Source organism: Acomys russatus, chromosome 31 (genome assembly GCF_903995435.1).
Source record: "Acomys russatus chromosome 31, mAcoRus1.1, whole genome shotgun sequence".
Lineage (NCBI taxonomy): Eukaryota > Metazoa > Chordata > Mammalia > Rodentia > Muridae > Acomys > Acomys russatus.
This window is the reverse complement of record NC_067167.1, coordinates 10,093,272-10,381,629: the sequence shown is the minus strand read 5'-3', so window position 1 is coordinate 10,381,629 and position 288,358 is coordinate 10,093,272. Positions and strand designations below refer to the sequence as shown.

Genomic DNA, 288,358 nt, shown 5'->3' with positions numbered 1-288,358 from the left:
CTAGTCTCTTTCTCTCTTTCTTTTTTCTGATGCTTTTTTTTTAAGCCTTTATTGGCATTGGGCATTTTTTTTTTTTTTTTATCTACTGTAAAATAAAAAGGAGAAGGATGGCTTTTTTTTAAAGCACTCTGTGTGACAGTTTAAAAAAGAAAAAGAAAGCTATCTGCAGTTACTGTAGTAATGCTTTAAAGAAGGGGGGCAGCGAAGCACCTGCAAATCAAAGAAAGATGCCATGGCACTGTCGTCGGATCCACACCGCCCCCACGCCCTCCTTCCCTTAAAGTTATTTCGTGGCCATTATAGAATAGGCCTGGCAATGAATTTATGTGACAGCTATGAAGTTAGTATTAAAATTGTGAATACTGCCTAGCAGTTTTCATGGCCTTACTATAAGATAGCCTCAATTTGCCACACAGCGGTGAATAGGGTACAGAAAGGGGTGTATGTGTGACCAATGAATAGGAGGGTGTGTGAATGAGGAGAGGGCTTCTCGGCAGGGGCAGCACGGTCCTAGCCAGAGAATGATTTATGTTTGAGCTTCCAGAAAGTCCGGAGAAGCAGCAGCCTGAAAGGCCCTTGAAGCATTGGAACTAGGGGGGTGGGAGCGGGCGCGGGGCGGGTGTCTACACATTTTGTCATTCCAATGCCAGTTCTAGAAGCAGGGATCAAGGCTGGGCTGTGGTAAAGCCATTCCTCTAGTCTTCCCAGACCAACCATGAAATGCCAGCAGGGAGCAAATGTGGGGCATGCTACTACAAAATGAGAGAAAAGCAAAGAGGGAAGGTGTCAGTCAGCCTTGATCCACTTGGAGAGAGTTCCGAGGGAGACGAAGCGTGCTGGGTGTGAGTTAAGAGAACTCTTCAGATGCGGGGCTGGCCCGGAGGATTTGGAGTGGGCATTCAGGAAAAAAAAAAAAAAGAGGTGAAGTGACTGCAAAAAGCAAGGGGGCGTGCCCGGGGCGCCCGACCCCGCCCTAGGCCCCTCCCCGACCCCTATTAGCATGCGGGAAGCGCGGGCCACTGGGCGGGGGCGGCGCAGTGGGATCGCGGCGCTAGGCTCATTGTGGCCAGCGCTCGCCTCCACGGGGGACCATCTGCTCGCTGTCAATGCATCACCTGCTCGTCTGGGCCGTCGCCCGGGCAACCGAGGGAGGGAGGGGGAGCAGATTAAGGAGCGTGTGCGTCTTGGTGTGGGTACTGGAGGCAGGGGCGGGGGCTGGGCGCAGTTCTGTCGCCTGTACCCTGGGACTGGTCAAGCTGGGTGGAGGGGGCTGTCGACCACCGGGGACGATCGGACTCTGCGGCTCACAGCCCCATGGCCCCTCCTGAGAGCCACCCCCACCCGATGTGGCTGGAGTCTCTAGAAGCCAAAAGCGCAGGGTCCCTTTCTAGCAGCCCATCTCCTAAGTGTCCAGGCCAGACCTACGACTTCCTCTTCTACCTCTCTCTACCTGCAGCTGCAGAGGCTCTATCCTGTGCTCGCCGCAGCCTCCTCCAAGCGAGCTGGCCGCACACTGCCCAACTCTTTATGGGCACCTCCGGGCGCGGTTCCGAGAGCCCGGCAGTCTCCGAGCAACCACAATGGGGCCAGCATCGCAAGTAGACCCTGCCCCGCCCCTGCCACCAAAGTCACAGACAGCGATCACCTCTCTCCTCCTATAGCCTGCTCCACCGCCCAGCACCAAGGCCTGGACAGGTCTTAAGCCTAATAATATAAGCGTCACCTGCTGATATTTTGTCAAAAAGTTGGTTTTTTACGAAGGAGATAGTTCTAGTGGTTAAGGGGCGAGGGTGGGGGCGGTGGATTTTTTTTTTTCCTTAAGTCCCCTACCAATCCAGGCCTCTCCCTTAAATCACAAGCTAAAGGGAGAATAGCACTGCGGCTAACAGCAGGGGGCAGAGCGATACTGCGCTTGGGAATAGTGCCCATTTCTCTCCGCCTTTGAGGCACAGATTCAAATTTCTTAAAAGTTTCAAAACTTTCAAGAACTTCTATTCCAACCTGTCAAGGATTTAGCTGTACCCACAGAGGCAGTTCAGGTCTGCCTGGGAATTCTATGCAGCTGAGCAGGAAAAAACAAAAAACAAAACAAAAAAAAACCAAAACTTTGAACCCTGTGTAAGGTTCCATGGACTGTAAGCCAAACCAAGACAAAATTTAGGTTTGGCTTTTTTATATGGGTTTTGAATTTGGAATGCCAGTGGTTGGATTTTTGAGACATATACTGTCCTCTAATCATCAGCCCCAATGTAGCACTGAACACACTGTGTAGCCTAGGCTAGCCTGGAACTCACCAGAATCCTCCCATCTGAGCTGCCCCAGTTTGGGGATTACCCACTTGGGAACCTACTGCCGCCAGCTACCTAAGATTCATTTAAAATAATAATTTTTTAAAAAACAGTTATAAAGCCAGAAATCCCAGCACCCCTCAGAAGGCAAAGGTAAGGTGGATCTCAGCCAGGTCTACAGAGTGGGTTCCAGAACAGCCAGAAAAATTCTGTCTCAAAAAAACAAGAACAAGAACAAAAAATCAGCATACACACACACACACACACACACACACACACACACACATATATATACACATATACATATATATGGTAATATATTATAACACAATATTATAAAGTATTTTTTGTTTCTAAGGGTTAAAAGCACTCTTAAAGCTGAAAGCAGGTGTAAAGACTCACAATTGTAATCCCAGCTTTTAGAAAGATGAGGCAGAAGGATCTCTGAGCTCCAGGTCAGCCTAGATCAACAACAAACAAGACAGAAAACGTTGGAACATGGATGACTCAGGGCTGTTCCTCCCAGAAGCACTTGGGTAAGCTAGCAAGCCATATCAAAGCTATGACACAAATGTCAAGCTGGCTCCAGACAATGATGCCACCACAGGGCTACCTGCCACAGCTGCAAACCAGAATGTGGTTTGCTGGCATGAGTGAATGTTAAGCACCAGGTGTGCCAACCATGGGAAATACATTTCAATGTTAGAATACCAACACAGCTACAAAGTAGACATGGCATCCCAAGCTAAGCCGGGACCCTGGAGTTGCACATTTTAAGGTAAAGACAAATCACAATGCAAGCATTGTTTTCTGTTTTTGCAGTTTTTTCCCCTTCGGATGTGATCTCACTCTGTAGCCCAGGCTGGCCTCAAATTCTCAGGAATCTTCCTACTGCCCACGTGCTGGAACTAAAGGGTTAGCTGCCAGCTACAGTGCAGACATGGTGACCCTGGGGCCATAACCTCTATGTTCACAGAAACCAGACACCTACATCCCAATGCTACATTCCATCACTTAGCATCCTTATCTCAAGACTGGAGGTCACTGCCTGAAACCGAGCCTCAGACAGACAGGGGGAAGATACTGCGGAGGAGGTACTTACACTTCATTCATAGTTCATACTGTGTAGACTATTTTCGAGTTGGCCAATTATGGGAGATTTGTCTAAAGAATAATGTCAAAAGAAAGTCAACAGTCAGCTCTGCACCAGAGCTCCAAGCTGAGCGGTGGCCCATCCCTCACCACATCTCAAACCCACCTTCTTTTGAAGACCTTTGAGCTGAAAAAAAACCTTATGTCTTAGATAGACCTCCTTCCAGGGCCTGGGAGCTGTTGAAGAAACAAAGGTTCATTTGTCATGCTGTTTGCTTGCTTGGTGGCTTTGCCACATACATACTGGACAAGCACTGACATGCACGCGTGCACACACATACACACACACACACACACACACACACACACACACACACACACACACGTGCCACAAAGTTCTTTACTTTAGTGACTCAAACCTCCTTCCTAGAGCTCAGCTTTCCAACAAGGAAGAAACTGATCTCATTCCAAATCAATTCTTTGCACTGAAATTATTAAACTATTTACCTCAAATGTTCTCTTGTGTTTTCTTCCATTTTTCTTTTCTTTCCGAACAGAGCTTCTACTCCTTGCCAGGAAGTCTGTTGTCCACCTTGATCATGTTCTCTAACTAAATTCCATCTAAAGTATATCAGCCAATGGAATTTCTGCTCTCTAATTTCTCAATACCACACGAGTCAGATGAATCTTGACTTTTCTTAATTTGCTGTTACCGTGTAGCAAATGACAGTTAAGATTAATCCCACATATAGCATCATTGCCATTTAGAAAAGAGACGGATTTGAGTCTGATTGTCCTATCTGAATAAAAGGTAACATGTGGCAGAGGTGCATAGGACTCCCTTAGCTTTGCACACACAAAAAAAATATCGCTGGACTGCCACTCTTGGTGTGTAACAATAGAGCTTTTCATCAGTAGCAAACCTCAGATTACCAACCTCATGTCAGGCAGGTAGAAAAAGATCCCTCTCTTTGCTGAACCCCTCACGGCTTCCTAGAGCACACAAATCTTTCTCTCTCTAGACATGCCTGCTTAGTCCACCCACCATTGGGGGAGCAGAAGCAGGAGGATGGCTGCAAGCTTAAGGACAGTTCAGTCTACACGTGCAATTCTAGGCTAGCCAAGGCTATGCAGCAAGAGAGAGAGAGAGAGAGAGAGAGAGAGAGAGAGAGAGAGAGACAGGCAGGCAGGCAGGCAGGCTGAATGACTGACTGACTGACTGACTGACTGACGTGTAATATACTTGATACATGCTTAAATAGAATTTATTAGCTACAAGCATGCCCACAGGTAACTGTGAGGTGATAGGTGTGTGGATGAGCTTGACTGTAGTCATTATTTTACAAAAAAAAAAAAAAAAAAAAAAAAAGGAAAAAATTACTGCTGAGACACATCCCCAGCTCTTGGGTTTGCAAAATTACTTTTATCATAATTTAAATTTATTTTTTTAACCTATCCACTTTATATCCAGATCATAGCTCCCTTGTCTCCTTCCAGTCATACCCTCTCTCTCTTCCCTCTATTCCCCTTCCCCTAGTCTTCAGAAAGGGGGAGCCCTCCTCCCTTTCCAACTGACCCCAGCCTATCAAATCTTGTCAGGACTGCCTGATTCCTCTTCCTCTGTGGCCTGGCAAGGCCAACCCCACCAGAGGGAAGTGATCTAAGAGCAGACCAGAGGCTATGTCTAAAACAACCCCTGCTCCCCTAACTAGGGGACCCAACATGGAGACTGAGCTACCCATCCACTACATCTGAGCAGAGGGCCTAGGTCTTCTCCAACACAGTCCTTGGTTGGTGCCTCAGTCTCCACTGACCTCCCTGGGCCCAGATTTGTTGGTCTTCTTATAGAGATGCCGTCCCCTCCGGATCCTTCTACCCACACACTTCCATAAGACTCCCTGCGCTCTGCTCAAAGTTTGGCTGTGAGTCTGGGCATCTGCTTCAATACCCTGCTGGGTGGAGTCTTTCAGAGGACCTCTATGGTAGGCTCCCATTCTGTTACCCTCTCTTCAACTGCTTCCAGTGTCTACTCTGTTTGCCTTTCTGATTGAGAATTAAGCATCCTCCCTGAGGCCCTCCTTGTTACTTACCTTCTTTAGGTCTGTGGATTGTAATATGCTTATCCTGTATTTTATGGCTAATATCTGCTTATAAGTAAGTATATACCATGCATGTCTTTCGGGGTTTGGGTTACCTTACTCAGGATCCATCCATTTGCCTGCAAATTTCATAGTCTTTATTTTTAATAGCTGAATAATATTCCATTGTGTAGATGTCTCACAGTTTCATGATCCATTCTTCAGTTGAGGGACATCTAGGTTGCTCCCACATTCTGGCAATTATGAATAAAGCCGCTATAAACATAGCTGACCAAATGTCCTTGTTGTATGGTGGAGCGTCTTTTGGCTCTAAGTCCAGGAGGCATATAGCTGGGGCCCGGGGTAGAGCTGTTCCCAGTTTTCTGAGATAGCACCAGATTGATTTTCAAAGTGATTGTCTAAGTTTGCACTCCCACCAGCAATAGAGGAGTGTTCCCCTTTCTCTACAACCTCACCAGCATGTGCTGTCACATGAGTTTTTGCTCTTAGCCATTTTGATAGGTGTAAGATGGAATCTTAGAGTTGTTTTGATTTTCATTTCCCTGATGACTAGGGACGTTGAGCATTTCTTTAAGTGTTTCTTAGCCATTTGATATTCCTCTGTTGAGAATTCTCTGTTTAGCTCTGTATCCTGTATTTTAATTGGATTATTTGGTTTGTGGGGGTTTAATTTTTTGGGTTCTTTATTTATTTTGGATATAAGCCCTCTGTCAGATGGAGGGTTGGTGAAGATCTTATCCCAGTCTGTGGGCTGTTGTTTTGTTCTGTTGACAGTGTCCTTTGCCTTACAAAAGCTTTTCAGTTTCATGAGATCATGTTTATTCATTGTTGACCTTAGGGCCTGAGCTGTTGGTGTTCTGTTCAGAACATTGTCTCCTGTGCCAATGAGTTTGAGGCTCTTTTCCACTTTTTCATCTAATAGATTTAGTGTGTCTGGTTTTATGTTGAAGTCTTTGACCCACTTGGACTTGAGTTTTGTGCTAAATATGGATCTATTTGCATTTTTCTACATGTAAACATCCAGTTAGATCAGCATCATTTGAAGATGCTATCTTTTGTCCATTGTATAGTTTTGGCTTCTTTGTCAAAACTCAAGTATCCATAGGTGTATGGGTTTATTTCTCAGTCTTCAATTCAATTCCATTGATCCACAAGTCTGTTTCTCTGCCACTGCCATGCAGTTTTTATTACTGTTGCTCTATAGTATAGCTTGAGGTTGGGGATGGAGATACCGCCAGAAGATCTTTTATTGTACAGGATTGTTTTAGCTATTTTGGGTTTTTTGTTTTTTCCCATATAACATTGTGAATTATTCTTTCAAGGTCTGTAAATAATTGTGTTGGTACTTTGGTGAGAATTTCATAAAATCTGTAGACTGTTTTTGGTAAGATGGCCATTTTTACAGTGTTGGTTCTATCGATCCATGAGCATGGGAAATTTTTTTCATCTTCTAATATCCTCTTTAATTTCTTTTTCAGAGACTTGAAGTTTTTTTCATACAAATCTTTGACTTGCTTGGTTAGAGTTACACCAAGCTACTTAATGTTGTTTGTTACTGTTGTGAAGGTAGTTTTTTGCCTAATTTTGTTCTCAGCCCATTGGTCTTTTGTATGCAGGAGGGCTACTGATTTTTTTTAAGTTAATTTTATATCCAGCCACATTGCTGAAGGTGTTTTTCAGCTGTAGGAATTCCATGGTAGAATTTTTGGGGTCACATATATACTATCATATTATTCACAAATAGTGATTACTTTGAATTAGTCCTTTCCAATTTATATTCCTTGATCTCCTTGATCTCCTTTAGTTGTCTTATTGCTCTAGCTAGAATTTCAAGTACTATATTGAAGAAATAGAGAGAGAGTGGGCAGCCTTGTCTTGTCCCTGATTTCAGTGGAAGTGATTAAGTTTCTCTCTGTTTTGTTTGATGTTGGCTATCAGCTTACTGAATATAGCCTTTATTGTGTTTAGGCATGTTCCTTGTATCCCTGGTCTTCCCAAGACTTTTAACATGAATGGGTGTTGGATTTTGTCAAATGCTTTTTTGGCATCGAAGGAGATGATCACGTGGGTTTTTTTTTTTTCAGTTTGTTTATATGATGGACTACATTGGTGGATTTCCATATATTGAACGACCCTTGTATGTCAGGGATGAAGGCTACTTGGTCATGGTGGATGATGTTTTTGATGTGTTCTTGGATTCAGTTTGCAAGTATTTTGTTGAGTATTTTTACACCAATGTTCATAAAGGAAATTGGTCTGAAATTTTCTTTCTTTGTTGGGTCTTTGTGTGGTTTAGGTATCAAGTTGACTGTAGCCTCATAGAACGAGTTTGGTAATCTTCCTTCTGTTTATATTTTATTGAATAGTTTGAAGAGTATTGATATTAGCTCTCTTTGAAGGTCTGGTAAAACTCTTCACTGAAACCATCTGGCTCTGGGCTGCTTTTGGTTGGGAACCTTTTGATGACTGCATCTATTTCTTTAGGGGATATAGGATATTTAATTTGTTTGCCTGATCTTGATTCAACTTCAGTAAGTGGAATCTATCAAGAAAATTGTCTATTTTATTAAATTTTCCAATTTTGTGGGATATAGGCTTTTGAAGTCAGACCTAATGATTCTTTACACTTCCCCAGTGTGTGTTGTTATATCCTTTTCATTCCTGATTTTGTTGATTTGATAGTGTCTTTTAGTTAGTTTGGCTAAGGCTTGTCTATCTTGTTGATTTTCTCAAAGAACCACCTCTTGGTTTCACTAGTTCTTTTAATTGTTCTGTTTCTAGATTATTGATTTCAGCCCTAAGTTTGAGCTGCCTACTCCTCCTCTTAGGTGTTTCTGCATTTTTTTTTTCTTTTCTAGGGTTTTCAGGTGTGCTATTAGGTTGCTTGTTTGAGATGTCTCCTTTCTCTTTATGAAGGCACTTAGTGCGATGAACTTTCCTCTTAGCACTGCTTTCATTGTGTCCCTTAACTTTGGGTACATTGTGCCTTCATTGACATTGAATTTTAGAAAGCCTTTAATTTCTTTATTTCTTCTCTGATCCAGTTATCATTGAGTAGATAGCTGTTCAGTTTCCATGCCTGTGCAGGCTTTTTGTTATTTCTGTTGTTGTTGAGTTCCAGCTTTAATCCATGGTGGTCTAATAAAATACGAAGGATTATTTCAATCTTCTTGTATCTGTTGAGGCTTGCTTTGTGACCAACTATATGGTCAATTTTGGAGAAAGTTCCCTGAGGTTCTGAGAAGAAGGTATATTCTTTTGCGTTTGGGTGAAAAGGTCTGTAGATGTCTGTTAGGTCCATTTGATTCATGACATGTTACCATGATTAATTCTCTGTTTAATTTCTGCCTCATTGGCCTGTCCTTTGGTGAGAATGGGGTGTTGAAGTTTACCCACTATTAATGTGTGGCAAACAATGTGTGGTTTAGGCTTTATTAATGTTTCTTTTACAAATGTGGGCAGCCTTGTATTGAGGGCACAGTTGTTCAGAATTGAGGTGTGACCTTTGTGGACTTTTCTTTTGATGAATATGAAGTGTCCTTCATCATCTCTTTTGATTAATTTTGGTTGAAAGTCTATTTTATTAGATGTTAGAATGGCTACTCTAGCTTGTTTCTTGGGTCCTTTTGCTTGGAAAGCCTTTTTCCAGCCCTTTACTCTCAGGTAGTGTCTATCTTTGTGGCTGAGGTGTGTTTCTTGTATGCAACAGAATTGATGGGTTCTGTTTCTGCATCCATTTTGTTAGTCTGTGTCTTTTTTATTGGAGACCTGAGTCCATTGATGTTGAACAATATTAATAACCAGGGATTATCAGTTCCTGTTATTTTGATGTTGGTTGTGGTAGTGTCTTTGGGTGCTTATCTACTTTTGGGTTTGCTGCAGAGAAGTTATTTCTATCCTATGGTTATTTGGGGGGGGGGGTTGTTTGTTGTTTGTTTGTTTGTTTGGTGTAACCTCTGTAGGGCTGGATTTGTGCATAGATACTGTTTAAATTTGGTTCTGTCATGAAATATCTCGTTTTCCCCATCTATGATCATTGAGTTTTGCTGGCTATAGTAGTCTGGACTGGCATCTGTTGTCTCTTAGGGCTTGGTTTAGAGGTTGGACCCACTTGTTAGCTTTACCATGGGCTCGCCTCTCATCTGGGAACACAGACACTGGCATTTTGGGGTACACAGTATGGCCTGTCAGTCACTCTGTAGTCACTGTTGTTCTCCTCATCAGATACCGTGAGTGACTGGTACCGTCATGGATCCTTCCCACAAAATTAATTTTTGAGAATTTTATATATGAATACTATATTTATGTAATTTCCCCTTCCAGCTCTTCTTATGCACCTCTCCCTCTTCCTTTCTTTTCTAGAAGTATTACTGCTCTTACATAATGTATACACATGTATGTGGGTATATACACACAACATACTGAGTCCATTTAGTGTTGCTCGTGTACATGTGTTTAGGGCTAACCACTCTCATTTGAATAACTGAGCAGGGGGTTTATCTCTGGAGAAAGCCAATTATCTCTTAACAGCCACTGGTTGCCTGTACCTCTTCATCTAGCCAAGGGGCTTTTTTTTTTTAATTTGGTTTCGTTTTTTGAGACAGAGTTTTTCTGTGTAGCCTGGCAGTCCTAGACTCACTTTGTAGACCAGACTGGCCTCGAACTCACAGCCATCCACCCGCCTCTGCTGCCCAGGTGCTGGGATTAAAGGCGTGCGCCCCACACCTGGCTCCAAGGGGCTTTGTAAAAGTTCCCCTATCCCCTAGTTGGCATGTCAATTGGGATCGTTCCGCTGTCTTGTTTAGGCAAGCATGTTGCTGAGATTCCAGGGGTATGGCATGCCTGTCACATTAGAAGACACTATCTTAGCTGGTGTCCACACCCTCTGGCTCTTAGAGTTTTTCCACCTCACATTTCCACAGTGTTCCCTGAGCCTTAGGTGTGGGTGATATATTGGAAACGTACCAACTGGGGATGGACACGCCAACTCTTTTAGTCACTGCTCTCTGATCAATTGTGGATCTCTGCAGTAGCCTCCAATGGCTGCAAAACAGAAGCTCTCTGGCGAGGGTAGAAGCTACGTCTATCCATGCAATCCTTGAGCTTCTGAGAGGTGCCTTCCTGTTGAACCTCAGGCTGGCTTTAGATTCTCTAGGCAGCCCATGCTGGCCTTGAGTATGACAATCCTTGCCTCTGCCTGGTGGGTACTCAGATTCCAAGTATTGTGTCACCAGTCCTTATTTTACATGCTGTTTATAGAGTTTCTATTTGTCAAATATATCTTAATGCCTCTGAAGAAGAGATTGGGCTTTTTTTTTTAAATCAAAATGGGAATAAAAGTACCAGGATGTATGACTTTGAGAATCTGAGTGAGCGATTCATTGAGAGCAAAACATGATTCTGAAAACAGGAAAGACTACCTGGTGGTCTGGAAATCTGTTTAGAGAGATACGTAACAAGCCAAGAATGGGATTTTTTTTTTCTGTCTGGAGCATCAAAACTTTTCAAAAACAGAGTGGTGTGTGTTTTAAGCAGAATCTTGTAAGCAAAAAAAAAAAAAATAATAATAATAATAGAATAAAAGTGACAAGCACAAAGCCACTGCCCTGGTTTGCTTTCCTGTTTCCTGACAGACACCGGCCAATGCTGATTCAGGGGAGAAAGGATTTATTTGTTTTGCATGTCACAGTCCACAAGGGACCTTGAGGCATGGACCTGACCTGGAGACAGAACCTGAGGCTGAAGCCATGGAAGGGTGCCGTGTTCGTTGACAGTTACATATGGATGCTAGTTTTATGTCAACTTGACATAAGCTAGAGTCATCTGAAAAGAACGAACTTTAACTGAAAAAAGGCCTTCATAGGATCCAGCTGTAGGGCATTTTTTTAAATTAGTGGTTAATGGAGGACGGCTCGGCCCATAGTGAGTGGTGCTATCCCTGGGCTGGTGGTCCTGGGTTTCTTTGTTTTTTTTTTTTTTTTAACAGCAGGGTGAGCAAGTTTCTCTCCTGTTTGAATCCCTGTCCTGTCTTCCTTCAATGATGAGCTGATGGAAGAGAGGCATCAAAGGGAAGTGTGAAGCCGGAGAAAGTCTCACAGTGAAGATCACCAGCATTAAGCCAAGAACAAAAGCTATAAATATTAATGAGATAGGAGCCAGTGTTACTTTACAACAAGGGCATTCTATAATGGAAAGGATGGACATTATGGTATGCATAATAGTATAGTTGCCACCCGCAATATTGGATGCTCGCAGCGATCCAGTGCTGGAGGGAGCACAGATCCGTAAAGATGTCACTTAGCAGGATGTCAAACTTACCTCAAGTCTGAATGATCCTTCCATAACAGGGAAAGAAATATCAGAGAATTCAATGCATGTTCCTGTCTTTCAATAGCAAGAAAGATCCAGGAAAAAAAAACATTTACTGGGTCTCCACTTGAGCCAGGCATTTGGTGGGCACTTTGCACACAGTGAGCCTCAGGGGAATCCCCCTGCTTCCTCCTTCACGGTGATGAGATTTTAGGTGTTCATATTTATGTGGCTGTTGGGTACTGAACTCAGACCCTCAAGCACTTTATGGCTGACCTGTCTTCCTAAGTGTTCATGTTTTGTTCTTTAAGTCTCTTTGGAGTCGGGTCTGGAGAGAGGGATGGCTCAGCGGTTAAGAGCACTGGCTGTTCTTCCACAGGACCCAGGTTCAGTTCCCAGCATCCACATGATGGCTCCCCACTGTCTGTAACTCCAGTTTTAGGGGATCTCATACCCTCGTATAAACATATACTGTAGGCAAAACACCAATGTACTTAGCCAATTCCGTTCCAGCTTACGCGGATTCTCCCACTATGAGCATCCAGAAAGACTCCCAACAAACTGCCTCCATGGCTCCCTCTCACACAGCCAGGGATCTTTTAAAACCATTAAGTTGTGGGTTGGAATGTGACCCAGTGCTTGCCTAGCATGCGCAGAGCCTGGCTTTGACAACAAGTACAACATAAAACCAGGTACAGTGGCACATGCCTATAATCCCAGCTCTAGCAGGGTAGAGGCAGGAGGATCAGAAGTTCAAGGGTAGCCTTGGCTACAGAGTGACTTTGAAGCTAGCCTGGTGTACACGAAACCCTATTACAAAAATAAAAGTAAAATGAGGTAATAAATTGGGAACTGAGAGATGACTGAGTTCAGATACCCAGAACCCATGTAAGTCATATCTGATGCTGTAAACTTCAGTGCTGGTGGGACAGGAGACAGAGGAAAACTGGGCACCTGATGGCCCGCTAGTCTAACCAGAACAGTGGGATCCAAATTCAGGGAGAAACCTTGTCTCAAAAACAGTGGAGAGGAACTGAAGAAAACACCTGGCATTAACCTGTCTTCCACAGATCCATGCACAGCCACCTCAGATCAGGAACAACACAATTATAACAAAAACAATTTCTTTAAAATATCCCTAAACAAATTGGAAAGCTATAACCAAGAACTGAAAATAGAAGTACCATCAATATCAGTCTGACATTAATAAAACCATCTTTGGGGCTGGCTGAGACAAACACTTGCCTCACAGAACCTGCCCTCGCACTTTGTTTATTTATATATTTGTTGTGTATTTACTTATTTCATTTACTTTATCTATTTTTAGAAGCTGCCGTTACCTATAAACGCGTGTGCCCTGCTGTCATGCAAATTCTTTTAGGGAGACACAATGCTAACAGGCAACAGCCTACACACCAGAGGCCCAGCTCCTGTTCCAAACCCTGGCTCAGTCACTTATCAACTGCATGACCTTGTATGATTTATCTGACCTCTTGGATTGCCAGTTTCCTCATCTATTAAAAAAAAAGGTGTTAATCATTTAAAAATAATAATAATAGCTAATGTTATAAATGTTTAAATATCGGGTAGGAGGAACCGAGCGCAGAGTGGTTTGCATGGAACATCTTAGCTCTCACAAGAACTTTCTGAGGTGGCTGCTAGTACATATGCACTACTCTTTTGCATAAGAAGTAGATTGGGGAGGGGATATGTAGTTCAGTGATTTGCTCAAAGTTTCAAACTCATGGGTGAGATGACGCCCATCTCACGCTTGGCACGGAAGCGCTGTGTTTGCAGTGAGCTCTCACATGAGGCTTCTTCAAAGCCTCGTCTCATCTGAGGCATGATGCTCCTGTCATAAAGCATTTGTCCCTGGATAGTTGGGGGTTGGGAACACAGAGTAAATCCATGGAGTATCCTGCTTCTTCTGAAATTGAGACTCGCCCTCCCACCCACCAAAAAAAAAATAATAATAATTTCCCAGAAATTACCCAAATCCACCGCTTTCAAATAAAATAATAATAATAATAATAATAATGCTAACTTTTATCCCCTGAGCCAAGCTTGAACACCCCAAGCCAGCCTTGAAAATGCATTCCGCACAAACAGAAGAGCATCCTTGTGTGAGATATAAAGGGTGGTACCAAATGAAAGGAAACAGTGGCTGGTGTGAGCTTTCCAAGTCTGAGCCAGTTCTGAATGGCTTGAAGCAGAGCAAGCGCCCTTGCGTGGCTATTTTGCCCCTAGAGGAACTCCTGTTTTAGCCTGACCTCCCATTTTGACCAATGCAATCGGCTGGCTCGCAGAGTGGCAAAGCACCTTAACAGAGAGGTGGTCCCCTCCCCTCCCACACACGTAAGAACAACCCCACATCTTTATCACCTTCCGGTCCTCACACTTTCTGAACCCAAGGAGTTCTGGGATGGAGATCTAACTCTATTATGTCCCTCTGCACCAATCAGTTCATTCGGGAACAAGGATGAAATTATAATACCATCGTGTCTCCCTGGGTGCCTTTCTTCTTGCAACGTGGGGTCCAGGGAAATTAGATGACAGACATTACAGAACAGAAAATGGTAACCCAAAACCAAGATGCTTGTCTTTTGCCTCTTGAGCGGCTACAGCCAGGTCCTGTGCCATCCTAATGCCAACCACACTCACTGCAAGGCTTTTTCTAGGGCCTGTCCGTACATATCAAGTCCAGCCCCCATTCTACGAAAGGGTTGTGTGCTGCTGGGAGTCCTCAAGTTAGTCAGGAGAATACATCACACTACTATATTGAAGTACTACAGACAGCCTCCCATTCCTGCCTTTTCCGGTGGAGCCCAAGGGGATTGGTGCCTAGCTCTCAAGAGGCTCCCAGGGAAAGCTCTGCCACCTTGCAATCACAAGAGAATAACTTGGGGGTAAAACGAAAGCACACTGGCAAAGATAACCTTATCCATTAAAGAATATCCTCCTCCACACTCACCAGGTTGTAAACTTTGCTGTGTACAGCTTTTTGTGTATAATTCTGACCCCAAAGAGACTTTTTAAAATATATGTTGCTGGGCGTGGTGGGGCACACTTTTAATCCCAGCACTTGGGAGGCAGAGGCAGGTGGATGTCTGTGAGTTCGAGGCCAACCTGGTCTACAGAGTGAGTCCAGGACAGCCAAGGCTACACAAAGAAACCCTGTCTTGATATTTATTTTTATTCAAATGTACATTGGTGTTTCGCCTACAGTATATATTTGTATGAGGGTATGAGATCCCCTAAAACTGGAGTTACAGACAGTGGGAAGCCATCATGTGGGTGCTGGGAATTGAACCCGGGTCCTGTGGAAGAACAGCCAGCGGTCTTAACTGCGGAGCCATCCCTCTCTCCAGACCCTACTCCAAAGAGACTTAAAGAACAAAACATGAACACTGGGGAAGACAGGTCAGCCACAAAGTGCTTGTAACATAAACACGAGGGTCTGAGTTCAGTACCCAACAGCCACATAAATATGAACACCTAAAATCTCATCACCGTGAAGGAGGAAGCAGGGGGATTCCCCCTGGGGCTCGCTGGCCAGACATCCTAGCTAAAGCAGGGAGCCCCAGGTGAAGAACAACTGAGGAAGACCCTTGACATCAGCCTCTGGCCTCCACACAGGTACACACACACACGCATATACAGGAACATATGTACAAACACAAGTGCACACAAAGGTAAACAACACCCAGGGTTGACTTCTGGCTTCTACACTCTCACACACACGTGTGCACATGCACACATACACAAGAAAAGGAGTTAGCGGTGCTCTTCTCATGACTTGATATTGGATTCCCTAATTGCCAGAAAGTCAAAATGAAACAAGACAAATTGTATATATTTATTATGTAGTTAAATTTTATATTGATATGTTATTTATATAGTATAAAATTATCTAACTTACAGCTGTAGTGCATAATAATGTCAATCATAATAGCCATGTATTATAAATATACATAATAAAATTAGATGTGACACGTGTATATGTAACACACATGTTCATATGTGTGTGTGAGATAAAAATAATATACAATAAAGCATAGTTGCACTATAAAAAGCAACCTTTAGCCTTCAACTAAAGCTGTAAAAGACTTCATGTTGACTAGCTCCACTGCTCAGTCCCTTTACCCTTCCAACCCCACTCCCACACAATCTAGAGAGATAGAAACCTAAATTCTGTTACTTCAAAGGGCCACTGACCTGTTAAGGCACCTTGAAATCTACAAGTGGGAATGGGGTCAGGTGGCGACACTTCCTTGGGCACCACACTGCCCAGTGAAGCACCATCCCTGGTAAGGATTTACACAAGTAAACTTGTTTGTTCTTGAACAGGCCGGACACTGTTACAAGGACTCAGCTCTTGGGTCGCTTCTAAGGGAAAGTTGACCACTTGCCTCCAGTGCTTAATTGGCTTTGCAAAGTTGAAGCCCTGGAGGTAACCAGACAGGTTGTTCAGAGAGCAGTTGAGGGAATAAGGAAATTAATATCTGGGGTTGTGGGGGCTACTTCTGGGGGACCTTGGCCCCTATTTAAATAAAGATCCAACTGAGAGGTTTTGGCAAATTTGATTCTCTCTTTTCCTCCTGCTACATTTTCCATGAGGTTTTGTTTTCTTTTAAGTTTCAGGAAAATGGTCCACGTCACAGGTCCTTTGGTGAAGCCTTGAGAATTTGTAAGGATGGGGACGCTGGGCTGGGCATGGAGTGTTCTTTAATAGATTAGGTACACAGCTCTTGAAGGAACATTTAGTAAGGAAATGCATGTTGGACATGTTCTAAGTACTGGGGCATTGCCATGAGTGACATGTCATGAGTGACGTGTAGGCTTCACCTTTTCCAAACCTACCTTATTTGGGGTTTTTTAATGCTTGTACCTCCCTTTCAACCCACCTACCCTAGATAGGAAAGAAAAGACGTTCAAGGGAACAGGAGAAGTAGACCTTTTTGGACTCAGTTCCTGAGAGTGATTCCCCTGGTGTAGTCGGCAGGATTTCAGCAGACCAGCAATCCAACCAAAGTTGCTGCTGGAACCTGGAACAACAGCCAGAACCGGAGCCCTGAAACGTTCTCTGGAGCGGTTCTCTCTAGGAGCATCTCAAAGTGGAGCGATGAACAGCCAAACAGCACCAAGACTCAACAACCCCCCCACCTCCCCGTTTTGAATAGAATATATCTGTATCTCCTCTCAGAGTCTGTATTAAGATGTGTTTCAGCTGGCAAAGACCAGGCCCCAGCCCCTGCACAAGGTGGTTCATCTTCTAGTGAATGAACATCACCTGTTCTCTCACAAGTCCGTTCCCCATCCCACACTTGGGATCAAAACAAAAACATGTGTACATCCACTACAGCAAAGGGACAGAGTCCACCTCATGATGCTCTCATTCCGGCAGAGAAAACCAGAAAGGTCCCAGGTGAGAGAGCACAAGACAGTATGGGTAGAGACAAGGAGACAAGGTTGGGCTAGGAAGGAGGTCAGACCTTGTAGGACCATGCAGGTATTGCAGGAAACGTAGCTTCCACTCTGAGCTGGGTTCCATTGGGGGTTTCTTGGGAACCAGGAATCATACAATTTGACCTCACTTCTTCACTTTAAAGGATTGTTCAATCATCTGTGTGGCATCAGGGCAAGGCATGGACAGGATCTGAAAGATGTTTTTCCCAGGGGAAGTCTTTTTATCTCGGAGGAACATTGGTGGAAGTAAATCCAAATAACCAGTCATAAGTCTACCGTAAATACTCTAATAGGAGGGGCCGACACTGACAAACTATTCCTAAATACACCTGTAGAGAAGGGATCCAAAACCACTCTTTACAAATCAAGTTCGATTTCTCATATTTCTAGACCACCTGTACCATCACCACCCAAGAGCCACTTGGCAGTGCCTGGAAAGGCTGTTGTCTTGACTAGAGTGTGGATGTGACAATGCCATCTAGTGTATGGAGGCCAGAGATGCTATTCGTCACTCTACAATGCATGGGACAGACCCCCCTTCACCCTCCACCACACATAGACAACATGGAATTATCCAACTCAAATGCCAGCAGCACCGAGACTAAAAAGCTCCAGTCTGGACTCACGAGAGTCATTGTTCTCAGAACTTCTGTCAGCGACTCTTAAAACTACCATCCATATGAAACCAGGAAAACGTACCCGAAATTTCATCATCTTGCTCTTTGGCTGATATTTGTAAAAGCAAATATTATGCTTGCTGTTCTACACTTAGTAACAATTCATGGTAGAGGAAAATGAACAGTGGTCTCTACTTTCAAACAGAAACCGGACACCACTAAGGAAGGAACATGGCTGAACGACGTGTCTGACTTTGCAACAGGAAAGCTTAAATTTAAATATATATATGAAAGTGTCATTCCCAAACTCCCAGGTATAGACTGCACTTTAGAGAGGAAAATGTCTCTGAAAATCCAACTGGCTGTATAATTAAGTGATAATGAATGCGGAGCTGTGTTTTGTATTCCGTTCCAGCACATTGGACTTGAATCTGAGCTTGAAATGCTAAATCCTTCAGTGCTCTGACCCCTTCATCAGTGAAGTGCAAATCAAGGTCTTTGACTGCTCCTGAGGGCGCTTCAAAAAGATAAAGCTGTGAACTACAAACATGGTGTTTTCATGCTACCAACTGACCAGCGGTGGACTGAGTGTAGGTACCAACTGCATTAATTAAAAAAAAAAGTTCCACTGGAGTGAGAAAGTGAGGTTAGTGTGTGATGCTTCATGCAAAATAGAATGATTATTTATTTTAAAGGGTATTAATTTTCATTTCATGTGGAAAAATAGAAATACTCTCCAGCTTTTCAGTTCACTGATGATTTCACTTAGAGAAAAACTAAATGACATTTTGGTTTTGTACTGTGGCTAAGATTATACAAAAGATGTAGAAAGGGGTATGAACTGTACGAGATAGTTCGTGCTATGTACTAAAGCCAGCGGTAGCTTAACTTCATCTCAGTGGATAGGCTTTAAATGCCTACAATGCAATCTTAGCCCCACCACTGAGGAAGTGCAGGAGGCCAGGAAACTTTTTACCCCTAGAATTCTGCTTCCACGTTCACAGGGAAGGGATGGCATATTTCTCATAGAGCCGATGGGACAGTATTTTATCAATGGAATATGAAGCCTGGGCTACAAGAGGCACACAATAGATATCAGGCTCACACAGGAAGAAAGGTGAGTCCAGGATGTGGCTTCTGTGACGTCAGAGGGTGTCCATCTGCCATATTCAACATCCTAGGAAGTTCCCTCGACTCTCAACCAATCCTCAACCCAATACCACATACACACACACACACACACACACACACACACACACACACACAAGCACACATACACACGCGGGCACCCAGTGGTGACTGGAGAGGGTAATCCAGCTGGAAGAAAGAGGATGAAGAGAACACCCTGTCTTCAGGAAGAAGGGAACTAGGGGAGGAAGGGAAGGAGGGAGAGAGAGGGGGTTAGAGAGGAGGAGGAGGGGGAGAGAGGGAAGAAGGGAGGGAGGAAGGGAGGGACGATGGCACGCAGTATTGAGAGATAAGATCTTAAAAAAAAAAAAAAAAAAAAAAAACGAGACCAGGTCACATACTTAACCCTCAGAAATGGATTAATGCCATTTTGTGGGCGTGGCTAGTTATTTGGCCAGTGGACTCCTGACAAGAGGCTGAGCAGCTCAGCCCTCAGTTTCCCCTTGTCTTACACACATTCGCTTACCTGCCCCATAAGGACGACCTAAAGCTTCATGCTTTAGACTTTCCTACCAACAGAACCCTGAGTCAAATTACCTCATGGTGTATCCTGTCTATTGTATTGCTTACAGCATCCCTACAGGCTTGTGTCTTTGACCATCTAGTCTCCAGCCCATGGCATTGTGGGAAGGATGAAGAACATTAGGACATAAAGCCTCACTGGATGAAGTGGCCTTCATTTTACAGCCCAGCCCTACTTCCTGTCTGCTCTCTACTTCCTGACTACAGACACCATATGACCAGGCGCCACATATTCCTGTAAGCCAAAACAACCCCTTCCTCTCTTGTATTGCTCCTTGTCAAAATTCAGTCATAGTAAAAATAAAAATTAGAAAAAAAATAGGCCTAAGGTACTCTGTCTTGAGCCAGCCCTTGATGTGGTTACCAGCTCTGTACGGGTACTTAGCTGGCACCTTTGAGCCCCTGCTCTGTCTAAGTGGCCTGTGTTCTTTGCATCTGTCTCAGGCATCACGACGCATGCACAGAACTGGAGTAGAAAGGATATTATCCTCCATAGAGGGAAACCTTCGAGCACTGGGAGATGGGAGCTGATTTTTTTTAATGTTCCATTTTTCATGTCTAAAGACACGCTTTTGAGGTGCTGCGTGCGCACACGGCTTCTTCAGAGCTCAGGGGGATACAGCTGCCTCCCCCTTACCTTCGTTATGACCAGCTCACAATGGCACGTCCTTGGATAGCCTTGCGCTCCTTCCATCTTGGAACTGTTTCCCAAAATCTGCTGCCAGTCAACAAGCCTTCACCTAAGTCTTTGCAAAGACACCACTGTTACACCGAGATCGCTCAGTGTAACACCAAGATCACCCAGATCGCGAGACTCCCAAAAAAAAAGACCACCAGGACTCGATACCGATGCAACAAACACAGGGTCCTGTATTACAGGCTCAGAGCTTCGGATCACAGTCCTTCCTGACGCAGCGGGATAGGAGAGTGACCCCTAGCTTCAAGGGCAATGGGCTTAGGGTCCCAGGAATGTTGATCTTCAGGCGGGTTGGGTGGAGCCTGAGTCTGGAGGGGAAGTTTTTTTTACCTCAGAGGAACATTGGGATCTAGCTGTACGTCATCGCTCCGGTGGAGTTGCTGGGGACTGCTGGCAGGTGTCATTCCCAGAATGCAGGGAGAAAGGTCACCCAGAGGACAAGTCCTCGTGCAGAACATCATTAATTGCAGAATATACATTACATATAGAATACGGCATGAGTTTTGCCCTTACAACCACTTCGTGGTGATTTGGGTAGCAGAGCACGGCACGTGTGAGACCCATTTCCACGGTCAACATGCATGCTTCCACAAACAGCGTGAAAACTACACCCACTGTTACAAGGACTATGAAAGGGGATCATAGCTAGCATGCCTTTGTGGCTAGCTAAGCACAAAGCCCTCTCTCTCTCCGGGGATGGGAAGACTCTCAAGATGGTAAGGTTTAAATAACTCTGAAGAGCCACCTGTGTCCAGCAGAGCCATCTCTTGCATGTAACCAGGCTTCCTGTCATTGGCTAAGGTACCTGAGGCCTGTCTTAAAGATGCTCACCTAGAGTTTGGTCCCTTTCAGAGCATGGTTCGAAGTCATTGAGAGAGCTGTGGAGCTATTGCGAGAGCCTGTGATAACTTCCCTTTGCCAACAGAGGGGTTAGATGGCTCTTCATTTCCACCAGCCTGCTAAAATGTGTAGATGCTGTTGAAACTAGGCATATTGACATTCATTCTGAGATACTGCCTATGGTTCTAAATAGCCTTTGGCCCTTGTATGTCCTCTGTCGATGGGCACAACATATCTCGGCCTGAAGGCTACCTCAAACCTGGTTCAAATCCCAACGAGAAGCTTCGCTTGCAGAGCACGAGGCCCCCAGTGCTAAGTCACAGCCAAGAAGACAAAGGGTGATTAGTACCCGATCCCAGGCCTCAAGCACCTGGGTAGGATCTCACACACCTGGCCTGGCAGCTTGATTGATTGCTTGACTGATTGACTTTCAACAACTTTATAACAAACTTTATACTATTTGGTCCCGTTTTCAAAGGGAAGAAAACAGATTTACAATGTGTAAGGAACTTGCCCAAGGCCAGAGATAAGTGATTTAGCCAAGGCCAGGATTAAGACCTGTGAGACCTTGCTGTTCACACTATGTATTCTGTGCGAAGCACGGCTATTATTTAGTCTCGGTCTTTGAAGAGTTTTCTCCCCGCCAATCTCATTCAAATCACTCTGCTGTTCTATTCGGGTTTAAGCAGATTTAAGGTATAAGGTACTTCTCCTGCCTCTCCTTCTCCAAGGACTTCTTGTTCTTTCATCGGGGGCTCATTCTCTGCAAGGGGAGACAAGCGCCATTCACTATGTTTCCACGGCTGCCCCAATCTACTCCATGTGCCAGAGAGAGCAGCTTGGGCATCGCAGAAGAGTCAGAGAAGCAAGAGTAGAATTGGCATCGCTTTCCCAGCTATGCTTTCTGGAGGTGCCAAGTGGCTGCAAGAAAGAAACACAAGGCCATGTTTTCTGAGTGTGCCTCTTTGTCCCAAAGTCAGAGTGAGCTGCTTTCTGAGCCACAGCCCCCCCCCCCACACCTCCCCATGCACTCTCCTTTGCTTGCATAAGCACTGGAGTCCCAAGCAAGTCCTTCTTTGAAATGCCAACAGTGCATACCCCCCCTCCCCCTCCCCGTAGCCCCAGGCAGCCATCAACCTTGTCACTTGTCAGAATGACTGTAGTGACACAGTGAAGCTGGACCCAATCAACCTTGGCTGATTTGCATGTGTAATTCACTAAGTTTATCTGTCTGCCCACAATGCTGTGGGCCATTCCCTGACAGGGTGTGCCATGATGAATGGCCACTAAGGGGCAGAACGAACAGCAGTGAGGTTCCCAGGTCCATCAACACAGAGGGCTGAATGTAAGTGCCAAAGGGGTTACAGGACATCTCCCCAAGAAAGGTTCCCGGCCATGCCTGCAATGTTCAGTCACAGCATCTACATCTAGCCTGCATCTAGGTTGTCTTTTTCCTGTTTCCAAAGTATGCGAAGTCACAAAGAATATCAGCAACTTGGGCAGTTATTTGCTAATTAATTATTCATTATTGCAATATTGCTGCCCATATTGCAAACTATTGTTAGTAATTTCTAAAATTATTGAGCCTCAAAGAAGTAGGATGCCAAGTGTCCTTTGACCTCGTAATCCAACTACTGTGGGACTTTATCTTAATACATGCAAAGATTTGGTTCATATTGTTTCTTACAGATGACTGGATGATGATGATGATGATGATGGTGATAAACGAAGTTTGGCACTAGTCTATTTGCTTCATGTATACTTACCTGGTTTATTTTCACAGTGATTTTTTATGGGATAAAATAAACATTATTATAAGAGTAAATATTATTATCAATATTTTTATTTTTACATCATTTTACAAATGAAGGAAATGAAACTCCTGTCAGTCAAATAATGCCTTCAATATTTAAAGGCAGCCTTCAGAAACTGCAAGAAGCCAGACCCTTGTTTTGTCTTTCAGCTTTCCAGAGTGTTCCATGCACCCTTTAGTTTCCAACTAAAAATGATAGAAGACCTATAATCATAATCATATTCCTGTAACAGTACCAAGTTGCACTTAAGGAGAATTACCGTCTTAACCCTCAAACAGAAGCATGACTTGATTCCTCTGTGTTTATGGTAATGTAGCTGCTGAGTCAGCACACACTATGGAAAGTCATCACTGCATGAAGTCTTTGATCTCAAAAAATGGAGCAAGAAGAACAAAACATAACTTCACTAAAGGCTTTGGATACGTTTGATCATATATGTTGTTTTAACACTAGGATGAGTTTATAATGGGTCCTATTAACAAGGAAATAAAGAAAAACTTAAAGAAGTAATTTGGCCAATACTATGGGTTGAACTGTATTCCCTCCCCCCCCCCCCCAAAATTCATATATTGAACACCAGTATGTGTTGGAGTATCAGGGAATTACACTAAATAAAATTATACACACAGGACCCCCTAATCCAACATGACTTTCTTCTTACAAGAAGAGATATGCAAATGCCCCCTTCCTCCCTCTGTCTCTCCTTCCTTCTCTCCCTAATCAACCAACAGCTCAGTCTGGAACTCTAGCATCCATAAACACAGGAAAATACGTTTCTTTTGTTCAAAACATGCAGTCTACAGTATTTTGTGACAGCAGCTTAAGCAGGCAGGTGTGCCCAAGGTCACAAAGCCATCAAACAGCAGAGTAGAATCTAATGCCAGATTCTCTTCCTGCATCGGGCAGAGTGGTATTGGCACTGTTGGTTTCCACCCTGAAGCATCCACTTTCCTTCCTCCTTCCCCAGAGAATCCTAACAGCCTGTACACTGGTCCTGTTCTTCTTATCGGAGACTGTCTAAATTTGGTCTGTGCTGCAATTTGAGCAGTGAGATGGAAGCCCAAGTCTACCAAAAGATGTTTTTTCAAAGAGAGGTATGTAGGAAGAAATAGGCTCTAGTATTTCTTCTGCTAAGCATGAGCATGCCGGCTGTTGTTGCTGTTACTATTACTACTACTATTGATTATTATTATTATTATTATTATTATTATTATTATTATTATTATTATTATTATATTATTCACTTTACATCACAGTCATAGCCCCATCCCTCCTCTCCTCCCAGCCCCACCCTCCTTCTTTGTTTCCCTTATCCCTCTTCCCCTCCTCCTCAGAGAAGTGGAGTCCCCACCCACCCACCCAGGCATATCAAGTCGCATCAGGACTGAACACATCCTCTTCCCCTCTGGCCTGGCAAGGCAGCCTTGCCAAAGGAAAGTAATAAAAAAGAAGACAACAGAGTCCATGTCAGAGTCAGCCCCCATTCCCCTTAGTAAGGGACCCATATGAGAACCAAGCTGCCCACTGGTTACATCTGTGTAGGGGGCCTAGGTCTAGTACATGCATTGTCCTTGGTTGGAGCTTCAGTCTCCACAGTCCCCCACCCCACCCGGGCCCTGGTTAGTTGTTGGCTCTGTTGATCTTCTTATGGAGCTCCTGTGCCCTCTGAGTCTTTCTATGCCCCCCCCCAAAACTCTTCCACAAGACTCTCTGTGCCACACCCAATATTCGACTGTGGGTCTCTGAATCTGTTCCCACCAGCTTCGGGGTAGAGACACTCAAAGGCTAGCTATGCTAGGTAGGCTCCCATCCGTAAACATAGCAGAGTATCATGAATAGTGTCAGGGGTTGGCTCTCTCCCGTGGGGTGGGTCTCAGGTTGGGCCATGCATTGGTTGGTCATTCCCTCAATCTCTGCTCTGTCTTTATCCATGCACATCTTGTAGGCAGGGTGAGAGAGTTACCTTTAGGAAATGGTGCCAGGCACCACAGAGCGGCAAGGTGGACGTCAACATCACACAGATTCTCTTCAACGTCTTGCTGATGTGAGAGTACTGTTTTCTGTCACTTGTGATAGACATGCCAACAGAAAACACAACCACGACAGGAAGCCCACAAGTCTCAGACGGCAGAGTCGGACAGGCACGGGACCTTAAAACCACTATGACGCTGACTTCACCCTTCCCAATGGAGACAGGCACCTTCTTAGTGCCAGGTTTGTTGACACTGAAAGGAATATGTGGCTAGGGTCCTCTCACCAAATGTCGCTCTGCCTACCTGGTGAGCTGATGCCATCTCTACTTTTTTAGTTTATTCAGTGAAGGACTGTCTGGACAGAGCACCTGGTTGGAACGTGGGCTGGATAAGATAGAGCCCATAGCTCCCATTTACCAGTGACTGGTAATTCTTACTATGGGCATCCAGACTCTCAGAGGCAGCTCTCTCACCTGCTGTCTCCAGGGAAATTGGCAGCTGACCAAGGATACAGTCTTTATATGTCTCTTACTCCTAGTGGAACACTGGCTTGTTATAGACACACTGCCCATTTCACTGTAATTAATTAGAATTAATAAGTGTCAAACACAAGGCCGTGTGTGTGTGTGTGTGTGTGTGTGTGTGTGTGTGTGTGTGTGTGTGTGTATTTCTTGTTCAGTCAAGAAATAAAAAAGAGAAAACATAAGGAGGGATTAAAAGGCAAAAAAAAAAAAAAATACTTTAAAAAACACTTTTAAAATGAATTGCACTGAAAAGAAAAAAAATGGTATGGCTGGGGTGGCAGAAATGTCAGCGTTCTTTATCAAACCATTGCACATTGCATTTATGTATACAAACACTATACTGTATCCCATAAAGATGTGCAGTTAGGAGATAGAAATGGCTCCTAACACAAAGCAAGTATAGGAACTGGAGCTCAGATTCCCAGAACCAGGTGAATCCGACTGCTGTGGTTCTGTGACCCTAGCACTCCCACAGCGAACAGAAGGAGGCAGGGAAGGCAGAGATGGGAGAGTTCCCGGAAGCTTGGGTGGCATACACGTCGGTAAATAAGACACTCTGTCTCAAACAACGTGGAAGAAGACGGCTGGAGCCCAGAGTTATCCACTGGCACACACACATTTGCACTGACCTATCTAAACATATACACATATGAGTGTGCACGCACAAATAAACACACACATTGTACACATAGAGACACAATTTTTAAAGTGAAAAATTAATAAATGTTTAGGAAGAAGATGGTTCCATATATAACTATTAAAATGAGCAAATAAGAACAGATCAATAAACAGAATTACTATTAATATCATATAGACAGTACCATCTGAGCTGTCAACTGACATGAAAGACTCAGTATACATACATTTGGGAGAAAATTAAACCACTTGACTACCAAGTTAGGCTCTTTTTTTTTTTTTTTTTTTTTTTTTTTTTCCCCATAACAGTATGCTTGTGGTAACATACTGAGACACAAAAGTTACTTTCTGAAGCTTAAGTGAGTGGTGAAACCAGTTCATCTTGTCAGGAAAATGGTGGGAGTGCTGAGTGACAACCGGGAGAAGGAAAAAAGCAGAGAAATAGGCTGAGGCCCTTGAGGGGTACACCCCCCAAAGGCCCAAGGATCCCCTAAAGGCCCCGCCTCATAAAGGCCCACAGCTCTTCTGACTTGTACAACCCTGAGGACGAAGTCATCTATACACAGACCTCTGGAGGAGGCCTTGGTTCAAAACACAGCACTTACTTCATGCCAACTACAGCAGACATTCGTATATTTAATCCTCCAATAATTAAGGCAGGTGCTGTCAGCTTGCGTTTGAAATACAAAGGAAAGCTGAGCTGAAAGATGTTAAGAAACAGGTTCAAAGTCACACAGCCAGCAAGCGGCGAGGCCAAGATTTAATATGACTGGTTGTTAGGTCACATTCTCTGATCCCACCATTTGGTGTCTCCAAAGGAGGGTAAGAGTTGTACCTTTCAATAAAAACACCAATGCAAATCATGTTTAATATTTTATGCCCTGGTCTTATGGAAACCCGTATATGTCTGGGTAACTGAGATCCATGGGACAGATGGGATTTTAAAGCAGAGGTGCTTCTCAAACTGCGCATGTTCATCTCATCTCTCTCTCTCTCTCTCTCTCTCTCTCTCTCTCTCTCTCTCTCTCTCTCTCTCTCTCTCTCTCTCTCCTCTCTCCTCTCTCTCTCTCTCTCCTCTCTCTCTCTCTCTCTCTCTCTCTCTCTCTCTCACCCAGTGAAAGGCTTATATGCTCTTAATCTTCACCTTCTTTTATTCCACTCTTTTCTTTACTGCCACTAGAAGCCACGGGCACTGGGTGCTGGTGGAGTCCATATCTCCTTTACCAAATGAAGACTCAATTTGACGATGCCTTTCCTCGGAACATAAATTCCCCCAAATATTAGTTTTTCTTTATCTCTTCTATAAACACCCTGGTACCTCAGTGTCAGAGCCTCTCCCTCCCAGTTGACAGCTTTTGTAGTTAATGATCATGACCACCGAGTCTCTCTCAGCTGATGCTGGCTTCTCCAGATACCGGTTGCCAGGTAAACACACGGCTTAAACAATGGCATGTTATCAACAAGACAGGCGTTGAATTAGGCTAGGGAGCCACAGGCCTGGCCGGCAGCTGGAGTTAGTCAGGGGTGGGAGATTTGAGAATCGGAGCTCTGCAGACTGCTGGGGGTCCGGCTGGGTTGGATTAGTGGAGTCTGCTTTCCGCTGACAGGAACCACAGCAGCCGTACTGTATGTCAACCTGCAATGTGCAGATCAGATGCTTTAAAAAAAAGAAAAAAAGAAAGAAAGAAATGGCCAGCTAATTGAACGGTGAGACAAAATCTGCCTCTCTTGTGGGCATGGAATTTTCACCATTGTTAAGTGTGTGTCTCTTTCTCAACACCCACTGAAAGTAGCCCACGAGAGTTCTCTCTGCCGACAAGCCTTTTGCTCTCTTAGATCATGTCATCTCTCAAAAAATTCCAGTTTCTCCCCAAGAGGATCACAGAAGGGATTTTGGGAGTCTCTCTCTCTCTCTCTTATGATCACTCTAGTTAGCTTAGTGTCTGTCAATACATGAGCTTAAGGGTACAAGTTATTAAAATGTGTATTCTCACCTTAACCTGGGCTTGAAAAATGCCAAGTCTCTGCAAATGATGAGTTCTGGGATGGGATATTGCCCCATCTTAGTGGGTTTTGTTGGTTGATTGGTTGGTTGCTTGGTTGGTTGGTTGGTTGGTTGGTTGGACTATCCTCTGTGTCAAGAAAGGTGGAGCTGCTCCAGGACCTCATTACCCGGCACACTTGTGTAGGTTCTCCAGGACAGCTCGTCAGAATCTGACCTGTCAGCAGCACATGGTCCGCTGACTTATGAAGCACGTCAGGCGAGATCGTTTGGTATTCTGTAGAGGCAGTGGCGTATGTTGGGGGCCAAAGGCGTGCAAGACACTTTGGGGTCTGCCAGACTTTCATTCCCTCCAGATTGTGCCCCCCTGCTTCCCAGCAGGGGCTGACCCGGGCTCGGCAAAGGTTAACTAGCACAAACAACCATCATTTGTGGCGAGTGGGAAAACCCCATGTGCTGCCCCAGCTCTTTTGTGAGGCATGCCGCGTGGGTCTGCTCTGTTGTTGCACAGTTGGCACTGGTAAATGCCCAGCATGCTTCTGCTTGAGGGACTGGAAGGGCCCGTCTCCAGGATAGAGCTTAGGAAGAAGAAGAAGAAGAAAAAGCCCACCCCATGCCATCCATACCCTCCCATGTCTACAACAAGGGGGGGGGGCGGGGAGAGGGGGGAAGTGAGGGGTAAAAGAGGGAGGGACAAAAGTTGTGGACAAAATGACTACACAGCACTGAATACAGGCGTTCACCTAGACCTAATCGGTTCAAATGCTCTGTTTCAAGGCCCATCTGGTTACCTCAAGCGAAGTTTGGGGACCGTCTCCTGTCCTATTGTGAGCCCATCACTTTGCAAATCTATTCCTGTCTGAACTCTCATTATAACAGATGTCAGTGGAGGAATCCGAGCTGTCAGGGAACCGCCAGCCATGCAAAAGAGTGGCAGCGGCAACAGGCCAGGCAAACAAAACAGTCGCCTCGCCCGCCCCCCCGCCCCAAACACACACACACTGCAAACGCAAACAGCCATGTTTGTCACAATATTTTCCCACATTGCCCAACAATTCCAAGGATGGTGTTTTGAAAAGAAAAGGAGGGGGAAAAAAGTCACTGTAGCAAATGAGGAAGCAGGATCAAGCCGTCAGCTATATCTTCTGTGGCGAGCCTGCTGTGTGCTGCCTAGTCCTAAAATCAACTGTCTCTGCAGCAGAAATGAAATATGCCTAGCCCTGTGGCAAGCCTTCCTGAAAGTCAGCATAAAGAATTCTGTTAGAGTTAAGTTTTTGGCTGGGCAGCAATGAGAAGAGTTTGAGAATTCTGTTGTTTGGTTGTTTGGTTGTTTGGTTAGGGGGTCCCCCGCACCCCTTCTTTTACAAACCCTGTGGCATCCTGGGTGGGATCAACAGGAGTCAACAGCTTGCCTAATGCAAGGAGACTAGCTGGTGGCCTCCCCCTCTTGATGAGTGTGAGGGTAACTTGTGAGGCTGTCAGCAGTGGGGTGGGGGTGGGGGCAATCAAGGGCTGTTTCCCTCAAGGGGAGTGGGCTAAACCGGGCTTTCTTGTCAACAGAAAGTAAAGATCATGTTTGGGAACTGGAGGTATTGAGACCCCTAGATGGATTGTCCCCACCCCCCATCTCCCCGACTTCTGAGCTCACTGGTTTGAGCCCTGTTTGCCCGGAACTATGCAGGGTTAGCTAGCATTCATCAAAACATACTCATTTCTGGAACCCACCAGCCTCTGGGGCCAGTGGGCTATGCCTCGGTCTCAGAATTTCTGGAGTGTAGAAGCCATCTCTGCCTTCTCGCCCAAAAGTAAAACCCGTCCTTAGTTTTGCTTCAAGAGCAAGACCCCCACCGCTTCTGCGTGTGGCGCTTCCAAAAGTCACGCGGGTTCTTGTTGAAAAGCAGAAGAAAAGAAAATCACTGGATGGACCCCCCGGCTCTTTAGAAAATTTAATTGACCCTGAACGTTAAAAGTGGGTTGTAACTTGGTGGTGAAGGGCTTAACAAGCATATGTGAGGCCCTGGTTTCAACAGCTAGTACCACAAAACATATCGATTTAATAAACATTAGGCAATAAAAAGAAAACAAGTTTGCATTAAAATCTCCATATAACTTAGACTGTGGCATTTGCTAGGGGCCTTTCTGCTTTGTAAGATTCAGAGATTAAGGCAGACTGTAGTGTGATGGCCTGCCTGAGCCACACAGCATCAGGCATGCCTTTGAAAAAAACCCTTTGTCATCATACCCTGCTCTGTGTTTCACAGAAACACACCTCAGTTTCCAACCCAAGACAGGCAGGCAAATATCGTTACCTTCTCCCCATTCTGTGACTGAGGAGGAAAGGTGTCTCTTCAGACCCTGCCTCTCTGTGCCTTTCCCTACACCCTATGTTAAAAAAAAAAAAAAAAAAAAAAAAAGTTCAATGGACTTCACATTCACTCGTGGGGGGCGGGGCATGACACCATAACCAAAGAATATAAATTAAAGCTGGAAAATGTAAGCTATAAAAATAGGTGGCGAATGCTAAAAGACAGAAGGGAACATAATACAGCCCTACTTCACTTTGTGAATGGGTTTATTTTTGTGCCTTGCTCAGACAGACATGCAAAATATTAACGTTGGCTGTAGACCGGCAAGACCTTTGCCCTCTCTCCCTCCTCAGTCTAGCTTGTACTTAGAGCACTTTATACAAGATGCGTGTGAAAGCAGTACCGTACCTCACAGAATCAAACCGATGCATCAGCTTGGTGGTGCACATCACAGATAACGCTCTAAGTTAAACACAATAAGGAAGGAGGCTGGGGCGTAATGGGCAGCAAGAACAAAGTCCCAGGAATCCTCCTTCTAAGCTCAAGCCTCCTTTTGGGAGCTCATCCTTGCCTGGAAGACACTTCTTAGTTTCTTTTCTGGTCGCTGGGATAAAAACCCCCTGACAAAAGCAACTTAGGGAGGAGAGCACTTTTTCTAGCTCCCAGTTTCAGGCTACAGTTCACCACAGCAGGGAAGTCGCAGTGGCAGGGACTTGAGGGGGTTATGGTGGTTTGGAAGAAAATGGCCCCCATACACCCATAGGGACTGGCACTACTAGGGGGTGTGGCCTTGTCGAAGTGGGTGTGGCCTTGTTGAAGGAAGTGTGTCACTGAGGGGGTGGGTTTTGAGATCTCCTGTGCCCAAGCTATGTCTCCCCTGGTGCCTGTGGGTCCATCTCCAGCACTACATCTGCCTGCAGGCTGCCATGTTTCCCACCATGATGATAATGGACTAAACCTCAGAAACTATAAGCTTTTCCTTTATAAGAGTTGCAGTGGTCCTGGTGTCTCTTCACAGCAATAGAAACCCTAACTAAGACAAAGAAATTGGGCAAATCAAATTCATAATCAGGGACAAGGGATAATGAATGCATGCATTTTTATATTCCTGTCACTTTCTCCACTCTTACACAGTCTGGGACCCAAACCCAGTGTATAGTGGTCGTTCCCATTGCAATTAACATAATCAGGTCAGTCTCTTACAGATATGCCAACAACCAGTATGATGTACACAACCCCTCAACGATCCTCTTTCTAGGTGACTCTAGATCAGCAGTTCTCAACAATCCCTTCCGGGTGCCATATCAGATATTTACATTATGAGTCACAAAAGTAGCAAAATTACAGATATGAAGTAGCAACAAAATAATTTTATGGTGGTGGGGGAGGGGTCCCCACAACATGGGAAGCTGTAGGAAAGTGTCACAATAGGAAGGCTGAGAGCCACTGCTCTAAATTGTGCCAAGTTGACAAAACTAGCCATCAAGAGAGTGAAACAGGGTCTTTGTAGTGATGCTTTCTGGCCAACAGGGCTCGGGGCTGCTAGAAGCGGGAGTAATAAGGGACTGGCTGAACTCCAGACATCTTCCAGCTTGGGCTTTTTTTTTTTCCCCCAGCCTTCAGAACAGTTGAAGGATTTAACTCCAACAGGCTCAAGGAGAAAAAAACAAAACAACAACAACAAAAAAAACATATAATCAATTTCCTGTTAGCTAATCATGAAGGGTATTATTTAGAACATGAGGTCTTATGACTAATTCTATTGTAAATCTGTAGAGCAATTATTATTAGTTTTGGGCAGAAGCTAAAAGGATAGGCAGTCTTCTAAAGAATAGCATGTTCAGCGTTGTCGAGTGCTACGGAGGAACGCAGATTGAACAGCAAAGCTCGCACACGGCCTTAGTGCTGGCTGCCCAGGTTGCCATGTGGATTGAAGCCAAAAGGAGCTGAAGGGAAACGGGAGGTGAGAAAGTACCTATGGACTCTGCGCGTATTCTTTCCAAAAGAATACTAATAATATCGGAGAAAAAGAAACGTGAGGACTCGCTCAGCTGGCACACAGGGGGGTGGGACTAAAGTGCCAACAGGAAATCATGGCTGGGGCGGTAGGGATGTTAAGGACCTGATCCTGTCCCCTTTCCACTTTTTAGCAGCATGCAGGCCCAGCTTCTTCTTTGTTATTTTCTACTTTAGAGGCTAGAAGCCTGGAAACTATAGCTCCCAGAATCCCTTAAAAGAAGGGACTTTGGACTCCACCAATGAGAGGATAGACCTGACGGGGATGATAGAACTGACGTCATCAGTGTTTGACAAACGGGAGAGCAGGAAGCGCGGGATATTTGTTTGCTCCAGAGGTCACCTTGAGAATCATTCCTTCGGTGTTGCAGCAACTGAGACCTTTGGTGACGGTTTCCTACGCTTACTGAAGAGTCCCTTTTCCTGAGAACTTCTCTGACCTTTGCCCACCCACCCTTACCTCCAGCTCTCCCCGCAGCTTGGTAAACCTGCAGCTCCCCCACGTTAGCTCTCTGAATGCTCTTGGAGAGGTTCTGTATGCCTGGTCTAGCCTTTGTTGAAACAGTGAGAATGGAGAAACATGTGACAGTAAGGCGGTTTAAGGAATGAGGTGCCTGAGGCAGTGGAAGCCAAGGGCAGTTAAAGCCTTGGGTAAAGGTGCAAACAGAAAGGTAAGGCACCCGAACGTGTTCTCCTCTCCTACATAATAATCATGGTGTTTATGTACTAATCCCGTAAGAGATGTCAAATAATGACTTTAAATGAACTTTCCTATTTAATTCTCACTACGATGTAATTAACATGTTTATTATCACAACCATATTGTCCTGGGAAAGACAACTGATTTTGACAGTCTGCCTATCCAGCTCAGGATTCATGTGCCAGGGTGGTGACTTGACACGCCATAATAGCACTGGAGGCAGGTCCATCTGTGGGGAGGAATTGAGGATGAGAACTTCATCCTGAAGCACACAGGTCCTGGCATCTTGTCCGTGGCAAATGGTGGGCCAAACACAAACGGTTCCCAGTTTTTTACCTGCACTGCCAAGACTGAGTGGCTGGATGGCTGAAAGAAGGCATGAGCATCGTGGAAGCCATGGAGCGCTTTGGATCCAGGAATGGCAAGACCAGCAGGAAAATGACCATTTCTGACTGTGAACATCTCTAATTCTTTTGACTTGGGATCATTTTACACACCAGCCCATTCCTTCTGTAACTCAGGAGAGAGCCCGCGCCCCATCTGCTCTCAGTACCCTGTAATCTCTGCCTTCACTGAAGTTCTTTCGGTTCCATCTTTTCCTCAATCTCCTCCAAGTCTAGCTGGATTGCAGAGTCAAGTTTAGGATTGTGAATAAAAAGTAATTAAGAAAAAAAATCAAGTCCAATGTGTGCTGCCCAAATACTCTTGGGCTGTCCCTCAGAGTGGGCAACCTACCTGGGGTCACACCTTTGTGGTTTGATCTTGTGCATGCTACCATGACTACTCTGAAATGCGGTTGTGCTCCTACCCGGCTGCATCTGAAACCATTCCCTTTCCTTGTACTCACCCACCATCCTTGGCTCTTACACTCTTTCTCCCGTCTTCTACAATGATCTCTGAGACTTGGGAGGAGAAGGAATGATCTAGACAATCTCCTTTAGAAATGAGCACCCCAAAGTCTCTCGTTCTCTGAAAATTGACCAGTTGTGGGTCTGAGTTTATTTCCAACTACTGCAAAATCATCATCATCATCATCTTTGATATGGGGATTGAAAGAAGCTAGTCCAGTGGTTCTCAACCTGTGGGCCATGACCCTTTGTGGGGGTGGGGGGATGTCAAACAACACATTTTGCAGAAGTCACATGCCAGATAGCCTGCATATCAGGCATCTACGTTATGACTCAAAACAGTAGCAAAATTACAGTTAGGAAGTAGCAACAAAAATAATTTTATGGTTGGGGGTCCACACAACATGAGGAACGGTATGAAAGGGTTATAGGATTAGGATGGCTGAGAACCACTGCCCTGGTGTGTTGACAAACCATTAGGAGTCGGTTAACTTTAATACTATGTCTATTTAGAAGAATGGCATTCGTAGGTTCTCCCCTAGGGCCTATGACCTCTCTGGCCACAGGTTCCAGAACACAGTCACCTCAACAAAACCAGCAGAATGGCAACATCAGTGGGCATGCCAAGGTGAACGGTGAGGGTGGGGCGGGTGGGGGAGCGCTCAAAATAGCCCACACCGAAATGAATCACTGCAGACAATTAATGGCCAACAGGAGAGGAAGAAGCAGTGTTCCCCAGGGAGAAAGTGAAGGCATATTCACATAAGCAGCACTAAATGGACTCAGCAGGCTCTGTGTGTGTGTGTGTGTGTGTGTGTGTGTGTGTGTGTGTGTGTGTGTTCACACAGTGTTGTGTGTGTGTACATGTGTAACAATAATGAGATCGTGAATTTTAAATGGAAGGACACAAGGGAAGGGGGAGTGGTGGAAATTATGTAAACACAATACCCATGTATGAAATTCTCAAAAAAAAAATTAAGAAAAGTTACATTTGTCTCTAAAGAAGAGCCTGCACTTGATACCTGTTATCATTAGCTAAATAAAGTGAGACAACAGATGTGATATGAAGAGATTTATTTGAGGGAAGGGAAGTGGAGAGGAGTTAGGACCTGAGTGGGTCACGAGGGTAGAGAGAGGCAGAGACAGAGAGACAGTGGGAGAGGGAGAGAGGGAGAGAGAGAGAGAGAGAGAGAGAGAGAGAGAGAGAGAGAGAGAGAGAGAGAGAGAGAGAGGAGAGAGAGAGAGAGAGAGAGAGAGAGAGAGAGAGAGAGAGAGAGAGAGAGAGAGAGAGAGAGAGAGAGAAGGAAAATGGAGGGGCCCTCAGGGAAAGTGCAAGAGAGAGGAGGGGGTGGCCAGTTGGTCCCTTACATCTGGTGCCTCTGGCACACACCTGGCAGCAGATGATGACGTCAGAGGTTGCTAAGCAACCCAGAGGCAGGGCCTCTTATATGGCAGCAACACCCCATTGAACTTGAGTCTATGACCAAACGATGGAGCTATCACTTCCTCTGCAAAGACCCAAGATGCACCTTTCCTGAAAGGTGACAAGATTCGTCCTATTCCTAAACTATCATTTTCTTTCCTAGTCGCCTTTAATTTTATGTAGTTTTGATAAGACATTTGTCAGAATAAGTGCTTAAGGGAAAGAATATGTCCTGGAGATCTTAAGAGGCACAGAAAGGGTAGGAGACAGAAGAGGCGAAGGGCTTCGAAGTCTGAAGATATCAGAAACTGATACTTGTCTGTATTTTATTTTCACATTGAGTTATAGGGTTGAGATGTGATCTCCCAGTATGTGATACCTTGGTAGAGTGTGTAAGCTAAAGACATTTGACTTTCCAATCTTTCCTTAACCAGCAGTTCTCAACCTTCCTACAACTGCAACCCTATTTTTTTTTTAAAGGATTTTATTTATTATGTATACAGTGCTCGGCATGCATGTGTGCCTGCGTGCCAGAAGAGGGCATATGAGCCACCATGTGGTTGCTGGGAATTGAACTCATGGCCTCTGGAAGAGCAGCCAGTGAGTGCTCTTAACTTCTGAGCCATCCATCTCTCCAACTGCAACCCTTTAATACAGTTCCTCGTTGCTGTAGTGACTCCTGCCCAACCATAAAATTATTTTCACTGCTACTTCATAACTGGAACTTTGCTACCATTGTGAGTCATAAGGTAAATAATTGTGTTTTCCGATGGTCTTGAGTGACCCCTGTGAAAGGGTCGCTCAAACCTTCCTAAAGGACCTGAGTATGATCAGGGTTCATGTTGTGGAACTCCCAAATAATCAATAAAAATATTATGTAAAAAAAAATTTTTTTAAGCCTATACGTGAGAGGTTCGATACAGAGCTACACCTGGAAGAATGTGGTACCCTTATCTCTGAGGCTGCAGAGACCCCAAGAGAGGATGCAGTGAGCAGACTTGTCAAGCATCCTCCTGCCAACACCTTTGTCCTGTTGATCATGACCCCCACCCCCGCTCCCGCACTCTCCATCCAGCCTTGTGTAAACGCTGGCCTCTTACCACCCCCTCGGTTCTTTCTCTCTTTACATGCCTCCAATTCCATGAAAACCTTATATCCAGCAAGCATTCTCACCTCTCAGTTGACTGCCTTTCACTACAGGAACCCTAGCCAGGCGCTCAGAAAGATGCAAGGAATAGAGATTTCCCTCCCCCAAGGCGTCCAGCTTGCCAACCTCTAGCTACCTGCAGCTGTTTTAACTTAAACTAAGTCCAGCTGAAGGAGGAGTTAAATGCCTCAATCTTTCTCACCATCAACACTTCGGCTGTTCAAGGGACAGTGTGGCTGACAGTTAACAGTGAAGAACTCACACACAGGGCAGTCTCGCTAGTCTAGAAAGCGCTATCGTGCTGAACTTGGAGCTAGCAGAAAAGCCTCGGTAGTATCCCACACATGTTCAAATGTAACGTTCTACAAGGATTGTGTTTGTTTTTTAAATCCCATCTCAGTAAACATTTTATTAAATTGTTCTCCAGAAAGCCGGACATTAAGCCCAAGGAAACTTGTTTTGGTTTTGGTTGCTGTTGTTGTTTTGTTTGTTTGTTTGTTTGTTTGTTGAAGGCTTCTCTGTGTAACAGCCCTGGCTGTCCTGATCTAGCTTTGTAGACCAGGCTGGCCTCAAACTCACAGAGATCTACCTGCCTCTGACTCCTGAGCACTGGGATTAAAGACCTGCACCGCCACACCCAGCAGGGAAACTATTTTTTAAATCATACATGGCTGCAAGAAGTTCCTACCTTGGCTGAGGGTGCAGCTCTGCAGTAGAACGCCCGCCTAGTGTGCACAAGGCCCTGCTGTGATACCTTGCACTAGCAAAATACATGAACGGAAGAATGAATGAACGAATAAAGAAACAGACGAATGAGGAAAGTAGCTCTGCTGCTAGGAGACCACGTGCAAGTTTTTCTCAAAGCTAAGTACTGCCCATCTGAGTGTGAAGTGAAGGTCAAGGTCTCAGTGTCCTCTGTTGGGTGAAACTCTATTGTCACCTTCCTGAGAGAAGGAAAGCCTACAGATGGCCCAGGGCTAGTCACTTATAAAACAAACCAACAACAACAACGCCCTCAACACACCTACCTCAGCGAAAGAACTCATGGCAGGGCAAAGAGGGCTCATCCATCTAAAAGGCCTGAGTCTTTTTTTTTTTTTTTTAACTGAAAATATAAATGAAAAGAAAATAAAGGTTTTACTAATCTGAGTTTGTACCAGGCCTTCATGCAGAGTGTTTACGGAAACACTAGAAAATCCTGCAAGAGCAAAAAGTCAATGAGGGGGCGAGGGTGCCACAGCCCTTTGCTTTCAGTGTTTCATGACATGCCACTGTTGTGGGTCCAATCAGTAGATGGAGGTTATTTTAGTTCCATAACTAATTTCTAAGACAGGCATGCGATGCTTAAAAGTCTGCCAATGATGAAGCCCACGAAGATGATGCCGTATGAAACTGCCAATATTTGTTTCTTTTACATTAAAAAGGACCAACTGAGAATATACTTGCATACAAAAACCAGTATTAATCCAGGTTCGGACCAACCACGTCTTAGGACAAAAAGTGTGATCATACGAGAGTGGCTATGAAGAAGGCCTGAGGGGGGTCAAATTATCAGGAAGACTGTTTGAAGGGCCTTTACCCACTACTCGTAGCTCTGAACGCCGCTGCAAACACATAGGGGACGGCCTCTGACAGAAGGAAGGCATCACAAAAGACGCCCGCCCTGGTGTTGTGGGATGTTAGGGAGCAGATGCAGTGGCTGGCTTGGGATGCACAGAGGAGCCGCCCCAAGGTCAGTGAATGGCTTGTGCTCTGCTGCCATCTCGTGGCGGATGCACTGTATATCTATCTCTGGGAACAGCGTGAAGAAAGGCAAGGAATGTTTTAGGATCCAAGAACCAAACTATAAAAGAATCTGACTGAGTTCTCGCGACCACGCCCCCTACTGCCATTCACGTGGAAAGCGTCACAACTGAATCCGGGTTCTCGCCAGACCGCGGGAACTCAGTAGGTATAGCCTTACGCCTATAGATCTGTTGCTTCTTCTGTCACCTGTTGATCTCCCGGCATTTCCTGAGCTGCACAACCCCCACCCCCGCTCCCCAGGCTCTCAAACATCTAAATTAGTAATCGAGAATCGCTGTGTCTATTTTACGAGCTCCGAAACCCTTTTCCCCTCCCATCATTTGTTCCATGAAGCTGTTAAGGTCTTCCAAGACGTCACTCCTTGTTTTTAATCCCATTGACACGTCTATCTTTCATGATAGTTATTAGGCTGGGTGGTCTGTTGTTTGTTTTTGTTTGTTTGTTTGTCTGTTTTTGCTTTTTCTATTTCTATAGCTACACAAATGTAGCTTCTTGGAGCCTGTGAAGACCTAAGGGGCGGATCTGTGCGTGCTTCACCGCGCCACCTGGTGGTGACATCTTGCATAAGTAATAAGTGCACGCCTGAACCAATGACAGATGTGTGTGCGTGTGTGTGTGTGTGTGTGTGTGTGTGTGTGTGTGTAGCTCGTTATATGTGTTCAGTCCTTTTAGATTCTTTGGATTTAATGTCATGCCTGACAGACAGATTGCTTTTATGTTGGTGAGGAAAGCAGAGGGGGGGGGAGGGAAGAAAGGATGAAGGAGGAGGGAACCAAAACTTCTGTAAATAAAATAATTCAAACACTTGACCAGCTAATAGTGGAGCTTAATTAGATTTTGTCTGTGTGGTAAATCGACGTTGAAACCCAGCTTTCCACTCAGAACCTGAGCAATGATTTCCACTAAATTACCATCCAATAACTCATTTCATATACTAATCTTTAATACATAAATGACTTCCATGTGAATAACAGGATCTCATAATTCTTTTGACTGCATTTTGGGTATATGACAAGGCCCTGACAGCAGGGCTATTATTGGGTTTGGTTTTGGTTTTGGTTTTTCCTACTTTGTAACAAAGGCTTTGCATTAGGTATAGACATCACTCTCAGAGCCTGGTTTTCCATCTCATAGACAGCACTGACTCTTTAAGGAATGACATTATAGCCATTATAGCCGGCCGCCGTGGTACACGCCTGTAATCCCATCACTGGGGAGACAGAGGCAGGTGGATCTCTGTGAGTTCAAGGCCAGCCTGGTCTACAAATCGAGTCCAAGCCAGGGGTGGTGATGCTTGCCTGTAATTCCACCACTCAGAGGCCAAAGCAGGAAGGCAGTGAGTTCAAACCCAGCCTGGGCTACATAGTAAGTACCTGTCCCCACAAAAATTATTCTGACAAATTCTATGGTTCTGTGATAGTAAACCTTTCTTTTTAATATTACCCTTTTGTCATATAATAAATATTTACTTGCAACGAATATGAAAAGGAAATTTCAAATCACTTATAATTTCATCTACTGATGCTGCACTGCTGGTATCTTTAAGAATCTCATTTGATTTCAGTCTTTTCTATACCAGTTTTATATGCACAGGCAGATAGCCAAACAATAAGAGAATATGTTACTTCCTTTGGAATCAAATTATACTCAAAACCTAAACCTTGGGGTTCAAAGATTCTCAGGAGTTTTGAGTGTGATATCTTTTTCTGTTAAATTATCTTGAAGGATTGTCTGTGAAAAAATATTTTTCTAGTATTTGTTAAGTATTTCATCACTTTCATATATTGTAATATATTAATAATTTAGTATTAATGTTTTGTGTGTATATATTTATTATGTTTCATGTTTAATAAAATAAATTTCATATTGTTGGACATTTAGTCTCTCCTTTCTTCCTATCATGTAAACCTGTAGAAAATATTTTATGACTATCGGGTCAAAGTTTCTAAATGTAAGCCTGTGCTGATGAATTATATTCAAAAAATGTATTTTGCTCAAATTTAACAAAGTGGGTGGCACGCAAAGGCTCCTATAACTCTCCAGGTCAACGGCCAACAAAAAGGGGCGGTGGTGGGGTGGGGGGTGGTCCAAGACAGCAGCAGCTGCCGCAGCAGCGGTGACAGTGGTAGCAGCAGAAGACAAATGGAAATCACCACAAGGCACAGACTCCATCAAGATGGAAACCGGGCAAAGCACAGGTACCAAGCTGGGGCTGCCTCCTGTGACGCCCGCCCCAGCAGCAGGAGGCCCTCCAGAAGGCCAGGAAACATGCAGTGGAGCAGAGTATCGGGTGAGTGCTGGTGACCCAGACCATCAGGCCCCAACCTGCAGACGGCCAGCCGCTAAGGGGCAGTGGGCGGGAGCTATCAGGTGCCGGGTCTATGTGGGTCCCATCTACCGTTCACCAGGCCTTTGCTCCCTTTGGACCCATCGAGAGCATTGGTATGTCTTGGTAGTCTGTTACCATAAAGCACAAGGGCTTCATCTTCGTGGAGGATGACATCCCAGAAGCTGCACAGCTGGCCTTGGGGCAGACAAACTGACTGATGCTAGGGACACGAACATCGAGGTGGGCAGATCCAGCAACATAGGACAGGCCCAACCCATCATAGATGGGGTTTTCAACCGCATCTACGTGGCCTCTTACATGAAGACCTGTCTGATGATGACATCAAAAATGCATCTGAAGCCTTTGGGAAGATTGAGTCTTATATGCTGGCTGGTCCAGGACCTCACAAACAAGGACTGTGGTTTTATTGAATATGAGAAGGTGCAGTCATCATTCTGCAGATGTCAGGGGATCCACATCTTAATGGAATTAACCTGGTGATGTAGAAGACACCACACTAGTCTTGGAAATTTTCCATCTGTTACATTTAAGTAAGAACTGTCAGCCTGTGCCTCTGTGTGTGTGTGTGTGTGTGTGTGTGTGTGTGTGTGTCACAGGATTTAACAAGTCCTATGAGTCTGCAGCAGGTTGAACGACAGCCCCCATAAGGACCTGTCCATGTCCTGTCCTCTAGAGCCAGCAAATGTGACCTTAATTTTAATAAAGACATTTTTTTCTAAATGTAACTAAGTCAAAAGTTTCCAGAGGTATCGCCTTGCGCTATGCAGGTGAGCTGAAGACCCCATGACAAATGTCTTCATGAGAGACAGGCAGTGGACAGGCAGAAGGGTGAATGGAGTGTTTGAAGACAGACACGGATATTAGCGTCATACATCTACAAGCAAGGAACATCTTCCAGCAAGGGAAGGTTCTCCCACAAAATGATGGGGGGGGGGGCCAGGAATTGTAGCCCTAATATTGTGAGTTGGGCTTTCTGGCCTCAGTGACTGTCAGAGAACAAAAGGATGTTCTTTAAGCCACCAAGCTTGAGAAAATGTATTCAAAGAGACTTAGGGAAGTAATCGGGGTCAAAGGGCAGATGAAATTATATCCAATTCCAAGATGGCAAATTAATTCATCCAGACCTGCGCAAGGAATGAAGAGCCCCCGCCCCCCACCCCCCACCCCCCGAAGAGCAAGCAGGAACCAGTGGGTACGTAACTTGGGTGAAGCTCCACCAGGGGGCACTAGACATTCTTGTTCAGGGCAGCGGCACCAGCACACCATACCATACTGTAGATGCCAAAGCCCCGATGCTAAACAAATGAATGCACACCCACAAAAAGTAAACAGCAGAATAAATGACTTGATGGATGAATCTGGAAGGTGTGTGATGCTCTTCTGTCAAGTGTAGCTACTGGTGATCATTTTTACCCATAAGCATGGCTTAGTTCCCCCACATTTGCTTACTCGAGTCTCATTACTATGGCTATAAGGACGACAGTCTAGCGGAAAAACATTTTTTGTGAATCTTATCACCGTGACATGGTAATTATAGAAAGCAGCTGCTGGAAGGCACACACAAATCTGTATAAATTATAAAGTTCTCAAGTATACCGGTCAGTAATTCTGTCCATTTTCTAGATAAGAAATTGAAAGGTTGATCATGTCAAAAGTCACGAGCAAATCAGTGGAAGGTTGGAGGTCACAGCTTTGAGCTGCTCAGTGCCCTTAAGATATCAAGCGGCAATTGTGAAAACATCTCACAGACACCCCTACAGGCCAATCAGATGAAAGAGATTCCTCAACTGAGGCTCCCTCTTCCCAGGTGGGTCAGGTTGACAGCCAAGGTGTCAGGTTGACACCACAGGAAGATATGTAATTCCTATAAAGGTCCATCTGGAACCATCTTCATGGAAGTGAGCCACCATAGCTCCCACAAGCCAGCCTGAAACCCATCTTAAATCAGTCATCTTATTTTCACCTCACACTTCACCGACCAGATTTTGTTATGTGTTTTAAAAGCTGCCCAGGCTTAATTATCCCAGAATCCTCCTTCCGGGTAAATAAACCCCAATGCTAAAATGCTAAGAATACATAAGCCCCTCAGACCTTGAGGCTGTGAGGTAGTATAAAAATTCATCACAAAAGCACGGGGGGGGGGGGGGGGAGGAGAAAGGGGAGGGGCTGAGTTCAGGTGCTCAGACAAACATAAAAAGCTATGCGTGCTAGCGTGCTGCTGTGATCCTGGTCCTGACAGTGTGAACTCGGGGTGATCCCTGGGGCTTGCTGGTCAGTCTATCTCACTAACCAGTGAGCTCCAGGTTTTTATGACCAGCCCTATCTCAAAAACTAAGAGCTAGGCATGGTGGCACACGCCTGTAATCCCAGCACGCCGGGAGGCAGAGGCAGGCGGATCTCTGAGTTCCAGGCCAGCCTGGTCTACAAAGTGAGTCCAGGACAGCCAGGGCTACACAGAGAAACCCTGTCTGTAAAGGCAAAATAAGTACATAAGATGGAGAGTGACAGAGGAAAACAAATGTGACCTCTGCCATTCTCGTGCACGAACATATGTGTTCACCCACTTAAGCATACATTTATGGATGTGCATGCGCACACAGACACACACACTTTGGTCTTGGTCTGTAACAGAGGTCTCCATACCATGGCCCAGGGACCTCTAAAGTGACCATAGTCACATCTTTGCTTGTCTCACTCGTTTCCCTCACTCATGCCCTTTCGCCTCTTTTTCTGGGATTGTACTTTCCAAATGTTTTGGTCCTAGGAGCCTTTTCACTTTTAAAAAGCATTAAGTCGTACTTTTATACATTTTTAAATTTCTGCCTAATAAATTTGAATTTATTGTATTTTTTTTTAAAGCATCATATCTTCTGTTTTACTTTCCTACAATACCTAGACCCGAGGACCACACGTGTGTAAGCTCATTATTCTGCGGTATTGGCTAAGGGAAGGGCGAGATGGGCCAACGGGAGCTTCTCTCTGGCAGGCTCCAAACAAGCAGGACCCCTGGCTGAGCTGTGTGTGTTAGTTTCATGAGCCATCCTGCGGAGCTGCACAGCTGGCTAGGATGTGAGTAACTGCAGTGCTGCCGGAAGTCTCCAGCATGCACCATAAACACTTGATCCTTCCCCACAAGGAGGATCCAGGAAAGAAGACAATAAAGGTAGGAGGAGTCAGCCAGTAGGAGCAAAAAGGACATTATTCTAGGATAGTTTAAGGGGAAGATGGACATTGGGCTCAATTAACTGAAAATAGGGGCGTGGTCTTCTTAAAGACCTTGAGAAGCCCAGCCCTCTCCCCAGCCCCGCCCCCCCCCCCCCCCCCCGTAATGTCTCCACTCATCTCCACATCATTTCTCATCAGAGTAACTTTCGTGACTTGAACCCACCTCTCACTGCCCCAGGGTCTAGTGGAAGGGGCCCAAAGATTTTGTGAGATATACTCTTTAAAAATGACTCTCGCTGTGTTCATATTTGTTGAAATGCAAACCTTAACTGAGTGTGCCATATGTTTTCTCACCGTGTCTACTTTATCCAGAGCAAAATGATGCTGCTACTAATTAACTAAAGGGAGGGAAGAACGCACGCGAGGCTATATGCACACATGCATGCACGCACACATGTTCCACGCCTCCCAGGGAACCCTGCCCTGCCCCTGTTCAAAAACAGCTTCCTTTTGTTGACAGCAATTGCACCAACTGAGCGACTCTTTTGAGCCATACAACAAAGCTGCAAAGAGGCAGCTTTCAAGACCTACAGCTAAGGCCATGCCTTCCCAGATGAGTAGGGCAGCTGTCAGCTGCAGGCCACATTCCAGGGATGGGAGGCAGTATGTGTCCCCTGCCCAGAGGCACCTCAGCACAGCCCAGTTGAAGGGCCTGCATCCACAGGCCACATTCCTCCGATGTACAGCTGGACACAATGTTCCAACACATCCTATTGCACTGCTGGCTTAATGAGGCCTCTAGGACACTGTGTTTGTGAGTGACAGTCGCCACATTGCCAAAGCTCGGGACACTGGAGCTTCTCGGGTTCTGCCATCTGAGAATTCTGGGCCATTAGCAACAATGTTTTCAAAATAAGCACCATCATAGTAAAAACCTATTTGTACTGACAGGTCGATTTTTGTTAATTTTCTTCTCGTCCAAGCAAAAGAATATGGCAAAAAGAGCATCCACCTCGCACACAGGAGCCAGTCTCAACTCCACACGTGCTAGCTGGGGGAAGTTTCTGAACGACTCTAACGTTCAGTTTCTCGGCTGTAAAATGCGTGTAAAAACCACGCCTTCCTCAAAGGATTACCAGAAAGCTGAGCTGAACAACACGTGCAGAGACTCCATATGGCATCCAGTCCCCTGTATGAGCTCAACAGACATTAGGTGTTATTTCTGTTATCAGAATAGATGTAACACTGGAAGGCCACTTCTATCTGAACCTCCTCTTTATCATGTTTTCATCCTTTTCCCTAATGAGTCGAAGAAAATGAGTTATAACCCGAAACTTGGAGAGTGACTAGCAGGTGATTTATCACTCCCAGCTGTTACTGCTATTATTATTAAGTAAGAGATAAAGCACAGTGCTTATGGAGATAAAAAATCAATCAACAGGACCTATTTGAGTGCCTCATACTTCTCTGAAAATTGCTTTGTTGTTGTTGTTACTGTTGCTGCTGCTGTTGAGACAGGGTCTCGGTAGTTGTCCTGACTGGCCTGGAACTTTTTGTAGACCAGCTTGGCCTCAACCTCAAAGAAATCTGCCTGTCTCTGCCTTGTGTGTGCTGAGATTAAAGTTCTGTAGCTCCACTCCTGGCCTCTGATTTACAACTCCTGCCCCTTCCTCTGCCCCGCCCCCACAGGTCACCTGAGTGAATTGCATTTAGCTCACAGGTGTAAAGGGCCTCAGTGTACCTCGTTGTCCACAGTAGCAAGGAGTTTCAGTGTGACACACACTGGGCCCAATCTCCCTACTAAACCACCTTAGCACCAACTGTGTGACACCCCCACCTCAAAAGGGAGATGTAATGCTCACAGGGGCTAGGCTAGGGGAACAACATGGGAAAACCACTGATCAGCCGTCACAGGGTCCACCAGATCCCAAACCCCAAAAGCCACATTGTTAATTAGCCTTTTTATTGTTTTTTGGTTTGGTTTGCTTTGGTTTGAATTGAAGGTCCCTTACTGGTCCTGCTTCCATGAGTGGCCAAGGTCAAGGGAAAAGGGAGAGCAACCAGTTGGCACAGGGAGGGTCTGGTTTGCAACTTTAAGAGGAAAAAGAAAATGAAGCTTATAGAGAAGTGAGATAAAATATGGTCACAATTTAGCTAACACAGAAGTGCCCAAGTGAATGTCCACATGGAAAAAGACTACCCACCACCTATTTTGTAAGTAGTTTCATTGAAACATAACCCACTTATTTGTTCACATTGTCTATATTTCATATTATATTACTAATCAATCCTATTACAAGAAAATAATGTAGCTTCCAGATACATTCATGACCTATAAAGCCAAAGATTGTACCCTCTGATCCTTTACAGAGAGTGTTTGCTGGCCTTCAAGTCTAAAAAGGATGCAAAGGGTTAACGACAGCATCTTAGGCAGAGTATGTCACCAGTAAACGGGGTTTCTGGTGGGGGTGGTTTGTTTGCTTGTTTTGTTTGTTTTTTGAGGTTTTGTTTTTGTTTTTGTTTTTTTTTTTTTTTTTTTTTGGTTTTGCTTTGTTTTTTGCAAAAATGAAGTAAGTGTGTAAACGAAGAAAGTAGGAAACAGCTGATTGATTGTTGTCCCTGACCGCAGGGCTTCATAAAGTCACGACCACTTCCTGCTGGTGTGTCAGCTCTGTTACTGTCCTGGAGAATTGCTTGAACCATTGTTGGGGAATGAACGGGGCATAAATATTGCTTGGGAATCAGGCAGACACTCATACTCGCTTCCTGTCGGTAGGCACCGAGTGTTCTGTGTTCTATTCACACATGGGAGGGGAAGCTAGCTGGTAACTGCTGAATGTACGCCGGATTTTGCATTGAGGTCATATGGAGGATAGAGAGAGCAAAGGAGAAAGGAGATAGGCGAAGTCTGCAGGATGTGCTTGTCTCTAGCAGAACAGAAGAATCAGTGTTAACCTGTAGGTCTTGGTAAATAGAGGAAGGATGCTTTCTCTTTCTTCCTGGAAGCTCATTTGCATGCAGGCATACACTGCTCTCAGTCCTGCCGAGCTCTTCGCTATATGAGAAGGTAGGCCTCTACATTACGCGATCAACCAGAATTTACTAAGAGAGTAAAACCAAGACAAAAGCCAGTTTCGATTTGTTTGGAATTTAGGATGGACTGCACTATTGATTTTTAACACATTTCTGAGCTACAATTTCTACCAGAGTTCTTAGTCTAACAGTATATGCCTAGTCATTCTCCACGTCATGAGGTGGGCCTAGCTTTATCTTTGATCTGTACACCCACATGGAGGGTCCTTGAGCAAGACCATAGGTCTAATGGCACAAGCTGTAATCCCAATACCTGAAAGGTTGATACAAGAAAATCACCACAAATCTGAGGCCAGGCTTGGCTCCATAGTGAATTCCACATCTTCCAGAGCTGTATAACAAGACCTTACTTTAAAAATAAAAATTAAAATTAAAAAGCAATTGAATGAACAATGGAGTGGTAGACCAGTTGTCAGAAGATTTACTCAGCAGTAGGATTAACATTTGATGAAGTCCTTGCTTAAGAAACTTGGAATGAAGCTCTTCAGTGGGGGATCTGCCCTCAACATTTACTCTGGGCAGCACAGCATCTCCTTGGCCCCTTGCACTAACCTGAACGTCCTCTGAGAAACCAAGTAGGTCAACTGCACAACTGGCCCTGGATTAGTTAGATATCAGAATTCCTTCTATTCGACTGACTGATCCACCAGTTGTGCAGCTGACCTACTTGGAGAGTTCTGCTTACCTCAGCTTTCTGATTTGTAACCCAAAGATATGAAGATAGTGTGTTCCCTGTGGGAATTTTGAGGGGCTTCAATAATCCAACGTAAAGGCCAGAACACATAACAAACATGTGTAAACTCAGTCACAACAATGCACCAACTGGCAAGGCACTAACAGGAGAACATGCACAAAGGTGTTGTCCGTGTGATGCCTGAGTGGAGAAAGACAGGTGCCAGGAAACAAGATGCCAACCCAGGGGATAGGTTTGGGGGTTGGAACTAAGAGCGGAGCAGTACAACGGAACGGCTTAATGCCCACACCAGCTTGAGTGTGAGTTTCTCTAATGAAGGTAACAATTAAAATGGAAACTGACGACAGAGAAGACTGAGAGTCAATCAGCCAACAATCAGAGGCAAGAAACCTTCAGGCAGAGGGAATACTTACAGCTAGTAAACATGCCAAAGATGAGTGGGATTCACACTGGAGGATTGAAGACAGACGTACACAGGATAAAGGGGGAGTTGATGCTGCAGAGAGAACTTCAGCTTGCTCCAGGATGAGACCTGAGAAGAGATCAGAGAGATTGGTTAGGGAAGCCTCAAAGCTGTGGCCAGCACTTAACTCCAAGCACTCTTGGTCTTACTTACATCTGGAGAAGAAATCTCTTGAGTGCTGTGTGTGCGAGAGGGTTGTAGAAAGTGGAGGGAGACCATGTAGGATGCTTTTTGTTTTTGTTTTTTTCTGAGACAGGGTCTCTCTGTGTAACAGCTCTGGCTGACTTGGATCTCTCTCTGTAGACCAGACTGGCCTCAAACTCACAGAGATCCACCTGCCTCTGCCTCCCAAGTGCTGGGATTAAAGGCGTGCGCCGCCACCACCCGGCATGGATGCTATACCATAGCATAGGTGAGCAGTCGTGATGGTCTCATCCAAGGGAGACGGTGGAGGCAGAAAGAAGTGAATGGATTCGTGATAGAATTCTGCTGGTTGATGGTAGACCACTGATATTTCTAACAGGGCGAAAAAAGAAAAGAAACAAAAACTATTTGAGTTGGGTATGGGGGTGCACACCTGTGATCCCAGGCTTAAGAGCTGGATGTGGGAAGATGAATGAGAGACCTTCCTGGGATATATGAGACTTGGTCTTTAAAAAAATAAATAAATAAAGGAAAAGGAAAACCCGCTGGAGAAACTAGATGGTAAATGCTCACTATTCCTGTGTATTAAATAATCCCTGTCTGCTACAGAACAGCATGCACACCAGAAAGGCATTGTGGGAAAGGCTGAGTACCCACTGCCTACTGGTTAAACGATTGCATGGATGGAAGAGAGAAAAACACACAATGGGACATTGAGGGGTGGAGTTGAAACTTTGCCTATGCTACAATTTTGCCTACAGCAAGACCAGCTGTGACTGGCTTCCAGAAAAGGGAAAAACAAAAATCACACACACACACACACACACACACACACACACACACACACACACACTCACCAAGGCTTGCTGTGTACAAAGATCTACACTTACAGAGGAAAAGGAAAGGGGCCTCGAGGGCAAGGACATACGTGTTGGATACATGCCCCGCTTAGGGAAGCTGACTCCTCAAAATCCCAGGGTCTGATGAGTGGTCAGGAAATCCTACAGCCATGTCAGCACCTGGATCACAGACTTACTAGGGCCAAGCACCGTGCTAAGGAGCCAGGCAAGCACGGGCAGGCACAGGCACAGGCAAGGACCTAGGAGGAGGCATCACCCACGTGCAGTGCCTCCGCCCCAGTGTGCATCCTACCTGAGCCATGAGCAGCATTCCAGCTGAAACTGGCAGAGTCTGGAGTTCCAGAATGTGATGCCTCATAATGGCAATTCTCCTTTTAAAAGTAAAATTAAACAGTCCCCCAAGAAGTGGTAATAAACTAAAAGTCTCTGTGTGAAGATGTAAAGAGTAGGATCATTAATAATAATAATAATAATAATTATTATTATTATTATTATTATTATATATTATGTATAAATAATGTATACTGTGTATTAGTTATATGTTATAATAATATAGTTATGATGATGATGATGATGATGAAGAAGCTAAATGGGTCTGTGTTCAGATGTTGGCTTTAGCCAACTTTTTAACCTTAAAGAGTGACCATTTAGTGTGGGTCAGCCCACCTCAGTCCTGCTGGACAACTGTGAGCAAAATCCCAACCTGAAAATAAATCTTTAGCTTCAGTATATTCTTACTATGTTGCCTCAGCACCCTAGGAGGCTTCTACTTCTCTTTTGATACTGTGATTCTGAGTGGTTGACACAATCCCCCATGTGAAGGGGGAACATCAGTGGGATAGGCAGGCAAGGTGACACACACCTGCAATCCCACCTACTCTGGAGGTAGAGGCAAGAAGATTGGGAGTTCCATGTCACCCTCAGCTAATGTAGTAAGTTTGTGTTGAGCTGAACTCATAGCTATCCTCAGTCACGTGCAGCCTGTGGGTCACATGTTGGATACAAGCTATACCTTTTTACATGAAGCTTGAAGTGTCAGGAGATCCACTTTGCCCATGTTATACTATGGTGAAACAATAAAACCAGCGGACTGGCTAATGGGCCATCAGTGGGGATAAGTCATCTCTTTCAGTTCTGAGATATGCTGATGAGAACCTCCACCATGGCAGTTGTTTTGAGGTCTCACTGTATAGCCTTAGCAGGTCTGGCAGCTCTCTGGTAACAGGTGTGCATCAGGCATGCCCATCATCAACTACAGGTCCTCTGTGGCCATGCCTCAGTATGACAATGAAGAGACAGCAGCCAGTTTATGTGAGCTTTTCAATAACTGGATTAGGTGGACCCCAGAGCATTCCTAACTTAAACATCAGACGCTACAGTGGCGGGCTGCCTAAACAAGCAAAGCAGCTGACTGGAGTAAGATGGTGGGGCGTCTGTTACTACTGCAGCTTCATAGCATCTTATGGACCATGAATAAATCACTCAGTTTCCTTAGCTCTCAACTGGCATACCTTCCAAGCCAGGTTCTCACTCCTCGTTCATTCTACTTTGCAAAACTGTAATAATATTTAAGTGAGATGGTATATATGAGAGTAAGCTGGAAGCTATAATGAACAAGTCAGTATGATTTATTAAATCCTATGTTCTCAGAAGCCAGTGGAGCGTGTGTCACTCTGTAAATGTTTGCTAAGTGAAAACGTGCACTTTTTTTTTAAAAGAAAAATCTATATAGTCAGAGTAAATGAAGATATTTAGGAGAGCGCCTACATAGATAAGCCAAACAAAGTGTTATTTTTGGATTTTTCACAGAGACAATTTCAAAACAAGATGGAAAACTATGGGCTATTCTCCAGTGAGCTTGATAAGTCCTTTGATTTTAAAAAACACAAGATATTCTTACCCAAAGCTGGAAAGAGAGGGGGACAAAGAAAAAAAAAATGCAATGTCAATCAGTAGGTCGGGGGGGAAAAAAAGAGTTCTTAAAAAGAAAAACATGAATTTCTTTTTTTAATAAATTCCATGTCTAGAACATAAAAAAGTCATTTAGTTTCAGTGTTACAATCAGATGTGAAGAAGAGAAGAATGATTCACACTTGCCAAGATGTTCCAGTGCCAAAAAACTCTGCATAATGAGGAGACAAAGAGACCTCCCAGCTGATTCTGACACCGAGCTCTTTAGCAACACTAGATTTACTGGGAAATGCTGCTCAGCCAGCAGTCCTGCGGGGGAGGGTCTCTTCAGTACTGCCTGAACTCCTGTGCTGAAATTCTAAAGTCTCTGTGTGGATTCCGAGTATCCTGCCCTAGCCAGAAATAGACATTTTACCGGGGACCACAGACGTTATAAAATGGTCCTCAAAGATGGGCGCCATGTCGAGTGAGTTCCTGATGTTGACCTCCTGAGGAAAGCTGAGGACTTGCCGTTGTTAGCACTTCCGGCAACAGTGGTCCTTCCCAAAGCACTGCTGACTTCTGAGAACATTCTAGAAGCTGTAAGATCTGCTGGAACTATATGATGAGGCAGCTTTTCCTGTATTCGTTCATGTGAGTGTGAGTCTGTGTACGCGCATGCACATGCATGCTTATGTGTGTGTATGCACACTAGCTGCTGGTGTAGAGAGATAGGAGGGTGTGTGTGTGTGTGTGTGTGTGTGTGTGTGTGTGTGTGTGTGTGTATTAACCGCTGGTGTAGAGAGATCGGAGGATAAAATCGTGAGTGTTATTCCTCGGATACCAGCCACCTTAGTTTCCATTTGCTCTTATCTGTTGATCCAGACTCTCTCGCTGGTCTGGCGTTCACCCGTTATGCTGGGCAGGTGGGCCAGCAAGCCCCAGGAACCCTTCGATCTCTGCCTCCCAAGCCTGAGTTAACAACCACCGCCCCTGTGCCTGATTTTTGATTTTAGAGGCATGAAACTCCGGTCTGCATGCTTGACCAACAGAGGTAGCCCAGCTTTTCAGCTTTCTAAAGAGACATCCAAAAAAAGTTCAGCATTTGGCTGCTGTGCTCAGGCGTTTTTATTCCTCAACTTAGCACAAGCCAGTAGGAGAATTAAAACACAATTTAACCCAAAAACTAACCAAAAGACTCAATTTGTAAGGTTTCATTTCCTGCAAAGAAAAAGATATTTTAGATCCCCATACAGACAGTGAGGCTTGCTCCAAGAGGACCTGATTTGAATACATGGACCAAAGCAAACTATGTGTTGCCTCAGCATAAATCTCCGGGTCCGGTACAGCCTGGCTCCAGAGCCCTACCCACCCCTCACCATAGTGATTCCAAATAAGGTATGCATCTTCCCTCCACCTCAGTCTCTCATCTGCAAAACAGCAATGATACGAATGCTACACATTGGGCTTGCTGTGACTATTCTGTTAGTTAAACTTAGTTACTTGTGTTTAAGCAAATATCTAAACATGTTAAATTAAAAATTAAATTAAGCTCATCTGGAAGTTGAGCTCAGTAAATGAGTCCACAATTAGAATGGTACTAGCATGTGATGAAGGTTGTGAGTTTACCATGATGATGATTAGGATGGTGGTGGTGATGATGAAGGTGATGATGATGAAGGTGATGATGGTGATGGTGATGATAATAACCATAAGGATGATGGTTGCGGCGGTGATGATGGTGGTGGTGGTGGTAGTGATGAGGAAAATGAAGATGATGATATGGTGATGGTGGTGGTGGTGGTGATGATGATGATGGTGGTGGCGGTGGTGGTGGTGAAGGTCATAGTGATCATTCCTTTTCCTTGAATCATACTCAAAGCACACGCAAGTAAAATACTTTGTTGCGCAAGATGACTATAGACATTAAAAACTCAGTAATATGCATGCCACAACACAAGGACACCTAAATGCTAACAGTTCAGAATCAACAACACAGAACCCAATAGCCACATTTCACTCCACGACATTACCCAGGAAGCGTCCAGGCCAACACCCTATCCTGGCCCCCACTGACACATACTACCTGGCTTTCCTTTCCCAACATGGCAAGAGGGGAGTCTTCCTGTCACCTACGATAACACTACGCCCTCTTACTTTACCACTGCAAAAGACAGGTTGTGGGGGCAAAGGAGGTGAGTCTCCATCAAGGAAGGCCCAAGGGAAAACAGTGGAGTCCCCTGAAAAAGGGAAGCCAGTTTCAGGTCTAAATAGAGGCTATGAGCAGCACTTGACTAGCCAGAAAATAGATGAAGGGTTAACAGTTTGTGTTTCAAAGACACCTTGAAAGAGACAGAGATTACAACAATCAAAGGGAAAAAAATGGATAGAAAGTGCAGTAAGAAAAAAAATACCAACATCCTGCCCAGGAAGGGAAACAGATCAGCAGAGTAGGAGCAGCCCAGGGCAGGGGAAATCCCAGGCCCCTCAGAGATACAACAGGAAAAGAGTAGAGATTGTGCAAGGTCTGATACACTCCACATTGTACAATCACTGCTAGAGAGTGATTGATCACCCACCATATGCATGGGGCGCTTTAAGCTGCTTGTGAGCTCCAGGCATCTTGGAGAACAAGGTAACGGGGATTTGAAATAAGCTGAAGAAATGGTGTTTACAGCTCTCAAAAGAGCCCAACTAAAGCCAAAATGAATTAACACAGCTATGCAGACAGTTACTGCACAGCGCCATGTGGGCAGTATTAGCCAGTGCCTCTGATTGGTGAAGTCTGTACACAGGTCCTAAAACAGGCTAACTCTACTTCCTGATGGCTTAAAAAATAAAACAACTCTCTGATAAACTCCAACACCATTTTCCCCTAAGGTAGACCATGAGAGCACCAGGCCTAGAGGTCGCTGACTGAATTGTGAGGGGGGAAAAAAATCCCTTTATCTCAAAGGTTTAGAAACTTCCTCGAAGTTGAACTGTTTCTGCTTCGCTCCTCATGCTGCTCTGCTGTAGGAATTAGATTTTCAACGGGCTAGATGAGTGCAGGCAATCCAGGAGAGAGGCTTCCCAGGGTCACCTGGTGAGGTGAGCTCATTCTCCCTCAGCATGCCTATAGCATCTCCCAGAACCAAACAGTGAATAGAAAATGATCCTGTGGGCTCATGAGGCGTGACTTCCCCCAGAACAGAGCCCATTCCAGGCCTCAGATGTGTTCTTCACACCCTTCAGAAAGCAAAGGTATCGGAAAGAGACTCCAGGCAGATAGTCCTCTCTGGTGTATTAGCCGAGGGAGCATGGCTGCCGTGACAAGTGGGCTTCAGAAGGTGGCGCACGCCTTTAATCCCAGCACTTGGGAGGCAGAGGCAGGAGGGTCGCTGTGAGGTCGAGGCCAGCCTGGTGTACAAAGGGAGTCCAGGAGAGCCAAGATAACATAGAGAAACCCTGTCTTGGAAAACCAAAACCAAAACAAACAAACAACTAGAATCTCATTGCTATGGTGCAGTTTCTCCTCAAATAATAATCCAATGCAAGTGAAGTCAACCAGGTAGCAGGAAGCCTCACGAAATCCTCACCTGTGCTCTCCCAGGAGCTCGGAGGTGGCTTCGCTGGGGAAACACTGGACGTGACGAGTTGTAAGGTAAGCCAAGTAGAGATGAGACATAGATACCCATGGCTCCCTTTTTCTTACCATTTAGGCCTATAGTTGGCGCCAAAGGGTCTAAACTAAAATGTTCTCAGATGTTTTTAAAGCTCCAGGGTCGGGCCTTACAGGAAATGTCCAGTTAACCAAATCTATTGCTGGTCCCAGATGTCATCCTGCCACTGACTTTGGCCACTATGTGGGTTCTTCTTTCTTCTGCCCGTCCCCACCCTTTTCCCAACCTTTTAAGCCCCCTAACAATAGATAGGAGAGAGAAAAGGATAGAGGGGACAGGGCCCATGTTGTTGTCAGACTACTTCCTGCTGATTAGGGGTGTCAAGTTCCTTGGGGCAAGTCTGATCTTCACTGTCAGGATATCTTATTTCTTCTTCCCATTTCTTTGTAGATGAATCCTTAACAAACCACAGCCAACCACCAACAACAATAACAACAACAACCTCTCGTGGTCCTAGCATTTATGTACCTTCTGAAGAGTACCCAGAATTCCAAGCATCACAAATTGCAGAAACTATCTTCAGCTGGCAGAATCACACACACTCCCCCCCCCACACACACACACAGTAGACCATGAGGCAAATCATAGTCAGCTGCCGTGGATGATCTGAAGCAGCCTCATATCCCACACCTGGGATTAAGACAAAAGCATATTCTTTTTTTGCTTTATTTTTGTTTTTGTTTTTCGAGACAGGGTTTCTCTGTGTAGTCCTGGCTGTCCTGGACTCACTTTGTAGACTAGGCTGGCCTCAAACTCACAGACATCCACCTGCCTCTGCCTCCCAAGTGCTGGGATTAAAGGCATGTGCCACCACACCCAGCTAAAATCAATCTCTCTCTCTCTCTCTCTCTCTCTCTCTCTCTCTCTCTCTCTCTCTCTCTCTCTCTCTCTCTCTCTCACTCTCGTTCAAAAACATATTTTTATAATATTTCTGTGTTAAGAAAAAAATTCTCACTACATCACCCCTCCTATTCTGGGTCTGACTTGGGTCCACCATAGTTGCCAGTATGTCTAGAGATCCATCTTATTCATTCATTCATTCATTCATTCATTCATTTGTTCATTCATGAGTGGGGAAAGGGGAACAGAAGACAGTGGGGATCCTGACTCAGTACTCAATTACTCATCCACCAGCTACAAAGCCAAGATAGTGGCTATCCTAGTTTGCTTTCTCCTGCCTTGGTAACATCATGGTCAGCTTACAGGACCAGCTTACAGAAGAAAAGTTTTATTTCACCTTTCCATCTGTCATAAATAGCTGTCAGGGCAGGAACCTGAAGGTAGGAGCTAATGCAGGCTATGGAGGAACACTGCTCACTAGCATGCTCTTCCTGCCTCCTTGGCTTGCTCTCTTATACAACCCAGGACCACCTGCTCAGGGCTGGCACCGCCCACAGTGGACTGAGCCCTCCCACATCAATCATCAATCAAGAAAATGCCCCCACAGACTTTCCTAGGTCAGTCTCTTCAAACTGTTTTCTCAATCAAGGGTTCCTGTCCCCATATGACTCTAGGATGTGTCAAGTTGGGAGGAAAAGTAGCATAGCTTCCTCACTTCTCTGCCTCAGTTTCTGTATCTGTAAACCTGGGGGACACCATTATTATTTCAACAAGTTCTGAGGGACTCATGCAAACTAATCAGTGAGAGGATTGGAGCAGTGCCTGGCACGTGTTGAGTTGTCAGGGTTTTGGTTGTTATTATTTCTATTTTCAAGCCTGTGTTTCTGCTCTAGGCTTCTGTGCCATTGGCCTCATGAAATTCATAACTGGCATAGGAGACAGACAGACAGACAGAGTGCAATAAGTGTGTCTGGGTTTCTGTGGCACAGTACACAAAATTCAGGAAGAACAGGTGAGAAAGTCTTCCAAAAAGAGGTGGCATTAGGCAGCTGGGAGTGGTGGCTCATGCCTTTAATCTCAGCACTCGGGAGGCAGAGGCAGGCAGATCACTGTGAGTTCAAGGCCAGCCTGGTCTACCAAGTGAGTCCTGGACAGCCAAGGCTACACAGAGAGATCCTGTCTCGAAAAACAAAGCAAAGCAAAACAAAACAAAACAGAAGAAGCGGCATTGGATTTAGCCTCAGAGAGCTGGATTAGAGGAACAGGATCAGCCACCCACCGCTTGAATAACCTTGAAGAGAAGAGTGAGCTGGAAACCCAACCGTTGGCACCCACATGAATTTTGACAACCACAAGAGGATGAAGACACCACTGCCTTCCAAGGGGACCAGTCTTCTGGAACATTCTCTCCATGCCCAGGACTATGCACAGGGATGGACACCCCCACAAATTCTCCCTACAGAAAATCTGAACCTATGTGTTGGAACAGAAAGGCCCAGGCTGCTCCGTGGTGTAGAAAAGGCAACAGGGCAGCAGGCCCGGTTCAGTACAGTGAGCACAGCAATAGGAGGGGGGAACCATCCCTGGGAGTTCCGCAAGGCACAGAAATCCCAGGTCAGATCTCTGCCTCAGCCCCTTCAGGAAATCCTGTCACTCAGCCAGGACTTATATACAGCACAGAGTAGCCAGTTCCACCGAGCTCTTGTGGATGGTCAGTCAGGCCTCACCTACCTTCCCTTTCTAAACAGGGAAAGGAAAGTTCCAAAGGGTAGACATAGACATGAGAAAGAATTCTCCAGGCACTCATCAAAGCAAGATAAAATAGTTTAGCTCACCTTGACGACTAGAGCCTGGAATGGAAAGGAGCAAGCATCCTCTCAGCATGCTACTGCCTTTAATCCCCCTCTTCCTGGGATTGGTTGTGCAAAACACCTGCTCCCCAGCTGAAGCACCAGGACCGGTAAGATCAGCATTCCTATGTTTTTGTTTGTTAACTTTCACAATGGGTTTTGTTGTGTTTTTCCCATATAATCTTGGGGCAAAAGGCCCTGCCTGGACTTCATAAAATATCTAGAGAAAACGTGATCCTAAACGTGAGAGGCTGTCCTTCTGGTGTCTGGCTGAGTTGGCTGTTTCTTGTCTGCCTTTTCTATGTCTCTGCAGCTGGAATCTGATTTTTGTGCTGCCGTTTCTCTTTCCTAGGCTTGGTTCAGAACACCTTTCTCACCTTGGGTACCTACCACCCCATCTTCCCAAATGTAGAAATCAAACCCGGCTGTGGGAAGGTGCCCAAGGGAATTCTGGGGTAGATAAGTGATGCCCTTGTTGGTGACAGGAAACATCAGAAATATTTCCAAAAACTCATCAGACACTCACACGCACCTCCTGCCTTCCTCAGGGGCCTTAGTGGGAAGACCACAGTGACCTTCCTTTCAAGCCTTGTTCGGTGTGTCAGTACTAAGGACCCCAGAGAAGCTCACACAGGGCCATCCCAGTGTGAGGTTGAGTCTCAGTATTTAAGAGGTGTTTGGATTTTTGGATCTCCTCACCAGACAGAGCTGCCACTGCTGCTGCTGCTGCTGCTGCTGCTGCAGCAGCAAGACACTCCAGCTGTGCTGTGAGAGCACTTCCCTAAGAACGTGGCACACAACACCATGGGTACCTGATGGGTACCTCTCTAGCCCAGACGTTAGAGAGGGTTGCATTTGAACTGCGACTTGGCAATATTTCAAAGGACAGGTCCACACGGCTCCCCACTGCACTAGCGGTTCAACCCTAGGCAAGTAAGTTAGTCCCTCTAAGATTCAGCTGCTTTCCCCAGACGGAGCTCTGCAAATGGTAGGAAGTGCTGTGGGTCCCCACCGTTATCTTCAGCATGGAGGGCTTGCCTCTGTGCAGGTACTCAGCCTTGACCATGGTTCAAAGCTGAGTTTGTTCTTCGGTTGGTTTAAGTCTGTAAAATGAATCATTCCATTTGAAAACAGTAATTTGAAAGTCAGACATATGTGTGTGTGTGTGTGTGTGTGTGTGTGTGTGTGTGTCAGACATATATATGTATGTATGTGTGTATGTGTGTATATATGTCTGAGTACATATATGTACATATATGTGTACATATATAGTATATGTGTATATATGTGTATGCATATATATACATATGTGCATATCTGTGTATACATATGTATATACACATATATACATGGTGTGTGTGTGTGTGTGTGTGTGTGTGTGTGTGTGTGTGTGTGTGATGTAAACTTGCTATGTAGTTAAGGATGACCTTGAATGCCTGATCCTCCAGCCTCTACCTCCTGGGTGACAGAATTATAGATCTGTACCACAAACTCATGATTTTGTGCAATATTGGGGATTGAACTTAGGGCTTCATATATGCTGGGCAAATATTCTACAAACTGAACCATATCCCCAGCACAAAGAATTCCTTTTAAAAGAGAGTTAAACTGGACATTTAGAAGAAAAACTCAATATGACATCAACTCATCCATCTTCCTAAAGAGAAACTCCAGTATAAATGAAACCCTGCTTTTAGAAAAATTGGACCTTACCACAACAGCTAAAGGGAATGTTGCCTTGCTCTATAAGTAATAGCCAGGGGCACTTTGGTTCACAATGGTGGCCAAATGAAAGCTTCTAGTAAAAATAGGGGTTGCTTTTCTCTGTGCCACTTGTGTGCTTGAAGAAATGGCTAAGCAAGGAATCAAGAGACAGATAAGTCATATGTGTGTGACCTTGGGCAAGTCACTGCATATTCCAACCTACCTTCAAGTTCCCAGCCCCACCACCTTTGTAATGAGACTGATGAGCCTTGCCCTACTCTCTGGAACAACGAAAATGTCAGGTGACCCCTTGGGGAGGTTGCACACCCATGCAGTGTTCTGGGGCTTGGAAGATTTCATCCTCCGCAGACTTTGCATAGAGGGAATGGTGTTGCTCCTACCATTCCAAATCAGTGCTGAGCTGTTAGGGTGACAGAGAAATGTGAGAGATGCTGTCATTGTCCTGCACTGCCTGGAATTCTTTGAGAGAGAGAGAGAGAGAGAGAGAGAGAGAGAGAGAGAGAGAGAGAGAGAGAGAGAGAGAGAGCAAAAACTAACAACTGGAGTCCTCAGGCTGTAGGTCAATTGGCAGAATGTTAGTTTAGCAGTCCCAAGGCCTGGGGTTCTATCTCTGGGTCTGCGTGTGTTCGCTGTGATAGAACACACCCAGGGCTTGGGAGGGAACAACACAGGGATTAGAAGTCCAAGGTCATCCTTGGCTGCAAAGCATGTTCGACGGGGCATGTGGCTGCTTAGGAGTCTTTTTCAAAACAAAACAAAACAAAACAAAACAAAAAACCCAAAACAAAACAACAACAACAACCAACCAATAACAAACTGCTGGAGTACTTGAAGATTAGCAGAGGAAAGAAAGACTGAGTATGGTTTTGTGGACGAGGTGGTAAAAGCATGCCCTCAGAGGACCGAGGTTAGTTAGCCTAGGGTAGGGAAGCAAACACTCCTGCGAGGCCACATCACCTGTCAGGCTCAGGAGCAGGATGAAGAAGCGTTTCAGGAACCGTTGTCTATCACTATGTTCCTCCGGGCACTGTGCCAGGTAGCTTGCAGCGGGCCTGTCGTGGAAAGTGGTGCAGCTAACAACAAAGCGGGAACTCAGGCAAGGCTGCACACTGGGCAAGGTGTAGAATTGGATACATACGCCATGTTGGCCTCCCAAGGTTTAGTCTGCCTTTCACCTATCCAGGAGGGTCGGCTCCAGCATCAGGGGCAACGGGACCAGAGTCTGCCTGTATCGTTCATTTAAGCAGTTAATTCTGGGCCACTTTACGAGGCCAAGTATCTGCTCCTAGTATGTCTAATGTCCCAGTAGGTTGATTTAATGTGCACATTCTTGCTGGCCGTCATGTGTCAGGCAATATGCTAGGGGCCCAGGCTATGACAATGAACAACAACAACAATAACAACAACAATAATAACAACAACACCCTTGCTCTCAGGCCACCTGCTTTTCGGTTGGATTGAAATGTAAATCCTACAGCTCTCTCTAGGACAGAAACTGTCTCATCATAGCATTTAGCACAGCACTCGCCCCACAGAAGATATCCCAGTGGAAACAATTCTGAAATATTATCCTTGAAGACAACTGATGGATGAACAACTGATCTTGATTAACCTACTGGAACATTAACCACTTGAAACGGGTCCCCTGAGACACAGCTCAGGTTCCTCGTCTAGATAGCTGTGAGTGTTGACAGGTTCTAGACCGAGGGATGGTGCTTGTGTTTAGCCCAAGCAGAATCCCCTGTCCACATCCGCAGCCATGGCAGACATTACTAGCTGATCACTGATTCCGGCACTCTCTCCAGAAAAGACTGAAAGCAGCAAGCGAGTTGATACCAATCAACCTCATTGGGGTTCCCAACTTTGCAGTGGGATGAAACAGGTAAAGAAGTAGCCATAGCAGATATTTTGCAAGGCTCTGATAACAGGAATTGGTGTTCTTTGCTGTATTTGCACAGGGGAAAAGATGTGATAAGAAGTCTTTTCTAACAATCAAGACAGAGTGCCAGTCCTGCTCGATTATTTCGGCAGTCAAGTGTCCACTTGGCTACAGCATGGTTACCAATGTCTCTTTGGGGGTTCGAGATTGCAGGTATGCATTATGACAAGGCAAGTGTGTCTGTGTTTTGGTACCCTAAAAACTGTCACTCCAAATTGTCACATCCTGTCTCAAATACTGCATAGTAGTTCCAGGATTTATCTCTTACTTCTAAGACTATACTGTCCCCAAACTTAGGTAACTCACAATCTATGGACTTGGGTCTAAATCTTTATGACTATTGACTCACATCTTAATACAAAATTGCATTGTACATATACACTCACCTTTGTCTTGCTATTCTTTGTTTGCTTGCTTGCTTTTCAAGACAGGGTTTCTCTGTGTAGCCTTGGCTGTCCTGTACTTACTTTGTAGACCAGGCAGAAATCCACCTGCCTCTGCCTCTCGAGTACTGGAATTAAAGGCATGAGCCACCACAACATCTGGCTGCTTCTTCTCCTCCTCCTCCTCCTCCTCCTCCTCCTCCTCCTCCTCCTCCTCCTCACTCTATTTGAAATCCTGTTCCATTTGAAAATGGTTCTCCAACCGAAGAGATGGTCTGTGGGTATGTGAGTATGAGAACCCGAGAGGCATTCCCCAGCACCCCGTTTGAATATAGCTGTGGGTGCCTGTGACCCAGCATTGGAAGCCAAAGAAAGATGGAGACCACTGGCCTGCCAGCCTAGCCCAAATGGCAACTTTTACAAGTCAGTGAGAGACTTTCTCTCAAGGGACAAGGTAAAAAGTCACAGAGGACATCCTGCCCTAGCCTCTCTGCTCATGAGCATAAGCATATGCAACACACACACATGCACACATATGCACACAGACACACAATTAATTAATTAATTAGGGTTCTAATTTGAACATGTTTTTTTAAAAAAGGTATGTTGCCTTGGCTGCATAGCAAGATCCTGTCTTAAAAACAAAGTAAGTTTTTAAGCCTCAAGTCTGGACCTGTTACAATTAGAACCGAGGGATAGAGGGTAGAAAATTTTTGAGCATTGTTGGGTGTCTATATTACATTCTTGATGGTCATTTCAGATCCAGAACTCTCATAATTCAAGGCTGGTCCTGACAAAAGGGACAAGCGGGTCTGCATGCCTACCAACAGTACAGCCAGGAGGCCCAAAGGCAAACACGATTTTTTTGTTTATTCAACTAGCCGACTTAGAAATGGGGCAGTGTTCCATGAGTTAAGTTTTTAATTTCTACATTATATACATGTGTACATGTTTGTGGGTATTTCTGTGTGTGTGTGTGTGTGTGTGTGTGCTCACTCATGTGTGCCCACATGTGTGTGCTCTTTCGTGTGCACGTGTGTGTATGTGTGTGTGTGTAGGCTGGAGGTTGGTACTGGGTGTCTTATGTTTTGAGACAAGGTCTCTGAGTGAAACTGGAGCTCACTGGCTCAGCTGGAATAGCTGACCGTGATCACACCAATACTATAGAACCACAGTTTCCCAATACTGACTGGCCTAGAGTTAGCAAGTGCATGTATCAATTACCCAATTAATGAATCAGTTAACCTGAGTGTGAGAGCACATTTGCAGTGACTCTCGTTTTCCTATTAAGATTATATCAAAGTTCAAGGTTAAAATTATATGGTGTCTTACTAAGTATGTCTAGGATAAAGAAGACACGCTGGAACAAAAAAACGAATACTAAATACCAAGAATCCTCCACTTACTCCTCCTCCTCTTTTCTCTTTTCTTCTCCTCTCTCTCTCTCTCTCTCTCTCTCTCTCTCTCTCTCTCTCATACTACACACACACACACACACACACACACACACACACACACACACATTTTTCATGGATGCTGTTCATTTTAGAATTGAAGATTGTTCATCTGTCTTTCATTTATACTTTTTTAAAACCCCTGACTGGTTCTTTTGTTTTATTTTATATTTTTGATGTTTTAAGAAACCACTTTATAGAGGTATGACTAGCATACGAAAGCTGGTCCTATGTAATGCACAGAGTCCAGTATACCTACAATGCCATCACCACAAGCGCCCCATAAGCACTCCCGTTAATTCCATCCGTCTCACTCCATCCTTTTTTCCTCTTTGACAAAAGCCCTAACCCACAATCTCCTATCTTTGTAAACTGTACATGTACAGTTTTAAAGTTGACGTCATTGTTAGCTATAGGCATAGACTTTTTCTTTTCTTTTTTCTTTCTTTCTTATAATTTATTCATCTTACATCTCAATTGTTATCCCCTCACTTGTATTTTCCTATTCCCACCCTCCCTCCCTCTTTTGTGCTATCCCTCTCCCAAAGACCTCTTGTTGGGGGGGGGGGGGAACTGCTCCTCCCCCACCATCTGACCACAGCCTATCAGGTCTCATCTGGAGAGACTGTATCCTCTTCCTCTGTGTGCCGGCAGGGCCTCCCAGCCAAGAACTTATCTGTGTAACATAAGCAGAACTTGGCAAACACTCCACCTCCCCCTCATTTTGCCCCTGATGACCATTTATTTTTATGCTATGCTTCTGTCTGTTTCCCTCTCTGAGCTTCCTCATCTAAGCAAGATGGTGTAGTGTTTGCCTTTGTGTGTTTGACCTTTTTTCCCCTTAGTGTGCTACCCTCCAGGTAATCCACATTGCTTAGGAACTGCATAGTCTCAGAGCTGGAGCAGTGGCTCCGCAGGTAAGAGCACTGGGTGCTCTTCCAGAGGGGTCCAGGTTCACTTCTCAGCACCTACGTGCTGGGTCACAACTGTGTGTGGCTGCCGTCTCAAGAGATCTGATGCCCTCTTCCGTCCTTTGGGCACATAGAGCACAGACAAGCAGGCAAAACATTCAGACAAATAAAAATAAATACATAAAATTAAATAAAATAAAAACATTTAAAAGGCAAATTGTGTGATGGCCTATTTTAAGGCTAAATAATATCCACTGTATATGCAATGTTCACTATTCTCTGTGGCATATGCATGTTTTTTTTTTCCTTTATCCAATCACCCATCAGTTAAAGCTTAGGATATTTCCCTGTTGTGGCTATTGTGAAACTGCTACAATTACTATGAATATATACCATATAATAGATCATATATATAGTGATATCTATGAGATCTTCATATCAATTTCCTTGACTATATTCCAGGTGTAGGGTTGATGGGTCCTGTGATAGCTATATTGTCAATGTTCTGAAGAGCTGTCTTACACAGCAGCCACACTGACTGGCACTCCTAGCAGCACTGAACCCTTCTCTTTCTCCACATCCATCAGCATTGTCCTAGGGGGCTTTGGATAAAGCTCTCCTAGTGTGTGTGAGCCAATGCCTCATTGTCAAGCTTTCAGTTCATGCCTTCTGGCTTAGAGACACACTTTCACACATCTGAGGGCTTCTCCGAGAAGTTTAGGGCCTTCATTTCTGCTGTGAGTCCCCTCTGTCCCCTGTCCGGCAGAGATGTCCCTGCTGGCATCCTCAACCTTCTAGAGAGTACGTCATATCTGCCCCTGCCTTAACTGTCCACAAAGCAGGTGTCTCTGCTGTCTGTTAGTCAGTTGCATTTCAGGAACTGCTCTAGAGGAACTTGCCCTCCCACCCTGCACCCCCAATCTTTTCATATTCATTTTTATTGTATGTGTGTGAGTGTCTTGCCAGCATGTGTGTCTGGGCACTATGTGCTTACGATATCTGCAGAGGCCAGAAGACAGGGTCGGATCCCCTGGGACTGGAGTTACAGATGGTTATGAGCTACCTGTGTGGGTGCTGGGGGTTTAACCTTGCTCCTCTGGAAGAGCAGCCAGTGCTTAACCACTGAGTCATCTTAAATACACACACACACACACACACACACACACACACACACACATTTAACAACAGCACAGCTGAATGATGAAAGAGACTATATTCATCAAAGATGGTCTCCACTCTCAAGTCTTATCCTAGAATGAGCTAGACGCAGAGACCCCCATAAGCAGAAGGAGGCCTTCAGCGTCCGTAGAGCTGCTTGCTAGAGCTATACCTCACTTGGTGCTACAAATTGTTCTAAGGGACATACCACCGAATCTCCTCCACAGACGGTGTAGTGCACGTTGCTAGCTACATTGTAGCATCTCAGAGGCAGAATTCCCCTACAGAAATGGTATCTGCAATGAAGATGCTGATCCGGAAAAAAAAAAAGGAGATTGGTTTTAAAGGCACAGACCCTGTGCAGCATAACTCATTACCCTTTCCTTCCGTGAGCTGGTTGTTAAAATGTTCAGTGACAACATGAGGCCTACTTCTAGACTCTCCCAAGACTTACCATCATCCTTTATTTCATTTAATAACTTCTGACATCGCTGTGTATGATGGTTAATTTTTGTTAATGCCGAGTCACCTTGGAGGAGAGGACCTCAGCTGAGGAGTCGCCTTCGACATGTTGGCCTACAAACATGTCTATGGAGCATGTTCTGACTGATGATTGGTGAAGGAGGGACCAGGCCGTTGTAGATGACCCCACCCCTGGCCAGGTAGTCCTTGGCTATATAAGAAAGTAGACTGAGCGAGCTAAGAAGCAGCATTGCTCCATAGTTCCCGCTTCCCTTCCTGCCACAATTGCCCTCAGTCATGGACTGAGACATGTTTAACTGTCAACCAAATAGACTCTTGTCACTCCCCAAAGTAGCTTTGGATCATGTCATTTATCATAGCAATAGAAAACCCTTTATCTTCATTGTTTCTCAATTTTATTTGACCATCTACAACAATTAAAAATAATTCAAGATTAAGCTTATTCTATTTAGCAAGCCAAGTGATATATATATATTCTTTAATATGTATATTTATTTAATATATGGTGCGTGTGTATACATTTACTACAGCGTGAATGCATGTGAAGGGCACATGCATTTATTAGTAATAAACATATTTTAATACATATATATTAAAACCTAAATTAAAATCTAAGGCTTGGCACTGATAAGATGGTTCCGTGGGTAAAAGTGCTTGTCGTACAAGCCTGATGACCTGAGTTTGGTTCTCAGAACTTATATAAAGGTGGAAGGGAAAAAAACACCTCGACAGAGTCATCCTCTGACCCTCACATGCATTCGTGCTATTGTAAATGCACACACACACACACACACACACACACACACACACACACACACACACACATATGTATATATATATATAATAAGATCTAGGACAATCGCACCACCTGACATTAATTCCACTCTTACGGTCGTGGGTTAACATCCTCTCTTTATTTTCCGAGATTTTTGTTTGAGATCAGAGCATACAGCGTGGTTCTCCCTGGATGCCGCCACATATGTAGGAAGGACTTCCTACAACCTCAATGCTGTCCAGGACACTGGGGACCAGACTGCATGGGTAAGTGACGGAGCCTTTGGGTTTTGAAATGAGTTTCTCCAGGTCCCAGAAATAGGACAGGAAGGAAGCATAGGCAAAGAAAACTGTGAGGATGGTTTTCTAGAACTTTGTGCTTCATCTATATGCAGAAATCTCTCTTTTCCCATCCACCTTTATACAGAAACCTGCTTGATGCAGTTAGTGTTCTCTCTTCAAAAGAATTGGAACCAATCCTTCTGGCACATTTCTACAGACCCAAAAAACAGGAGGCTGGGGCAGGAGAATCATGATTCTGAGGCCAACTTGGCCTGTAAAGCAAATTTTGGGCCAACCTAGGCTATTATAGCATGACCCTGTCACCAAAGAAAAGGGAGAAGATGAAAGAACAAAAGAAAGCAAGACCCTTTGTAAGTTATAAGGAATACAATAGAAAGAATATGCATATATCAGATGCATGTGAATCAAGGAGAGTATATGTTTATGTGTATATGTGTGTACATATGCATATATAAGAAGGCAAAGTCCAAAGAAAGAGCATTTGGCACTTATAACCCCGCACACTTTTCTTAAGAATAAATTCCATTACAACATCCTAAAGACTGTTATTTTCTTTATCTATAATAACCATGTGTGTGGTGGCGCATGCCCTTAATCCCAGCACTTGGGAGGCAGGCAGATCTCTGTGAGGTCAAGGCCAGCCTGGTCTCCAAAGTGAGTCCAGGACAGCCAAAGCTACACAGAGAAACCCTGTCTCAAATAAATAAATAATTAATTAAAAATAACCATGAAGCATTCTAAAATTTTACATCTAAGGACTTTAAACATCAAAAACTATAATGTTGACCTCAAAAGACCTGAGAAAGTACATAAAGGTAGCTTTATTTGGGGTTATATGAACATGTATGCATGCTGTATTATGGTTGGTTGGATGGTTGACTTTTTGTCAACTCCATACAAGCTCGAGCCATCTGGAATGAGGGAATCTCAACTGAGAAAGTGCCTTCAACAGATTGGACTATTATAGGCAAGTCTAAGGGGAGTTTTCTTGGTTAATGGTTTATGTGAAATGGTCCAGCCTACTGTGGGCAGTGCCACTCCTGGGCAGCTGATTCTGGGTAGCACAGAAAAGCAGGCTGAGTACAGCATGGCAAGCAAGACAGTAAACAGCATCCTGCCACTGGCTCTGCTCGATCCCTTCCTCCAGGTTCCGGCCCTGACTTCCTTCAGGACAGGGCTGCGATACGGACACATAGACCACATAGAGCATTCCTTCTGCCGGCTTGCTTTGGGTTACGATGGTTATCCCAGCAATGGAAAGCCAACTAACACAGCCACGCATAGGTAAAAATTAACTTCAGCCAGGTTCCACTGTAGGAAGTCTAGTCGATAGTAACCTAATACTTCCGTGACCAATCATAACATTTGCTAGCTGAAGCTGATTATAGATGCCAATACCCAAATATCGGCCAGTCATTTCTGTGTGGGCAAACTATGTGAGTCCCTTCCCCAGTAGTCAAAAATCTGAAATGTTTAATGTTTAATTCGTTATGAATCTGCCACTTGTTCCCTAGCTTCTAAGGTGGGGTGGAAATAATCTCTCTGGGATCCAGTCACAAGGAGATGTGTTTCCTTTGCTTTGTGTCTGCCTGACTAAATAACTGTTCGCAGCCACCTAAGTTCAGAAAGACCTTTCTAAAGACAGGGAGGGGAGAAGATAGTTACTCCCACACTGACACACAGGGACTCTACGTGTCTGGATTAATTTTGATCTTGATGTTTTTCTATCTACCTTCCAAATGCTTGAGTTCACTCTACACACAAAACTGTCTTCTGCTTGTTTTCCCATAACTGATGATTAAGTGAATAATGGCGCCCACTTCTTCCACATTCCAGCCATTAGGTATAAGGATGCCCCCGGGCTTTCCATCATCTCATATAAATTTTTGAATATTCCCATTTTGACTAGGAAGATTCAGGTATTTGAAGGGCATGTCTTTCCAGTTTCCCTTCGGTCGAGGCTAAGTGATACACAAGGCACCAAAGGTTACTATATTTCCATCTTGTCCTCTACCTAAAGCAGAGCTTGTTATGGAAAGAAGAGAGGGGAGAAACCTGTGGTGTTTCCAACTCCTCTCTTGGTATCTTCGCCTTCTCTAGCCAATGCCTCCAGTGTGTTTCTTGCCCTGGAAAGACAAAGCTGTAGAATTTAGACATCCCAGCCGCTCTATTAATTGATCAGCTCCCAGCTTTACTCCATATCCTGATTTTATTTCTGCGCTGTGACAAAAATACTTTGACAACAAAGCAACCTGGGGGAGAAGGGAATTTATCTCATCTTATAACTCCAGGTCATGCCCATCACTGTGGGGGAAGTCAAGGCAGGAACTTCAGATAGTTAATTAAATGCACAGTCAAGAGAAGAAAGAAAGAAGAATTTGTGTGCTCACTTGCTTTCTCCCCTCTTAGACAGTTCAGGGTCCCCTGCCTAGGGAATAGTGTCACCCATAGTGGGCTGGGTCTTCCCATGTTGATTAACTTAAGACAGTTTTCCCCCTAACACAGACAAGTCCAAAAGCAAACTCAATGGAGACACCCATCTCCCCATTGAATCTCTCTTCCCATGGTGATTCTGGGTTGTGTCTGGTTGCAAGTGTAGCTGACCATCACATCTACCCACTGGCACCACATGCTTCTGTGACTCTAGGACATCAGATTTGAGTCCTCAAGTCGGTTATCTTTAGACTGGCCCCCACGCTTTCAGAGTTCAAGGATGGCTCTTTGTGCCAAACATACCCATGACTGTATCTGCTTCTCACAGGCTTCCTGTAGGACTAGGATGAGTGTCTACATCTGGTTTTATCTTTCTACGTCATGAAACCTAATGTGATGCAGTGGTCGGCCTGGCATAGCACAGACAAGAGCAGGCTTTGTCTGCAATGCATTAGGAAAGTTAGTGCATCCAACAGAAAGAATGGCAGGCAGCCATCAGAGTACACGAGAGCGTTTTAAAGATAGATCTCTGACAATAAAAGGCAAATAAAACGATGCCTTCCTCTGAGCCACTGATTATTTAAAACACGAGTTGCAAACAGGACTCCGGTCCTTAGCTGTTGCCATCACCATGCTGCGCCATGTGCTGACAAATAGGTCAAGGTTCTCCCCGAGGATAAGAAGTGCTAAAAAAGATATATTTTTTTGAATGCTTAGGCATTTCCCGAAAACGGGCTTGTAGCCAGAGAGGCGGACCATGAAAATGGATGCCTCACATCAATTCTGTTCCCCTTTATCTCCATACGCCAAACATGCCAAGTGTCACAAATGGCTTCCTTCCTTCAGCTCAGGAAGAAGATAAATCCTTTTCCTTGGCAGGCTGCTTCACCTCACCCAGTTTGTGGCCATGACAAGCCGGGTCTTGACTATCACTTTACATTTCCGCAAGGGCAAGGCCAGCTCAGGGCTGCTGACACGGGGCCCATCCCTCTGTTCTGAGGAAACACATTCCCAGCCTCCCTCTGACCTTGTGTGGGAGGCAGATGGAGCACCAGCTTCCTTTATAGTCTGACAACAAACACATCCATCAGCGAGCAGCATCTCTGGCTCACCAGGAGAAGTATTTTTATGGTGTCTGATTCTGGGAACGAATGATCAGCCCTGAAAATTCATAAAACACCAAAAGCAAAATGGAAAGAAAAAAAAACCAAATTACCCATCATCTTCTAAAAATAAGAATAAGACATGCATTCTCACTAAAGGGGAGAAAATAGCTTCCTATGATAGGAAAGATGTTTTTATTTCAATTTAATATGACTCACCCTAATTAAAATCACTGCTGCTTTTTCAAACATGCTTCTAGAGAAACCTATTATAACTGAGCAGTTTAACCACATCTGAACTGAGGTTTGCTATGCAGTACAGGCTGTTCCAGAGCTCACTATGTAGCCCAGGCTGGCCTTTAAGCCTTGGCAATCTCCTTGCTGCAGCTCCCAGACTGGTTGGGTAACAGACATGCACCACAACGCTTGGCACTGAGTGGCCCATGCCCTGCTTGAGATGCAATGGTTTTGTACAGAAACACAAGAGTCTGAAAGTGTACAAAGGAGACACACACACACACACTTAGAGCTCAGTTGGGATCGTAGCAACCTATTTCAAAAAGAAGTGATCTTCTTGAGATTTAGTGAGTGAGTTAGTTGTATGTTTGCCTTTTAGACTTTATACACAGTCTGTACACGTAGGTGTCCACAGAGGTCAGAAGTGGGTGTTGGATCTCCCCCGGAACCGGAGTTACAGATGGTTGTAACCCAGCAAATATGGGTCCTGGGAACAGAACCCGGATCCTCTGCAGGAGCAGTAAGCTCTCTTAGCTACCGAGCTGCCTTTTTGGCTCCCGGAAAATGAAACAGTCTCAATTTTCCTCTTCCCAGCTCAGTGTTGCTGTATTCAGTGAGAGTGGTTTTTGTGTTGTGGTATTTACACTCCCTCAGCTCTTCCCCTCCCCATTTCATATGCCTTGCTAGGTGCCACGAACTTTACAAATACATAACGGATCGGCAGATTGAGAGCCGTTCTGTTCTGCCAAATGTGTGTATGCGCTGGGGGATGGATAGGTAACTCTGAGCCCACATGAGGAGCTTAGCTCACATCTGTTTCGCAGGCACACAGTTGCAACTAGAGTGATGCCTGGAATATTGGGGTACATTTTCTGCTAGCACTCTGCAGTGAGCTAAGGTTGTCTGGGCTAGGCAACTTCTTAATAGATAAGGCTCCAGGGGAGAGGCCTCCGCCTCCTGCTGGACAGGAAATGAATTATCTTACTTTAAAAGCAGCAGACCAGCTGGTGATCTGCTGACAGTTTATGATGTACGAGAAAAGCCTTGACACAGAGGCCACCCAGCAGCAGTGACCTAAAGGGGGCCATGATAACGACCTAAAATAGCCTCATCAGCTACTTCAGCCGTGCAAGGCATCACAAAATGTGCCCCTGAAGCAAGTTCTGTGATTGTTCTTTCAAGTGCAGTTGCTGAGAACGCCAGTTTTGCTACCCACGCTCTTAGCGGGGTGGCAGGGGTGGGGGGATGGAGGGGATGGCGAGGGGAGCCCGGAGGTGACACAGAATGATCTCAGAGGCAGAAAAGAAATGTTCGCTTTTGCTTTAATTTCTTTTGTTTTTAAAACCAATTAGGTAGTTTTGACATATTATTAAAAGACACCCCCCCACACACACACACTTAGGCCATAAAATGAATGCTCTTCTTTATCTCCATATATCTGCTGCTTACTTCCCAAAGCTCCCTGCAGGATTAGCCAACCCATAAAAGGGAAGCATTTATTGATCACCTACTGCATGCTGCACATAATCACACAGGCTAAGCGTGCCTCCGGCCACGTGTGCCTTAGTCCGTAACCCTGTACGTCACAGATAAGTAAGAGAGACTGACACTAAAACAGGTGTGAGAAACCAGCTGTGCAAGGACATCCCAAGCCTGTGGAGAGACTGTCGCTGTCCTGTTTGCCTTCTGGTCTTCACCTAACCACTCCCAAAAGGCCCCGCCCCCTGACACTATCGCACTCCGGGTTTCAACACAGAAATCTGTGCAGGACACATCACCTAGCATTAAGTTTTCAAACTAGTGAGTCATAAGCTGGGTCAGGATAAAGCAGTTTCTACAGAGGAAAAAAAAAAGTCCCATTTCCTACAGAGTGGTGGCTGCTGGGGCTTTAGGAAAAGCCCTAGAGACGGACATTTCCAGCAGGCCATCATTCTTAGCATAGCTGCAAGCAAACATCAGGATGGCCCTGAGCCGTGCAAAGCGGCTCATTTCAAAAACAGACACTCATTGGTACGACTCTTTAGAAATAAACCTTCCGTCTCGATATGAGTATATACCATTTAACTCTTTTTGCTTCTGGGTGAACTCACTCATTATGATAATTTCTAGTTCAATCCATTTGTCCACAAATTTCGGGAATTCCTTGTTTTTAATAGCTGAGTAGTATTCCATAGTGTAAATGTACCACAGTTTCTTTATCCATTCTTCTACTGAGGGACACGTAGGCTGTTTCCACGTTCTGGCTATTATGAATAAGGCTGCTATGAACATGGTTGAGCATATGTCCCTGTTGTGTGGTATTGCATCTTCTGGGTATATTCCAAAGGAATGGAAGAGCTGGGTCTTGAGGAAGCCCTATTCCCATTTTTCTGAGAAAGCGCCAGATAGATTTCCAAAGTGGTTGTACTAGTTTGTATTCCCACCAGCAATGAAGGAGTGTTCCTCTTTCTCCACATCCTCGCCAGCATGTGGTGTCAGTTGAGTTATTGATCTTAGCCATTCTGATGGGTGTAAGATGGAATCTCAGTGTCGTTTTGATTTGCATTTCTCTGATGACTAAGGAGGTCGAGCATTTCTTTAAGTGTTTCTCAGCCATTTGATATTCCTCTGTTGAGAATTCATCCCCATGAAAAACTTTACCTACCAGGAAAGTGGGTCAGAGAGGAGGACATCCTATTGAGACTTTAGGTGTGAGAAGCCTGGGAGAATGAGGAAATAGAAGGATCTAGAGGGTCCTGGAAAACTACAGGCAAGTCTGGGCCCTGGGGTCTTCCTCAAACTATGGCACCAGCCAAGGAAAATATAGGCAGTAAACTTCGAACCCCTACCCAGACTAGCCAATGGACAGGATATTCTCCACCGTTAAGTGGAGAAGGAGATCTGACTTTCACACAAACTCTGGTGCCCCATATTTGACCATGACCCTTGGATGGGGACACCTGGTGGCACTCAGAGGAAAGATAATAGGTCACCAAGAAGAGATTCGATACCCTATGAGCATATACAGGGGGAGGAGGTCCCCCTCAGTCACAAACATAGGGGAGGGGAATGGGGAGGGAAGCAGGAGGGAGGGAGGAATGGGAGGATACAAGGGATGGGCTAACAACTGAGATGTAATATGAATAAATTAATAATAAAAAAAGGAAAAAAAAGAAATAAACCTTGCCAGTCCCTCCGTCCTAGCTAAACATTATTTTACTTTCTTCTGAAAAACACAAAGAGACGCCAGTGTCACCTTGGAAAGTCACAAAAGCACTCACCAGCTATTAAATGAGTCAGTCGGCTGAATCAGTGACTTGTAAAAACCTACCGACTAGGGAAAAAATCATAAGCAACCGTGCAGAAACTAAAGACAGAGGCAGCCAGCGAGAATCCTTTCCTGGGAAGCTCATGGCTGTGTGGCTCTGTTATCTAACCTCTCTGGGCCTCAGTTTCCCTTTAGGTGCATGAAAATAATAACCAACTATGTGTGGGCTCTCTGTCTTTGTCTCTTTGTCTCTGTCTGTCTGTGCGTCTGTCTGTGTATCTGTTTGTCTGTGTGTCTGTCTGTGTGTCTGTGTGTCTGTCTGTGTGTCTGTCTGTCTGTCTCTGTGTGTGTGTGTGTGTGTGTGTGTGTGTGTGTGTGTGTGTGTGTGTGTGTTGGGTAATTTAAAGGATAGCTAGGGCCTGACTTCTGCACGGTGTCCTTTCTCTGCCTCCCGTCTCAGCTTAGGAAAGCTGGGATTGCAGGTGCAAGCCCCACAGTCCTGGTTCACCATGGGCTCTGAGAATCCAAACCCAAGTGCTCAGGATTGCACAGGAGTGCTTTACCCCCTGAGCCGTGTTCCCACCCCCCACCCCACCCCCACCCACAAGCCTGGCTTCTTTCATTTAGCACAATGCATGCAAGATCCGCGTCCCAATGCGAAGCGGTTGCTCATGCCTGCATGATTCTTCACAGTGCTCCATTCTGTGGCTGCTCACAGTTGTTCACTAAAGTCACAGACATTCGGGGTTGTGTCCAATCTAGGACAATTAAGAATAAAGACACTGTGGACATTTAGGTATGGGTCTTTTTGGAGAACATAATTTTTCCTTTCACTTGGATAAATACCTAGAAATAGGGGAGCTGGGTTATATGTTGAACATATAGCCAATCATTTTACCTTGTAAATTATTTGTTTATTATCATTATTGTTGTTGTTGTGTGCACACATGTGCTCTGTGGCATGTGTGGGAAAGTCAGAGGATAATTTTGGGGGGAGTTGGTTTTCTCCTTCCAGTATGTGGGTTACAGTGATTAAATTCAGGCTTGACGTAAGGCACTCCTAGCCTCTGAGCCACCACTCCAGCCCTCCTGTCTTTTTTTTTTTTTTTTTTTTTTTTACACAGCAATATATGAGGGTTCTGTTTGCTGGAGATCCTTGGTTAAAACTGAAATAGCTGTATTTTTTTTTTTTCTCTAGCTATCCTAAGAAGTATTGGATAAAGTTTTTATTATTTTAATTTAATTTTAATGTGCTTACTTCTTTTTTGTAACATCCCCATTTATTCAAACAGCTTTCCTTAAAATAAATTAAAGTGTTCCCACTCAGTGAAAATTGCCATGGCTCATTACAGTGCGACCCCTGAGTCTGTTTGAGCAAACCCTACAGATTGTTGCAACTCATGGAAAGTCACAAGTCAGGCAGAGAGTTGATTGACCTGAGTGGGCATTTCCTAATTATAACCATTTATCTATCTTCCTTTTTTAAAAAAAATAACTACAGATAGGTAGTGGTATTTTGAGAACAACTTTCAGCATTTCATAGATTGTAGATAATTCTCACAAAAGCTCACTTGTGTAGGTCACTGGTTTTTCCTGTCTGGACACACAGATTAAACAAACTTCTGCTTGCTTCCTTAACATTCCCCTCGTCTGCCTTCCTGGGCAGACAGAAGCTTAGAAAGAGGCCAGCTCACCAAATAATTGAGATTCAAAACCATTCTTGGTGACCAGCACATTTGCAAATGTTATTGCTTACACAGACACTTGCTGGGATGGAATAAAATGCCCCATGTGGCAACAATGAAATACAGAAACATGAGTCTGTCTCAGACATCAGGCTCTTGTTTCTTTCCTTCCTTCTTTCTTTCTTTCTGTCTGTCTCTCTGTGTCTGTCTCTGTCTCTCTCTGTGTCTCCCTGTCTCTCTCTGTCTCTCTCTCTGTCTTTCTTTCTGTCTGTCTCTCTGTGTCTGTCTCTGTCTCTCTCTGTGTCTCCCTGTCTCTCTCTCTCTGTCTCTCTCTCTGTCTCTGTCTCTGTCTCTCTGTCTGTGTGTGTGTGTGTGTGTGTGTGTCTGTGTGTGTGTGTGTCTGTGTGTGTGTGTGTCTGTGTGTGTGTGTGTCTGTGTGTGTGTGTGAGCCCCTATGGGCCCAGGTTAGTTGATTCTGTATGTTTTCATGTGGTGTCCTTGACCTCTCTGGTTCCTTCAATCCCGTCTTACCCCTTCCCACCTCTTCTACAGGATTCCCCAAGCTCCCCTATTGTTCGGGTCTCTGTATCTGTTTCCATCAGGGTGGAGCCTCTCAGATGACAGTTATGCTAGGCTCCTGTCTGCAAGCATAGCAGAGTATCAATAGGGTCAGGGGTCGGCTCTCTCCCACGGGGTGGGTCTCAAGTTGGGCCAGGCGTTGGTTGGCCCTTCCCTCATTCTCTGCTCCGTCTTTACCGCTGCACAGCTTGTAGGCAGGGCAAATTGTGAGTCGAAGGTTTCGTGGCTGGGTTGGCATCCCAGTCCTTCCATTGGAAGTCCTGCCTGGTTACAGCATACAGCCCTTTCAGGCTCCACACCTCCCATTGCTTGGAGTCTAAGTTAGGGTCACCCTCCTAGATTCCTCGGATTTCCATTGTCCTAAGCTTCTAGCTTGTCCCACACAGTCCCCCACCTCTACCCCACAGATTTCAGTTCTCTCTCCCAGCACTCTTTCCCTCTGCCCTTCTTCCCACTTGATCCCTCTGCTCTCCTCCCAACCCCTCCCCCACCCAGTTCCCTCCATCCATCCACCCCTAATGTCTACTCTATTCCCCCTACTTAGTGAGTTTCAAGTATCCCCCTTGGGCCCTCTTTGTTACATATCTTCTTCGGGTCTGTGGATTGTAGCCTGGCTATCCTGTACTTTATAAGTGAGTACATACCATGTTTGTCTTTCTGGATTACCTCACTCAGGATGACATGTTCTAGTTCTATCTATTTGCCTGAAAATTGCATGATGTCTTTGCTTTTAATAGCTAAGTAGGATTCCATTGTGTAAACGCACCATATTTTCTTTATCCATTCTTCGGTTCAGGTACCTCTAGGTTGTTTCCAGTTTCTGGCTATTATGAATAAAGCTACTATGAACATAGCTGAGCAAGTGTCCTTGTGATGTGGTGGAGCATCTTTTGGGTATATGCTCAGGAGTGGTATAGCTGGGTCTTGAGGTAGAACTATTCCCAATTTTCTGAGAAACCACTAGATTGATTTCCAAAGTGTTCATACAAATTTGCACTGTAGGAATGGAAAATAGAGTACAGGGTTTGGAGGTGCAGTTTACCACTGCTGGGTGTACTTTCAGGGGAGCTGGTGGGCAAGGGCTTGGGACAGGGTCTATCATGTACCCCAGGCTGGCCTCAAACTTAATATGTAGTAGAGGTTCACCTCAGACTCCTGATCCCCCTATGTCCCCCTCTGATGTATGTGCTGTCACACCCACCTCCAGCTATATTTCATCAAAAAAGTCTCCATTTATTGTACTGCCTTTGGAGGAGTCTAGAAAACAATGAACCATACGTGTGCGCTCTTTCACTAGTACTATGCTATATAGATTTATCTGGCTAAGGCGTAAAATTACTCTCACCCATTCCCCTGCCTCCTGGAAACTGAGTACCATATGTCTTCCAACTCAGACTCTCTCAAAGTCATTTTGGTTACTCCAGTAACTTTGCCTTTCCATACAGGGTCTGTTAATTTCCACCATAATTTTCTGTTAGGATTTCTGTTAGGATTTGTCCCTACACCTCATTTAATCCCATTGTGGTCAGAAAGAAACCTTGATATGATTTCAGTCTCTCTGAATTTGTGAAGACTTGCTTTAGAACCCAAAAAATATTACTTATCTTTGATAATGTCCCATTGCTCTTATAAAAAAAAAAAAAAAAAAAGGTGGGGGCTGGGAGGGCGGGTGTGATCTGCAGTCCTTAGGCAAAATGCTTTATAAATGTCAGTTAGGTTGAGTTGATTGACAGGGCTGCTCAAGGCTTCTTATAGTTTCAGAGGGTGAGCTTATGACCACCATGGCAAGAAGCATGGTGGTAGGCTGGCAGACATGGTGCTGGAGCAGTAGCTTACATCTTATCTATAAATTGAAAATAGAGAGACAGAAACAGAGACTGGGCCTGGAATGAGTGTTTGAAACCTCAAGCCCACCCCACCCAATGGCACACTTCTCCCAACAAGGCCAGACCCCCTAATCTTTTCCAGAACAGTTCTACCAACTGGGCACACACATTCAAATTTCAAACCACCACAGGTGGTAATGTGCTACATCCTTTTATCTCCTTTGCCTTCAATTTATTTGCATCTCTATATTTAAAGTGAGTCTTTCCATACTTGTGATTCCAGCCCTTGGAAAACTGGGGCAAAAGGATTGCCTTTGAAACTTGAGGTATCCCCTAATCTACATTGTGGGTTTCAAACCAGCTAGGGCAACACAGTGAGACCCTGCTTCAAAAATAAAAAACAATAAAATAAAGCAAATCTTCCATAGAGAGGATATAGTTAGTTCTTAACAGTTTTTGCACGTGTACGTGTGTGTGTGGTTTGCACTGGTGTGTGCGTGTATGAGTGCATGTATATGGAGGCCTGAGGCAGATGTTGGGAGTCTCCCTCAATTTCTGTCCACCATTGAGTCAGAGCCTCTCAGCTGAATCCAGATCTCATCCATCAATGCAGCTAGTCCAGCTAGCCAGCGTGTCTTAAGATCTTCTGTCTCTGCCTGGCATGTATATGGGTTTGAAGGGCCTGAGCTCCAGTCTTCACTCTGTGAGGCAAGAGCTTTTTCCACTGAGCCATCTACCCAGCTCAGTTCTTAGCCTTTCATCTAGTGAGGTCACCCACACCTTTTAGTTAAGGTATTTAGAGCATTTATACTTAATATGGCAGGTTTATATCTACTACCCGGTGTGCCTTCCATCGTGTGCAACTGCTCTGTTGCTTCGTCTCCTTTTTTTTGCCTCTCTCTTGACTATATTATACAGTCTTACCTCATCCTCTTTATTGTCTTGCTTGCTGTACTAGTTTATTTAGGGGGCTAAGCATTTACTTCTGTGTGTATAAAAATCGCCTTTCATTTTCCTCAACCTGCCGTCAAGGCATATTACACCACCCTATGCACAGACATCTGCGGCATCACACTTCCATCTCTGCATCCCCCACGCCTGATACTCTAGTCCTTTGCACTTTCCTGCAACGTGACGCAAGCCACGCAGTACAACGCTAGCAACTTGGCCTTCAGCGGCCATTCTTTTTAAGCTCATAACTGTGACGTCCAGCACTCCCCATTCCGCCGTGTAGCTCTAGATCTCTACCTGCTTTCATGTTGCTTCTTCCTGGCCAGTTAATTACATTTCTCTTTCAGCTTTCACAGATACCTGGGAAAAAAAAAAAGTCCTCATCCTGCCTCTGCTCTTCATAGATATCGTTGTTTTTAAGTGGTATTTTTAGATCGCCAGTGGGGTTTCTGTTCTAGTGCTTTAAAGATAAATGCTCCACTGTCCTCTAGATGGAACCTGAGTCCAGCCAGAGAGCTGTTGCCATGGTAACTCGACTCTTTCATCACTACCTCGTTGGAACTGCCTGCCTGTAAGATGTTCCTGTGGTCGGTTTTAAGTTTTGTGGTGGCGTGCAGTCTTCATCAAGTCGCCTTTGATTAGGGATCTTTGCAAGCTGGGGATTATAAGTTCAGCATCTGCATCAAGCTTGGGAAATGCTGACTTTAAATTTTCAGTATCTTTTCTCCTTTACCCTTGACATGGTTGCACGTTCTCCTGGTGCAGCCAGAATTTTCTCTGTGTTTTATTTTTGTTTTTACTGCTTGCTTGTAGAATGACTATTTTGCTGTCAGTGTTTGAGCAGACATTAATTGGATGCCTGGTGTTTTGACTCAAAATGTGTTTTCATCTGTAAACTTTTGACTTGGGTCCCGTTCACATCTCCCAAACACAGTTTTCCTTGCTGCCCTCTTTAATATATGAAATATAATTGTAACTTTCTCGGACTTTGTCTGAAATATGTGTCCTCTCTGTTGGTCTTAATTAACTATTTGTCTCTTCATTATTATGCCTAGTTACCTTTTATGGGATTCAAATATTGTAAATTTTACTTTGACTTAGTGCTTGATAAACTTACACCTTTTATGTTTCTTAGGGGAGGGAGGGTGCCACAATGTACATATGGGGCTCAGAGAACAACTTGCAGGAATCAATTCTCTCCCTCCACCATGTTGTTCCCAGAATCAAACTCAGCTCCTTAGGCTTGGTGGTAAGCACCTCTCCAGGCTTGGTGGTAAGCACCTCTCCAGGCTTGGTGGTAAGCACCTCTCCAGGCTTGGTGGCAAGCACCTCTCCAGGCTTGGTTGTAAGCACCTCTCCAGGCTTGGTGGCAAGCACCTCTCCAGGCTTGGTGGCAAGTACCTCTCCAGGCTTGGTGGTAAGCACCTCTCCAGGCTTGGTTGTAAGCACCTCTCCAGGCTTGGTGGCAAGCACCTCTCCAGGCTTGGTGGCAAGTACCTCTCCAGGCTCTATACTTTTTTTTTTTTAAGTTTTCTCTGCAGGCATTGCCTCTGATGAATTTCTTGTATCCTTAGCACTGTCTTAATGTTTTAAAGGGACATGGGCTTATCCCAGACTAAGAGACAATTTATGCATATTAGAAAGGGCCTTTAAAAAGTGTACAGGCCCTGATGAGACTTGATAGGCTGCTGTCAGATGGTAGGGGAGGAAGGCTCCCCCTTTCTGAGGACTGGGAGGAGGGGGAGGAGGAAGACGGAGGGATGGTGTGACCAGGAGGAGGTGAGGGAAGAGGCTACAATCGGGATGTTAAGTGAATAACTGAAAACTAAACAAACTTGTGGCGCACGCCTTTAATCCAGCAGAGGCAGGTGGATCACTATGAGTTTGAGGCCAGCCTGGTCTACAAAGTGAGTCCAGGACAGCCAAGGCTATACAGAGAAACCCTGTCTAGAAAAAAACAAAAAATAATAATAATAAAATAAAATAAACAAACTTAATAAAATAAAAAAGAATAATAAATTGTACATGCACATGTGCACACACATGCATGCCCATAAGAGCTGTCCTGGTCCCTGCTTAAGAAATCTCTGTCCCTCTCTCTCCCCTCCATCCTCATCTTCAGCAGCTCCCCGCAGCACCACTTTGTAAACGTCTCTGTCACTTGTAGTGTGGTGCTGTGCCTGTCTGGTTGCTTGGTGAGAGCCTATCACAGCAGCACAGCACAGCAGACCCCTAGAGCACCTGCAGGCCTCTGAAGAGTGGCTTTGCCACTATTGCGGAAAACCTAAATTCAAAATACGCACACCTTTAACCCCAGCACTGGGAAGGCAGAGGAAGTCTCTGTAAGTCCAAGGCCAGCCTGGTTTACATAGTGAGTTCCAGGAGCCAGAGCTACAAAATGAAACCTTGTCTTGAAAAAAAAAAAAAAACAACAACAACAACAAATATATCAGCCACGTATGTTGACTAGGAGGAGCCAGAGAGGGTGGGGGGGTGGGGGAAAACACTAGCATATCAGACAACCCAAGTCTCACCTCCACAGTAGCTACAAATTGCCAGCCTTCTGTTAAAGGGCCAACATACTGAGAGAGCCACAATATCTGTCAGAGAATGCGTTCTCTGTGCTTAGAAGTCACCTTACCTTAAGAACTGTTTCTGTGGCCGTCTGGTTTTGTTACTGTAACAAAACACCCTAGGCAGCCTAACTTTATAGAGAAGAGAAGTTTACTTAGCGGATAGATCTGGAGTTGAGGCATAGAACTGGCAGGAGTCCGGCTCTGGTAAGGGCCATCTTGGACATATTGCGACATGTCAGGAACTCATGTGGGGAAAAGAGAGCACATGGAGAGACGTGAGCCAGTGGCTAATGTCAGCCTCTTATAGCAACACTCCTGGAAGAATTAACTATTCAGGGTCCTAACTATACATACCTAGTATAGTCCCTTCAGAGGACAGATAGTAAAACCTCAGCCAAATTGACATTAAACCCATGTAAATATCACACACACCACACCACACCACACCACACCACACACACACACACACACACACACACAGTAGACCAAATGACACATAACAAGAAAGACAGGAGATGAAATTCTTTCATCCTTGGAGCAGACATACCTTAATCTTCTGCCACTTACCACCATTTGAAATTCTGTCTGATTGGGGCATTGCACTAACTGGCTTTCTAAGTGCCCCTCTGTCTCAGTACGCATGTGATGTTTGAGACAGTGTTTGGTAACTGACTGGAAAGTCCTCTGGTGAAGCTTGGCCATAGCTCCAGTTCAACAGAAGTGCAAAATGCACGCATGTTGGCAACATCTGTGGGTGAAATCTGGCTTCCTTTGCTCACCTTAATAAGTACATCTTGGGGCTGGGGGTGGGGAGGGGGGCTGGAGAGACGGCTCAGAAGTTAAGAGCACACTGGCTGCTCTTCCAGAAGACCAGGGTTTGATTCCCAGCACCTGCATGGTGGCTCACAGCTGTCTGTGGCTCCCGTTCCAGGGGATCTGACACCCTCACACATGCAGGCAAAACACCAAAGCACATAAAGATAATAAAAATAAAATCATTTAAAAAATAAGTACATCATAGAATGGCTCGAGTCATCCCACTGTTCTTTATGAGCCCCACTCCAAGTCCAAATCCCAGTCCTCCTGCACTCCCCTCTTCCTCCGGCACCTCTGCAAGTACTGGGGCAAAAAAGACCACTCCTCCAGGCCTTAGCTCTTCAAGACAGGGTCTTGTTATGTAGCTCAGGATGGTCCTGAACTCACTGGGTAGCCCAGGCTGGCCTCCAGCTTGTGATCAGACCAACAGGGTCTTCCATTGCTCTTCCCCCTGCCCCCCCCCCCGGCAACCAGCACACTAAGTGGCACACTGTAGGCATTAACTGCATCTTGTAGCATACATTCGCTCCATCTAGAATGAATGGACTAATCTGGCCTGTTTGACTATTCCAGAGTGCCCAGGAGGAGCAGAGTCACCGTGCAACGGCAGGGGCACTTGTGATGAAGGCATGGAAGGAACCGGACGCTGCTCTTGCCGAGTAAGTTCAGAGAACTGCTCGCCCCTGAAATGCTGCCTCCACCTACCTATTTATTGAGCCTAGTTACAAGCCCACACTAGGAGAAGGCTCGAAGAGTAACAGTGTTAATAAAATGAATTCACCGTGTGCAACAAAACGGCCTCTCACCCTTACATCCCCCTGTAAAACCTGAAGAACGGTCTTTGGGGAAAAGCCTCTTTGAAGACATAAAGTGAGGTCACGTCTGTAACACTGCCTTACGAATCCATATAAAAGTATAAAGTTGTCGCATCTCGCTATTGCTAGTAATCACTCCTGCTTCTAGACGACCCTGGGGGCTGTGCTCCCCACCCTCGGCCAACCAGAGACATGTGGCTATTGAAGAAAAGTGACTCTTGTGAATTTCAAACTGAGGAGGAATTAAAGGCAGATCTTTCTAAAGAGGATTGAGTTCAGCTGATTACAGAACAGAATCGAAGTGCGTTTTTGTTTCGTCCTTGGGTGAAATTGCGATGAGGCTAACAGCACTTACTATTTATACCATTGGTCTGACAGCTTTCTTCTATGGGGCTCTAGATCTTTAGCAAAAATATTTTTAAAAATTAAATTAAAAAAATTTTTTTTTTAATTTTTTAAACAACCTTGGTGTTTTTGTGGGACCCCTAACAGTGAGAGTGGGATTGTCTCTGACTCTTTAACCTGCTCTTAGGACCCTTTTTCTCCTACTGGGTTGCCTCACCCAGCCTTGATATGAGGGTTCCTGCCTAGTCTTACTGTATCTTGTTAATGACCTGTTTAGTTGATGTCCCTGGGAGGCCTGTTCTTTTCTGAAGGGACAGAGTAGCAGTGATCTGGGGGAGAAGGGAAGTTGAGAAGTGGGGACCAGAAGGGGTGGGGGAGGGGAAATGCAGTCAAAATGTATTGAAAACAAATTAAAAAATAATTAAATAAAATACAAACAACAACAACGTGTATGTGCATTATGACATATGCGCAGACTTCAAGGGGCCTGAGAAAAGAAAGGCCCAGGGGAAAGACACATTTGAGAAGTACACAGTGGCTAGACCATCAGTGGGTTGCCCAGAGGCTTTGTGGGTAACATAGGAGTCACCCAGGATGACCTTGTCTCTGACATCACCTATCTGTGTTTTGCAGGCGGGCTTTCGTGGAACAGCCTGTGAAATCTGTGCCACTGACAACGTTTTTGGGCCCAATTGTTCATCAGGTAGGTCTGAGTTTTGTCCATTTAAAACACCGTGAATGACACCAGTAACACTGTCCCGACACAGAAGCATACCTTCAAGAGGTAACAGATGAAACGACAGGAGCCAGGCAGGGCTGCTGCTCCAAGGCTGCTAACATGTACAGAACATGGTCTCTGTCTGTTTCTTCCCTACAAAAGCCAGTGATGGGGACAGTGCTTCATGAGACAGAACACGGCAATGGTAAGCTGTCACTGTCACCATTGTTGCCACAAGTGTGCCTTCACTCTTGGCTCTTCAAAGACTGTTCCATGAGGGCACTAGCACAACCAAATTGAAACCAGGCCTCAGTACTCCACACTTTATCCATCGCTTTAAAGGCGAGCAACTAAAATCCAACCAAAGTTGGTTAGAAACAGCGCATTTGTGTCTCCTTCCGCACGGCTCCTTCCCTCCCACAACCAAGTAGAAGCTAAATGGTATAAGCTAAGTAAATGCAGAGGTGGGAAAAGAGGAAGCAAGCGCCCAGCACCTCAGAAAAGCTGAGCGGCTGTGTGGGAAGGAGAAGGTAGGAGGAGACAGTCCATGAACCCTCCATGATACTGGGCAGTGGTTGCTGGTGCGCACAGACACGATGGAAAATCCGAACATTACCAAGGGAAAGAGGCTATGTTTCCTGGTTGTGCCATGGAGGAAGCAAAGGCAAAAACGGATGATGGTTTGGACCTCAGTTGTTTTTAATAGATGAAATTGTGTTCATTTATTTATTCAAATAAATAAATTTATTATTTATTCTTACTAAATTTTTTAACGTGTGTGTGTGTGTGTGTGTGTGTGTGTGTGTGTGTGTGTTTATGTGTGAGCATGCCACAGTACACATGTGGATGTCAGAGAGCAAATTGCAGAGGTCCATCCATTCTCCCCTTTCATCATGTGAGGTTCTGGGAACGGAACTTGGGTCCTCTGGGTCTGACTTTGCCTCAAGTGCCTTAACCTTGCTGGCCCTAACCCCTGAACTGTAAAAAAGAATTAAGCCTAAAAAGGAGACCCAGGGAAAAATCTCTCCAAGTTCTAGATTTCAATAGGCCTTCCTGTGATGTTTTCCATATGTGCACTGTCCATCCTGGTCACCTCAGGCCACGTGTGGCCCCTGAGCTCCTGAAATGGGGCTAACACGACCGAGGCGCTGACTTTTACATTTTTAGCGCACACTATTGAATTTAAATAGAGATAACCAAATGTGGCCACTGTGTGTCCTACTGGACAAAACATCATGGATAAGAGAGCAGCCAGTGAATTCAGACTGGCCTGAGTCTCGAACCAACTTCAACTGCTGTGCCTTATGAAACAGAACTGTCATCTACCTCCTGGGGGTGACAACACAGCCAGGCTCTTAGTGTGTCCGTGGGTGAAGGAATAAGTAGATCATGGCAGCTGGTCATTCCCCATTGGCAAGACCCAGGGAACTCATAAACTCTTTCAGCCAGGTGCCCATTAGGGACTGGTGTCTCGCCGCCTGGAGCACTGGTCCCGGGAGGTGGCACTCCTGCCCGAAAGTGGGACAGCTCTATTAGCTGTCATCTATTTTTAATGCTGACTTTTCCCTGCTGCCAGAGTGCTCCCTTACCAGGCTGCTTGTTGGTTGGAGATGATTCAGAGCTATGTCAGCCGGTCAGCCAGTAGCTTTCATCTTTGCCAGCACCGGAGCTACTCGGTGCTTTGTTTTCATTGAGAGCCCAGTGCAAAACCCACGTTCTCTATGTAAACCCCACTAAACCAACTCACATCCATGCAACTCCCTACTGTATGCCCGGCAGTGTTCCCACCCACAATCTCCCAGAGTCCTCAGTAAATCTCTTTCAGCTAACATCCTTTAAAGGAGCAAAGAGGTGACAGAAGGCCATCTGACTATTACAGGGGCAGAGGATTTAGCCAGGTGTCTAACTCAAGACCTTGGCCCCCAGCACTGCACTGTTCTGGCCTTGGTAAATATGCACCATGCACTCAACACCAAGCAGGTGATGAGCTCTTCGGGTGACAGATGGGAGTCCCCATTCCCAAGGAGCTGCAAATATGAGTAATAGTCACGATGTGCTGTGCATGGCTTATGCAAGAATCTGTGGGGACACAGGAGACAGAGAAGCTCCGGGAACGTCCCTGTGACTGAAATGGCCAAGGTTTGGGCTACTTTAAAAGTCACACCAACCAAGTTTCACATTTCTCTAGAGATTTGCTGAGACCAGTTCACAGTGCAACCAAGGCCTTTGGGTGACCATCTGGGAATCCCTCAGCTCCTTGCTTCTTCTTCACAAGGACACTTTCTTGGCAGTTTTGGCTGATGGCCCTGCAATGCAGTGTCACAAGCTTCAGAGGCTGCCTGTGCCTGCCAGTTAACCCAGTGCACAAGGATGAGACACAGTGGGAGGCCGATGCCAGAGCTGCTGGGTCTCATAGCACACAGCTGGGAGAGCAGTCTTACCAATAAGGACAGTGCTTGCTGTTAGCATGTGAGGCCATTCCATCTTCCCACTAGACCCCACCCCCGTGTCACCATCCTCTTCCGCTGGCCATGTGGAAACACAGAACACTGGTCATCACCTGGTCCCAAGGGTCTGGCTTCCCTGCCACTCTGTGACCTCCTTAAAGTGAGATACTACTAGTCACATGTGTTTGCATGCCTCATGCCAGATGCCTCTCCTGCAGCTAGGCAGAAACAGGGTGAATATTGTTTAATGGAATTGACGGGAGTATTTTCTATTAAATTCTATGTAAGAATCCTTTCTGTTAGGATCTCGCCTCACTCCAGGCAGTTCTAAAATCAACTTGAGTTTGCCTCTTCCGAAAGCTACAGCCATCTGGAGGCATTGAAATGCTTCCACAACCAGGACTTAAAGATGACGGTGACAAGTTCAAATGCTTCAGCTATTTAGCTCCCAATTTCCCCCATCAGTAAAGTGAGATTAATAACGTCACCTGCCTCGTGTGACACTAAACCTAAAAACACATGCCAAAATGCCTGAGAGAACACAAGTGACCAGTAAAGGCAACCACGGGTGCAAGCCTGGGTAAGGTGAGGGAGGGAACGTGCCTCAGAGGCAAAATTTAACAAGAAGAGAAATAGCTCAGTCGAGATAAATCAGCAAATTAGCTTAGGGCCAGTGTGACAAGGCACCTCACACCAGGCAACTCATTCAGAAAGCTGAAAGCTTCTCCATCCCTGCTAGAGCCCAAAGGAGCAAAGGTTCTCCTTCGGGACTCCTGGGATGGCAGCACAGAAGCAGGCTGTCCTTTGAAGGATGAGAAGGGCCTCACCTCCCACATCAAAAGGAAGCCAATGCATGGTGTGTGTGTGTGTGTGTGTGTGTGTGTGTGTGTGTGCATGCGTGCAAGACACACAGGGTGTGTGACTGCAGGACACACAGAGTGCATGAGTGCAGGATGAAAGGTGTGTGAATGAAGGACCCATAGGGTACATGAGTGCAGGCTGTGCAGTGTGAGTGAGTGTAGTACACACATGCTATTTCCCTCCTGCAGTGGTCTGCAAGAAGCCTGTGCCCACCCCACCTCTTCCTGGCCAGCTCCCATTGGTGTGTTGGGTGGTAACATTTGTCACACTGCGCTGGGATTGGCTGTTTCCTTCTGCCATTGCACTGTGAGCCCTTTGAGGATGGAGACTTGTCTAGTGCAGTATTCTGAGCATGGCAGCTTGCTGGCTAATCGCGAAGCAGAAGGGGACAAGCGGGAGTTTACGCGCTTGGAGATCAAACGTGTAAAACACAAGGGCAGATGGGCTGGCAACACACTGGAGACAGTGCGGGAGAACGCTACTGCAACAGTCTCGACAAAGCGTGGGAAGGACCTGAGCAAGCATAGGACCAGTAAGACAATGATGTCCAGGAAGAAGATGCAGCCAAAGAACACTAAGGGTCTGGTGCAGTTTTAGATGTTTAGAACGCTTTTACCTTAGTGACCCATATGTTTCTAAAGCAGGTGCCTCTTAATAATTGGGACCCTTTTGAGCTTATGAGAAATATACTCATGTGCATCAAAATATGTATGGTAAGGAGAACAATGTTTCCTCACCCCACCCCTAAAGAGCCATCCCCTAATCCTGAAAGCTGTGAGCATGTTAAGTCACATGACAGAGGGGAATTAAGGGTGGGTCAGGGCTACTAACCAGTTGGCTTGATGTAGGAGATGGGTCCAGCATGGGTGGAGGAGGTAACCATAGAGACAGCGATATGTGGAGGCCTTGGTGCTTCACTTCAAAGTGAAGACAAGGGTCATGAGTCCAGAAACAGGGGACCCTTGCAGAATCTGAGGATGGAAATAGAAGAGGTCCAGGGGGAAAAAAAATCAGCCTTACTACTGCTTTTATTTTAATCTGATGTGTCACTTTGTCCTCCGGAACTGTCCAATGAACTTGGACTGTGCCAGGCTCCACTTCAGGATGGTTTGTTACAGCAGCAACAGAAACCTCATACAACGTGCTCTGTGGGAGTCTTAGCTTCAGTACATCGCTGGCTGGCTTGACAGTAAACTGGGTTAACAGAAGAGCCACCGGCTAGGTGCTGAAGCGTTGATCATTTGTATCAAAGGCCCCTCATTTGTCAACCGTGACCTGTCAGTGGGTTGAGAAGCCATCTATACCGAGCAGAAAAAAGGACATCATCATTCTGGGCCCTATTGGGTTACGTTTCTTTTCTAGTCCTAGCATTGCCCTCTTCATTCAGGAAGACTTGCTTACAGAGATGTCAGCCACCAACAGGGACAGAGTCAGTGGGGGAGGGGGAGGAGAGGGGGGAGGGGGCTGCTTCTCTTCATATGGAGACACTAAGTTACTTCTCCCTCAGGTAACCCAAAGGAGAAGAGGGCAGCTCAGTGGGGAAAGGCATTCCATTGCCCATAATGTGCCAGGCACGCTATAGATGCATTTCCTTACTTAATGCTCTATTAGCCTAGGCACCACTGTCTACCTTACACACCGAACAGAGAGATGAAGCCAAGACTGAAGCTAGTTTCTCTGGGAGTTCCTCCGCCTCATTATGCAGAGACACTCTCAGAAGGGCTGTCGGGGAGACTGTCACCCCTCTGGGATCTTCAGGAGCAAGCCCTATCCGGTGATGACCCACCCCCATTTTCTGCCTACAGTGTGCAGCTGTGTCCACGGTATGTGCCACAGCGGTCTCCATGGTGACGGGACCTGTGAGTGCTTCTCTGCGTACAGGGGCCCCAAGTGTGACAAGCGTAAGTGACTGTGTTTCCTCACTGCTACGCCAGACACAGGAGATGCAGGGGGACGCTTCGCTTTTCCATATGCTACGGGGGCTCCGCGGAGGTGGTGGTTGTCAAGTGTTTTGTAAGAGGAGGCCAGAAAGTAGGCAAACATGGCAAAAAAAACTAAAGAGAAGAGAAAAGGGCGAAGCAGTGGGTGGTGTGGCCAGAACTGCACTGAACAGGCCGAATAGGAGGCGGCGGAAGCAGGTGGTGTGGAGGGACGTATTCAGGAGGGGAGGCCAAAATGGGCCATCCCAGAAAGATAGTCAGTCCATAAAGGGGACAAGGCATGGTCTCATTTGCAAAAACACAGATGGCAGAAACAGTCTCCAAACCTACGTGACTTACCCAAGGGCACAGAAATGACAATTAGAAGTGGAGGCGGAAGCATTGGGATCCGTGGGAAACTACTTAAACGGTATGTGACGCTGGGTCATCGAGTTAGAAGATTTAGAGCAGAGGTGAGTTAAACAAGGGAAGCTGACCGTGAAGATGAGGACGGTGCCCTCTGGGTGCACAGCCTGGGCAGACACCCCACTGAGGCCTGCCTAGCATCAGCAACCGCAAATGCAGGAGAGGCACCACACTAAGTGCTCTGCCCTGCCTGCCAGAGCGGCTTCCGCCTGTTCCGTTGCCCTGCCAGCGCCCTCTACTGGCAAAACTTTGATTCTCTCCAGAAAGGAGAAAGGTCCTTTCAACCTGCCCCCTTTACATGCTTCTGAGAGTCCTAGCTCAGCCATATATCAAGTCAAAGCAGTTTACACAGGGCGAATAAGGTGTAGGGGTGTTGTTGTTGCTGTTGTTGTTGCTGTTGTTGTTTGTCCCTTTAATAAACATTATGGTGTATTTAGCCGGTAACACTAGGCTCACTCTCTGCACTTTAGTCTCCTGTGGAATAAAAAGGTTAGAACAGTTTGGAATTCCACAGTCATTTTACTGAAACCCATGTGAAAGTGGCAAGTGTGCAGATCAGCTGCTGTCATTTCTGCAGAGGAGGAAGCCCTGCAAACTGGCCCGCTCACACTAATCCCAGGTGGCTGGGCTGCCCTCCCTGCGACCTCAACAGCCTCCTTCCAACCTGCACACACACACCACCACCACCACCACCACCACCACCACCATCATCATCATCATCCCAGTAAACCTATGAGCAGATACCATCTCAGCAAACGGGAACCCAGTTCAGAAAGCTTCCCAAGGAAGAACACTGTCAAATTTGCTTCCAATTGAAAAATAATTTTTGTCAAACGAAAAGATAAGCAAGAGGCTAGTACAAAAAAATATTTGCAAAGTTGGGCAATGGTGGCGCATGCCTTTAATCCCAGCACTCGGGAGGCAGAGGCAGGCAGATCACTGTGAGTTCGAGGCCAGCCTGGTCTACAAAGGGAGTCCAGGACGGCCAAGGCTACACAGAGAAACCCTGTCTCGAAAAAACAAAAATAAATAAATAAATAAATAAACAAAATTGTGCAATTCTCATGGCAAGTGCACTTTTATTAATGTGAAGACCATGTCTGAGGTTTTTTAAAAGACAGACCTAGGGACTCGGGATCAGACATTGGAAGCACACATAGCCACAGGGCCCGAACCCAGGAGTAACTGCTCTAACACACACAAAGCCAGGCAGAAGTCAGGTGGCGGCTGGGGGGTGGGGTGGAGGGAGGAGCACATCGGTGTTCCTGTTGATTCTGATTTCTTGCCCACTCCACTTCTCAGTTTGTAGATGGAGAGGGATGACAGTGGAGGTGTGGATTCCTACCAGCTTGGGGGGGGGGTGCCTACCACACTCTAACACAGATTGACAAAGTGGTGCTGTGGCCCTCACTTCTAATAATTTACCTTGAAACAGGGGAGGGCTAAGAAAGGGTAAATAAGTACACAAGGACCAACACATCCATGGCATAGGATTTGTAAGAAGAAACAAGCTGGAAATAACCAGAATGTTGACCTTGGATGAATAAATTTCAGTTGATCCTAAACTAGTTAATTCCAACTTCTATGTGAAATAAACACACACACACACACACACACACACACACACACACACACACACACTCAATGATTTAACATTATGGCTCTCAAGCCATGTAGCAGGGTACCACATCAAAGCTATGAGATGCTTTTGGACTATTTAACTTGTTGGGAGAAGCACAGAGACGGAAAGTTGTCTAATGCCGTAAGACCTGCCAGCCTGGGTCAGTTCACTATTTCATGTGAGATCACACTACGGTTTTTTTCCCCATGACACAGTATCTTTGCCTAGCTGTCCTTTTAGTGGTTGCTGGGGTTAAAGTAAGTCCCCGGGCTGGGGAAATGACCCTGTGGATTAGAGTACTTGCTGTGTAAACATGAGGCCCTGAGTTCAACTGTCTACAACCTGCTGTAGATTCGTACACATAGAAATCCAGCACTGAAGGACTCAGAGACGAGAGGATAGTTGGGGCTGACTGGCTACAAGCCTACCTCCAGGTTCAGTGAGAGACTCTGCTTCAAAAGAATATGACTACGTAGCAAGTTTGAAGCCAGTCTGAGTTAGTTACGTGAGATCCTGTCTCAAAAACAAAACGAAACAATCACAATTAACGTTTAATTCATGTGTGCTATATTTTAATAGTTATTGCCATAAGCCTTAAAACTCTTCAATAAAAGGCTTTCCTAGCCGGTTGTCCTACTCAGGCTCATAAAGTGCTTCATCAACCTCCCTATGCAGCCATCCCTGAGTGTGCAGCCTTGCTCTGCCCAGAAAGCTCCCGGTGCTCACCTTCCAGCACAGACGAAACCAAACTCCAATGCAAATGCCTTCCCGGTTACGAGGGCGATGGCCAAAACTGCAAGGGTGAGTAGGATCCCACTGTGTTTGCATTTCTGTGTAGCTCAGTCAGAACTATACATACGAAGCCACAGGCGGAGAGCTTAGTAGTCTTCAAAGCACGGCAGCTCTCCTTCCGTTAACGAGCACGTGTATCGTTCACCGGCACGGTACCCACGATTTCCATATCTGATGTTCCTGTGTGAATCCGTTTGGCAGAGTAGGGTGGTCGGATGGGTTGAAAGGATGTCCTTCGGCCTGAACACTATGCAAACTGCCTTTACATCTGCGATGCGTTTGAGCCGCAGCTGCCTGGCGGTGCGTTTCTGTCTCCTCCATCTCTGAGAATGCTAACCACCTCTCCTTGTTGCCTCTCAAGCCATCAACCCATGTTTAAAGAACATCTGCCACCCTCACGCAACTTGTTCCTACCTGGCACCAAATCGACACAGCTGTGTATGCCAAGAAGGCTACCAAGGGGACGGCCAAGTGTGTCTCCCAGTAGATCCCTGCCAAACAAACTTTGGAAACTGTCCTATGAGATCGACAGTGTGCAAGTACGATGGGCCTGGCAAGGTGAGCTAAGAATGCGTGGGACTGGTATGTCCAGAAAGGAGCGCAAATAACTCAGACCAATGAGCATGCGCGTCTTTCGGGTCCTCTGTTTCTGCTCTCACAAGTTCAGTTTGGTCATCCTTACTAGACACTGTGCTCAGGGTCCGATCACAGGGCTTCCCTATCCTATGCACCCACTAAACTCACACTTTCCCCACCCTCCAGTCAAAACTTAACTGCCCTGCGTTGTCTCCTAACCCCATCCCGTGTGGTGAATGGAAAAATATGGACAGAATTGAAATGTAGAGTAGATTTGTTTAGCCATACGAATGCAGCCGACATCCAACTTCGAGTCTCTGTTCTCGGTAATGTCTTTTTAGATCAAGGGGGGACCCTAGAAGCCTTACAGGATGGGCACTGAGCAAAAGTCACAAAAGTCAGCAGCACTGACAGGCGGTAGAGACTGAGGATATCCTGGGAGAGACACTGACTTACGTTATGGCCTTGCGTGACAAAAAGTTGCCGTGGTCGGGAGAACTTTACAGCAGCAAGCTGTACAGTCGAAAGAGCCCTGTCCCCTGTAAGACATTTGTCCACCACGCATTCAGTGGATGTTGAGTGTTGCCAGGACCACACGTCACGTCCATGTGGAGGATTGCTACACAGGGTGAAGAAAGGGCTCAGTGGGGAGCCCAAGACCTGCAGAGACTCGGGTCTCTCTCTTACCCCTCTGAGGAGTGAGTGTGTCATACGACATCCCCTGTGCCAATTTCTGAGCCAGGTTTGCATAAAAATGTAAAGGGCTAAAAAGTCTCTTTCTCAATATGCAGGCTTCTACGGGAAAATCCATCTTATGCCATGCGGGTCAGGACTTGGAAATATGACTTAAAGCACTATTTGTATCTTTAAAACTGTCCCTCATGGTGGACTTTGAAGGTTTAGGAAACCTCTGAGTGTTTTTTTTGTTTTGTTTTGTTTTTGTTTATTTGTTTTTGCATAGAAGCAGGGTATTTGCATGCCCTCACAGCAGGCCTTTTAATCTTTTTATTTTAAAGATTTATTTATTATTATGTATACAGCGTTCTGTCTGCATGTACACCTGCAGGCCAGAAGAGGGCACCAGATCTCATTATAGACGGTTGTGAGCCACCATGTGGTTGCTGGGAATTGAACTCAGGACCTCTGGAAGAGCAGGCAGTGCTCTTCACCGCTGAGCCATCCCTCCAGCCCTAGGCCTTTTCATCTTGATTTTGTGCACATTTTGAACTGCATCTTTCTTTGTTGGGTTAAGCACATCACAACATTCTTGATCTCTAGCATCTCCGTTCTCTTCTTGTGACAATGAAAAGTCCCTCTAGACGCTGGCCAGGGATCCTCCTTCCCTGTCCAGGAGGAATAGTGCATCCCATCGGAATGCCAACTTCTACCGACCTATCGGTGGTCTAAAGGGAATCATGGGCGGGGTTAAGATGCCCAACACAGTAAAACTAAACATCCAATCTTTCCATGCAAGGGATATGAGCTTTCTCATAGGGAAGCTATACAAGTGTTTTGTGTAAGCCCACACTTCAGTCCTGCTTACTGTTAGCTTTTGTGGGAGAACACACATATGGATTAAAGACTATCCGCTGACGAGACTAACTGAGGTCCAATTTGTTTTTTTTTTTTCTCTCCGTCTCTTAAAGTCTCACTGCGAGTGTAAAGAACATTACCATAATTTTGTCCCTGGAGTGGGGTGCAGTATGACCGACGTCTGTGAATCAAACAACCCATGTCATAAGAATGCAAACTGCAGCACAGTCACACCAGGCCAAACCCAGTAAGTCTTCTCAGTCTTACTAGATGTTTCCCAGATGGTGGGAAATGGGAACCAGTCAATGTGATAAGTTCCTTGAAGAAGAGAAAACATTTCTCAGTCAGCCCTGTATCCACTCCATCCCAGATAGTAGCAGTGAGGAGAGTGGTGTGTGTGTTCCATAGGTCTGTTTAATCAATGAATCAGTCGATATGTATTTCCTCCCTGATGACTATGGGAGTTTTCGGAGCATTGACTTGACCCCATATTGGGGCTAAAGTGAACAGAACCCAAAAGGAAATGACTGTGCCTGAGGGAACAAATGGCTGTGGGGGTTGCAGTAATTACACCCGTAATGTACATTTCTGTTTCAAGTGCTTGTGAATGACACAGAGTAAGACTTGGAAAAGTGAATAAGCATGAGGTGTACTTCTTGGATACCAAGTTTTAGAAAAAGCTTCCCAAGAGGGGAAACATTTGTATGTACATTCCCAAGGCAAGGGCAACTCTCACTGTGGGAGGGAAATGGGAAGGAGAGTTTAAAGACCCGAGTTTAAGCTGGACTTGGATGGAGCCTTACACAGAAATAACACACACACACCGACCAACCACAGCCACGAGTTGGGGTACACAGGCCCCCTAACACAAATGTGAACATGCATACACCTCTTCCTCAGAATCCAGGGAAGTTGAGATGGGACTAAACCAGCCAGTTTAACCACCCTGCTAGAAAGGCTGAGTGTACCACCTTATATAATCTCTACTCTTCGTGTTCAGAAAAATAAAACTGTAAGAATGAAAACGGATTGCTAGAACACCGTGAGCTTCACCCATCTTGTGTCTAGGATGCTCAGTAGAACTAACGACAAGCTCTAGGACAGTGTGTGACAATTGTATAACTTTCCCGCCCTCCTCCTCCGAAGGAGCACAAATGATCTTCACTTAAAAGAGGCCAAGATAGAATGTCTGGCCAGATGAGACTGGTAAAAGGTAAAGCCATTTGCCTTGGGCAATGGACAACAGTTGATCCACATTAAAGAATTCATTAAGCTATGGCTCAACACGGCATGTTTCTCCAGAATCTCAAACCAATAAACAGAAGGCCGCCGGGGGGGGGGGGGTAAGAAGGGGCTCAAATGTGAGCTCAACCACTCACACTAGGGCGACCCGGGACAAGCCTAAACTCTAACCACAGTCTCCTCACCTGACAAGAGAGCAAGAGGCCACCCTTACCTTCCTGTGAAGAGCCAGTTACGTGTTTTTACTCTAAACTCTATTTGTATTATTACTAACAAAAGAGCAAATGGTGTTGTACCTGTGATGGGGTCGCTTCCCATCTTACTTCTCAGCAGGGGCAGGAAGTAAGGGGCAATAGAGGAGAAACACTTTCTCTAATGTAATTCTTCTTAGCTGAAAACAAACTGACTGAGGCCAGACTGAAAAGGCGGAGCGAAAGCAGCAAGTTCACATGCCAACCCCAGGCAAGCACAGCAATCAGTAGTGGGCGTATGGACGTTCTGGGTCAGCAGCCAGGTCCTTTTCGTTCACTGCCTCCTCATGCAGTAGGAAGGAGGCTAGCGAGGGCTCTGAGGTCCCTTTCCGAAAAGCATCGATCCCATTGGTGATCCCACTTTTATAACTTAGCATGTCCCCCCTCCCCCCCCCCCCACCCCCCGCTCCTGTTGTATCACTCAGGAGATTAGGATTTCAACATGAGAATTTGCACCATCCTACCAGTCTCAAGCACTGTTCTGTGCCATGATAGTCTCAACTGCATGCCTCCCACCTTTTCTTCCACTTAAAACGTCCTCTCGCATCTATGTACCCCTGCTTCCTCTGAATTAGACACACCCAGATGCTTTGCTGCTCATCTGATGTGTCTCCTCCTCTGTGTAGCTACACACACACACACACACACACACACACACACACACACACACACTTCTATTACTTCTTGTGAACCAGCTCTGTGATGAGTACTTGGCACAACCAAAGACTGTGTGATCTTCAGTGAAAAATGTAACCTCTCATATGTAAACGAATATGTAAAACAGGGCTAATGAGGCTGGAAAGGTGGGTCTGCACCCTTACAGAGGACCAAGTGCAGTTCCCACCATGCATGTCTCAACTACTCGTAACTCCAGCTCCAGGGGATCTGATACCTCTGGCCTCTTCAGACACTTCCCTCAAGTGTACACACCCATAGACATACACAGAGACATGTACACACACACACACACACACACACACACACACACACACACACACACTTTAGACATTTTAAAGCAATTTAATAAGGCTAATAACAGATCTAATCTCATATAGCAGTTGTGTTAAATTAGATACTACAGTGGCCCCTGGAAAGAATGCCTCGCCTAGAAGATGTCAATAAACACTAGTTATGCCTGTTGCTACTGATTTCTATGTCCCATTAAAATACAAGGTTCTGTCCTACTCACCTTTGCTGTAAGCGTCTGTCACTGGCTAAAACAAGGAGATGAACAAGTGAATCAGTGAAGGGACAAAAGAAATGAAGGAAGCGACTGACCCAAGGCTCCTACAATACCCACGCTAACTCAACTTACACAGCATCCAGAGCAGGCAATGCCAACCCATAATATAAAACGCAAATGTCCTGTGGGTCCTTCTAAGGCCTTAAGACAATGCAAGACGCAGTTTAAAAAAAATAAAAATAAAAAAGGCTAGGCTCTGAGTGTGCCACGGGAAAACTGAGAATATTCAAGGCAGAAAACAGTCACAAAGGCTTGGACTTTGGCCTGAGGCTTGACGTAAAAATTAAAAATATTTATGTCTCCTACATTTCTCAATGCTGAGGCCATTGGCGCAGGATTCCCACTTCACACATGAAACAGACCATTGGCCTCACACGGACTTGCAAAAGAGAAAGATCCTGAGCAGAGCTAGCAAGAGCACCACAGCGCGTCCCACATTGTCACCGGATTAAGCCTGTGTGGTTTGTACTGAGATTTTTAAACCTCCTTGGTGAGGACCTCATCACTTCAGAAAGTTACAATCCTTAATACGCTTCCTACGTTTTAATTAGCGTGGCATGGTACTTAGCGATCGGGTAACTGCCGACGGGGGAAAAACTGGTGTGAGGAAACTTGTATCAGCGTTTTAGAAGGAAGCATAGCATGGTGGTATACAACTGTACCCTGGAATTTGTAAAACTGAGGCGAGAGGATTGAGAATTGGAGGCCAGCCTGGACTACGTGAGGAGATCAGATCTAAAACACCCATCAATTTAATGTTTCTGGTGGGCAGAAAGGACCTAATTCTTGTGTATTATTTTGTAAGAGAACGGAATCAGAGGGCTGGAACGTGCAGCTAACAGGGTTCTCTTTGGAGGAAATCACTTTGAGGTTCAATGAAGGGTAGATTGGAAAACAATGGGATTGACAGAAACCCCAGTTAAACAGGGATCTATTTTCCAAGAGATGGTTATTTATCCACATCTGTGGTCGGGAGAGTATAGTTTTCTCTGGAATACAGCCCTAAACACATCGTGTCTGTGCTGTGGCAGGAACCGACCAGTACCTCTGCCGCCCCCTTAGCTCGCCTCTCTGGAACGTTCTTCTTCCCTGCTCCTCCTGTTTGGTGCCTAGTCAGCATCCCCTTCTTCCTACACTCTTTCTCAGTTTCAGCTGTCAACTTTTCGGGAAGCAGTGGCAGGCAGCCACCACACGTCCTGATTCAGAGCTGAGTGCTAAAATTTCAGGAATTTCCCAGACTTTGTTAACAACCTGTCAGTAGTTTGAAATTAGCCAGGGTACAACAGCAAACCAAGGAGAGTGCCAAATGCTGCCCATCCATGCTTTCCTGTCAGCCGCTTGAGAGCTAGTAACTAGACAGTTGCCAGCCATGGCTAGCACATCTTTACCTCTTTTATTTTTTATGAGGCTAAACTACTGCATTAAATTTCTAAGCCTCTGCGGAGGCTTCCCTGAGGAAGAAGAAACCTCACCTAGGAAGGGAGAAAGCAGGGAGCACGTATTATATGTGGATGATTCTGAGTCTCCTGTGGCTGTGACGATATACTCTTATGAAAGGCGGGGTTTGCTTGGGTGCGCGGTTTAGAGGGACATTCCATCATGGTGCAGAAGTCACAGCCCCAGGAGCCTGAGGCAGCTGCCTCTGCTGCTGTCAGAACGCAGAGTGATGAGCGCATGCTTGTGGCCAGCCCCTTCTCCTTCTGGTTTAGCCCAGCATCCTAGTTCTGTGAATGGTGCCACCCACAGTTAAAGGGGACTTACCCTCCTCAATGAACCTAATCTAGATAATCTCACACAGGCACATCTGTAGATGTGTCTCCAAGGCGGTGGCAGCCGATCAGGTTGGCAGTCAATCAGTCCTCACCATGGGCAGTTTATTCTGCTCTGAGGCCCTGGAGTCTGTCTACCTTTGCAGCGAACACTCCAAGGGATTGGGAGGTGGCTGCTAATCTGGACCGCACTTTGGAAGTCGCCTCTACAAAGAACATGCAAAGCTATTTAGTGTTTGTAAATGTGCGTATTATATTATCTAAGCCCCGTTCTGGAAAGAAAGGCAACTCAGGGTCTGCACCTCACTGCTCACTGAGTCTTTGCTTCCCCCAGCACCTCCAATCCTGTTCCTCATATTATTCTCTTCATCTGTGAAATAAAGCTCCGGGCTCCGGGCTCCGGGCTCCGGGCTCCGGGCTCCGGGCCCTCAACTCTTCGTGGCTCCAGGGCCCTGAGAATGTGACTTCACCCTCTCTACAGATGCACTTGCCATAAAGGTTACGTGGGCGATGGCCTGACCTGCTATGGAAACATCATGGACAGACTCAGGGAGATAAATATTGAACCCAGAGGACCGTGGCAAGGAAGGCTGACATCTTTCCTCTACATCCTGGGTAATGCACATTTTCTCCATGAGGGCAGCATTTTTACAGGCCAGGCCGGGGCATCTGCAAGATATAGTCAGAAAGGGGGAGGACAACGCTGGGGCATTGGGACTAGTCCTTGTAGGGACAGGCCATGCAGGTGAAAAGGGGGCAGGAGCCCACGGCAGCTTCCAAGGAGACAGCTGTTGGCCAGGAAGACTAGCAATGAAAAGACTAGGAGGCAGATAGCTGAGGACAGGGTCATGACTCTGCCATAGATCAACAGACTAGCAATGAAAGCAAGAGCCACAGATGGAAAAGATTGTGTCCCTTTTCGCTGACTTCCTGTGGTTTTTCAAGGCTGAGTAAACATTGGTAGAGAACATTGAGAAGAGAGACTCACTAAAGCTGCACGGCAGGGCCCATGCACAGCAGGGAACATGTCGTTTGTGGTTTGGACCAATCTTGCCTGTGTGTGCCCTTAGTCAGAAGCCTCTAATCAATCTGGTGTAGTAACAGATCTCCTCTGGACCCTGGGCAGTGCCATAGCACAACGTGCACAGTCATTTACAAATGCCTTCTACAAACTATTATATATATATATATATATATATATATATATATATATATATATATATATATATATATATTATACACACACACACACACACACACACACACACACATATCACAGACTTGACACAACAGAAACCTTAAAATTTATGTTGGAATTGACTGAGCATGTGAAAATAATTTCCTAGAAGGAACACAGTAAAGAAGTCCGTGTCCTTGCAGGCTAATGCTGTGTTCTCTGAATACTTTCTATGTGATAGTCCCACTCTCTACAAGGCCTCCTAGGGAGAACCAAGTACTATAGACATGGCCTGGACTTCAGGACAGTATTGCAGCAGCTCTCACCTTTAGCTAAGAACTCTCAGGACGTCCAAATGAGAGTGGCAGGAGGTGCAGTGTCCTTCAAAGAACAGAGCACACACAGAAACATTTTCCTAGACAGAGTCCTGCTCACCTTTCTCCTACCCCACGCATCTTGCTCCTATGTGAGTGCACAGAGCCTGCCCTAATGTCCCAGCATTCCCCAGGTGGTGGAAACCAGCTGACTACATAACTTGCAAGGCCCAGGGCAGAATGCTAATGTGGAGTCCTTTGTTCAAATAGTCTGCTTCTCCAAAGGATATAAATGCAACAGTAAGCCTATTGTGGGCTCCCCTGAGCTGCCTTTAGGTGGACTGTGTACCCCAACACACGGAGATGAGACAGCTCAGCAAGCCAGGCGCATGGTCAGGGATGGTAGGACTACCAGAAGCCCTTGTCACACCCTGCCCTTTCATGACAGAGCACATATAAAGCTACAAGTAGGTCTCCTGGGAAACTCCCAGAGACTTATGGGAATATGTGAGGCTAGCACATCACAGTACTAGAGTGCCTCAGTTTACTAAGGACACCACAGAGCAATGAGAACAGAGAAGCCATGAAGGGACTAGGCTTGACACAAGACCCACTGAACAGTCTCACTGCCGATATACCTCTGATTCACCTGACACTTTCTTCCTTTGTGTGTTTGGACTCTGAAGACAGAATCCATGTCTGGCAACTGAGCGCCCTGGGACCCTTCACTGTGCTGCTGCCCTCAGACAAGGGACTAAAAGGAATTGATGTGAGTATCTAAAATAACCCCATCTGAGTAGCCAATATAAAATGTCGTAGTAGGCAGTCTCTTATTTAAAGTGAGAAACCTATATTAGGTTAAGATAAGGATGGCGGGTGTCTTATTAACTGGTCTGTTGCTGTGAAGAAACACCATATCAAAGGCAGCTGATAGTGACCGTCATGGCAGGGAGCAGGGTGCCAGGTAGGCATGGTGACGGAACAGTAGCTAAGAGCTTACATCCTGACTCACAGGAGGGGGACAGAGAGAGAGAGAGAGAGAGAGAGAGAGAGAGAGAGAGAGAGAGAGAGAGAGAGAGAGAGAGAGAGAGAGAGAGAGAGAGACAGAGACAGAGACAGAGACAGAGGGAGGGAGAGAGGGACACACAAAGAGAGACAGAGAGAGGGGGGACTGGGTCTGGAATAGGCTCTCAATACCTCAAGTCTCAATCCAATGACACACTTCCTCCAACAAGGCCACACCTCCAAATCCTTCCTAAACAGTTCCACCAACTGGGAACCAAACTTTCAAATATAAGAGCCACTGGGGACCATTCTCATTCAAACCACATTATTCCACTCCCTGGCCCCATGGGCTTATTATAGCCATAACATAATGCGGGAATGCATTCAATCCAACTTCAAAAGTCCTCATAATCTTCACCGTCTCAACAGCTTTAAAAGTCCAAAGTCTCTTCAGAGACTCAAGGAAATCTCTTAATGGCAAACCCCTGTAAAACCAAAAAGGCAAGCTTCATGATTCCAACACACAAAGGGGACGGGGACAGAAGAGAATGAGGAAATACTACCTCAAAGCCAGAGTGAAACACTTCCCAGCGAACCCCAAATCCTGAGTTAGATGGCTCTTCCAGTCTCCCACTCCCTCGATCCTTGCTGATTTCATCACACTCCCCTTTCTTAAACTGGTTCCATGCCAGATCTGCTGATCTCCTTGACAAGCATCCCAGGGTTCTGGCATCATCTCCAACTTCTTGGGGTCTCCAGTGCAACCCAGGCTTTACGTTCACAGCTTCACATAATGGCCTCTCTGTGCCCCCCATGTAAGACCTCCCCTGCCACATGTCTGGCCGCCTTCCTTAACCATGGTGGAAGATTCCACAGCTGCTTTACCCCTCTATCTTTCTCGATGAAGCCACAACCCAAGCTGCCATGTTCTTCCACTTGATTGGGATGGAATTTGTTGCCCTCCTTTAATTACACTACGTTTGTTGATGGTTTCCCTTGCAGCACAAGCTTTCTTTTTTTTCTTTTTTTACAAGATGCAGGATTAGCTGAACCACTCCCTTTATTTCACTGAGTATTCAGCATCAGGCCTTTAATTTTTTTTTTTATCTCTTTGAACATCAGACCTGGCTGGAATGTCACGTTTTCTGGTGCTTCTTTTCCCCTCAAACTACACATCTTGAATTTTTTGTTCTTGTTCCACTTGCTCCTTTTCATTGTACATCTACACAAGAGTGATCATTAGTAGCCATGTGATACAGTCAATACTAGACTATCTTGGAATCTCCTCTGCCAGCACCATTAGTCCAAAACTCTTTGACTTAGCTTCCAACAGAATTTTTGGGCAGGGACAAAAAGCAGCCACATTCTTTGCCAAAATATCTTAAGAATGGTTTCTAGACTACTTGCTACTGTTCTTCCTTCTGAAGCCTCTTGAGTTTTCTATTGTTCACCTTGCCCTCAGCTCTACTGCCTTCCATGTTCCTACTAGGATGGCCCATTGAGCCCTAATTAAAGTGTTCAACTGCTTTTCTAATTCAGAGTCTTCCCTATTTCTACAGTTAACAGCATGGTCAGGCCTATCACAGCAATTCCCCAGTCCCTGGTACCAACCTCTGTCTTAGTTACTGAGCTATAGCTGTGAAGAGACATCATGACCAAAGCAGCTAATAGAAGAAAACGTTTATTTGAGGACTTACAAGTGAGCCCATGACTCACTGTGGTGGGAAGCATGGTGGCAGGCAGGCATAGTCCTGGAGCTAAGAACTTACATCCTGACCCACAGGCAGCAGGCAGAAAATGAACAAGACTGTGCCTAGAGTGGACTTTTAAAACCTGAGAACTGGAGATGATGAGATGGCTCAGAGGTTAAGAACACTGGCTGCTCTTTAGAGGTCCTCAGTTCAACTCCCAGAAACCACATGGTGGGTCATAACCATCTAGAAAGGGAGGTGATTTCCTCTTTTGGCATGTAGGTGTACACATAGACAGAGCACTCACACATCTTTAAAACAATACACAAATAAATGTTTTGTTTTTTTTTAAAGCTGAGAGCCTACCCCGCCAGGGACACACTTCCTCCAAAAAGGCCACACCTTCTCCAACAAAGTCATATTTTCTGATCACTCCTGAACAGTTCCAGGAACTGGGAATCAAACATTCAAGTATATGAGCCTATGGGGGCCATTCTCCTTCAAGCCACCAGTGTGTTTTTCTTTTAATGAACATGTGTTTTGTTTCAAATTAACACATAATCATTGTAAAACTATTTCTGATGTATATAAATAATGTGTAGTTGTCAAATCAGAATAACTGTCATTTCCATCTCCTTAAACATTTATCGTTCCTTTGTGAGGCTAAGGTTTAATTTTCACTCTTTCAGTACTTTCTAGAGTATGTTATGGTTCCCTAAATTATAGACACCATTATATGTTATAGAATGCCAGTTTGTTCCTCTTGTCTAACTGAATTATGGTACCCATTATTTCACTGGCCTTTATTTCCACTCCTCTTTGTGTTTTCTTGCCTCTAGTGACTATCACTGGTACTATCTCCTTCTAAGTAATCAACGTTTTTTCCTCACCTGCACGTGAACGAAATCATACACTATAATAAGCCTCTCTGAGTGAATTATCCTTACAAAAAGCACACAAATAATAAATGCACACCTCAATTTAGTTTCTTCAAGTGAAAAACAAAACTTGTGTGTCTAGTAAGACCATTTGGCAGCACACTACAACACCATCCCCCAATCCTTCGTCCTCCAAGGTTCTTACCATCCAGTCATGTAATAAATACAGTTTGTATAATGCAAAACTACTCATTCCCCACAGGAAAACTTAAGCTAGTACATTAGCTGGGTGTCCGTTTACATCATCAGGAATGGCAACTGTGACAGGGAAACAAGAAGAGAACTTTGCTCTTCAATGCGCATAGCTGTTCTTAAAGATGATGTCACGGAGAAGGGATGAGACCTGGATATGGACCTGGCCAAGGTGTCCTGTGGTGACACTATCAACACAGCACTTCTATTTGGTCTACCATAACTAGTACTTAGCAATTTGCATAAAATGGGCTCTCCTTCATCCAAGATGGTCTCATATGATGGTTTTTGCTGCCTTAAATCAAAAGTCCAGTATGTGGAAGGCTCCTTCAAACTGATGTAACATCACCATTCACGCATCTAAGATGAGTCTGTCTACTGGTGACCTGCAGGGATGTCCTGTGTCTCTTCTGCTGTGGAGAAAGGACAGTGTCACAAGCCTATAACCTGGGTACTTTCTGAAGAAGAGTCCTCCCCTTTAGTACATAGAGTTTGTACAGACTTCATTAAAACTGTGTGTGTTGATTGTTGACCATGAAGTCATAGCAAAGATGCAGATTTGGTCTCATAAATTTACTATTTAAAAACACCATCATTTCATACTACCTGCTCTGTATTTTTTTTTTAACTGCTCTTTAATTGTGTTAAGTAAGTGTACCTTCTAAAAGCTGGGGAGAGACACACCTGTAAGACCAGCACTCAGGGATACCTTTTCTTTTCATTAAAAAAAAAAAAAAAACTTGGGAAGTGTTCATTCTGGTCCTCTTTCCTAGATTCCTCTATGCAGGGTGCCCTCTTGCTCCCCCTTGCAGCCATTGCTCTGCTCTCAACACCATGCCAGTTCCAGGGTGAGGCATCCTCCTGTGTCCCACAGTGCACTGGGCATCAGCTCAGACTCTCTCCAGATTCCCACTCCCTTTAAGGCTTGTGCTCACCCAAAACATCCCCTACATCAGAGAGAGCACTCTGGCTTGGGTGTCTTTGACGGTGGATGAGGAGTGGGATGTGTTATAATGCTGGTTTTCTCCAGACATCATCCCTGCTGGCTCTCTTTTCTTAGGTAAAGGAGCTCTTGACGGACAGACAGGCTGCTTGGTACTTCGTGAAGCTCCACATCATTCCTGGGCAAATGAGCACGGAACAGATGAATGGCACAGACACCTTCTATACCTTGACGGGGAAGTCAGGGGAAATCTTCAACAGGGATAAGGTCAGAATTTCTCTGTACCTCAATCCCATGACAACACCAGGGCGACACCTGGGCTAGAGGGGGTTGGGGCATCTGTTACAGAAAGGGGACTCTAGTGTATGATTTGGGTCTGGCCTGAGTTAGCTTTCAAGGCAACCATCACTCTGCTGCCACTGTTAACCCTACAGATTCGAGGAGAAAGACCACTGACCCGAATCATCATGACCAAATTAATTAAAGCAAGCTTTAAAAAAAAATTCATGTACACAGGCTATCTCTCCCTAAAGGTAGGACTTGAGAGATCAGCATTGGACAAGGGTGAGATATGGGTTTTTACAGTTTTATAGAGTATGGGAAGGGGTTCAAATGGGGGATTTGGCAGGCAAGTAGGCAGGGCTACAAAAGCAAAATGTAAGCATAACAAGTTGGTCATAACAACCTCCCGAAACAAAGATACGGTTGCAAGATGGACATAACAAGGTATCATAACAGCAGGTGGTCCTCATAACCTTTTGAAACAAAGACATGGTTGCTGTTTCCTGGAACAGGCAATTCAGAACCATTTGTAGCCCAATCCTTAAGAAACAGATATTTAATCATAAACTAGTCTGCCCTCATTATAAAGTGGCTTTCAAGTCTAAGATGGGAGGCAGGCTGGTTTGCCACCACCGTGAAGACAAAGTGCTGTGAGCCTGCTGCTTCCTGGAAGGCCCGCCCCCAAACCATCAGCATTCCTCTTACAAAAGAAAATGAATGCAGTGGGTTTGGGTTGGGTTGCTGGCACTGATCCCCCTGTTCCATTCACTTTGCCTGGTTTTTTGTTTGGTTTTGTTTTTTAATCAGACTACCTCACTTCCCTTCACAAACTCTTTGTGTGTGTGTGCGTGTGCGTGTGCATGTGCGTGTGCGTGTGTGTGTGTGTGTGTGTGTGTTTTACTAAACTAGGAGCACTGTTTAACAGGTGATTGTGTCCTGGGCTGTTTGTTGTATCTCCCTTCATATCAACGGCTGATAGATTGCTGGGTGTTCGTTCCATGTTAAGCACAGGCATGAGTCTTTATTAGTGTTATGAAAAATAACTCAGGAAAGAAGTCTCACTAGAATCCTTGTTTTTCCCGCGGGACAGTGGATAGGTCCCACCAGGGCTCAAGTGTGGATCTGACTGACACCAATCTGCTGTTCTCTGCGTGTGAGAATGGATGATAGATACAATAGAGCAGTGTATATATGAGATGGGCAGGCATATATTCATGTGTTCATTTATCCATATTTACTGTCTGTAACTTATAAGAGTCATATGGGAAGGAAAGCAATTAGGTGCGTGTATTGTGCCCCCTTTCTTTGCGCAATATATCAAAGCACCCTTTAACACAGTTCCTCATGTTGTGATGACTGCCCCCCCCCCCCCGCCAACCGTAACGTTGTCTTATTGCTACTTCACAACTGTAACTTTGCTGCTGGTATGAATCATCATAAATATTTGATATGCAGGATAGCTGACATGTGACTTCTGTGACAGGGTCATTTGACCCCCCAAGGGGTCACACACACACACACACACACACACACACACACACAGACTGAGAACCACTGTATTAAAGCGAGAGATGTATTTACAACCAATCAAACGGTTACACCCTAGTGGAGCTTGCATCTTATTGGAGGAGAGCACTCACCGACTTGCCCGCCTCTTGCTGAGGCTACTCTTCAGTGGTGTCATCACACGCTGTCTCATTTGAACTTAGTGGAAACCGCGCAAAGTGGGCCGCGCAGACCCCTCCCTCCTCCTGTAAGATCCTGCAAGTTATCCAAAGTCTCACAACCCTAAGGCTTCTGACCTCTAATATCAGAATTGTTCTTTCCGGAATGCCCTATTGATTTTACTTGCTTATTTTCTTTCTTTGGTATTTTAGGACAATCAACTACAGCTCAAACTTTATGGAGGCAGTGTGGTGAAAATTATCCAGGGGAACATAGTGGCTTCCAATGGGCTGATCCATATCCTTGACAGAGCCATGGACAAGATAAAGCCCACACTTGAGAGCAACCCCCAGGTAAGACCAGTCAAGTACAAGTGAGGTCACATCCAAGAAGAAAGTGTTTGACAGCTCTTAGCCTTCGTTTTACAAGGAGGGCCTCAAGCTAAGAGAAGTAAGGATGGCTTGCCAATCTTCAGTAGACTTCTGAGTGTTTCTACAAAGGGAAAGCAAGGCATGCTGGTGTGGGAGAAGTTTTTATGGTTTTTTTTTTAACCTCATTTATAGCCATGTCAGACAACTCTGACTGATGTCATGTTGTCACGGCAGTTCATTCCTTGTGCTTCATGAAGGACAGTCATAGTCATAAGGAATTTCTTCTTTCTGACCTGCATGATATGGCCAGAGACTGCTGTAAAATGCATGGGATTGGATGACTGGTCAGATCAAATCAGTCCTATACTACACAGTGGTTGGCTCTGTCCTTTTACACATGCTCACACTTTCACCTTAACTCTGCCATGTCTCTCTTAATATGAAGGTTCATATTCCCAAGCTATGTTCTTTTTTACTAACCTTTGACCACAATCTCTCTTTTCAGCAAGCCATCATGACAATACTACAACCAAGATATGGCAAGTTCAGATCTATGATAGAGGTACGAGCTTTCATACATTTCAGAAGAATGGAGCCAGGTCCTTTGTAAAATCAGCAGAGATGCCAACTTTAAATATTTTTCTGGCAACTACTCCAAATATTATTTTCAATGAAGAAGAATATAAGTTTTAATTTTTCAAACGCAGGAAACTTATATGGGAGAGATCCTAGATGAAGGTCGCTTTCATGGTTTATACACCATTTTTGTCCCAAGTAATGAAGCTCTGAATAACATGAAGGCTGGAACCCTCGATTACCTCCTTTCTCCAGAGGTAAATGATCCCACCTGTACAATGCACTGCATCAGTATCTCTGTCTCAGTCTCTGTCCATACTGACATTTCTCTGTACTAAAAGTAAATAGACAGGACATAGACGGATATACAGATAATAGACAGATAGAAGATGGATCAATGGATAAATAGGTAGATGATAGATAGATAGATAGATAGATGATAGAAAATGGATTGATGGATAGATAGATAATAGATAGAATGAAGATTGATTGATTGATGGATGCATAGATAGGCAGATAATAGATAGAAGATGGATCGATGGATAAATAGATAGTAGATAGAAGATGGATTGATGGATAGATAGATAGATAGATAGAAGGTAGATTGATGGATAGATAGATAGATAATAGATAGATAGATAGATGATAGATAATAGACAGACAGATATTTTAAGTTACAACTCTAAAGTCATCCAGCCTGAACTAAACTTTCAAAAACCTAAGTGTCATTGTGAGACACTCCAGCCCCTTCTTTCTTTTCATCTCCCTTCCCTCCTCTATGATCCTTCTCTTATCCACCTGAGCTCTTTGGTGCTTTCATAGTTGCCTCTGGAGAATAGATTGTGGATTCCTTTATATCAAGATCAAGGTTAAAATGGTTGAAATCATCTTAGGTATTTTGTCTCTCCAACCTAACACTCGGAATCTGAAGAGATAACTAGCTGGCTATGGAAATTTCTTTTCACTAAAATGACAAACAGTGGGACATTATCATGATTACATAGTTGTTTTATGGCTTTCCAGAAACTGTGCTGCCATCTCAGCAGAGGGTCAAGGCTACCTGTGATCAGTACTGATGACACAGAGTGTGGCGGGTGGGAACTTCTGAGTTCTCTAAAAGCAGCGATTCCAAGGCTCCAGTGTGATCAGGAGTCACCTGTGGGGCTTGTCAAGCAAGCAGGTTCCGGGGTTTGATCCTAAGCACTGTGGCTGGTGGCACTAAGAGACTAACTAACAGACATGCAGGCACACACCCGCTCTAAGACAAGCAGTCTCGGCCTCGATGCTGTGGTGACCCTGAAACACGTTGCCTTTTTGGCTGGTAGATCCATGGATATAGTCCTTGCTAGAATAACTTCAGATAACAACAAGGATATTTTGCATTCTAAAAGTGCTAAAGGAACTGACGGTCTTTTCTCTTGCGAGTCCCTATTTATGGCAAACATGGAGGCACTGAGACGCACAGGCTGACTTGTTCAAGGTCATAGGGTGACCCACTGGAGAGCAGCAAAGAGCATCACGTCTAGAGTTGGTAGCTGGAGGCCAGCTCAGCGCCCTTACTGTAGCACAATCGTGCACATTGCACTATCAGCTAGTAGCTATGGCAGCCTTATCATTCATCATCCATACCAGGATACTTCTGAGACTGAATAGAGCATCCAGACAGTAGGTATACGCTAGAACTGGACCAGGCAAACTAGGCATGTGGCTATTACAGCTGACTCCCCAGCATCGTGACCAAGGTCAAATGCCAAAAGGAGTCTGCGCTCAAGAGAACTCAGGTGCAGCAAAGATTTTATTCGGCCTGAGCCTTGATGGTGTAGGAACATATGCCCTGAAAGGATAATCTTCTGGTAATCATTAGGCCAGTGGTCTGTGATCCTTTGTCCAAGCTGTGCTGCAGACCTAAGCTTCTTATGCCTAGCTGAGTGAGTGCAGCAGAAACCACCGCTACCACAGCCTTCTGCCCTGGGCAACATGGCCATGTGCCCCTCCGTTCTATGGACTCCCTGCCAGACACCTGCCTGCACTTCTCCCTGAGAGCTCCGAGATCCCAGTTGTGATAGTGGCAGGGTTGCACTGTTATGGTTTATTTTGGTGTTTGTGTGTATTCCTTCTCTTCAGTGTTTTGAAGGAGGAGGAAACTTTGAAAATGTCTCTGGTGAAGAGTGACTTCTTTTGAGGGACTAGGTGATCAGGGTCCCCACAGCTGAATCCTCCTAAAATATCAGTATGTGGCTTGACAAGAAAATTTTGTTTATGGAGCAAGTGAGACCCACAATTAGAAGGACGCTATAAGAATTCCAAAAGGTAGCCTAAGACCTGCAGAGGTGGGGCGGTTGAGCACAACGGCTGAGACCTTGGGTTAATATAGAGGAAGCTGGGTGACTCAGGTGTGTCCTGATACTCAGTGTTATCGCACATAATATGGGCTAGTGATAGTCTCTACTCACAGGGATGCTGGGGGTTACAAGAAACGTGCATGCTATGTTTTTGGAGCAGCCAAGAGATTTGATGAATGTCAGCTATTTGTACATGGAATTTTTCTTATCTCCAATTTCCCTATAAAGAGGTTGGGCCATTGTCTTTTATGATTATCATGTAGGGTTTTCTTTATTGCTTGACTTGGAATATTGGTTCCTTTGCAGGGCTCTCGGAAACGTCTGGAACTTGTCAGAAACCACATTATCCCACTTACCAAGGTTGGCCCTATTCTCCCTCCTATCCCTGCTTTTAAAATACCAGACCCTAGTCTTCAATTCCAACATGGGGCTAGAGAATTGTTTGTGACATTTACTAGCTCTGAGGAGACCTTCAGCCTGTAAGTGTTGTCTCTGCTATTACTATCAACAAAATCCTTAAAGCCACAAATGCTCATGGCGTCAAAGCTCCCGTTAGTTCATCAATAGTTAAGGACTCTTGGATCAAGAACTGTGAGAAATGGAGACTCTGGGCATGGCTGTGGCTGACCCCTGATCTCTCTCCATTGCAGCTGGAAGTGGCCACTCTCGTTTCGACACCTCACATCAATACCATGGCCAACCAGATGATGCGGATTAACATAACCAGCAATGTAAGTGAGAAGTCTACGGCCAGTACTGACTCATGTGCGTTTACTCTGGCAATGCCCACTCAGCAGGTTACCTTGCTTCTACACTAACTCACAGATCTGAAGCCTTTTCTTATTAAGTAACATCTGTAGGAGTGTCCTTGTGTGTGCAGGTACGTGTGTGTACATGGAGGAGGGCAGAAGACCACTCAAGTGTCATTCCATAGGCCTCTTCCCTTTTGAAACATTGGCCTGGAGTTCACTAAATAGGCTAGGCTAGCTGGCCAGTAAGCATCACAAACCTACATGTCTTTACCTCCCTGGTATTAGAATCACAAGTGCATGCTACTGTGCCTGGCTTTTTAAAGATAGGTTCTAGGGATCGGGTCTTCCTATTTGAAATCCAAGCACCTTACCAACTGAGCTATCTCCCCTGTTCCACAGTCCCAGTGTCTTTACGGGTGTTCCAGTCTCTGCTCAGTTCCTGCAGCAAATACCAGCTGAGCACCTCTACAAGTAACAATTGGGTCAAAGCAACAAGGAGAAGGAAGAGTCCGAGAAAGGCAGTGGGTCAAGACTTGAAGGGCGATAGAATGAGTTTGTAAAGATGAATAAAAGAGACTGTGGGGTAGAAAGAGAGCATATGAGAATCCCTGAGGTGGAAGATCGTGGTTTACTTAAGAGGCTCAAAGAAGTTCCCTGTCTGGGGTGGATAAGCCTAGGAGCAGAAAGAATGTCTCCTGCTGATTCTCCTCTCCATTGTTGTTGTTGTTGATGATGATGATGATGATGATGATAATTATGATGATGCTGATGATGACATCTGCAGACATCTACTGAGTACCAAATGTGCCAGGCACTGTCCTAGGTCCAGAAGAACACAAAGCAAACAGACAAGAGTCTCTGGTTGTATGGAATGAAAGATGTTGATCATAGGAAGCGATGAGGAAAAGGGGTCAAAACAGGAATGAGAATAGAAAGTCAGGGCAGGACTTTACATGTATTTATTATTGTTTTAGTTGGTATAGAAAATAATGGGCTATTATAGCATTTCCATGTATATGCATATGTTTATGTGTATATCACTGCCCCCATGCATATCTCTTCCTACTTCTCTCTACAATGTCCCTCTATAATCCCCCTCCTCCTCTCTTCTGTCTATGCCATATATATATATATATATGTACATATATATGTGTGTATATATATATATATTCAAACCGTTCCATGTTTTGTCCTACTTTGTAACCCCCATTACCCCCTTCTCATTCCTCCTTTCCTCAATCTTTAGGATTCTTCCCCCAACACTTAGTCAACCTTCTGCTTTCAGGGGACTAGCATTTTAGATAAAGTTCCAAAAGTCCTCACAAAGAAGGGGAAAAAATCTGAGCGAAGACTTGAAGGAAGTGGAGGTTTCAGGAGTGTGACTCTCTGGGGACAGAAGTTTCTGGAGAGAAACAGCCAAAACCAAATGTACATGTTGTACAGTAAGGAACATGCTGAGCTATTTAAGGAGGAAGAAGACAGGGCGGACAGAACAGATGCATCGGGCAGAGGAGAGGGTGTGAAGCAGCCAGACACCCAAGGGATGGAGATGCAGGGCCAGTGCCCCTTGTGCCCTACGAAGTCGGGACAAGGGTATTGGCTCTTACTCTAAGGAGATGAGAAGCAACCACAGGATTATGGGAGAGTGATCTGATGAGATACACAAGTCAGGGGAGACAAAATATGAGACTTGATTACAGTAAGCCAGTAAAACTGGCAGCAAGAGCACAGAAAATAGCTCAGTTGGTAAAATGCTTGTCATTCAAGCATGAGGACCTGAGTTCTATCCCAGAACCCACGTCAGAAACCCCAGCTGTGACGGCACACACTTCCAAATCCCAGTTCTGGGGAGGTGGAGATAGGCAGCTTCCTGGGGTTCGTTGGTCAATCAGTATATGCTACTTGATGAGTTTCAGACCAGTGGAAGGTCTTTTTTTTTTTTTTTTTTTCTGAGACAGGGTTTCTCTGTGTAGTCTTGGCTGTCCTGGATTCACTTTGTAGACCAGGCCTCGAACTCACAGCAATCCACCTGCCTCTGCCTCCTGAGTGCTGGGATTGAAGTCATGTGCCACCATGCCTGGCGGAAGACTTAGTTACTTAATTAATTAATTACAGTACCTAAGGAACCATACTCATGGTTGGCCTCTGACCTCCATAAGCCTAATCGTACACACAAAGAAAATAATAACGACGGTGGTATCTTACATAAGGATAGCCAGGGATGTGGTAAAAAGTGGTTGGATTATGAATGCATTTTGAAGATAAACCCAACAAAACATGGCATGTGTGTATGTGTGTGTGTGTGTGTTTTGTTGAGACAAGGTCTCATTATGTGGCTCTGTCTGTCCTAAAACTCATTATGTAGACCAGGCTGGCCTCAAACTCACCCAGATGCACCTGTCTCCGCCGCCTCGGTGGTGGGATTAAGTGCACGCACCACCACCCCGAGCCTTGCCAATATATCTGAAGGACAATAAGGGCTGAGGAAAGCAAGCATGATTCAGGCTTTTGGCTTGACCAATAAGGATGATGTCACCATTGCTCTGCAGGGGGAGCAGGTGGGGGGAAAGCAGAACTCAGAAATCTGGGCCAACTCACTCATTTTGTTTTGTTGCTTTGTTTTGTTTTTGCTACCCCCACTGGCTGCTAAGCAGCAATACGTCTGTTTGTTTACTGATGTATCCATAGGGCCTCAAACGGAGTTAATATGAGCTTGATAAATGTATTAACTAGATGGATCCTCTCTTGAGAACTAAGAGGTAAAGTAAGTCAGTGGAGTATGCAGTAGAAGTGGACAGGTCTCTGCCCCGCCGCAGCATGTGCAGGGACCTCATCGCCCGGGACGAGATTCAGTTCACAGACACAATCATTTCCCAATGGAAAACCACCTAGAGGCAACCTAGAGCAATGAGAGATCAGGTAACATCAGTGGCGCACGCCTTTAATCACCAGCATTCGGGAGGCAGAGGCAGGCGGATTGCTGTGAGTTCGAGGCCAGCCTGGTCTACAAAGCGAGTCCAGAACAGCCAAGGCTAACACAGAGAGATGATTCTTAGGAAAAAGAAAAAGAAAAACAGATGCTGTAACTGTGCCCATCTGTCTGGGGACGGCTCCAGCCCCCACTGCCAGAATGGAAGACGTCAGTGCTTCTTTCAGGGGCAGATTCTGGTAAACGACGTAGCTGTGGAAGAAACCGAGGTCGCTGCCAAAAGTGGCCTAATTTACACGCTGTCCGGAGTTCTCATTCCTCCCTCCATCGTCCCGATTCTTCCCCACCGATGTGATGAAACGAAGAGAGAGCTAAAACTGGTAAGGAAAAACTGGGGAAACCAGGGTCCTGGGTAGGCGTTGGAGGCAGTCATCATCCTAGGCTCACAGTTCTGAGAAAGCTGAACACACCCCTTGAAGGTTCATGTCCATTAGAAGGCATGTGGTCCTACCAGCCGTGACCCAAGGTTCTGGTGGGGTTTCTACCAGAGACGGCCGGCAGGTAAGCAGGGTTCTTGATGTGACCGTAACGAATTACCATAGGCGCCAGTCATTTACCCTATCACATGTATGGAGGCTAGAACTCTGAAATCAAAGTGTCAGCAAAGCCATCCTGTCCTTGGTGACTCTAAAATCCCAGAATTCTTTTGTCCTTTTAATAAGGGCTCTGGACGGTCCCCAAGGTGGCTTCACATTTGTGTGTGTGTTTTAGAGATCTTTCGGCCTCTGCCTCCTAAGTGGCTGGAGATGTAAACACATGCCACTTCAGTTCCTAACAGTTCCCAGAAGCCCTGGTCACTCTTCATCTCACAGCTGCACAGTCCCATTGCTTCCCTGGTCACTCCTCATTTGACAGCTGCACAGTCCCAGTGCTGCCCTGGTCACTCTTCATCTCACAGCTGCACAGTCCCAGTGCTGCCCTGGTCACTCTTCATCTCACAGCTGCACAGTCCCATTGTTGCCATCGCTTCTTTGGGCTTTGTTCCCCTCGTGTCTTCTCCCGTATTTGCAAGGACAGCAGCCACTGGACTTAGCAACTTCCTTGCGCAATTATAACTGCACACTTTATTTCCAAACAAAGTCACACCCTAAGATTTTGGGGGACATGCATTTGGGGAGAAGTTGCTATTCATCCTGTTCAGTCACAGAAGTGTAATCTGATCAGTTTCCCCCCTCGGGGTTCAGGGTTAGTCTGCTTCCTTTTCCTTCCACCATCCAGTCACCTGGAGGCACCTGCTCAAGGCTCTTAGCTTTGCTCTCTCCAAGAGGGGCCGAAGATGAAACCTCCTTTGCCAGTGGATGCTCTGGCCAGCAACTCATTCATCTTCGATGCTTTTCTGGTGCCCATCTTTCCGATTCTAATGACCTTTTCTAATTGGGTATCGGCTGTTTTGGCTAGGCCAGTTTTAACTAAAGCACCCTTAATCCTAATACTTAATCCCCATGTGATCTCTAACTTAAGATGGAACTATAAACCCCAAATTACAGCAGCAGTAGGGCTGAATCTTTCTTTGCAAGATAACTTCAATCACAATGATTGATCTCAGTATCTTTGGAACATGGACACTGAACAAGGGAAAAAGCACCTAATTTTACTTTTTAAAAAATCTTTCTCCTCCTCCTTTCTTCTTTCTTTTCTCTTTGAAACGGGGTCTCAATATGCAGCCCAGTCTGGCCTTGAACTCACAATCTCCCTGGCTCAGCCGCCACGTGCTGGGATTCCACTCTCCTGTCCTCTCCTGTTGGAGGCTAGGAATAGCTAAGCGCCTGCTTAGAATGGCAACAGGCTTTCTGGTCCCGGGATTCTTAACTGATACAATGGCTGGTTTCTTGGCCATTCACAGTAACTTCTGAAAGTCAGCTGCCATCCAGAGAACTTTCTGCCTCTCTGATCAGCCCTTCTTAAGAGAGGTTGAAATATTTGCTTTCCTAGCCAACCCCTCGCAGCAATGTACGTGGTTTCTATTCTGGACATAATCCCCACTGGTAGGTACAATCCTGTGGCTTAAACCAGTGAGGGTGGCCTCCTAGGTCTGATGTGAACTTATTAGGAAAGTCTGGACCTGCAAAACTGAGAAAGAGAATAGGATTCAATCATTTAAGCCTTCTGCTACTGTTGGTACAGAAAAAGAAGTTTGCAGAGGGGCAAGGGTGGTGCCCCCTGCTGGCCGTGTTGTGTTTCTGGTCGTTCAAATGCTTGTTCTTTGTCCAAGGGACAAACTCGAGATGTGGGCTTGGGTTACAGCGCGAAGAATTGTGCTTCCACAGGGAGAAGAACTTCTAGGCAGCTAACCCTTAACCTTCACTATTTTCTCCAGGTTTGAAGTCCCCTCTGCCTGCTCTTCTTAGATCAGAGTGCTTTCAATTGGATAGCTATCTTAAAAGTCTAAGTGAATTCATTCCCTGGAAAGTGTATGTGTGTATATATATTTAGGTCTAGAAAGAGTAGGAACAGTTGGAACTTCCTAAAACCTCCTTTTTGGACACACTCAGAGCACGACTGCTTTTGGGCATGTCATGCTTGGACTTTAGATATTTAAAATATCGCACTTTACAAACCAGGTAGTGGTGGGGCACACCTTTGATCCCAACACCCAGGAGGCAGAGGCAGGTGGATCTCTGCGTTTGAGGCCAGCCTAGTTTAGAATGAGTTCCAGGATGGCCAGGGCTACACAGAGAAACCTTGTCTAGAAGAAAATTAATATAATAAAATAATAATAATAATAATAATAATTTTAAAATAGCACTTCACTAATTCAAGTCCCCACAGGAAACAAAACCTATCCCAGGTGGTTCAAAAGGACACAAGCATGTGATGCTGAGAAACCAGAGAGAAACAAGCACAGCAACCATCCCACCCAGGACCAAAGGCCTGAGAGTGAGGAACAGGGTTCCCTGTGATAGTAGGAAAAGCAAAAGCCGATATGTAGAGCTGTAGGGACACTATGCTAATCAGTGTGGAAGCAGAGAGGAAATCCTCCATTTGTTATCTGCTGGTGCCTCCCGTTCACCGAAAGCATGTGGAAAGCTGGTCACAGAGCCAGACAGAGGACATCTGAGAACAGCTCGGGATGGAACTGAGGACAAGCATTTTGTCTGTTCCCTCAATTAAGAGCCCGTGGACGCAGAGGAAAGGATGAGAAGGCCGAGGTTTTATAGTTCAGCTTTATTACTGCTAAGCTAATTGGGAATGGCAGCCTTAGCGCTGTGCCAGTGCAGGCACTAAAGCCCTGGACAAGAACGCCTGAAGAGTTCCCTCGGTGGGCGGGGAGTTGGGCAGGTGCTTCTTGCAGAGATCAGAAGCTACAGCCTATTTGCGGGCTGTTCCATCCAGTGGGAGAAGCACGTGTTCTGGGTATATTCGACTTCCCCAACACTTGTCCAGCATTGGCTTCACTCCTGCACCCAGGGGAGGAGTTGGAAGGACAGTGGACGAATCAGAGGGAAGCCACGCCCCCGAGGGCCGCCTCCCCGGAGGCTGTCTCTGGGACAGCAGGGAGGATGCCTGCGGTAACTGCTGTCTTTCTTTCTTCCAGGGCACTTGCGTGAGCTGTTCCCTGATAAATTGGAGCAAATGTCCTGCTGACTCGGAGGCCACAGTGAGTGTCATAAAGCTGTTTTATGAGCAACCTGAGAAAGCCCACTCTGCCCTTTCTAATCTTTTTCTTCCTTCTTTAAACCTGGGCTAACTAATGTATGGCTCCTGGCCTACCATAGCAGGGGTGGGAGGAAGAGACCCCCACAGATCCGTGTTTGACCCCTAGCTGGCCCTGGTTAAGCCGCTTAACCTCTTTCTCCTAATTTTCTTTCTCTATAGCTAACAATAGAGTTAGTATAAATAAAATTAATAAGAGCCAAGGACAAACAGCCTCTCAGAACTTCCTCTCTATTTCTCCCTCCCAAATGAAGCCCAGTGTTGGCATTTGCTCTTAACCTCGCATAATCCCAGAGGAAGACACAGGAAATATCAGGAAAGCTTATACACTTTCGGTTAGACAAGAAAAGTAAGTCCCAGGTTAGGCACAGTAACCTGACCGCATATGATAGTGTTTAATGTCCTGTGTACTTAAAAAAATGCTAAGACTGGATTTTAAATGTCCTCTCCACAAAGAAATAACAAGTAGATTAGGTAATAATGACATTAATTAGCTTGAATTAGTCCACTTCACATGGAATATGTAACATTATCCTATAGACATTTATTATGTGTCAATAGGAATAAAAATAGGGGCTGGAGAAATGACTCAGTGGTTAAGAGCACTGCCACTCGAGAGGACCTAAGTTCAGTTCCAGCACCCATGTCAGGTGGCTCACAACCACCTGCAACCCAGCTCCAGGCCATCCAGTACCCTCCTCTGGCCCTCACATACAGACAAATATATACACAAGTAAAAAAAAAAAAACTAAATTAAAAAATAAAAATAAATGTCAGGAAATAACATTGAAACTATGTCAAATGTTTTATGTTGAATTGAATTCTGCACATGTTTGTTGAAGTTTGAACACCTCTTAGACACATTGCTTATTATGGGCCAAATAAATAAGATTATTATATGGGTTTGGGTTTTGCCTTGAGAAGTTCATACTAAAATATGTATGTATGATGTATGTATGTATATTATGTATGTATGTATGCTATGTATGCATGTTATGTGTGTGTGTATGTATGTATGGGGTACAATTGTACAGCAATCTGTAGTTACATACCAAGTACTCTTTTGGAAAAGGCAGATGATGACAGAAAGGTGACAGACATTTCTGCCTTTTAAGAAATACTTTCCCCAAAAAAAGAAAGAAAGAAAGAAAGAAAAAGAAAGAAAGAAACAAACAAACAAACAAAAAACAAGAAAGAAATACTTTCCCAAACAGAAGATTCTTTCACTATTAGACTATACCATCATGGAAAGTGACAAGATCTTTAATACATCCTTAGTAGGAAATACTTAATAAAGCAGAACATTAAACTTAAGTAAGTGCAGGTGCCAAGTGTCCGTTGTGCCTAATGAAGCTGCTTCCCACAAGTCCTTTGGGAAACTCTTCACCAGGAAACAGGAGGAAGAGAAGAATTAAGTTGGTACCACAGTGACAGCTGGGTGACAGGTGTTGTTCTACCCACTCTGTGCAGCAGCCCTGGAGTATTAGTTACTTCTTCAGCTGCTGTGATAAAAAACAAAAATTCCTTGACAAAAGCAACCTGAGGAAAGGGAGGAGTCATTTTGGCTCACAGTCCAGAGGGACACAGTTCACCACCAAAGGGAAAGCATAATGCGAGGCCACTTCTCACATTGCACCTGCGGTCGGGAACCAGAGGCAGGTGAGTGCCAGGTGCTTAGCTGGCTAGCTTTCTCATTTCTTATATGGCCTGGGACCCCATGGAATGGTGCTGCCCCCATTCAGGAGTGTGGTTTCCCTAGGTGATCTAGATTACCTAGATTAATTACTCTAGATGATCCCTCATGGGCAAGTCCAGATCCTATAGAGTTAACAATAAATATTGACCATCAACCCTGGGAGGGATGTATACCATCAGCGTCACTGCTGCGAACCTTGGGGACACAAGGCAAAGACACACAGCTGACACGCAATAGAATCGCCTATTTGGACTGCGAGTCTGACTCCATTTAGTGAGCCGCAAATGAGCGGGAGGGAAGGAGGGAGGGAAAGGGAATGGGGAGACCCACAAAGGCTCTCGAGATCCCCTGACCCACGACTGGCTAACTGCCTAAAATATCCCTTCCCTTGTGACCTCAGGGTGCATCTCTGTAGGTCAGATGTTTGGGATCTGGTGACCCGGACAAGGGCATGAACTTGATACAAAGATGTATCTAATGTCAAGACTTGAGCTGGGGACTAACCAGGGCTTGAGGCGCGACACCAGCATCATTGTCCCTTGTGCCTGAGACCACAGAGACCATATGATTGGCTCTTAATCCTAAACTTAACGAGCCCTGAGACTCGGCCTCTGGACCAGGTATAAGTAGTGCTGGCGGAGGGGGGAACAGGGGTAAGTGGCTTAGCTTATCTGACCTCCCAATTTCCTTATATATTAAAAAAAAATGAAAAAAGATTCACGGAAATTGGCAAGCTGGTGAACCACATGCTATGCGTCTAGCCTATTGTAAGTCCTCAATACATGGGAGTTACAGCTAACAGCAATGGGCATCAAAGATGAAAGAATAGAAGGGTGCATTTAATCAGCCCCTGAATCTAAGAGCCAAGCCTTGGGCTATTGATATTTATTTTAGTTGGGTGGATTTTTTTTTTCCCACAGAGAAGGGATAGATATTTATTGGCTCCAAAATGTCCACATGAGCTTAAGGCTGTAGAAGAGAGGAAGAAGCCAGACCGCGCGCAGGATGAATCAGAGTGTTCGCTGATCGATTAGAGATGTCTGCAGTAACATGAGAGGAGGCGTAAAGATCCTTGTGCCATGGGTTGTTCAAAGCTTGACCTATATTCTATCAACAAAGAAAAGGGCCTCCTGAAAATGGCAGTCTGACTTGGACTCGGGTGTGCTGGCATGGCCCTTGCTGTGGTATCAGTGGCTGACGCGGGGAGAGGCCGTTTAAAGCCCAGGGGATGCTAGAATGCACACAACAGGGCTTTTGCCCTCTGGCTTTCTTCCAGGCCATCTTCACACACAAATGTATCTACAACAGCAAAGTGTGGAACGTGAGGAGAGGCTGTGCCCGATACTGTAATGCCACTGTGAAGGTAAGGAGGGTACAGCCAGGGTCTTGTCCAGGACACCAAAACTCATGAAGCCCTGAGCTGCGTTATTGAGCTCCGGGGTCTGCGCGGTCACAAGTGGCCTACGGGAATTTTTAGGGTGTCTTCCTGAATGGGAATCAAAGGGTAGCCTGGGTAGACTACTCAGGTCACCACCGCCCTAAATCACACCTCCCCGAGTCCCCTTGCCTCTTAACACAGAGTCCATGACACCCCCACATGGGCCACTCTCCACCCAAGTCCCTGACCTGCCTCTTACCCGCATTCCTGTCCCATCCTATGCACACATGATATTCTCTTCAGAATGCTCACCCAGGCATGCAGGGGCTGGCTCCTCTTCCAGCAGTTTCCTTCTACCCAGCCCTTCCTATTACTACCCAACAGACCCTCAAACTCCATCTCTTCATGCCCCCACTCCATCTCAACACTTGTCTTCCTAACCCTTCTATTCCCTGGAGTGTTTTTTTTTTTTATTTCCCATCTGTTCCTTTGCTTATGGAATCAAACCCCAGGCCTTGCAGATGCTACACAAGAGCTCCACCTCTGAGCGATTCTCCAGCCCCATTATTTCTCTGTTTTATCTCCCACGTTGACTCTTCCCTCCTCTCAACTACCTCACTCTCTTGTTCACACGAGAGACATTCGATAGGTTGGATGATAACGGGCTAACAAGGTTATAAAAAGTGTTGGCACTGTCGCCCATTACTGGAAATTGGAACGCCCCTCTTTTGGGAAATCAGTGCTCTCCTTGGGGTCCCCAGGGGCATCGTCTGTGTTGTTTCCAGGTACCAAAATGCTGTAGAGGATTCTTCGGGCCTGACTGCAACCCATGTCCGGGAGGGTTCTTGAACCCCTGTTCTGGAAATGGGGAGGTGAGTACAGCCCCTGGTTCACGCAGCTCACGATAACGATGAAAACTGATAAACCAAAAAAATGGCACAACGCTGGCCAGGATTCCCAGGAATCAAAAGATCTGTTACTAAAACAAGAGGTATCTACAGCAGAGCAGTCTGGGCTCAGGGAGGGGAGCCATCATCATCTCTCCTGTGGTTCATCGTGAGATCTTGAACAACTCAGAACTCTCTGGGCCTCACTCTCCAACCCTGTGGAAGATCCTAAGGATTTTTATGGTACTTAAAAATAATAGTAGCATTGGTTGCTTTGTGTTTTGTTTTTTAAACCCAACTTATAACCTATTGAGATGCAAAAGGCAAAGCTTAATTCATCTGCTGGGAGGCCAAGATGAAACAAAGGAAGGTTAAAAAGTAGCTGTGATTCATGCAGAAAACTATAGATCTGGAAATTTAATAGATGCACATCTAAACTACGGCTCTTGCAAAGAGAAAGAAACATGGCCTGGGGTGGGGGGGGTGGTCTTAGAAAGACAGTAAGAGTAAGAAGAGGCCAGTAGTAATGCATGGGGTCTGCTGGTTAGTGCGGAAGGTAGCCTACACACAATTCTCATGTGTAGCGATCAATGCCAACCTGGTCTTGCCAGGGCTACACAGGTAGGGGAGCAGACGAGATTTGTAATGGAGAGAAAACACTGCAGTGCAGACCACAGCTGAGCAAGCAAGAGTGTAAGAGAGAGCAGGGCCAGGTCTCGGCTCAACAGGGCCCCTGTCTTCCCACTGCCATCCCCTAAACATTGTGGGAAGGGTCTAGTTTCACATTTGTAACCCTGTTATTCTGAGGAGATATGAACAGGTGTATTCACACCAGAAAGAAGACAGACAGACAGACAGACAGACAGACAGACAGACAGACAGACAGACAGACAGACAGACAGAGTCATCCAAGTCTCTCTTGGTCAACCAGTGAGTTCATTGGGTTTACATCCGGAAGCAAGAGTGACTCTGAGTAGCCACGTCACTGAAAAGGCCCACCCCAGCCCCAGTCAGGATAGCTGCATCAACCAAGGAGCTGCCTGCCCAAATGTCAGCCGGTCCCACTGGAAGAGTCTCCTGCCTCAGCAAGCTTTCCTGTTTTATAAATTCCGTAAGGCTCCCTGTGGCTCGTAACTGTTTAGGCTTCTTGAGTTTTGTGTTTAGTGAGTTTCTCTGGCCTCCTAGATCTAGTTAACGTTCTGAGTGCTGAGCCTCATGCAAACTGTGTCAGTTGAGAGGGACCAGCTGCACAACGCACCCTCGCGCTTGCCCTTTAAAGTACTAAATCCTAGAGGATCCCCAAGCCAGGTACTGGTTTTTACATCTTACCAAAAGGACTCCACCTCCCACAAAGGAGTCCAAAGTCATTTCCAGTGGCACCAACCATGAGTTCAAATTCAAGCCATGAGGCAAAAGCGGGAACTTCGCTGACACATGTATCCTAACGGCCCCTGGGGCTGCCTTTGCTCTCAGTGCATGGACGGCCTCGGTGGCAACGGGACCTGCATTTGTGAGGACGGCTTCCACGGCTCCAGGTGTCAGTTCTGCTCCAACCCCAACAGATACGGACCTCACTGTAACAGAGGTAAATGGGGCTTCTAGAGCACGCTTCCAGGGGCTCCCTCTCACACTAAGCGTGCTAATGGTGTAGTCTGGCACCTTGTGGATTTTGCTTACACTGTGTGTCATGGTAGCGAGGAAGTGGCGGGGGGGGGGGGGAGGGCGTCTTACGAGCTGTTTCTCTATGGCATGTGCCAGACAGCCACACAGGCACACACTGCTGAGTTTTTTATTCTCTTCTGGGATGACTGAGAAATTGCATTTTTAACAGTTTCCTGGGGTGTGCTAGCAGTGCCCATCCAAGAACCGCACTTTAGAAATCACTTTCTATGTCCATGAAGACATATATCGTCCATTTCAAGAAACCCTTGCCTATCAGTTTTCCATCTATAAAACAAGACCTTAAGGGGGGCACAGGGGAGTAGGAGAGTGGCAGATGCCTTTAATCCTAGCATCCGGGGGAGGGTCGGGGGTGGGAACAGAGGCAGGTGGATCTCTGTGAGTTTGAGGCCAGCCTGGTCTACAGAGTGAGTTCTAGGACAGCCGAGGCTACACAGAGAAACCCTGTCTCACTCTTCACCCCTCTAAAAAAATTAACATCTTGGACGAGTGCACCCTTGAATTGCGAAATAAAGATGAAAGCACTAGCACATGTTCTGTAAATTCACTCTAACTTATATATGGAAAGCCTTCCCTGGGACACGCCTACCACATAGTACATACTGAAAATATGCCAGCCACTATTGTGACCTCTTACTGGTGTGACAGTTATTCTAACAGCAGTAACCATACCTCTCAGTGGCATACATATCAAAAAGCCTGTAGAACATACGGAAAGGTCCACACCAGGCATATGCAAACGCAGTCCTACTCTCTCAGAGAGTGTTAGTCTTTTAAATGAATCGTATGTATACTTAACTACACTTAATTTTAAATGTCTGTTTAGAAGCTAAAAATGGAACTTAACAAGGTGAAATGAATCGGTAAGAGCTTCCCTTGGAGTCAGGCCAGCTAAAAGCTAATTTCTCGTTTCTACAGTTAGTGGCTGTGTGACCTGAGAAAGGCGTTTACAGACTCTCCAGCTAGAAAATAAAGACGATGTTGTACAGTCGTCCTCAGCATCCATGGGGATCGGCTCCAACATTCCTTGCTGCCTCTGAACTCCGCAGCTGCTCTAGTCATCTCGATAGAAAGGCATAGTGTTTGCCTGGGTCCTATGTACATCCGCACATACAAATGCCCTCTAGGTGATTTATCATAACAAATACTATATAAACACCAAATACTTGCCGTGCTATACTTTTCAGGAAAAAAATGAAAAGGAAAAGGGTATGTATAGGTTTAGAACAGACATAGGGATTTGGGGGGGGGGGGGAGTCAGGGGTTTTTTTGTTTTGTTTTTGTTTGTTTGTTTTTTGAGACAGGGTAGTGTAGCCTTAGCTGTCCTGGAACTCACTCTGTAGACCAGGCTGGCCTCGAACTCACAGAGACCCGCCTGCCTCTGCCTCCCGAGTGCTGGGATTAAAGGTGTGCGCCACCACTGCCTCGATAAAATCTTGTGTGCATTGGCTAGAGATTTTCTGTCTTTTTTTTTTTAAATCAAGTTTGGTAAGCCACAAATAACAAAATCCAAGAATACATCACAAGTTGTTTATAATATCAAGCCAGATAGTAATGGGAGCAGAGAAACCATATCTACTAAATGATCAATAAACAAAGCCACACATATGCTAGCCCCACACATTTGGTATGAACACACCTCTGTAAATGATGTAATTGTCTCTGAGGCTTACTGCCTCTGTCTGCTCACCTAGGCCTAGTCCTGGAAGCTTCTAACCTCCATATAATCTAATCTAGGCCTAGACTAGTTTCAGCCTCTGAAACTTCCTGCTGCATAAGCTCACCCTTTTCTAGTTCTTTCTGAGCTCTGGCTGGCTGGTTCAGCTCAACTGTTCTGGCTCAAAACTCCTCTCCAAGCTGACTAAATCAAACTGGCTTCTCTTCGCATCCGACTGAATTGCTCTGTTTGGCAATCAGTTCTTATCTTCTGGCTCATCCTCATCCTCTGGCTCCTTCTGTCTTCACCTGTGTCTAGTTTGTTCTCCAGCCTGTCTCTGTAAAACTCTACTGGTTAAAAACTGCCTCTGAATCCCATGAACTGAACTACTTCAAACTCAACTGCACCGCACTGCACTGCACTGCCTCTCAGCTCACTCTCTGATCTGAACTGCCCGAAGAGAACTCAGAAATCTGCATGCCTCTGTCTCCTGCGGGTTGGAATTGAAGGCATGTACCACCATGCCTGGACCTAAGCTTTTCTTTACCTGAAACTTGTTCTACACCAGACTGGCCTTGAACTCAGAGAGATCTGCTTGCCTCAGTCTCCTGGGGTTAAAGCCATGTCTGTATTCCAGCAGGGTCACACAAACCTAGAAGGTCTTTGGCTATGATCTCTTGCCGGAGCAGACATGGTCTGCATTAAAATTCCTCTGCATGCCTCCTCCCCTTGCAGCATATTTGGCTGGGAACCTGGGAGCATGGCGGGGGTCTGTGCTATTCAGTCCTATGTGCTTGCTCTTTTTGATAAGTAAGATTTCTGAAACAAAAAAATAGGCATTTATTGCAAACTCGAAGCCTTAGCATTTGTCAGATCCCCAGCGGGAAATGGAGGCTCAGGTCAGGGGGTGGCTTCCAGCTTTGCGCCTCATCTTGGGTCTGTGATCCCTGGAAATGAGGTCTTTGCAAACGAAGTCCCAGACTACTTAGAATAATTTCAAAGTTAATTTTTTGTTTTAAATCCAGCTGTAATTTCCAAAATGTTTCCCTTGAGTTTGCTTGCTCTTTTCTGGATGTAGGCTCCAACCACGTGCCTGTGCTGGTTCCTGTCTCCTTTATCCTGGCTGGAGCAAGGCCAGAGCCTTTAGTTGAGGTGTTAGTCAAACCCCAAACTTGGCAGCTTTCCTTTGTGAAGCTCCATGTCCCTTCCTCCTTTTTACCCCTACCTCCATGCACAGGTGTTTAAGATATGTGTGTGTGTGTGTGTGTGTGTGTGTGTGTGTGTGTGTGTGTGTGTCCATGTCCTTTCCTCCTTTTTACCTACCTCCATGCACAGGTGCCTGAGATGTATGTGTGTGTGTGTGTGTGTGTGTGTGTGTGTGTACATGTGGGAATTTACATGCATATTCATGTGAGTTCCTGTGCATGGAGATGAACATGCACACATGTACATACATACACATGTGGAGGTTAGAGGTCACCCTTGGGGTATCTTTGCTCAGAGACCAATTACCTTATTTTCTGAGATGGGGTCTCTTGTCAGCCAGTGATCCCAGGGACCCACCTGTCTCTGCCTCTTCAGTGTTGGAATTACAAACACATGTCACCATGTCTGGGCTTTTTTTGTTTTTCTGGATTTTGTTTGTTTGTTCGTTTTAAGCATGTTCTGAGGATTGAACTTGGATCCCCACTTTGACATTTTCAGATACTAATACTCAGAAGCAAGGTAAGGTAGCTAAGATTTAAAACAAAAGGACCTGTGGAAGTGCTGGCCAACACCATGGCCCCACTATGTGTACAGTCACCGTGGATGTGGACTTGAGCAGCACAGGCTCATGTCCTTGCATGGGAACTCGGAAACAAACTGGGTGGTTTGCTTCTGCTCTCTGGGCCTCTGCCTATGCACCTGGAAAGTAGAATGCACCTACCTTCTGGGACGGAGAGTCATTAATGAGATGGGGAAAAGCCAGTCCAGGGACTTGAGTGAAGTCAAGGTCCCAAATACTGGCCCCTAGCTATCAATCACTGCTTTGCTGTGAATGACAGCAGAGAATGGACACAGAGCACATCTGGAGTTCTCCAAACAGAAGGAAGCTTGTCTGTGTATTCTAGAATGTTCTCAGAAAATGAGAAACTTCTCAACTAACATCTCCAACCACAGAGGAGTTGAAAATTGGGCTCTCTGGCTTCTTTTGCCACAAGCCACCTCCTTCCCCACACTCAAACACACAAATACATAGAAAGTAACTGGGACCAATATATCCTCCTCATGGGCGGGCGTGGGGGGTGGGAGAATGGGACATAGATGGCTCTCCAAGGCTGCCCCTGGCACTAAGAAATGCTGGTGACCCCGAGTTCAACCCAGCTCTGACTTGACAGCAGTGGGATGGCGAGGAGACAGCCCCCCTCTTCCATGGCACTGTGGCCCCATAGGAAACGGTCCCACCTTCTCCCCTTCTCTTTCAGCCTGCCTGTGTGTTCACGGAACATGTGATAACAGAGTAGACAGCGATGGAGCCTGCCTCTCCGGAACGTGCAGAAAGGGCATGGTGGGGAGGTTCTGTGACAAGAAGACTTCCGCCTGCGGGCCCTATGTGCAGGTCTGTCACATCCATGCCACCTGTGAATACATCAATGGGTCAGCCAGGTAGGTCACAGGCCAAGGCTACAGTGTCACCTGTGGGTGGAGCCATCCCATATGTAATGCTTTATAAAGTGAGGCATGTTCTGCCCAAAGGACAGTATGGCTCTTGCGGAAGTTAAGACTGAGCTGAATCCAAGTCTTAGCTCTCCTTGCTTTGAAATGAAGCAGCTGTGTGACCTGGGGGAAGTTCCCGGGCCTCTCTGAGCTTCACCTTCCTCCTTAGTAGTGATGAACTCTACCTAACAGAACAATGGTAGAGATGAAAAGACCCCAGTATAAGAGCACGGTGTCCCAGCCTGGCTCTGTCATTAAGATGAGCACACTTAGAAAACAATAAAGGCCGGTGTGTGCATATTACAATTCCAGCACTCTGGATGCCAGTTCTGGCGGGGGGCAGGGGGAAGGCCGCGGAGCTAGTTAGAAAGGTGCTTCAGCCTGGAAGAGTACTCGCTGCTCCTCCAGAGGATCTGAGTTGGGTATCAGCAGGCAAACCCACACCTGCACTACAGCGCCAATGCTGTGTTTTGGCCTCTAATGGTGTGTGTGTGTGTGTGTGTGTGTGTGTGTGTGTGTGTGTGTGAGATGTGTGTGTTTACGCAATATTTTGAGTACACACAAGTGCATGCATGTGTAAACACATGTGTGTTGTTTGTGTGTGTGTGTGTTTGTGTGTGTGCAGTATTTGAAGGAGATGAGAAGGGAAGTCTCACCTGGTTGACATGTTCAGTATTTTCACAAATGTGCCACAGACGGTTTTTCTCTCAAACTAGCACAGAACAGGATATCAGAACAGTGAAACTCTGGCCCAGTAAGAGTAGGCCAGCGGCCACCACTGCATCTGCCGGTGTCAGTGAATTCTGACAAGCACCCCCTAAGTATCAGACCCATTCTTCCAAGTGAGAAGACCGCGTTCCAGCTGGGTGGGCCACACAATGGCTAACGTAGGGCTCGGGTTCCCATCCAGCCCTGACTTCCAACCCCCACCCCAAAATTACCCATCCATGTTTGCACACCCAGGCTTCCTGCCCAAAGCTAACCACTACGCCCAGGCACTTCTGTCTCCTCCCCGGCTGGCCACACGCACCTGCAGGGCAGGAGCTAGGAATCCTGGGGACAATTCTGTGCGTTTTCTTCCTCACAGCTGTGTCTGCAATGCGGGCTATGAAGGGGATGGATCTCTCTGTTCTAAGAAGGACGCGTGCGTGGAGTCATCCTCCAGAGGAGGCTGCAGCCCAAATGTGAGTGTTGCTTCTCGCAGCCAAGCACCCAGGCTTCTCCTTCATTTTGTTTTGTTTTCTTTTTGTAAGTAGATGCAGCAAGATAACCACCGCCCATCAAGGCTGCAAGAGCGTGTTGGGTTTCCTATGGGTGGATGACGGGAGAGGCAGCTCGGGCCGGGCTGGGCAGGCGGTCAGCATGGGCACTCTTCCAGACAGACGAGGGGCTGACAGTTGAAGCCAGAGGCACCCAGCCAACCGTGAAGGGCTTTTAAGAAATGCCTCAGGTTTCTGTTTCCTAGAAAACCCAGCCCAGGTGGCCCAGAGCCATCACCCTATTGCCATCAGCAGTGGCGTTTGCAGGCCGTTTTGTGGCCTAACCCTTTTTAAAGAAATCCTGGGGGAGAGATGTGCCAAAAGGCAGCGCCTGGTGACTCTTGACGCGCACAAAGCACTGAGGCTTGAACTTGAAGGTGTATTTTGTATTAAAGTTTTTGAAGTAGCATATACAGTAATGGCTCGTTATGCCTTTCCCGTATACACTTTGGCTTGCTTTTCTTCTTCCCCCAGCCCCTCCCATCTCCTTGCCCTCTTGCCTTGGTCTTCTTCCTACCCTCACTGGTCCCCGGCTACCTTCCTGTCACAGAAAGGCCATTAGAGATAATGCAAGGAAGTAGGAGGAGGGACTGAAGGTAGAAAAAGGGGGAGGTGGCTGGGAGGAGCAGGCCACGGCAGTAGAGGGCCAAGTATGATTGAAGTATATCGTACATGTATGTGAACTATATCATATATGTGAAGTATAACATACATGTATGTGAACTATATCGTACATGTATGTGAACTATATCGTACATGTATGTGAACTATATCGTACATGTATGTGAAGTATATCGTACATGTATGTGAAGTATATCATACATGTATGTGAATGTCATAATGAGACCCGTTAGTTTGTATAACTAATAAAACCTGAAAAGGGGAGGGGTCCTCCTTTCCACTGTCATGGTCCCCTTCCTAGTTTCATGACCAAGACACACACACACACACACAATCTCAGATTCAAGTATAAGAGAACAAAGGCGGCATTAGTCTTTCCAAACTTTGCATGTAAATAAGGCTATCCGGTGAGTGCCCTCTGTCACTCTTCCCCAAATTCAGGTATCTGGGGGCTCTGGGAAGATGCGATGTTGAGAATTAAATCCCTTGCTTCAAACTCCGTAGCTAACAAGGACTCTAGCATGTCTGATCTCATTTACTCCTTGCACCAGCCCAGTGAGGTAGATACATTAGCCTTGTCCTGCTAAGGAGAAAGCAGACTCGGGAGAGTTAAGAAATGTGCCTACATTTTGCTTTTGTTAGGATAGCCAGGGCTGCAGTTACTTTTACATGTATCTTTCAAATATTGAGACACCACCTGATCTTATCACTCTCACTCTCCATCCACGATCAAACAGCTGCTTTGCTTGCTGCCTCTGGCACTACCTAGGTATATACAGTCAGAGTGATTTGGAGCAAATCATATCCTGTCTCTGAGGCTTACCCCCTTTCAGAAATTTCCCTGGGGCTGGGGAGTGAAATATAGACACAACTTGAGGCCCTGCACACCAGAGTTCCCCATGACTGAGCCCCACCCACTTCAGAGTGTCCTGTCTCAACGACTTCTGGACCACTCCTCCTTTCTTGGGGCCCTTCAGCCCCCTACGGTCTCCCTGTATATTGCTACTTTTCTTGTTCCTGTAGCAAAGTACTTAACAAAAGCAATTCAGAGCAGGTGTGCACCGTGGCGCAAGCCTTTAATCCCAGCACTCGGGAGGCACAGGCAGGTGAATCTCTGTGAGTTCGAGGCCAGCCTCGTCTACAAAGTGAGTCTAGGACAGCCAGGGCTACTCAGAGAAACCCTGTCTTGAAAACAAAAAACAAAAATAAAAACAACTCAGGAAGAAAGTGCTTGTGTTAGCTCTCAATTCAAGAGCATAACCTTTGGTGAGTCCTACAACCAGAAACACCAGGGAGTTTACAACCACAGCTGAAGAGCCAAGAGGCGAGCGGGTGCTCGGCTGATTCTGTTTATTCTGTCCAGGACTTCAGCCCATGACATGGTACCACCCATGTTTAGGGTGGGTCTTCTCATCTTAGTGACCCTAATATAGCAGGTCTTTTGCAGACACGCCCAGAGGTTTGTCTCCTATGTGACTCTGGGTGTTGACACTATTGACTATCATACCATCGGACCAAGAGTCGCCGTGTAGCTTAGAGGGTCTTGGACCCCAACAGCATGGAGCTCTTGATTCATGCTTCTCTCTGTAGCTGTGTGACCTTGAGGACACCTCTTTCCCCAAGGAGAAATGCAAATAATCACAGTGCCTGATTCTAGAGCAGTGGTCCTCAGCCTGTGGGTCGTGACCCCTTTGGGTGGCCAAATGACCTTCTACAAGGGTCTACAAGGATAATCAGATATCCTGGTTATCAGATGTTTACGGTTGCAAAATTACAGTTACAAAGTAGCAACAACAAAAAAAGTAATTTTATGATTGGGGGATTACCACAACATGAGGAACTGTATTAAAGGGTGGCAGCATTAGGAAGGTTGAGAACCCGCCCCTCAGGATCCGTGACTTCTATAAACCAATAAGGGCAGGCTCTGGCTGAATCAGCTACAGAACGCTGTGAGTGATGTAGCCCTTAGCTGACCAGTTCCAAGCAATCTTGCTCTCGAAATCACCCAGTTGGCTTATTATGTTCATGTGAATAAGCATTTCAGTCATTTCCATTGCATTCCACGCCATTATACATTCTTCCAGACCCTTTCTGACTCTGTGGCCCCTCGGGCAGCTGGACTGTGGTCTCAAAGGCCTTGCTTTTGTTCTTCCTCCTCCAGGCCAAATGCATCCAAACTGCCACAGGGACATACAGCTGTGTGTGCCAGCAGGGCTGGACAGGAAACGGAAGAGACTGTGTAGAGATCAACAACTGCCTGCTACCTGGCACAGGTGGCTGCCATGACAATGCTACCTGCTTATATGTAGGCCCTGGGCAGGTAGGTAATTTGGGGAAGAAAGAAAAGAGGAATCAGGATTCCTGTTGTGACTTTTTTTTTTTTTTTTAACCACAACCACAGAAGTACTTTGGTTCGAAGTTACTATGACCTTGCCCTTAGTTGAGGAAGGGAGAATGGGCTGGTTATTATATTGAATCTGTGACATGGTGTCATCGTGATGCCACCTTACAGAAGTGGAACTGTGGCGCCGGGAGGTCAGCCATGTGCTCGGTGGCACAGAAAATCAGTCAGTCACCCTGTAGGTAACACAGAGTCAGAACTCAGAGATGCCCCAGTCATTCCCGCCCCCATAGATGAAACACATATATCTAGAACATTCTATTGATTGTCACTCAATTTAAGGTGGCTTCCTTTCATGACAAGAGGCAGAGGCTGCTGCCTTGGAATTAGTGAGTTACAGAGGAGGAAATACTAGCTACATTAAGATTGTGGTCATGAAAATGACAGGTCCCACTCCCCATCCATTCCACCCAGCCCCTCCTCTCCCCCAAAACAGTATAGGTATGCTCCATAAGGCCAAAGGATCACAAGACTTAGAAACTATGAACCAGGGTATTCTCCCTGCACGCACATTTTGAACGATAACATAATTTCTCACACTGGTGTCCTAAGACTGGACTGGTTAAGCCTTCAGATTATTCTGTTGAGAAATGTATGTTCCCTGTGAGGCTGGGCACAGTGCAAGGCTTAACCTTGCTTCCTGTGATGGCCCCAGGCCTTCCATCACAAGCCTTCTGCCTTAGACGGCACGTTCCCTTGTATATGTTAGCAACTGGGGTAGCACTGTGCTTGGATGGTGCTTGTTGAGACCTTACGGCCAGATCGTGCCTCTCCTTTGCTCAAGGATGGAATTCACCCAACAGATGAAGGCCTGGCCCAGTCACGGAGCCAGAGATGGAGGTCTCTAGGAGTTTTCAGATGCTGTTCTTTCTCTCATCTCTTCCCAGCTTCAGGAGTGAGGGACTGGGCTTCTCTCCTAAAGAAGCAGTACAGGGCTAACACCTGGGCAGAAAATGGGTGGCTAACCCTTAGAGAACTGGGAGCCCTTGGGAGCTCATAACTACCAAACAAAGAGATCTTCTTGGGAGTCTTTCTAGTGAGATCCCTCGGGTGGCTAAAGGGTAATAAAGGTGATCAGAAAAAAAGGAGGAAAAGGAACTGTGCAGCCAAGAGCATGCAGGATGCTACCCAGCCCACTTCCCTCTCCAAGTGCCAGACCAGATAATCTTCCTGGTCCCTCCAGGTCAATGGTTCAACGTCTGTTCATGTAGTGCCCAGGCTCATTGTGGTAATAGATTAGTAACCTAGATCACATGTTTGTTACTGTTTTTTTGGCTGTGAAGAGACACCGTAACTAAAGCAACTTAGAAAAGAAAGCAATCAGCTGGGGATTGCTCACAGTCTCAGAGGGTCAGTCCATGGCCATCATGGTCGGGGGCAGGGCATGACAGCAGGACAGAAAACATGGTGCTGGAACAGTGACTGACAGCTTATATTTTATCTGTAATTTGGAAACAGGAAGACAGACAGACAGACTGGCTGGCTGGCTGGCTGGCTGGCTGGCTGGCTGGCTGGCTGACTGACTGACTGACTGACTGACTGACTGAGTAGGCCTGATGTGGGCTCTTGAAACTCCAAATCCCACCCCAGTCACACACCTCCTCCAACAAAGCCACCCCTCTCTCAATAAGGCCACGCCTCCTAGTCCTTCCCAAAACAGTTCCATCAATTAAGGACCAAGCATTCAGATATATGAGCCTGTCAGGACCATTTTCATTCAAACCAACATAGACCACGATGGGTACTTCTTAAGCTGTGACGGCTAGGGGTGGGGATATGCTTGGATCACTGGGATGTCTTTTGGCTGTAATAGAGAATCCAATTACATGTGTATTCCTGGCAAGAATGGAAACTGGCATGGCCATGGAAAATAGAATAGTGTTTCTCCATAAAATTAAAGATGGAATTACAATATGACCCAGTAACTCAACTTCATGAAAAGGGACTCCAAGGGATATTTGTATAACCGTGATGCTAAGAACATTATTCATGCTAATCAAAAATGGAAGCAGCATGTGATGAAGGTGCCATCAGCCTTAGGAAGGAATCTCTGACGCATGCTGCAGCCTAGAGAAACTTGAAGACTTACTAAGTCAATAGCAATGGACGACGGTGGGGTAGGCAGCAAGTATCACTGATTCCTCTTATAGAAAAAATACATTTATAATTTATTTTTATTTTATGTGCATTGGTGTTTTGCCTGCATGTATGTCTGTGTGAGGGTGTCACAAGCCCTGGAACTAGAGTTACAGACAGGTGTGAGCTGCTATGTGGATGCTGGGAGTTGAACTTGTCTCCTTGGAAGAGCAGTTAAGAGTGCTCCTAATTGCTGAGCCACCTCTCCAAACCGTAAATGAAATCTCTAGAGAAGCCAAAGACAGAGCCTGGAAGCGCAGCCGCTAGGGCCTGGGATGGAGGGCGGAGTTTCTCCTGAGCAGGTGGTTTCAATTTGTGGCCATGAGGAAGTTCTGAAGCCACGCGGGTGATGGTTGATGTGGCTGAACAGCAGTCTGAGCGTGGTTAATGCCACTGAACTGTCTACTGAAAATGGTTACAGTGATGGGTTTTGCCAGGTACTCTTTATACATCCTTTAAGGATATGAAAGGGGGGAAACAAAAGCCTAAAAGAAAAGCAAGAGTTTGAGGCTCGCACAACTCTGATGACGGTAGGCAGATGTTGACGGGCAGGTGTTGATGTAGGAACAGTGTGACGCAGAGCTCAGAAGGCCACACGAAGGGTATCTGTCTGGTCCCAAGTTCCTCCATTCCCCTGGGTAAGGGCTTGCCCTCCAACAGCTCCAGCCTTACCCCTGGGCTCTCTCAGGTACAGTGGAGTACATCTTATGATCATGTCTACCAAAACCCGGGACTCGTCTCTTGTTGGCTCAAACTGAGCACTTTCCCAGCCTTCCACATTCCCACTAGCCCATGGGATGGCAATCAGCCTACAACTGCAGAAATCAGACCCTATGGCCAGGACGTGCCCGGGCAGGGACAAATTCAGTCTTAAGCTCTGTGCTGGGAACCTGGGCTGAAGGAAAGAACCATGTTTTGTTATATAAACCGCAAGAGGGAATAGCGGTGTCCCCAAAGCCAAACGGGGTATGTCTTCTAGAAAGAGAACAGATGCCGGCTGACAGAATAAAACAAGTATTTACATAAGCATCCACACAGTCGCTGTTTTGTCTGAATCTTCTTGGGAACCACTGAGCTAGGTTTGGGGGATAATCAGGTACTAGAGCCAAGGCCCACAAGTCACCCTGGAGGAATGACCTCGTGTAAGGACACAGACCCAGATAAGTGACAGTGTGATACATGCTTTAAACCCCTGGTGTGCCTGTCGCTCCACAGTGTCTAGAGGCTACTGTCCTACTTACCCTGATTACTGATTACTCTGACAGCCACGCCCACTCATGGATCTAGAACAGATGAGCTTTCCAGTGAGCCCCCAGGGGTCTAATCACGGAGGAGCTCGTCGACGACCCATGCCTCACGGAGCACTTAGTAAATGACTGTACACTTGTTTCACTTGTGTTACCAGACTGCAGCGGAGAAAAGAAAACAAAAGTGCCTTAGAGTCCGTAATCATTTTCTAGGGCTTACCATAATGAAAGTGCCACAAACTGGGCAGCAGAGAACCACGAACATATTGTCTCATGGTCCAGAGGCCGGAGATCAAGGTCAACTAGTGCATCCTTCTGAGGGCTACTAGAGACAGCCTGTCCCCTGCTCCTCCCCTAGCCTTGGGTGGCCTGCTGGCAATCTTTGGTAGGGACACATTACCTGACCCCTAACTTCCCATGGCATTCTTTCTGCGCATACATGCCGTTTTCACATGTTCACGTGGATGCTGGTCCACCAGATTCAGCATCCACCCTACTCAACTGTGACCTCATCTTAAGTAAGTGTATAATAGCTACCCTAAGTAGGATCATGTCATAGGGTACTGCAGGTCAGGGCTTTAACATATGAATTTGGGGTTGGAGAACACACTTCAGTATCTACAATGTCTATATCCTCTCCTACCAACAAATGTTAAATGTCCTCGGGACAAAAGAGAGGCAAGAAAGAGAAAGTCTCTCTGTATGACATATTTAACTAGTCAAAGAAACCCCATCTAAGATCGCCATCCCTCGGTCGCAGTTGGTTTGAAAGATTTTTTGACACATCCAATGCATACTGACTTTAACTTCTGTGACCATTGCTTTAAGGAAATAAGCCATGTTTGGATCAAATATATGAAGAAGCGTTAAGGTTGGGGATACAAAGGTGCTCTCCCAACAGCAGTTAGAGGAAATTAAACCTCTAGCTGATGAGTTTGGGTTCTATCACGCACAGGGTGTGCCTGGGTTTCATGTGGTTATAAAACATTGCACACAAGTGTATAAAATATACGCACTTGCCTTATAAAGTTTGCATAGCAGGTGATACTGTCAGAGAAACTTCATACAGTGGAAGTTCTACCCATTTCTTCCCACAACTGAACAGTGTTACATCAACCCCAACTGGGGGGTACAATACTTTCAAAATCCATCCTAAACATCCCTTCTCCAGCCAGACATACTTCCTCACCTCTGTTCATCTCTCCTGGCTTTTTTTTTTCCCCCAAGACAAGGTTCCTCTGTGTAGTCTTGTTTTGTAGACCAGGTTGGCCTCAAACTCACTGAGACTCGCCTGCCTCTGCCTCTTCCTCTACCTCCCCAAGTGCTGGGATAACAGGTGTGCATCACTATGCCCGGCTCCCAGTTCTTAAAGAGCACTCTTAGAAGGACAGTCCAAGCCCACCGCACCCCCTCGGAACAGTAGTCCAGTCCCATAAGCTCCTCACAAGCCAATGGCTCCACAAAACTTAGTGTTTCTTAAATTCTTTGCAGTTTGTTAAGGTTAGACCCTTCCTGGTTATCTTTTAATGGATCTCTGTCGTTCTCTAGGCTCACGGTCTGTTCCAGGATAATTCCCAAAATACCTGTCTTGTTTAACTCAATTGAAGGAATTCTCTTAAATCGTTTTAAATGTCAAAATATTGCATCTTAGGGGAAAATATAATAGAAAATTAATTCTGAGCCTTTTCTATGCCCAGGTTGGTAGTTTCCTCTCCTGCAGTGCCATCAGTCCCTCGTCGGCCATTTAACGTGAAAACGTTCTCATTTTGTCACATCACTGTCATCGTCACACTTGATCAGTTAGATGCATACACAGGACCACAGAATATATATTGGGAAGTATACATTCTGCCCATGGGGCAAGTGAGAGCTGCAATACAGCCTGGAGCCTGCCCACTGTAGTCAGAGACTAAGCCCTCAAAGAAGAAGGGACACTTACTAGCTGCATGAAGCTACATCAGCAGCTGAGCCCTAGGCTGCAGGCTGTCTGTGCAGGTGTGAGGCCTTGAATCCGTCTACCCGATGGGGAGGCATTATCTGACCTAAGCAGAGTGTCCTCAAGCTAGCAATAGCCTTGTACATGGATCTCCACCAAGTGGCTAAGCCTAGCTGGCTTAACACTTCTCTCGGGGTATGGGGTCAGCTTTCCCGTTGTGATGGCCATTGAGTCAAAGTTCTCCTTATAGGCCTTTGTGAGGTCCAGAATTTTAACAGAAAGTAAAAAGGACTATGATTGGGCAGCATTGTGATATGTTGTGGTAATCAAGTACAGCTGACTGTGTGCAGTGACTGACTGACCGTCTGGGATCTAGACTCTGTTCCTTTGCTGGCTTGCATGGCTATGGTCTCCACAATCTGCTTTTCTGTGTAATGGAGGGCAAGGCCTGAGAACAGTTGCTTAGTGATCCCTTCCGTGTTCTTGGAACCACAGAATGAATGTGAGTGCAAAAAAGGATTCCGAGGAAACGGGATTGAGTGTGAACCAGTCATTTCGTGTTTGGAACAAACAGAGAAATGCCACCCCCTGGTGAGTTACTTGACGCTTCCTTAAATACTACAAAACACACACACAAAATTCTTGAGAAAGAACAAAAATCGGGTTGTGTGGTCACTTCTTGTGGCGATGGTAGAAAATACCTGAGCAAACAACTTGAGGAAGAAGGGTTGACTGGCTTCTGGTTTCAAAGGCTTTACTGCATAGTCACCTGGCTGTATGAGATGTGTGTGTTGAGGCAGAGCACTGTGGTAAGGAGCGTGGCAGAATCAAAGTGCCTCACTTCCTGGTGGACAGATGCCAGAGAGGAAGTAGTTGGAAGCAAAGCATGACACCATGGACATGTGCCCAGTGACATCCTTCCTCCAACTAGGCCCAACCTCTAGGATTTTTGGCCACCTCCTAGTAGTGTCATTAAATTTTAAGCCCATCAATACAGTCACGTTGATGAAATCAGGTGCTCCATGACTTAGTCGCTTCCCCAAGCCCCACCCCTGAACCTGCTGCAGAAGGGAGCAAGCCATTAACACAGTATTCTTTAGAGAAGATGCTTCATATCCAAACCCTAGCTGCTCTATCTTGTCTGTGCCTAGCCACAAACAAAATCTCTCACCTCCGAAGGGCGTCCCTAAACAGAACCCAAGCAGCTAGTGCAATCTCTGCTCTATTTCAAAGCTTAGAAGAAACCGCGTGGGTTGCCAGAGAAGATGCCAGGCAGGAGTTGAACTTTAATCTAAGATACAGAGAGAGTAAGTTTTGGGCAAAGGCTCGGTGTGCCCAAAATATTGCACAAGATTAAGTTTATACTAAAATATATTCATCAATCTGTCAGAAAATCAAATTTAACTCGCAGATTTTTCATTTGCTAAATCTGGCAGGCATGGAAAGAAGGAAATTTGTTGTGACTCAAAACAGCAGGCAAGAGCATCCGGCTACAACGCTGGCATCCCTGGGTTGCTTCTACTATCTTTTAGACTGTACTTGCGGGGAGGGGGGTGTTGCTGCTGTTGTTGTTGCTGCTGCTGCTGTTCCTGTAAAACCGGGGATCAAACTCAGGGCCAAGTGCAAACATTGCAAGTGTTCCCCTACGCAATTCCCAGGTCTGAGCTCAGAGCTCTTATCTTGGAGGCGACCTTCTCACAGATGCATGTGGGTCAGTTCTAACATTAGGAAAGCAAGCTGTTCCCTCCACCTTGGTTTTCTCAGGCCACCTGTCGGTCTACTTCTTCTGGTGCTTGGAGCTGCGTTTGTCGAGAGGGCTATGAAGGAGATGGCTTCCTGTGCTATGGAAATGTGCTCGTGGTAAGTCCCTGCTGAGAACCTCAAGTGCAAAGTCGCAGAGAGAGCTCACGGGGGCCTGGGCGTCTGTGCTTCTTGCCAGTAAGCTAGACTTACCTCCATCTAACAAGCATGTCCCAATTGTAGCCCATAGATCTGTGCACCCCAAGATAACTATGATCCAAAACCGGTTTGTGTAAAACATTATCAGATCTGCTTTCTCACTTTTTCCCCCTTTGTAATTATTCTTTGTTATGTGGTTCTCAAGTGTGAACTCTGTAGATGACAACATTGTCTTGTGTTGTCAAAGAGTTGGACACGCCTACCTCTAAAGCAGCAGTTCTCAACCTGTGGGCCGCTACCCTTTTGGGGACAGAATGACTCTTTCATAGGGGTCACCTAAGACCATTAAAAAACACAGACATTTACATTATGACTCATAACAATAGCAAAATTACAGTTATGAAGTAGCAGTGAGAATAATTTTTGGTTGGGGCAGGGAGGGTGGGGTCACCTCAACATGAGGAACTGTCTTAAAGGGTCACAGCATTGAGCAGGTTGAGAACCTCTGTTCTAAAGGCCAGTCAGGTCCCTGAGTGTAGAGGCCACCGGCAGTTCTTGCTCGGAGGCTCACATAGCTGGTGTGCAGGTTCACACCAGCCTGGGGAGGCTGGTTCTGTGGACAGCAAAGCTCAAGAGGGCGTGTCCAGAACCTCACTGAGATAAAGTTTCTGTGTTTTTTTCCCCTCCCCTGCCCTCCTTCGAACAAATGGATAAGGAACTATCGTTCCTCTCTGAAGCAGCTATGTTTCACCAGTGGATCACCGTGAGTCCTGCATTCACACTTTCGCGTCGGCAACAAAAACCATTCTAGAGATTGGGAGTTTGTGCAGTAGAAAAATGGAAAGGGGACTGGCAGTGCGGGGTGGAGTAGGGTCCTGAGCAGCAGCTCCCCACCTTGCCTGCACTTTATTATCATGGAGGCAGGGGCATCCCACCCCTGGAGACTCTGATTTGATAAGTCAGAGGCTTGGCATGGAGCCCAGTGCTAACATGTACAGCCAAGCTGGAAATTGCTGGTGCAGGTTGTTTGTCCCTTTAAATAAGTATGTGCCCAAATCGGTGTTGCTTAGTCAGCACTCACTCAGGAAACAGCTCCCCGTATGTTGCAGAACATTCCAGGAACTACTTGTTTTCCACAGTGGAGGCTCTCTGTACAGCCCTCTCCATACAGGCAAGGCAGGGAACTGCTCCCTCTCTGGGCTTGTCAGCTTCCTTGTAGCCACGCCATCTACAGTCTCCACGTGCAAGGCCAGCCCAGGTGCAGGCTAGACAGGGCACATTTCCCTCCAGCCTGCTTTAAATGCTGTTGCGTTAGAAGTTTAACATCACTTGTGGTGGGAGTATTCACCAGGAATTAACAAGTTCTACAAACTAAGATTTAGGGGTATGGAGTCAGTTTTTATTTTTGGTTGATTTTTTTTTTTCCATCCAATTGTTAAACATAAAGTAGACTGTCAGGGCATGAATGAGATGTAGTTAAGTTTGAATCAGGCCTTCCCTCTCTGCAACCTTCTTACAGCCCTACATTAAAGACACGGAAAAATTCGCATAGTCCTTTGTGTGAATGCTTATGTGTGCGAGTGCGCGCGCGCACACACACACACACACACACACACACACACACACACACACACACACACACACACACACACAAAGACTATCTGGCTTTTCATTCAGCCTTACAATGACAAAGTATGAGGCAATCAGGAAAATCTATATTGTTATAAAGTTCTGCACATTAAAGAGGAAAAAGATTGAGTCTCAAAAAAGACTGTAAGTCATCAGCCAAGGGCTGGGTGGAGCTGGGGAGGGAAAGCCTAGACTCTTCCCAGCATTCCTGGGGTTACATCACGTGGGAAGCCACTATCCAGCTAGCCCCCCACACTAATCAGACCACTTTCTCTCTGCCTGTGATTCAGAACACTTCCCTGCAGTCCATGCTGTCAGCCACCTCGAATCTCACTGTCCTCGTGCCGTCCCAGCAAGCCATCGAGGGCATGGACCAGAATGAGAAAGCCTTCTGGTTGTCAGGGAACAATATTCCAGCCCTGATAAAGTGAGTGTCATTTACCTTATTTTCCATGCTATGCGACTGGCATCGGGGGTGAACATTCCTAAGTTCAGTGTAGAGGAGCCCCATGATCCGTCACTAAAATTCCCCTAGCAACCCTCCCATCAACCATCCTAATGCTGCAACCCTTTAATACAGTTCTTCATGTTGTGGTGACACACAACCATAAAATTATTTTCACTGCTGCTTCCTAACTGTAATGGATCGTCATGTAGATATCTGATATGCAGGATATCTGATATGTGACCCCCCCCTCAAAGGGGTTGCGACCCACAATGGAGAACCACTGCTAAACCAAGCAATGTGCTTTGCGTATCATTTAGTTAACCCTCCCAACACCTCTGAGATAGCTGTTACAATCATTCCCATGTGACAGATGTGGAAAGTGAGGCTTTATGAGTGGTTAATGACTCTATCCAGCTAAGGCAAAAGTGAGTGTGACATTTGAGTATGGGAGCCTGGCCCCAGAGCTTATTTCCCTGTTCAGTGATACTTCTTAGTGCATGGATATTTGATTGTGATTCTTATGGTCTGCTGCCCTAGACACCACACCCTACAGGGCACATATGGAGTGGCCGATCTGCAGACCCTGGCGTCCTCGCGCTTGCTAGCAACATTCTTGCAGGGAAGCTTCCTTCACCTGGACAAGGCAGATGGGGTAAGAGCATCTGGCTGTGTAGAGCCTGGCACCTTTGACCATGTTGTCCTTTCTGATTTTTGTGGTGGAAATTTCCACATGTGTACAGAGAGAACAGAAGCCTGTGTGAGTGCCACCCAGGTGCAACAGTGATCACACACATGCACATTTTAAAAAGAAGAAAGAAAAATGAGGGGGCAAACAGAAAAACTACTAGTCCACAGAAGTTTATTCATTAATTTTATAGTCCCTGGAATCAAACATCTGACAAAAGCAACCTGAGGGTCTATTCTGGCTCATGGTTTGAGGATACAGCCTGTCATAAAGGGAGGTCATGATGGCAAGAGCTTAAGGCAGGTGGTGACACTGCCTGCAGTCTGGAGACATTAATGAGAGGGTGTTCCGGTAGCTTTCTACATTTTATGAAGTCCAGGACTCTAGCCCATGGACTAATGTTACTGATATTTACAGCAGGTCTTCCTGCCTCAACCTATTCTAAAGAGACCCCATAGACCTGCCCTGGACTTGTTCCAAGGTTCCTAAATCACACCAAGGTGACAATCAAGCTTAGCCATTACAAAAGGGAAAATCGGTTTTATCCAATGCAGTGTCTCTGGGTGTATCAGCCATACTCCCCATGCCTGGGGGTTGTTGAGCAACACAAAATGGACCCCATGTTTGTATTGGGGTTTTGTTGGGGTTTTTGTTTTGGGTTTGTTTGTTTTTTGTTTTGTTTTGTTTTGGTTGGTTGGGTTTTTGTTTTGTTTTGTTTTGTTTTGTTTTTTGTCTTACTACCTCTCCATTTGTTTTGATTTTCGTGTGTGTGTGTGTGTGTGTGTGTGTGTGTGTGTGTGTGTGTGTGTTAGTTAAGAGAGAAAGAACACAGCTAGGTGAGGAAGAAAGTGCGGAGGGTCTAGGAGTGGGGGAAAGGGAAATATCAAAATATGTTGATTGAAAATTTTAATAAATTAAAAAGGAATAGCTCTCAGAAGCAGACATCTAAAATGCAGACCAGGGAGGTCCTCTTGACATGACCCAGAAAGGGTGAAAGATGCTCAATGCCACACCTTTCGTTCTGGTGTAGTTAACTAAGACTGATGACTCACAACCTCCTGGTGGAGCCATCAGCAGTAACCGGATGTCATTTAAGTTAGCCGGACTATGAGTCTGTAGTGAGTGTTGACTCTGCACACAAGTGCATCCTGGTGTTAGAGCCAGGGCAGTGGCCACTGGAAAGTGGCGCTCCAGAGAGCCTGCTTGCCTGGCATTCCCGGAGTCTGTCAAGGACTCCCATGCCAGTTCCATGGGGAGTCTGGCTTCGTGGCTGTGAGGGGCTGAGTGTTAAAGTCTTTCTCTGAGTTGGGCAAAGGGAAAATGAGCAAGGGTTCTAGCAAGCAGTGAAGACTGCTGCTGCCCTAACTTGGCAGAGATGGCTCCCAGCTTCCCGGCTTCCCAGCAGCCTGAGCACTAAGAAAAGAACCCATGGAGTTGAGCCTAAATAGCAGGCTCACCGGCTGATACAGCAAGCAGAAAATCCTAACATGCAGTTCTGTGGGGAGTTTATAAATCTTTTCTAACTCTTTGGAAATTCTCTCATGTTGTATCCTGAATTATTTAAATACTAATTTGGGGTAAAGATTTTGGGTACAGTTGGCTTTGTGGAACATGAGTTTAACCTCAGCCCTGAAGAAAGCAGAGGCAGATGGAGCCTGTGAGCTCAAGGCCAGCCTGGTCTATATATAGCAAGTTCCAGGCCAGCCAGGGATACACAGTGAGACTCTAACTAATAAAAAATTATACACAAATATAGAAGTGTAAGTATACAACTGGTATATGAACACATTCTGTGGAGTATTGCACAGCTGGGTGTATCTGCTTAACAACAGCACCCTACATAAATCAAACAAGCAAGCCAGGCCTGATGCTGTGGGACTGTGATCCCAGCTGCTCCAGTGGCTAAGGCAAGAGGATTACAAGTTAAAGCCTTCTGGGGTACAGACTGATGTCATGGCCGGCCTGGACAACTTAGCAAGTCCCTGTTTTGAAATGAAGGCTAAAAGAGGATTGGAGATGTAGCTCAGTGGAAGAACACTCATGCAGAGTCCTCCATGTAACCTCCAGTGCTCCCAGACAAATCCATCACATAGCTGGAAAGAGAGGACTTAAATGTTGTCATCCCAAGAAGAAATAAATGATTCAGATGATGTTGAGCCTAAGTGTCCTAATTACATCCTTGTGCAGTGTATACAACGTGCCGAAGCACCACACTGCACACAATAGGTAGGCATCATTATTAATTTTTTTTAATTTACAGCATGACTTTGTGTATGCTCATATAGTGTGATAAAGTCAGGCTAATCCATCCATTTCTTAGCAATATTACCATCCACCCTGCATGTCACAGGCTGTACAGGTCCCCAAATAAATCAATCAAGGCCCTGACCTAGAGGAGATAACCATCAAACATGTATCTTTCCTTAAGTTCATTACGGCATCTAATACAATAAAAACATTCCATCTTAACAAAAAGAGATGTGACAGATGGCCTAGTGTATCTCCACAGTCTCTGTACATGGAGGCCCTTTTCCTAAGATCCAGAAGAAACTGCAAACAGAGGTCGCAGTGGGGAAAAAAGAGGAAACCAAAAAGACTGGAGCTCAGTTGCTTTTGAATGATAAACAGTCACTGTCTATATAAGTTTGCAGTGATCTCTGTTTTAAAACAAAAAAAAGTACCACAGACTGGGGCTCTAGTAACAGTTGGTATCCTCGTAATTCTGAACACTTCTGGAATTCCAAGATCAAGGTGTTGGCAAGAGCTGGGTCCCTGTGAGAAGGAAGGAAGGAGATGCTGGGGCTGCCTCCTTGGCTTTTTGATGTCTGTGTTACTGATCTAATGGGCTCTTCGCTCTATGGTGCTTTATGTGATTTCCCCTACTTTTTTTTTTAATCAACTAAGAGACAGTGGAACAGACTGACAATGGCAGTACACCCCTCACGTGGAAGAAAGCCATCTTTCCATTTGTGTGTGGATGTCTATCTGATTGTGGTGTCTAATGGGTCACAATTTAAAGCATTTCATGGATGAAAACTATGACAGTTACTGTTGCTCAGAAAGCAGGGACCCCAAAGGTAACGCGACCCCCAAGTGCACTCACCTTCCCACTGCGTTTGCACTTGCAGAATATCACCATTGAGGGGGCATCCATTGTGGACGGTGACAATGCAGCCACAAACGGAGTGATACACATCATCAACAAGGTAAAGATGCCCCTCCCCAACAGCCAGAGCTGCATCCTCCTTTGTGGTGTCTTCCTACATAGTGCTGTTTGGGCAAATAAAGAATACTTAAGTCTTAACGTCAAATGAGCCTTACTGTGCTTCGCTAGCTCTGCTGTAACCTCATGGATCATGGATGCTCTCTTCAGTGGATGCTGCTATAACCCGCCCCCTTCATATTTGCAGCAGGGCCTCTGTTGCATGTGGCCTCACATAAGCTTTCTCTCTCTTGTGTATAAAAACATCTTAAGAGACACGAGTCTAAAATCAAGAACAAAGGGGAGAGCAATTGATTGCCATAATTCACTCCCCTCTTTGCACTATTGTAACCTAAAGAGGGGTACAGAAAAACCTAAGAGAAAAAAAAATAGGAAAGCACAGGGAAAATTCCCCTAAGACTTTCACTTTTCACCTAAGTCCCAACTCAATAGTATCCATAGGTATGAAGAAGAAGAAATGGGAAATGGGGTTATAAGTTAACCCATAATTTCCAGCTACTGTATTAAGATCTTCATTTTAGAAGAAATTTCTAGTACAGTGGAAACTTTCAGAAGGTGGAAGGCTAGGGGGACAATTATTAACTAATTGCATTTGAATTAAAATTGCTAGCTTGGTATTAATACCCTTAGTTTTTTTATAAGCAGTAACTGGACTACTTCTGTTCAAAAGAGAGGCTATTTGTAAGTCTCTATTATGGCCAAAGCCCTTGCAGCACTTCTGTGTTATCCAGAGGCTTTAAACACCGTACTGTTAAGCAAGAGATGAAACGCTTACAAGAAATTATGACTCTGTGGAGTGCCAACTGACCACTTAGCAACAGCTCTTCTTTCTAATGTTCGCTCTTCAGAGTACTAAAATACCTTTATAAAAATTAATTTAAAAAAAAAACATAAAATACGGCTAGGGAGCTGGCACAGTGGGTAAAGTACCTGTCACACAAGCTTGAGCTGAATTCAGATTGCCAGTATCTATGGAAAAAGCTGGGTATAGCTTCATGGATCTGTACCCCTAGCACAGGGGAGCAGAAACAGAAAGATCTTTAGCCAGACAATCTAGCGAAAACACTGAGCTCCAAGCTCAGTGAATACACGCACACGCACACACGCACGCACGCACGCACACACTCACTCACCTCTTCTCCCTTCTTACATGTTTTGAGTGGATGCAACTTCCTTAGTAAGATGGCATCTCAACCCACCTCTTACTCTGAGCTGATCACCATGGGATAGTAAGTCCCAACCCTTCTGTGGCCTTCTCACACAGGCCATGTCTACAGAGTAGAAGTTAAAGTGATAGTTGAAGTTTGAGCTCTTAATCTTATGGAAGTCCTTTCCAAGCTTCACTTATTTTTCTCTGTGAGGATTAAATAACACCCTCTACTTCAAGGCTTGCCACTAAAAAGCCCTCAGCAATTGCTGCCCTGATTCCCTTCTTCCTTTGAAATCCCATGAGATATTCTGTATGGGACTTATTTGACATAACCACCTCCTGGCCTACACTGAAGCCTGAGACCCTGTAGTGATGATGTCCTGGAAGCATGTGACTGCATCTTTCTGTGTCTCTCATCAGAACAAGCACTTTGCCCTATGTATGGTAACTGAACTTCTGAAGGTCCATGAGGGATCACACCCTACCCTACCTGATGTCCCTTTTTTTTTTTTTAACAATAAAACAGTGAGTGCCATAGCATTCCCGTGTCACAGATGAGACAATATGCTAAGATAAGTGACTGGGTTAAGGAAGAATTTCATGAACATGGAATGTTCATGTTCTTTTTAGCCCCTGGACTGTGCTGCTCCCTCACAAACTCCCCTGTCAGCTGGCATCACGCCTCCTTTGTTAGTACCACTATATACAGTTGTGTAGGCTGTGTGCTACATAAAGGCAGTTGGCCAAAGGGTGAGTGGAGAAGTCCAGCCCACAGTACTTTGCTCTGTATCCATCAGGAATTAAAAACTTCTCAAGAAAGGGTAGTTTTTTAAAAGTCTGGCCTTCATAAATGTATATGGTTGTGACATGAACATAAAGCCATCAAGGTCTAACAGCAGCCGACCACCGCCTCACAGCTCTCAAATCCACTATGTCTGTCTAATCCAAAGTCCACCACCCCACTCCACTTTAGCTGTTAGATTACTGAAGAAGCTGTACAGAAGACAGACGGCAAAGAGAGGCTAGGTTTGACTTCAAGTGGTGTTTTCGCTATGGTTGCTATTGCTGTGATGAAACACCATGATAAAAAAACAACTTGGGGAGGAAAGGATTTATTTGTCTTAGGCTTCCACATCACTCATTATCAAAGGAAGTCAGCACAGGAACTCAAACACAGCAAGAACCTGAAGACAAACTGATTCAGAGGCTATCTGAAGGGGTGTTGCTTACTGTCTTGTTTCATGTGTCTTGCTCACTCTGCTTTCTTAGCAGTCCAGGGATAGCACCACTCACAATGGACTGGGCCTTGCTCCATCAATCACTAATTAAGAAAATGCTCTATGGGCCTGCCTACAACCTGATCTTACAGAGGTTTATTTCCTTGAGATTCCCTTCTCTCAGATGACGTTAGCTTATTAATTTGGCATAAACCTATCCAGCACAGCTAGGACAGTGTTTATTCACATCAGGGAGCCATCTTGTCACCCACTTGTGTGGATGAAAAGGCTACATACAGTGGGATCCAGACCCTTATGTGGATGGAAACTACTACCCAATCATAGTCCCTCGCTTTCTGGAGCTGCTTGGTCTGGTCACAAGGGAAAGTGGGAAGTGTAATCTTTTGGCAGGAAACTATCATTCTTAACTCTAAGAGGATATATAAATATAGGGTAGGAACATTATAACTGTTTTTTGCTGAGGAGGATCTTTGTCAGAGGGGGTACTTCTGGGCCCATTGAAGATAGAGAATCCTCAGGTCACATAGCAGGGGGAAGAGTCTTAGCTTGATGAACTGCAATTCATCATGCAATTGCTGTCTGCATCCTTTGGTTTTGTTTTCGAGTCAGGGTTTCTCTGAGTAGCCCTTGGCTGTCCTGGAACTTGCTTTGTAGACTAGGCTGGCCTCAAACTAAGAAGAGATCTGCCGGTCTCTGCCTCCTGAGTACTGAGATTAAAGGTGTATGCCACCATGCCCAACTGCTGTCTGAATCCAAGAGACTTGGAAAATAGAGAGCTGTAAACAGATGATTTGGTAACAGAGTAAAATCATGTGATTTTTCTGGGAAGGTTGAGGTATAGAGAGAAACAAAGTGGGTTGGTGAGTGGGCATGAAGTTGACTTAAGAGTGACAGTGACTAGTCCTATTGCCACGACTACTGCACCAAAATGAACTACAAGTAGTAGCAGGGGGCTAGAGAGCATCAAAGGAAGAACAGGAGAAAATGCAGCCTGGGGTGAAAGGATGAAGGTCCCCTTTGGCCAGTTTCTTCACAGCATCTAAAAGGTCTCTTGCAGATGTATCAGAAACAAATGGAGTTGTTGTGGGTAAGAGCTACTGGAAGAGCTTACATGGAACATTTTTAGTATAGGGTGAAGTTCACTATGTAAAATAGTTAAGAGATAGGATAATAACCAAAGTATGTGGGTAATAAGGAAGGAAGGAGTGATCCAGGGGAGAAAGTTTCCCAAAACTCAGAAATGTTTGTCTTCCTCTAAATCTAGGTGCTGGAAATGAAAGAAATCAGATAGCCAATATTAGCTTCCAGGTCCCCTGATTTCTATCACTATTCAACTCTGCCTTTGTGGTACAAAATTGACCTCAGACAACATGTAAACGAAATTTCTAGGACTGTGTTCCAAAATAAACTTTATTTTTTTGGCAGTGGTATAACAAATTTTAATTCACAGTGTAGGTAAAAACAGTAACAACAAAAAAAGCCTAACAAACTCTCAGAATTGACAGTTTAGCCATAGTCAAAACAAATTCAAAACTGCCTGATGCAGTTACATGGAAATACTACTTTTAACATCCATATAGAAAAAAATTAAAATTAAAAAAGCCATATAGCAGCCAAGCAGTGGAGGTGCCTTTTAACCCCGGAACTTGAGAGGCAGAGGCAGCTGGGTGTCTTTTATTTCAAGGCCAGCGTGGTCTGCACAGTGAGTTCCAGGGCTTCACAGAGAAGCCCTGTCTCAAACAAAAATAATATTCCATATAGCCACACTGTACTATTTCCTGGAGCCCCATACTCTGGGGGTTTCTCTTCGCCTGGAGGGAGACAAGTTCCTCCTCTGTACATCAAAGGGCAATGATTCCACTAACTTTCCAATACAGGTAGGTCAATCTCCTGGCCAAGGAACTACCCTTATGCAGGGATAGGGAGGCTCACCTTAAACCATGCTAATTAAATAGAACAACTAAGTCTTCGTACAAGGACCCTAACACAAGATAGTTAAGTCAACTATTAATAAATTGGTACTACTCCATCCCTATTGCAGTTTCTTCTTCCGAAACAGGAAAGAAAAAGGAAGCCATAATGAGTTTGAAGAATGTTGTTTGGTTGGTTTTTTTAAGGAATGTTTTAAAAGAACAGAAGTCGGAGGGAGTTGTAAGAAATACGAGTTTTTTTCTAACAAATACTATAAAACTTATGTCTAGGAATTATCTTGTCTTCCTCATCTTGTAAGACTTGCAAACACTATAATCCCTCCTCCACCTCAGTTTTGTTTACTCAAAGGTCCTATTCCTATTCTAGAAATGTGATAGCCTGAAGCAGTAACCCTTTTCTCCTTAGAGCAATGGCTCCTTTCCCCTTCCTCCATTTTCCTGTGCACTAGCCAAATGAGTGAGAGGTCAGACCTCAGCCCATGGGGAAAAAGACAAAATTAACACCTTTCTCAGAATAAAAACCAAATATACTTCCTCTGTCTATGTGTGTTCCCTCTTCCTGAGCACACCTCTTGATCAAAATTAGTTTGTTTTGCTAGGGGAAAAAGGCAATGATTCCAAACCTAAGCTGGCTGGTCTGTTTTACTATGCACCCTGCTAACACTTTGCACTATGTGGAAAACACAGGTTGTTTGGCATCCATAGCCCAGTAATACAACACAGATTCCTTAGTAGTGCCTGAACTAGTCATCTGGATACCTGGGCCAGAGGAAATCCTATCTTTCCAACTCTAACACATCGACTAAGTTATTCCAACCAGGAGGATAGAAGTCCTGATGTACCCCTTTCATCATAAGCCTGAAACCTGTACTCCATTTCAAGTAGGATCCACACACAAGGATAAAAATTCCATACATGTGACCATGGCCCTTTCCTCCAAACTGCTTGTGAGCAGTAAGAAAGAACTGTGTGTTTTTTCAATGTCTAAGGTGCTAAAAAATTTATTATCTTATTTGTTAAGTAGAGGTGACTGACTTGTCACTATAAAGTTCACCAAAGAATGCATTCCAGCCTCTACAGATATTTGATTTATATTATGAACTACACACCAGACCCTGAGATGGGGATATATTAATAATGAAAACATTTAGTTATTCTCTGAGTTGTGTTTTTAAGCTTTCAGGACAAACCTGAAAATATGAATCAAAAGTATAATATGGTAAGCAAATATTAACAAGTTAATGTTCAAAATTATGTTCTTAGAAAGCCACATACATGACAATCCTTCTCTACTGTCCTGTCTTGGACTTCTGCCTCTAACACTCCAGAACCATGCTTACTTTCAACTAATCATTTGCAAACAAGCAGAAATTTTCTACAGTGTAAAGTCAAGTATTTGCATAGACTTCAGTTTGTATCATTTGATATAGAAGCTTCCAAGAATAAGCCATATATGAAATACCAAAACTTAACTCACATGACTGCGGGGGGCCCTTAGGATTAACTGCTAAGAGACTAAACTACAGGAATCTATACTTCTGGAGTAGCATTTACTTCTTAACCTAAGGATTTCTGAGTACCTGCAACACCCAGGAAAGCCAAAGAAACCAATACAAGAGAACAGAAGGGAGTAAAGTCATCTCAAACTACTGCCTAGGACTTTAAACTGAGTTTTGTGGTTCCTACTCAAAGATCAGTCTGTGCTTAACATTTTTAAGTTCAGACATATCAAAACCTAGAACTACTGAGGGTCTGAAGACTTCTATTGCTTTCAAGCAATTATATCTTCTTGTTCCAAAAAACAAAGTCACATGAATTTTTTCCATCTTCAAGAATAAATACAATAGTTCTATTTCTTTTCTGCTAGGATATGGTTTCTTGTGGAAATATTTCCTAAGAAACTGCTTTTTTTCCTCAGAGGAGTAGTCTTTGTCTTTCTTAAAATCTAATGCTAAGATTTGGAGTAAATCCTCATTGACCACTAGTCCTTTAGTTGTGCTTTCATTCCTTTGTCTCTTCAAAGGCACAGCACTAGTCCCTTCTTCTGGATCTGATGCTGTCTTACCCTTTAAAACATGTAAGGGATCCTTCCCATCCCTCCTCAGGTCTTCTGCCCCCAAATAGCCATCTGGCCACTTTCTTTTTATAGGACAGGTAGAATCAGGAATCTTTTCCTCACTGACAAACTGTAGTTCACTGCTCTCGACAAAACTGGACTGAACTTGCAGTTCTGAGCTATCTTTGGGAGCATGTTCACAATGCATCAAATGAAGAGTGATGGCTGCCACAGTCAAGTTTTCAGCATAGATTCCACAACAATGGACACACCTGAAGGCTGGAGAACTCAGCATCGTATAGGCCATAGGCATAATATGGTGTCTGTCCTTCAAATGTAGTATGTAGGCATCGGCTGTCATAAATGTGCTCAAGCAGAGGGAACAGATCAGCTCTTGTTTACTGAGCTGAGGTACAACCTTAACCTGAGGCTTCACCTTAACATATAAGGGCACCAGTGATGTGGAATATATCCCTGAGAGGATAGCCAGGCAGACCTCCTGTCCTCCAATCTCCTCTCTTGGCAGAGTGATAATGAAATCAAGATGGGGGAACAAAAGGTTGCCATTAGCATCCAGACTCAACTCGAAGCCCCTGTTAATATAATCCAAAAATAGCCTCTTCCTCCCAAGGTGTTTAATTCTGCTGTGCTCCAAGAAACCCTGAATGTTGTGGAAAGTACATGGGCAAAACAGGCACCCGAAGCCATGTGTAAGTAAGTGGTACATTAGCTCCCCCTCTGAGACTAGGCATTTACAGAAGAGGCAACGCATGACCTTCTCTCTTGTCCACTTCAGAAATGGTGCACGCACTGCCAGCTTTACTGGTTCAAGTTTCGCGCTGGAGTTGAACTCACTTTGTTTGTGAGCCACTTCCATGTGAGCCTGGTAGACATTGGATGGGAAGAATACATTACAAATTGAGCAGATTTTCCACTGCTTGGCCTGTCTGACACCCAAATTCATACCCAGCTCAGATGAAGAGACCTGAACAAGTATGTTCTGGTCTGCAGTGCTTACTGGCCCCTGTGAAGAGGACATGCTGGGTAGAGCACTGGACATCTGCGTACCCACACTGGGGGATTGGAACTGGTTGGGCACCTGGGATGGAACAGAAGTCATGAGGCTAGCACCCTGAGGAACAGATAGAATGACAGGCATGGGGTCCACCGTGTAAATGGGCTTCCCATTAACCTGTGTCCCTGTTGGAAGGAGCTTCCTGTAGACAGTGCCTGGCTCAAAGAACGTGGTGTTCTGTTTAGTTTCAGCTCTCCCTAACTGGGTCACCGGCAGGATGCTGGAGCCAACAGACTGACTGAGCTGAAGCATACTGGGTCTAACTAATGGACCTGATATAACAGGCTGACCAAGCAGAGGAATACCAGAATTCACACCCTGGTTCACAGGGGCATCTGAGACCACCAGCTGCTTGGGGGTCTGCAACCCAGATACCACTTGATCTGCAGGGAAAACCCTAACAGACACTGTCTGACAAGAGGGGAGAACCTGTGATGAGACTGTCTGACCAACATGGAGACCCCTGGACTGGACTGCCTGGCCAGTGGGAAGGACCCCAGAAGCTATGGTCTGTGCAGGAATCATAGAAGCAGGGGTCATCTGACCTTCAGGAAGGTCTGCCAATGAGACAACCTGACCAACAGATATCGTTCCTGGTAATGTGTTCTGCAGAACCCCAGGACTTTTCAAAAGACCAGAAGTGAAGGTACCAGGCCTGATTAATCTGCTTGTGGGGTACACTGGCCTGCTTGTAAGCCCCACTGATCTGACAGGAGGTCCCACCGGCCGATGTGTAGGCTCAGGCTCCATGGGCTGTGTGAAGGGTAAAATCCCAGGTTGGATGGCTTGACTCATCAGGTGATTGCTCATTCCAACAGACTTTTTCACAGGCCCAAGTGGCTGACTCACAGGTAGTGCAGGAGGGACTACAGGCTTATGAGGTGAAGCCTTGCCTGAAAAGAAGACAGTTGAGGGAGCTGAAGTCTGCAGTGTGAGACTGGTCTGGCCCACAGATAGAGGGCTAGAGACAAAAGCCATGTGGGACTGGGCAGTATCTGACAAAGAATTGGTGCGGCTCCAGGAAGAGCCTGGGACCCCCATCGGTGGCCGTACATTGGCAGAGGTCACAGGTTGGGCCAAGGTCACTGGCTGCACCATGGCTGGACTTGGAGTGTTCTGTGACAAGGCAAGATGGGACCAAGGTGGCTTCGCTGGAGCAGTTGTGAGTGGAACGCTGCTGTTTGATGGTCTGGATAAGCTTACCTTTAGCTTTGGAACAATGGGCATTTGCTTCAGAAGCCCAGTCCTCTTGTTGTGTTCTGAAATCACAGACCTCAACTTATTCTCCAAATCCTTGTGTACGTCTGATGTCAAAATATGGGAAAATAGATCATCCTGGCTACACATATTGGTACTACACTTCTTACAGTAGTACCTTTCAGGTGGTGGAGTGTTCGCCACAGAAAGAGTATCACTGGCTTTTGGCTGCTGCTGGTCTTCCTGAGTTTCAAAGCCAATGTAGGCATTAAGTAAAGAGTGAAAATGGCTGTTCAGTACATGTTTCTTCATGCTACAGAAGGAAGTGTTGGAAAAGTTACATTTTAAACATGTGAAGTGTTTTATATAACTCTTCAATGGCTTCCCATTGTCCAGAACCTTCTCCTTTGGGCTGTGAACCTTCTCAGCAGGCTCATGGAACAACCAGAAGTGCCTGCTCACAACAACAGGCCTTGAAACAAATGAGCAATCTGGACACTGGATCTGCAGCTCTTGGTCCACCTCATCTTCATGGCAACGATGCAAATGATTTCTTAGAGAAACAAGCACATCTGCTGAGTATTGGCAGAGGCTACAGCAGTATGGCTTGGAACGGTATCTCATTTTCTTTGTGATATATTTCCCTGGAGTAACATCTGGCCAAGATGTATTATAAAAGTATCTGTCACTTGGGGCAAAGGCTTCAAAGTCCTTCAACAATCCTTTGCAGCTGTCAAGTCCAATCTCTGGAAGAATGCTCTTCACCCATGGCCGCATACTTCTGACATAGTCCAGATTTTCCACAGGAACTTGAAACATTTTTGATGTTTCTGTCCTGCAATAAGGAGAGCCTTGGCTCAGTAACAGCTCTCAGCAATGAGAACCCAGCCTGTACCAACCCTCCTACAACCTGCCCTCAGCTCCCAGAGCACGCACACACACACCTCTCCGGCCCTGCTCCAGTCACACACTGACCGCCTCCTGCCACAGTCCTTCCACGGCATCCAGTCACAAACTGGCCTCTAGTCTCTCAGTGACTGCCTAGTACCCCAGCTTTCAGTCACACACAGACTTCAAGCCACAGCTCTTCCCTGGAGACACAGGCAGCCTCAGGCTACACCTTGTCTCCAGTCACGCATGACTTCCACTCACAGTCTCCAGTCACACAGGGACCTCCCGCCACAGCTCTTCCCCGGCTTCCAATCACATAAAGACCTCAAAATCACACAATGACGGCCTGGTGGCCCCGCCTTCTCTGGCTTCCAAGTTACACACAGGCCTCAACTTTCCCAGGCCTCGTGTCATAGCCTCCAGTCACACGCAGGCATCTAGTCACACAATGACCGCCTGGCACTCCAGCTTTTCCATTCCTCCAGTCACACGACGGACCTTCCCCGGCTTCCAGTCATGCACAGGCCTCACGCCACAGTCCTTCCCCGGTTTCCAGTCACGCACAGGCCTCGCGCCACAGTCCTTCCCCGGTTTCTAGTCACGCACAGGCCTCGCGCCACAGTCCTTCCCCGGTTTCTAGTCACGCACAGGCCTCGCGCCACAGTCCTTCCCCGGTTTCTAGTCACGCACAGGCCTCGCGCCACAGTCCTTCCCCGGTTTCTAGTCACACACAGGCCTCGCGCCAGTCCTTCCCCGGTTTCTAGTCACGCACAGGCCTCGCGCCGCAGTCCTCCCCCGGCTTCTAGTCACGCACAGGCCTCGCGCCACAGTCCTTCCCCGGCTTCCGGTCACGCGCGGGCCTCGCTCGGGCCACAGTCCTTCCCCGGCTTCCGGTCACGCGCGGGCCTCGCTCGGGCCACAGTCCTTCCCCGGCTTCCGGTCACGCGCGGGCCTCGCGCCACAGTCCTTCCCCGGCTTCCAGTCACACGCGGGCTTCGCTCGGGCCACAGTCCTTCCCCGGCTTCCGGTCACGCGCGGGCCTCGCTCGGGCCACAGTCCTTCCCCGGCTTCCAGTCACGCACAGGCCTCACGCCACAGTCCTTCCCCGGCTTCCAGTCACGCACGGGCCTCGCTCGGGCCACAGTCCTTCCCCGGCTTCCAGTCCCGCACAGGCCTCACGCCACAGTCCTTCCCCGGCTTCCAGTCCCGCGCGGGCCTCGGGCCACAGTCCTTCCCCGGCTTCCAGTCCCGCACAGGCCTCACGCCACAGTCCTTCCCCGGCTTCCAGTCACGCACGGGCCTCGCTCGGGCCACAGTCCTTCCCCGGCTTCCAGTCCCGCGCGGGCCTCGGGCCACAGTCCTTCCCCGGCTTCCAGTCACGCGCGGGCCTCGCTCGCGCCATAGTCCTTCCCGGAAAAAAACGAGCCACAACCGGCCTCGAGCCACACCTCTTCCCTGGCCTCCAGTCACACAGACCGCCTCGCGCCTCAGACCCCCAAGTCTTCACTTACACTGGGAGGCCCTCAGTCCTCTCCTGGCTTGCCAGTCAGCGCTGCTCACCACCCTCCGGTCCGCCTGCACCAGCACGCGAGAGAGGATGGCGCGCCAAGATGGCGCCCAAATATATCAGGAAGTGACGTTCCCTCATTTGCATACTCGCACCAGGCAGCCAATGGTAATAAAGAGTGCTTGAGCGTCCTCTCAGGCCTCGCCCCTTCCCATTCCGCCCCCACCCTTCCGCCAGGCGCCAATGGCGTTTACTCAGGACTGCGTTTTCACGTAGGCCAGTAGTCTGGTGTGGTGCCGCCTCCTATCGTACGCTTCAAGGGCGAAATCCACACCTCAAACACAGCCCCTGAGCCACACTGGGCACCCAAAAAATGGCAGTTCAAGGCTGAAGGAAGGAAGAAAGAAAATGTTACAGCGTCTGGGTTTTCTGTTTTAACAAGGTTCTAGAATGAGAAGATTGAACTGGTTACCTTGGCCAGAGAGTTAGCCATGCTGGGCTTGGAAATCACGGTGCCCACGCGGACCAGAAAGGTGGCAACATGAACGCCTCGGGCCTGTTTGAGAGATGGGGAGGAGAGGCAGTGAATAACTCTTTACAAATGAACGTTGTTTACGGCACTGGAGACTAAAAGAAGTCAGACTGCGTGTCGTGGTACATGCCTGTAGTCCCAGCACTCAGGAAGCTACATCACAGAAAGTTTGAAAACAGCCTGGACTACGTGGTAAAACCCTTGTTTCAAAAATGGGAAGAAGAAGAAGAAGAGAAGAGGAGGAGGAGGAAGAGGAAGAAAGGGAGGAGAGGGGAATCCAATAGAAGGGGGAGTGTCTCAGCAATTGTTTCTTGACCTGTCCGCACAAGGCTATGAACTCCAAACCTAGATCGAGAGAGATCTAATTTTTTATGTAAATTGACCAATCTTTCTAATTTTATAAAGCAAAACAAGTTTTACAGGCAAATTCAGTTACTGGTTTATAGTAGACATAACGTTCTCAGGATAAGTGAAGAATTGACAGAATAAGCTATTAAAAAATAGAATTCCTTAGCTGGATCCCTAAAATCTTCTGTACAATATAAAATTTTCTCTAAATGGAAAAATAAATTTAAGGGGAAGACTTAAAATTAAGCTAACATTTCAAAGTTCCTTCCAGCCTAGTAAATAAAATGTCCTTAGTCAATTCTTTTAACTGCCCAAAGAAGCCAGCAGGGCTTCCATAGTTATTAGTAAACAGAAAATGATAGCAAAATTTGCTAAATAGGATTTTGGGGCTTCTTTTCCCAGGTTCTGGTCCCTAAAAGAGGTCTAACTGGCTCCTTACCAAACCTCCTCACCCGTCTGGACCAGATGCCTGACTATTCCATCTTCCGAGGCTACATCATTGTAAGTAACATGTTCAGTGCTAAACCATTTTGTCAAGCTCCTGGGACCTGAGACCCCCTCAATGACTGTCCTGTCTTTGCTCTGTAGCGATACAATCTGGCCCACGCTATCGAGGCTGCCAACGCCTACACTGTGTTTGCTCCAAACAACGGAGCCATGGAGAACTACACCAGACAGAGGAAAGCCGCAATTCTAGTAAGCGACCACTATAGCAGTCAACATTGTCTCTTTAAGACTTATTTTTAAGCCAGGAAGTGGTGGCCCATGCCTTTAATTACGGCATTCGTGAGGCAGAGGCGGGAGGATCTCAGTGAGTTTGAGGCCAGCCTGCCCTACAAAGTGTGAGTGTCCAGGACAGCCAGGGCTACGCAGAGAAACTCTGTTTAAAAAAACAACCAACAAACAAGATTTATTTTTATTTTTAATGGTGTGTGTGTGTGTGCATGAACACAGATGCTCACAGAGGCCAGGGATGTTGTAACTCCCTCAGAGCTGGAGCTACAGGTGGTGATGAGCCACCGGATAACGGATATTGGCAACTGAACTAGGGGCGTCCTTGACTGTAGTCCCCACATTTAACTTCTGAGCCAGCTGTCGAGCATCGTCAACATTTTCAATTCATCAGTCATACGCCAACTCATGTTTTTGTCAGAACCTGTTCATTCAGCTGTGCGTGCTTAGTAGAGAGACCCAGGCATGTCATGAACCTTTCGGGAGACAGAGAGGGGAGGGGGGGGGAGAGAGAGAGAGAGAGAGAGAGAGAGAGAGAGAGAGAGATTGATTTAACAAAAAAGAAAATGTAAGCAGAAGACATTTACTTAGTGTTCATAAAAGCATGTGTTCGTTCGCTCTCTTGGCGGGGGCGGGGGGTGTTTTTGGAGAGGTTGTGGCGGTGATGGGGGGGAGTTGTTGTTTGTTTGTTTTTGGTTTTTGAGACAAGCTTTCTCTGTGTAGACTTGCCTGTCCTAGACTCACTTTGTAGGCCAGGCTGGCCTGGAACTCACAAAGATTTGCCTGCCTTTGTCTCCCTAAGCGCTAGGATTAAAAGCCTGCACCACAACGCCAGGCTTGTGTTTTCTTTTTTTATGTAGAAAAAAAATGGCTTAACATTTCATTAGGGATATAAAATAAAATCAACTTGAAATTTTAATTTGCATATCAAAGAAACATTTATAATTATAGTCTAAACCACTTATGTAGGCAGAAACCACTGTGCATTTGTTTGTAGATTTTTTTTTCCTCCACAGTGTCATTTTTTTTAATGGCAGGGAAAAAATACCCCTTTTGCTACTGCAGCTTTTGTTTTTTAATTCCAAAATCTTTGCATTGGTATAAATGATTGCAGTTACTTTGGAGAGTGTTTTTAAATGCATATTTCTCTTCGGGAGGTATATTATTTTAATAGTACTAAAATACTTGGAATAATTTTTATATTTTTGCCATTAATATTATTTTCTATTTTATTGAGAAATATGTAATTTTATGGCATTAACTGGTAAAGCTCACCTTCTGTTGGATTTTTGAAGCTGAAGTATCAGTACTATCAAAGAAATCATGTTTTGTTTTGTTTTCAAGACAGGGTCTCTCTGTGTCGCCCAGACTGTCCTGGACTTGCTGTTGTAGACCAGGCTGGCCTGGAACCCACAGCGATCCGCCTGCCTCTGCCTCCTGAGTCCTGGGATTAAAGGCGTGCGCCACCACGCCTGGCTCAAAGAAATCCTTTTTACAATCTATTAACCACTTTCATCTAGACATTCTTGAGCACCCTACGTGGAGATTCAGAACCCATCTCATTATGTTAATACTTCTGGGCCCTGGTTGCAGCTCCATGGTTCTGGCTCAGTAGAGCAGAGTGTGGCCAACTGACGGGTTCCCTGGCTGACTTTTCCTTACATGTGTGGCACAGAGGGAAGACATAATTCAGTACCATGTGGTCCTGGGGGAGACACTCCTGAAGAATGACTTGCACAATGGCATGCACCGAGAGACCATGCTGGGGTCCTCCTTCCTCCTCACCTTCGTTCTCCACAACGACCAGGTACATCTGTTTAACAGAACTCACAAGCAAATGTCTCCACCACTGTCAATCATTTCTTCCATACTGGGAAAGTACCTCCAGTACTTCCAAGCCTTATCAGTAAGAAAAAGTTGTTTATGTTGAGTCAGAAAGCAGTGGGTAAACTACAAGAGTCAATCTCTCCCTCACCTGTCATGTGATCAGCCTTCAGATAACCACCATGGCCCTCCCGACTGTGGTATTTGAGTCTCAGCCGTCACAGGCGCTCTTTTAGTTGTGGTGCCACAAACCCAGCAGTAGACAGTCTCCAGTTTCCAAAATGGGAGGGACCCGCGTTCCTCAAAATGGCTGCCAGGATGTGGCACTGGCTTCAGAAAGTCAGGTGTCTGGTGACATGCATAAGACCCCTGCCGCAGTCAAACAAGTTAATATTAATCTTGCGCAATCCCGGGGGATGCATCAGCCACCACACTGGCACTCCCATGATTACCTCACACAATGCCTGAGGAACTAAATGGTTAACATTCATAAAAGAGACTTCATGAAACTAGGTTCTAATACAAACTTCTGATCAGGTAATTGAAGTGACACATTTTTAAACAGTATGACAATTTAAGAAGAAACATTATAATTCTAAAATTCTCAGATGAAAATTTTATTTAAAAAAATTTTATTTAAGAGTCAATAAGGAGCCGTGTGTACGTCACCTGCCTGTGGTCCTAGGATTGTGGTGGCTATCCTTGTGAGGTTTTCTGTTGCTGTGATAAAATACCGTGACCAAAAGTAACTTGGAGAAGAGGGTTTATTTCACTTCATACCTTTAGGTCACTGTCCATCACTGAGGGAGGGCAATGCATGACCCGAAGCAGAGGCCACAGAGGAGTGCTGCTTACTGGCTTGCTTCCGGCTTGCTCAGCTTGTTTGTTTTTATATACCCAAGCCCTCCCTGCCTAGGGGTGGTATCGCCCACAATGGGCTGGGCCCTCCTATATCAGCCATCAATCAAGAAAATATCCTACGTACTTGTCTACAGGCCAATCCTACAGAGGCAGTTTCTTGATTAAGATTCCATCTTCCAGATGGCCCTACCTTATGTCAAGTTGATATAAAAACTAGGCAGCACAAAAGCTGAGGAGGAAGTATCACACTTGAGGCCATCCTAGGACAGTCTGAGTGCCGGGGTTTAAATAAAAACGGCCCCTATAGGTTCATATGTTTGGGTGCTTGGTCCTAGTCAGTAGAACTGTCTGGGAAGGATTAGAAGGCATGGCCTTGTTATACAGTAGGTTTGGCAGTGGGCTTTAAAGTTTCAAAAGGACTGGTTTCTCCCTCCTTCCCCCCCCCCTCTCTCTCTCTCTTTCTGTCTCTCTCTGTCTCTCTCCCCCTCCTTCCCTCTCCTCCGCCCCCCCCCATGTGTGTGTGTCCCTCTCTGTCTCTGTCTCACGCCCCCGCCCCAGATCCCGGTCCCCTCTCTCTCTCTCTCTCTCTCTCTCTCTCTCTCTCTCTCTCTCTCTCTCTGTCTCTCTCACGATATAAAGCTCTCAGCTACTGCTCCAGTGCCATGCCTTTCTACTTCCCACCATGATAATCTTGGATAAAACTCTCCAAACTATAAATAAACCTCAGTCAAATGCTTCATTGTGTGAGTTGGTCATGGTGTCTCTTCATAGAAATAGAACAGTAACTAAGACACTGAGCTACATAGCAAGAACTTGACAGGAAGAGATGGTGGGGACAGGGCAGCAAAAGAGTACAAATTGGAATGAGAATTTAATTGTGCAATCTTAGAAGCAATAATATTATTGATCCTTTAAAAAAATCTTTTCACTGTTACCATCATTGAAATAAGCAAAATTTTACTTAAAAAAAAAAAAAAGAAAGAAAATGTAGCTAGAGATTTTTTAAGGGCTCTTTTACTTTCTTCATTACTTAGAGAATAATTTAATTCCTAACATTTTTCTCTAATTTTATATTAGTGTTCAGAATTTATATAAATTCATTTTCCTTTTAAATAAATTTACTTTTCCAGAAATAGCATTTATCTTATTGTTAGAAAGCTTTCTCTTTTTTTGTTGTTATTTTTAATCTGTCTTTTCTATCTCATCAGGCAGAGATGAATATGCAAATACTGTTAATTGAGTTACTTTCAGTGTTGTGATGTTCCTTTTCTATTAGCCCAGAAGTTTTCCTGATATAGAACAAAAAAATTAACACAATAGAGGGCTTGCCTGTAAGTTCTCTGTTGAAACGAAAGTAGAGGGAAAGTGCGTTCCTAATGAGTGGGTGTGTTTATATAAAATTTTCAGTGCATCCCATAATTATCTAGCTATATGCCATAATGGAATTGATTCAGGCTCTCTAAATGCCAAATTAAGTAGAAGTACATCAAATGTTCTGCTGTCCGAGTATTCAAAAATAGCTCAACATCTTGGAATTCTAGAAATGTGTGCTATAGTCACCATTGAGACTACATGAGTTTTCCTCAATGTTCGTTGACCTTGAAAACAGCAGCACAGAACTCCCTCCTCACTTATCCTGACATCCAAGCAGCCTGCCACTTCACTGCCAGCCAATCATAATAGACTATGGTATTTAGTAGCCATTTCAACAGGAAGAAGAAGTCTTGACGATGCTGTCCGGTATTGTTTTGTGAATTTTAAATCCTTACCGAAGACAAACACATTGTATGCTCAAAAGAGTACGTTTTTCTCTCTCTCCCATTCTCATTGTCCTTTCTAAGAGTTGCTGGCAAACTAGCCGACAGATGCCAAAAGGATGCACTGTGTTCTCTGTGCCTTTGTTAGGGAGACACCCACACTTGGTACAGTTCAAATGAGCATGTCCATAATGGCAGCTTGCCAAGGGACATGAGCCTAAGAATCTTAAGCCAGTCATTACATAACATAAACCAATGGGTTTCAGAGATGGAGACTACCTCAGAGGTGATTTCCAACAGTGCTTTCCTCTTACAAAAAGGAATGTTGAGGTTCAGGATAGCGCACAATTGACGCAGAATCACACAGCTTCATGGTACCAGAGGCAGGACTATAAGACTCTGACTCCCCTCTTCCAAGCCAGGGCTCTGTCAACTACATTGTGCTACTTTCCTGCCAGACTGGAATGTCTCCCAGACTGTTACCATCCTGAGGTGACAATGTAGCTTACCTGGTGTAGCTTACTCTAACAATAGTGGGGTTGTTACTGTCCCATCTTCTGCATCTCCTTTAAGCCTGCCTTACTAAAACTATGTCTGTTTCTCTTATTCACAGCTATATGTCAATGGAGCTCCAATAAACTACACCAACGTGGCCACTGACAAAGGAGTGATCCATGGGCTGGGGAAAGTTGTGGGAATTCAGAGGAATAGATGTGACACTAATGATACCATTATTAGGAGTGTAAGTTACACCAAGGACCAGTGATGAAAATAATCGGTGATGGCTTTAATTTTTTAGACATGGGGCCAGGGAAATGCCTCAGTAGGTAAAGATGCTTGCCACAATGCCCAGCAACCTGAGTTCAATCCCCATGACCCAGAAGTGAATTCTGCAAGTTATCCTCCACACAGGGACAGACACACACATGCACTTGCACATACACACACACACACACACACACACACACACACACACACACACACATAATGTAAGTAAAATATTTAAATAATAATTTTAAACTTGAGAATTTTCCATTAGATTATCTCAGGTTAATTTAAAACACCCTCATTAATTTTGACTAGGGTTATAGCTCAGAAGTAGAGCACTTGCCTAGAATGCATGAGGCCCTGAAAAAAAAAAAAAAGACTAGATAGTGAGCATCTCTAGTGTACCAAAAAAAAGAATAAAAGCTATAGATTACAAAGATGAGTAAGACATACCATCATCTAATGAGATGGATTGCAGCTACATGCCTGGGGAAGGTTAGATGGACAGCTATATTGAGCAGGACTCTGAAGCCCTGGCTCCCTTGCAAAGGGAGACTGTACCAGGGAGAAGTCCATGGTTCACCTATGGCAGGTATTGGCTAAGGCTGGCCAACCAGGAGAAGAGGATAGACCTGGGTGAATTCAGGGTGAAAACACATGCCATCGTGCAAGCTTGTTACTGCAGTCTGGGAGACAGTGGAGCTTCTTTAATAATAGTATCAGCTTCTGATATTGATACTTGCATGGCAGCCTGGCCCTAGAAACAGACTTCCCAACAGTGGGACTACACCACTGAGTAGGTACCAATAGTTAGACCTTCTCCTAATGAGGGTGGTGACACTCAAAAGTTTCTGCTATTCTATTGTTTGTTCTTTGAGGTATTTCAATGGAGCGTCCCGGATGCGCAGCCATCAGCTGCACCATGTTTTGTCAAGGCAGGCATTGTCTGCGACACATTGTTTGTCTCTGTACGTGTCTGACCCAGTTCACTAAACAAGGATTCCGGTGCGTCAGTCAATTAGTGCTAAAGAATTCAGATGGAAATGAGTGATGTCTTCCGGGATCTAAAAGATGATTGGATTCTGAGGACAGTTGTGGATGAAAGCAGTGTTCAGATACAGGAGACCTGGGGCAGAAGAGCTTGTCTCTGAGAATATTAATGAGATTGAACAGATGTTCCCCCCCTGCCCCACCCCCGGTGGTTTTCAGCACTGCATTCTAAAACCTGCAGCTCCAAGCTCTCGTTTGTGGCCTCAGTTTGCACTGAAATCAATAACCTTGACAATGTCCTCTTTGTCTCTACACTTTTTTTTTTTTTTTTTTTTTTTTTTTTAACCAAGGGGAAGTGTGAGAAGTGTTCCAATCATGCAGTCTGCCCACTCGGGACAAAACCTGTCGTAAGTACTCTTATCTGTTAAACAAAGCAAAACAAACAAATAAACATAAAACAGCCTCCAGATAGGAGAGAATCCAAATTTGTCCACAGTCGGGGGCAGGGGTGGGGGCCGTGCCTCTGCATACTTCCTTTTCAGTTTTTTTTTTATTTCACCTGTAGGAGCAATTTTTATTTCCCTGAGACAACTGTAGTCTCTGAGGCTTACTGCCTCCATCTGCTAACCTCGGCCTAGTCCTGGAAGCTTCTAGGCTACACACAATCTAACCCAGGCCTAGAATGTTTTTCAGCCTCTGACACTTACTGCTTAATAAACTCATCCTTCCTGGTTCTTTCTGAGCTCTGGCTCAAACTCCTCTCCAAGGTAAATGGTTCAGACTGGTTTCTCTCAGCTTCTGACTGAATTGCTCAGCTTGGCCTCTGGCTCCTTCTCTTTCTCTGATGTGTTCTGTCTTCACCTGTGTCCATCTTGTCCTCTCTTCAGAGACCTCTCTCCGTGAAACTGCCTCCTCTCTCCTCACTGTGTTGCTCCCTTAAGTAGCTTCCCTTTCCTCTCTCTCCTCGTGAGAGTTGGACATGTTGGATTCTGTCAAATCTTTCTTGGTTTTGTCTCTTTGTCTGCTACTCAATTAAACACCACTTTCAAACATCGGTGCTTCCTTTTACAAACAAACGTTACCCTCATGTGTCCTCTGACATGGCCCACTTTCTCACCTAATGGAGACTAGGAAACCTTCCTAACTAAAGGGATAACAACGTCCTTATGATTTCACAGGGTTGGGGAAGGAAATGCATCTATACCATGTACTTCATGGGGAAACGATCCATACTCATTGGATGCCAGCCAAAGTGTGCGAAGAGCACCATCGTAAGTATAAGCTACCCCTCCCGTGCCCTCAGTAACATTGGTATAGCCAAAAGTACGTACGACTTCTCAGAATGCTTTGGCAGGTGTTCTTCCTGCCATCTGCTCCTCATCTTCATCATTGTCATCCCCCCCAAAGTAGTCCTGGCTACAAGAAGATGTAGAAAAGTCTCCAAATCTGAAAATGGGCAAAACCCAAAAGCACTCATTTGAGTAAGGAAACTGAGGGCGTGGGAGGTGGAAGGGGATGCCCCGGCTGTCACAGCACACGCATGTGCAATTAAACTTCACTACGTTAATTAGTAGTTAAGCGTAATCAAGAGACAAAGGCCATAGTCACCAAGGGAAAGCAGTGGGACACGTGGTCATTCAGAAAGTAGAACCCCAATACCCAGAATCTTCTGGAAAATTCCTTATAACTGATTGTCCTGCTTCTTCTCTAGAGGAGGAAACCTCTTATACTGTGGAGCTAGGGACTGAGGAGCGTTTTATGTACTAATGCACTTAAGAATAAAGTCAGAGCCGGGCGGTGGTGGCGCATGCCTTTAATCCCAGCTCTCAGGAGGCAAAGGCAAGTGGATCATGTGAGTTCGAGGCCAGCCTGGTCTACAAAGTGAGTCCAGGACAGCCAAGGCTACACAGAGAAACCCTGTCTCAAAAAAGAATAAAGTCAGACAAAGCCAAACAGACTTCCCGGGGGTGTCCCTGAACAACAGGGGGCTCACATGACATGCCAAGCACCCACCCCTTCCAGAGATGAGACAACCTCAGGCGGAGGATCCCCCAGGTTGGGAGTGCTGGAGGCTTGTTGGTCCTCCCAGCCCTCCTGTATCACCTGTGCTGTTGTCAGGAGCGCTGGCCTATAATCCCAATGCTCAGTAGATGACCAGATGTTCAAGGCCAGCATAAACTATATGAGACCCTGTTAGAACAACAGCAGAGCAGTAACAGTAACAACAACAAAAGAACAATAACAAGAAGGTTGTCAAGCTGAGTGGCCACCCTCCTACATACTCACATCCCAGGCGTGCGCTGCCTGCCAGGCTTCCTTTGGTTTGTTCTTCCTGCCATCCCGCCTTCGCATTCTTCATCTCCATCTCTTGTCTTTTGATGTTCTGTCTTCCCTGCCTGCAGGGTTGGCAGGCGCCCAGGGAAATTGCTGAGCCTCACTCAGTCCTCAGAGGGCTCTGTCCCCTGTCCCTTAGAAACCCTAGAGTCTAAGAAACAGGCAGGCTCGCACGGAGTCCCCAGGAGTCCCCAATGCAGAAGAGAAACATGAACCTGGCACTCTGTCTTGTTTCAGACGAAAGCATGCTGTGCTGGCTACTTTGGCCCACAATGCCACCCCTGCCCCAGCAAAGGTCAGAATGTGTGCTCTGGGAACGGCTTCTGCCTAGATGGCCTCAATGGCACCGGCACGTGCGAGTGTGGGCAGGGCTTCAATGGGACAGCCTGCGAGACCTGCACAGAGGGCAAGTACGGTGCCCACTGCGACCAAGGTGAGCATTACGCCCGCCCGGCCTTTCCACCAGCCATGAGACCCTCTGTGAACCAGTTACAGTATTCCCAGCATTTAGGAGGTTGAGGCAGGAAGACTGCCCTGAGTCTGAGACCAGCCTGGGGTACAGAGGGAATCGCTGGCATTTGTTTGTTTGTTTGTTTGCTTGTTTATCTAAGCCTATGTTACTTCCTTTGTATATCACAATGTTCCAAAACATTTCCAGTCATTGACCTGGATGTAGCCACCCTACATCTGTTTGCTGATCTTTGCAGCCCAAGTCTGTCTCTCAGTTTGCCTGTATGTGCAAATCACCATAATTAAACTTTCTTTGTGGACATTGCTCAGTAGCTGGGGGGAGCGGGGCAAGCAGATCTATTCTAATGACTCATTAATCCCAGTCTGCAAGGGTATTAAGGGCAGGACCATGAATGAGTCCCCGCCTCCCCCGAGGTCAGTTGAGGAGGCAGATCCTTCCTGACCCCAAAGCCTGCTTCTTAAATCAAACTCTCCACCTTGGGAAGGTCACTCACTTCTCCACTCACCATCAGCAAGCAACGCACTTTGATGTTTAGTCAGTCTGAGGCACGACCTCTTGAACGTTGGCATCCGGGCTTCCTTGTACCCAGGGGCACCTGTGAGAGCTTCCAGCTGGGAGCAGAAAGCAGATGATTCTCCATCCAGCTGGTCCTAAAACCATCAACTCAGCTCTCACTCTTTTCTTGGCAGTCCATCTAAGCCAGAACGAAACTTATACATAACTTATACATGGCTGGAACATGGTGTGTAATGTCACATTGAAATCAGAGTGTTGATTTATTTTTCTGTGTTGTTTGGGAGACTTGCTTCTGTTGATGCCACACTTCCTGACCTAGACTCTGTGGGTGACTCCATGGGGTTCACCAAGACCAAAAGGCGAACGCTTTTTTTTTATGAAGAGTGGCGTTCATGGCTTTCACCAAGTTCTCATTTATTCATTCTTTCTTTCTTTTACAATTCCATAAACACATATCTATAATGTTCTTTCACCAAGGTTCCCATTGTTATCCTCCTCTCTCCCCCTCTCCCCCCCCCCCCGAGCCCCTTCTTCCCAGGTCCACAATCTATTTCCATGTAATCAGGGCTGAGTGCATGAGCATGGGTCAATCAATGGCTATTTACTTGAGCACGAGCAGTGTATCATGGGCTACACTGCCAAGGAAGATGTCTCCGTCTGTTGGCACACTCCCTTGGGAGGGGCGGGCCCTTACAAACTCCTCTCCCATGCATGGAATTTCCATGCGGCCAAGTGCAGGTCTTGGGCAGGAGGCAGCGGCTGAATCATGAACGACAATAGTGCCGATATGAGTTCATACATGCAAAACAACCACGTCACATCTAGGAGCAGCATTTTACAGCACTCCTTCCCTCCCTTCCCTGCAGCTCTTAGATTCTTTCAACTCCCTCTTCCACAGTGTTTCCTGGGCCTAAGAGGAGAATCTCAGCTGCTTTTCCATTGCTGTAACGAAACACCACGGCCAAAACAACTTACGAAAGAAAGTATGGGCTCTTGACATTCTAAAGCCCATCCCCCAGCGGACACACCTCCAACAAAGCCACACCTCCTAATCCTTCCCAAACAATTCTGCTAACTGGAACCAAACATTCAAATACATGAGCCTGTGAGGACCACTCTCATCCAAACCACCACAGAGTGTGCTATAAACGTACTGTTCAGGCCTGAGCACTCTCAACAGTCACGTGCCCTCAGCACTTGAACCAGTTATGAGCCTCTACGTTAACCAGTTAGCTAATTCCCGCTGTAAGTAAATAAACAAGCAAAATATTTTCTGAACAAGGCTGAGAGCAGCACTAATCTAGGAACAGGTGCATAAGTATTTAGAGAATGGTTGATACCACATCCGCCCGTCAGAACAGCGGTGATAAGTTCCTCTCTAGAACCGCTGCCTCCCTTGCCCTGAGTTCGATCAGGTTTACGGGGACCATGCATATGGGCTTCTCTTGTCCAACAGACCTAAAACCCAGTCAGAAATGTGTTGTGTTGGCCTTCCCCTTTAGCAAGGGACACTATTGCACTGATGGGCACATCTTGCCTGGAATAGCAAGAGCCTGCATAGTTCTGGGAGCCTTTGGGACCTCCCTGACCAACAGCTCACGAGGAGGCACTCCACACCTAGCAATGGAGTTTTGTTTAGTACCCGTGGGCTTTAGGAGTAGCATTGTCCACACTCTTTTGTTTGGTTGGTTGGTTTTGTTTTGGTTTGGTTTTTCGAGACAGGGTTTCCCTGTGTAGCCTTGGCTTTCCTGGACTCGCTCTGTAGACCAGGCTGGCCTTGAACTCATAGAGATCCACCTGCCTCTGCCTCCCAGAGTGCTGGGATTATCAGTGTTTGCCACCAGCAGGGCTCACACTTTTTTATACTATTGTTTAACTTGCTTACAACATAATAGATTTCCCTACGGCTTTTTCATATTTTCATCAAATTGTTTGTTTGTTTGTTTGTTGAGACAGGGCTTTTCTGTGTAGCCCTGGCTGTCGTGGAACTCTCTTTCTGTAGACTAGGCTGGCCTAGAACTCACAGTAATCTGCCTGCCTCTGCCTCCCGAGTGCTGGGATTAAAGAAGTGTACCAGCATCACCCAGCTGTATTATTTTTTTTATTCTCGTGTTTATTGGATATTTACTACATGCTTAATGATGCATTACCCCTTAACATTTTGCGCATGCCCTCTGACCTACGATGATGTTGCTATGTCTTCTATGTGAAGCTTAATGAATTCTTGCATATCTATCCCCATAAGCCATGACTTAAGTCCAAAAACTCCTCGGCCCCTCAGCTTTCACCAGATTCTTAGGGAGATTCAGGGTCCTGCCATAAAATGAAGGGACCATCAGTTCTGTGTCTTTGGAGGAGGCAGAGCAAACTGGTTTCTGCAAACCTGATATCAAATAAACTTTTTTTTTTTTTTTTGAGACAGGGTCTCACTATTAACCTTGGCTGCCTGGATCTCACCATGTCTTCCAGGCTGGCCTTGAACTCACAGAACCTGTCTCTGTCTCCTACGTGCTGGGATGACAGGTGTTCACTTGTAAAGTCTGCTCTTAGGGTCCCATGTGATCCTGGATCCTCAGATGACTTTAGATGAGGATAATTTGGCACTGAGTCACATTCCCACAGTGCCACACAATCTGAGAACAGCGGTATGAACTACTTCATTGAAATGTGACCTGGTTCACCCTGTAACCTGCATCCCTATGACCTGTTTCACCCTGTAACCTGTGTCCCTATGTCCTGCGACTCCGGTCGCACAGGAAAGAGAGAAGCACACCCAGTAAATGGTAAAGGAAATGTTGAATGTGAGTCAAAGTCTGGTCACTTGCAAATGTTTCTCTGCCTAGAATGCTCTTGTGTCCATGGGAGATGTAGCCAAGGCCCCTCAGGCGACGGCTCCTGTGACTGTGAAGTTGGCTGGCGAGGTGTGCAATGCGACAGTGGTAAGAGCGAATCCTTCATCCTGGTCTTCAGTCCTTAGCCCAGCTTCTGAGAAAACACGTTGTTTTCCTTCCTAGAGTAGAAATGATGCCATTAGTGCTCCCCTGAGAAACGTAACCCCTTGCTGTGAAAAGTTTGTAAGAAAAAGAAGAGCACAAGAAATCAAGTTCCTCGTGTCCCCAATGCTGGAAAAACTTACTCGCGATATTCTGTGTGACTTAGTACAGAACAGTATGTGTTAGGGGCCAGGCTGCTTTTTCAAAACCTCCTTTTTCACTCCACAGTAGACCGTGGGCATTTTTCCTCCATGTGAATGAACCGCTGTGAGTCTGTTTGCTGCAGTGCTGGTGACTCCACAGCTGGCTCCTGCAGGACCGATCTGGCCCTGGGTTGCATCCTCTCCTTACTTAACGCTTCCTAAAACCAATTTTCTGTTGTCATAAACAAGGCGTATTTCATATGCCTCTTGTCAACTTATGCGTTCAACTCTGTGGGATGGGGAGTCAGATTTAGGAGCTGGTAATCTCAAGGTTTTGCTGCCCATTGCTGAACAGTCCAATACCAGCGTATTCCTCTCTCAGCTTTCGGGTCTGATGGAGCATTCATTTGGTCCAGTATCACGTTGCGTAGATGTTTCTAGCTCCACTGGAGACACAGGAAATCTGCAGACATTTAAGGATCCGTTGTGTTGCAGGATGTGAGAACAGAGGCAAAGAGGCGCACTGAGTGAGGCTAGCGAGCAGGCAGGAGCCGGATCACATACGGCTTCCCAACTCAAGCTAGCAGGGAGCCACTGAAAAGTTTTAAACACGCTCGCAATGATATCCCATTTGTATTTAAGAGAAGTCAATCAGGCACCAGATTGAAGAGAGTGGCCCTGGAAGCCAGCATCAGAGACCTTATTGTCCCTTATGAGGCAAGAGCTGGAAGGAAACTCACAGGTGCCCACCTACCCAGTGAGGGCTCTAACAATGTGCCTTGTCTGAGGGACTGACATCGCCAAAGCTCCAGGAGAATGCTAAGTCCAAGAGAAGGTAGAGCTATGAAAAACACCAAAATGGGGAATGTGAAGGATTCCAGACCAAGGGGACATCCCAGAGCAGGTACCACGTGTTGGGGTACATAATCTGGATTCAGATAGTCTGGAAGAGGACCAGAGAGTGGTGGGGGTCACTCAATCAGGACGCTATCCCAAGTAAATACCTAGGCTAAATGCAGTTTTTCACCAGTCCCTGCCCCTTTATGCTTCTAAGAGCATAGTGCGTGGAAACCCAACCTCATTTAAAGGGACAGGGAGCTGCCTGGAAGCTATGGCAACTACCCAACTTCCCAAACCAGGCAGCAGCAGATATTTGATGTGGACAATAGAGGCCAGAGACTGGTAAACGCAGATGTTGGAGATGCGCCCCTGGGGGTCAAATGAAGCCGAGACTAGGAGATGCTGACAACGGTGCCCTAGGGGTCAAAGAAAGCAAAGACTGGCGGATTCAGGAGATGCTGAGGGTGGTACCCAGACCATGACTCAGGCAGCAGCATGGATGGTGGTCAGTCATGGAAGAGAACAGCTAGACCACTCATCCTAGAAACCTCCCCTTGCTTTTTAATGTCCCTTTTTACTAACGTCTCTGGATACTCTACTTAGCCACATCCCTGGAAACTGTCTATTCCTCCTCCACCCTGATGTTCTTATAAAGAAAGAAAATTTCAATCGTTCGATTTTACCAATAAAGACTCGGGAGCCAGATGCTGGGGTGAAACCTGCTAGCTCAGAGAGGCAGAGAAAGCACCAGCTGACCTTCTTACTCAGCTGACATCCCAGAAGGAAAAAGCCCCTTCTCCTTCACACTGTCTTAAATTCCTTTCAACTCAGCATCCCTCCTTTCTACTTCCTGTGTGTGTCTCTCTATCTTCCCTCCACTGCCCTCCAGGCTTCCTCTCACTCTCTATGTTTTGCCACCAAGTTCACTTCCTGGTTGTTTGCTCTGCCTCTTGACGTAGGGTTAACTTTATTTAATCCTGTTTACACAAAGCTCTTGGATTAAAGGTGTGTGCTAGGGCTGAGCCATGCCACAAGTACTTGTTTACAGTAAACAGAAAGCTCTAGGATCAAAGATTGAGCCATACCACAATTAGAAACAGGTTTTTACAGTTCACAACCTCAGGGTTCTCAGTGGGACCAAATATCCTGCACCACCCTGCCGCCAGAAACCTTGTGATCCAGCTCTTTGCCCTTTATCATAGGCCCTGCCCCTCTCCTTTCTATATGCCATATAACTGCAAGAAAGAACCTTCCAAAACATAGATGAAAGAGATATCATTTTTCACCCCACTCCTTCCCCAAGATTTAACAACTTGCTATGGCATTTCATCACCTAAGAACAAGGTTCAGAGTCCAGAGTGTGTGGTCCTCACAGGGAGCTCCCTTTCTGAGAGACACCTCCTTAGTGTATTTGACCTTCACATTTGTCTCTGAGCTCCTTGGTAACCAACGTGGAAATCGTTCACACAGTGGCAAGGATTTACGTAGTAACAAATGACTTCAAGGAACTCAGTCTTTTCCTACCACTAGGAACTAAAGCAAGAATTCACGGAGCAACTGGTCTTCTTTTTCAGAGATCACAAAAGACAATTGCAATGGAACCTGCCACACCAGTGCCAAGTAGGTGTCCACTGACCTCCAGGTACAAACTCAGTAATTCTTACCTCAAGCCCTGTCCTGAGGATGTTCCCCAACACCCTTTAAGAGAATGTAGGGTACATTTAAAGAAGAAACTGGGTATCTGTGAAGAAAACACCCATCAGTTGCCAACATCCAGCAGGATCAACAAGCAGCCAGTGACTTACCTAGCACACTGACAAGAATGCCATTTGTCACCCCAGCCCATACCTCTTTCATGGAGGGGGCATTGGTTTCAGCAAACCTTGCCCGAGTCCACAGCCCAGCCCAATGTAGTTTCGGATGTCATAGGACACATCCTCCTGTAAACTAATGAAAAGCCTGGTAGCTGGAGTTAGACCCGGACCCATGGTCATCCTCCACCACTCTCGATCATCACGTGACCTGTAGTCAATTCTTTACTTCCTCCTATCCTCAGTTTCTTCACTTGTAAATGGCAATAATAATTGCACTGACTTTCGGGGGCTGTCGTCTCACCTGTGAGTGATAGGAATAAGCCCAAAGCTCAGCAAAGCACATGGGTAGCGTTGTCAAGATAAGCCCTTCCTATGCGTGCTGTGTGGTTTGGCTGGATTGGCTGTGATTGTCCCTGGCTGTTGTGGGATTATGCCAGGAACCAACTGTCCCTTCAAGCCATAGGCAAAGCCTCTGAGAACTTCATGGACCTGGGACCTGGATGCTGAGCTGGAGGAGAATTGTAAGTCACATGCAGGAGTGCTGTGTTCCTCTGAAAATGCTGTTTGCCCTTTCCCACTGCAGCTGCCTCCTCGACCCAGATGGCAAAGCCTTCTGCAAATGTGCGGCAGGGTTCCAAGGGAACGGAACAGTCTGCACAGGCAGGTGGAGCAGGAATGGATCTGTGTGGGATGAGAGATCTGACTGGGCCTCGGAAGCTGCAGCCAGCCACTGGTGGTGACTCACGTGAAACAAGATGGGGCCCAGGGACAGGAAGCCAGCTCCACGTGGCTGGGGCATGTTGGTTTGGGATGGGCAGGCATTGCATCTGTTTGGCTTTTTGTTTTGGTTTGATGTGGTTTTGGGTTTTTGTTTTTTGGTTTTTGTTTTTGTTTTTTGTTGTTGTTGTTGTTGTTTTAATACAAAACTGCATTGAAGCTGAGCAGTGGTGCACAGACTTGAGAGCAGTTAGAATCACCTCCTGGCTTTGACTGGCCAAAGGTATGGCTGAGTCATCAGGACTCAAGCCTTCCTCCTGCCAGAGGTGTGACCTTGCAGGGGTATTTAACTATCCTGAGCCCCTCAGCTCATTTGTAAAGTAAGCACAAACCACTTTCCTTGCAGAGTGTATTAGAGTGAAATGGCCTCTCTGGGTACAATGGCAGACTAGGGCAGAGGTCAGAGGTTAGCCACTTACCTCATCATTCATTTGTCCCTGAGTTTAAACCGAAATGCTCACAATCTGGGTTACTTCAAGGATGTCGCATGGCTGTCCTCTCACCTTTTGCTCATCTGCAAGTTGGAGGTGCTGAGAGAGCCGTTTACATTGGGCAGTTGTGTATGGTCCAGATCATCCCTAAAAAAGGGGAAGAACTGTGAGCTGATATTCTTAGGGTACAGAGCACATAATTAGAACTAGAAAAGAAGAAACTTCGCAATCTCTGAGGTGTCTGGCACGGGGACAAATGTTGGCCTCAGCCTTCATCAGAGAAGCGTCTCTTGGCAATGAAGGCAGGTGACTGCAGAGGGAAGTACCCCGTCTGCCAGTAAATACAGTGAATTTTTTTTTCTTGTCCTCAGTTTTAGTCAGGGTTACTTATTGTTGTGATGAAACACAATGCCCAACCAACTTGACGGGTGAAAGGGTTTGTTTGGTGTCTGCTTCCATACCAAACTCTTCAGCATTGAATAAAGTCAAGACAGGAATTCAAAGGCAGGAACCTGGAGGCAGGAGCTGATGCAGAGGCCACGGAGGGATGCTGTTTCCTAGCTTGCTCCTCATAGCTCGCTAAGACTGCTGTCTTATAGAACCTAGGACCACGGTCATGTTGTGACACCACCCACAATGGGCTGGGCTCTCCCGCTTCAATCACCAAATAAGAGTATGCTCTACAGGCTTGCCTACACCCCAGTCCTATGGAGACATTTCCTCAATAGAGGCCCCCTCCTCTCAGATGACCATAGCTTGTGTAAAGTTGACATAAAACCAGCCAGCACACTCTCCATGTTGAGCAATTAGCCACATTAATCCAGTCCATGCTGGAGCTGTTCTTAAGGCTTCCTTTTAGGAAAAAAAAAAATGTCTCCTTTTGTCTCTCATCTTGCCTGTGTCATCCCTCCCTTCTGTAGCCATCAATGCCTGTGACATCAGCAATGGAGGATGCTCTGCCAAGGCTTATTGTAAAAGAACCACACCAGGAAGTCGCATGTGTTTGTGCAAGGCTGGCTATACAGGCGACGGCATCGTGTGCCTTGGTAGGTGACCACCCCTTGTCCATCTGGTGGACATGGTGTCAGTCAGAGGCCTGCTGGATTGTTAGGGTTTGTAAGCTCTCATTGTTAGGACTGATGCTGGGATGGACAGGTAATATTGACAGGAAAGCCTAAGGGTATGGGAATGCATGATGCACCCACAGGAGCATACAAACATCTGGTGCGAAGAAAAAAAAAGTCACTTTGAATTAGAAAGAGACCTTTTCCATTTAAAAAATTCTAGCCCCAAGGAAGTTTTGGATTTTCATTGATTTACAGTGTTCCACAATTAATTTACAATGTTGCATGTCTTTGCTGTAGAAAATTGCAGACTGGGAGGAGGGAAGGGGGAGGAGGAAAAAATAGATTGGCCTACCAGGAAGAGGGAAGAGGCTTGAAGCCCTCTCCCTTCTGAGGCTCCTGCATGCTACAGTGGAGGTCAGCCTCCTCTTCTCTCATGACTAGGATGAGCTGTACTGGCCTGAACTTCTGGCCCAGCATAAGATTCTGCAGAGACAGGAAGGTTTAAAATATGTTTACATTACCCCATTTTATTATATACCTATTTTTTAATATTTAAATTTTTTGGTATTTTTAACAAAAAAAAAAAAATGTGTCTTAGGATACCCAGTGTTTAAACTTAATGGCGTGACAGAGTAAGTCCTGAAAGTTACCACACTCTGCCGACAGCACACAGCCCTGTTCTAGAGGCCTGCTCTAGGAAGCTGTCTGAATTTTCACTCACAGGAGGATTGCAACAGACATGCTAATAAGAATCAGGCACTAGGAGCCGGGCAGTGGTGGCACACACCTTTAATCCCAGTGCTCAGGGAGGCGGAGGCAGGTGGATCTCTGTAAGGCCAGCTTGGTCTATAAAAGGAGTCCAGGTCATCCAGGGCTACACAGAGAACCCCTGCTCGAAAAAACAAAACAAAGCAAAAAAAGAATCATGCAGCACTGAGGAGGCAGAGGTGTTGGGGACGATAGGTCATATGGCCAATGTTCAGCCATCTTGTCTAAGTCTGCACCTTTAAGTCTCTGTCTTTCCCAGAGCTTACCTTTCACCAGAAACTAGCTGACCCTATTGTGAGTCAGCAGTTAGACTAAAGACAGATAGGGATGGAGCGACCCTGTTGTGAGTCAACAGTTAGACTAAAGACAGATGAAGACAAAGCAAGATACCCTGTGTGGCAGGACATTATGACCCTGCCTGGAATTCCTGTGTTTTGAGAAAGGCCTGCAGTTCAGTTGCTATAGCAACAGGCTTCCCTGCCTTCTGACTTATAAAAGCTGCTGCCTGACTAATAACGTTTGAGAGTTTGATCAATCAGACTTGCTGTCCTTCCTTGTGTCTTGCATTCTCAACAGGTGACCTCCCTCCCGAGTTTTAGTCGAACCCTGCAGTTCGGGGCACAGAGGCAGATGGATCTCTTGAGTTCAAGCCCAGTCTGGTCTATAGAATTAGTTCCAGGACAGCCAGGGCTGCACAGAGAAACTCTGTCTCGGCACAAAAAAACAAAAGAGGGGGGGGGGAGGGAGGCTCTTGACCCACATCTGCTCATTAACAGTCTTCTGCACACTTTTTCCATTGTTCTCTTTGTGTCTTTTCCTGTTTTCCCTTAGTCATTTCAGACTAAGCTGTGTGAGTCACGTTGTATTTGTCCCTAATAACTGAGTATGAATTTCCTAAGAATGAGAGCAGCTTTCAACGTTACCACACACCATTCCTGACGTCAGTAAATTGATTATCACTATAACCCTTTTCCTAATTATATTCACATTCCAATTCCATCAATTGTCTGAACATTTCTCTAGTATGGGGTCTTTGGAGGACTGGGCATTGCATTGAGTGCCTTAGCTCTTTGGTCTGTTCCTGTGATAGTGTGCCTTTTATTTAGGGTTTGAGGATTTTTCTAATTATCAGATTCCACTTGCATTTTCCAGACCGGAATGTGACAAAAGTGATGTTGCCTCCTTTGCAGAATGTCACAAATCTCGGGCTTTCCATCCAGCCCTTGTTTATAATGTGAATTCTGACCGCTAGATCAGCGTGCTGCCTGAGCTGTGCACTGTGCAGCCCTTTCCCCTCTGCCACGATTAAGCAGACAATGGAGAGATGCTTTAGCTGGAGCAGTTCGCTCCTCCTCAGAGTGTCCTAAACTCAGCACCAGTGGCCGAGCCCCCTCTAAACCAGCCTGCGTTGTGATGCTGCAAACAGCTGCACCCTCATTCCCAAGTCTCCTCCTTTGTAGCACGAGTGGGCTGGATGTTAAGAATCTCATTAGAAACATTTATATTTGTTCCACAGAGGGTCAGATGCCTCTGCTAGAATTGGCCCAATGGGGGGTGGGGGACTTGGAGAAACCCTTCTTCCCCACTGAGTCACTTCCTCCACTGAACTTCTAGAAACCTGAATCCCACGGTGACCCCTGCCGCTCTTGGTCAGTTATCCCTCAAAATGCTTTTTCACAGAAATAAAGCTTGCCGCTCATGACATGTGTTGACTTTTGTTTTAAAGAAATAAACCCATGTTTGGAGAACAACGGCGGTTGTGACAAGAATGCAGAGTGCACTCAGACGGGACCCAATCAGGTGAGCTGCCTCTGGCAGGTTTGCTGGGAGGAAACTCCTGCCTCTTAAGACCCAGGCCTAAGGGAGCAAAGTGCAGAACAGATATTGGTCCCCGCTGCAACCAGAAATACTGTAGAACAGATAATAAAAGCACAAGAGGAAATCTGGTGGCAGGGAGAAGGAGACAAATGGGGGGACTAGGAAAGGGGCTTTCTAAAAATGGGGTGTGCACATCTGCAAACCCCATGTGATCCTAGAAGTTTCTAAAAGAAATTTGCCTGTCAGCTTGCTGATCCTCAGAATACCTACCACTTGTCTTTGGCTCTAGGGGTCACTGTGCCATGCCAGAAGTTCATAGTTCAGACATCTCCCGTTAACATGACCCCCAACACAGAGCTATGCAGCTACCCTGGGGCAAGTGAATTTGGGGGAGTATGAAAAATAAGCCAGCATGGGTGGCGGTCATGCAGCAAAAGGACACAGGGAGCAACAGAGGAGCAAAGACCCATACTCTGCCTCCCTCACACTCAGACGCACAATGAACACACAAAATGGCCAGGCAGGGCAGTTCATAGATTGTAACACCTGGTAACAAGTCAGATACCCAGGATATGTCCCCTGGAGCTCACTGAGCCACGTAGGAGACTGCAGCGTGGCATATCTCAGTGGGCAGATCGAGCACATGCCTGACTGAAGAACCCTAAATTAACCGTGAGTAGCTTCCAGGCGCAGGGCCTCGGAGCCTTCTCCCACCTTCTAAGGAATACAGAGGCCAGGTGCTCTCCCCAGACTCCCAAAACTGATTCTTATTCTGGAGAGAATGAAGAGAACAGACAACTAACTAAACTGTGTGTGTGTGTGTGTGTGTACACATGTGTGCATGTATGTGTGTTCATGCATATGCCTGCATATGCATGTGGGTGTGGATGTGCTCTGTGTGTGCATGCGTGCTTTGCTTGCATGCATGTGCATGTGCATATGTGTGTGTGTGTTGAATGTGTGAATTTAATCATCAGAAAATCTTAGCAGCCTATATACTTTTACTCACATATTTTAGTGTCTCAGTAGAGGGTTTTTTGTTTGTTTTTGGCTTTTCAAGACAGGGTTTCTCTGTGTGGGCTTGGCATCCTGGACTCCCTCTCTAAACCAGGCTGGCCTCAAACTCACAGAGATCTGCCACCTGCCTCTGCCTCCCGAGTGCTGGGATTACAGGCATGTGCCACCACACCCAGCTCGGTAGAGTTTTTAAATATACATGGAATGAGGAAACTCCATAAGGTTTCCAGCCTCTAGGACCTAGGACAGTGTTCCTGCAGACCTGGAAGGAAGCGATGGGAAATAGCTCTAAGAATACAATTTCAGCTGAGAACACATAGCTGGTAGGCATCTTGGTAAAGGTTTGAACAAGGTTGGGACCAATGGTGACAGAAGAGGAGAAACAGTGGAAAACTTTTCAGGTTGCCCTGGCTAGCCCCGACTGTGGATTCAAGTCCTAACAAGTAGCCATCAGGCCTGTGGGGGCCTGTACCCAACTCCCTGACGTTCCCAGCTACCTCCCTTGTCTGTCCATTGAAAGGGTACGACCACCTGCTCTGTGTATAACCCTGTGAGCTGCAAAGCCTTCCCCTTGCCTCTGCCAGCAGTGGTGTCTGACCTCATTCCTGGAGGAGATAAGACAATAACTTCTTTTCCCACGAGCCTCCACCCATCAAAAGAGAAGTTGTCTTGGCAACAAGGGCGGGAAATCCGTGAGATCTAGTACTCAAGTATACTAGACTAGGTATTACCAAACAATAACGATGAAAGCACAGTCCCTCCGTATACTGCTATTCCACAATCAAATTCAAGTCTAAGATCCAGCGCACTGGCCAGGGCAGACCTCCCCTCTTAAATGATGCTGTTTGCCTCTGCTCCCCAACAGTCCGTCTGTAACTGCTTGCCAAAGTACACTGGAGATGGGAAGGTCTGCACGCTCATCAACGTCTGCCTCACCGTGAGTATGCTTCCAGGCACGTGGCCTCGGGGGAGTACAGAGGCCAGGTGCTCTCCCCAGACTCCCCAAACTGATTCTTATTCTGAGGCTCTTTTTTCCTCTTATGTGGCATTGTCATATTGGGGAGACTGGAGAGAACAGACTGCTAAACACACACACACACACACACACACACACACACAGCCTGCCCCTTGGCTACAAGATTCTGAAGGGATCTAACTACACAGAGTTGGTCCAGCATTCATCTGATGCAAGTGTCCCAAAGCCAGCTTGATTAGTTTCCCAGGGCATGGGGGTGGGGGTGCTAGGAAGCATTTACAAGTCAACTAACAGGCCTTAGTGTCCTGCTCAAAAATCCAGTTCCCTGGCCACAGTGCCTGCGTGAGAGAGCGTTGGTATGTTGCCTGAGTTTGTTCTTTGTTTGTTCTTTATGTACCTAATAGGGAAGAAGAGAAGACCAGCTCAAACGAACCCTGGCAAGCACAGAGGTTATGTTGTGGAAAAGAAAAAGCTGCAGGTTTCGCTAGGAGATTAGTCAGTGGCCAGAAGTTGAGAGGGGCTGGGAGGAATAAGGGGACCGTGGGAGGTCTTAGGGATAAGAAACGTGTAGTAAGAATTTTGGTTTCTTTAAAAGACACAGAAATATTAGAAGAGTAAGTTTTCGTTTTCAGTCCCAGGTGTGGGATTTGGGGCTGCTTCACAGCAGTTGACTGGGATTTACCTGGTCGTACCTTAGCAGGGACGTGATTTTTTGCAAGCTGCACATAGTTTCTGGGAGTGTGTGATGTTTGGAATTCTGGGAACTTTTCAGAGGATATATAAAGCTTAGATGTGGTGTTTGGAATTCTGGGAACTTTTCAGAGGATACATAAAGTCTAGATGTGGTGTTTGGAATTCTGGGAACTTTTCGGAGGATATATAAAGTCTAGATGTGGTGTTTGGAATTCTGGGAACTTTTCGGAGGATATATAAAGTCTAGATGTGGTGTTTGGAATTCTGGGAACTTTTCGGAGGATATATAAAGTCTAGATGTGGTGTTTGGAATTCTGGGAACTTTTCGGAGGATATATAAAGCTTAGATGTGGTGTTTGGAATTCTGGGAACTTTTCCGAGGATATATAAAGTCTAGATGTGGTGTTTGGAATTCTGGGAACTTTTCCGAGGATATATAAAGTCTAGATGTGGTGTTTGGAATTCTGGGAACTTTTCGGAGGATACATAAAGTCTAGATGTGGTGTTTGGAATTCTGGGAACTTTTCGGAGGAGATATAAAGTCTAGATGCCCAGTGGGCGGGTTGCTGGCTGCTAGTTGAATGCTGTTGATTGTGGTTCGTTAAGTAGCTGCGAGCAAGGAAGGAACAATGGGAAGAAGAAGTTAGCCGTCCTGACTGTGTCCTTATATAGCTGCATCTGCGCCTACATCTACAGCTGTATAGCCTTGACTCGATCAAACTTGCCCCCAAGGAGCCCGACTCTCCTAATCAACAGGAAGTCGTCTAATGATACTTCCCCCCCTTCCTCTCTATACTTTCTTCCTCTCTTTTCTAGTGTGAGGGGGTTAAAAGGGTGAAAGGGGGTGAGGAAGGTTGGAAGATCCCCCAAGATATCAAATACTGGCTGCAGAAACTACTCAAGAGGAAGCTGTCCACGATGGGCACATATCACTAAACATTTGTCAAGACCCACAGAATGTGCAAGAGTGGACCAACATGGAAGCTACAGACTAGACCTTAATGATGGAGAAAGCCACGGAATGGCAGTGTCTCCATGGGTCTGTCTGTATTTGCCACTGTTTTTCTGTAAACCTAAACCAGCTCTTAAAACCAATCGGCTTAAAAAAAAATAATAATAATAATTCACATAGAAGCCAATTGTCAATTCTCCTATCTTTTACACACACACAAGGGCACTTGCACATGCACGCGTACACACACACACACACCCCAGAACATAGGTTCTACTACCCAGATTTGTTGTGTCTTTCCTGATTCGCTGTCTTCGGTGAACTAAGGAGAATGTGCTCAAGAGAGCACACAATTTTAAAAACAGGCCCTACTTATCTCAGATATGTTGTACTTCATGGTTAGACATCGAGAGAGATCTCAGGACCCGGGAACTTCATTCATGACGTCTGTACAAACCTAACTCATGACAGTCCCGTTGTGAGCAGCCTGCATCCCTTCCATGGTTCTCCCAGGGCTTCTGACTGTAGACTAGCTCCACGCGGTGCCAGCCAATGAGGATCACACTAAGCCTGAAACTGGTCACGCTATCCACTCCTGTTCAGCCTACCCCAGGCCCATGCTTCCCATAACTGAGAGGTTCCATAAACCTGACAGCCTGGCATGTCACATGTGGGGACTTTGGTCATGCAGGCCTCTGACCACCTGCGTCAGTGTGGCATTTATATATGCGCCGGTCTCTAGAGATCCGGGTTTCCATGCTTTCTTTCATTTTTAATTCTTCTGCGACCCAACGGGATGAGGACTGATTACCCCACAACTTCCTGATGAGAAGACTCTAGCTGTGAATTATTTTCCTGGGCATCTTAGTTTCGTTTCCTGTTGCATCATAAAATGCCCTAACAAAGCAAAGGGGTTTATCTGGGTCACAATTCCAGGCCATAGTCCACCACTGCAGAGAAGGCACGGTGGCCAGAACCTTAGAGAGCTGGTGACATTATATCCATAGCCAGGGTCAGAGAGCGATGACTTAACGCATGTTTCTCTTGTGCTGAGCTCCACCTTTTCCACTCATACAGTTCAGGGCCACCTGCCTAGAGAAGGCACCACTCAGAGTTGGGAAATCATTAAACCTCAATTAACTTAATCAAGGTAAAGCACCCATAGGGGCTGGAGAGATGGCTCGGCAGGTAAGAGCAACTGGCTGCTCTTCCAGAAGACCAGGGTTTCATTGTCAGCACTCACATGGCAGCTCACAATGTAATTCCAGACTCAAGAGGGTCTGATGCCAATCCCTGGGTACCAGGCACACATGTGCTGCGCAGACATACATGTAAGCAAAACACCTATACACATAAAAAATACATAATTAACTTTAAAAAAATAATGATTTCCTCCTGTAGGCGTGCTTACCAGCCAGCCTGATCTAGGCAGTTCCTGACTGATAGTCCCTTCCCGGGTGGTTCTAGATTGCATCACACTGACAGTTCAAACTAAACATCACAACAGGGCCGTGGTAATGTTTAACCATAGGCTGGGTGCAGAAGTTTATATATGGCTCTGGAGGGCTAAAATCTAAACCCAGTGTCAGCAGGGATGTTTCTGAAGACCCTCCTTTGTCATGAAGGGTCTTGAGATGAGGCTCCTTAAACCCACAGCGAGGAATTCCAGAGCCACTGGCTGTGTGTGCAAACTGCAGCCTTCTGCCTCTCTCTTCACCTCCATGCCTGCCTTCTGCTCCTACACAGACACCTGTGGGTTTAAGGTCATCTCAAGACCCTTCATGACATCTACAAAGATGCTTTTCTAAATAAGGTCACAGTTACAGGTGACCTGGGGCTTAAGGACCCAGCCACATTTGGAGCCTCTGTGTGTGTGTGTGTGTGTGTGTGTGTGTGTGTGTGTGCGCGCGCGCACGCGTGCGTTGCTAGGGATTCGGTCCAGTGTTTTCCACATGACAGACAAGTGTCCCTCAAAATATGAATTTCAGCACAAATTGCTTAGCAAATATCGGCAAAGCCATCAAACTTACTGGTCTGACTAAGCCCCTTCTCCATCTCTTGGCAATTTTACCAGAATAATGGAGGCTGCAGTCCATTTGCCATCTGCAATCACACTGGACAAGATCAAAGGATATGCACCTGCAAGCCGAACTACACGGGGGACGGATTCATCTGCCGTGGCAACATCTACGAGGTAGTGACAAGCCTTCGGGAAGTCAACTCCATTTCCCAAGAGCCCAGGTTCCCAGGGACTTGCAAATCAGTTGCAATGAAATGGATTTGTCCGCGCAGGGAAACCCCTGTAGCCTGGGAAGTGAGTGGTCTCATGAGTAAAGACTGACGCAGCTCCGGAGCCAGAGACATCTGGGTTTGCATTCCGCTCTGCCAGGGAGTAGCACTGTGGCTCCGAGCACGTGACGTCACCTTTCTATGCACTCTGAATCCGGGAAAGGAAATGATAAGGGCATCAACTGCATCGTGTTATTAAAAAAAGTAAATACGTACGTCAAGAACATGCAGCAATGCCAAGGCACTGCCATGTTTGGGGTTTGCATGTGAATAGATGGATGTGGTATGTGTGGTATATGTGGCATGGGCGTGCAGAATGTGTTGGCTGTGTGTGTCGTGTGTGTGATACAACGTGAGTGTGGGCGTATGGTGCATGGTGTAGCATGTGTGTGCAGAGTGCAGTGGTTGTAGGATGTACTGTGCACGGTGTGTGGGTGTGTGGCACAGTGTGGGTGGCGTGTGATTATGTGTGGTGTATGTGTGTGCATGCAGTGTCTTGGACTAGGAGTGTGCTATGGTGGGAGCGGTTTCTATGGCATGTGTATGTGTTGTGTGTGGAGCATAGTGTGTATTGATATATGGGGGTATATGTGTATGTGTGTGTCCATGTGTATGTGTGTGTCCATGTGTATGTGTGTGTCTATGTGTATGTGTGTGTCCATGTGTATGTGTGTGTCTATGTGTATGTGTGTGTCTATGTGTATGTGTGTGTCTATGTGTATGTGTGTGTCCATGTGTATGTGTGTGTCCATGTGTATGTGTGTGTCTATGTGTATGTGTGTGTCCATGTGTATGTGTGTGTCTATGTGTATGTGTGTCTATGTGTATGTGTGTGTCTATGTGTATGTGTGTGTCTATGTGTCTGTGTGTGTCCATGTGTATGTGTGTTGTCTATGGTATGTGTGTGTCCATGTGTATGTGTGTGTCTATGTGTATGTGGTGTCTATGTGATGTGTGTGTCTATGTGTATGTGTGGTCTAGTGTATGTGTGTGTCTATGTGTATGTGTGTGGCTATGTGTATGTGTGTGTCCATGTGTATGTGTGTGTCATGTGTATGTGTGTGTCTATGTGTATGTGTGTGTCCATGTGTATGTGTGTTGGTCTCTGTGTATGTTGTGTGTCTATGTGTATGTGTGTGTCTATGTGTATGTGTGTGTCTATGTGTATGTGTGTGTCCATGTGTATGTGGTTGTGTCCATGTGTATGTGTGTGTCATGTGTATGTGTGTGTCTATGTGTATGTGTGTGTCCATTGGTATGTGTGTGTCTATGTGTATGTGTGTGTCCATGTGTATGTGTGTGTCTATGTGTATGTGTGTGTCTATGTGTATGTGTGTCCATGTGTATGTGTTGTCCATGTGATGTGTGTGTCTATGTGTATGTGTGTGTCCATGTGTATGTGTGTGTCTATGTGTATGTGTGTGTCTATGTGTATGTGTGTGTCTATGTGTATGTGTGTATCTATGTGTATGTGTGTGTCTATGTGTATGTGTGTGTCTATGTGTATGTGTGTGTCTATGTGTATGTGTGTGTCTATGTGTATGTGTGTGTCTATGTGTATGTGTGTGTCCATGTGTATGTGTGTGTCTATGTGTATGTGTGTGTCTATGTGTATGTGTGTGTCTATGTGTATGTGTGTGTCTATGTGTATGTGTGTGTCTATGTGTATGTGTGTGTCTATGTGTATGTGTGTGTCTATGTGTATGTGTGTGTCTATGTGTATGTGTGTGTCTATGTGTATGTGTGTGTCTATGTGTATGTGTGTGTCTATGTGTATGTGTGTGTCCATGTGTATGTGTGTGTCTATGTGTATGTGTGTGTCTATGTGTATGTGTGTGTCTATGTGTATGTGTGTGTCCATGTGTATGTGTGTGTCCATGTGTATGTGTGTGTCTATGTGTATGTGTGTGTCCATGTGTATGTGTGTGTCCATGTGTATGTGTGTGTCCATGTGTATGTGTGTGTCCATGTGTATGTGTGTGTCCATGTGTATGTGTGTGTCTATGTGTATGTGTGTGTCCATGTGTATGTGTGTGTCTATGTGTATGTGTGTGTCCATGTGTATGTGTGTCTATGTGTATGTGTATGTGTGTGTCTATGTGTATGTGTGTGTCTATGTGTATGTGTGTGTCTATGTGTATGTGTGTGTCCATGTGTATGTGTGTGTCCATGTGTATGTGTGTGTCTATGTGTATGTGTGTGTCTATGTGTATGTGTGTGTCCATGTGTATGTGTGTGTCTATGTGTATGTGTGTGTCTATGTGTATGTGTGTGTCTATGTGTGTGTGTGTATGTGTGTGTCTATGTGTATGTGTGTGTCAAGTGTATGTGTGTGTCCATGTGTATGTGTGTGTCTATGTGTGTGTGTGGTCTATGTGTATGTGTGTGTCTATGTGTATGGTGTGTCTATGTGTATGTTGTGTCTATGTGTATGTGTGTGTCCATGTGTATGTGTGTGTCATGTGTATTGTGTGTCCATGTGTATGTGTGTGTCTATGTGTAATGTGTGTGTCTATGGTATGTGTGTGTCTATGTGTAGTGTGTGTCCATGTGTATGTGTGTGTGTCCATGTGTATGTGTGTGGCTATGTGTATGTGTGTGTCTTGTGTATGTGTGTGTCCATGTGTATGTGTGTGTCTATGTGTATGTGTGTGTCTATGTGTATGTGTGTGTCTATGTGTCTGTGTGTGTCATGTGTATGTGTGTCCATGTGTATGTGTGTGTCTATGTGTATGTGTGTGTCTATGTGTATGTGTGTGTCCATGTGTATGTGTGTGTCCATGTGTATGTGTGTGTCTATGTGTGTGATGTTTGGTACGAATACTGTATATGTGTAATGGTGTGCATGTCTCTGTGTGCTGTCTAGTGTGTATTTGTATTATATTGTGTGTGTGTAGTACACAGTGGGTGTGTATGTATGGTGTGTGTGTGGTGTCTGGGTTGTATGGGAGTGTGGGGATGGGGGAGGTGTATGGGGGAGTGTGTTTATTTGGTGTGGTGTGGTGTCTTTATGGTGTAGATGTAGGTGTGTGGTGGGTGTGTGTTGTGTTTGTGTGTGCATGGGGGGAGGTGCGGTGGATGAGGTATGGGCGTGTGGTGTCTTTGTGATATGTGTGTGTGCTCATGTGCGTGCCTGCTGTTTGCCCCATCTGCCCATACTGCAGGTAGAAGAAGAGCTGGTATGGTGGTTCCTGGTTTCCACATACTGTAAACACTCATAAAATGGTCTTAAGGAGAGACCAAAGCATTCCGACTGAGCCAACCTTCTCGTTGTCAGGGAGGCCAATTGAGCCATAAGTAATAACTGGCCTTTACAAGATTTCAACTATGTTTGGTGTGTTTTGTAAAGATTTGAGCTCCATTTGAAATGCTTGTGACTGCTTTGGTGGGGGTGGGGGAGGGTGGGGGCGGGGTAGCTGGGTCTTTCTTTTGTAAATTGGAGAGTCCAGAAAGAAACTGAGAGTCAGCGTGTCACTAGGTCATTCTTAGGCTAGAAGAAAACCATCACGTGGCTTTCCAGCAGACAAACCCTCCCTGTGTGATTCACAGGTGAAGTAATGGCATTTTCCTCTTCTTGTTGGCAGGAACTGCCTAAGTACCCAGCAACATCCCAGTATTTCTTCCAGTTACAGGTAAAAAAGTGTGTTTCTACTTCTGAGGCATGTGCCAGGTCCTGGATTCCTTCCACCACCAGAGTGTGTGTGTGTGTGTGTGTGTTTGTGTGTGTGTGTGTATTTAACTATGTACACATGTGTGTACATGTGTATGAATGTATGCATACATGTATCAACATGCCATGTTGCCAGCAAGATACTAGATAAAGCTGTGGCTTCCGAAGTCTTGGAGGGCAGAAAGAAGTCTGGAACTAGGATTGATGGCACCAGCCCAGTTGTTGGCCATCTGAGAACTCCGTCTCTCATGCCTCAGGTGTAATCACACAGGTTGACGTTTGTGACACTGGTCACATCTAAACATTGAAAAGATACAGTAAAAATACAATAGGGAAAGTGAAGGAGTTTGTCACATAGGGCTCCCACCACCAGTAGGACTTGATCTGTGTGAGTCACCGAGGGGTGGGACGGTCACACAGTAGCAAAGTGGCCTAAGAACGCTTGTCTCAGAACAGATCCCATGGTTAAGTGACTGCGGCTGTGGATGAAAGTGCCTGTCACAGCAGCGGAGAAAGAGACTTTCGTGGGTGTATGGGCTGCTTTTCATAGCTGTTACGATGCTGACAGAAACAGCCCGAGGGAGGAAAGTGTTTGCAGGCTCTATGCCTCTGGGCTATTGTGAGGCAGAACGTCATAGCACCAGGAACATGCAGCAGAGGAGCTTTTGTCCTGGCGCACAGGAAGCAGGGCAAGATACACCTCCCAGGGAAGCTCCCTTGCTCAACCAGTCCCCACCTCCCATCTTTCACCTCCTGCACAGCCTGAATGCCTGGAGGAAGTAACCTGTTCATTAAGTCAGACCTCAGAGTCTCTCCCCCAGCTAAGAAAACCACCTCTCAGGCACTTCCGGAAGTGTGCTGCTCAGTCTCCTCCTGGGTGCTCCTTTAACCCGATGAAGTTGACAGTCAACTCTCAATGGGAAGGCTAGTTAGGTGAGAGCATGCTGACCTTCTGGGAACCAGCCACATAAATCCCAGATGCACTGAAGAATGAGACTCGAGAGACTAGAAGCAAACGCCCTAGCAGCCTTGCCATCTTAGGACGCCAAGAAGACAGCTAGACAGTTAAGCGAGTCATCTTGCTTGTTACAGTCGTGTGAGTATAGCCAGCACGTGGAGAGGAGAGTCATCTTTGATGAGGGCTACAGGGGAGCTGTTATCTTCTTGGGAGTCTGTTTTCAAAATCATTAATCTAATAGCCACATGTTAATTTTTTACTTAGGAAAAAAAAAAACATAATTTTGACAGCATAGATTCTGGGTTTACTCTGAGCCTGAGACAAAAACACTAACTCTGGCATCTCTTTGAGCCTCGATCTGTGTCTGTGAAAGAAGATGCTGCTATGCCTGTCTGTGAAAGAGAGGCATGTGGCCCCACCTCCCTTCCCGCAGGAGCATGCTGTCCGAGAGCTGGCTGGACCTGGCCCCTTTACGGTGTTTGCGCCTTCATCCAACTCCTTCAATCAGGAGCCCAAAGTGAGCACGAGGCTGGGGACTGTGGAGGGCTTGGGGAAAGAAAGGCATGGTCTCTGAAGGCACCGTGGGGATTGTTTGTGGATAAGAGATCTGGGCTCAGGTAGAGCAGACCAGCAATGGAAGAGGCTGCTCACCTGTGTGAAGCATTTGTTGGGATGCCACTGGCCAGAGACTTTCTAAAGGCATGCCTAACCAGAGTAGGAAGTTGGAGAAGTTACAAGTAGTCAAGGGATCCAACTCCCTATAGACCAAAGGAAAAAAAAAAATTGGGCCAAGCAGATGCTGAATTAAAGGAATTTAAGTAAATTCTTGATTTGCAGGACTTATCAGAGCCTTTCTGCTCTGTAGGTCACTGTGCCCTGTGCCACGTTGCCTATAAATACAGACAGCTAGCATCTGCATTGATAACTGCACTCAGAACGGGGCCTGGCCTGCATGTATCTGCTTTATTCTCCTGTCAGACCTGAAGCAAAGTGTTACCCCCATTTTACAGAGGAGAACACTGAGGGAAGTAACTGCCTGAGACCCATTGCTGGGAGGTGTTGGAGAAAGGACTTGTTCTTAGCCACCGAGCACACTGCCCTCTCTCTCTCTCTCTCTCTCTCTCTCTCTCTCTCTTTCTCTCTCTCTCTCTCTCTCTCTCTCTCTCTCCTCTCTCTCTCCTCTCTCCTCCTCTCTCTCTCTCTCTCTCTCTCTCTCTCTCTCTCTCTCTCTCTCTCTCTCTCTCTCTCTCTCTCTCTCTCTCTCTCTCTCTCTCTCTCTCTGTGCATGTTTTGGGTACCAGCAAAGCAAAGACATAAGAATAATATTTAAAATCATTTAATCATTTGACGTTTGTCTATTTTAATTTAAAGTCTCAATGGAGTGAAATGATGTTTCATGGGCTTTTTATTACAGTGATTTCAGAATTGTATTCTTTGTATCTTTTTTTTTAATATGCTGCATTTTTAGATCTGAATTTTTTTTTCTCTCAAGGCTCACTTATTTTTATGTGCTTTGGTGTTTCGCCTGCATGTGTATCTGCGTGGGGATGTCAGATTCCCTAGAATTGGATTTATAGACAGTTGTGAGCTGCCGTGTGGGTGCTGGGGATTGAACCTGAGTCCTTTGGAAGAGCAGCCAGTGCTCTTAACTACTGAGCCATCTCTCCGGCCCCTTCTTTGTATCTTGAATCCAAGTAGAAAAAATGTCATAGTATCTTCCAGTCCTCTCTAGGAGGGGTCCTCCCATGCTCTTTCCTAACATGCTTCCCAAGAAAATTCTTTTCCGAGGAGCACTGTAGGACACCAGCATCCTTCAAGCAGTGCTGTGACAGGCTAGGCAGGAGGCCCCCTGAGACACCTCTCACCTGTGATTCTCACCCCCCTCCCTGACCAGACTCTGCCTGTGTCCCCAACACAAACTAAGCCTGTCACTAGCTTCTCAGAGGATGGGAGAGCGGCCCCCACCTCCTCCTCCTCCTCCTCCACCCCCACCTGTCCTCTCTTCCAGATTGCAGAGTGGGCTCAGCAAGGCCTCATGCCTCAGGTTCTTCGGTACCATGTGGTTGCCTGCCAACAGCTGCTGCTGGAAAGCCTAAAAGTGACCAGGAATGCCACAACCCTCCAAGGCGAGCCAATTTCCATTTCTGTCTCTCAGGTAAGAGCAGCTGCCTCAGGAAGGTGCTGTCCTCGTCCTACAGGCGTCTGGCTTCCCTTCCCCGGAGTGACGGCCTCGACCCCACTGAGTCGTTTTTACTGTGTGTAGAGCAGTGTGCTAAGGATTTCAAGTGCACTGGTTTGGTTGGTCCAGCAGCCTCGAGATGTGAATACCATCCTTGTCCCCAATTTCCAAACACAGAAGCTGAGCTCAAAGAGGCAAAAGAAGTTTGTCCAAAGTCACATCCCCAAGCCGGGCGTGGTGGCACACGCCTTTAATCCCAGCACTCGGGAGGCAGAGGCAGGCGGATCGCTGTGAGTTCGAGGCCAGCCTGGTCTACAAAGTGAGTCCGGGACAGTCAAGGCTACACAGAGAAACCCTGTCTCAAAACACCATAAAAAAAATTAAAAAATAAAAAAAACAAAGTCACATCCGCAAAAAAGCAGCTGAGTTGGAATTCCGACTCAGAGGCAAGGCAGCTCCCAACAGCACAGGTGGTGTAGAGGGGAGGGGGATGTTGAGGATACACTAGCGAGAAGCCAACTGTGAGCTGTTTACTCTATGAGTGTTCAGAATTGTGTTGAAATAAGCAACCAGCCAAGCTGGCTGATTATATATTACCTGCTGATAACCGCACGGGTGAAGACTGCATTCTCATCGTTAATTTCCTTTTAGGGTCTTAATAAATAACGTGCTTAAGTCCCATGGACCTTCAAGCTCCGCCCCTGATAATTGGGTACATCTGAGAAGCGTTAGTTCTGTGGAGAAGCACACTGTGCAGTCTCTCTGTGTTCATATCTCTCAGTTTCATTTGTCTTCAGGACACTGTGTATATCAACGATAAGGCAAAGATCCTGTCCAGTGACATCATCAGCACCAACGGAGTCATCCACATCATAGACAAACTGCTGTCTCCCCAAAACTTGATTATCACCCCCAAAGATGCCTCAGGCAATGTTCTGGTAGGTAACCTACTGTCACCCTCCAGCACGTGCTGTCTATGTCGTCATCCGCTCAGATCTGGTTGGAGGCATCACTTTGCAGCATTGTAATCTTGTCACTACAAGCCTATGATACATAAGTCAGCAAAAGTTGCCCTAAAATCAGTATGTGGCTTTTAGCCAGGGGCAGCGGTACGTGCTGCAGCCCAGGTACTCAGCAGGTTCAAGTACAAGGGTTGTGGGCGCCCAGGAGTCACATGCCAACCTTGCCAATATAGTGAAACCCTGTCTCCTAACAAAGTGTTTTATAAATAAATGTTTATGAGTTTTTCTTTAGTGCCCATGAGGGAAAGTTGTCTTATATAGATTTGGAGAATGGAAGAGGAGGGAGGGAGGGGAGGGGAGGGAAAAGTGGGAAGGGGAAAAGAGGGGAGGGAAAAGAGGGAAGGAAAAGTGGATAATTAGATATCACAAAAAGTACACTGGGAATAAAATTTCTTCCTAACATACAGAACAATTTTAACTATTTATTCATTTATTCTCTTATGTATTTCTTTCTGTGCTACTGGAGGTTGAACCTAGAGCTTTGTATGATAGGCAAGTGCCTTCCTCCTGAACTACAAAATTAGCCTTTTTTTTTTTTCTATTTTGGGACAGGGTCTTACTAATTTGCTTAAGCTGGTGTTAAAGTCACTTCTGCAGCCCAGATAGGCCTCAAAATTTTCTTTTCTTTTCTTTTCTTTTCTTTACTTTCCTTTATTAACTGTTCATTCTCCTACCTCAGACTCCAAAGTAGGTAAGATTATAGGCCTCAGCCTCCAGGCCCAGTTCACTTTGTTTTAGTTGTTAGTATTGGCCACTCTCCTTTGTTGCAGATGTCAGAGTCCACTGAACCTCACTTACAAAGAGGAGTTTCTTGAGATATTATGTATATGAATAAATCTTTTTGGAGGCCATAGTCTAATTTCAATGCTGTACATGTGAAAACAAAGCAAACTAGAAAATCTTGACATTAGGAACATTCCGACTGTTACAGCTCCTCAGATTGCAGCCCTTTAGCCTCTCCTCCCAGGGCACTAAAGACTAACCTCACCTCCACACCATTGTGTTCCAGGAGACTAGCATCCATGGTGCTCATATTTGGTTGATCCTGCATTGCTTGTGGGCTTCTAGCTGCAAGGGAGTTGGGAAGATGTCATGTCTAGCCTCTCAGACTCTGTAATGCAGAAAATCATGGGCAGAATAAAAAAAAAAAAAAAAAAAAAAAAAAAAAACAGCTTTTTTGAGTGCTAATGAGCCAATGGCTAGCCCTGCTGTGTTACCGTTGTACGCAGTTGGGTTGTGTTAAAGTACCTGGCAAACTGTCCAAAGGGGGCAGGTTCAACTGACAGATGCATCCCAAGATAGCAATAAAAAAAAAGTGGCCCAACACGAAGTAACTAAACTTACATATGATATTAGATTTGTTTCTGTATCTCTGTCTCTTGAGTGAGAGTGGCCACCTCAGGAAGGAGCCATCCTCCAGTCAGGGAAGCTGTAGTGCTGCCCAGCTCTTAGGTATGAACTTTGTACGTAGCCATGTCATGTCACAATGTCAAATGATTGGGCACGGGTGAGAGATGAGAGAGATGTTTTCTGTCCTTATCTTTGCAGCAGAATCTCACTACAGTGGCAGTAAACCATGGATATACCAGATTCAGCAAGTTAATACAGGTAAAACACTAGAGGGAAAGAGGAGTTGGGTATGGCCCACATGGAACTCTGATTTCTTAGGTTTGCTTGTGCTTATATCTGCCAGAGGCACCCCACACTGACCAGTCCCCCAAAGAGCTCCAAGAACTTTGGTTCCCCACAAAGCACACTCTGTAGGTCCTCAATTCCATAGAAGATCTGTGTCTCAGATTCTCTGGGAAGCTGGTTGGAAATGGGGGGTTCCCACGCGTTCAAACTGAAAATCCCAAGGACTCTCATGACAGGAGGAAAGAACCACCTCCTACAAGCTATCCTCTGACCTCTGCACTCAGCCTCCAGTAAATATAAATAAATAAATAAATAAAAAGTGTAATAAATACTTTTTAGATGAGACTATCCAAAGATGTCATGAATCAGTAACCTTTGTCCACCTAGCCACCACAAAACTCTGCAGCCACCTTGTACCTGTTCCATAGGGTCTGGTTGGACAAACCGTTTTAGACCAAAGTAGATCATAAAGCCTCCTTCACACGGAAAAAAAGTCAATGTATGTGACAGTCCCGTACCACATAAGGCTCAAAAAGACTTCTCCTATTCATCTTGACGTTTCTTTGGAGTACATTTTATCTAGAAACTTTATAAGCAAACATGCATACATCAATATTGTATATGGCATTTTTTAACGAAATGTGAGAAAAAAAATAGTCTTGAGAAGTTAAAGAATGGCAAAGTTGAAGGATCCAGAGGATCCTAGAAACCTACAAGAAGAAAATTATGATAGGCAGATCTGGGCCCAGGGGTCCCGCTCAAACTATGGCACCAGCCAAGGACAATACAGGCCGTAAAGTTCAAACCCGTACCCAAATCTAGCCAATGGAAAGGACATTCTCCATAGTTGAGTGGAGAGTGGGGACTGACTTTCACACATGCTCTGGTGCCTCATATTTGACCACGTCCCCTGAGTGGGAAGACCTGGTGGCACTCAGAGGAAGGATAGCAGGCTACCAAGAAGAGACTTGATACCCTATGAGCATATACAGGGGGAAGAAGTCCCCCTCAGTCACAGTCATAGGGGAGGGGAATAAGGGGAAAATGGGAGGGAGGGAGGGAAGGAGGAATGGGAGGATACAAGGGAAGGGATAACCATTGAGAGGTAATATGAATAAATTAATAATAATAAAAAAGAGAAGTTAAAATATTTGAACAGAAGTGGGATCAAAATTAAGATATTCATTGAAATGTACTTTCCCACTACAAAAGCTTGACGTTTGACTTTCTGGTTTGCCTTCTAAGGAAATGGGGGTCAGAATGGTTGGGGTGCAGTGCTCTATCTTCTGGCTTTATCCCTCTGGAACTTTCAGGAACCCTGACAAGGCACACAGTACAGGTCATGAAGAGATGGGCTCAGAGAGGCCCTTTGCCCGCATGTCAGGCGGGGGCCTTATATTGCACAGTGTGTGTGCACACCAGACAGAGGGTGGCACCCTGTGTTTCAGGACTTGGACTTGCTGAGTGTCATCACTGACCACATCCACACCCCAGTCACTCTCTTCTGGCCCACGGACAAAGCCCTCCAAGCCTTGCCCCAGGAGCAACAGGACTTCCTGTTCAGTCAAGACAACAGGGACAAGCTGAAGGAGTACCTGAAGTTCCACGTGATCCGGGATTCCAAGGTGTGCTTTTAAATGTCCCAGAGAAAGATACAGTCTAGCCCTGAGGCCCCACGACCCACAGTCGACCATGTGTCACCATGCCTCCGTGAGAAGCTTCACCCCTTCTGCCCCCTCTGCCCTGACCACTGTGCTTGGTTGGACCAGCATCTCGTACCCAAGAGTACCCATCCCCTTCCTGGACTGTATGCTTCATTTTCACTTTCCCACTTCACATGGCAGAATGGCAGCTGACAAAGCCCCCACACACACACCCATACCAAGCTTTTCCATGCAGTCTCTGCCCCCTTCCGACATCCCTAAGCAAATAACTGGTTCATCTTAATGCAATCAGCCATCAGCCCCATGAACTAGTCAGCCGGCCAGGAGAAGCCGGATCACATAGGGACATGGCAGTCACTCTGAGTCTTCCGTGAAGACTCCTGCCTGTCACACGGAGATGAGGCTATCCACTCCAAGATGCCAGTGCCCTGACTTCAGTTCACTCATAGTGTCCAGGCGACTTCCCAGGTCTGCATAACCAATTACCACAGGCTAGGTGCCTTGGAACTGCAGAGAGTCATTGCCTCACAGCAGTAGAGGCTAGACTGCTGCCATCGAGGTAGCAAAGGTCATTTCCTCGAGGGGCTCTGAAGAAGACTGTTCCCTGAGTCTCCCTGGCTGCTGTTCCTTTCTGACACTCTCTGGCATTCCTTGATGTGCAGGTGCATCCATGCAAACTGCCTCCATCCTCCCACAGCCATCTTTTCCCTGTGGTCGTCGTCTTCTTCTCCTCCTTCTTCTTCTTCTTCTTCTTCTTCTTCTTCTTCTTCTTCTTCTTCTTCTTCTTCTTCTTCTTCTTCTTCTTCTTCTTCTTCTTCTTCTTCGGACATTGTTTATATTGTATCGAGAGCCCACCCTGCTCCGGGATTATTTCATCTTGCCTAACTGTTAAGTCTATTTGCAGAGACCTTGCTTCCGAATAAGGTCATATTCTAAGGCCCTTGGGGTCAAGGTTTTTAATGTCATTTTGTTGCTTTTTATATTATGCTATTGAAGCAGGGTCTCGCTATGCAGTTCTCGATACTTTGGAACTCGCTAACTAGACAAGACTAGGCTAGCTTTGAACTGAGAGGTCTGCCTGCCTCTGCCTCCTGAAGGTTGGGATTAAAGGTTTGCGCCACCGCGACTGGCTTCTGTAACTTTTAAAGGAGCATGTTCCAGGCCATAAAGATGCCCTGGCCACTTCCCAGCTAGCCCTGCTCACCCTTTCATGGGCTCCATGTACCCAGATAGCCTCTTCCAGGATACCCAAGCACAGACTGTCCCTCCAGAAGGCATGCCCAGCTCCTAGGAAGTCAGTCATGCCTGGCCTTTGATCACATCCACTGTTGCTTTAGCTTGAGTTATTATAACACACAGGGAATCTTCCACTTGAACTTAGTTTGCTGGCAAAGCCCCTCTGGCCCTTTGACCCCAATGTAGGTATTAACACAGCTTCCTGTCTCCCTCAGATTTTAGCTTCAGACCTCTCCAGGTATGCTTCCTGGAAGACCCTGCAAGGTTCAGAGCTGAGTGTCAAGTGTGGAACTGGCAGTGACATCGTAAGTGTCGTGGAGGTGACAGTGACCAGGTGACAGGAAAGCTGTTCGCCAACTGTTCCCATTTTGAGAGGCATTCAGGTGTCTTGGGGTGTGTTTGAGGGGAGGGTTGTGTTTTGTTTTGCTTTGTTTTACATTATCAGCAAGCTGTTTTTCTGTCACTGCCTTCAGAGGTGCCTATGACACATCTGATACACCCTGGAATTCCAGGCCCTGATGACAGGTGCAAGAAATCCCCTATGTCTTTGTTTGTTTGTTTGTTTGTTTGTTTGTTCGTTCGTTTTAGTTCTAAGTCTTATAGGCTGTGGGGAGAAGAGAAGTTTGGAAGAGACTGTTGATCTCTCTCTGTCTCTGTCTCTCTCTTCTCTTCCAGGGTGAGCTCTTTCTGAATGGACAAACGTGCAGGATCATACAGCGGGAGCTCTTGTTTGACCTGGGCATGGCCTATGGCATCGACTGCTTTCTAACAAATCCCACCCTGGGTGGCCGATGTGACACTTTTACTACCTTCAGTGTTTCGGTCAGTCCTAAAGTCACCAAAATAGTGAAAGATCCTTGGACCAGAGACCCACCCTGGTGATCCAGCTGGACCCCAAGGAAGGGCGAGACCAGGTCTCGAGATACCTAAGGACCAATAGATGGCATTCTTCAAACTCAGAATCAGCTAGCATCTGCTTAGCCAGTGGCAGGCCTTGAATATTCCTGCTTAGCCACCACCCACCAATGATCCCTTCATCCCTAAGGAAACAGTGCTTGGGTACCAAACGTCAGCCTTATATTGGGCCATCATTTTCAAACTCATCCATCCATTTACTCAACTGGCAAACGGTTTTTTGTTGGTTTGTTGTTTTGGTTTGGTTTGGTTTGGTTTTTGGTTGTTTTGTTTTGTTTTTATTCCTACCAGATTGCGTCATATATAATTGACACACTTGGCAATTAACAAAACTGGTTCATCCTGACGCATATGGTGCGTGACATATGCCCTACATGCTTCCATTCGATTTCCCGTTCATTCAGCCTGCAACACTGAGTGAACCTGTGTCACAGTCCCTATTCGCCTTTGCTCATCCAGCCAGTGCTGCTGGACGAATGCCAGCCTTGAGCTGCCCCGCCCAGTGCTGATCTGACTTCACAGCGACCCAATCGTGATGGTGGCTACTGCCAACTCCACCGTGTAGATTTGGGAACTGAGGTGACATGGCTACACAGCAGAGCCTGTCACTGCTCACTGTCAATATCTGGCATCTCTGAGACAGTTTGGTAAATATCCCACAATTCTAAAATGTACTGATATGCCCTTTCCCGGCTAATTAGTTTCTCTTGCCAAGTCCCCAAAGGTCAAATGGCAACAAGAAGTTTTGTCCCCGTGCTATAGCTTATGAAAACTGAAGTCCGGATGTGTCGGTGATGGGTCAAAAGTCTCACAGCTAACTTAAAATGAAAGTGTCTGTACCCACACTCCCCGCTGCTACAGTATGCCCACACCATACGGCCGGGCCTCAGCTCTGAAACTGAGGGGACTGCTTTCAAATGGGCATCCAAGACAGACCTTCAGAATTCTCCAGGGCAAAGGAAGTGTGTGTGTAGAAGCCAGAGGGCAGCCCTAGGTACCATTCCCCAGAAGCCATCCACCTTGAGGTTTTTTGTTTTTTGTTTTGTTTTGTTTTGTTTTTGAGACAAGGTCTCTCCCTGGGACCTAGGGTTCACTGAGTCAGCTAGGCTGCCGACCAGGGACAGCCAGCATGCACCATCAAGCCTGGCTTTGTATGTGTTTTCTGGGAATTGAACTCAGGCCCTCATGGTCGTGTCGCATGGAACTATTTCCCCAGCCCCGGATTAAGATCTTAATTAGCTCACCCAGACAGCAGCCGGGGACATGTCCTTGTGATTGCCAATATTCTTGATATTAAAGTTTCTCATATTGCACACTAGGGGGACTGTGGGAGCTGTGACAGTACTCCCAGATGCCCACGATGGAGCAAACCAAAGGTAATTATGAATCATGGCATTTAAAGGGCAATGGGGATGCTGCATTTTCATACAAGAGCAGACTCTTTCAGGGTGGTATGGCCATAGACTGTGTGTTTCATTTTCAGACCTCATTTTTTGGGTGAGGGTATGTGTACATGGGTATAGGTGTGTGTGCATGGGTAGGGCTGTGTGTATATATGGTAGGGATGTGTGTACATTGGTATGGGTGTGTGCACATGGGTAGGAAGTGTGTACATGGGTATGTGTGTGTGTGCATGGGTAGGGGTATGTGCACATGGGTATGGGTGTGTGTATATGGGATGGTGTGTGTGTACATGGTAGGGGTGTGTGTACATAGGATGGTGTGTGTGTACATGGTAGGGGCGTGGGTACATGGGATGGGGTATGTGTGCATGGGTAGGAGTGTGTGTACATGGGTAGGGGTGTGTGTGCATGGGTAGGGGTGTGTGTGCATGGGTAGGAGTGTGTGTACATGGGTAGGGGTGTGTGTGCATGGGTAGGGGTGTGTGTGCATGGGTAGGAGTGTGTGTACATGGGTAGGGGTGTGTGTGCATGGGTAGGGGTGTGTGTATATGGGCAAGGGTGTGTGTACGTTGGTATGGGTGTGTGCACATGGGTAGGGGTGTGTGCACATGGGTAGGGGTCTGTGAGTATGTTTCATGGAGTGAGAAGTGTGTTCTCAACCCAGGCTGCCTGTCAGTTTACTGCCCATCTTTTAGGAACTGCCTTGAAAATTCATGGGATTACAAATACCTAGAAGAGTAGAAATACTATAATTATAAAAAATAGTGGCTATTGTGAGCTGTTGTGTGCTGGGAGGTGTATACATGAGGAGGAATAAACTTCAGAGAAAGAAGGCTCGCAGGCCACGGCTACATGGCTGGTGAAAAGCAATGCTAGGAATAAACACTAGGAAGCCACGGAGTAGGAGCTAAGGCCACCAGTCTTGGAGTCCATGGGTATGAGGACAGATTCCCGTAGTCTTTGCAAATTACAGGAGCTGCCAACGCTGCCTCTACAGAAGAAAGTGAGAGAACATTCTCTGTATATAAATTAGGAAAACACACAACTTCAAGCAGAGGTACATCTGAGTCGCTGGCACAGAGTAAGTGCTCAGGAAGTATTTTTATTACTTATCTTAGAGTCAAGAACTGGGGCTATGACTCAGTGGTAAAGCTTACTTACAGTCAGCCTGCACGAGACCTTGAGTTTAGTCCTCAGCAAGCACACACAAGAGTTAAGTGTCTACAAAAACAGGTCTTCACGGCTGTGGAAAAGGCTCCGTTAATACAGTGCTTGCTGAACAAGCCTGAGGACCTGAGTTCAGGCCCACAGCATCCACACAAAAGTCCAGAGGCATGAGCCGGTGCCTGCAGTCCCAACACTGTGGGACTGAGGAAAGGAAGATCCCAAGGACTCACTGTACAGCCAGTGAGTGAGCGAGCTCCAGATTCACGGGGAGACCCAGTTTCAGAACATAAGATGGAAAGCAGCTGAGGGGAACACCCACATCAACCTTTTCCTTACACATATACACACATGCATGCATGAATACACACACACACACACACACACACGCACACACATACACTCATGCATGCACACACATATTCATGCATAAATACACACACATGTATACATACACACACGAACATGCATGAATACACACACATGTATGCATATACACACGCACACATACATGCACGCACACGCACACAGGTGCGCGTCCCTCATGCAAAGTGAATCTCCCCTCACCCCTTCCTTGCTGAGGACGGATGGGATGGGATTGTGCCTCTGTCCATGCCATCTCCAGGCAGTCATTCCATGGAATAGGAAATTCTGTTCAGGGCCCCTATTCTGCCCCTCTCCTTTCACTCTTGGCCTGCCTTGAAAGGGCTGGAGAGATGGCTCCGCGGTTAAGAGCACTGGCTGCTCTTCCAAAGGACCCAGGTTCAACTCCCAGCACCCACATGGCAGCTCACAACTGTCTGTAACTCCAAGATCAGACACCCTCACACAGACATACATGCAGGCACAACACCAATGCACATAAAATAAAAAACAAATTAAATTTTTAAAAGATTAAAAAAGATTAAAAAAAAAAAAAAAAAAGAAAAGAAAAGAAAAAAATCCCATCGTCAACCTGGGCAGTGCCAAGACTCTCCACTAGGCAGGTGCTGGAGCCTCAGCAGCCCAGCCGCAGTAGAGGAAGGAAGCCACAGAGTCTCCTCTCTCCCTCCAGGGTGTGACGCAGAAGTGTGTGTACATCTCGTCGCTCTACAGGAAGAAACTGGATGGCTGCCAGCAGCTGTGCTCCCTGGTGATCCCAGTCGTCAGATGCTGCAAGGGTTACTTCATGCCAAGCTGTCAGGGTGAGGGCACCCCTTCTTCTTCTTCTTGCCATTCTAGAGGGGCGTGGGCGGACTGTGCTTTTAAAAGTAACCAAGTTCTAAGCGTGTGGGGAAAGGCCACCCTCATGACTCCCAGGCCTCCGCCCAGCTCTGTGAACAAGTGTGTGTGTCCGTCTCTCCCACCATCTTCATAGCTTGTGTTTTACTGAGCTCCTACTGAACATCTGCTTTTGTGGTTAAACTCAGACCACAGCTGGGCCAGAAGCACAGGCCTGTAATCTCAGCTACTCAGGAGGCTGAAGCAAGCTGGCCAGGGGTTCAGGGCCTGCCTGAACTACAGAGTAAGGACATGCGAGGACAGCCTGGGCAGCCTCGACCCAGTCTCAAAACAAACAGAAAGCTTAGGATATAGTTCCTTAGTAGAGCATGTGGTCGGCATGTGTAATGCCCCGGGCTTAATTTCCAGGTCTGCAGAAATACTAATACATAATAATTCTAATCAAATTAGAATACAGGCATTCCCCCCCCCACACACACACACAGGTGCTTTAAAATGCATGCCGTATCATTTAGGGTTGATTCTATTCAATGTCCGCCGTAATGTTGGGAAGCACATTTGTTTCAGTGCCTTGGCGATTCTGTCAGAGCAGTGGACCATGATTTTCTTTAAGTCCACACCTACGGGGGATGTGGCATCATCCTCTCTCCTTCGGCTCCTCCTCAAAGGGAGTTTGATCTCCATTTGGAAACCTTACTACAACTTGCAGTGACTGATTCATCAGCAGCAACACTTAACACAGGCCTACAAAGCACACCCCACCTGCCAGGCTTTCCTCTAGGCGGGCACGCTGTTGGATGCCTTGAGAGCAACCCTGCTGCCAGGGAAACTTAAGAAACAAGCCCCAGGTCCCAGACCACAGAAGCCGTAATGTTCTTCCTGCCGTGTCTATCGATGGTCTCGAGCCATGGTTCTCAACCATCCTAAGGCTGCGGCCCTTTAATAAAGTCCCTTGTGTTACGGCGACCCCCCCCCCCAACCATAAAGTGATTTTGTTGCTACTGCGTAACTGTACTTTTGCTACTGTTATGAAACATAATGTAAGTGTCTGATTTGCAGAAATGTCTGATGTATCATCCCTATGAAAGGGTCATGCGACCCCCTGAAAAGGGTGGAGAAGTCACAGATTGAGAACCATTGGCCTATAAGAACATGCTTGAATCTAGTGGCCCAGCTTCCAGCCTCCATCGCTAAATGTGGAGCACTGCTAAAAGAGCAATGGCAACCTCGACATTTATTTATCCCTATGGATCTTTAAGACGCTCTCAGAGGTCTAGGGCTGTAGCTCCATTGGCAGAATTCTTGTCTCGGATGTACGAGGTGCTAGGTTTGATTCCCAGCACAGCATGCAAGGTGTAGGGGCAGACACTTGTAACCCCAGCACTCAGGAGGTGGAGGCAGGAGGATCAAACGTCCAAGTTAAACCCTTGGCTGCATCGCAAGTTCAAGGCCAGCCTTGGATACGTAAGACTATGTCAAATAAATAAAAAACAAAATATTCTGAGAATACGCCATCAGATCTTCTCGGTAACAGTGTCGTATAGGGCAAGCTAGCAAGCTCTCATTGTCCTCACTACCATCACTCAAAGCTACAAAGAACTAAAGCTCAGAGTAGGTTCTTTACTTGGCCCAGGCCTGCTCACACTTGGGTCTCCTGACCCCAGTTACAGCATCCGGTTCAGCCCGTGCCAAGGTAGATGAGATCAGACTCACGCTACTCGGGTCTCATATGCCAGTGTCTCGCCCTGTACGTGCACTGACGCCCAGGAGCACTGAGTGGCTGTGAGAACTGACAGTGTGTTAACAGCCATGCTGAGCCGCCCTGGTCTGGGAGACCGTGTGCTCACTGCTCTTTCATTTTTCTTCCAGCCTGCCCTGGAGGACCAGACACGCCATGTAATAACCGGGGCATCTGCCGTGATTATTACTCAATCACAGGACAGTGCCAATGCCACATAGGTTTCAACGGGACAGCCTGCGAGCTCTGCTGGCCTGGCAGATTTGGGCCGGACTGTCAGCGTAAGGGGCCGCTTGCCTGTGTCAGCCTGTTTGCCACTGTATGTTCCCTGTCCTCGTCTGCTCCAGCCACTTGGCCTGGGAGTAGTCACTTTAGCGTTCTCCTACCACCTGCTCTGTGTTCATCCCTTGAAAGAGCCTCACTTCTACGACTGAAACTTGCAGTCCTGACGCCACCCGGGAACCTGTGACTGAGCCATACCCCCCCTCGACTGAGTCATGCTGCACACATATGGGGACCATGGGCATTTATCAAGTGCCTACCACGTGCCAGGCACACATAGTTTTCCATTCAGTCCTCAACACAGCCTTCGAGGTAGAAGTTGATGCTGATGAAGAAACTAAGGCGGGAAGAGATGGAGCGATGCACTTGCCAGCTTGGAGTGGTCCCATGGTTCAGGGGTACAGAGGTTATGGAGGTGTAGGGACGAAGAGTGTAGAGAGACGAAAATAGTTGCAAAAGCTGTGTAGGTGTGCAGGCAGGTAACAGATCTGAACAAAAGGCTCCCACACAGAGGATCTGAGCTCGCAGGAGTAGCGGGAGCAGGCAGACACAACATGCAGCAAGGCTCGAGATGTCTTCCCTCACCACACAGGGCCACTGAGCACCGGGAGTCTGTGAGGAGGGACTGAAGGTTTCTTTTCAGTTTCTTAACCATTTCAACGGCCTCTGTCAGAAGGGCAAGTCAAAGTGGCTTTCCCAAATGAAGGAAATGCACAGATGTAGAGGTTGGGTGGGGCTGGCCGGCCAGAAACAGCAAGAGTAGGGAAGGGAAGGGAAGGGAAGGAGATGAAACGTGAGTGTCACCAGGAGCCAGAGCACATAGGGAATTCTAGACCAGCAGCCAGTGGAAGGTTTGGAGCAGAGAACTGCTGTGGCCAGATTAAAAGGGATCGCTGTAACAGGCCTGTGGAGTGCGCATTGGCATTGTAAAGAGAGGGCCACCGACAGGGAGGCTGAGGCAGCCATGGAGGCTGGGGTAACTTGAGCTGGCATAGCCATACTGAAACGCTGAGCAGCAAGACTGGGTGTGGTTTTAAATTTCCTTTTTCAATAGATTTCTGAAGCAAAAAGCACCCAGTGAGGTTGCCACCCCCATCTGCTCTGTGGCGTGCCCCATCGCACTCTACTTCTACAGCACAGCCTTTGTGACACTTACTATCACAACACACTCAGGAGCTGTTTAGGCCTCTGTAGGCCCAATGAAAACAGTCTTTAGAAGTTTGAGGGAAATAAATGAGGGCTGTGGCAGAATCCTGGTGGCCCCCACACTGACGATGCCCAACAGCAGGCAGGCAGTAAATAAGGCTGACTAGACTTCAGCTGCTGGTCACTAATTACTGGGCACTCTGATTTCTGTTATAGCCTGTGACTGCTCAGAACACGGACAGTGCGACGAGGGGATCACAGGCTCTGGACAGTGCTTTTGTGAAACAGGGTGGACAGGCCGCTTCTGTGACACTCGCACAGGTCTGTTGGGGGAATGGCCAGCCACTGGCAGCCCTTGTCTACTGGGGACCCTATTGAGAGAGGGCAAGTGAGGGAGGGAAACTGAGTGATAGCTGAGAAAATGACAGTGTGGGTGTTCCCACTTCTATCTGTAAACAGTATGGGCATTCCCACTTCCATCTGTAAACACTGTAGGTGTTCCCATTTCCACCTGTAAACAGTGTAGGTGTTCCCACTTCCACCTGTAAACAGTGTAGGTGTTCCCACTTCATCTGTAAACAGTGTAGGTGTTCCCACTTCCACCTGTAAACAGTGTAGGTGTTCCCACTTCTACCTGTAAACAGTGTAGGTGTTCCCACTTCCACCTGTAAACGGTATAGGTGTTCCAACTTCCATCTGTAAACAGTGTAGGTGTTCCCACTTCTACCTGTAAACGGTGTAGGTGTTCCCACTTCCACCTGTAAACAGTGTAGGTGTCCCCACTTCCACCTGTAAACAGTGTAGGTGTTCCCACTTCTACCTGTAAACAGTGTAGGTGTTCCCACTTCCACCTGTAAACGGTATAGGTGTTCCAACTTCCATCTGTAAACAGTGTAGGTGTTCCCACTTCTACCTGTAAACGGTGTAGGTATTCCCACTTCCACCTGTAAATGGTGTAGGTGTTCCAACTTCCATCTGTAAACAGTGTAGGTGTTCCCACTTCCATCTGTAAAAAGTCATTTGAACTGTAGGCTGGACCTCTGGAGGTAGGTGAGTCAGAAGAAAACTTGGTGAAGAGATTTTACTCAAATCTAAAAGTCATGCAGTGAGAATGCATGATGACAGAATCAGATGGTGTCAGAACAGCTTGGTCTTTGCAGTCCTGAGATCAGGACGTGGTCCCTGATCCTGCTTCTCACTGCACGAATGGCCTTGGACAGCCCACCCTCACCTTGCTCATCTGTAGAAAGGCATACTTGCTGCACACTCCGCAGGGATGACTGAAGTTAAGTGTTCGTATCTGCAGTATCGAGCGCAGTTGCTTCCATACTGTTGTGGTTATTGTCACTATCATAATCTTGATCCATGCTTTCCTGTTTTCCGAGACCCAGAGTCTGTTCTAAGATGGGAAGGTCAAATTCTTCTGCCTAAACCAATGACATTTCCTCTTCCCTGGGGTCAGAAAGGCATCACGAGGCTCTCACATGGCCTTCAACAGCTCCAACAGGATGCTTGGCTTTGCTTCCATTCCTGCCTGCCCACCTAAAATACCGCTCAGCTCCAGCCTGGCTGTGCTCAACACAGCCCCACCTGATCACCAAAGGGCCAGACTTCTCCCCGGCTCAGCGGTGCCCTTGGATGACAGTGAAATTCCTCTCCAGTAACCTTTCTGCCTGCCATCCCACGTTCCTTAGGGCAAAGGAGTCGATTGGTCAGGCTCATCCCTGCTTGCAAGCTTGGCGGGATAAAGTTTTAAATAGCCATTAAGGCAACCTGTGCATTATAATGCATTATAATCTGAACTGCTTTACAGACACAGCTCAGAATCTCCACATGGGAGGCTCCTTAGCAATCACCCCGTCTTTCTGCCACTTACAAAGCATCCGAAAAGAGTCTTGAGAAAACTGCATAGGCGAGGCTGACTCTGCCCAGTGGGGCGCAGTGTGACAGGAGGACGCAGTGTGACAGGAGGGCACAGTGTGACAGGAGGGTGCAGTGTTACAGGAGGGCGCAGTGTGACAGGAGGCTTCTTTCTTTACAGTTGTCCTTCCAGTGTGCACACCTCCTTGTTCTGTGCATGCCACCTGTATGGAGAACAACACGTGTGTGTGTAACTTGAATTACGAAGGCGATGGGATCACGTGCACAGGTGAGTCCCTTTGGCTTACTTACTTGGAAGGCAGCAGCAGGCACAGGTGAGGAGTAGGGTGCAGTCACAGTGGCTGGGCTCCACCCTGATGCTTGTGCTTTCTCCTTGGGCCTCTGCAACAGTTGCTCATACTCTTCAGGACTCTGTTTGCTCACAGTTGCCCTGCCTACCTCCCAAGCATGGCTTTAAATTTTTTACATTGCTTTGCAAAGTAAAGATGCTCTGTATTTTATAGTTTTGGTTTTTCAAGACAGGGTTCTTCTGTGTAGACCTAGCTGGCCTGGAACTCACTTTGTAGACCAGGCTGGCCTCAAACTCACAGAGATCCACCTGCTTCTGCCTCACAAGTGCTAAGATTAAAGGCATATACACCACCACCTGGCCTTTAGATTTTTTTTTAATTCAACAAGCAATCAGACTTGCTTCAGAAATTCAGAAGCTGATTACAGCATTAAGATAAAAAAGTTAAGGCTGACGACTACATCTCCTCTGTCCTGCATTGCCCCGTCCCTCAGTAAGAATGAACCCAGATAATTTCAAATGCTAGGCAAGCACTCTACCACTGAGTTACTCCCAGCATCAGCACCAGTGGTCTACGGTGGTTTAGATGTGTGCTTGGCACACAGAGGCTAAAGTTTAAAGGTGCATAAATGAAGTAAACGTTTATTCTGTCTCGTATAACAGTTTGAAGGGAGGTCTTCAGAGCCAACACACCTAGACTGTATGATGAAGAAGGGAAAAAAAGACAATCCTCCATCCCTTTAAGAACACGACCTAAAAATTGCTAAAAGTCAGATCTTCTCCCGTCCCACTGTCTGGCACTCATCACAATGCCACCATCTTGCTAGACAAGCTATAACACATTCCACCTACAGCTCTGTTTACAACAGAAAAAGAAGCGGGTGATGGGCAGGCTCGGCCTTGTGTGTTTTCTGAAGTTTTCTATGAGTAAACACCAGAACAGAGAAATGTGCTTTACAAACAATAGATGTGCCCATGCTTGCCCTTTTGCAGCCACCTGCAAGGCAGAAGCAGGTCTCAAGAATGCCAACAAAGGCTCAGCTCCCTCACTCTACCCTACTGTCCTTGAGAAAGCTCTTGGCCCCCATGTTTATGATCTCAGGGTCTCAACGGGATTGAGCAACTCCATGCAGGCAAGAGAAATAAGATGGCTTGCCAGATGCTCCTACAGCTCCAAATTGTAGGCAGAGGGTTATTGTGTGGTTTAAATTCTGATTTCCTGTCTAAATGTTGCGTAAACTCTGCTTCCCAATTGTCCCCCTGATATGTCAATAAAGCAGCTTACAGCCAATCGATGAGCAAGGGAGAGAATAGGGTGGGACTTCCTGCCAGCCAGGGGAGGAAGAGTTAGAAGAGGAAGTAGGGGACTCAGCCACGGGGTTCAGCCATGGGTAGAGGTCCAAGGAAGATCAGGAGGAAGGAGCTGGAGCTGAGGAAAGCTACAAAGTCCAAGTATCACTGGGATGTTTGCTGGGAGTAAGACAAAATAACATAGAGGGTTAAGAACAGACTTAAGCTGCTCATACTGTGTTGTGGAGCCTTGTATTACCAAAGAGCCTCAATTATTTGTGTGATAGCCAGGTTAAGAGGTAAGCTAAGAGAAGCAACTACTGTTTTATAAAAATAAGTTCAACACTGAAATTTGGAGATTATGAAAACAAAGTCTCTAAGAGCAAACACAACACAGTGATGCCAAACCCAGCTGAGTTTAAGTCACAGCCCTGCCTCTGGGACTTATGCCCACTCTACCTTTTTTACCTATGTCAAGTCAATCAAGCACTCTGTGAGTGATCCTGTAGAGCAGGATTGGAGATGTCTGTCTCACAAGGTGTCCCTTATTGTACTTTATACACACACACACACACACACACACACACACACACACACACACACACTGTTCTTCTAGTTTGCTTTTCTGTTGCCATGCTAAAACACTCTGACCAAAAACAGCTTGGAGAGAAAAGAGTTGACCTAGCATGCATTTTGAGGCCACAGTCCATCAACAAAGGAAGTCAGAACAGGAACTCGAGTGGGACTGAAGCAGAAACCATGGAGGAAAAGCTACTCACTCGCAGGCTTATGATCAGTCCAGACCCACCTGCCTAAGGATGGTGCCACCCACAGTGGGCTAAGGTGCACCCTCCTACGTTAATCATCAATCAAGACAATTTATCACAGACATGGCCACACGTCAGTCAGATCTGGATCTGAGCAGATCCTCAACTGAGCAGACCCTCAAATGATTCTGGCCTGTGGTCAAGTTAACCAAGACACGGGGGGAGGGGGGCCCCTAACATCAAAACCCCAACTCATTCTGAAAATTGTTATCAAAGCCATCCTGTGAGTATGTGACAAGTCTGTCAGGGTGTCATAAGCGTGCCATGAATCCTATACAAGCTAGCAGAGAGCCCACAGGCTGGGGATACCAAAGACATGGACCTATGCAGGCTTGTTCCCCCCCGCCCCAGTGCCACTCACTGTAAACGGCTGACTGATAACCCCAGACCATGGCACATGGCACCCTCTGCCCTCTCTCTCTTGCAGTCGTGGATTTCTGCAAGCAGAACAACGGAGGCTGTGCAAAGGTCGCCAAGTGCTCCCAGAATGACACGCAAGTCTCCTGCAGCTGCAGGAAGGGCTACAGGGGGGATGGCTACAGCTGCATAGAGATAGACCCCTGCACAGATGGTGTCAATGGAGGATGTCATGAGCATGCTACCTGCAGGATGACTGGCCCGGTAAGTCCCAGTTCCCTGGGGACACTTGGAATAGCAAGCCCTTTGGTGTCCTCCGCTCCCTGCCCCCCCCCCCACTTCCCTTCCAGCCTCTGCTACACCATCTTCCCACCTTGGTGTGTTTCTAGTAAAAGTCACTGTTGATGCAATTTTGTATCCTCTGCAGAAAGGGATATTAGAATCAGGGTTAGTGAAATCCATGGAAGGTCTATTGTTTAATCAGTAGGGCTCTACCAAGGTCACTTAACTCCCACTGCAGCTAGACGAGGTGCTCACTCGCCCTGAGGGAAGCTGACAGGCCATAGAGAGTGCAGTCTTCCCAGCGTTCCTTTACATCTGTCCTGACTCCAGATCTAGAGTTCGTCCAAAGAAAAAAGTTGATAACAACTGGCATAAAAGGGACACCTCGACCGGGTGGTGGTGGCACACGCCTTTAATCTGAGCACATGGGAGGCAGGTGGGTCTCTATGAGTTCGAGGCCAGCCTGGTCTACAGAATGAGTCCAGGACAGTAGACTACACAGAAAAACTCTTGTCTTGAAAAACAAAGTGACGTATCCTTGAGGCTTTTGGGAATGGAGTCAGTGCCCCATTTGTTGTTGTTGTTGTTGCTAAGAGAATTGGTGGGACACGATGCCTGTTGCCAGCTACAAACAGAGATTTAGAGTCAAGCAACTTTTGAGACTTAGCTCTGAACGTGTATGTTGTGTGGCTGAAGTAAGACCCCTTGATGTCTCTAAACCCCAGTTGCCTCACGTGACCCGAGTCCAATAACAGAGACATCACCAGGTCTATAGGGTTAAATGAGGACACTCTTCGATTGGACCAGTGGTCACCAAGCAACAATTATGGGCTGTAGCGGGTGCCAGGGATATGAGGGGTGGGGGAGACAGACAGACAGGGTCCCTGCCTTCCAGGAGCATATGCGCAAGTAGAGAAAATGGGTGGCACTTAGTACAGAAATCAATGGACAACCCTGGCACAGAGCAAGAAAGGCCACGAGCAGAGATCACGTCCTTGTGTTGGGGTGACAGTCAAGACTTGTGCTTCCTGCAAGGTGCTGTGGAGGGAAGGGCTCTCTGAGAAAGTAACATTTATGCTGAGAAGGGTGGCAGCCTCTCACCTGAGCCTGCTCAAGAGCAAGGCAACCTTTATTCTGCTAGCACAGGGTCTACCACGTCGCGGTCTTTCCGAACTGCTCCTGTGCCGGATGAGGGGTGCCCTCTGGTACTTTGGGGTCATAGCGCGTTTCACTTTCTCCTGCCCTCTTTCCACAGGGCAGGCGCAAGTGTACGTGTAAGAGTCACTACGTGGGGGACGGAGTGGACTGTGAGCCTGAAGAGCTGCCCATGGACCGCTGCTTACAGGACAATGGGCAGTGCCACCCAGATGCCACCTGTGCGGACCTTCACTTCGAGGGTTGGTGCCCTGAAGCACCTTTCTCTTTGGGCTTGGGCGAGGGCTGTGTGCAGGGGAGAAAAGAAAGATAAAACAACATAAAACAGAAACTGAAGGATCCATGCGTTCTCCAGACCCGGTGAGACCGGAGCATCAGCTCACAGTTGACCTTGAAGACTAGAGCTAGAGAGGCTCAAAGGACCTTCCCGGGGTTTTCCTTTCCCATGTTGCTTAGCAACCCTCACAACCAGTGGCTGGAGCTGAGTCTGGGAAGCACAGGTTATGGTGGTCAACATCAAAGAAGAGGCTGTCACTTCGGCAGCAATTTCCTAACAGCTCTTTGCGCCTCGAGCAGCCCTGGCATACACTGCAGGTGCTTCTGAGGATGAGGTGAATGGTGTGTAATAAACTCACACAAGAAAGTAAAAGGCCACGGTACAGAGGCCCAGCAGGTGGGGCGTGTGGAAACCCTCCAGAGGAAAATCACAAAGAGCCCCCGGAGTCAGAGCAGAGAGGGACCTCTTTCCAACGTTACTCGAGTTACATGCAATGTGTCCTGTCCATGTTGACTGGAGATCTCTGGGTGTCTGGATGTCTTATAGGCATGGTCAAGTTAGAGAGGCTTTTGTTGTTCTTTTTCCTTTTTTTTTTTTTTTTTCTCCATAACTCAAAATAGCAACTATTGATTTAACACTCGTCCTACACCAAACCCTGAGGCATGCGTCAAATCCCTTCCAGAGTAAGACAGAGGAAGTATAAGCAAACAAAATAGAGGGGCACGGAAGACACAGACTGCTAATTCAAGAAGAGACCCAATGTATCAGAGAAATGTAAATGAATATGATAAGGGGGAAACATGGTAAAACAGAGGACAAAATTTCACCCCATGTTTCTGCAGCTATAATAACAATGCAATAGAGAGAAGAAAGTTGTACGGATGGGCTCAGTAATCTTAGCTATCTGCATGCCCACAGCTTTCTGATGCCCCATCGTCAACGTGTAGAACAGTTAACAGATAGGTAGGGGCAACAAGAATTTCTGTTTGGATCCGGTCCCAGAGGATCCAGCCCCCTCTTCTGGTCTCTGTAGACACTACACACACATGGAACAGTGGCAACTACCTGGGTTGTCTCCCCTAACCCAGAATACTCCTCTCCTTGTCCATTTTCTCCCCCATCTTCTCTGGGTTTGACCCAATTCAGGCATTTGTTGGGTCTCCACTGGAGTCCCAAGCCTCTACTGTATGTACATCTCTAGAAAATTTCTCTCTCAGCTCACCCAGATATATTTCTCCTCTTTATCCAGAAAAGGGGGGGGGGTATTTATTTACTTTTGTTTGTTGTTTTTTGTTTTTGTTTTATTTTGGTTTGGTTTGAGACAGAGTTTCATTATGTAGTCCCACCTGACCTGGAACTTTCTTTTTTTGCGGGGGGTGGGGGGGAATGGCAGAGAGGAGGCTGGAACTTTCTACATAGACCAGGCTGACCTCAAATGCACAGAAATCTAACTGCCTCTGCCTCCTGGGATTAAAGCATGTACTATCATGCCCAACCTCTCGCTGTTTTTAAAAAATTTTATAACGAGGTATATGTAATATATAGACACATATATATAACATAAAATGTTGCTCTTTTGACTGTTTTAAGTGTACAATTTTAAATACATGTACTCTGCTGGGCAAACGGTCCATTTATAGTGCATTTCCATAATTCCAACTGAGGCTCGTCCACTAGATAGTCACTTCTCATCCTCCCTTCCTCGGTCCCGTGGACGTCTCTCTTCTATTCTTTCTCCACATGAATCTTCCTGTTCTAGGTTTCTGAGACAGCTAACTCACAGAATGGCTGGCTTTTTGTGGCTTACATTACCCAGTGTAATGTACCGAGGTTAGTTAGTTAGTTAGTGCGATGTTGTAGCATCTTTCAGAATCTCCAGTGCTTCCTGGGTGGTGGCTGCCCCGCTGCATGGATGTGCTACATTTGTTTATCCGTCCACAGAAGCTCTTATTGCATCTACCTGTTAGCTGTTCTGCACACTGATGATGGAGGGAATGGGCAGGGGGGGGTGGAGGGGATGGGGTGGAGCATCAGATACACCTCCTGATGGACCACAGCCGCTGTGTGGGCACTGTCCTCAAAGAGCAGCCAGTTCTCTTAACTGCTAAGCCATCTCTCTAGCCTATTTTTATAACTGAAAAAGAATGAATATTTCTTTCTTTTTTTTAAAGGATGAATATTTCAAATGATGTGCTACAACATAACTTGGAGGGGAAGTCGCTTCTCAGGGTACCCTGGGCTACAGTTGGGAGAAGTGGCATCCCAGGGCACCCAGGGCTACAGTTGGGAGAAGTGGAGTGGCATCCCAGGGTGCCCAGGGCTACAGTTGGGAGAACTGGCTTCCCAGAGCAGCCTGGGCTACAGTTGACCTCCACCTTGGAAATCTGTCTAAGTCTTTTGCTTCAATCCCTGACAGCCAAGTGGGTTGACTTCATAATCTCTCTCCTCTTCTAGACTCTACGGTTGGCGTGTTCCACCTACGCTCCCCACTGGGCCAGTACAAACTGACCTTTGACAAAGCCAAAGAGGCCTGTGCCAAGGAAGCTGCATCCATAGCCACCTACAACCAGCTCTCCTATGCCCAGAAGGTGGGTTTGCAGTTAAACAGATACTTCAGGCAGAGCCAACAGGGAGGGTGTGCAGGCAGCTTCCTCTAAAGCCAGATGAAACTTAGATGACTGGCTTCTTGGAAGCAAGCACAGGAAATTCCTGAAGCAATGGTAAGAGTTCATCATGTCCAAAGTCAGTCATCTGCTGTGTCCAACACTGTGTAGGGTGTCGTGTTGGCATCCTTAGAGGTGGGTGTCACTCTTTCAGTTTTACACATAGGGAAACTGGGGCTCACAAAGGTTGAAGAAAATGCCCAGTGTCATCCAGGAGGCAGGAGGTTCAAACGTCACAGGGAATTTGCTAGTAAGATTAAGAACCACAGCCTAGGCAGGGTCTCCCTGACCCCAGAAACAGCCAAGGATCTACAGAATCGGTAAAAGGAAGTCCCGGGGCAGCAGGCTTCCAGCCCAGAGGGAAGGGTGGCACTCTCACGTCAAGCTGCTCTCATTGCCTGGAACCAAAGGCCCCGCCCACTGGGAAAAACCTGCTGCAAGGAGCTGCCTGCTGGTGGTTCTCACTAGCCACAGGAGTATGTCCCTAGTGGTCTGATTTTCAGACCCTTCCCCCCACCTCTGTCACAGCAAGAGCCTGCTACCTTTCTTCAGACCTTCCCAAGGAGCAAAGCCTTCATAGCAAGGATTTGGCTTCTGGGAGGGTCTGAATCTTCCTTATTGTGATCAAGCTGCTAAAACCTGTGGCCCTGCTGTGTGTACAGGACTAATGGTAGCATGGCATGTGGACGGAGCTCGGCTTTCGATTGCTGAAAGATTTGGGGTACACCGAGTACATCTGGGTCTTCTAGGTACTGGATCTATGAGTCTGAACAACTTACTTTGTTTTGCCTCCGTCTTTTTTTTTTTTCTAAATCTTTTTGAGACTTTCATACATAAGTACCATATTTACATAATTTCCACCCTTATCCCCTCCCCCACACTCCTCAAATTCGCGATCTCCTCCTTATTGTCTCACACACACAGAGGTACACACACGCAAACACACACCCACACACAGAGGCACACATGCACACACACACATACAGGCACACGCATGTACAGGCACACGTACACATACAGGCACACACCTACAAGCACACACACATATGCACACATGCACACACACAGACAGGCACACACACATAGGCACACACGCACACATGCGTGCACACACTCCCCTCAGAGTCCATTATTAATGTTACTTATAGGAGTATTTGTTCGGGGCTGACCACAAGGGATTAGGGAACTTACCAGGCAGCTCATCCCTGGAGAAGACTGGTTCTTCCCCGCTCAGCAGCCATTAACTGCCTGTAGCTCTTCCTCTAGGGATGGGGCCTTGTGAGGTGCCTCTCATTCTCGCATTGTCCTGTCACCTGGTGTTGTCATGCAGCTCTTGTTGAGACCGCCGTGTGGTTGTGAGGCCGTGGGTGCAGGTTCCCTGTCACATGTAGAAGACACTTTTCTCTCAGCAGATGTCCTGGTCCTCTGGCTCTTAAAGTCTTTCTGCCCCATCTCCCACTAAGCCTTAGACAGGGGAGTTGTGCTGTAGATGTGTCAACCGATGCTGGACACGCTGCAATCACTTGTTGTTTGCACTTTGATCCGTTAGAGATCTCTGTAATAGTCTCCATCTGCTGTTGAAAAAAAAAAAAGTGTCCTTACTGAGGGGCGAGAGCTATCCTTATCTATAAATATAATGATAAGTATTTAGAGTGCAGTTAGAAATTGTACTGGTTTATGAGAAGGGCTGAGCCAGACGTGGTGGCGCACGCCTTTAATCCCAGCACTCGGGAGGCAGAGGCAGGCGGATCTCTGTGAGTTCAAGGCCAGCCTGGTCTACAAAGCGAGTCTAGGACAGCCAAGGCTACACAGAGAAACCCTGTCTCGAAAAACCAAAAAAGAAATCAAGAAGGAAAATGGCTGTAGTGGGCTCTCCTCTAGTGTCCATGAGCTCAGCAGCCACAGGGAGGCTAGGCTTACAGCTCCAGTTGGCGGGTGCCCTCCCATCGAGCAGGCCCGGAGTCTTAGTCGACAGCTGTTGGTGACCTCCAAGATGTAAGTGCCACCTTTGCACCCTTGGAAGTACCTTGTTGCGCTAGTTGTTGGGGTTTGAAATCGTTATAGCTGCATAGGACTGCTGATGGCTTTTCTCCCTTGGCAGTTTGCGTGGCACCTTCCAACACTCTAAGAGCTAGTCCTCAGGAAGGAGGTCTCCCAGTCAGTCCCAGTTGGATTGTTCCAAGTCCTATGTCCAAAGTGTAGCATGTCTTCCGCAACAGGGCCTCGCCTTCAGATTCTCAGAGACAACCTAGAGCAATGCCAGAAGCCTATGCTGTTTGGGGAGTCCCTTGGACTCCACTGATCAACACTCAGAGAACAGGTTTTTCCATGCCTGGCACTGGGGCAAACACTATCACCCCATGCCTCAGTCATCTTGATTATCTGATAAGGATTTAAAAATTATAGCCACCCAGGGGTGAAGGCGATGGTGATAATGATGAATTAAAACTCTGTCATCAATCAGAGTTTCGTTCGTTCCTAAACAGAAGCATTTGCCCTGGGGTAAATGTCTGGCGGTAAATTCCTTCTCAAAAGAGAAGTAGGCATGAAAGGCCTGGGCACCTAGAAAAAGAGAATACCACAGTCACTCACCCAATGGCTCGATGGACAAAAATGTAGTGACCTGCTATATTCCAGGCGCAGGAGTACAGCAGGCGCCACAGGGTTTGCAGTCTGGGTAGGGATCAGAATTAATCCAATGGTTCTACAACAAACCAGACATTATGAGTGACCCAGAGTCATTTTCCTGTCTCTGCAGGCTAATTATCACCTCTGCTCAGCTGGCTGGCTGGAGAGCGGGCGGGTCGGCTACCCCACTACCTATGCCTCTCAGAAGTGCGGTGCAAATGTTGTTGGGATAGTGGACTATGGAACCAGGACCAACAAGAGTGAAATGTGGGATGTCTTCTGTTACCGGATGAAAGGTCATTGCCCCATCCCACTGCAGGTCCCCGAGAGTGAGTGGGGTGGCCCACGCCTCGCCTCACTGTGCATGGCCTGTCCTTTCCAGATGTGAATTGCACCTGCAAGGCAGGCTATGTGGGCGATGGCTTCTCGTGCCACGGGAACCTGCTGCAAGTCCTCATGTCCTTCCCCTCACTCACGAACTTCCTGACGGTACGTACCCTGTCTGCTTGGGCCGAATGGCAAGCAAATAATTAGAGGCTCACAGCTGGGGTGAAGAGCATAGGCTCTGGGCCACCTTGCCTAAAGCTGAGCTTTACCACTAGCTTCCGCCTTAAACAAGTTACTTCCTCCCAGGCTGAACCTCAGTTCTCATCGGTGAAATGGAGGTGCTGACAGCAGCCGCCTCCCGGCATGGCTGGAATCTTTAAATGGCTTGGTCTTTTGACCTTGTAAGCAGGTAGAAACTTTCAGATTCATCGGTGCAACTCAGATATTGCCTCTGTTTCCATCCAAAATGGTTTAAGAGACTGAACAAACAAACAAAAAATAGCATGGCTGTTTCGCATATCATGAGCACTTTATATCAGAAGCAAAGGGAGACTTTGTTTTTCTTTCCACCACATTAGAATTTATTAACAGTAAATTCATAAGCTATGTCCATTTCATTGGCTATAATTTACCGTGTAATCCTCTATCTCCTTGGTAATATGGCCACTGACAACTACTATCAATTACTAATACTAACTCTTGGGCCATCTATTATATTCACACGGTAATACACACACACGCACACAAACACACACATGCACACAAACACACACATGCACACAAACACACATACACATGGCAGAATGGCTATAAAACATGCACACATGCATGCATGTGTGCACACACACACATAAATACACACATACACGTGGCACAATGGTTACAAAACATACACACACACACACGTACACACACACACAGAGCAGAATAGCTACAAAAGAGAACACAAAACCCAAAGAGGCACCTTATGAAAACCAGAGGGTTTACTCAATTCCCAGTCAGCCCAGGTTAGATATCAAAAGAACCCAATGACAGAGACTGGAAGACAGGCTGGGAGTAGGAGGCAGGTGAGGCTCAGGGTTGGTCAAGTCAGGCTGAACTGCAACTGAATGGGCCTCAGCTAGCAACGCAGAGTCTGCTGAGCTGACGTCCTGAAGCACTCTGAGTTCTCTGACCATCAGTCATGAGATGCGTGCACTGCACCAGATGGCTGGATGACGCGTCAGTGAGGACCAGTGTTAGGGGGCTGGGTCTCCATCAGGAGGGTGTAGAATAAGCTCATAGGAGGCTCTTTTTCACTTGTGTGAATGAGTTGTTTATCCGCCTGTGTGTCGTGGCTCCTGCTAGACAGATGGCAGTGTCTGCAGAACCACCCTGCCTCTGGGTTTGCACTCAAAATAGACCCAGCTGTAAGACAGAGTAGTAGCCTGAGGCAGGACACAGGTGCTGCCTCACACCATGTGGAGTGGATCAGTTACCAGGGCATCTTAGGACTGTAGGATTCACTGAAGAAAGGAAAAGTCATCCTGATACTCTCCTGAGGGCTAGTGAGAGAAGCACAAAGGTACCCAGACGCTAGCCTAGCATCAGGGGAGTCTCAGGTTACACCCCACCAGCTTCTCCAGCCACCCCAACTCCCACACCATGTTGGTCCATCTGACACTTCCTTCTGCTCCCTAGGAGGTGCTGGCTTTTTCTAACAGCTCAGCCCGAGGCCGGGCATTTCTGAAACACCTGACCGACCTGTCCATCCGTGGCACCCTATTCGTGCCACAGAACAGTGGGCTACCCGAAAATAAGGTGAGTACGGTTCCCGGTGCCTGCACTTTAGACGGGAGTGTGCTATCTGTCACCAGCACAGCAGGGTACTACAAATCAATCCACTAGGCATTGATGGTTCAGGACTCTCAGCACTTTGGAAGCCAAGGTACAGGACCTTGTCACAACAAACGAGCAACAAATAGCCCAGATACCATAGCTCACAATTATCCGCCACACGTGTCTGATAACCAGCTGCTGGTCTTGGCAGAGTCAGCAGTCCAGGTGGCCTGTTGATGGCTCTGCCCTGCAGGGTTCCCATAACCAACCAGACTAACCTAGTCACGGCAGGAAGCAGGAGGGCCAACCTGCTATCCCTGGTTCTGTTCAGTTCTCTGGCCATATTTGCTAACACCAGCCAGCCAACAGCTCGCAAGGCTGAGCCCAAAGTCAGGAGAGGAAATCAGGGGCCAGAGGCAAGGACCCAGGGAGGAGAGAAGACTTGGGGCCCCTGGTGCAGTGAGTCCAGCACCACCCTCCTCATGATGTAGTCCAGAAGGAGAGGACTTGTTCAACTCACCTGTGGAGGCTTGACCAACAGGCTGTGAGCTCCAGGCACTACCCAATCACAGGGCTGAAGAGAGATGCTCTGCCTGCCTGGAACTCACTCTAGACCTGCTCTGGACACCTCCAGGAAACTCCCCTCAAAGAATTAAGATGACTCCATGTGCCAGTTATATATGAGCCTTGGGAAGGACCCCGAAAACCAAACACCTAAGAAAAATGTGTTATTCCCAGCCATTGCTCAGACCTAAGACTGTTCATCTGCTTTGTTTCCCTTAGAGCCTGTCTGGGCGGGACATCGAGCACCACCTCACTAATGTCAACGTCTCTTTTTACAATGACCTTGTCAATGGCACCGTTCTGAGGACTAGGCTGGGAAGCCAACTACTCATTACCTGCAGCCAGGACCAGCTCCGCCAAGTATGGAAAGTCTTCTGGGTCTATTGAGAGAGCTATAAAAAACACATGCAAAGCTCCTACCATAAGTAGACACTCAGTAGATGCCTGTACATGTTGTTTTTATTTCCTCTAATGAGAGGATGAGATGAGAGTCGTACACAGCTTTACGAAGACATGGCCTGGGCTGAGCCAAGAGTGTTTATATCTAACTATCCCTAGGCCTAGGCTTGGAAGCTTCTAACCTGTCCTGGAAACTTCTAGCCTATGTACAATCTAATCTTCTGCAAGCCCAGACCTTGAAAATTTCAGCTTCCCACCTCCCTCTACTAACCAAGTTCTAGAATGTCTTCAGCCTCCAAGACTTACTGCTGAATAAGCTCACCCTTTCTAGTTCTTTCTGAATTCTGGCTGGCTGGTTCAACTCAGCCGTCTGGCTCAAAACTCCTCTTCAAGCTGACTGATTCAAACAGGCTTCTCTCCATTTCTCACTAAGTTGCTTTGCTTAGAAAAACTGCCTCTGAACTCCACAAACTCAACTGCACTCAAGTGAGCTGCGCTGAACTGCACTGAATTGTACTGTACTCTCGGACTCTATTACTGTCTTCACAAGCTTCTCTCTCTCTCTCTCTCTCTCTCTCTCTCTCTCTCTCTCTCTCTCTCTCTCTCTCTCTCTGTCTCTCTCTCTCTCTCTCTCTCTCTCTCTCTCTCTCTCTCTCTCTCTCTCTCTCTCTCTCTGTCTCTCTCTCCACCCCCACCCTCTTCTGCCTGCTCTTAAGTAGCTTCTCTTTCCTGTCTATTCACATGAGAGGTGGGCATATCCTACCTGACTCATTCTGTCAGATCTTTCTCTGATTTCTCACTTTGTCTGCCCTTCAATTAGACATCATTGTTTGGGATTAAAGGTGTGTACTAAGGGTGTGTCTGTATTCCAGCCAGATCACATAGACTTAGGTCTTTGGGTATGATCCCTTGCCAGAGCAGCCATGTTGCTGGATTAAAATTCCTCTACAGATGTCAACTATCATAATATGAAAGTCAGCTTTAAATCCACAGATTGGGGTGGTATGGATAAAAATTGTGGCTGTGACATTAATTACTCACGGGCTACCCCAGAACCTTGGGAATAGACTGGCCCCAGTAGCTGGGTATTGAGTATTGAGAAATGAAACTGATTTGGTTTGGTTTGGGGGTGTTTTAAGGCAGGGTTTCTTGTTGTATCCCCAGCTCTTAGAAATCCTATAGACTAGACTGACTTTGAACTCACAGAGATCCACCTGCTTCTGCCTCTGGAGTGCTGGGGTTAAAGGTGTGCACCACCCCCAGGCCAGAGAGATGAAACTGTTCAAAGATGCTTCGTCTTCGCCTTTGTTTCAGTCGGTTTGTTGTCCTATCTCGGGCGTTAATATGTAAGCTTCCAAGTCCAATGACCCTGGACTGAACCCACATGCTGCCTCTTGTTGCTGTAAGAGTTCAGTCCCCCCAACTTCTCTGAGCTGTGTCCTCATCCAATAAGCGGGGACGAGGGTGACAGTGTTGATGATGATGGTGGTGGCAGTGATAGTGTCAGTGGTGGTGTCGATGACCACAGTGGCTGTGAACTCAGATCCAGAGGCTTTCAGGGGTTCAACGTTAGTGAGGTGTGGAGATTAGTGTCTGACACAATGCGTCCTTCATGGCTGTGCTTCCGACAGGTTCTCCTTGAACATCTGTGCACATCCGAGCCACCTGAGGCCTGTTAGAATGTGACTGTCACTCAGGTGTGGGACATTGGGGCCTCAATAACACCTATACCACAAGCTAGCGCTCACACTGAAAGCTATAGTGGTCTTGGACAGGCCACTTTCCTTCTGTCACACGGCGGGTTGGGTGAATAAGCTCAAAGGTCTCGGCAGCCCTCAGGTCAGTTTGTTTGGTGGCACAAAGTCAACAGGCGTTTGACAGCACACACGGGAGGTTAGGCTAAAGCCTGGGCTCCGAGGCCTCAGAGACGCCAAGTGGAAAAACTGCCTGTGCGGGGAAAGGTCTCTGTACTCTCTTCTCGTTTCCCTAGGAGACGAGGTTTGTGGATGGAAGAGCCATTCTGCAGTGGGACATCTTCGCCTCCAACGGGCTCATTCATATCATCTCTGAGCCTTTGAAAGCACCTCCCACACCGCCGGTGAGCACTGCCAGGAAGACCCAGGGCCAAATGTGCAGTCCCTAAACTGCCCACCAGCTTCCAACCCCACTCATTTGCTGATCCAAAGGGAAAGATGAATCGGGGGGAACCAGGGGAAGTGAGAAACCCTAGACTCTGATTTCTCTGAGTGTCTCTGAGCCCCAGTTTTCTCCTCTACACAGTGTGTGCATTAACGTGTAAGCTTCCATGTGCAATGTACACTTCCCCAACCTGGGGAGACTAAAGGAAGAAACGCTGAGTCCTTAAAGTAGTTCCTGGCACAGCCTTCATGCTCCGGAAAGGCTGGCTGTGGTTATCCTTAGTACCCTAATGTTTCCCCAGGAGCACAAGAGGTGCGCTGCTAGCTCCTGGAAAGTTCCATAGCACGGTGGCTGTTCATGTAAGTTCCAAACCAGACTAGCTTTAAGGCCCATTCTCCTGCACTTTGGGCAAGTACTTAACATCTCTTTGCCTCAGTTCCTCCATATAAAAACAAGATAAATGACTGTCCGTATTTCTTAAGGCCATTATAAGAAATAGGCCCTGGCAGTAATAAGGCCTAGAACTATGTTGATTTGACATTATTTTTCTGAGTCACTCCAGGGTGCCTGGGCAAGAAAGAACAGAGTGAATCACCAGTTTAAAACCAAGCCCTTTCTCTTCTGTGTATAGACTGCTGCCCACTCTGGCCTGGGGACAGGCATATTCTGTGCTGTCATCCTGGTCGCTGGTGCAATTGCTCTGGCTGCCTATTCTTACTTCCGGCTAAACAAGAGAACAACTGGCTTCCAGCGTTTTGAGGTAAGAGAAAGAACTGAGAAGGCGGTGACGGGCTTGCTTTTCATCTGTTTCTGTGCACATGCAGGTGGCACACGCCTGTAGTCCCAGTGCTCAGCAGGCTGATGCAGCAGGACCGTGAGTTCCAGGGCAGCCTGGGATACACCCCAACTTCACAGCCAGAGGAGCTATGCAGTGAAACAAATGAAAAGGGAGGGGGGTGACTGGAGAGGTAGCTCAGGCACTGAAATGCTTGCTTTCCAACCATGAGGACCTGAGTTCAATCCCTGACCCCACATAATAAAAGCCAATTGCGATCGCATGCACTTGTAAAGCCAGCCCAGGGGAGAGAGACGGAAGGACCCCTGAGGTTGCTTGGCTAGCCAGTCTAGCTAAACTGTTAAGCCCTGAGTTCAGTGAGAGAATAAGTCTTTTAAAAAAAAAAAATGTGAATAATACCTGAGGCTGACCTCTGGCCTCCGCATGCACGAGCACACATTGGCATAAGACCAGGATGGAGACTGAGAGGTGTGCCAAGGCCAGAGGCTGGCATCGATTGGCTTCAGACAAGAACTTCATGCCACCTCACCTCACAGCAGAAAGCTAAAATGTTAAGTAGGCACGCACAGAAGCAGCAAGACACAGGGACAGCCTCACTCTGCACCAAGCCTGTCATGGTGACTAACGTCTGGAAAAGAGTCAGTTCCTCAGCCCTTACCGGCTTCACCTCCACAGCCGCACCTCACTATGGGTTCTGGAGGGACATAGCACACAGGCCCCCTCCACCAGCCTGCTCGAGGGGCTGAGCTACCTCAAAAATGTCCCCATCCAGAACTGGTGTGTGTTTACAGTGACAAAAATAACCACCATGCCCCATGCTCCTACCTCCTTGGAGACGGTCCCACCATTGGCGGCCTTGGGCATTGAGACTGGCCCTGAGAGATGGGGATCAGGGTCAAACAGCTGCACAGCTTTGCTCTCTAGCCTGCAAATCTCTTTTCATTCTATTTGACGAGTTGAGTCTACCTCATATCATCAGCAAGCTCCTGAAGTGACCGCGGAGTGGCCCCTTGTGCCAGTCAGCTTTCTGCTACTATATGACAAAACACCTGCAATAATCAAGCTTTGTGGAACAAAAATTTAGCTTCTGGTTTTAACCCATGGTCCCTTGGCGACATGGTCACTGGGTGACTCTGCCTGTGGCCCTGTGGCAGGGCAGCACATTGTGACAGGAGCACATGGAACAGTCTTCATTCACTTCATGGTGGCTCAGATGCAAAGAGAGAGAAGAGGGGCCAGGGTCCCCACATCCCCTTCATGAGGCATATCCCTCGATTCCCAAACTTCGTTCCACTAGCCCACTCCACCCCCATCTCCTAAAAGTCCCACCAACTCCCAGGAATGCCACGGGATAGGGTAGTCTTTAATCCAGAGCCCTTTGCAAGACCCTGAGAATCAGGCTGGGCAGGTGCACAATGCTCTCAAGCAACAGCCCATGCCCCCCCCCCCAGAAGACAGCATGCCTATTTGCAAGCTCAGAGTCCGCTCTCAGAACCATGTATCACTACAACCAAAACACTACAAGCTAGACCACTTACAATCAGAGGTCTGTTCAGCTCACAGATCTAAAAGCTGGGTGATCCTAGACCATGTGGCCACATCTGGCAAGGGCTTTCTTGTTGCCAGGGACTCTGCCAAGTTCTCAGAACAGTGCATTGAGTCAAGTAGGAAGACAGAGCCAAATCCCGGCTCGAGCATCTGTTCTTAGAGAGGCACAATCCCACTGGATTATAGCTTCACCCTGCTGCATCCTTAACCAAAGGTCCTGCCTGCAAACACCGACGCAGCATCAACTTTCTGCCCTCCTAAAAGCTCAAAATGGGGACTAAGCTTTAATGTGTGTGTGGGTGAGAACATTTAAACCGTCACTTGCAGCACACGTGTGCATACCCACATACGGCCTTCCTAAGTTCGGGGATGACCACACAAGTCTAGGGTAACAGGCTCAGCAGTGCTTATGGTAGGAGAATGAGCCGTGGGAACATTTCGGGAGGGGGGGTGGAAACGTCCTATGGGCCAGTTTGGGAGACACACCTGGGCAGACATGTAAGTTGTCACTTGGACACAGTGCCTTCTAGCACGTCAGTCACTTCAACACAGTGCTGCTGAAAAGGCTCCCAAGGCGAAGAGTGGCTTGGGGACAGTCGTGACTCTTAAGGCTTGGGATTCTCTTTCCGAACAGTCAGACGACAACATTGATGTCTCAGCTTTCGGCAAGCAGCAGCCATCGGGGAATATCACCAACCCTTTGTATGAGACCTCAACGCCGGCACCCCCTGAGTCTTCCTGTGACCCTTTCACCGTAAGTGTGCACTTCACTCTAGGTCGGGGGGTTCAGCTGGGGTGCAAAAATGTTCTCTTCCAGCGAAGGTCAGTAGAGCTGTGCCCTGGGGGAGAGCTAGCCTAGCAGCCAGTTTTCTGTTCAGGGTGCCCATCTTTTGTATAGATGGCAGAAGCCTCAAACCAGAGGCTGCCCAGCCCCCACCTACGGCCAGGTAGGACACCACACTCAGAAGCAAGCCTGCAGACAGGGGCTCCCTTAGCTATGTTCTCATCTGCGTCCCTCTGCCTTGGGCAGAGCCGCTCCCTGCTTGGGAGCTGCCTTTGCTTGAGGAGGTCTTTAACCGGCTTCTGGTGTTCTGATGTGGCCTTCCAAGATGGGACCATTTATTTATTGTGTTGGTGAGACTTGAGCTTGGGTGGGAGCTACTCACACTTTAGCCCAGGGTAGCCCTGTGGACAGCACCCCATTCATATTAAATGTGAACGGGAGCCTGCCTTTTTTTAATCAGCTCTGGACTGGGAAGTTAGGAAAAAGCATTTTCCCCCTTACATAACCATGAAAAAACTTGACAACCAGTGTGCTGAGCACCTCTGTCTGACCAGCACACTCGGGCCAACGTGTTCTTTGGATTAAGCCCTTGTATAGTATTGCCCAAAGCCAGATGGCTGCTGTCAGTTTAATGTTTAGAACACACATTTCTCCCATAGTACCATAATATAGTTCAATTTTTTAAAAATATGACTCTGGAAATCCCATTAAATCGAGTGCATATAGTATTTATTTATTTACTTATCGAGACAAGGTCTTGCTATGTAGCCTTGGCTGGCCTGGAACTCAATAGCTAGACCACGCTGCCCAGACCTCATAGAGGTTCAGCTCCTCCTGCCTCCCAAGTGCTGGGATTAGAGGCGTGCGCAACCACACCAGGGGGTATAGTTGAATTTTGACAGGTTATCACTGAAACGCTACAATGTTTTCTGGCAAAAACACTAAGATTATTTACTGCGATGGGTGTAAACCCTGTGTTGGTCGGCACCCTGGGGGTCCGTGTGCACAGCGGCAGCAGACTGAATTACCTTTGCGATATACTGAAAAAACAGCCACATCACAACCCTTTATTTTGTTTCTCAACCCCTGTAAAAATACTGCATCCGAACTTCAACCATGGGCTCACAGAACTCTCACACCTTCCTCGTGAGGTGAATATTCCTGTGGTGCCGATAGAGGTGCAAAGCAACATTGCGGAGAACCTCACAGGAAACATCAAGCAGCAAAGCACACGTGGCTCCAGCACAAGCAGCCCTAACCAGCACCCACCCCCACAGGAGGCAGCAGTGTGAGGGAAGGCTTCTGTGTTGAGGCTTCTGAGGTGGGGTATGCTTTATGCCTCCCCCCACACACACCCCATGTGACACAGCATCGTGAGCAAAGGCATGAGGAAAGGCATGCTTGAGGCCCCAGAGCGGAGCAGTGTGCCCCACAGAAGCGTGTGGCAGCAGAAGGAATATCCCCCACCCCAGTATCACAGCCCTCTGTCTTCCAGGACTCTGAAGATCAGGAGCTGGAGAGCAGCGACCCTCTGGGAGTCCTGAAGTCCTGATGTGAGCAGCCAGCAACAGCCACTCGCTACCACAAGAGCCCTGAGCCATCGCCGTCCACTGTGAATTCTCAACACCAGCCGTCTCTTGGATCATTTGCTGTTTTAATATATGAGACACTCAGAAACCATCCCTCACCCCTCTAGTTAATGTGGGCTTGGTCCCATGGGTAAAGAGCCATGTCACCAGGACCTCTACCTGCAGAGTCTGCACATTCCAGAGGGCACTTGTTCTGTTCCATTGCGGTGAGCTGTGATCCTGTGGTGTTTTCCCATTGACTCTAAGGGCCAAAGGCAGGGCTTCGCCTCACATATTTTGTATCCCAGTACCCAGAAGTACCTGCCACAGGGATATGTTCAATAAACATTTTTGGAACAACAACAAAAAATCACTGTGTGCCTGGGGAGGGGAGGTGTCAAATTATGAAAGCAAAATGTGCTTATTGAGGCTAATTAGAGCCCTTTCGGTTGGCCAACATTTATCATCGATTCTTTGGTTTTTGTTTCCTTGCATTTACTTGAGGCAAATGAAAGCCCACTTCACACCCACCAGGAGAGCAATAGTCAGATGGCCCCTCAGAGGACAAGCCTTGGTGAGGGTGTGGTGAACCGGAGCTCCCATGTTTTGCTGGTGGGAATGCCAAGTGGAGGGATTGTGGGAAAGTCTAACAGCTCCTCAGACAGCCCACAGGATTACCACAGGGCCCAAAACTACCTCTCATAGGAGTATACCCAAGAGAAAGGAACACCCATAGACTCACGTGTACTCAGGGTTCATAACGGCCAAAAGGCAGAACCACTCAACCGCTATTTGTATGTCATAACCAAGCGATAGCGTAGGCACGTAGCAATACACCTCTTAAAGAGGCAGGGTTGCTATATGCAACAATGTACCGTGACAGCATTAGAAAATGAAGTGTTAGCCAGGCAGTGGTGTCGTATGTCTTTAATCCCAGCACTCAGGGAGGCAGAGACAGGAGGATTGCTGTGAGTTCAAGGCCGGCCTGGTCTACAAACTGAGTTCTCGAACAGCTAAGACTACAAAGAGAAACCCTGTCTCGTAAAACCAAAAGAAATGAGGTGTTATTTACACCCTGGCCACGGACGGCATGCTGCTCCTCTCTCACGCCCTCCCCTCCTTTCCTTGCCTCCCTACATAGCCCAGGCTAGCCTTAAAGCCCAGACACCCTGCCTTAGCCTCCAGAGTGCTAAGATCATGGGCTTAAGCTACTATAAAAAAAAGTTATTGAAACTGGAGAGTTAGGAGGGGGAATAAAAACAAAAAGGCTTTAAAACCACCAATTGAGTCCCTTCTGCAGATTAGCAGCAGGCTGAGCAGCATCCGGTGACTCGACTTGCCGGGATTAATGAGCAGAACTGAGCTCTGTGCCCCTGAGCCCAGGCCCTACAGATTCACATCTGTGGGTCTGGCATAAAGATTTCAACACACTGTGAAATTCTGGTCCTTCCTCCCACCTCCCACCTCAGCACGCTGTAACAGCCACCCACCCATCTCCTCTTTCCCCGGTTATCAGAAGGGCTCGGTGTCAGCAGGGTGGACGGCTGGGTTGGGCCCGGCCTCAAGCTCCGCCCTGCTCTACCCCACTACGAGTTTGCTGAGTCAAGTCTCTATGGAGTTCTGGAAGCCATAAAACATCTTAGAAGCTCTCTCCCAACTCCAGGAAACTGAAGATGCCCAGTTCCCCACAACGCCCTCTAGGACACCACATCATGAAAAGAGTGATGCCGCGTGTCCAGGAAACCACCCCAAAACAACACAGGTAGGACAGATTAGCTAAGGGCTCCGTGGCATCCATCACAACAACAACAACAACAAAAACGTAAGTAGTCACACTGGGAAATCGTGACAGTCACAGGAGCTACGAATGAGGGATGCTAAGTATCTACATACATGCAATCAAGAAGTGTAAAAATAAGGCATTCAAAATACTTATTTATTTATTGGTTTTTTGTTTTGTTTTGTTTTGATTTGATTTTTTGAGACAGAGTTTCTCTGTGTAGCCTTGGCTGTCCAGGACTCACTTTGTAGACCAGGCTGTCCGCCTGCCTCTGCCTCCCTGAGCGCTGAAATTACAGGTGTGCACCTCAATTCCACATTTCCCCAGCACGTCCCAGCTTCCCTGGTAAATGACGACAAGCAAACAGGTGAACTGCCACTTCTGATTCTCCTAGACGATATAGCCCACACTCCATCCCTCGACCACCACCCTACCCCGCATGCGCCTGCCTGAGGCAGCGCTCACATGAGCTCCTGTCTGTGGCTTGTCTTGTGTGTCTGAAGGCCCAGAAACAACCTACGTTCCACCCATTCTCAGCCCCCTTCTGTGGGTCCATTAGATTCCTTCTTTCGAGGGGCTCAGATCTCTGATTTCTTTTAGTAGAAATAACCTCAAATCCCGAGGGAAGCCATGTTTTGCAACTGGATTAAAGGACGTGTGACTGACGGCGCACCGACAGACCAAGAGATATAATTCTAGCTTTATTTGGCTGTAAAGTTCACTATCACAACATACACAATCGACATGTAGAATAAATAGCCAATCCACATCCCAAATAAATAGTGGACCTACTTTGCGCTTATCGGGCCTGATGCCACACAGGCACAGGCATTCCACTACACAAGGGCTGAAGCTGGTACTAACGGAAAAACAAGGGGGACACTGTTGATGGAAGGGGACCCTGGGAACAAGTGCTTCATGCAGGAAGATCTTAGGAGGAGCACCCCCGGGAGGGGAAGGGGTTAGACCAGTTGGAAAGGTGGGTGCTGAAAACGCAAGGCAAGTACATACAGAAAGGTCTTGGTAGCCCCACAAAGGGAGCTCTGGAACGGTCCCAAAGTAGTGCTGGAGAGGCCAGCCAGGCCCTGGTACGTTCACAGGGAACAGTCATAGATGATACATCCCCAGGAAAGGCATGTGATCTGGGGCAAGGCAGGGCCGTGCATTAAGGAGCACTCCTAGCAGCTGGGATGAATCAGTCTTCAGTCCTGAGCTGAGAGCAGTGATAACCAAGGGAGACAATTCATAGCTCGGACCCACAGGGCCAAGCAGTCTTGGCGGGTACCGCAGACTTGGTGTTTGCCACTGGCCGGGTGGAGATAGATGCATACTGCAACCAGAGACCCCTAAGGGGACGCGGCACACTGGCGCAGGCCCTACACCAGCTGCACCCAAGCTGGGAGGATCCTTCACGTGCGGGAAGCAAAGACTCTTTGCCATCCGAGCAGGGGCAGGCAAGCCACGGCCTGCGCTGGGGAGTCAGATCCCAGTGGAACAGCGTATCCATCAGCTCCTACAGGGGCAGCGCAACAGGAGAGCCTAAAAAGTTGAAAACGGTTCCCTCACCAGAAGAGCCTCTCTCTCCTCTGCCTTCCCTTTGCTTAGCCTATCAGTGGTCTGACTCATCGGCTGAACTTAAGAGCCTAGCTCCCAAATGCTAAGGCCAAAAACATAGATAAATAAATCACAGTAGAAAAATAAAAAAAGGAGGGGAAAAATATCCCACCAAACAAACATGGTGGTACACGCCTTTTATCCCAACACCCTATGGAGGCAGAGGCAAGCAATATCTAAAAGTTTGAGACCAACCTGGTCTACATAGTAACTCCCAGGACAGCTAGAGCTACATTACTGCGACCCTATCCCCAAAACCAAGGAAAAAGAAAATCATTAAGGGGAAAGCGGGGGTGGGCCCCCTCCCTGAGCAGTTGACTAGAACAATGAGGGAGCCCTGCATCTGGCCAAACTTAGTCTTTTGAGCATTTTAGTCAAGAATCCCCCAAGTAGGTTATGGGCAGCAAGTGAGCATTTGGACCAAGTTGAACTTCAGTGTTTAATACTCACAGAAGGGGGGACTTGGTGGTGGTGGGGGAGCCATTTAGTTCACCCGAAGTTAAATTCGGTAGGAGGCATGACTGCTTTTCACTTCTCCCTTGCAATAAATAAGAGAGCTGATGCATTCAAAACAACTAGTAATTTAGCCTGGACCAAATCAGTAGCAGGTGTACTGATGGTAAAATCAGAGGGGGGCAGGGACAGAGACCCACATGGGTAGGGAGCAGAGGCCAAAGGAGGAGAGGAGGAGAGGAGGGGGGATGAGGAAAGAGTGGGGGAAGGACAGGGGGGAGGGTGGAAGGACAGGGGGGAGGGTGGGAGAGGGCCATGCTATTTTAGGAGCTAGAGCTTCAAAAGCACCTAAGATATTTTTAAAGCCAGCTCTCCCCTGAAAAAGCAATGCTGGGAAAAACCCAGCAGTGCAGATTGCTCCAGTGGCCCCTGCTGACACCACAAACCTTGCTGGACGTCACGCCGGCAGTGGGTGTGTGAGGGGGAGAGACTGCCCTCAGACTGAATTTTTGTTCACATGATTCTTAGAAGGTCAGTCCAAGCAATGTCAGAAATAAATACTATAATTTTAAAGGTATTAAAAATAATATTCCTGTTTGGTTTACAATTAGATTTTTTTTTTCTTACAGTAGAAAAAAAGATCTGCCCCCCCCCTTTTAAATCTATATACTGTCATCTATGTGCACACAAAAGGACACTCTGGAAAGAACGAGATGCCAGTGCAGGAGGTCAGACCCCAGCCAAGGGTCCCGGGGACAAGGTCAAACTTGTCCTGAGTGCACAAGATAAGGACAGTAACCTAGTGGACACCACCTTGTTCTCCCTACACGGATGCTACGCCAGGCCACGCTGCCAGCGGCATGCTTGGTGCGCCACCCCAGCCGATCCCAGTACAATCTGTCACGTGTGGTGATGTCAAGACTGTGACCCTTGTACACAGGAACAGACTGTAAAGTTCATCCCTCATACCCAGGAGACGAGATGGTTTTCTCACCTAAGGCTTAGGCCAAACCAGCATCTAGTCTACACACAAAAAACATCTGAGTAGACCGATGATTCTTTTTCTTTTTCTTTTTCTTTTCTTTTCCTTTTTTTTTTTTTTTTTTTTTTTAAGCTTCTTCATTCTACTCCCACAAAGCACAAGTTAGGGGCATCCCAAGCAGCACGCATCCTTTGGGGACCCTGACACCTAGCACTGCTGAGCATCGCCTGCTGAGCATTTGATGCCAGCTGCCAACCCACTCCCTGGTGGCTAACACTAGGGAACAGGCAAAAAGAAAACCGCCCATCCTACTCTGAAAAGGAGGAGAATGCTGAACCCCAGTTTTAGAATACAACCCAGGAGAAGGGGAGGGGAGGGTGGTCCAAAGGGTCACCTCTGCGATGGCGTTGGATACAGCAAACATCGAAGGTCCCTATGATAGCACGAAGCATCACAGCAAATGCTAGACAGTTCACTTAGCTTGGCCGCCTACAAGAGGCCAAGTGAGCAGGCCATCCAGAGCTGGTTACCATCATCTTAGTGCAGTACAGAGGTCAAAGGGCAAGCATTCGCCACAAGCCTCCTCCACGTTCGCGCCACTCTTTAGCTTTATATATAGCCCGCCACAGGTGCATGCCTATGATACAATACTCAGGAGACTGAGGCAGGAGGATTGAGTCCAAGGCCAGCCTGGGCTCCATAGCAAGACCCTCACTTGGCAGGAGCGGGATGAAGGAGGAGGGGAGGAGTGAGGAGGAAGAAAGAAGCAGCAGCTATGGTAACAACAGTAGCAGCCATGCCACATTAGTGCAAATGCTTAACATGAGTCAGGCCACATGAGACAGAGCTAATCTGGCCACAAGCATTCACATGGCCTTTGCAATGGAAACACCATCAAACAGAACTGTGCCCCTGACAGCAGGCACTCCTGTGGTACCCAAGCATCAAATATGTGTGAAGATACTGCAAAACAGACTTAAGAAAGGATTCTTCCCTCCAGCGGGGGTGATGGGCAGAATAGATGTCCCCAGCGTGGCTCTTCGCATGAAATGTGACATTCCACTAGCCAGCTGCTGTGTCCTGGATGCCCTAGCACACAGGACAGCACTGGCCACAGAAGGAAATGTGACTTCTGCTTGCCAGCTGCTGTGTCCTGCCAGAGTGTCCTAGCACACACACATGCACAGGCTAACACTGGCCTCGGACTGGGCCCCAAGGCTTTGCTTCTTCTACAACGTCCGGACCCTCGGGCGGAAAGGTGATTTTAACTGGAGCCGCTGTCTCCCCACCCCTCTCCTGGGGGTGAGGAGGGAATCACCCATCACCCCTTTGCCAGCACAGGGCAGGCAGGACAAGTGCACACTGAGGACAAATGCCTCTTGTTCTCTCTCAGCAAAGTCATTCCCGGAGGCTGTGGTTTCTTGGAGCAGTACGTGAAAAAGTCTTCGAAAGCCTTGAAGACTGGGGAACCGGCTAGAGATGGGGCCGCTCCCTGAGCAACCTGCTTCCGACCTGTCACCACACCCCCACAGTCCCCAGTGCTCTTCTCTCATAAACAACCAAAAAAAAAAAAAAAAAAAAAAAGTCTCAGAGAATCAAGAAGTGTCCACTCTTGACCTACTGGACACAAAGTGCATCAAGAGGTCTTACTTGTCTCAGAAGGCAGCAATAAACAAGGCCGCCTCAGCTGTGTGAGGGAGGGCCAGTCAACCCCAGGCGGCAGCCAGCTCCTATCTCAGCCTGGACAGGACAGTATTCCTGGTAAGGTAGAAAAAAATACAAAAGGCATATCTGACTCTTTGGGAAAACAACTCTCAGGCCGCTCCACTCTCTGTGAGGCCATGGCCGCCTCTGGCTTTTCCCTCAGGCAGCTTCTGGGTTACTTGGCCTGCGCCTCCTGCAGCAGAGGGGCTTTGAAGGCAGAGGGGCTGTCCGACCAGGCAGGGAGTTCGTGCTGCAGGGGAGTCCTCCTGGGGTAGAATGTGTGGTGGACGTCGTAGTTCAGGAGGCAGCTCAGAGATGCCATGTAGATGTCAGCAAACCTCGATAGGCGCCTCAGGAAATAGGTCGGGTTCTGGTCTGTGCGGAACAAGCTCCCGAACTGCGCGTTGAAGAAACTTTTGGTCATTTCTCTGAAGTGTCAAGAAGAAAAAAACAAAGTGACAGTTAAAAGTTTCAAAGGCTTTTTTTTCCTTTTAATACTGAAGTAAAAACATCTTTAAAACAAAAAGCTACTGAGAAGAAAAAAACAGCCCATGAGCCAAAGGCAGACCTAATTACTACTCAAGAAAAACACTGCAAGCCGAGTATGGGGCCTGTGCCCATAATCTCACCAGGGGCTGAGGTCAGATCAGGAAGACCCCATCTTACAAAACAAACAAACCACAAAATACCATCTGCCCAGCCGTCTCTCAAAATAGCCTCAACCACATCCCCTACTGGTGCCAGCTAAAACACTACTTCAAGGCTGAGGTGTGAACCTCGCGCCCCTCCCGCCTTACATTGTGGCCCAATCAGAGCGGGCAGAGCTGCTTTCGAGGTACTGAGACAAAGAATTCTCTAGACCAAGACCAAGTTTCTAGACCAAGAACTAAGCAAGGCACAGAAATGAAACGCTCTAAGGCCTCATGGAGGAGTCACTGCTATTATCAAATGCTTCCTCACGTGCCCCTCCGCAGCCTAACCCACCGCATCTGCAGTCACCCGAGCCAAGGCGGCAGGCCTCTGCAGTCAGACCTCTGTGCATTTGTCTCAGTCAACGTCCTCCACACACAGAGCACACCAGCAAAATAGGTTAATAAATCGGTTACAAACAGAGCAGAAGCCTAACTCACTGCACAACTGTGCATAAAAGCCACTCTCCAGCAGCAGTTGTCTGTTGTCATCCGAGAATGGCCAGATGCCACCAACCAAATAACCACAGCTGTCCAAACCCCAGCTAGGTCTTTGCAGGCAAACAACATAAATGGTATTCAGACTTTTATGGAAGCATCTTATTAAAATGCGGTGATGAAAGCCGGGGGTGGGGAGTTGGGGGTTTTGGGGGGAGTGTTGGATAGATGGCTCAGTGGTTAAGAGCACGCTTTGTCCTCAAGAGAGGACCTAGGTGTGATTCCTAGCACCCACATGGCGGCCCAAGGCTGCCCATAACATCCAAGGAATCTGATGACTCTTCTGACCTTCTTAGGCAGAAGGCGTGCACAGGGTGCAGACATACATGCAAGCAAAATGTTCCTACACATTAAAAAAAAAAAACAAGCAAACAAACTAAACTAAACTAAAATAATGTGAGAGAGAGAGAGAGAGAGAGAGAGAGAGAGAGAGGGAAAAAAAAAAAGATGTGACTGGGAACTCTCTAGCAGGTAAAATACTTCCTTAATAAGCCACATTAGGTTCCTAGGAGTGAGTGATCCATGCACTGCAGACAGACCCAGGCCTCCAGAGACAGGGGGCCCTGAAATCAAACCACATCATCCCCCTTCCCCACGCTCCTCTGCTCCACATTTTTAAAGCAAAAGAAGTCAAGTCTGAAAATGCCTGAGCCAGCCCACAGTCTGAGGAAGACCTAAGGAAGAGACTCAGTACAGGAGTACGTGGAACCGCCCCCAGCATCCCTTGTCCAATCAGGCTGCCATTGCTTAAGGACCAGAACCCCAGAAACAACCAGTTTCCAAATCTCAGGCTATGCCAGGGCATGGGACCACCCACCAACAGTTCACAGAGTGTGTAAAAGCATCCACCATAGAAAGCAGGTGTCACCAAGGCCCCCTATGGCCAACTGTTTCCCTAAGGACACACTTAAGAAACTTCTCACAACAGGAAGGCTTTCTTCACCAAGAAAAGCCAGGGGCACGTTCCTGAAACAGCAGGCAGCATAACTAGACCTGCAGGAGCTCTGAGGATCCCTGGGTGTTGAAAGCCCACCCCCAGCACTGTGCCAACAGCCACGCATGCTGCCAGTACCAACAACAGGGCAAGGAGAAAAGGGGAAGAAGGAAATGCCACCTCCTGCAAGGCAGAGAACAGCGGGAGACCGTAGCTGGCTTTGAAAAAATACCACATGTCACCATCTGCAGGGAGCTGATCCTGGCTACCTAAGAGTCATCCTCACCTGGGAGCTAAAAGAGGATATTTCCTGATGCACAGAGCACACCAAGGGTGGTGGGCATTCACAGGTGACAAGCAGGGGCACACTTACCTCATCTCCTTCCTCTCCTTTTTCCACTCCTGTAAAACCAGCTGTGACTCGGCATCTCTGTGGACCTGCAGGGGCAGAAGCTAACAGTTTCCAGGGTTCTGGTTTCAAACAAACTCGTTAGCAATAAGAATTTCTTTCTTTCTTTTTTTTTAAGATTTATTTATTATTATTATGTATACAGTGTTTTGCCAGTATGTATGCCTGCACACCAGGAAAAAAGCACCAGATCTTATTATAGATGGTTGTGAGCCACCATGTGGTTGCTGGGAATTGAACTTACGTCCTTTGGAAAAACAGACAGTACTCTTAACCTCTGAGCCATCGCTCCAGCCCTCAGTAAAAATTTCTTAAAAGGCAAGTTCTCGTGATGGAATCCTACTCCTCAAGTCTTAACAGGCAAGCACTCGTGCGAAGTAATGTGTTTCCCCAAGGAAAGCCTGGCTTCTTGACACACAAAGAAGCATCAGCTGGCTGGCTGGCCTTATGCCAACTGGACACAAGCTAGAGGGATCTGAAAGGAGGGAACCTTAACAGAGAGAACGCCTCCGTAAGATCCAACTGTAGGGCATTTTCTTAATCATGACTGATGGGGGAAGAGCCCAGCCCATTGTGGGTGATGTCATCTCTGGGCTGGTGGTCCTGGGTTCTACAAGAAAGCAGGTGAGCAAGCCATGGGGGAGGCAAGCCAGTGAGAAGCACCCCTCCATGGCCTCTGCATCAGCTCCTGCCTCCAGGTTCCTGCCCTGCTTGAGTTCCTGTCCTGACTTCCTTTGGTGATGAACTGTGATGTGGAAGTGCAAAACAAATAAACTCACACGTACACACGTGCGCACGCACACAGAGGGGGGCCGGATTCACAGGGACAGTTTTACAGAGACGGGTTGAAAAGAGAACAAGCTAAACATGGGTGAAGGATGAAGACAGAACAGGCCAGAAGATTACAGCATATAGCCCATCGCTGTCCCCCAATGTAATTAACTCTGCATAGGCAAAACAAAGGTTGGCTAGTGCATCCCTGCCTGCCCCCTCGTCTGAATGGGATACTGCAATCAGGCCAGCCCAGCAGGCAGCTGACAGCAGGTAAGTAGACCCAGGCAGTACCTACTCTACTGTCTGTCTGTGAGCCGACAAACGAAATGGCTGCGAAACAAAGGAAGGATAATTCCATCGTACGTGAAAGTGAAATCAGCAGCCATTTGCTCACACTGTCTATGGCTGCACTGTGAAAAACTGAGTGCTCAGGACCTGGTCCACAGCCCACACACCCGACAACACCCACTATCTGGCCTTCAAAGAAATCCGCCGACCCCAAGTCCATATGCGGCCTGAATGGTCTAGAGACACCAGCTCTATCACCATTCATCATGACCACTTTAAACGTCCTTCATGACTAAGGGAAAAATTATATCTGCTTATTTTGTCAGGCTTTACTCAAAACAACACTTCCGCAGCTCTTCCCCAAAGTAAAGCCAATCTTGAGGGACACGCTCATCTGCATGATCTGAGAATAACCACCACGGGAGAGTTCCAGACGCACCAGTCATCAGATCAACATGGAACCTTCCAGAGTGGGGCCACTGGTGGTGCGGGCTGGGCACGAGGAAAGAAGCTCATCTGGGTATGTTTAACGGACCAACCGTGGCCTTGGTTTGTGGCAGCCACAGCCGACACAGCACTCTAATGCCTCAGAGCTGAGGGGATGCAGAGGCGGAGACCAGTGAGCAGAGCAGCCATGTAAGGAGTTTCTCTGCTGTGCCCCCCCGAATCACGGACGCATGCGGGCTGTGCTCGCAGGCTCGCCCCAGAGAGCGGAGAGGAGGGAATGTGCCCAAGGCCCCAACCTTAGGTCAACCAGACTTCACATCTGCATGGCTTCACGCTGCAGATTCCTCTGTAGTTAGAAAAGCGACTTTAGCGCCCAGCCTCAGTTTCCTCTCCTATGAAACCAGGGCAGAAATGCACATGTTAATTCCCTTTTCTGTCTGTCTGCTACCATTCTCTTGGGCATCGAGCACTGTTCACAGGCCAGAGGGGGTAAATTGTCAAAACCTGAGCCAGCTGTAATGCAGTCACTACAGTCGCTACACGCAGGTCACCTGTGCATTCCATCGGATGCTCGGTCACAGAAAGACAGGACTAGTCAGGCAGGCGCAGTCTCCCTTATCCTCAGGTTAGTCCCCGAACCCCTATAACCTAAAATGGGGGGCACTATCATACCCTATATATGCTGCCTTTCCTATGTGTGCATACTCTATACCAGAGGTCAATTTATAAATTAGGCACAAAATAAGAGATTAATAACTAATAAGCCGGGTGCAGTGGCGCACTGCCTTTTTAATCCCAGTACTCAGGGAGGCAGAGGCAGGAGGATCTCCAGGAATTTGAGACTAGCCTGGTCTACAAAGTGAGTCCAGGACAGACACAGCTACACAGAGAAACCCTGTCTCAAAAAAAAAACCAAAAGACAAAAACAAACAAACAAAAAAACTCCACTAATAATTAAGCAGAAGTTTTAACAATATACTGTAAACATTATTTAAAACTAATAAACTTTGTTTCTGAAATTTTCTACTTCTTATTTTTGGACTACTTAGTCATTGGCAACTAAAATAAAAACCCAGAAAGAGAGCCCACAAATAAGCCTGTCACAGGGTCTTAGCTCCACCCGACAACTGCTAAGGCAGCAAGCACTTCCGGGCGGTGCTGCAAAGCCCAGGCTTAAGCCTCACAAAGGCTCAAGCTGAGCCTCATGATCATTGTATGCTCTCAAAACCCAGGTGCCTTGTTCTAAGATGGAAACATTACACCTGCGCACACGGGACAGCTGTGACTCCTAAATGACTCCCGGGTACCACGCGAGCCCTCGGCACGATGGTGCACACGGGCGGAATAAGAACGCCCACCATGTGACACAGGTGTAGGCTCAACTACACTGGCCCAGGCTTGACGTCTGATATTTTTAGAAAATCACCTCATAGCGCACACAGTAAAGAAAGCAAAACAAAACCTCAGTCAAGAAAGCCCTACCAGAACCGCGGCCTGGAGGACGTGCCGGGCCCCACGCGCTGGAATGTGCACGCTGGGGGAGAGGACACAGCCTGCCCTGCCTCTCCTCGAAGCTTGGCAGGAGACGCTGTGGGCAGCAGGCCATGACCAGAGCCTGCAAGTGTGCCAGCCAAAACAGAGTGGCCACCTGTGCCAATCAACCTCAAATCATCTTCACCCGCTCACACAGCATGGCCAGCTGAGATGCACGAGGGGAGAATCACGATGGCTCATGAGATGGGATGGGAATAGCCCTGAAAAGCAGTCACAGGTACAAGAGAGGGGCTGCATCTTGGGCTAGGATACGTAACAAAGGCATCTGGTCTTAACTGGCCCAAGTTGGCTGCAGGACTCCATCACTGAACTCCGGAAAGCTGCTTAGTTTCGGTGCCATTGGAGACTGACCCGGTATCCCATCATCCTTTGCGACGCTTTGGTGCCTAGACTGGTGTGTTCATTCCAAAAGACCATTTTACAAATGAGGAAACTGTAGGCCAGTGCAGGGAAGTCCCCGAGGTAATTAAAGGCATGGTGGGTGGATGATATAACTAAGTAGGGACTAATGAGCAGATTTTCACCAGCAGAGGCACAAAAACCACACCTGCCTTTAAGAGCCTGGGGGAGGCTCTCGGGAGCATTCGTAAGGGTCCCATCGAGAAGAGAGGACGGAATAACCACTAGCAACTCTACAGTCGGCTGAGGACAACTTAAACTTTATAATTACGCAGAAAACGCAGGGCATCATTTTGATCAGTAACTATCTTTAGGCTTAAAGGGGGGTTGTAAGCGAGAAAGAAAGCCGGGTGTGGTGGCGCACGCCTTTAATCCCAGCACCCGGGAGGCAGAGGCAGGCAGATCTGTGAGTTCAAGGCCAACCTGGTCTACAAAGCCAAGGATACACAGAGAAACCCTGTCTCGGGGAGAGAGAGAGAGACAGACAGACAGACAGACAGACAGACAGAGACAGAGAGAGACAAGGGAAGAGTGAGCACGAGCGAGAACAGAAACTCCAACCTGCATCTGCTCCAAGAGGCCGGTCAAGGTTTGCAGCCAGGTCATGGTCTGGATGTACTGCTCCGTGTTCATAATTCTCAGCTCAGACCGCAGCTCGGGGATGATGGCTCCGGTTCGCCAGCCGTGTTTCAGCGTGAGATCCTGATCACAGGAAACAACCACGGGGTGCTATCATCAACCCCCTCGGGCTCCACACTGCCTTGCCTTTCGCAGACAAGGGAGGCACTGCCTCGGTCCCTCTTTAATTGTAATAGTTAGTTATTTAACCAAGGTGAATGTGGCGAATTACGCTTAATTAAAACCAATTTGGCCCCGGGGCTTTGACCGTTTCACCCGGAGAAGGTTTCTGTTCCGGAAGTAATGGCTGTGACTCACAGCTGCTTCATAGACTGGGATGCTGGGGGTGGTGGGGGGCGTGCTTTGGGGTGACGGTGGTATCGAACCACTAACCATGATCTCTGAGGTCAGGGACAGGAAAGAGGCTCAACCCAAATGCTCGGCACGGTCCTCGTTCAAGCTGAGTGAGGTGCCCCTGGAATCCCTGCACCCCACTGCCCAGCACTAGATCAAGAAGATTTCCCAGACGCCTCGAGCTATGCACCACGTGATGCAGTCTTGTAAGAGGACCTGGGAAGAGGATGGGTGGCAGAGCACTTGCCTGTCACGCACGAGGCCCCAGCTCCAACCCCTAATACTGCGCATGTGTGGGTGGCATCCTTTATTCAATACTGCAGCACTTCCTAGACCTCGGATACATCTACCCTGTACCAGGCCGTCCAGGTTATGGGGAACCACAGAACCTCAGGCCTCAAATGATCAGATAGTGCATGCACGTGGGAGCATTTTTATTCCTCATATTACAACCCTGTGAGTACACAACAGGCCAGGGTATAGGTTTTATTCACGAAAAAAAAAATCCCACTGCCTCCCCCAGCCCCTGGCAGTGCCAGCTCCTGCTCTTCAGAGTGATTGCCTAGAAAGAAGCGCAGCTGGCTGTGGGCATTTGCGTGCACTCTTGAAGGTTTTTTTTTGGAGGAAGGGGGAGAATTATTGTTGTTTTTTGGGTTTTTTGTTTGTTAGTTGTTTTGTTTTGTTTTGTTTTTCAAGACAGGGTTTCCTCTGTGTAGCCTTGGCTGTCCTGGACTCGCTTTCCAGACCAGGCTGGCCTCGAACTCACAGAGATCTGCCTGCCTCTGCCTCTCCAAGTGCCGGGATTAAAGACGTGCGCCACCAAGCCAGGTTGCATTCTTGAAGGTTTTAACATATTGATAAAAGGGAAAGAAAAGGCTCCCAGCGGTTAGTGTATTTCACAGCGATTTAAATAGACGTTTCCTGATTAAAATCTTTGACTACATTTCTAGTTCCCATCATTTCGGGGGTGGGGGGGAATCCATTGGCAACTCTAATCTCTCCTGTTTTGAAAAATGGGGCATTCAACACTGTGCCCCACTCCTGCTAGTTCCTAAGAAAAGCATGAAGTGAACCCGACAGGACAGAGAACCCGACAGGTGGGGAAGGCTCCTCACCGCCAGGTCACTGTATATGTGGTCACCAAAATACAGCACTTTGGATCCTCTCCACCCAGTGAGCTTCAGAAATTCGTACAAATTACCCTAAATGAAAGAGAAACATTGATGAGGACAGGTCGGAAACTCAGTAGCCACCGTCCACAATGCCTGCTTTGAAACTTGCAAGAATTGCTTTTAAATACCAACACATGAGGCTAAGAGTACACTCCTGGGAAATCTTTCAGGCCTTCCTTTGATGCCAAATGTACTCTGAAAACACTTCACAGTCAGGCATGACAGTGTACGGCTTTAATCACTGCACTCTGGAGGCAGTCGGGAGGATCTCCGTGAGTTTGGGGCCAGCCTGGTCTACATATTCCAGGCTAGCCAGGATTACATAATGAGACCATCTCAAACACAACAAGGCTGGAGGGATGGCTCAGAGGCTGCTCTTCCAGAGGTCCTGAGTTCAATTCCCAGCAGCCACATGGTGGCTCACAGCCATCTATAATGTGATCTGGTGCCCTCTTCTGGCCTGCGGGTGTACATGCAGGCAGAACACTGTATACATAATAATAAGTAAAAATAAATGTAAAACAAAAAACAAGAACAGTGTTTGCTTCTCAGCAATTATCTTTACCCTAACCAAATATGCTGGGACCGTCATTCCATATGAATGACTCTTAATTTTATTGTAACTTCCACAGTGGATTCCTTCTGCTAATGTCCTAATGGTGAACAGTCACGATGTCATCTATTTTGTAAACATTTTTTTTTTTTTTTTGGCTTTTAGAGACAGGATTTCTCTGTGTAGCCCTGGCTGTCCTAGACTCTCTTTGTAGACCAGGCTGGCCTCGAACTCACAGAGATCCATCTGCCTCTGCCTCCTGAGTGCTGAGATTACAGTGCATCACCTTGCCCAGCTTGTACACATTCTTACAGAAACTTCTATTAGCCACTTCTAATTTGTTAGGAGTAAACTGTCTGAATTAAGACTAATTTTCCGAGGCCTAGAAGATATGCTCATTGCTAAATCCAGCAGGCTATTACAAACCCACCAGGAATATGCTGTAAAGAAAACAACTCCAGGGCCATAAAAATGACCAGCAGTGGTTCAAACCTCTCACAGCCTTATAGGATGCCAAAGTGTTTAAAACTGCACATGAAACGCTTCTGAACAGCAAATATGTTGGATGAGTAATTAGCCAAGATTAATGCTCCTCAAAGGAAATCTTTTACATTTTAGTAAACAGGGTAATGCTTTAAATGTTATTCCTTAAAACAGCCAGATTTGAGTTAATCTGAATAGCCATGTGCTGAAACTCCATTGACCTTGGCCTAAGTTGTTTTACCATCTTATTATCATCAGTTGATGGAGGGATCCGCTCATCCCTGGACAGCCGCAGTATCCGCAGCCCTGAGGCTGCTGGCTGCAAAGCAACAACAGGAAGAGGCGGGCGAGGGCGCAGTACCTGCTTGTAGATCTGGCCCTTCTGTAGCTTGTGGATTTTATCCCAGAGTAAGACACCTTTCTCATTCACCTTCCGGAAAGGCCTACCAAGGGCAAACGGAGACGTTACGCGGACACACGGCAACAGGAAAGGCTCTCCACTCCGAGGAATACTACGTGGGAACTCACTGAGAAGGGGAAGTAGCTAACTCTTGAACCCCAACCTCCCTGCACCCCTGGCCCAGGTCCGTTCCAAACTACGCAGCGGCCCCCCACCACCACCACAGACCCAGGACCCACTGGTAGGTGATGAAAAACATGGAAAATTTTAAAGAAAAAAAAAAAAAATTCTAGGGTCAACCACCCTTGGCAAACACAAACCCTTGAGTCAGGTTGCCCTAAGAGAGCAGTTCTCAGCTTTCCGAATGGTGAGGCTAATACAGGTCCCCCTGTTGTGGTGACCACCACCACCACCACAATAACAACATTTTCTTTGCTACTTCATAACTGTAATTTTGCTACACTATGAATCATAACATAAGTACCTGATATGCAGGATTAACTGGTGTGCGACCCTGTGAAAGGTCACGACCCACAGGTTGAGAACCGAACCGCTGCCCTAGGCCATTTGGCAAAGCAGAGGGTGTCTGCCTCACAAGGGGAAGCCTGCAGGGACGCTGCTGCCTGCGAATGTTGGGGGTGGGGGAGCTCTGGCACCCTGGGTCAAACATCAGGTGGAGGGTAGGGGCAGTAGGTATGACGGGACTGGGAGTGGGGTTGGCCCCATCCCTCACACCCAGAGCACAGCCCAAGGACTTCTGGGTATCTTTTTGCATAACTGTTCCTCCAGTCACAAAAAATGGAAATTCACTGTGGGTATCAAAACCCGCTTTCCCTTTTCGGAGGAACACGAAAGATCGTTTTGTACACTTTTATTTATAACTCCTTCCTTTGAATCCAGTCAGCAACCTCTTGTGTGATGTCATATTCTTAAACACCGTAGCAGTAAGAGGTGCTGGCCGCTTTCGCTTGCCGAACTCGTCATCTTTTGTGGCTGTTTAACCCTCCCTCCACAGATATTCTGAATAAGAAGTCATGCTTCACTGTTGGCTTTGCTAAACAACAGAAGGGGTGGGAACGTTCCAGACATCCAGAACAAAGAGCTACAAAGTGCTGGGCTGAGTTCCTTCCAAGAAGAGCCAGGACCCACCCGCTCAGGCAGCCGAGCACTGCGGAAAAGCCTGGGTGAAGGGAAGCCAGATCGCAGGAACCTGAGAACCGTGTGAGGGCGCTAGAAACAACACGGCAAGTACATAGCCTCTGACTATTCTCAAGGCTCGTTTTTTACTCTCTCTGCCGGGGTTCTTTGGGCTTGCCTGTTCTTCAGGCGTCACCGTGACCCTGAAAACACTGGGATTCAATGCCACACATCCCGCAGTAATGTCAGATAGCACATTAAGCTCTTTGGAACCCCCCACAGAGGACAGGCTGCTGGTCACCAACTACAGACCAGGGAAACTGCGAGAAAAACGCTTCCCAAACGAGGCCATTAGAAAAACCGAAGCAGCTGGGCAGTGGTGGTGCACGCCTGTAATGCCAGCGCTCGGGGAGGCAGAGGCAGGTGGATTGCTGTGAGTTCAAGGCCAGCCTGGTCTACAAAGCGAGTCCAGGACAGCCAGGACTACACAGAGAAACACTGTCTCAAAAAACGCAAAAACAAAAACAAAAACAAAAAAGAGATGTACTGATTAGCTCTATTTAAGAGCTGCCACCAGGTAGCCTGGCATTGGCGGTGCTCTCTCACACTTCACAAGGCACCTGGAGCCAGAGACCTACTTTGCTGTAAGTTACGAATCCTGGCTTTCTATTGCACCTCAAATTCCTCAGGCCTGACTCACAGAACCGCAGCAAGCCACGCTGAACTGAGACCGCTGTCTGCTATGTGCCCACTTTACTGTTACAGACGCTAAGTGTTAAGCAGGCGGGTCACGAATTAGCAACTTAAGGTTCCTACGACAGGCTCTCACTAAAGCACGCTCTCCCTACTCACAGATACGGTCTAGTCCCCAGCAGACGGGCCCTCACCTCCGCTTATCATTGAAGAAGTTGGGTTTCTCGGCCTGAACTATGACCACATCGAACAGGTCCCGCCAGTCCTTGCCCACGATATAGCACATTCCTTTGTCTCTGGAACAAGGCAGTCGGGTAAGCTGACGTCAAACGGATGGACTTAAACTGTTTCTCTCCAGCTGCTGAACCAAATGGCATTCGGACCAGGAGCCAGCAGCTGGCGAGGGAAGAGGGAACTTACACAAAGCTGCTTGGACTGTTGGTTATGAGGAACATCTTCTTGCCGTGGGCGGCCAGCTTAGCCAGCACCGCACGCGTCTGCTCGGCGTAACAAATGTACTTTTCTAAGAATGACAGAAAAGTCGGCATGGTCAGGATGACAGCACAGTGGGAAGACTCAAGGCTCAAGGAAGGTTGACTGAGGGAAGTGTGTGAGGGCCCAGGGCATCCGAAGCAAAGCCCCACCCGAACACAAGTACTCACTCTTAGAATCAGACTGACAGCAGACACCAAGTTTTTTGTTTTGTTTTGTTTTGTTTTTGTTTGTTTGCTTTGTTTTTCGAGACAGGGTTTCTCTGTGTAGCCTTGGCTGTCCTGGACTCACTTTGTAGACCAGGCTGGCCTCGAACTCACAGTGATCTGCCTGTCTCTACCTCCTTAGTGCTAGGATTAAAGATATGCACCACCACCGCCCGGCATCAGACACCAAGTTTTGAACAGAGAGGGGAGATCTACACTACCAGGATGAGGTCCTCTTTAATCAATACTCAGGAAACACCTGTGGTCCATGCTCAGGCCCCGGGGTGTGACGTTTAAGTGGCCACCCAGCAAACGCTGCTGAATACATACCAATGTCCGCCTCAATTGCTCGGTACATTATTCCTTTGATGTGGACGTCCCTTATGGAGTCCTGTCAAAAGGCAGATTCGTCGTCAGTGAAAGGGGGCTGAGGAAGCTGGAGTTAGTCCCAGCGAGCTCTACACACCCCCAACACCAGCCCACCTAGGCCAGGTGGCCTGTAGGAAAAACATGTCTTCACAGTGACGGAGGCTGTTGCCAGCGCCATTTCCAAAGGCCTCATCTTAAAAGGTCATTTGCATATTCCGCATGAAGTCCCGAGTGACAAACAGTAGTTTACATGTAGGACGATCAATAAATGGTGAAGAACCTTCAGGAAGGGAGGTCCTGCCTCGCATCTTTGTGCCCTCCCTTCCCCGTCTCTAGATGCAAACAGTTCTGTGGAGCGAGGCAGAGGCAGAGGGACAAAGTCACCCAACTCACTGTCACCAGGCAGCAACAGTCCAACTGGCAGAGGCAGGAAAGAGGGAGAGACAGAAGGTGCACTGTAGGCTCCGGGCTGTGCCAGCATGATGTCACTAGGTATCACTCTGGGGTGGGGTCTGTATAGCAGGCCTTTTTAGAATCCTGGAGGGTCGTGGGAACTTTCTGGTACCAGTACAGGAGCCAAAGTCTTATACTGTCGGTGGACTTCTGTCAGTGTGGGCCAGCATGGGCTAAAAACTTAATCTCAACTACCATAAACCCATTTTAATTTTGCACAACACAGAAGGCAATGGCTAAATGCAAGCTGAACTGCCTGGAGTAAAAATCTAGGATCTGACTGCAGACCCAGGACTTGGGGAGGCAGAGGCATGTGGATCTGTGAGTCCAAGGCCAGCCTGGTCTACAAAGTGAGTCCAAGACAGCCAAGACTACACAGAGAAACCCTGTCTCAAAAAAAAAAAAAAAATACATTGGATGAGGGGACTAAAAGGTTGCTCAGTGGTTAGAGTACTGGTTGCTCTTCCAGAGAGCCTGGGTTTAATACTTAACACCCATGGGGCGGCTCGCAGAAGACTAGGGCACCAGGTACACACACAGTACACAGACATACATGCAGACAAAACACACACACTGAGCTAGGCATGGTGGTGAAAACCTGTAATGCCAGCACTTGGGAGGCAGAAGCAGATCTCCGTGAGTTCAAGACCAGCCTGGTTTACATATCAAGTTTCAGGACAGTCAAGGCTACATAGAGAGACCCTTTCTCAAAAAAAGAAAAACAACAAATAGTTAAACTGTCCATGAGCATACAATAAAAATATTTTGATATAGAAATATGTATCTTTTTTAAAGGTATATAAAAATTCTCGCTGGGTAAGAATAGGCCTACCCCAGCAGAAGATGCCAACACAAAGAGAGAACGCAATGACGTTGCTGTAGACTTCTTGTCTCATTGCTTTGTTGGGCATATTTTGTTTTAACCAGTCCTTTGTAAATTATGGTTTATCATGTTATGTTTTAATGGACTTCAGTTGTGTGTGTCTGTATGTGTGTGTTTCTAGGATTTTTTTTCTTTATTTTTATTTTTCATTCTGTTCATTCTATTTTGTTGTTGTTTGTTGTGATTTGTTGTTGTTTGTCCCTCCAAAGAGAGGGGGAAAGGGAGTAGTTGGGTGAGTGGGAAGGTGGGAAAGATATGGGAGGAGTTGGGAGACAGGAAATCATGATCAGAATAGATTGTATTAAAAAAAAATGTTAAGCCGGGCAGTACTGGCACACGCCTTTAATCCCAGCACTTGAGAGGCAGAGATAGGCGGATCGCTGTGAGTTCGAGGCCAGCCTGGTCTACAAAGTAAGTCCAGGACAGCCAAGGCTACACAGAGAGACCCTGTCTGAAAAGCAAAACAAAACAAAATTTAATTAAAAGAAAATCGTGGCTATAGAAGGCACGGTGGTAACCCCAGCACTCAAGATACAAAGGAAGGCAGATCTCTCGCCTACATAACAAGTTCCAGGCCAGCCAGGACTACAAAGTGTGACTCTGTCTCAAAACAAAACAAAACAAAAAACAACAACAACAAAACGGTGGCTATAAGAGCACATAATAGATAAATGAAATGGAATTACTGTTTCAAAACACTACATACACACACACTCTCTCTCTTCTTTAAAATCACATTTCCATGAAATTAACATTGTTTGAAACATTACCATGTGAGTTATTGTGCTATTTTTCATATATTATGCTATTGGGACCCCTAATAATCTTGTTAGGTAGGTACTAAATGTTCACTTACTAAGAAACTGAAATACAATTAAAAAATAAATAAAATAAGTACTCTATGATTATCTATCAAATAAATAATACCTGAACATATCTTTTAGTATTGAGAAAGTTGACACAGCTTACTACATATAATTCTATAAACGTGACTATGAACATGATCTAAAATACGCAGTTATAAAACATGTGCGTAGGCATCTAAGGGCTTGCACCTGACTGTAGCCCTGCAGCGAGATTCGGACAGGGCTCCCTCAGGCCTCAGTGAGCCATGTAGAGCCTTCGTGGGTATGAGTAAAGGGTCCCTATTAACCAGCCTCTCCCTGCCCCCAGCCTCACCCCTGGGCATCTTCATGCGGTACAGTGTACACCAAGGTGCGCTGTATGCCACAGAGGTATGCAACTATGTTCTGGCATTTGAAAAGTCCATTTTTAAGAAGGGCTCCTTATGGGTGACTTCAGCCTCACGGTGACAGCATGGGACATGGAGGGAGAGTGGCCTCTCCTTGTGGGCAGGCTCAGGGTAAGAGGGTATGCAGGAGTGTCAGAGGATTAGAAGTCCGGGCCGCAGCTGGCACCATCGGTGATAGAGCACGCGGCTCCGATTAATCTGAGACAGTCAAGTCCCTGGATGACTTCCACAGTCAACCACAGCAACAGGTGATCCTGGAGCAGGACTACACACACACACACACACACACACACACACACACACACACACACACACACACACACACACACACACACACACACACACACACACACACACACACACACACACACACACACACACACACCAGAGCACCAGAGCAGGACTACACACATACACACACACACACACACTAGCTAGCACCTGGCCTTCTCCCGGAAGCCACAGCCCTGGCCTCGCCCTGCCCTGCCCTCCCCGCACAGCCCTCACCTTGACGTCTTTGTACAAGTGCACAGGTTCATAGTCTATGTTGTTCTTCAGGAAGTGTTCGTTCACACACGACAGCAGGGTCATCTCCGGCAGCGAGAAGATGTCCATGAACTGCTTCATGGTGTTCCCGTGAGAGCTCTGCAGAGGGAGGGCAGGCTCAGCCGCACAGACCCCAGCTCACAAGGAGACAGGCAGCAGGAGGCTGCCGGGAAGCCAAGGGTTTCTGGGAATCCACACAGAGGGACTTTCTTTTGGGGGGGGGGGGGAGTGGGGGTGGGAGGGAAGGGTTTGAGACAGGGTTTCTCTGTGTCACCCTGACTGTCCTGGACTCGCTTTGTAGACCAGGCCAGCCTCAAACTCACAGTGATCCACCTGCCTCTGCCTCCCGAGAGTGCTGGGATTAAAGGCATGCGCCACCACAGAGGGACTTTCTTTTTTTTTTTTTTTTAAGATTTATTTATTTATTACATATACAGTATTTTGCCTGCATGTACTTCTGCCCTCCTAAAGGGGGCACCAGATCTCATTATAGATGGTTGTGGCCACCATATGGTTGCTGGAAATTGAACTCAGGACCTTTGGAAGAACATACAGTGCTCTCAACCTCTGAGCCCCCCACAGAGGGACTTAGGCTCCTTTGTTCTTGAGTCTCAGGAGAAAGAAGCCTAACTTGGTATTCATGGTTACTCCCTTCCTACTTCCTCTCTCTTTCCTTCCCTCCCACTTTCCCCACTCCCTCCCTCCACCCCCCCGACCCCCCCCCGCGGAGGAGGTCACAAAGGTAAGAAAGGCCAGGGGTCACGCCCAGACAAAGGCAGCTGAGTAGACCTCAGTCTCAGACTGTGTCAACCCACTTCAGGACAGCCACACAGCTCCTCTGGCAGGCCCTAGTGACTTAGACCAAAAGGTGGGGCCACACCTGCAGGGGGCTGGTGACAGATGGGCTAGATACGAGAAGATGGACAGAGTCTCCACCGGAGAGGAAGAAAGGACGCCAGAGAATCACCACGAGCCAACGGTGACTCTTTGGCACCTACAAGTGCTCTCTCACATCAACACTCTCCCCCAGACCCAATCTCGGGATCCCACCAATCACACACACACACACACACACAGCAAATGAGCCCAACAGTTTTGGTTCCTTTAGCTACAGATGCCCCCCTCCTCAAAATGCCTCAAGGTTCAAAGCTTGGCTCTTACCAGCCAGCGCTACTGAGAAGTAACCAGATCACAAGGCTGTTAACTTCATCAGTAGTCTTTTTATTTTTTTTTAACTGTGTAGCCCTGGCTGTCCTAGACTCGCTTTGTAGACCAGGCTGACTTCAAACTCACAGCGATCCGCCTGCCTCTGCCTCCCGAGTGCTGGGATTAAAGACGTGTGTCATCTCTTGACTCACTCATAGCTGACTATCAGGAAGTTGGGCCCAGCTGTAGGAAGCGGCTACGTGTTTCTCCCTCTCTCTGCTCCCCACTTCCCTCCACCCCACCCTTCTAACTGATCGTCTTCCTCACCTGACATCTGGGAGTGCCGGAGCCCGGACCCTGAGAGAGCAGAAGCCAAGGCTTTCCTCCCTAAGATGTTTTCCCAGCCCGAGAACTGCCAAGCGGAGGAGAAAGACGGCCGCTGCAGATGAACCAGTCTTACCTTTCCGTAAAAGTCGCTCATCTGCTCCAGGGGCACATGTGACCCCTCGTACATGTCGATGACTTCCTCGTCAGGGACCACACTTAGGCCTCTGAAAAAAATCCAGATAGTGTCACCACAGTGACAAGAGAGAACGATTCTGGACTTGTACCTACTGATGGGGTTTCCCTACTATGTCAGGAGACCTGTTGTCACCATGAGGCAAAATAGGCCACAGCAGCAGCTACTGCCAGCAGGCAGGATGTTACTATTAGGCCTCTGTTGGTTAAAAAAAGAAAAGAAAAGAAACAAGATTTACACCCAGTGGTGGTGGTGGAGGCGGTGCACGCCTTTAACCACAGCACTCAGGAGGCAGCGACAAGTGGGTCTCTGAATTTGAGGCTAGTCTACTGAGAGAGTTCCAGGACAGCAAATACTACACAGAGAAACCCTGTGTGGAAGAAGAAGAAAAAAAAGAAAAACTGACTTACAGCAATAACCGATCCTACATGAGATTTCTGACATGCCAAGCAGGATTTCACCTGGGCACTCAGTACTTGCCATCTGTCCTAGGGGGTCAATGTTCTTCCCACAGGAATGGTCATGTGTCTCCCTCAAAGTTAGCAAGGTAGAAAGCATCGTGTCAGGATTTAAATCCAGGCTCTCCACAGCTCCCAACCCAATAGGATGATGCAAGGCTCCCTTCCCAAGCACTTGCTTTGGGGTGGAGTTTTTGACACATTTGATGAAAGAAAGGTCACTCCTGCCTCTGACTCATTGCTCTCCCTTCATTACTGGCTGAGGTGGGAAACGCCACTGCACTGGATCAAACCCACGACCCAGCAGTGGGCAGTGAGGCAGGTGCTCTGTGACGCTTTGAGCTAGCATCATCTGTGCACGCCCACCATCTGCCTGCCTCTGGAACTCGCACATAAGTCCAGTCCCTGCATCTCCAGGAGAGGTGAGGTCCAGTGTCATTCTGACTTCTGCCAAGGGCAGAGCAGGTGCCACGAGCTCACCTGGGGTTGCCCATCCCAGGGTGCTGCTCTTCCACCCTTCGCCAGGGGTGAGCACTTGAGAAACAGAGCCAGTAATCAGGAAACTGCAGAGGGCCTGGCTGCCTTCCAAGGGTTGGGGGGGGGGGAGGGAAGGCGGGGAAAGGGGGAGGGTCAACCAGCAGGCATTTCCCACAGGCCCATTAAAGCAGCCTGCTAGTAAGATGCATACACTGTGTCGCCCACGCTATGTCGTTTGTGCTTTGCTGTGTTTTATCCTCGGGATCTCCTCCACTCCCCCACTTTAAGCTTAAAAGCACCCCCACCCCAGTGACATTTTTTGCCTGAGTGACTTGTTACAACTCCTGGCCTTCTGAGAACAAACACTGTGCTCCAGTAATCAGATAAGACCTTGCTGGCCAACCAGAACATTCTAGCTTGACCTTGTAGAACAGCTCTTGCAAAGCAGTCGTCTACAGACCCATACAAGGAAAAAGAGCTGAAACTCAAGGCTACAGCAGCAGATCTCAAACCCGAGCCACACTGCCATGGGACTGCTGCTTTCTCTCATCGCTTCTCAACTAGTTCAGAAGGGAACAAGAAACTCCTCGCTTCTGCTTATCTGCTGTGCGTCCCAAGCACGCCTCCACCTCACAGCCAGCTGCGTGGAGCGGGCTCTGGGGTGGCCGTTCTACAGAGAAACCGAGGCTTCCAGAGCACCAAGAACTTGCTGAGACCAATGACGCGCAGGTGACGGAGCGGGAGCTCACATGGAGGAGATGAGTGTGACCCCAGAGACAGGCACACGACACACTGTACCTCATGTGGCTCCTCCTGCTGAGCCCTAGCCCGGTCCTTGACCCAGTGGACACAGAAACAAAAGGCACAACAGGAGGAGCTGGGGTAACAAGGACCCGGTAGGGCGCGAGGAAAGAGCAGGACCACTTCAGGCCAGAAGGGTGGAGCAGGACAGACTACAGATGCGGGCAGGAATGGGGGATATTTCTGGAACACAAGGGGAGGGGCAAGAGGAGCGTGAGACCAAGCGGGTCCAGGGGGGTGCAGAGCAGAGGCCTGGCCTTGCTGTCACCCAGCTCACGCACTCCCTTCACTTGACTGTACAGGACCAGGCACAGGCTCAACCTTCTCCTCCTCCTTCTCCTCCTCCTTCTCCTCCTCCTCCTCCTCTCTTCCTCTCTCCAGGCCTGTTGACTGGGGCAGGCAAGCTAGCGCTGCTTAAAAACACCAAGTCAGGAAGAGAGCCAAGAAAGGAAGCCATGGCTGTTCTCACCACACAAGCATGGGGAACCAAAGTTGACCCCCCAGAACCCTCCCATAACAATAAGAATAAATAACAACAACAACAATGAAACTGGACACAACAGTGCCGTGTCTATAATCCCACCGATGCTACAGAGGCAGAGAAAGGTGGACCCTGAGGCTTGTTGGCCACACAGCCTAGTCAAGTTGGTGAGCTCCAAGTTCAGGGGGAGGCCCTGTCTCAAAAATAAAGTGAAAGGTGACAGAGAAAGACACCCGACAGACCTGTACATAGCACACACAAACACACACATACACACGAATGAATACACATAAGAAAGAGAAGTGAGGGGCTGGAGAGATGGCTCAGAGGTTAAGAGCACTGACTGCTCTTCCAGAGGTCATGAGTTCAATTCCCAGCACCCACATGGTGGCTCACAACCATCTACAATGTGATCTGGTGCCCTCTTCTGGGCTGCAGGTGTACATGCAGACAGAACACTATACATATTAATAATAAATAAATCTTTTTTTAAAAAAAGAAAAGAAAGAGAAGTGAGCTCTGACAAAATCAATTTCATGCTCAGAGCCAGCTACGCCTCCACCCAGATCTGCCCCTAGACCGCAGTCAAGAAAGCAATGTGGTTTCTTACTATTAAACCAGTTTGTGTTTGTTAGTTTTCAGTTACTTGCAGCTAAGAGCCTTAGCAAACCCAGTAAGGTAAGAACTTGTACAGAACCAACCAAGAGTTGAGTAAAAAAAACCTAAAACTTAGCCCTATGCCGACGGCTTCAACCTCATTCTAAAAACAGTAGACAGCCATGAGTGTTTGAGACAGTGATATCCAGAATAAACTGTTCTGTGGGATGCTTGTAAGGGCCAGGAGAGGAAGGGGACATGTCCAGGAGGCCAGGGAGGGAGCAGAGACCGAATGCTTGGCCCATAGAGAGTGGCTCAAGCTCCAGAAGGCATCCCTTAGCCAAACCCTCAGCACCAGCATGCACCAGGCCTGGTCACTGTGTGCCTGAGTGACTGAGTGAGTGTGACCCACACACAGCCACTTCCCTCATCCCTGGTCGGTTAGCAGGGCCTGAAATCCAAAGCCCGTGGGTATACTGGACCGTCGCTTGCTCTCACCTGTAGACGGTTCCCATCTGGATGTAATGAAAAGCATCAATCTTCATCAGCACTGCCTTTAAAAACATAACATGTGCACGCATGTGAATAGCAATTTGCATACAGAATGAGCACTCCGAGGGTTGTGATAAACCCTGTCCTAGCACGTTGGCTGGCAACCTACCTAATGCCGCGACCCTTTAATATGTTTCTTCACGTTCTGGTGACCCCCAACCATCAAATTATTTTCATTACTACTGCATAACTGTAATTTTGCTGCTGTTGTGAATCATAATTTAAATATCTGTGTTTTCTGATCTTTTTTTTTTTTTTTTTTTGGTTTTGGTTTTTGGTTTTTGGTTTTTCGAGACAGGGTTTTTTTCTGTGTATCTTTGACTGTCCTGGACTCACTTTGTAAACCAGGCTGGCCTCAAACTCACAGCGATCCACCTGCCTCTGCCTCCCGATTACTGGGATTAAAGGCGTGTGCCCGCCACGCCCCACTCCAGCTTGATGGTCTTAAGTGACACCTGTGAAAGGGCCGTTCAACCCCCAAGAGGATCATGACCCACAGGTTGAGGACCACCGCATATGGTTTCCAAAAGCCTTTTAAGGAAATGGCATATGAGCAAAAGAAAGTATGGCAGCTGGCTCCTCTCCTGTGGCAGCGTGACTACAGCATTCGCTGGCACTCTCCAACAGTACCCAGGATGCAAGCCTTCCTCAGGCCTCTTCCAGTAGGCTTCTACCAAATATATTTGGATAATCTGGCTCTGCAAACCCATTCCAAACCATTTACCAAGGAAAGTCCCAGTAGTTTTATGGAGCAGCACTTTCCTTCCAAACACCAGAAAAACAGGAAGTCAAACTCACCCGCTGGACGTCATAATGGAGTCCCCGGATGGCGAAGTTTGGGTCATACTCATGCTTCCGGATTTCCACGGGATACTGGGAGAGAAGAGAGGACACATGGCTTAGCAAAGGATGAAAGAGGAGGGTGGAAGTAGGGGTGCACTCCTGGGATCCCAGCACTTAGGAAGTTGTGGCAGGAGGATGGAGAATTCAAGGTTATTGTTGGCCACCCGCTGAGTTCAAGGCTAGCCTGGGCTACCCTGTCTTTAAGGAAAGAAAAAGGAGAGCTGGAGAGATGGCTCAGTGGTTAAGAGTACACACTGATCTTCCAAAGGTCCCGAGTTCAATTCCCAGCACCCACATAGCAGCTCACAACTGTCTAGTGCCCTCTTCTGGTGTACAGATGTAAATGCAGACAAAGTACCCATATGCTTAAAATATTAAATAAATAACTCTTTAAATTAAAAAAAAAAGGGGGGGGGCACTGAGCTCAGGATGGGCACAGATCTGCCCGTGTACAAAGGCTGAGAAGTCATTACACTTTGATGGGAAAGTGTGCCCAGGAGGCACAGACCACACTTGGTCCTCCATTTCTCTATATCCTGCCTTGGGGCCTTATTTGTCTAGGCTGAGATGAGACCTCATCCCCGTGAGCCCATGTGCACATCTAACACCATCGTGCAGAGCTCTGCCAGGGTCAGTCTGAACTGTCAGCCCGATAGGACCTGGTATCACCATGGAAACAGACCACCGGGCGTGGCTGAGGAGCTTCTGGCTTGCGTTAATGGAGGATCAAAGGCCACCCTGGATATAAGCACCACCATTCCACCAGGACAGAATCAAAAAGACAAAGTGAGCCGGGCATCAGCGTTCCTCGCTGCTTCCTGACTCCAGATGCAATGGGACTCACCTCGTCCTGGTCTTGCTCCAGTGATTTTTTTTTTTTTCCCTGCTTTGATGGACTGTATCCTCAAAAGAAACCTTTCCTTCTTTGTCTCTGTGGGACATTTTGTCACAGCATGGCAACATTAACCGATACAAGCTTCACTTCCATTACTGTCCCTTTTCTCACTCTGCTGTGGTGGCTGGGGAACCCCATAGCTACTGTCCTAGGGATAGTTCTGCCTGTGGCTCCCATCCACTGGTCCCTGCTACTTCCTAATGACAAAGCCTGCCTCACATTACACAAAAGTGCCAGTCCCTCCTCTTTGTTGTGTGAGATTCCAGGTTCTTCCTTCCCCCAGAGCCAGAGCTGAGGGCACCCACCTCCCAGTTTCTGCTGCCTTGTCTGTGCTGCCATGCCCATTTTACAGGAATAAAAGCCAGACAAGCATCGAGACCCTCAGCGAGCCCGCCAAGCCACACTGCTTGCTGGCTCCCTGGAGCCACCCAGCACGGCCTACCCGAAGGCACATGGCAAGTTTTCAAGTCGGGCCGCACAAAGCACTGACTTGAATGTCACATTTGGGTTCATTTATCTTACGCCTGAGAGTGTGCCAAGAAATCCCCAGCCTGATATTCCTCCTGGTGGGTGTTGTCCAGACTTCTGAACACCATGTACGGGGTTCTGCGTGTTTATTGAGATACCTGCCAAAGCCCACACTGAGCCAGCCGTTGGTGGTGGTGTGCAGCTCACTGAGGCCAGAGCTGCAGCTCCTCTGAAACCTCCACTAGCCTCGGGGGTGGGGTCGGCTAGATAAGTTTAAGAAGTCAGGATCCTCTCCCAGCTAAGCTGTGCTAACCTCACCGCCCAGCAAGAAGAAGGCGGTGCCTCCTGTCTGCTTGTGACTCCAAGGACTAAAGTCAAGAAACTTGCCAGGAGTCACCAAGCTGCACAGTGCTTGAGGCACTTGGGCCTGTGTCATAAACAGGTCCACCCCTAAGCCACCTAATCCACCCTCAATCAGCTCAGAACCCCTGTCTTAGTTAGGGTTTCTATTGCTACGTTAAACACCATGATAACACCATGACCAGGGGCTGGAGAGATGGCTCAGTGGTTATGAGCACTGGCTGCTCTTCCAGAGGACCTGGGTTCAATTCCCAGCACCCACATGATAGCTCACAGCTGTCTGTAACTCCAGTTTCAGGGCATACAACACCTTCATACAGACATATATGCAGGGAAAACACCAATGCATGTGAAATTAAAAAATATCTCTCTCACACACACACACACACATACCATGACCAAAAGCAACTTGGGGAGGAAACGGTTTATTCTGCATATATCTCTCAGGTCACATTCCATTGCTAAGGGAAGTCAGGCCAGGAACTAAAGCAGAGGCCATGACAACTGATGCTTACTGGCTCAACAACCTCCTACCCCTCCCAGCTGCTCAGCCTGCTTTCTTTTTTTTTTTAATAATTTATTTAATTTTTAATTTATGAGTATTGGTGTGAGGGTGTCAGATCTTGGAGTTACAGACAACTGTGAGCTGCCATGTGGGTGCTGGGAATTGAACCCGGGTCCTTTGGAAGAGCAGGCAGTGCTCTTAACCACTGAGCTATCTCTCCAGCCCTCAGCCTGCTTTCTTATAGCAAGCACAACCACGTGCCCAGAGGTGGACCCCCAACTCAATAAGCTGGGCCCTCCCTCATCAAGAAAATTCCCCTATAGACCTGCCTACAGGCAATCTGATAGAGGCATTTTCTCAACGGAGTTTCCTCTTCCTGAATAACTCTCGCTTGTGTCAAGCTGACAGAGACAGACCACTAACCAGCACAACCCCTCTCCTGAAAGCTTTTCTGTGGTGGTGGCAGCGCGGCAGCTACCAAGTCAGAAGCTCAACACGTTGGCTGGAGGTATTCCCAAACAGCTGAAAGACAATAGCTAATAGCCTTGAAGACAGCAACAGCTGAGCCTCAACGGGGCAGTGGCTTCAGAAAGAACATGTGTGTGCTGAGAAAGCCCAAAGTTTCCCTTGGACCAGATAATCCTAGCGCAACATTAACACCTCGGTGTGACAGGGGACTAAGGTGTCGTCCCCCGCCCCCATGTGTGGGTAAGCCTACAGCCCTGCAACCTGGCTGCAGTCCACCTTTGTGGCTGCCTGCAGCTCTCTGAATGGCTAATAATTTCTACAAGGCAACTGGGACTTTAGGGAGCACGGATGTCCGTAAACGTACTGGCTTTTCAGAGTTTTTAGTCTGGTAGTTCATGTAGCCTGGATTATGAGCCTAGGTGAAAACGAAGCTCTTTCAAACCTGACAAAACAGGATGCAAAGGCAGCACAGGCTCCATGGAGAGCCCAGACAAAGCTCTCCTCTCACCCATCCTCGGAGCTCATTCGCCTGCTGCCATGCTTTGTGTCAAGTACTGTGACAGGGCCTGAGGAAGCTGCAGAGGACACAGGGAAGTTCCGCTCTCCCCTGGGAGCCATGCCATAAACAAGCCAGCACTCCCAGAGCACAATGCCTCACAGTGAGCCATGCTACAGAGGGCCCAGTGTGAGGGCCAGACAGTGTCTGGGGCCAGCAAGGAGTGAGGCTGGAGGCAGCACTGGCAGGCCTATTAAATATTCATATTCCGGAAAGGAGAGACAGCTCAGGGGAGTGTTTGTGTCTGTTGCTCTTGCTTTTACCTTTTTTTTTCTTTTCTTTTTTCTTTTTTTGTTTTGTTTTGTTTTGTTTTTCGAGGCAGGGTTTCTCTGAGTAGCCCTGGCTGTCCTGGATCCCACTCTGTAGACCAGGGTGGCCTCGAACTCAGAGATCCATCTGGCTCTGCCTCCCTTCTCACTTGCTATCAGGTGGAGAACAGACTATGGGGCATGATCAGAAGCCTGGGCGTCCAGAAGGCACCTGATGTAATCAGAAGTGACAAATGCTCAGTCCAGGGCAGGGGCATCGGGAGAGATAAGGAGCTCATCTTAAGTCTCTCACAGCCACAGGGGGACTTCCACTCTGATGGACAGGGCTAAGGGGAGTCACTGTGCAGCGGAGAAGCCTAAACATCCATCCCTCAGTTGGTCAAGGTCAACAGCCAGTGGCACGTCCGCTGGGGTGTGATGACAGCTGCACTTGGCCTCTGACCCCTCAATACCCAGACTCCAGTTCCACTCTGAGGAAAAACAAACAAGCCAGGAGAGACACCCTACAGTGCACTTCAGTGGAGTGCCACACTGTCCCCGGCAAGGACACCAGAAATTACTGAAGTCGGCTGACTGTGGGATCTTGCCTGGTGTTCTACAACAGGAAAAGACACCAGAGAGAGGACTTCCATGCCAGTATCAAATCTTCCACGTGACAAGGTCCAGCAGTAACAAAGTGTTAGCATTATGGAGAACTGGACACGGGGTACAGACAGGAACTCAGTCTGTTTTGTTCTGTTTTGTTTTGTTTTTTGAGACAGGGTTTCTCGGTATAGCCTTAGCTGTCCTGGACTCACTTTGTAGACCAGGCTGGCTTCAAACTCACAGAGATCTGCCTGCCTCTGCCTCCTGAGTGCTGGGATTAAAGGTGTGCGCCACCGTGTCCGGCAGGAACTAACTCAGTCTTACCACCACAACTTTCCTATATGCTAAGCCTTAAGCAATCTTAAAATGGGAGAAGTCAAAGGTTGGCCGGCTTTGGGTCTGAGCAAGCAGGTGCTCGCCAGTGCCACTTAACAGGGAGAGAAGGCAATTGATCGGCAAGATGGCTCAGCAGGTAAGGGTATCTGCTCAGGTCTCAAACCCAGAGCAGACAGATAACTGAGGTGCCTATTTACCATTTCAAAGTGGATGTTAGCCACCTTGTTCTCCCGACACCCATCAGTCTCTACCTGTCACAGGGCCCTCCAGGCTGGCATATGCTGTCCCCTCATACCCTGAACTCTCCAGCCCAGATATTAAGCTGGGCTTGCCCTCCCACAGCTCCTCTGGCCCCACTATAACTCAGCCACTTTGGCTCTCCCAGTCTCCTAGCCCAGACCACCCCTCTTGGTTGGTGGTGCCTCTTCTGCATCCAGTCCTCCTCTTCTCACACAGCCCAGCGCAGTCTGGCCACGTTTACTCTGTATTTTCCCTGTCGCCTCTACTTCTGCCTATACTTTCTCTTATCTACAATAAACCTTCTCCTCTACAATATCTAGGTGCAGTCATGTCCTTCCTTTTTTATTTCTTTCTTTCATTCAGCTGCCAAGCTTGATGACCTGAGTTCAAGCTCCAAAGCCACATGGTGAAAGCACTGACTTCAAAAAAAAAAAAAAAAAAAAAAAGAAGACATGATATGAAAAAACAAATAGTTGCCGGGCGTGGTGGCGCACGCCTTTAATCCCAGCACTCGGGAGGCAGAGGCAGGCAGATCACTGTGAGTTCGAGGCCAGCCTGGTCTACAAAGTGAGTCTAGCACAGCCAAAACTATCACAGAGAAACCTTGTCTCAAAAAACCAAAAAAAAAAAAAGAAAGAAAAGAAAAGAAAAAACAAATAGTTGGGCTGGAGAGATGGCTCAGAGGTTAAGAGCACCATCTTCTCTTCCAAAGGTCCTGAGTTCAATTCCCAGCAACCACATGGTGGCTCACACCATCTATAATGAGATCTAGTGCCCTCTTCTGGTCGGTAGGTGTACATGCAAACGGAATACTGTATAAATAATAAAGAAATAAATCCTTTAAAAAAAGAAAATACAAATAGTTATTACTCAATTCTTTTTCTAGCTTTATGAAAAATGATTCTTGCTTAAAGGTTTTTAAACATCATTTTTTTAAAGGAGCTGAGCTTTTTATGTTCGCTTTCTGGAAAGAGGCTAAAGTGCAAACTGGATGTTCTGTCACTGTGTACCCCGAACACAGATGTCGCCCCGGCCCTGTGAGCACACAAGGTTTTGTCAGGAAGAACAGCACAAAGCTCAACATTCTTTGAAGAAGTGCTTGTTTAATCAGAGCAAGAGAAAGTCTATATCTGCAGCACTGGCTCTATTAATATGCCTGATGTAGTTAGTATTATAACGATCCTTTTATCAAAGCAAAAAATAGATAACGATGAGATTTCAACAGTCCCCAGTCTTGTGGCTTTTCAGTCATGGTTCTGCATCTACCTCATCTATTAGCTCATCTCTGTCCCCAGATTTCATTAAAGTTTCATGCATGTAAGTTACTGCTTACTCGAATATTTTCTTTTTTTTTTTTTTTTTTTTTTTTTATTTTCATTTTCACTTGAACAAAAAAATAAATTTTAAAAAAATCTGTGGCAGAGAAGCACTGACCCTAAAGGACTGGGACACGGAGTGAGGAAAGAGAACAAGTCTCTTGACCAGACAGAGCTGAGTTCAGATCTGCTTCGGCTGCCTGCTGCCTGTGGTCCCTAAAGCAGAGAACACAAGAGGGCAGGCCGTGCAGAGGGGAAACAGCAACGCTGGCACTAGTCCTTGCTGGGGATCTTCTAGACACCAGATGTCTGTAACAGCAACTCACCTATCGACCACAACAGCACCGTCGGGGGGGGGGGGGGGGCACCGTTGCTAGATCCCAAGTGTGGAGACACAGTGGGTCACTGCAACTGTGCCACACAGGAAGCAACCCAGCAATTGGGGTACAGCACAGACAGAAGAACAGCAGGGCAGGGCCCTGGGTTCTCCACGTAACAGCACGCTCACAGAGCGCGCTGCAGCTGGCCAGCGCAAAGGCAGCAGCCCTCCGGGGCCACCTCCTAGTGCCTGCTAAGGGACAGTGACAGGTGGTGGCTGGAAAGCTAGGGCAGAGCCACCTGATTGCCTTATCCAGGAGGAGGATGACCGGAGATTGGCGGTGCTTTAGATGAAGTGAAACAAATAAAATATGGCTGACAAATTTTAATTTAATTTAATTTAATTTAAAACGTTACAGCAGAAGAAAGTTGTTGCTCGGGCTTTAGCAACAAGACAAAATGGCATTTTTTGCCAAACGCCGTTTGGCTCTTACATTCTAGGTCGGGACAACATAACCACTTGAATCCACTGAGAAGTAAAAGCAGAAAATAAGCTGCATCGAATGTTCAGGATCTAAAGCTAACGGGAGCATTGGCTTCTCTGTCAGGGTATCTGGTGCCCGGGGTGGCGGGGGGGTCTCCACATCTGTGACATCTCCCCAGCTTCATGTCCCAGACAGCTTAGGTTTCTGGGTTGCTCACTACACCCCATCCTGCCTCTGCTGGCTGAAATCACACCCCTTTGGCTACTTCCCCGCCTCCCTAAAGAAGCTACTCCCACTATCTTCTGTGCCTTCTTCAGCCCTCTGCGATGGTGGCTTCACAACTGGCCACCCAGTGCCTGAATTCCTCCAAAACAATGCCCATGCCACCCCTCTGTTACCCTTCCTGCATCCACAGCACACTATGGCTCATAAAATCCACAAATAAAGCCCTTGAGGAATGGATGGTCAGAAGAGCTCAGCAGTGGACGCCATGAAAGACAGAAATGCTTCAAAATCACAACAAAGACCCGGGAGGCAGGGGGGCAGGGACAGGCTCTGGTTGGAGGCAGAGGTCACCAACACACTTTATGGATAGTATAGGGGGGTATTAAAGGGCGTGTTTATAATTCCAAAACTGGAGAGATGGTCCTTGTTGGCCAGACAGTCTAGCCCAGAGTTCTCAACCTGGGGGTCACGACCCCTCTGGGGTTCTAATGATCCTTTCACAGGGGGGGATACCTAGGACCAGTGGAAAACACGGATATTTATATTACAATTCATGATAGTAGCAAAACTATAGTTATGACGTAGCAACGAAAATAATTTTATGGTTGGGAGTCACCACACCATGAGGAACTGTATTAAAGGGTCGCAGCATTAGGAAGGTCTAGCCTAATTGGTGAGCCCCAGGCCAATCAAAAACCCTGTCGCAAGGGAAGTGGGCAGGCAATATTCCTGAGGATGATACCCAAGATTGTACTCTGACTCCCACCTAAAAACACACTTGTAAAAAGTGACTTTGATTCATCTGATGTAATTGTCATCTGGGAGGCTTACTGCCTCTGCCTGCTAACCCAGGCCTAGTCCTGGAAGCTTCTAGCCTCTGTACAATCTATCTAGGCCTAGAATGTTTCCAGCCTCCAAGACTTACTACTGAATAGGCTCACCTTTTCCAGCTCTTTCTGAACTCTGGCTGGCTGGTTCAGCTCAACTGTTCTGGCTCAAACTCCTCTCCAAGCTGACTGGTTCCATCTGGTTTCTCTCTCAGCATCTGACTGAATTGTTCTGCTTGGCCTCAACTAGCTCTAGTCATCCATTCTAATCTTCTGGCTCCTCCTCATTCTCTGGCTCTGTTTGTGTTCACCTGTGGCTAGCTTGTTCTCTCTTCAACCTGTCTCTGTCCAAAACTCTACTGGTAAAACTGCCTCCTCTTCCTTTGCACTACTCTCTCAAGCCAATTCTGTTTCCTCTGTACTCACGAGAGCTGGACATATCCTATTGTGTCAAACCCTTCTCTAATTCGTCACTCTGCCTGTCCCTCAATTAGAGGTCACGTTTAAAACCTGGCTGCTTCCTTCCACAAGCTAACGTTACCTCCACTATATGGGACTAAAGATGTGTACTAAGGACGTGTCTATATTTCCAGCCAGAGGGATTAAAGGCGTGGCATTCCAGCCCAATCACGCAGACCTAAAAGGTCTTTGGATGTGATTCCTGGCCAAAGCAGCCATGTTGCTGGCTTAGAATTCCTCTCCAACACACTTGTACACACCCGTTCCCTTTCACACACACGAAATCTCATGGACACCTGTGCACGCATGCACACACAAATACACACGACTCAGCAGAGAAGAGTCACTTGCTGGAATGGACCATAAGCCGACTGCTCACCCCGCAACCACTCGCTGCAGGAGTTCTGCACAAGTGCAGGACCTGGACATGACGGCACATGGCTATTTATTCCTCAGACATCAAAGAGGTCAAAGGGAAAGAGGGCCGGAAGGTCTCTGTGGCCTTACCCTGTGTTCATTGATGAGCAGGTCCCGGGCAGCGTTGAAGATGAGTGTGTGGAGGTGCTTGGAGTAGAACACCAGCGTGTAATCGTAATCAAAGCCATATATCTCAATGTCCGACAGGCTCATCTCGTTGTTGGAGAAAATGGCATCTGGATTCAGCAAGTTGTTCATAATAGAAGGTACCAATTCTAGGAGCAGAGAGAAGAATCCGTTATCTCCTGGCATGGATGGGGGTTGGGCGGCTTCTAAGTGACGGGAGCCATTTGCACATCCGTGGAATGTCCAGAGCAGGCAGGTGCATGGCCAGGGATGGAGCTCAGCGGTACAGCAGCTCAGAGAAGGGGAGGAGAAGGAGAAAGGTAGGTTCATGGGTATGAATGGAGACTAGTGTCTGTGCCAGATGGGTGAGGAGGTGACTGTTACTGGGTAAAGAATTTCTTTCTAGTGGTGAAATTATTCCTAACTTTTCAAGACAGGGTTTCTCTGTGTAGCCTTGGCTTTACTGGACTCTCTATAGACCAGACTGGCCTCGAACTCACAGCAATAGGCCTGCCCCTGCCTCCCGAGTGCTGGGATTAAAGGCGTGCGCCACCACTGCCCGGCCAATTATTCGCAAGTTGATTGTGGTAATGGCCATGGCAGAGCGCCTTTTATGAATATACTGAAGTCTGTGGGTGGGGATCTGGGTGGGTTCTCGTGTGAGCTCAGCAGTGTCTCCATCACATTTGAATGAGACTGTCCCTAAGAAAAAGCGTGTGGTTTGGTGTCTCAAGAGATCAACTGTTACAGATTTTATAAGTATACACCATGGAATTTAAATATACCTCACTTTATTTTTGTTTGGTTGGCTGGTTGGTTTGGTTTTCTGAAATAGGGTTTCTCTGTGTAACAGCTCTAACTGTCCTGGAACTCTCTGTAGACCAGGCTGGCCTTGAACTCACTGAGATCCTCCTGCCTCTGCCTCCCAAGTGCTGGAATTAAAGGCATGAGCCACCATGCTCGGCTTCTTACAAAGAAAGAAAGAAAGCATTTAATGATTTAACATATTGGCTATAGATGTTTCTCCACCTATAAGGCTGACCTTACTGTACACACAGGTCCATGAGACAGTCTCTGTGGTTCCTAAGCAACCACAGCTCCCAGCACCACAGACTCTGAGCATATGACCTCATGCTACTACACAAGACTTGGACGTGTGGACTACATGCGTGTGCCATACATGACCAACCTGATACTTGACTCATTTGTTTTCTTTCTAGTAACACCTATGTGTGAACCTTTCAATCACTTCCAGCTGACCAACAGAGGTGAGATCACCCCACACACCACTGGCCCCACGGGACACAAAAGCAGTTTGTACTGCTTTCTGTAGCAGGCCTCTCCATTTGAGGGGATGCTATGACATCACTTGGACGCTTTCTTAAAGAAATTCCAAAATTTCATTCTACCTTACAGTTTCCACATGGTGGCTCATAACCATCGATAATGTGATCTGATGCCCTCTTCTGGCCTGCATAAATAATAAATAAATATATTGAAGGAGAGAAACCTGTTCTTTAGGATCCCAAGTGTGGGATTGGAACGGTCTCTTGAGAGGGCAGGTGATGTTAATTCACTAGAAGAGCAACCACCTCGTGCAGGAGCTTAATTACAACAAGCTGAAAAAGATCCCGTGAACAGACTCTGGGAGGAGATAGACAAATAAGCCCAGAACTGGCAGCGGGGCTTTTTGGAGACTTGGGATAGATGTGGCTGTTCATCGCTGCCCTTCAAGACACTCCTAGAGAAAACTGCTCGAGGGAAGGCTTCAGAGCTCCAGCTCCTGCTGAGGCTCCACACGGACCCTCTCCCACTCTCACCACACCATTCCCAGATACCACAAAGATTGCCTGAACACACCTAAGAAGCATCCCCACAGCCATGCTGGCGGCTTTCCTAGAATACAATGGAAAATTTGTGACTCTGCAAGTGTGCTGTGGTGTGTACGTGCTCCTGACCTCCCCCAGCCCCAATCAATCAATCAAATGTAAAACTGTAAATATTTTTAATATTTTATTAATTTATTCATTTTACATCTCAATTGTTATAAAATTTTTTAAAACAAAATTATTACTAAATAAAGCGTAGTCCACCCATTATTTTATTGCTTTTTCACTATGAACACAGTAGCCACCAAGGAGCCACCTAGGTAATCAAGGCATGTTAACTTTACCTAGTGATCACTCTGTCTGGTCAGGTGACGAGACCCTCACCAGGGCAGAGTCTCAGCTACAGGCCCTGGGAGTTGATCCTTTGGGAAGCCCAGTAGAAGTTAGAAAAACCTCACAAACCTGCAGACAGTGCCAGAGGGCTACCCTCTGAGGATTCTTTTATACACGCGGACTTAAAGCCACATTATACCCCACACAGTTTCCAGGCCAGTGAGGGTGAATGCATGAAAGAACCCAGTTTTCCTCACAATGACGTTCCACACGTGACTCAATCTACAACACTCCCCCGACAAACCATACATTTTCACTAGTGTCCCTCGTTAGCAGTTGCTTGGGTTTCAGGGTGATGGTGGTGATGGCTGGTTCTCTGTTTCATACGCAAATGGCACAAATTTCATTCACGAATTCTGAGGACGGTAAGGAGGCTGGCATATGAAGAAGAGGCAGACAGTTCACAAGAACTCACCCCAGGAGGGGAGAAGCCAGCACCCCCATTATGTGAGCACGGCTGCGCTTAGTGATGCCATTTTCTGAGTGTGACAGAACCATCCAGATTACGTAGGTGAGGCGGGATTGCTTATGAGGCAACCAAAAGCTCCCCTTTCACAAATGACCTTTGTGTGGGAAGTTCCAGCAGCCTGCTTTAGCTGAGGCTTATATTTAGAACATGCACTGGCAAGAAAGCCCATCTGCTTCTTCACTACCTGAGACGGGAAGCAGCGGGGGAGCAGCTGGGGACAACCCCTCTCCAGGGGAGCAGCCCTCCAGGAAAAAGCAATGCACGGGAAAATCCCCACAAGTCAGCTCGATAGAAAACTGCACAGGGTTCCCCCCAGGGCTGTCGATCACACGAGTGTCACCACCTCAACACCTGGCCGTGTCACATGTTGTCTTCAACTCTGGCTCAAGGGGAAGCCTAACCGGATCTCGCTGCCTCGGTAATGTGACGTCACGAACAGGAAGCCCCTCCTACTCACTCTCGGGACTAACTGCAAAGGTAGAAACAGGAATGGAACCAAGGCTCTGAAGCTGGGCGCCTGCTCTGAGTTCCACAAGCCACTGGGAGCTGGAAACTTGGTCCCCCCAGCACACAATATACGTTGCTGGGGCATCCCAGCACCCTGGGTGGTTTCTGGCTCTCTATGGCTGACACCTGACGCCCTGGGGAAATATGCCAAACACACTGTGGTAATCCCAGCACGGAGGAAGCTGAGGTAGAAATAGGCGGCAGGCCAGCCTGGGCTACCCAGTGCTAAAAGCCTGTCTCCCAAAGGGGGCAAAATTGTATACATTCTGTTTTGGTTTGGGCTTGTAGGTTGGGTTTTTTTTTTTTTTTTTAACTGAATTATGATAAAATAACACACGTAACAAATTTTACCATCCTAGTTTTTGTTTGGTTGGTTGGTTTTTCAAAACAAGGTTTCTCTGTGTAGCCTTGGCGGTTCTGAACTCGCTTTGTAGACCAGGCTGGCCTCCCACCCGACAAAGATCCACCTGCCTCTGCTGGGATTAAAGGCATGCACCACCATGCCTGGCTCCCTAATTATTTTTAAGTGTAGTTCACTGGCTTTAAGTACGTTCACTCTCGGGGGTCCCATCACCACCAGCCAGCTCCACACTTTGGTGGCTAAAATTTTGGGCTCACTAGATAACACCCCACCCCCAGGAACGGCTCCACCACGCCTCCAAGACTCTGACTGCTCTTTAGCGTCCCTGAGAAGCAAGGACACGCAGCACCTGACCATCACATGACCTCCTCTGTTAAGCCATGGTGAAGGACCCACCATCTCTTCCCCCTCCTTTTTCTTACATTTACCTAACAGTGCCCATGTTGTTGCCTGTGCAGGTTGGTTTCTCTCTTTCCACCACTGGGTCTCAGGAATCTAACACAGGTCATCAGGCTTTACCCACCGAGCTGCCTCACCTACCCTATATTTATGCATTTTTTTCTTTTTCTTTTTCTTTTTCTTTTTTTTTTTTTTTTTTGTTGTTGTTTTTTTTTTTTTGTTTTTCGACACAGGGTTTCTCTGTGTAGCCTTGGCTGTCCTGGACTCGCTTTGTAGACCAGGCTGGCCTCGAACTCACAGTGATCTGCCTGCCTCTGCCTCCGGAGTGCTTGGATTAAAGGCATGCGCCACCACCACCTGGCTTATTTATGCACTTTTGACAAACTTCCAGACCGTTTCTCTCAGCGGCTGTACCATTCTTCTGTTTTTCTTTTTTAAGATTCCCCTCAGAATATCGTTCCCTGACTAAATTCTATCTTTACTGCTGACAGGAAAAGAAAGCAAAGGAAGGCAAAATATAGGTAGAGTCTGCTGTCTTCCCTCTAATCAAACAGCCATTTTAAACTACGCAAAGATCTGGGCTTGAAAAATACAGCCTTGGTCAGCCTTGCTTTGCCCTACTTTGTATTTGGAAATGCTAAATGACTCTCCCTTAATAAAAAAGCCTCCGCTCAGGCAAGGCTCTCCCTGTCATGGAGCAAATGCGGGGAGAGTGCCAAGGAGAAATCCATGGCCTGGGTGGCATCAAGGAATTTCCTCATATATTCAAGGAAAGGTGACTGGCGGCCAGCTATTGGGCAGGCAGCCTAGAGAGTTGTAAAAGGTGACCAAATGGGTACTGGGGAGGTGTCTCCGTCAGTAAAACACCTGTCACGCAAGCAGGAAGTCTCACCCCCAGCACTCACATGAAAAGCTGGGTGCGAGCATGTGTGGGTGTTTGGAAGCCCAGCACTGTGTGCAGACAGACGCAGACAGAGGTAGATCCCTAAAACTCGTTACTAGTGTATCTGAAGGTTCAGTGAGAGACCCTGTCTCAAAAATTTAAGGTGGAGAGAGCAAGAAAGACACTGGATGTTAACCTCTGGCCTCCATGTGTGCGCTAGCCCAGTTGGCCCCTCTTTGCAAGCAGAGGGGAGGGAGGGGAGAGGGGGAGCTAGTGAGTTGGGAAGAGGGGGAGCTAGTATGGGGGAAGATCACTAACCTGCTCCCTCTCCCCTCTGGCCAGCTCTGCCCAACAGTTCCGGAGAAGCATCCATCACTTCCAAGGCAGCAGGCGACAGATGTGACAGAGATGCCTCTAGAAGCCTAGATGGCCAAGCAACGCCATGCAGGTGGGCTAACCTTGGCATAAATGAAAAGTGGACTTGAGGTAGAGCTGTCTGTAAGAACAGCTGACCAGGCCTCACAGTCTCCCATTACCAGCGCCTTGAGGGGCTTTGCCTCACAGAACTCCTCACTTGTGAGGCCTCAGTATGGTTCCGGTCCTGACTCCAGGAGGAAGCATATGACTGGCTACCTCAGTCAGGAGTTCAGAGCAGCCACAGATATCCTTCTGACAATTGTCGCTTACTTTTCCCTGCCAATCACTCCTGCCAGGTACATTTCTGGGTCTCTTTGGTAATTTCAAGGAAGAGCCATTCTCCCCTTGCCCCCCAGCCCCCCCCCCCCCCCCACCCCACCCAAGTTTGGGTCTAAGAGAAAATAAGAGAAGCAGGGATCCCTACCAAGAAGCTGGAAAGAGCCAGGTCATAAACAGGGGATCCACCCAGTGATATCACCTGAAGGCCAGGACCAGGCTGTGCTTAAAGCAGGCACTGCCTCCCGCATTCCAAGAACATGAGGCCTTACTGTGTTGCCTCTTGATTCGTTTTATTTTTGCGGTGCCAGGAATCCGGCTCACCCAGGGCATTGTGCACACGGGCAAGACCTGTAAATCGTTTTTGTTTTTTGTTTTTGTTTTTTGTTTTGTTGGTTTTTTGAGACAGGGTTTCTCTGTGTAGCCTTGGCTGTCCTGGACTCACTTTGTAGACCAGGCTGGCCTCGAACTCACAGCGATCCACCTGCCTCTGCCTCCCGAGTGCTGGGATTAAAGGCGTGCGCCACACTGCCCAACTTAATTGTCTTCTTCTTTTTTTCTTTTTAATATATTTTATTAATTTATTCATATTACATCTCAATTGTTATCCTATCCCTTGTATCCTCCCATTCCTCCCTCCCTCCCATTTTCCCCTTACTCCCCTATCCTATGACTGTGACTAAGGGGGACTTCCTCCCCATGTGTATGTTCACAGGGTATCAAGTCTCTTCTTGGTAATTTGTCTTCTTCTTAAAAAAAACTTTTTTGGGAGGAGAGGCACTAAGTTGGCTTAAGCTTTTAACTGCTTTCCAAGGATATCCAGCTGCTCAAAATTCTTCTGCCTGACATGTTTAGGTTTCTGCTCTCCATTAAAGGCATCCCTGCCTCTCCGATCTTAAACTCTCCTTCCATGCCGATTTCAGGAGGGCAGGTGATCTGTGGTCTATGTCTCCACGCACACTGTTAAGTCTGTGTCAAAGTCGGCCTGTCCATATAGGCTGTAGGGAAATAATGTCGAGGAAGGTCTTCTCGCACAGAGTATTTCAAAACACACACTACGTAAAACAGGGCTTTCAAAAAAAACAATGACTAGGATATAACTTTCCAAATATCAAATTTTTAAGATTCCAAAGATGTTAAAAAGGAAGGTATTGACAGATTTATAAAATAGGGACATATTGGACAAAAAAAAAATTCTTAACAGAAATATTCTTAATTTTAAAATCCATGAAAAAGAAAATTAAACGGCCAATAAACAAATGTTCAAACACCTTGATTGTTTAAAAAAAAAAAGTAAATGAAAACATCTGGACACAGTTAACAACTGTGGGCCAGGCAGTGGTGGTGCACGCCTTTAATCCCAGCCCTCGGGGGGCAGAGGCAGATGGATCTCTATGAGTTTGAGACCAGCCTGGTCTACAGTGAGAGTTCCAGGACAGCCAAGGCTACACAGAGAAACCCTGTCTGAAAAAACCAAACCCAAAAAGAAAGAAAGAAACAAAAAAGAAAGAAAGAAAAGAAAACCAATTGCCCTCTCTGAAGGGCAGAACTGCACACAGATCTACTGTGCTGATTTCACTACATGTTTGTTTATGAGAAGAAGGTGATGCTCAGCACGATGCCATTTTCCTCCTGTCTGAGTCCAAGGCACTCTTGTTGCTAGTGCCCTCTGCTTTGGGTACTGATGGATCACAGAGCTGGGGCCGGGCCTCGAACCATGCTCCAGGCAGGTTCAGACCAGAAGCCAGCACCTTACAAACTTTCTGGAAGGTAGCCGGTCCTCAGCACCGAGAGCATCATAACCTTTGGCCCACTGTCTCACTTCCGGAGAAATCTATGGTATGGAACTATTCAGAGATACCAATAAAGATGTATATACAAAGACATCGTTACGGTGCTTTTAATAAAGCAAACGCTGGGAGAGATATGTTTGTCTCAGACTTCTGAGCTCAGAAACCCAAAGCATATTATTAATTACGACATGACCATACAGGGGAGCTGGAACACACTGGACAAGTCTCAAATTCAACTTAACAGGAGCCACAATCCCAGAAACACTGCGGTGACATTTCCCCCAACATAGTAAAGTTAGCATTTAACTTTATTTATTTATTTATATAAATTATTTAGCTGTGCCAGGCATGGTATTACATGTTTGTAATTCCAGCACTGGGGAGGCTCAGGCAGAAGAGTGAAGCGTTCCAGACTAGCCTGTGAGAGAGCCTGTCTCAAAACGCCCAAGGCTGAGAACCTGACTCAAGGGTACAATGCTTGCCTAGCATCCAAGTTTGACCTCGGCTTTGATCTCAGCACCACAAATAAAATTATTTATCTATGCTTTTTTTATTTTATTTTGATTATATGCTAGATTTATGCTCTTGTCTAGGGGTAGGAGGCAGAAAAAGAATAGATACATTTAAAAAGCCTTGCAGAATAGGACTTTTTTTTTTTCCCTAGTGAATTTTAGCAGTTACAAAAGGCAAACAGAGCCTCTTATTTTCCCAGTACACCACCTAGCTCTCTGAGGATCTTCACAGTGCTCAGAGGACCAAGTTCTCCTAGCAGGCAGTGATCACGTGCGCTCACACTCAGTGTGAGTCACTGTATAAAGTCGTGGCCACAAACCGCATGTAGTTCAGGGCCCTAGTAACTATGTCCGATCTACAGAGGGGGAAGTAGGCATGACATAAGAGTAATAATAGTTCAGGTCACATAGCCTGTGGTATGCAATACACGGGGGCTTGAATGCGAATGTCCCCCATAAACTCACATATTTGAATACTTAGTCCCCAATTGGTGGCACAAATTAAAGAAGATTTAGGAGGTACTGTTGAACTCATTTTTATAAAACACTGGTTGTTTCTCTTGGCTTCTTTCTTTCTTTCTTTCTTTCTTTTTTTGGATTTGGTTTTTCGAGATAGGGTTTCTCTATGTAGTCTTAGCTGTCCTGGACTCGCTTTGTAGGGCAGGCTGGCCTCGAACTCACAGCAATCTGCCTGCCTCTGCCTCCCAAGTGCTGGGATTAAAAGGTGTGCACCACCACAGCCCGGCTCTTAGCTTAATTCTTTTCTTTTATTGATTTATTTATTTGTGTTTATTTATTTATTATCTATACAGTTTGTTTGTATTTATTTATTTATTTATTATCTATACAGTGCTCTGCTGGCCAGAGGAGGGCATCAGACCACATTACAGATGGTTGTGAGCTACCATGTGGTTGCCAGGAATTGAACTCATGACCTCTATTAGAGCAGTCAATGCTCTTAACCGCTGAGCCATCTCTCCAGCCCTCTTAGCTTATTTCTTAACACAGCTTCACAACACAATCTGAGCAGTTTGAGTCTTTTCTTAACCCTCTACGCTATTTTGTCTTACTCCCAGCAGACATCCCTGCTATACTTGCACTCTGTAGCTTTCCCCAGCTCCAGCTCCTTCCTCTGGCTGGCAGGAAGTCCCGCCCTACTTTCTCCCCTGCTCATAGATTGGCTGTAAGCTGCTTCATTGACATACCAATAACAATTGGGGAGCTGTGTGTTTGCGCAGTGTACAGACAGGAAATCAGAATTAAGCTACATAATAGCCTTATGCCTACAAGGTATGGCTGGAAAAAGTATGTGGCTGGAAGTGGCTTTGAAATTAAAAGCTTCGCGCCCCTCCCATTGGCTTCTAGCTTTAACCACCAGGCCTTGGATGCCTCCCTTTATGACAGGCTCTTAGCCCTCTCAGCCAAAATAAACTCTTTTATCTTTAAGGTCCTTTGGTCATGATATTTTATCACATGGACAGAGAAGTAATTAGCGTACGATACACTTCTAAGATTTTATCTTTTTTATTTATTTATTTATTTATTGAAACAGGGTCTCTCCAGGATCTCTGTGACTGAACTGCAACTCACTTTTGTAGACCAGGCTGGCCTTGAACTCACAGACACTCCCCTGCTTCTTCCTCCCAAGTTGCTGGGATTAAGGGTGTGCGCCACCAAGCCTAGCTCACAATATATGTCTGTATTCCTAAATCAACAAAAGAGTTAAGAGACAGATGTTCTTTGGATTACAAAAGGTTAACACCCTATATGTGTAGGCCATAGTAAGTTTAAAATATTATAGTTGTAAATGCATTTGGCCAATCAGAAGAGTGGCTCATCGGTAGGACACTTTCAAATCACTTATTAGGAAGCAGGCAAAAGTGAGTGGCGCACAGCCTGGAATCCCAGCACTTAGGAGGCAGAGGCAGGTGGACCTCTGTGAGTTCAAGGCCACCTTGGTCTACAAAGTAAGTCCAGGGACAGCCAGGGCTACACAGAGAAACCCTGTCTCAAAAAAAAAAAAGTCACTTACAGGGTCTATAAGGTTTGGATCCATCCTCAGCACGGGGGAGGAGGACCGTGGAATACATTTAGCCCTCAGAAAGCCATCGCTCAGCCTAGCCTAGTCTTCAGTATAGCCTAAGAACACTCAGGTTGAGCCTAACTAGCCTAGAATCACCCAGCACAGGACACTGTCCAGTCAGCTGTTTCTCTCACCATCCCTGCCTAACGCATCTCAACCCTTATAAGAAACAACACTTGGCCAAGCACACAAATTCCAGCTTCTTCCAGGACAGTGGCCCAGCAGCTGCGGTCACTGCTGACTGAAGGCAAAGACAGAATCATGACCCATGCCCCCCTGGCCCCCCTTCACACCCCTCCACACCCCCTACCCCCACCATCTCCTGGCAAGCCACTCAAAACAGGCCCAGACCCCTTTCTTTCCTTCTGCTTTGATTTCACAGTGCAGTGAGCTGCGTGTCTATCATGGAAGTCAAAAAAAAAAAAAAAAAAAAACAAGGAGCGCTCCTCAGAACCCTGGAAGCTGCAGCCCTCCCCACCTCTGTGCCCTCTGAGTTTTGGGGTCAGATTGCTATAGCATCTCTGGCTCATCCTACAAATAGGTCACCCAACAGTGTTTATAATAACCTGCTTTTCCTACTTGCAAACCACACGGGGATTTTGGCACCTACAGACCTCCTGTGTGTCAGCACAACACAGGGAATGAGGAAAGAACGTATCATTTATAAAGCACAGGTTGTCGGTGGGTGGAGGAAAACAGCATGTACCACACCGAAGGGCACTCTCCCATGGGGGGGGGGGGCAGCAATGGGGGGAGGAGGAGACAATGCAGGCGTCATTCATATTGCTTCTGTTAATCTAAAAGGAAACTTTGGCTTTTCCACCAGGATCCTGCATCATCTCCAGCAATCCATGACAAACAGAATTACTCATGTAAAATAACTGCTAGTGCACATGACATTTATACCACTCCCACTGAGAGTTAAAATTGTACCTTATTACTCCCGTAATATCTGCAGTCCCCACTGCTCCATGGAAATCCATCCACACGTCCTCAAGTCGCAGAAATAAAAGCGCACACAACTGCATTGAAATGAGATTAAATACAATAATGGCTTGCTGACAACCTAATCTGAAGGTAAGTCACTTAATTTAAAAAAATAATAATAATAAACTTAAAACTGCTCAAGAGAAAAGCATATTTATCTTAAAGGGGCAAGGTTTCTTAGAAGAAAACAAGAGCCCAAGATACTCAAAGATGAAACACTCCACAGGCTTTGTCACTAGGAAGGGTACACAGGAGACAGAAAAAGACTGAACATCAATCCTAAGCCACACACTGTGGCATGTCACAGTCACATCCCCGTTAACGGAGGATTTCCAAAGGCAGGTTCCCAATCTGCAGAGGACCCAAGAGCTACCAGGAGAAAGCAGTGGAACTAGCAAGCCACTCAGTGTGGGCAAGTGCCAAGCAAGCACACAGTAGGTTCTTTGTAAACTAGGCATTCTCTCTTTCAGGGGCTCTTTGATGAGGGGATAGGGACAGGCTCCCCATGTCAACCTTCAACAGTCTGAAGCGTTCCCCTGATCTTATAAGAGGCCTCGATTTAGGGTCAACCGGGGACTCGTGGCTTCAGCACAGAAAGGAATTTCAGTAGCAGCCAGAGCTAGGGCTGTTATTGAAGGCATTTTCATGCAGACGTTAAGCCCAGCTCTGGTGGCTCTCCAGTTACTCCTTGACAGGATGTTGAGAAACCTCATGTCTCTCAGAAGTGAAGTGGCTCCTGAGGAGCCACATTGGAACCACAGGGCTCGCAGATGCGGCTATACAAACGGCTGGGGGGCCATTTTTCACTGTAAATGGCGGCGTTTCTGGTGAGCTTCCTTGAGAACTGCAGGTTTACAGACAGGGGGAAAGGCCTTTAGAGGTGCCAGAGGTCGCTCTTCCCTGCCAGACAAAAGGCGTGAACCAAACCCCCCAAGATTTCTCATCTTTCCGCCCTGCCTCTAAAACTCACAGGCAAACAAATGGCTAATTAAAGTCTTCCCGCTCTGATCCACAAGAGACTGTGACACAAAAAAGGGAGGGGGAGCGGGGTTGCACTTCAAACATAAAGAGATATCCTTGGTTACCAAGGTGGGCCCTGATGTAATTGCAGGGTCCTTGTTTGTGGAAATGGACCGCAGGCAGGACTGCGTGCCCAGTCCATGCGGTGCGAGGAGGCTTCAATCAAGCCATTACTGATCTTGAAAATGGAAAAGGCTACAAAGAAAACACCAGAAGCTTCTAGAAACTGGAAGGGCAGGGCCGACATCCTCTCCTGAGCCAGAAGAGGGGAATGCAGTCTTGGACAGCAGCTTGGCTTCAGCCCAGGGATCTGCAAATGTGCAGACTATGACTGGGGACAAGAGACAAACCCAGAGCCTGCTGCCGCCCTCAGTCTCTTCACCATCAGCACTCGGAGGCATTTCCCAGAGGCCTTCAGGACATCGCTACTGCAACAGACTGAACCAATGGAGAACCTAGAACTCTTCCATTAATCTGGCACCACAGAAATTTGCAAAACTATAAAACCATGCTAATCCTCTAAGCTTTTTTTTTTTTTTTAATTTTGGAAAACACATCCTATAAAAATAAGTCTGGGGCTGGAGAGATGCCTTAGCAGTTAAGAGCACAGGCTTCTCTTCCAAAGGCCCTGGGTTCAGTTACCAACAAACTCACGGCAGCTCACAACTATCTGTAATTCCAGTCCCAGAGGATTTGACACCCTCACACCAATGCACATAAAATAAAATTAAATAAACTATAATTTTTTTTAAAGGATCAACTGTGATATGTATTCACCTCATCAAAATAAAAATCCTACTTAAAAAAAACAAAACAGCCATGCCAGGCGGTGGTGTCACACACCTTGATGCCAGTACTAGGGAGGCAGGGGCATGCGGATCGGTGAGTTCCAGGCCAGCCTGGTCTACAGAGTAAGTCCAGGACAGCCAGGGATACACAGAGAAACCCTGTCTGGAAAAACAAAGCAACAACAACAACAACGACAGAAAAAAAATCTATGTTAACAGGTAGCAATTTATTGTTACATTAAACAAATCACTAGGTACTTTTTTTTAACCTCTCCATTTTAATTTCCATACACTCACAAATATAATTTCATATAAACAAAGTTCCCAGGATCTTTAAGAAGTTTTGTGGTTCAAACATGCCAACCTCATATTGAACCCCTGAAAAAAACTTTTCTCTGAAGGAATTTTAAATTTATAAAAAGTTCTGAAGGTAAGTCGGGCATGGTGGCACACGCCTTTAATCCTAGCAATATCGAGGCTGAGGCAAGTGGATCTCTGAGTTCGAGGCCAGCCCAGTCTACAAAGTGAGTCCAGGATAGCCAGGACTACAAGAGAAACCCTGTCTCAAAAAAAAAAAAAAAAAAAAAAAAGTTGGTTAAGAGCTACCTTAGTGAGCCAGGAGTGGTGGCGCACACCTTTAGTCCCAGCACTCCGGAGGCAGAGGCAGGTGGATCACTGTGAGTTCGAGGCCAACCTGGTCTACAAAGTGAGTCCAGGACAGCCAACGGTAACACAGAGAAACCCTGTTTCAGGGGATAGATAAATAAATAAATAAATAAATAAAAGAGCCACCTTTAGCAACACCTGCTAGATTACTATTTTAGTTACAGTAACTATAATAATAATAATAATAATAATAATCACAAGAATTTTTTAAGGAGCTGGGGAGGCAGCTCAGCAGTTCCAAGCACCAACTGCTCTTGCAGAGGACCAAGACTGGACTCCCAGCGCCCCCATGCCAGCTCACAGCCATCTATAACTCCAACTCCAGGGAATCAGGTGCCTTCTTGTGGCCTCAACTGGCACCAGGCACAGAACATGTCATAGGGCACACACATGCACACAGGCCAACACTGATACATATAAGACAGAAACAAATCTTGTTAAAAACATATTTGTTAAATCAGTGATTCCTAAATTTGCTAGTAAATGTGCTGCTAATGTACATTATTCAAAAAAAGGGGGGAGGGAGGCCCTGGAGTGGTTTAGCTGCTATGAGCAATTTGCTAATCATCTGGAGAACCCAGGTTCAAGTCCTTACACCTACATGGAGGCTCACAACCACTCATAACTAACTACAATCTTAGGGCATTCGCTACACTCTCTGTCCAAAGTGCTGGAACTGCAAGCATGTGCCCCGCATTTGCTTTTTTGTTGTTGTTGTTGTTTGTTTGTTTCTCTGTGTAGCGTCGGCTGTCCTAGATTCACTTTGAAGATCAGGCTGGTCTCGAACTCACAGCAATCCACCTGCCTCTGCCTTCCTGAGTGCTGAGTGCCGCCACACCTGGCTTCACACCTGCTTTTATACAGATCTAGTACCAACCTGAGGGAGACTTTGTGCACACCAGGCAAGTACTCCTCCAACTAAGGTGCAGCCCTCAGCCCTGTATCCGGGTCTTACGTCAGCATCTGATCAGTCCACTTGGCATGAAACACTTCCTGAAAACCACCATGTAAATTAAAAAGGATGAGCTGGGCCAGTGAGACGGCTCAGCAGGCAGAGGCACAGGCTGCGTTAGCCTGACGACCTGAGTTCGACCACCCAGGACCCACATAAATAAAGGCAGGAGAAAACTAACTCCCAAATGTCATCCTTTGGCCTCCACATGCATGTGATGACACACACGCACATGGTAATAATAAATTCTTTTTTTAAAGTTACCTAAAGTGAAGGGCCAACTCACTAACTAAAGCCCAATCTCAACCATCTACCTCCCTCCAAACCCCCACACCAGTGGTACTACACCATGCCGCAGTTGACTTAATAAAATATGACCACGGTCTTCTAGGCAGTGGCTGGTGTGTGGAAGACACACTGGAGGGAACAGAGTTCTTCAACCAGCTAAACATAGGCTTTCCGAAAGTTTTTTTCTTCCTCCTTCCCTTTCTCTGCAATACATACTGTCAGTTCAGAAAGGACAGTGCAGATTTGGCTGGACTGCAGCCAGCATGGACCTTTCCAGACATCTCATCAGAAGAGGATGCTTAGAGAGCCAGGCACTTCCCTCCACCGGTGAGGCAGGCGGAGTGCGTGACTCCCTGCAGTCCAGACCAAATGCCAGTCACAGTCACAGGGACCACATCTGAATGTCATCAGCCTCATACACAAAAGGAGAATCAGAATGGCTTTGTGACTCAGCCATTCAAAGGTCAGCAAGCTTTAAAGGCAGTCACCAAATGGCCAGGAAATGGGGTTTATCAACAATGGACCCCAAGATTGGCCATGTCCTCTTGCTACAGGGAACGGTGACAGTTACCATGTAAGGATGTTCGTCTCTCAAGCTCTTTCCCTAGTACCTTTATGACCCTATATAACCACCTACACATAGGACCACTTCTAAAGAAGTGCTAGGGTCCTGAATGCACTGAAGACAAGACCCCAGACTCAAATAGTATACAAGCAACAAAGAGCATTTATGCTGCAGAAATCCAGCATGCTGGGGTCACCACTTAGGCACAATGGTGACCCCGAAGTGAGCTCACAGGCTCTTTTTAAAGATATCTCAGGGCATTCCAAGGGGGTTAGGCAATCCTTAACACTGGGGCATTCAAACTGAGGCAGGCTGAGTCACCGCGGGTGTCCCTAGCCAGCAGTCATGAGTTAATCTTAAAGCAGGAGATTTCCAGACCAGCAGCAAATCTTCCTTAAGCAATTAGACCAACAGTAAAACCATTCTTAAGCATCCTTATCTTCTTCCAGCCAGATGGCGAGGCCATCTCTGGTTGGCTGCCCACTTTTGCGGGGGGGGGGGGGGGGGGGCAGTATATCCAGTGACTGGCAAGCTCACCTCCGAGGAATGGAAGGCTAGGCCTGCTCTGAACCAGCAAGAAACTGAAGCCTTTTGTGGAGTCAGCTTATGCCCTAGATCAAGCCTTTTGGGGCCTCGGTGTTCCACAGTGCTACTTGTAAAATGCCAAGAAAAGTGCAAACACCAAAGGGGGAAAAAAAAAAACCACCCACATCCTACCATCCACCTAGGCAATAAAAGCCTTCTCACTTCCTCTTTTCCCCAGCCTCACCCCTGCCCAATACCTCCCCTCACTTTGGTTGATCAGTCTTGAGTTACTGCAGGCTTCAGCCTCTGGGCAGATATATCATGCACAGTATCGCTGTGTTTAAGATCATCTTTAGTTGGCATCTATCTCTAATCTGACCTTAACATGTGGAGGGAAAGGCCTGAAAGCCCGACACTTAGGATGCTAGGGCAGGAGGATCATGAGCTTGAGGCTAGCTTATGCTACGGGGCATGTGGGAAAAAAACAAAACAGCAGACAAGTTCACCTTGTGCCAAGAAGCCTGCCTGGATAGAATAAAGATATGTGTGTGTGGCATATGTGTATGTTTTGATTGAACTGAGAGCTCACTGGTACATTTCCTCTAGCTAGCTTGCTTGCTATAACAATCAAGGGGCTTCAAGGTCAAATTTATTCGGGAAGCAGAATATCAACCTCTTTTCTTATGCAGTTAGGGACGGCAGAATATGGAGTCAGGAATCCAGAAGAGTCTGGGGAATCTTTGTACTCTGTCCTTGGGTAAATGGGCACATTGCCCTTGGCTTTTGCACACTCACAATAGCACACCCGCTAATCACAAGATTTGTGTGTGGGCTCATTGGTTTCCTGAATCCTCCCTCTCCATGCCCCAATAATGCCGTTTTGGTTTTCTGTTATTCCGAACATGTAAAAAGACTTAACACCATGGACAATAGATGCTGGCAGAGCCCAACACAGGGACTGTTTGCTGCATGAAGGTTGCACCAACCTGGCTTGTTGGTTTTAGGGATCCAACCCAGGGCTTTGCACATGCTACGTGGCCAGATCTCCAGCCCAGGGATGTTTGTAGACAAGCTTCTAGAAGGATCAGTGCCACCGAGGCTGAGAAGCACTGGTTTTTAAAAGTAGTCCTTTTGTCTTCAAAGGCTGGTAAATAAATTACCATTTAATCTCTCAACATTTTGTCCTCCCCTCTGCACTTCTCAGGATTGCCTGCCTGCCTTAGTGAGAGAAACAAATTAATTCTCGGTCTTGTCTTCTGGGTCTCTTGCAGCCTCAGCTGGCCTTGAACTCTCTGTGGAACCGAGAAGGACCTGTCTCTAAGTGCTGGGGCTACAGGTGGTTTCCCTGATGCCTTAAGTGTCCCTGAGCTTTGAGCTTGGAGCTCTGTGCAGGCTGGGCAAAGCACTGCCGACTGAGCCACGTTCCCAACCCTAATTCCATGTATGAAGTGGTAGATCAGTCAGCTGCCTTCCCAGTAGTTTCAGAGAATCTTGGCCCTCGGCAGCAAAAGCTAGACTCCAGATGGACCAGTAAGATGAAGAGAAGGAAATGGGTAAAAAACTTGCTATGCAAGCCTGAGGGCAGGATCCCCAAAACCCACTGTAAAGGCAGAGTGTGCAGGAAGCCTCTTATAATATCAAGAAAATGGAGACGGGATTCTTTCTTTCTTTTTTTTTTTTTTTTTTTTTTTTTTTTGAGACAGGGTTTCTCTGTGTAGCCTTGGCTTTCCTAGACTTGCTGTGTAGACCAGGCTGGCCTCGAACTCACAGTGATCCACCTGCCTCTGCCTCCTGAGTGCTGGGATTAAAGGCGTGCGCCACCACACTGGGCTCCTTTTTCTTTCTTTCTTTTGACCAGGGTTTCTCTGTGTAGCCCTAGATGTCCTGGAACTCGCTTTGTAGACCAGGCTGGCCTTGAACTCACAGAGATTCACCTGCCTCTTCCTCCCAAGTGCTGGGATTACAGGCATGGGCCACTGAGTCTGGTCTGGAGATGAGATTCTTATAGCAAGCAAGTTAGCCAGCGGCACTGTATCAGTGAGCCCTGAGTTTAATCAAAACATACACATATTTCACACACACCTATCTCACACACACACACACACACTTACTTCACATACACACGAAACTGCACATTTCTGGTTGAACAATGAGGTATCCAGTATCAGAAGCAAACAAATTATTAGAAACTTCAAAGTACAGAACCCCAAAATAGAGTTATTGACACAAAAAATAAAAATAAAAAATAAAAATGGGGCTTCGGGCTGGAGAGATGGCTCAGCGGTTAAGAGCACTCACTGGCTGCTCTTCCAAAGGTCCTGAGTTCAATTCCCAGCAACCACATGGTGGCTCACAACCATCTATAATGAGATCTGGTGCCCTCTTCTGGCCAGCAGTTGCACATGCAGATAGAACACTGTATACATAATAAATACATTTTTTAAAGGGGGGGCTTCAAGGTCAAATTTATTCAGGAAGAAAATATCAACCTCCTTTCTCTTGGAGACTTGTGACTTTTAAAGGCTAATACTAAAAAGCCCAGCTATAAAAAGAAAAAAAAAAAATTCATGCGGATTTTTTCTACATTTCAATAGTTCCATCTCTTGTGAGATTGTGGAACGCAGTCCAAGAGATGTGAGTCTATTTTGGAAATGACCCAAGAGTATCTCTCCAACCGCTGCAGCCCCTTGAGGAATGTGTGTCATCACTTACTACGCAGCACTCCAAGTACAGTGAGAACTATCCTTGTGTCTGATTATTTTGTACCTGTTCTGCTGGCGTTAATAGTTGTTGCTAAGTACATAAATCGTGCGTGCATGCGTATAGTGTATTTGCTGATACCTGCACTGGTCATGTGTGTGTGTGTGTGTGTGTGTGTGTGTCTGTCTGTCTGTCTATCTGTCTGTCTGTCTGTCTACCTGTGTATGTGTGTGTGTATGGTGTACTTGCTGATACCTGCACTGGACAAGAGCAAATGTGTGTATATGTATGTTTGTGTGTGTATGTGCATGTGTGTTTGCAATGTATTTGATGTCTTCACTGGTCAGGTGTGTGTGTGTGTGTGTGTGTGTGTGTGTGTGTCTGGGTGTGTGTGTGTGTCTGGGTGTGTGTGTCTGGGTGTGGGTGTCTGGGTGTGGCATATTTGCTGATGCCTGCACTGGTAGAGTGTGTGTCTGTGTATGTCTGTGTGTGTGTGTGGTGTACTTGCTGATGCCTACACTGCACTCGTGTGTGTGTGCGTGTATTTATGTTTGTGTGTGTGTGTGTGTGTATGTGGTGTACTTGCTGATGCCTACACTGCTCAAGTGTGTGTGTGTGTTTGTGTGTGTGTGTGTGTGTATGTTTGTATGTGTGGTGTACTTGCTGATGCCTACACTGGTCAAGTGTGTATGTATGTGTGTGTGTACACTGTATATGGCTGTGTGCACCTGTTTGTGTGCCCATGCCCATGTGCACTCATGCAGGGACCAGAGGAAGACATCAAGTATCCTGTCATCACTCTGACTTAGTGCGTCTCTCACGGAACCCGCAGCTCTCCGGGCTTCTGGTTTGTTAGAGAACCTGTCTGTGCAGCAAGCCCCAGCAGTCCTCCTGTCTGTCTCCCCACCTGCTAGCTGGCAGGACAGTGAGGCACCACTGCACCTAGCTTTTACACAGATTCTGGTGATCAGAACCCAGACCCCATGCTTTTACAGAAGCTCTCACTAACTGAACTTTCCCAGACCTCACAATACCTGACTTCCGGTGGATCATCAAGTTCTTTCAACCCAGAACTTTGAATAAACCCTTCCAGGACTCTGAATAAAGCCTGTAACACTCCACAGTGATCCACAGCTTACTTACTGTGGGAAGGAGGGAGGGAGGGAGGAAGAGAGGAGGGAGGGAAGGAGGGAGGGAGGGAGGGAGGGAGGAAGGGCTCAGAATGGAAAATAGCTGTAAACTTTGAGGAAACCACAGGTTTCTCTATATCAAATTTTTTGACATTTTGAAATTTTGTTGGGTGTTTGTTTGTTTGTTTTTTAACAAATTTCAATTGAGATGGAAAGACATGAGGACTGGGAAAGAATACATTAAAACAAACCCTTAAAAAAACACACACACACCCCTTGACTAGCAGGTATTTGTAGTGACTGGCGTGAAAGAACTGGATTAACAAAAGGGATCAAGAGACCAGAAAATAAGATTCTTTAGTCAGAATCAGGAAGTGGAAAGTAAAACTGATTTATCCTGGGAGGGAGGTTGGGAGTAAATCACAGGACTCCTGCAGCGTCCCCAGTCAAGTCACCAGCGGCTGTCCCTCATCCTTCTACCAGCTCCACATCCATGTAAGGCTGATCCACAGCGTGCCACCAGCAGGCAGGTGAGCAGATACTAGGCACGACAGCCCAGACTCCCACGCCTGAGAATCAGCAACCATAAAACCCGCTGCTGCTCACTGAATGTTCACAGACATCAGCTGGTGATGGGTAGGGAAGGTGACTGCCCAAATGAGACAAGGAAGGCAATGCCAGCTTTAAAGTCCCTGCATTTTCGTGGGTGGCAGGAGAACTACTTCTTAATGTGCTATGGGCATGGACAGGGGACCTGCAAACCCACAGCCTGTAGTATGGCGTCACACCGGAATAACAAAGACATCATTTAGCCCAGTAACTTCATTTTAAGAAAAGAAAGAAACTGTGGGGCTGGAGAAGTGGCTCAGTGGTTAAGAGCATTGTCTGCTCTTCCAGAGGTCCTGAGTTCAATTCCCAGCAACCACATGGTGGCTCACAACCATCTATAATGTGATCTGATGCCCTCTTCTAGCAAGCAGATGTACATATGATAAAGCACTCCTATGCATAAAATAAATAAATATTTTAAAAAAGAAAAGAAACTGGGGTGGTGGTGGAAAGTGGGACTGAGAGAAGAGGAGGAAGGGGCTGGGATCAGGCTGTAAAGTGATTAAATAAATGGGAAGAAAACGAAACTGAAGGTGGGAGACTGGGGGTCACTTGTTCAAGGCCAGGCAAAGCACTGCCCTAAGCAGGAGACTTGTGCAATAGCGACTTGAGTATCTGCAGGGTAGGGGCTCAAACAAACAAACAAACAAACAAAAATCCATGTTAGGGCTGGGTGTGGTGGTGCAGGTTCTTTAATTGCAGAACCCCTGAGGCAGAGGCAGATGGATCGGAGGTGAGCTCCAGGCTAGCCTGGTCTACAAAGCCCCAGGACAGTAAGACCCTGTCTCAAAAAAAAAAAAAAAAAAAAAAAAAAAAAAAAAAAAAAAAACAGAAAAGATGGGTGCTGGAGAGATGGCTCAGAGGTTAAGAGCACTGGCTGTTCTTCCAAAGGTCCTGAGATCAATTCCCAGCAACCACATGGTGGCTCACAACCATCTACTTGCTCTGACAGGCAGGCATACATACAGGCAGAACATTGTATACACAATAAAAATAAATAAATAAATCTTAAAAAGAAAAGACACCAAACCATGTTATCCCCTTACTGCATCTCAGGGTCAGGGGGAAAAAAAAAAAAAAAAAAAAAAAAAAGCTCAGGTTTTCATATTCCAGGCTTACTATCCCAGCCAACACTCCCCGGTGCTGATCTCCATCTATCTATACCCAGACTGCTTTATCCTGAGGGGATAAATGTGGGAGGGAGTGTGGAGACACGGGACATGGACTATTACGGGACATAGACTGTCATGCCAGGTCTTTCCTAAAGGACTCATTACAGCATTATCAAAACCCTACCAAGGGCTGGAGAGTTGGCTCAGTGGTTAAGAGCACCGTCTGCTCTTCCAAAGGACACAGGTTCAATTCCCAGCACCCACGTGGCAACTCACAGCTGTCTGTAAATCCAAGATCTGACACCCTCACACCAATGCACATAAATTTAGAAAATTAAATAAAAATATTTTTTAAAAACCCTACCAAGTCGGTACTACCCATACATATCCCCATTTCCCAGATGGATAAACAAGCTTCAGGACCTCTCTACCTTTCACGGGCCATAGGAGTAAACGCTATCCAGAACATCAGAATGCCAGAAACTGTAGCTGTGGTTTCTTCTAAAACTAAAGCTGCAATTACCTTTCATCCTTTGGAGATTGGCTTTCCCCAGCCCCACCGCCTGACTCCCTAAAATATGTAATTTTATTATATACTAGATCAATGGTGCTTTCCTTTTTATTGCTAAGTAGCGTTCCATAGTAGGCACACACCAAAATGTTGAATCTTTTAACCATAGTTCACTCATCAAAAAAGACATGTAGATTGCCCCAATCCCACAGCCAAACCTGTATAAATCGGCATAGGGGTTTTTGTATGAATGCTGTTTTCATTCTTTCCAAACATATGTCAGTACATTTTTTAATTAAGAAAATATATTACACAGTAGTGAGCTCATATGCATTTAACTCCAGCACTTGAAAGACTGAAATGGGAGGATTGCTCCAAGTTTAAGATTTGCCTCAAACCCTGTCTCAAAAGAAAGAGAGAAAGGAGGAGACGCTAGGAAGAGGAGGGACAGGACACTGACAGGACCCAAATTTGTTAGGAATGATGGTTCCCACCTGGAAGGCCAGCCTGGGATACACAGCCCATCTCCAAACACTTGCCTGGCCAAAACTAAGCCACTCTTTCAAAGAAATCTACATTTGCTGACAACTCTGTATGTATTATGAAAATTATTCCAAGCGGATTGTTTCACTTGAACTGGCCTCTAGGCAAAAGATGCAAACGGAAATCCTACAAAATGTTCCCTCACCAAATCATAGATAGATAGATAGATAGATAGATAGATAGATAGATAGATAGATAAAATGTGTGTGTGTTACCCTCCCCAACCGCCCCCTCCCCCAGCCAAAAAAAGAATCAATATTAAATGCCGAGTCTACTCTGATAGTCTACACCCCACCGGCCCCCCTTTACTCCAGGTTCGACTGCTGGGAAGATACACAAAGCAACACACTGGACAATGGATTCCTGACCCTTGGTCAAAGCCAATCTTTGTTCAGGACCCTTGCTTGCACTCGCCTTTCCGATCCACAGACTGGCCATGACCCCCTCCTCCGGGGGCTATGGGAGATTCAGGGACGTCAGAATAGCCTGGTTCCTCTCTCTACTCCTCTCCGCTTCCCTAACAGGCCAGCCAAGCTCATTCTCTGTTCACTGGGCCATGAGTACTGGTCTCCCCCTCGCAGAGGGGCAGTGGATAACCAGAACACACTCCCACTCCAAACAGAACGTTTTGCTGCACCCTACTCCACCCAGCAAAAAAAGGAAACCGGCTCAGCCTCCTTTCCCAGCCTGCCTGCGCTGGAGCCTGTCTAGGTCGGCGTGGCAGCAGGCTGGGCTGCTACTATCATTCCCAGGGTGAATGACAATACCTAACGGTGTTTGGGGTAACGTCTCCCGACCGACGCCCTTGGAACCCTCGTGGCGGCGGCCCAGAGCACTTTCCGATGCACACCCCCTGGCTTAACAATCCCCAGGTATGAAACAGCTGCCCCTGGCAGGGAAAAGAGAAGCAAGAGTTGCCAAGTTCTGGATATTCGCCTTCTCCGCGGGAGCCACGCACGCGACAGAGGTAGGGTGCAGGGACTGAGTAGGGGATGGGGGTGGGGTGGGGGTGGTCCTCGAGTGGACGGCTCAGGCTGGGGCTTGCACTCACCGTCCGTGCTCCTCTTCGCCTCTTGATAGCGCTCCCACAGGTAGCGTTTCATGTCCACGGCGGCCGGCGCAGCCGGGGCAGTGCACAGGCGCCGAGCGCAACACGCGCGCAGCCGTCCCCGAGCCACAGCCCCGCCGCCGCCCCGCAGCCCTGCCGCCGCCCTCGCCCCGGCCCCACGGGCCACCGCGGCCACCGTGGCCATGCTGCCTGCCACCAGGTTGTCAGAGGCACGGACAGGCAGCGGCAGGGGCGTTCTGAGACGCACGCCGGCGGATCCTGCGTCTGAGCCAGTGGCCGCACGGCTCAGGCGCCAGCCTCTGAGGGGCGGGGCCTGGGCGGGGGCGGAGTCGGAGCCTGGAGATGCGGGCGTGAGTGGGCGTGGTCTAGACGCAGGCGGGAGGCGGGGTCACGGACTGGGCCTGGAGCAGAGGGGGTGGGCGGGGCTTGGTTGGAAAGCCTGGGTTCCGGGACTCTGTAAGGAATGGTACTTAGAGGGAATGAGTGGAGTCATCCTCGGTTGCATCAGTGGCGGAGTCAGGGAAGGGGCCTGAGTTAATCATTGTCTAGGTCAGGGGTGGAGCCTGTGGAAATGGGGCGAGATGGGGTCTGTGTGGAGTCATGAGCGAAGCCTCAGAGAACCGGGGAGAGGCCGAGAAAGAGCTGCCAGGGCTGGATGCCGGGTCTGCTGTGGTCACTTCCTGACCCAGGAGGCGTGGGGGGGCGGGGCAGTGGTGCTGAGGCCACGTGGACTAGGATGATTCATCTCCAACCTTGTCGTCGGCCGCCGCAGGACTCCACTTCTACCTTCCTCTTCCCTTCTGTGGCGGCCCCCGATTCTGGTTGCACTGAGAGTGTACTCACTACGCATCCCTGCCGTGGTCGCAGTCTCTGGAAGGAGACCTCACTCCGTGTCAATGGCTTCTGCAGGTATCTCCTACATCTCAGAGACTGTCCTGAGGCCCACCTTGGGCCCGTCCAAACCTGCCTTTTAAAGAGTCGCTGAGCCAAGGTCCCACCCAAGGACTATAGCCATCTGCAAGCTCCTGCCCCAGAAGATTCCAATAAGTATAAACTTCCTTTAGGATTCACTGCCTCTGGAAAGCCAGCTTCCCGCCTCCAGAGAGGTCCTATGGAACTGGTTACCAGGCTCCTTACCCACGCTCACAGAACGTGGGTGCCTGCTCAGCTCACCTGCTTGACTGCACTTGGTCCATGCCTTGAAGCACCACGTATAGCCAGTGGATAGCCAGTAAACAGAAGCCGCCCCACCAGGCGCCATCTCTGTATGCACTGAGTCAGACTTGGAGCCTGCAGGACTGCCTGTCACCCACCCAAGACCTGCTTGAGAAGCAGTGGGTCCCAAGGAATTCCGAAACTGCCTCATGGTGACCACTGAGAGGAAGGTAAAGTAGGGGAAATAGCAGGTGCATGTGGAAAGGGTGAGGCCCAGTGAGACCACACCAAACATTGCTGATTCTTCTGTTTTGTTCGGTTTTGTTTTTCCAGCGAGGGTTTCTCTGTATAACTTGGCTGTCCTGGACTTACTTTGTAAACCAGGCTGGCCTTGAACTCACAGTGACCCGCTGGCCTCTGCCTCCCAAGTGCTGGGATTAAAGGCGTGCTCCACGACGTCCAGCTACATTACAGATTCTTAAACTATGGGCTGGAGTAGTCAGATGTTTCATGGAAGATGACACCTAAAGCTAGTTCCTCACTGGTAATAAAAACCATTAATGAGTCAGGCGTAGTGGTCCACTCCTTTAATCCCAGCACTTGGGAGACAGAGGCAGGTGGATCTCTGAGTTCAAGGCCAGCCTGGTCTACAACGTGAGTCCAGGGCAGCCAAGGCTACACAGAGAAACCCTGTCTCGAAAAACAAACAAACATTAATGGAAGGCTTGCCCTGTATTTTATCTCATACAATTTTCTCGACTATCTTGAAAGGTAAGCACCATGTCTCTCATTTTATACATAATGGCCTTGAACTCACAGCAATCCACCTGCCTCTGCCTCCCGGGTGCTGGGATTAAAAACGTGCACCACCATGCCCAGCTCTAACCCAGCGGTTAAGAGCACTCACTGTCTGCTCTTCCAGAGGTCCTGAATTCAATTCCCAGCAACCACATGGTGGCTCACAACCATTTATACCCTCTAGTGCCCTCTTCTGGTGAGCAGGTGAATGTGCAGCTAGATAGAGCATTCATATAAATAAAATCTTGAAAAAAATCAATTTAAAGAAAATGTTGGAGCTGGAGAGATGGCTCAGAGGTTAAGAGCACTGACTGCTCCTCCCAACGTCCTGAGTTCAATTCCCAGCAACCACATGGTGCCTCACAACCATCTATAATAAGATCTAGTGCCCTCTTCTGGCCTGCAGACAGAATACTGTATACATAATAAATAAATAAATCTTTAAAGAAAATGTTTTTCATTCAAAATAAACTATAGAAATGTATTGCTGGGAGGTGGTGGCACACGCCCTTAATCTCAACACTCGGGAGGCAGAGGCAGGCGGATCACTGTGAGTTCGAGGCCAGCCTGGTCTACAAAGTGAGTCCAGGACAGCTAAGGCTACACAGAAACCCTGTCTCGAAAAAAGAAAGAAAAAGAAATGTGGATCACTGAAAACCTGCTCTTTTAAACGAAAATTGAGCACATTATAAAGGAACAACAAGCCTGACGTGGTGGTGCACTCAGGGAGGCAGA

General features: G+C 46.8%; 3 protein-coding genes and 1 pseudogene across 3 annotated transcripts; 2 read left to right on the top strand and 2 right to left on the bottom strand.

The window, feature by feature from the left end:
* The first annotated feature begins 33,265 nt into the window (after nucleotides 1-33,265).
* Nucleotides 33,266-33,557, top strand: LOC127212675 (peptidyl-prolyl cis-trans isomerase A-like; annotated as a pseudogene).
* Nucleotides 33,558-57,186: 23,629 nt separating this feature from the next.
* On the top strand, nucleotides 57,187-225,533 carry Stab2 (stabilin 2). Its single transcript, XM_051172938.1, has 69 exons — nucleotides 57,187-57,434; nucleotides 61,008-61,141; nucleotides 66,303-66,418; nucleotides 82,481-82,566; nucleotides 83,701-83,770; nucleotides 88,899-88,994; nucleotides 91,735-91,860; nucleotides 92,213-92,409; nucleotides 94,074-94,207; nucleotides 98,947-99,080; nucleotides 100,643-100,725; nucleotides 104,843-104,992; nucleotides 106,885-107,025; nucleotides 107,549-107,605; nucleotides 107,751-107,876; nucleotides 110,268-110,321; nucleotides 110,612-110,692; nucleotides 113,870-114,022; nucleotides 117,238-117,300; nucleotides 120,329-120,415; nucleotides 121,216-121,302; nucleotides 122,791-122,902; nucleotides 127,120-127,300; nucleotides 128,439-128,535; nucleotides 131,393-131,551; nucleotides 137,447-137,542; nucleotides 138,716-138,811; nucleotides 139,566-139,613; nucleotides 140,770-140,906; nucleotides 141,465-141,579; nucleotides 144,741-144,818; nucleotides 157,163-157,261; nucleotides 157,349-157,456; nucleotides 159,168-159,299; nucleotides 162,548-162,676; nucleotides 164,043-164,099; nucleotides 164,871-164,963; nucleotides 166,264-166,459; nucleotides 169,858-169,953; nucleotides 172,565-172,610; nucleotides 173,388-173,464; nucleotides 174,933-175,058; nucleotides 177,574-177,647; nucleotides 179,548-179,619; nucleotides 183,378-183,497; nucleotides 187,177-187,224; nucleotides 188,654-188,737; nucleotides 190,229-190,375; nucleotides 191,197-191,337; nucleotides 192,970-193,029; nucleotides 194,505-194,681; nucleotides 196,172-196,261; nucleotides 196,632-196,778; nucleotides 198,191-198,247; nucleotides 200,493-200,622; nucleotides 202,529-202,678; nucleotides 204,042-204,146; nucleotides 205,867-205,974; nucleotides 208,540-208,733; nucleotides 210,007-210,148; nucleotides 212,638-212,771; nucleotides 215,605-215,770; nucleotides 215,857-215,963; nucleotides 217,482-217,601; nucleotides 218,403-218,543; nucleotides 220,573-220,680; nucleotides 221,353-221,481; nucleotides 223,700-223,819; nucleotides 225,345-225,533. Exons 1-69 carry the CDS (start codon nucleotides 57,330-57,332, stop codon nucleotides 225,399-225,401), a joined length of 7,686 nt encoding a protein of 2,561 aa, XP_051028895.1. The 5' UTR covers nucleotides 57,187-57,329; the 3' UTR covers nucleotides 225,402-225,533.
* Nucleotides 150,837-154,301, bottom strand: LOC127212783 (activity-dependent neuroprotector homeobox protein 2-like). Its single transcript, XM_051172936.1, has 2 exons — nucleotides 152,971-154,301; nucleotides 150,837-152,907 (listed from the first exon to the last, which is right to left on the bottom strand). The coding sequence occupies exons 1-2, from the start codon at nucleotides 154,299-154,301 to the stop codon at nucleotides 150,837-150,839; spliced, it is 3,402 nt and encodes a 1,133-aa protein (XP_051028893.1).
* Nucleotides 225,534-232,066: 6,533 nt separating the features above from the next.
* On the bottom strand, nucleotides 232,067-285,955 carry Nt5dc3 (5'-nucleotidase domain containing 3). Its single transcript, XM_051139737.1, has 14 exons — nucleotides 285,653-285,955; nucleotides 262,248-262,432; nucleotides 253,384-253,458; nucleotides 252,532-252,587; nucleotides 249,160-249,250; nucleotides 247,515-247,652; nucleotides 244,381-244,441; nucleotides 243,773-243,875; nucleotides 243,547-243,648; nucleotides 241,484-241,565; nucleotides 240,030-240,116; nucleotides 238,504-238,644; nucleotides 234,445-234,509; nucleotides 232,067-232,378 (listed from the first exon to the last, which is right to left on the bottom strand). Exons 1-14 carry the CDS (start codon nucleotides 285,852-285,854, stop codon nucleotides 232,126-232,128), a joined length of 1,641 nt encoding a protein of 546 aa, XP_050995694.1. The 5' UTR covers nucleotides 285,855-285,955; the 3' UTR covers nucleotides 232,067-232,125.
* Nucleotides 285,956-288,358: the final 2,403 nt, after the last annotated feature.

Bases quoted from the DNA above. Each gene is read 5' to 3' on its own strand.
- Stab2 (XM_051172938.1), top strand. From the start codon at position 57,330: ATGGAAAGGAGCAAGCATCCTCTCAGCATGCTACTGCCTTTAATCCCC. The intron at 91,861-92,212 runs GTGAGTAGGATC...TTGCCTCTCAAG, and splicing joins CGATGGCCAAAACTGCAAGG to CCATCAACCCATGTTTAAAG. The intron at 194,682-196,171 runs GTGTGCTTTTAA...TGTCTCCCTCAG, and splicing joins ACGTGATCCGGGATTCCAAG to ATTTTAGCTTCAGACCTCTC.
- LOC127212783 (XM_051172936.1), bottom strand. From the start codon at position 154,301: ATGTTTCAAGTTCCTGTGGAAAATCTGGACTATGTCAGAAGTATGCGG. The intron at 152,908-152,970 runs GCCAGTGTACCC...TCTTTTGAAAAG, and splicing joins TCAGTGGGGCTTACAAGCAG to TCCTGGGGTTCTGCAGAACA.
- Nt5dc3 (XM_051139737.1), bottom strand. From the start codon at position 285,854: ATGGCCACGGTGGCCGCGGTGGCCCGTGGGGCCGGGGCGAGGGCGGCG. The intron at 243,876-244,380 runs GTATGTATTCAG...TGTCATTCTTAG, and splicing joins AGCAATTGAGGCGGACATTG to AAAAGTACATTTGTTACGCC. The intron at 234,510-238,503 runs GTTGGAGTTTCT...CTGCCCCTGCAG, and splicing joins GCCTCTTGGAGCAGATGCAG to GTCCACAGAGATGCCGAGTC.